We start from the raw sequence: 288,358 nt of genomic DNA, 5'->3' as shown, positions 1-288,358 counted from the left end.
AGTGGTAAACAACAAGACATCCCGCAGGTAAAGCACGACTTAACAAGATGACAAAGGACATTAAGGAAATGTTTAAGGTCTTCAAGGACAAAAAAATGCAGAACGTTTTGTCCAGCCTAGATCCAACAAAAATCAGCAACTACTCACTGTGGCGGACAACATCGAAGATCAAGAAAACAACACCTCAACAACATACAATTTTAAACGGAAACAACACATAGAAAAAAACGCCACTAGAAAAGGCTAGTGTGTCCGCCAGACACTTCAAAAAGAGATTCTCAAATCAAAAGGATACTCAAAATTATACTCTGCCTGCTATATCTGATACAGCCAACAAACCAATCAAGAGCGTAACTCCGGACGAAATTCGACGTAAAATCAAGGCCATGAACAACAAAAAATCTCCAGAATATGACAAAATCAATGCACAAATATTAAAAGAACTACATGACGATGGAATAATATACATAAGAAACATCTTTAACTCATCCATTAGACTAAAACATTTTCCCCTACCATGGAACGTTCCAGAAATAATAATATTGCCGAAAACAAATAAAGACGCCAGTAAACCATCATCATATAGACCTATAAGCCTCTTAACAATTCTTTCAAAACTATTTGAAAACTTGATCCATGATCGTCTTGACCCCATAGTGGAAGCCTAACAAGCCTGTATGGAAGCAGGGGCGCCATCAACAAAATATTGTTGTATGAAGTCCTTGCCTAGTCCTTGTATGGAATCCTTGTCGCTGGAGAGAATGTCGTCGATTAAGAAGCTGATCCATACAAAGGTCTGCCTTCATTGAAACGAGTGGGGAAATAGTTTGGCTACTAAATCATAGGAGACTTCACTTCAATTGTGCCTGCTCATTTCACACGTATTCTGTATCTCTTCCAATAAGTAAAGTAAAATGTGCATTGACTGCATTAATTTTTTTTTTTTGTGATCAGCACAATCTCAGTTTTTGCTGACCTGTGTTGTAAATAAACTGCAGTCGTATTCCTTACTACGTCAGCAAATGGTGGACCCTCTGAACATTGGTATTACTCAAGAATGATAGACTACAAGATTGCGCCTTCCGAATTTGCAGTGACATCATCACTTGAAATAAGCAAATAAAAAGAAAAGGAAGAGTAAGCGAAAGCAATAGAAACTGCCAAGCATAAGATATTACAAACAAACAGACTTTCTTGATACGGAAGAAGCTCTTATTAATATAATTGGGCAAATAAACTGGGAGAATAGAGAACGGAACTGTAAGGCGCATTCTTGAGATTTTCTCTACCTCGATGCACAAATGCAAAAGAATAGTGGATGACCATGGGTGGCACGCTGAATTCCATACTAAACTTCTTCTCAGAAGTAGGATTGAAAAACATTAATTAAATCATGCAAGCAGACATAATACAATAGATACCACGGTTTCAATGTTCCATCCCAAAGTAAATAGGGGAAGTACAGTTAGTATAGCAATAAATGTCTATGGCTGGCGTTGTTGTGCAGCAAAATCAGTTTGTCATGTCTACCGTCCCATTCCGTCCACTTTTCTTTAAGAGCTCGATTCAAACGCATTAGGTGCAGTCGACCAGTGATTGTTTCGGATGGTTTAAGGAGTTCATAATTGAAGACACTCTTCTGATCCCACCAGGTGCTCAACATAACCTTTGAAGTATCAATTTTTTTTTCGCTGTCAATAGACCTGGTTCACGTAGCAGGCTCCTACATTTTCGATGCTTAGGGTTATCATAATTGATTCATTTTTCATCGCCAGTGGCAATGTAATGTAGAAATTCTTCACTTTTCTGCCGTTCAAGAAGCATCTCACACGTCAACAAACGTATCTCGATATTCCTCTCCTTCAATTGATGTGGCACCCAGTTATCCGCCATTTGGGCCATTCCCATCGCGTGCAAACGATTACCGACGGTTGATCTCTAAATATCCAACTCTTTAGACATATCATCAAGGGTTCGTCATGCGGTTTCATCCAATAATTGTTGTAGTTGAGTATCTGCGAACTTTTTCGGTGCCCCTTCGCGATCTTTATTACTCACGTCAAATTTGCCACTTTGGAAGCGTCAAAACCACGCTTGTATTTGATGGAGCGTGATTACCGTAAATATTGATAAATGTACGCCACGTTTCAGCTGCACTTTTATTTAAAAGGTAATAATGAAGCATGACTTCCCTCAAATGCTATTTTTTTCGGACGAACGTAGACATTTTTGACGTCAGATATAAAAGGATCTATACGCCTCAAACGAATGTCAACTATTGCGATCGAAACCTCACATATACACCCTCAAATTACCAGTATACGAGTACTACTAGAGCGAACACAAAAATAGTATCACCAACGACGCCTCTTTTACGAGGGCGGAAACTTATTCCCATACCCAATATATGGAACTATATGCCATATTTTTCACTTAGCCCCAGGTCAAACGTGAAGAAAAAATCAGATATGTAGGAAATTTAGTTTCATGCCCTAATTAACCTCTCTCTAAGAACGGAAAAACATTACAATTTACTATAAAAGATTTTATATCTGCGTAAGTGGTGCAGTATACTCAAAAAAAGAATCGAAAATTTGTTCAGGAAATGAGCATATTAGTGGGAGTTTCATCTTCAACCGGCCAGAGCATTCATCTTAAATATTTTGATATGTGAAAGGTCAGTAATGAATGTAAATATGCAAGCATACAAGTACATACATATACACATGCATGAAAACGCTATTTATATATAAGTGTTCTCTTACATATATAAGTATGTGCAATGTGCATTGTACATATTGTAATATATGTATGTATATACTTGGCATTAATATTTCACCCGTAAAAGTATAAGCCTGCAAAGAATGGCATTGACTTTGAAAAAGAAGATGACTTTATAAAACTCTTTTTGACACATTTAAAGTGCAGTTCGGAAGATGAATGGTCATTATTTTCGACACCTAAATGCGGTAATTAGGGCTTTTCAACGTTAGCGGCTGTGCGAAGGTGCCTTTTTTGAAGGCAAAGACAAACGTGTGGAGTTTGTATGCAAGTGAAGATATTCACAGTCCATGGCCGCATTGAGTGAAGTGACTTGACGGCAGACAGACTGAACCACATTGTGGAAGTTGGGTGGGTCAGCAATTTACTAATGGTGTTCCTTGGATTAGCTAAATTATTAAAAGATTATTACTACAAAGAAACTTAAAACAGATACCTTCGGAAGCATCAGCAATAAAATCACGTTGTCCTAAATAAACCAAAATTCGCTTATATACTCGTACGTTTGCTGAATATGCGTGCGTAACATGTCGATGCTAGTAGGAGATGTATTTTGGGAATATAATGTAGCCGAAAGAGTACAGATTCGTAATTGATGAAATACCAAGATTTAGCGGCCATATTAAGATTGATGAGCTATTTGTTTTAGTTATATGACGTTAAATGAGTGGACCTTCTCGAAAAGAAAAAAACGTAAAAAAGTTGCATATTATCATATGAAAAACATGTATAGTATGTGACATTCCTGTTGACGAGCCGTGTTTTAAGGTATCCTGAAAAAAATAAACACACAATAAAGAGGAACTGTTAAGCTCTAAGCGCTAGTACTAAGTTCACAGCCGTGAATAGCAACATGCATTTTATTTGCCGTGAAATGTTGCTGGCAACATTGATTGTCAAATGAGAAGAAACATTAAAAAGAAAATTGTACAAATGCAAACAAAGAAATTTATGAATATCGCCCCAGAAGCAAATGGAAAATTTTTTGTAAGAAAAGTGTTTTAATCATACTCCTACTAATACAACTAATTGCATTCGTTTTAACAGGTTTTACTAAATTTATAAGCAATTTGATACTTTTGCGAGCTTCCCGCGCAACCGCCAGCGGCTTCTGTAGCAAGAGCAAATAGCAAGCAAATATTTATTTGCTTCTGAAACACTTCAACGGCATGTTGAGTCTGTTTACCATATAAATTGTAAAATAAAATATAAAAAAGTATTAAAAAATAAAAATTGAATTAACACATTTGTTTGGTTGTTTTTTAAATTTAAAGCAAAATGTAAAATCAAAATCGAAATAAGTTTTAATTCATTAATGTTTTCTTTAATTTCGCTTATTTTGTAGTATTATATATTATAAAATATATAAAATGCACAACAGGTAGTAAATAAATAAAAAATCAATTAAATTTAATTCAGTTCAATTAAATGAAATAAATTAAATAAATATATACCTATTAAATTCAGTTAAATTGGAATTAAATAAAAAATAAATTAAATATCCTTATTACTTCTTTGGTACTTACGGGAGGTATGGCCATTTGCGTGAATTTTGCAGCCAACATATTCCCCGTGCTTTTCGACATTTGCCCCAGAACTGACTAAAAGTGCTGCAAAAGAGACTTAAACCTGTAATTCTGAACCATCTCCGCTTGTCTTAGTTCCACAGTGCTCTCATTTGGCTCCAATTTCTTCGCTGGAAAATGCAGAGCTGCCTTACAATGGTTGGAGAGTTTTGCGGACGACGTTATCGACGTTTGAAAATAGAATGCAAAAACCATGCCTTAAGTTATTTGTGTTAAAAAATGTTGAAGCTCATACTAAATCTTACATAATTATAGTCGGGGTGATCAAAACTGGCTTTAGAACTATCCATGCTTGAAAATGTTCTATAACATTCAAATTAATATATGTACAGCTGTCCACAAAATAATAGGAGTGCCGACATGAAAAAAGTTCATTTTTTTAGAATAAAATGGTTTTATTTCAATACTTTTAGCGTAACATTAATCACATGAGCTATATACATCTATTTGTAGTTAAAACATTTCAATTAAACGTATACATAAACTTAAAATTTAATTCAGGTAAAGATATATAAAAAATTGCTTCCACATAAAAATAGGAGTGATTTGTATAATACTGAGTTTCTCTAAACTTTTAACACTAAATGGTCTTAAAGCTCTTCAAAACTATTTAAAGACATTAATACTTCGTGGTATATCCTCGATTTCTTAACACTGCTTCGCACCTTCGTGGCATTGAGTCGATGAGATCCTGACAACGCTTAATTGGGATTCCTTCCCATGCCTCTTTTACCACCTTCCATAAATCTTTCGAATTGGTGGGTTTTTGTTGATCAACATATTTTTTAATATTGGTCCATAGATTTTCTATTGGGTTGAGGTTGGGAGACTGAGCAGGCCAGCGCATAAGCTCAATCCCATTGACTCTGAACCATTCATCTGAACTCGTGTGCTTAGAATCATTATCCTGTTGAAATATCCATTTTAGTAGCATATTTCATGTGGCATATGGAAGCATAACTTCTTCTAATATCCTCACATAAACCTTTTGATCCATAATGCCTTCGATTAAATATATTGGACCTACGGGGCCATACGAAATGCTACCCCATACCATGACCTTAGCGCCACCATGCTTCACTGTTTTTGTTGTGAATCGAGGATTATATTCCATATTGGGTGGGCGTCGAACATACTTTCTGGAGCCTGAACTGCCAAACAACTCGATTTTACTTTCATCGGACCACAAAATATTTCGTCATTTACTAGCCGACCAAGATTTATGCTTCTGTGCAAACTCTATACGGGCTTGCACATGCTTCTTTTTTAGAAGGGGCACTTTCCGGGGACTTCTTGCGTATAAATTATGATTGACCAAATGTCTGCGTATAGTTTCAGCACTAACTGGTAAATCAAGATCGTCGCTTATTTTCCTTGCGGAAACAAATGGGTTACCTTTGCAGGTGCGTATGATGTTGCGATCGTCCTTAGAGGAAAGTTTTTGTTTTCGCCCGCGTTTTTCAGCTTTTGTTTTATAATACAAGGCGTTTGCTATCATTTGTGCAGAACATCCAAGTATATTTTGAATTTCGTTGTACGTTTTTCCGCTGTTCTTGAGACTTCTGATTAAAGCTCGCTTCTCTTCCGTACAATGCTTTCCTCTACCCACTAAGACAAAATAAATCAACCCAAATATTAACAATAATTCTTCGAAATTACTAGTAACCTTCTTACTTTTCGATTTTTGTAAATATGTTTGCTAGTTTATCGATATTTTAAGAAACAAAGTTCGCACTCCTATTATTTTGTGTAGCGCAATAACAACCTTCTACAACAAAATGTATTACAGTTTTAAAATAGGGAAAGCAATAATAAATTTCGATTCACATTTCAATACTAGTGACCCGTAGGTGTACCGTTATGAATCGGCGTCACTTGCGTTAGCGATAAAAAAAAATTGTGCACTCACTTATATTTTTCATATCGGCACTCCTATTTTTTTGTGGACAGCTGTATATGTATAATGGTACAAACAAAATATAAAGAAGATTTACTTACACCCTTTGCGAAGACGTTTTGCTTAAAAATGCCTCTTCGCAGTACTCGAACTCAGTCACTTCACTCTCAAAGTTGAGATCCTCCAAATCACATGCACTCTACAATTTTTTTTTTTGCTTTGCTAGCATAGCACCGCTTACAGTCTATGAGGCTCCTCCAAGCTGCTTTGCAAGATTCCTCTGAAATGTTGACAAATACTAAATTACTCAGATATTGCAACCAGGTTTACCGACAATTTGTAGCAAACGCTGGATAGTGCGTTTCGGCTGCTGTGATCCTTTCGCTGCTTATCCGAAATGCATGGAAATTCTTTAACAGTCACAAGTAATTTCTTTATCTCTTCTCATTTCTTCTTCTTCAAATGTATTTTCATCTTTTTTGTGGTAACTGCTGTGTTCTCCATTATACACAAAATAAAGAAACGGTTGATTTAAGTTGATATTTTTAAGTAAACTGTTTTGTTCCAACGATTTGTGAAATTTTAAAATTCTAGACAGTTTGTCAATTTTAAGGACATGTCAGTGTTCGCTAAGGTTTAAATGACGCGCATTTTAAATTGGTGTGAAAAAATGTTGCTGGCATCATGTTGCGCGGTGTTTTCACGGCGTGAACTGAGTACTACTTTGCCGTGAAAGTCACTTGAAATGCCACGGTAAGACCATTTGTATGGATTTTGATAGCCATTTTACGTGACACGCGAACTTAGTACTATGCCTTTTGGGCCGAAGTGTTGCATGCAGCTGCGCTCGTCACGCTAAAGTAACAGCAAACAGCTGTTAGCGGATACCGAAACTACAAGTGAATGCCACTAAACTAAATTGTGTAAATATGAATACTTACAATACCCCAGAAATCGTGGAAATACAGAAAAAAATGAAGAAACTCCAAATTGAAAACGAAGACTTAATAAAGAAAATAAACAATTTTGAAAATATGTATGCACTATTGGTAAACGAGATAACTGCGCTCAAAAATGACAACGAAAAAATTAAATCATCCAAAAAATCTACAAAAAAACAAGTTTATGAAATCGATGAGGACGAACTTGCCAAAGCAACCAACTGAATACTCAAAAAGAAAAGTCCAAGTAAAACACGAAAGGCCGATTCTTCGCCAGAAGTGGCTAATCAAAGCGGATCTTCGGAGCCTAATGTAAAATAAAAAAACTATCGCTATTAAAACAGCTAGGCCATCTTCAATTATTATCAATAGAGCAAATGACTTTAAAAAATTGAATGCCCAACTTATCGCAACTATAAAAAACAGTTCTTTGTAAGGATTATAAATAGTGGTACATATAAAGTAATGACCTTTGATGCTCTGGATTATTTAGTTGAGTTAGCAATTTTGTAACAGCTAACTAAAGATAATATGAATTAATTCAGTTACGAACAAACCAAGACAAAAAAATAATAGTAAAAAACCTCACATGAGTGATTCTAGAATCAGTTTCAAATAATATTAAAAATCAGGGTCTAAATGCAGTTAGTGCAATCTTAAAAGGAAGTCCAAAAAGCCGCTTGATATGTTTCTTTTGACATTTAATCCATCTGAAGATAAGAAACAAATTTATGGAATAAAAACAATTCTTAACACAATTGTTAAGATCGAAACAATAAAATCTTCGAATTTATTTCCTCAGTGCAAACATTGGGAAAACCCCCGATACCTGAAATGCGTAGGTAAACATCCGACTACTGATTACCAAAAGCGCTAGCCGTCAAACCAAAATACTGTAATTGCGGCGAGCCACACACAGCTAACTATCCCTGCCGCATCATTGAAAATGATGAGATCCAGGAAATTTTTCTACTAAAGCAGTAATCTAGACACAAATAGCACCCTCTCGAAACTTCACCCCAGAAAATTCTGATGCATTGTTATTAATCTTATCTAAACTAAACTAACATGAATAGCTCTTCAAAGCTTTTAAACTACACTTCGTTCAAACTCATTTCACTAAACAAACGCATTTGAATTTCAAAAACTGCTCCCTGTACCATAGCATATATTTAATTGGCGCGTATACTTTTTTTTGGGTGTTTTGCCGAGCTTCTCCTCCAATTTATGGTGTGCGTCTTGATATTTTTCCATAAATGGAGAGACCTACAGTTTTAAGCAGACTCTGAACGGCAGATATTTTTTATCAGGAGCTTTTAATGCCAGAAATACACTCGGAGGTTCGCCATTGCCTGCCGAGGCGCGACCGCTATTAGAAAAACTTTTTCTTCATTTTGGTATTTCACCGAGATTCGAACCTACCAACTTCAACTGGTAAACTGATTCACTGGCCATAGGATTTAATTGATTTAGTCGCCTACAAAAACATTCAGACAGCCCATTTATCTATTACTGAAAGTTTTCACTTGAGCTCGGATCACTCGCTATTGGTTTAAAAATGATGCATTCACTCAATGTCTGTCGGGGCTCACAGCTGGTAAAAGCACAAAATATTTCTTGTGTAAAGTGACTAAATTTTTCAATAGACCTATTCAACACAGCGCTACTGTTAAAATGGACCAGAGAAATTGCGCTAAGATAAGCGAGCAAAAAGCGAATATATTTGCTGGGAATTTGGCAAAAAATGTTTAGCCCTAATGAAGTAGAACTTATTGAAAGCTGAATGTTGAATATATAATATTTATTATTTCAGTTTCATCAGAAGACGTTGCTGTAGAAAATAACAAAATGTAGCTTAAAAAGTCCCCTCGATTTGACTTAAATATCTAAAATTCCGAACTAGAAAAACAATTCTCGCTCTAACAGGCTAGGCAGAGAACGTAAATTCACAGAGAAGGCTCAGGAACGAATGAGCAAGTTAAATGTCAAATGCTAACAAAACGCGGCTAAGAATTTTTTATTATTTCATCACGGCCTTGGAAAACTTAACATAAGAGAGTTAACATAGCGGAACATAGTCAACAGAATTAAATATAGCGTTTGCATTGAAATGTAAAATTGATTTGGTGTTAGGCAAAATAAAATAACAGCAGACTTGCACATTTTTCTTTCATGCTTATTTGCCGTCGGCATTTTGCATGCGCAAATGGATTAATTCTAGTGGGTTGAATAAATTAATTCTAAGTATTTATATGCATGCATGAATGTGAAATTTGAAGTATCTAATTAACTAAATTGTATTGATATTAAGTGTATTATCAAAATTATTTGAAAATATCCACATAAAATATTAACTTTGTAAACCATTCATTTACATCAAGGGTTAGTATTCAACAATATGTTGCACTCTTTAAATTTTTAAATTATTAAATTATATAACATCTACCATCCAAATTTAAGAAAAATCTTGACTTGCCTCATAACACAGCTCATATGCATATCCTCATACAAACAATTCAACAGCAAATAGACAAACATATTCCTAGTATATGCAAAAAAAACTCATCTAAACAGTATGCGTTTACATATACATTTGTTTGTTTGCATATATGAATACATACCCTACAAGACAGCTGACTATCATATAAACACTCATATTATTATCATCACTATCCTCATCCAACTACACATTTTTGTTCTAGCCATGGGAAAGTTCTGATAGCTTCCCCTTGTCGGTGTGATATTTTATCTCTCTTTTGCCAATAGTAATTTCTTATAACTGAAAAATATATCTACTACGCTCTAAAGGCAATGCAACTTCTCATTTTTGTTCCCAACAAGTAATCAGCACTGATGGGCCAAACTACTGATTTTCGTCATCAAAAAGTAATCAGCACTAACTCCTCAATAACTTCTCATTTTCGTTAAAAAGTAATAAGACTGAGGAGTTTCGTTAAAATGTTTTATTTAGAGATTATAAAATTTATATTTTTTTGTTAAAGAAAAGAACTTTTACACACCAGTTCGGTGTTTCATCCACGGAGATTCGAAATCACAAATTTTCAAGTTTTAGCCAAGCATCTACCATTTGGCTATGGCGACTATACAACAAATGCAGCTAAATTTTACACTAGTACTTTTTTCAGAGCACCACATTATTTCGTTAATATAAGTATGTATATAAACATGCATACATACAATTTCGCGCAATTTTCATAAAAAACCATAAAAAAACCTTAAAACAACAAATGCAATATGTAAACATGTATACAAATTATATGGATATATCAAATGAACAAATCCATTCTGTACGCAAGCAAATGTAAGCTAATGTAAACTATGTATTGTACATTTCTTCACACTTGCGTATCACTCTCTCCCTCTCATTTCTCTCTAGCAGCCATATTAATTAATTTGCTATTGTTAACTTGTGGTGAAGTAATTTCTGAGTAGAATTTCTTACCCGTGTTTTGTTAGAGCCCAAAATGAGGAACGGGCCGCGACTGCGCCTTCTCCATCAATTTACGTTCTCTGACGCTACTGACACAAACTGTATAAGCCCAACATTTAAAATCAAGGTAACTTTAATGTTCGTGGCTTTAATTTAAAAAGAAAAATTTAAACAGAATACATTATAAAACGGTCTCACATTTTGGTGCGTGCGTTTCAGTAAATTTAAAACTTTATACAAATTTGGTGAAAATTGTTGCTTTTTTATAAGTTAATTGTTGCTATTTTCTGCATGCTGCATGGTGCTCACCAGAGAACGTTTATGATAGAGAGAAGTCTCACGAGCTACAAATAGTGTGAATTGTAACAGCAAAGACTTTTTCACCTCACCCAACTCGACAGCGAGGAAGCACTTGGCAGAGCTGATTACAGTGAATTCTCTATTAGTACATTGGCTCTGCACAGTTTTTGACCTACGAAACTTTATACAACTTATATTTTATTACAGGGAATTATATATAACATGTACGCATACATTTTCTAGAAAGCATAAAGCTTTGAAATTTAAAATAAATAAAAGAAACATATTTTCATATGTCAATTGCATCTTGAATTCTTATGGTGTACATATGCACTGACAGGACCATGAACTACCTCACTCGGAATCGCCTTATCATGTCTACTTACAATAATTAGGGAGTAAATACCCAAATGATCGAATTTCTGCCTAACATATGCTAAAACAATTATATTTTGCATAAGCATGTACATATTTACATATATGTGCGTATACACACTTTATGCCCTAGCCTATGTGCGTACATATTTGTATTCTGAACTCCCACCAAAACAATGTTTATTGGTATACACATTCATATGCATGTACATATAACCTGTATGTATACTTTTGTCAAGTGTAGACATGTAGTCAGACAGCTCGTCAAAAGTGCCAAAATAGAAGTGATACAAAAAGTAAAATTCAGCAAAACTGAAAATTCAAACAGGTACGTTGATTGCGGGCGAGTTCAATAAAATAGCGTACAGAGTGAACAAGTGGATAAAACAGAGAGAGTAGTACCAGAACAATTAATTTAAACAGCTACGTTGAGTACGGCTCAGTGTGGTGAGTTTTCACACTGAAGTGGTGTGCGAGCAATAGAAAATGTTAATCCGTTTACGTATTGCTCTAAAACCCCAAGATCACCTGAACGCCCAACCTCACCATGGCTAGCAATTCCCCTGTTGAGCAAAGGCAAGCGCTGAGTGCATCGCTCTCGCTGCCTGCGTTCGTCTCTCCTGCTAACGGTGACGCTCTTAGCATGCTGGGATCCAAGATTGTAGAGATAGCAGAAATGATGGTGCTGCAAAGACACGTAAATCAACAGATGAGAGGTGTTGGCTAATCAATCTCTGCACTGCTCAAAAATGTAAAGGAGGTAAGGAAGAAATCAGCAACAATTAGCGAAGCCAAATTAAGTGTCAACACTAAAGCCAATGGGAAGAGATCAAGGGTTCAATATAGCGGGAATTAAACGACTGAGAATTCCCCACAACCAATAGGAAAGCGTACGAAAAGCATTTCCCTTAGCGTGCAAGCGTCACATTTGGCAGCCACAGTGACAGGCAGCCAAAAACAAATAAATCGATACCCAATGATACTGAAGAGTGAGTGGAAGTAAGCCGAGCTAAGCATCGCACAACACCTGCGCAATCATCGGTAGCGGCAGAAAACAGGAGCGGTACCTTCACGGAGATAGTGCGTCAAAGGGGTGAAAAGCTGCGAATTAGGGTCAGACCAGATGCTTTCATTGTGTAAACAAAGGCGAGGGGTCTTATGCAGATATCTTGCGTGCAATCAAATCGGAGCCAAGCCTTCCGCGGCTCGGCGATAATGTTTCAAAGATTAGGAAAACACAAAAAGGGAAATGTTTTTCCAAAGCTGGCTGGGTGGGTTGCCGTCTGCGGAAGGTAATACAATACAACCTACACTATGTTTCCGTTACTTAGATTTCGGCCATCTAGCGAAAAGCTGTACAGATTGCGGTTGTACAGAATACAACAACATACAAAATAGTCAATACTGGAATATGGTATTCTACAGAAATATTTGCCAATATTTGGTGAATCTTGAATTTTTGTCAAGTCGAGTATGCATATGTATGCAAATATGTCTTCTAAATGCTCGACAGCCGCAAGGGCGCTTGAGCATACAGTAAGATGCAGATAACAGCAACAAGTAGCTTATGAAACAGTTCTGACCCCGACATCTCGATGTTAGAGAAAATTTTGAGACAAGTGAGGCCAAGCCCTTCTCCACCTGATTTTTCCAACACAAGGGAGGCCCTCCTCTTCCTCTGCTACCACCAGCTGGTACCGCATCGAATACTTTCAGAGCCGGAGCGTTTGTATCCATTCGATCGACATGACCCAGCCAACGTAGCCGCCGGATCTTTATTCTCTGGCTGTGTCTATGTCGTCGTAAAGCTCATATAGCTCATCATTCCATTGCCTCCGATATTCGCCGGTGCCAACGTGCAAAGGTCCAAACATCTTGCGCAGAGTCTTTCTCTCAAATAATCCAAGTGTCGCTTCATCGGATATTGGACATGATGAGAGTCAGAGAATGTTAGTTTTCGTCGAGAGAGGACTTTACTGCTCAGTTGCCTACTTAGTCCAAAGTAGCACTTGTTGGCAAGAGAGATTCTATTGGATTTCCCGATTGACATTATTATCGATGATAGTGCTGGTTCCTAAATATACAAAGTCTTTTACGACCTCGAAATCATAACTGTAAACAGTGACGTGGGTGCCGATACGCGAGTGTATCGACTGTTTGTTTGATGACAAGAGGTACTTCGTTTTGTCCTCGTTCACCACCAGACCCATTCGCTTTACCTCTTTATTCATTTTGGCGAAGGCAGAACTAACAGCGTGGTTATTAAGGTCGATGATGTAAATATTATCGGAATACCCCAACAATTGTACGTTGTTATAAAAAATTGTGCCTGAGTGATCAAGTTCTGCGGTTCCCACGATCTTTTCCGGCATCAGGTTAAAGAAGTCTCATGACAGCAGGTCACCCTCTCTGAAACCTTGTTTAGTATCAAACGGCTCAGAGAGGTCCTTTCCAATTCCAATGGCCCTGCTGATGTTGAGCAACGTCATCCTGCACAGCCACATTAGTTTTGTGGGGATACCAAATTCAGACATCGCGGCTTACAGAAACTCCTTTTCGTTATGTGTCGATTCTCCTTTCATACGTTTTGTTCAAGTCTTGGCTTATTGTAAATATTTGGTCGGTGGCACACGTTCCAGGCCTAAAGCCACACTGATAAGGTCCAATCGGTTGGTTGACGGTGGGCGTCAGCCTATCACACAATACGCTCGCTAGAACCTTATAGGCGATATTTAGTAGACTAATCCCGTGGTATTTGGCACAGATTGCAGGATCAGCGTTCTTATGGATTGGGCAGAGCACACTTACATTCCCATTGGCAGGCATGCTTTCATCCGGCAATATTTTGCATAGAGGCTGATGCATGCACCGTAGCAGCTCCTCGCCGCCATGTTTGAATGGCTAATCCAGCAGTCCGTCGGCGCCCGCGGCTTTATTGTTCTTTAGCCGCGTTATCGATATTCTCACATCATGGTCGGGTAGCGGACAACAACTTCGTCGTCAACGATTGGGGTATCGGGATCTTCACATTCTCTGGGATATCCGCAGCTATCACTATTTAACAGGTTCGAGAAGTGTTCCCTTCATAATTTAAGATTTCTCTGTACGTCAGTGACCAGATCGCCGTCTTTGTTCTTACAGGAAACGCCCCGGTCTTAAAACCTTCTGTAAGCCGCCGAACTTTCTGGTAGAATTTTCGGACGTTGATCCTGTTAGCCAGCATCTCAAGCTCCTCGCACTCACGTATTTCGGCCGCTCGTTTCTTCTTTCGGATAATTCGTCTCTCTTCCTTTCTTAGTTCTCTGTAGCGATCCCACATGGCTCGCATTGCGCCCAATCGCAGCGTGGATCTATATGCGTTTCGTTCTGCGGCAGCATGACATTCCTCGTCGTACCAACTGTTTTTTCGGGCTCGCCGGAATCTGATTTCTTCTTCGGCGGTGGTACGTAGAGACGAGAAATTTTGCTCCATTGTGCGAGCATGCCGGATTGTTGGGCAGTACTCCCTGAGAGCAGGAGTGAGAGTCGAGTGGCGAATCTTATGGATGTTGAACATTCTTTGCATAGGTAGATGTACGTTTTCTGCTGCTAAAGGGCGTGTGCGCAGTTTGACTGCAACAAGGTAGTGATCCGAGTCTATGTTGGGTCCTTGGATCGTGTTTACATCTAATACACTAGAAGCGTCTCTTCCATCTATCACAACATGATCGATCTGGTTTCGCGTTTTTCGATCAGGAGACAGCCAGGTGGCTTGGTGAATTTTTTTATGCTGGAATCTGGTGCTGCAGACTACCATGTTTCGGGCCCCGGCGAAGTCGATCAGCCTCTGTCCGTTACCGGATGTTTCGTAGTGCAGGCTGAATTTTCCGACTGTGGGACCAAAAATTTTCTCCTTGCCCGCCCTGGCGTTGAAGTCGCCAAGCACGATTTTTATGTCATGGCTGGGGCAGCGCTCTTCTGAATCTTTGGTCGCATCGTCCTTCTCTTCCGTCGGGGCGTGGGCGCAAATTAGCGAGATGTTAAAAAAGCGCGCTTTGACGCGGATTATTGCGAGACGCTCGTCCACCGGAGTGAACGACAATGCTTGGCGACGAAGTCTCTCTCCCACAACAAATTCAACACAGAATGTGCGCTCCTGTACATGTCAGCTGTAGTAGACGTCACACGGTCCTATCTTTTTCTCCCCTTGTCCCGTCCATCGCATCTCTTGAATGGCAGTGATGTCAGCCTTTACTCTCACGAGGACATCAACCAGCCGGGCAGAGGCACCTTCCCCTTTAAGGGACCGGACATTCCAGGTACATGCTTCAAATCATATTCCTTAGTTCGTTTGCAGGGGTCGTCATCAGTCTAGGGAGGTCTCATCCTAGGCTTTGTTAATCTTTTCATTAGGGGGGATTTTTAATTGTCGGGTCCCAAACCCAGCTCTTCTGGAATGCTTCGCCTTCTCACGTTAGCTCACTCCCGAGCGGGTGTTCGGAAGCTACCCAGAGGATACGTGGGCTCATCCCGGACGTTGTGAGCTGCTTGAACCATATGCAGAAGAATCGTCCTGGCCACTCCCAAGTGAATGGCGATCAGTAACTTTCCCCACTTGTGTTGACTTCTCAACCTCAAAGGAAACCAAGTTACAATAAATACTAAACTTACCTCCTTTAAAGAAGATGAAACTCTTCCAATAATGTTTTGAAACAAACTTAACGAAATTACTTAGGAACTTTGCCTCAGAAATGAGATCTGTAACTAGCTACAATAATACATACGAAAAAACAAAAATATTCTTTCGTCCCTATTGCAGTTCAAGCTTTGCTGCCGAGCAAATACGCATATTTGAAGTTGTCAAATACCCTATGATTAAAAAGTACCGTGAAGGTGATGTTGACTGTTTTCTTCGATTGCCAAGGCGTAGTGCACCATGAGTACCTTCCATCGGACCAGGCAGTCAATAAAGAATATTTTTTATCCGTTTTGAAGCGTAAAAGCACCCTCAATGTCGAGGAAGTCTCCCACTGCGAACTCTTTCTGCTATTGGGACACTTCTTCATCTTTAACAAATTTTTCGTTTGCACTCTTCTAAACTCAGGGTTAAGTACAGTGATGTAAATGTGTGATCGAATACCTGCTGGGTTACGAAAATGGGATACGATACACTGCTGGGTTGCTCAAAGCGAGATGTGGTTAAACAATGACACTGGCTACAACCGCAGCATGAAAAAGAAAGCGAAGGCAGAATAGATGCAATGTGCGAGAGCTGCGAAATCCATGCAATGTAGGAAGCGATCAAGACGATATGTCGCGATTTCGACAGCCGGTGTCATCATACACCATTTGTTTTTTTTTTTTTTTTATTATTCCTACATTAATCATGCATCTGTCATACTGACATCTAGTACATTTTTTGACAATTAGTTAGGAAAATTATTAAATATATTTCATCATGGCCAGTGCCAAGACGAATACAGCTATTACTTTTTAGGAAAAGAATTACATTTTATATATACAGTTATTTTAGTATACGAGAATTAATATTTAATTTAATAGGTCAATTGGTCGGTTTCTCTTCAGACGTCGTAAAGTTCTTCTTTCAAGTTGTGAGAGTGTATTGACTTCTCTATTTTTGTGCTGGTTTATTTCGTTAAAATACCTTGCTGATATCGCTTTTATTTCTTCGTCGATTAATGGTATATTGAACGTAGTATGGATGTCATCAGTTTTTGTGTACCTGTCGGACATAGTTATTATACGTCAGATTTTTGATTGTTGTCGCTGTACTTTGTTTATGTGAGTTCTTTTTGCAGTTCCCCACACTTGAAGTCCGTAGGTCCAGATTGGTTTAATGACCGCCTTGTATACTAAAAGTTTGTTGGAAATATTGAGCTTAGAATTTCTGCCTATTAGCCAGTGCAATTGTCGAAATTTTTCCTTTATTTGTTTTATTTTCTTTTTGATATGATCTTTCCAATTTAGTTTTGAGTCCAGATGAATTCCAAGATATTTTGCAGATGTTTCAATTTGTATATTTTTATTGTTGAGCTTAATCGGCATAGCAGCAATCTCTGTTCTTGTCGTAAATATTACTTGTACAGATTTGTCCTCGTTTACTTTTAAACTCCATTTATCAAACCACTTCTTTACATTGTTGGTGTACAGGGTTGGCCATATTAAACTGACCCATTGAGTAACCCTATAACTTTTTACTGTAATTTGAAATCTAAGGTTTACGTCAACAAGCCAAAGACACTAGGCGCACTTAAGGCCAATATCCGGCGGGAAATAGCCGCCATATCGGCCGAGACGCTGGCCAAAACTATGGAAAACGCCGAAAAACGGGCACATTACGCTATACGAGCTAAGGGCGACCACTTGCGCGATATCATATTCAAAAAGTGATGTAAACGAATCTCCTTGAACTAAATTAAATGTTTTTCACAATGAAACACAAAAAAATGTTTCTTTTTCCATATTTTTTTAATAATCACATGGGTCAGTTTAATATGGCCAACCCTGTACATCTGTAATTTTGTTGTTGCGGTTGAGAGGTTTTTGTCAGATGACAATAAAATTGTGTCGTCTGCGAATGTTGCTATAGTAGAATTAGTTTCGTCTGGTAGTGGTATGTCAGAGGTGAATAAGACATATAACAGTGGTCCTAGAACGCTGCCTTGAGGAACTCCTGCTGTTATTGGATGTATGTATATGTGAGTATTTGTCATTGTATTTAATGTAGAAGCATCGGTCAGTAAGGTAGCTCTTGATAATTAAATAATAATCGAGTGGTAATATTGTCCTAATTTTATGCAAGAGGCCTTTGTGCCAAACTTTGTCAAAAGCTTTTGCGACGTCCAAAAATACAGCAACGCAGTATCGTTTATTTTCCATGTATGAAATTATTTTTTGTGTAACTCGATGTATTTGTTGGATAGTTGAGTGTTTTTTTCGAAAACCGAATTGATGATTTGGAATGATGTTTTTCGTGTCAAGTATTAGGTTAATTCTGTCATGTAAAAGTTTTTCTGCAATTTTAGATATAGTCGGAAGTAGGCTTATAGGTCGATATGAAGTTAAAGTTGTTGGGTTTTTACCCGGCTTTGGTAGCGCAATGATTTCTGCGACTTTCCATACTTTTGGGAAGTATTGTAAGCGAAACATTGCATTAAATACGTTTCTAAGAAATAGGTAAGCCTCAATTGGTAGTTCCGTAAGTGCTTTGCCTGTCAGCATATCATATCCGGGTGCTTTATTATGTTTAATTCGAGTTTTGATGCATACTATCACTTCTTGTGTGCTTGTTTTTCTTATTTTTGTGACGGTATCAGTATTAACATTACTAATCGTGTCAATTTGTTTATGTTCATCGTTCGATAGGACATTTTCAAAATAATTTCCCAATGTCGCTGCTTTTTCATCATTTGTAAAAGCCCATCTGTTGTCATCTTTTCTTAGTGGGGGTTGATGCTTTATCTGGTTTTTGAGTTTTTTTGTACATTTCCACAAGGAATAATTTGTGTCATGTGTAGGAGTTCAATACACCATAAAAATACAAAACAAGCAAGAGGAAGAGAAATTAAATGTTCCAATATTGAATGTTCAGGGAATAGTAAGTTAATATTGTGATTTGAAGATTTAAATTAAATAAGCCAATGAAAATGAAATGCGGCGTGTTAAATTGTCAAAGCACGAATTATAAAAATACCTCCAAATGCAGTTCTACGCGTTTTTATGTGGATGACGCCGTTGCAACAAAATGTGTGTGTGCATATTTTCTTGTCTGTGGTAGTTTCACAAACAAGTAATTTCCCTTCTCTTTGTTTGCATATTCTTTAGCGATGACGTCGCTTTCTTGGCCAGCAAAAAATTATGAAATTATCGCAAATAATTTACTTCACTATCTAAACATAATAGGTACATTGTTGGTACATCAATTAAAAAATATGGAAAAGCTGTGGGACACAGCACGCCATCAACCTTAAATCAACCACCCACATCCGCTGATGCCAAGGGGCCAAAGCGCCAAAATGTTAAAAAAGGCCCGTCCAGGTATAAGCTTTACCTGGGTCTCTGGCTATTCTCGGTAGAATAAATAAAAATGAGGCTGAAGGTCGATGAGTACCTGGCGTTCCAGACCAGCCAGAAGGCAGAAGCCGTGAAACGCAATCGTTCGCAGGACGAAAGCGATAAACCTACGAAGAAGCACAAAGTGTCGGTTCACACCGCTTCAATACCAAAACCAACCAAACGCACATTTAATGAGGTGGCAAGGGATCACCTGTAAATAGCGTTGGTTGACGAAATAATCAACCGCGGTAAACCTGCATCGGATAAGTGGTACGAAATCGAGGCACGGCTGTCCCGCATTGTCGTCGATCACGTCATGGCAAATCCGGAGAGTCATATGCCAGGATATGATTCAATGGAGGTGGTCCGCGGATCCAGGGTGATCAAGTGCGATGATCAACTCTCCCTTAAGTTCCTGCAAACAGTTGTGGGCAAGATCCAGAGCGACTGGGAAAGTTTGGGGCTCAAACTAATCCCGGCCAGCGAAATCCCTCGACGGCCGAGGACTCGAATCTAGATTCCGAACATGAAGTTAGAAGCTAAGCAACTAATTCCATACTTGCAGGCACACAACCGCACTGTTCCGATAGATGACTGGAGCATCATCAAAGCGGAGGCTCCGCAAAAGAACAGTGTGTCCTTCCTTCTCCTAATATCGGAGGAAAACATCGAGCTACTGGGAAAAGTGGATAATAAACTTCGGTTCGGCGTCAGGAAAACGCAACTAAAGATATTTCGCTCTGCAAATCCAGAGGATGAACAGGACGAGGTTGACGGCGCCAACGAGTTGCTCACAGGCATGCAACTTGATGATTCCGCATCTACCAAAAACGATGGCGTTAATGAGCAGCACCCGGGAGTGCAACTTGGCGACGCCGTCAAATTGTAAAGCGACCAGCAGCATGGGTCTCAAGGTTGTCCAAATAAACCTGCAGCACTCGCGGACTGCAACGGACAACCTAACCGTTCTCCTGGCGGAGGAGGATGTCGACATCGCTTTAATCAAGGAGCCCTGGGGGCGGGGCACCGAGGTGAAGGGGTTTACTGGAAACAATCACAACCTACAAACGGACTCAAGGTAACCCCAGATCTTGTATTGTAGCTAAGAAACATTTGAACATATTTTTAATCCCATCATATTGTTCACAGGATGTGATGGCTGTGGAGGTAGAAGCCGCTGACGGTGTCGGCATCATACTGGCTTCCATCTACATGGCACATGATCGGCCAGCACCACCCGAGGAGGCTCATGGCTTGTGCGTGAAGCCAGAAATAAGAACCTGCTACTCGGATGCGATGCCAACGCAAGGCACTCTCTATGGGGCAGCTCGGAGACGAACGAGCGAGGTGAGTCTTTTTACGACTTTATTATCAATACTAACCTGACGGTATGCAACAGAGGTAACACCCCCACTTTCACCTTTCCTAGTACGGAGTACTTTAGGGGATGGGCGGAAGTAATTGATGTTACTTTACTGTCCGTAAACAGTTCGGTAACGGTAAAAAAATGGAGGGTTTCTAACAAAAATTCTTTCTCGGATCACAGCTTGTTCCTTTACGACCTGGATCTAAGGGTGGATACACCCTTACCGTATCGAAACCCACTAAGAACTAATTGGAAAAAGTTCGAAAATGTAGTGAACAATAGGTTGGGAGGAATTCCGACCAGCCAAATCACTCTCATGGAAAACCTTGAGAATAGAGTTGCAACATTGGAGAAGACATTCAGAAGCCAGAAAAAATTTTAATCTCAGCTACTCAACAGGTAATTGGCAACTGTACAGAGATAGTCGGAGACAGTACAAAAAGGCAACTAGGGCCGCCAAGCTGGAGAGATTTCTGTTCTTCGATCGAATCTATCAGAGATTCTGCGAGACTCAGCCGTATCTTGTCCAAAGATCATTCAATGGCTTCTTGGGTCAAGAAGCCACATGGCACTTGGACTTCTACGGCAAAAGAGTCTCTAGAACTTCTCTTAAATACTCATTTTCCGGGATGCAGCGCTCACGATAGCGATGTTGGGAGAATTCGGCGGAGCCGCTATGACCCACAGCATCTTGCCGATGTAATAGTCACGAAAGAGAAGATTGCATGGGCAATCAAATCGTTTTCACCTTTTAAATCTCCAGGCCCTGACGGGATTTTTCCCAAGATGTTACAGGAAACTCTTGATAATATTCTGCCATGGCTAATGGAAATTTTCAAAGCGTGTCTAAACCTAGGTTATATTCCAAATAGCTGGAAACCTGTTAGAGTCATCTTCATACCAAAGGTGGGCAGAAGGGGGCATGAAACAGCGAAGGACTTTAGGCCAATTAGTCTCTCGTCCTTCGATCTAAAAACATTTGCACGGCTTTTAGACACACACATTAGAAGCTCGCTGGAGACCTCCAGTATATCAATTGCTCAACATGCTTACCTCAAAGGCAAATCGACGGAGACAGCGCTTCACGAGGTAATCCGAACAATAGAGGGGTCTCTAGCAAGCAAACAGTACACCATGGCAGCTTTTCTTGACATAGAAGGCACATTTAATAACGTTAGCACTGATGCTATCCAACGGGCGTTAATATACTTAGGGGTAGAAAATTGTATCAGTAATTGGATCATCTCTAAGCTAGAAACCAGGATAATTAGAGCTAATATGGGCAATATCAACATAACAAAAAGAGTCCACAGGGGCACTCCACAGGGGGGAGTATTATCTCCACTCCTCTGGTTATGTGTTATTAGTAAAATCTTAACAAAACTTAATGGAGAAAGGGAAAAGTAGTCGCGTACGCTGATGATGTGGCATCAGGACTGTGTCCCAATACGATCAGTGGGATCATTCAAAGGGCGCTAAGCGTTCTATTCTTCATTCTATTTACTACCAGATATAAGGTACCAATTTTTACTCTACCAAGCATTAACGGATAAACCCTCTCACTTTCACCCAGTGCAAAGTACTGAGGGGTAAGTCTGGACTCCAAACTTAGCTGGAAATTAAACTTCGAAGAACGGGTAAAGAAAGCAAAAATCGCTTTGTATGCCTGGAAACGTATGCTGGGAAAAAGATGGGGTCTTCAACCCAAGTATACATTATGGTTGTATAAGGCGATTATACGACCAATTTTAACGTATGGCTCTGTAGTTTGGTGGAAAGCTCTAGAGAGAGCAATAACAGTCGGTGCGATCCGACCATGTCCTGGGGAGGCCCTGAACGCGCTGACACACGATATTCCGGTAGATCTACATATCAAGAAGCTGGCAACCATGAGTGCATTTAGGTTAAATGAAGCGAGTCGCTGGAAGGAAAAAGCTCATGGCCATGCTAATCTATTACTGCGACAAACCCAGTATACCTGGAAGAGGACTGACTACATCGCCCCGACGGTGGCATTCAGCAGAAATTTTGTCAATCTCTTTCCATCTCGGAAAGAATTGAATAAGGGTTTCTCACTAAACAAGTTCGACACTACAGTCTATACAGATGGCAGTAAAATGAATTGTGGTGTTAGAGCTGGTATATATTCTCATAGACTTAAAATTGAAAGATCTGTGCGTCTCCCTAATGCTTGCAGTGTCTTTCAGGCGGAAGTACTGGCAATTGGGGAAGCTTGTAGGCTACTAATCGCAGATCCCTCTTTTAAAGGCAGTATCGCTGTTCTTTCGGATAGCCAAGCAGCAATCCAGGCACTGGATTCAGCTATAACAACCTCTAAAGTGGTGGAGCAAAGCAGGAATAGCCTCACCACCTTGAGCGAAAACCACAAAGTTACCTTAATCTGGGTCCCGGGACATCGAAGCATCGAAGGTAATGAAAGCATCGAAGGCGGATGAACTGGCAAGAAGGGGATCTGCCATGAATAACGCTCTTGCAGAATCGGTATTCATACCACTAGGTGTAGTCAAGAGTGCAATTTCCCTAAAATACCTTCGAATCGCAGATTGTAGATGGAGAAACCAGACAAAATGCAACATTAGCAAAACGTTATGGCCCACCTACAACCTCAAGCAATCGTCAACATTGAGCAACATGAAACGACGGGACGCCTGGAGAGTAACGGCAGTCATAACTGGCTTTTGGTCTGTGGGAGAACAAGCAGCCAAAATGGGCATCCCTCACAACACTTACTGCCACAGTTGTAAACAACCGGAGAAAAAGGAAACAATCTTCAATTTCCTCTGTGAATGCCCTGCCCTATGGAAGGACAGAATGTTAACCCTGGGTAAACCGTTGTTCGAGAGTCTGGAACAACTATCTGGCTTAAAAGTCAACAACCTGATAAGGTTCCTGAACCGCACAGACTGGATATAGTCATGCTGTAAATAACTGTTAAACAATTTGGTAACGAGGATGTGGCAACAAAATGGTGCGGAAGCGCTAGTTGGATTCTAGAAGAATCACCACTTAAACCAACCTACCAATACACTATTCATACAATTTCTTTACATATGGTTCTAAAATGACTGACTTTTGTACACAATTTGATCTCCAAAAGCCTTTCAGACTCCGTAATTATGTAAAGGGTGGTTAAATTTCAAAGGCCGATCTTCAATGTAAACCACACCTAAACGTCAAGCTTTTTTCTGAATTTCAATTGACATTTTTCAATTCCAGACTAATTCAATTTGAACCATTGAAAGACACACAATCGAGCAACGCGTTAAAGTTATTTAGGCTTATTATGAAAACGGGCGTTGAAATCAAAATGCATATGCGCGCACTTCGTCATTTTTCGGTCAATTTAATCGTCCAAATTTGCGTACAATCGGAAAAATTTTGCAAAAGTTTGAGTAAACCGGGTCTGTAGGAGATGAGAAAACATCAGTGCATGCTCGTACAGCCCGTACTGCAGAAAATATTGCTGCTGTTCGCGATAGTGTGGTTGAAGAGCCGTTCACCTCTCTTCGTCGTCGTACCCAACAATTGTACCTCTCACGCTCGTCGTTGACGAACATTATGCATAAAGACTTGCATTTACACGCTTACAAGGTGTAATTGACTCAAGAACTAAAGCCTCTTGACCATTTCCAGCGTCGTCAATGGTCAGAATGGTGGCAGGAAATAGTGACACTGACTGACCAATTTTCGAAGAAAATCATCTTCAGTGATGAGGCACATTTTCACCTCAGTGGATTCGTCAATAAGCACAATCGCCGCATTTGGGCGAATGATAATCCAAGAATGATTGCCGAAAAACCAATGCACCCACAAAGAGTGATTGTTTGGTGCGGTTTATGGGCCGGCGGCATCATTGCGCCGTATTTTTTTCCAAACTAAGCTACTGTGAATAGTGTTCGCTATCGTTAGATGATATCGAACTTTTTATGACCCGAATTGGAAGATATGGGTGTGGACGATATGTGGTTTCAACAGGACGGTGCCAAATATCATACAGCTAACGAAACAATGGCTCTTTCGCGCAAAATTTGATGGCCGAATAATCTCACGTCGCGGCGATGTCAATTGGCCCCCAAGATCATGTGATCTGACACCGTTGGACTACTTTCTTTGGGGTTATTTGAAAGAAAAGATGTACGTCGATGAGCCAGCAACAATTTAAGAGCTAAAGGATGAGATAATTCGGCACATTAAAGGCATAGAACCTCAATTATGCCTCAGCGTCATCGAAAATTTGGACCACCGGATGGAGGAGGGCTGCCGAGGCCGCGGCGGCTATTTGGCCGAGATTTTGTTCCATGCGTAATTGAGCCACACCAATATTATCATAATAAAGAGAAATGACAATAATTTTCTAAAAAAATTGTATTTTGTTGAAAGTCAACGCCGGCCCTTGAAACTGAACCACCTTTCATATATATTACATATATATATGTAATTAGCGCTTACACCTTTTTGGGTCTTTGATCGAGTTCTTGCTCCTATTTGTGGCGTGATTCTTGATGCTGTTCCACAAATGGAGGGACCTACAGTGTCAAGCCGACTCCAAACTGCAGATATTTTTTATGAGGAGCTTTTTCATGGCTTTTTCGGAGGTTTGCGATTGGCTGCTAAGGGTCGACCGCTATTAGAAAAAACTTTATCTTAATTTTGGTATTTCACCGAAATTCGAGCCTATGTTCTCTCTGAATTCCGAATGGTAGTCACGCACCAACCCATTCGACTACGGTGGCCGCCCTAATTATTATGGTATATTTCAAGCTGAATTCTATAATCAGGTAGCAGTTCTTTTGGTTTATGAGGTTAAAAGAGCAAGAGATATTATGGTGAATTGGGCAGAAAGTTGTTCTTCCTTCGTCATTTTCCGGATCATCTCGATATGCATATGCATAACAGCAAAAACTCAGAATGCTATCACTTACATGTGTGCGCAATTGTGATTGTCCTGAATTATTTATAAAACTACCTGATAAAGATCGAGAACCGTTGTTATTCGAAATTGTTCTTAAAAATATGGTGCATATTCCATGTGGAGAACATCCCCTTGCTTGCAGAAAAATGAGCATTTTAGTGGAAATAAAATTAAAATTTATACGAAATAGAGTTTTTCAAATAATACAGCGTTTATTAATCAATTTGTATTTAACCGTTGATTTAAAAAGTTGCATATACCGTACCACTAAGTAACATTTATATATTTTCCTTTAATTATTATTAAATAACTTTCTTTAGTTATAATAGTCTGATATGTTTTTCGATTTCTATGTTTTAGGGAAATGCTCCGAAAAATTCCCACGAAAATTTACTAATGCAACGCAAATTATCCAACTACAGGAAACCTATGGATTGCACCCTAATGGCACTGTTTGTATGATCTTTAAATCCGGTTGGCAAGACCTTGGTCTTTTAAAAAATGATGAGTGTTAAAATGATTCTCCCTTCTCTCTCTTCTCTTACAGTCGCCAGCATATCTAAAAGAACCATTTTCTATTATATCTTTTTGACAGTCATCACAAAATATGTCATCACACTACATTTCAATCTAAGCTGCTTTGGGAAACCTTCACGAGCGTGATGGCAACAAAATACTGAAGTCACGATAGAAAGGTTTTAGAGGATTATTTACGGGCTCATATTCAAAAATTAGTTCCTGACCAACGTATAGTCACACAGTATTAACCACTACAAAGGCACAGCAGTATTCCTCGACGCTCCAGAAGGCACAGGAAAAACGCTTTTGATAAATCGTCTGATAGCTGATTCCAAATCACCTGGACGTGTAGCGATCGCTGTGGCATCGTTGGGAGTAACAGTAATTTTAATAGCAGGTGGTAAACCAGTTCATCTCACATTCAAGTTGCCATTAAATGTAAATTTGCAGGAGAATAAGTTTTGTTCCACTGGGCAAAGTCTTGCAGGAAGCTGTATTTATAATGCGTAACTATATTACAATAAATGAAGCTCAAAGCCAAACTTTTAAATATGCGTAATACATGGGCTTTCCCCATAGGCAATGGTCTATTAAGAACTGAAAATGAAAAAAATCAAACGACATGACTTTTGCGTGACAAAACCAAAAATATTGCATTTGTCGAAGTACTCAGAAATATGTAATAAAATCTAATCTAATCTTTCTGTGTTAACGGATATACGCAAATAAAACGAGGCGTGTTCAAAAAATATCGCGAATTTTGTGTTTTTTTCAAAAATTATTTATTTATGCATTAATATCCATTTTTCCCCCATTGTTTTTTTTTATCTTGTGCAGCTCCTCCTTCGATGCCGTCTTTATCTCATCCATCGTAGCGTAGCGTCGTCCTTTCATGGGCCTCTTCAGTTTCGGGAAAGAAGAAAGGAAAAGTACCAGGGGGCCAGATCTGGAGAATACGGGGGCTGTGGCATCCTTAGTGTGTTGTATTTGGCCAAAAAGTCGCGCGCAAGCAACGATGTGTGAGCAGGGGCGTTATCGTGATGCAAGAGCCTATTTTTGTTCTTTCACAAATCCGGGCACTTCTGGCGGATTGCTTCACCCAAATTGCGCACAACTTGCAGGTAATATTCCTTATTGACCCTTTTGTGGCAAGAACTCATGATGCACAACGCCCCTACAATCGAAGAAAACGGTAAGCAAAACTTTTACATTCGACCGAACTTGGCGTGCTTTTTTCGGTCTTGGTTCGTGCGGCAGCTTCCATTGAGATGATTGGGCTTTGGTTTCCACGTCTTAACCATAAACCCATGATTCGTCACCAGTTATGACACTCTGGAGCAAATTTTGGTAGTCGCGGACAGAGTCTAACATCGCATTAGCAATGTTCATGCAATGTTGCTTTTGGTCGAAATTGAGCAGTTTTGGTATGAATTTTGCGGCGACCCGTCTCATGCCCAAATCATTGAAAAAAGTCGAATAGCAAGAGCCAATCGATATGTCTAAGTCCTCAGCAACTTCTCTAACGGTGATTCGACGATTGGCCAATACCATTTTCTTCATCTTATCAATTTTTTCGTCTCTTGTTGAAGTGCTCGGGCGTTCACATCTTCTGAGAACATTTGGTACCACCAATAAACGTAGCGTTTGGTCCAAAGTAGCTTTTCCGTATGACACAGTCAACATTCGAAATGCATCCGTGCACTTAATTTCGTTTTTCACACAAAATTTTATACAGGTTCTTTGATCCATCTTTTTGAATAGGTAAAAATCGAAGACGAGCCGAAACATGTGCGAGCAAAGAAGCTGTCAACAGAAATCTGAACATTCAAAATGGGCGAACTCGTCGGCATGAGTGAGAGACATGAGTACCAACATATCGCCACGCAAAAATCGAAATTCGAATAGACGTAACCTGCGAATATTCAAAATTCGCGATTCTTTTTGGACACACCTCGTATATATATATGGGGCATTCTTCGCCAACCGGACACCCCCATCTGCCCAGAACAGTTTTTATAAAAAAAATTTTTCCCTATGCCGAAATAAAAGCTTATGTCATGTACTTTAATTTGTCATGTGGCACTTTTTAAATACTAAAAAGCCATTCCTTCCAATCTCCAAACTTTTTTTTCTTCTGGAGAATTGGAAAATCTTTTAATAATCACTTCCTTTTTGTTTGAGATTTGGAAGGAATGGCTTTTTAGTATTTAAAAAGTGCCACATGACAAATTAAAGTACATGACATAAGCTTTTATTTCGGCATAGGGAAAAATTTTTTTTATAAAAACTGTTCTGGGCAGATGGGGGTGTCCGGTTGGCGAAGAATGCCCCATATATATGAAGTAAAATAAGAAAAAATAGATTTTGGTTTTTAATAATTCATCTTTTAAAAGAAAATGTGCACAATATCCCACACTAATATGCTAGTTAACGCTTAAAATGAACCACAAAGCTATTTTGATATGCTCCAGAATTAGAAGTTAGTGATTTCGAGCAAACATCATCCATAACAATCATGCACAGCTATGTTAATGTAAATACTACTGGAGATTCACTGAAGAAAATTTGAAGGAAACCTCAAACAAGTAAGTTTTCCTACTAAAATCTTGAAGAATCTATACATTGTGATTTGAATTGACAATTTGAATAACACTGCGGAACGTTGTAGCAATCTTTAGTGGAAACTTAAAGATGAGACACAATAGATAGTGTTTTGATTTGAACAAATCAAATGTTTCACTTTATGGAGAGTTTTCTTTTACTTTTTTTTTATATATATATATTTATATACATTCGCGTAGCTTAAGATAATTAGGAAATTTGGATATAGTTTTTATATAATTTTTGCTATTAGAGCTTTTCTAAATAAGCTAGCTAAGCGGTGTGGGTATTCCCTTATCCTCAAACAACCTCAGGATTAGATCGATTTACAACCGGCAAGCCAACATTAGACGGACCACTTAGCACATTTGTCAGATAACTAGACAGGTCTGGCCTAAAAGGAATGATCAGAGAAATCGGTGCAACATGAATCTGACTGACCTTTTATTAGTATCATATAATGTAATTGTTGATACCCTTACCGACCACTGCCTAATGGGAACACATGGAAACGTATGGGGTTTGCCTCCAATAACTTTTGTCGAGGCGGAAGTGATGAGCGTTGAACACTTCCACTGAAACTTTCTTGTTAGAATTGGTGTCTAAACTCTTACTTCGTTTATCCCGCGGGCGGAGTGATTTCACCACATTGGGAATTAGAGGGGAAATTGAGTCCAATCCAGTTGCATTACTATGGCTTGCAGGCCTATGTATACGCCCTCTGTCCCCTTATAAGAGATGCTCGTAATTATGAACCGGTTTTACCCATTTTCAATACTATCCGAACTACCTTGGCCAAAGAAGTGATATGTGTACTAAATTTCATTGAAATGTGTATATTCACTTTTGCTCGAGTTATCGCTTGCAGGGAGAGACGGACGGTCGGAGGGGCAGACAGGACTAAATCCATTCCTCTCGTCCCGTGAGCATTTTGGTTTATATATGCCTATATTAATCTCGATTCCCTTACGCTGTTACATACAACCGTTATGTGAACAAAAGTGTACGTGGACATATTAAATAATATGTAAATTGAACAGGACAAATTAATTGTGCGTAACTACTATTGATAGAAACGATTTTTTCTACAATAATAGCCGCCAAAAGGCTATGTCAAACCTCGAGTGTATTAAATTAGTTACTATGTATGAAGGTATATAAAAAAAGGATATTTCTGTTATGTATAGTCTTCCTAAAAGGTGTATTTTCGGGGAAATTTTTGATTTTCTTAGGCAATACTTATATACTCGTCTAGATACAAGCATATTTCATTCCTGAGAAAATTGTTTTTTAGCTGAATAAATATTAACAATACCTTTCACTTTTAGCTACCATGGCATACATATTATTAAATTGCTGATATTTGTTTTAAATAACCAATTTACACAAATGCTGTAATTCTCAGTTATTTAGTATTTTAACAATTCTTATACTTAATGCACCAACATATGTACATTGGTATGTGTGTTTGTGCGTATTATGAAATATTCTTCAACAGATATACGAATATACGAGTATGGTTGTACTGGCAATGAAAGCATTGCAAGAGTGGTTGCTTAAGTTTGAAATTCCACTCGAGCATTCATTTTTTTCTGCACATGGATTGCCAGATTTCGTCAGTATGTGCAAAAATACGGCCCGACAGTTTGAAGTATCAAATAATTTATGATTAAAGATAGCTGTTTTATATGAACTCCAATTTCTATTTCACTTTTGAACACCTGCTTACAAATAGATGTACCAGAAGTGTGCTTCTAAAATAACAGTTGATTAAAACATTTTATTGGTTCCTCGCAGAAAAAGCTGCTATCACACAATATACTCATACATACTATGTACTTAAAGGTTTAGAAAAAATAATAGTAAGAAATCATGATTCCTCTTTGTAATGTCTTATGGAAAGTGCAGGAAGATGTTTTCCGAAATAATATTTCATAAATTAAAGCGAATTTCGCTAAACGAATCTGGCATCCCTTCGCTGACTACTTCTAAAAGTTACAGCGCGCATGCGTTTGCTGTCTTCAGCGTTTGTATTTCTATTTATGAGAACGATAAGTTAGAAACCGCTCGAAACTATTTTTTAATTAAATTTTTCTACCGATTTCCTCCTTTCTTTCTTAACGTCAAGCATCCAAAACCTCTGTCCTACCCATCTGCCCCCCAAGCTAGCATTTCAGAATTCCTCTTGTTTTGAAAGTTTATAATTTGTGGAATTTCCTTAAACATGTATGTAATTTTGTTTTACGAATATTTGCACTCCCCTTTTTGTGTGTATGTATGTAGTTATATATAATGGGATTAATTTGTAATTAGTTTTCCTATGGAACAACATTTTTCAGCACGAATTTTAAGTGAGAACGTGTTTCAGTATCTTTAAATAACATTGAGTTAACAAGTTGGGCAAATTTCAGCGTATACTATACATACCATATACCGCTACTTAAAAATAAAAATCAGTTTCTTCTCATTTTGTACGACTGCACTTAATACTTGAACAATCCACTTTATATTTTCTATATACCGATTAGGTTTGACACGTACCCATAGCTACATAAAAGTCGACTTGAAATAAGTTAGAGCATATTGTAATTTAAAGTATTTTTATCGTATTCCTAGTCGATTTAAGTTATAGCCCGCTTTTTCGCTTAGAGTCGACTTTGAATTTAGAGCAACGAAAACTGTTACTAAACCATATAGCAAACTGTCAAAATAATTAGAAGTGTATGTTATGCTTAATAGGTGGGTTCTTTGGTAAAACTTAAATTTAGTGAAAAAGCTAACCGTTTTATGCTATATGTTGAACGGGATTTTAGCATCATCCCGTTGCCTAGGAGTTCAATAGTTTATAAAAACAGAGCAAATCCGTTTGAATTAGACGACAACGGGTTCTATTCTCGTATCGGTAGGACAAAGCCAATATGGAATTCATTATTCGCCTTTAAATGGAAAATCAAAGAAATAATACAGGTACTCTTAGATTTATAGGAAGAAATGTCCATCAAAGTGGAGTTGATATCTTAATAGAGCGTGATTAATAGTTCTAAATAAAATTAAACTAATAGCACTGCTTTATAGCAAATCTGCATGGTGTACACCAGAAAGCTATTGGAAGGATAATAAAACAAATTTCCAAATGGATTGCAATGTTGCTACCACACTTTGCTTGATTCCGAAGCAGAAATTAACTGAACGAAGTAAAAAACAAATTTTACCAATAAGCTTGGATTCCTACCGTGTTCGTAGCTGTCAACTGCACTGAATTAAATGCCCTTCAAAGAGCGTGGGTCCAACTTTGGAGAGTTCAATTTAAGCAGCAAGGTATACTATTCTCTAATTTTCAAGTAACTAGCCGAAAAGACGCCATAGTTTTATAAGCAAAAGTTTTACATATATATACATTCTGTCAAAAAAAATATCAGGAATTGGTCATTTAAAAAGCTCGCGTTACACCTATGTCCATTTTTTTTTTCTGGAATGTTGATACAACTGTTCTCTATAGTGTTGCAGAGGTTGAGCGTGACCTGTCAATTAGCTTGTTTTTGGCATTTAATTATGTCAGTTAGCCGCAGGTGTGCTCTGCGATTTTCACTATAGATAAAAATATCGAACAAAGAATTTGTCTTAAATTGTTTTGAAAGAGATTTTCTGTGCCGAATCGTTGAAAATGTTGCAGAAAGCCTATGGCTAGCGTGCTTTCTCATACGCACGGGTCTACGAGTGGTATTAGGCTTTTGCTGTGGATCGAGTCGTGAAAAATTTGCCCCGATCTGGTCGCCCATTAACGTCTTCAACGGATGAAAACGTCGACAAAGTCAAGGAAATGGTGCTGGAAAACCATCATTTAAGTTTGAGGGAGGTAGCTCGTGATCTCAGCGTGTCTCACGAATCAATTATTTCAAAAAATTCATCGGTTCAAGTGAACTCGGAGCCAACGTTTATCGAGCGTATCATAACAGGTGATGAGACGTGGATATATGAGTTTGACATGCAAACCAGTCAACAGGCGGTTGAATGGCGCTATCCACACGAGTCGAAACCCAAAAAACTACGTCAAAGACATGCTACTGGTTTTCTTTGATTATCGTGGTTTTGTGCACTCGGAATTAATTCCAAATGGTTCTACGGTAAATAAAGAATATTATTTGAAAGTTATGGAAAGGAAACTCATGGGTCTTGCACCATGATAACGCACCGTGTCCCAAGGCTCATATTGTGAACACTTTTTTGGTCAAAAACTCGACAAATATCATCGCACGACTACCGTATTCACAGGATTTAGCCCCCTGGTATTTTTTTGTTTTTCCCAAAACTTAAATTGCCTTTCCGTGGACGCCGATTTGCGTCGATAGAGGCCATTAAGAAGAATTCTCTGAAGGAGCTGAATAAGCTCTTCAAACGCGTTTAAATGATGTGTATTGTTTCAAACGGAGCCTGTTTTGAATAGGCCGAGCTCCTCCTTCTATTTGTGGTGTGCGCCTTAATGTTATTCCACAAATGGAGGGACCTACAGTTTCAAGAGAACTCTCAACCGTCAACTTAAGTGAAGATTTTTATCCGCGAATAGTGCGAAAGTGTAGTGATTCGTTTTGGCAAAAGAACGTTCACGTGACCTGGGACACACAAAGAAAGTAAGTGCTTAAAAACAAAAAATAAAAAACGATTTGAAACTTTTGGAAAAAATTGCGCGCAATCCGCGAAACAGCTGGTTAGTATTTAGCAACTCAGCGATCCACCGTTTGAGCGACGACCGCGTTTATCACATTCTCTTGTGCGCTCAACTTTTTTAAATACTGCCCCCGCTCTAGGTATCACGGCCTCAGTGGCAACTGAAGTTGAAAAAGAAAATGATGAAAATGCTTTCCTGTGCCTCGGTCACCATAAACCAAAATCTCAAAGATTTAGTGAAGGCGATTGCTATTTCCTACGATCAGGTAGCAGAAGAGATCGGAAAAGCTAAACCTCGTAATAAAGATACGAAGTATGTGCAGACGACTCCTTCTCTTGGAACAACTGCACAACAAGTGACAAAGCGGACCCATGTACGAACACCGAGTAATACATACAAGGACCATCTAGGAAGGAGAATGAAGTTCCTAAATCCATTGTCAGTGCCTCACAAAAGACAACTATGGCAAATATGGAGGGGAAAAAAACAACGAAGGGCGCGTGGGCAACGGTAAATAAACGGCAGCGCACAAGGAGTAAACCTGCTCGTCCCGATGCCATCATTATCAGAAGCATGGGCGAATGTTCTTAAGCCAAGATTTTGAAGATAGTCAAAAATGACGATTATCTTAAAGGTCTACTGTTCCAGTTGGCTAAGCCATCTGAACACGTGAACACGGTGAAACTTCAAGCAGCGGAGGGTCTGGCTCTCTCAGGAAAGGCGGAGGTTAAACCGTTAACAAAAGAATCACTTCTCGAGATTCACGATGTTGATGAAGTAACTACGCCCGAAGAGGTTTGCGTAGCAATAAACCCCCAACTCCTCAACCTTAATGCAGATCCCTCGCAGATTCGCTCGATACGGAAGGCATATGGCTCTACGCAAACGGCAGTTATTTCACTACCTTCTGAGGCCGCCAAAAAGTTATTAGAAGCGGTTAAAATTCGCATTGGCTGGGTAATATGCCATATTCGTCAGAAAATCCAACCTAGACGCTGCTTTAAATGCCTATAATTCGGACATATCTAAATCAAGAAATTGCGCCAGCGGAACCGATCTCCAAGAGTGTGCTTTCAATGCGGAAGAGAAGGGCATGCAGCAAAAACATGCACAAATGCTCCAAAGTGCTTTTTATGTGAAAAAAGACGTACCAAACGCACTGATCATGCTACCGGCGGCAATAAATGCCCGGTATTCCAAGAAGCGCTTCAAAAGGTAAAACAGTTAAGAGGTTGCTACAACTCAATCTCAACCATTGCGAAGCCGCACAAGGTCTCTTGTCGCAAACAATTGCAGAACTCAAGGTTGATGTAGCCATATTGAGCGAAGCGTATAGAGAAAGGTCAACCAACTGGACGCAACACGCTTGCAAAAAGGCTGCAATATGGTCCTGCGGATGACATCCCTTACATCTAAAGAGCGTTGTAAAAGAAAGAAGCTTTGTTTGCGGCAAGATCTCAGATATATTTATATATAGCTGTTACATACCTCCAAGCACCCCTTTACGCGAGTTTGAGGAGATAGTAGGGAAAATCGCCATGGATGCAATGATAAGACAGCGATATATTATTGCAGGCGATTTCAACGCATGGGCTATAGAGTGGGGCTCACAGCGGACTACACCAAAGGGCAGAGCACTTCTTGAAGCCTTTGCATGCCTGGATATTGTTTTACTGCACAGAGGCGGGGAACATATAGTACCTTCTTCAGAAATGGCTTTGGCTCAATAATAGACATCACGTTCGTCAGCGCTAACATCTACAGAGAGTGTTATACTCTGGAATATTAGTGAGTGTTATACTCAAAGTGATCACTCAGCAATAATATGTGACATTGACTTAAACGAATGCAAACTTCAAAAATAGCAATGAAGTTTGAAGCACCCAGGATGGAAAACCGGCACCTTAGATCCTAGTATATTTAAAGAGATGTTGCCAACAAACGAATATACGGGATGCGCGAACGACATGGCATCCAAAATTATGGGTGATATTCGTAGAGCCTGCGATGCGTCAATGTCTCGTAAGACGTCAGCAAATAAACATGCTCCTGTCTACTGGTGGAACGAGAGTATTCATTATTTTAGGAAAGAAGGCATTAAGGCTAGAAGAAACTTCCAACGGGCAGGAGGTAGAAGTAACTTCCTAGAAGCCAGAGAAACGTATAAAGGTGCGCGACGTCAACTCAAGGCAGCAATAAAGGAAAGCAAGCGTAAAAGCTTCATTGAGCTCTGCGATCATGCTGAAAACAATCCTTGGGAGACAGCATACAAGGTGGTGACCAAGAAGCTGAAGTCTGCTAAGGAATCCATACCAACATGCTCGATTTTCCTGAATGAAGTGGTAAACACACTTTTCCCTTAACAAGGGAAGTTAGTTTCTTTAACCTCGAAGCCAATCGCACATCAGTTTCCAAGAATCTCAGCAGACGAGGTTCTTAAAGCAGACGGGGTGCCTATCCAAGTACTAAAACTGGCCTTTGCCCAGGCAACATCGAATTTTGTACGCCTATTTAATACATGCCTCGCGCAGGACCCGTTCCCATCGAAATGGAAGCGACAAAGGCTGGTTCTACTGCCCAAACCCGGAAAACCTCCAATGGAACCGTCTAGCTTCAGACCGATTTGCCTGCTCGACTCGGCAGGTAAAGCACTGGAGAAAATAATCTACAACCGCCTCGGGAACGAGATCGATTCTGCCAGGGGAATATCGGACAACCAGTTTGCTTTTAGAAAAGGAAGGTCGACTGTTGACGCTGTAAATACCGCCAAAACAATTGCACAACAGGCAATAAGTGGTACCCGATGGCTCGAAGGTGCCAAAGAGTACTGCTTAATAGTAACCTTGGATGTAACAAATGCATTCAACACCGCAAACTGGGCCAAAATACTGGACTCACTGGATGAGATCGGAGTATCCCGTTACCTGCGAGCAATGATACGAAGCTACTTCGAAGACCGCGTACTTGATTACGACATAGCAGTAGGCAGAAAGAGTTATAAGGTTTCAGGCGGGGTCCCTCAAGGTTCAGTCCTGGGACCACTGCTCTGGAACATCATGTACGATGGTGTTTTGCGCCTCAATATACCCAATGGTGCCAACATTATCGGATTTGCGGACGATATCGCGGTAGTTATTGCGGCGAAGAGACTGAGCGACATCTGCGAAAAAGCAAATCGGGCATGGCTGGTGCGAAACGGTCTTCTACTCGCCGAGCAAAAAACGGAGTCCGTTCTCATATCGAGCCAGAAAAAAGTAGAAGTGGTAACTATACAAGTTGGCAATCACAGCATCACGACAGTACCAGAAGTTAAATATCTGGGAATAGTGATAGACAGGAGGTTATCTTTTAAAAATCACTTTGAGTATGCGACCAAAAAAGCATCCGTAACTGTAGCAGCCTTATCACGAATAATGCTAAACGCCCGCGGTCCAAAACAACGGCGACGCCAACTTCGAGTCGCTTCGAGTCTGTTCCGCTTCGAGTCTGTTCCGCCTTTAAAACGGTTTCAGAAGAAGCAGCGCAGGTTATCGCTGGAATGTATCCAATAGAGATACTGGAAAACGAAGCTGAAGTATTGGTTGACAGTGAAACGCAACGCATCGTAGCACCGGAAACCAGTACCCAAACTTGGCAGCAAAAATGGGACAATACAAGGAAGGGTCGCTGGATGCATCGCTGAATTCCAGACGTGCGAAGCTGGATTGAAAGAAACCACGGAGAAGTGGATTTTTATCCGACGCAATTTTTAACCGGGCATGGATGCGTCAAGGCATACCTCCATCGGTTCAGACATAACACTTGCGATTACTGTGGGGTAAAAGCAATAAAAGTCGTTCACCACGTATTCTTCGAATGTAAGCGTCTTTACGGCTCGAAGCTTCGGCGCATATTTGCAGGGAAAAATGGACGGCAGCATGTAATGCCATAGCAGAGACCATGAAAAAACTAAGGACCCTCGAAAGACTACGGCGAAGGACCGGCGACTAATTCGCCCTTCCAAAAAAAAAAAATAATAAACAGTTTCAAGCAGACTCCGAACGGCAGATATTTTATGAGGGGCTTTTTCATGGCAGAAATATACTCGGAGGCTTGTCATTGCCTGCCGAGGGGCGGCCGCTATTAGAAAAATGTTTTTCTTAATTTTGGTGTTTCACCGAGATTCGAACCTACGTTCTCTCTGTGAATTCCGAATGGTAGTCACGCACCAACCCATTCGGCTACGGCGGCCGCCATTAGTCAGATTACCCAACTAAATACGAGTATTCACCGATGTTTCGAAAGCGTTCGATAGAGTCAGCTAAAGTATCCTACATAAAAAGTTGGGTTCAATTGGTCTTTATCCTAGCTTACTCAAGTGGCTTGCATCTTATCTAATAGATAGAACTCAGTTCGTTCGTATAAATAACATAAAATCTGATGCCATCAAAGTTACCTCAGGCGTACCTCAAGGTAGCCACTATTGGTCTTAATGTTTGTTAATGACCATCCAGACGTTTTCGAGACATCACGTTGTCTAATGTATGCAGATGACCTGAAAATTTACAGTCGGATAGAGGACGTAACTGACTGCATAAAACTTCAAGAAGGCTTAGCAAGATTGGAAGCTTGGTGTGATGATAACTCCTTACCTCTTAATGGTGGTAAACGCCAGCACATGTTATTCTGTAGCCGCAAAGTTACGATTGATTTCAATTACAAGTTGGGCACTACCATCCTCAAAAAAATTTATTAAAAGAAAGACTTGGGGGTCATATTTACGTCGAACATGTCGTTTTCTAAACATATAGACTTTATGATTGGCAAATCTAGATCTATGCTTAGCTTTGTAATAAGGAATTCAAGGGAGTTTCAGGATATTTCTACGTTGAGAAATTTGTATTTTGCTCTGGTGAGATCAAACCTCGAATATTGCAGTATTATTTGGGATCCATTATTTATGGGTTCGTCCTTAAGAATTGAGAAGGTTCAAAACCACTTCAATAGATTTGCTATTCATTCACTTCGTTGGTCTTGCAGTTTGCCTGCATATAAAAGTAGATGTCTTTTGTTAGCATTGCCAACTTTAGAAATGCGGAGAAAAATTTCATCGGTAATATTTATAAGGCACATAGTTACGAACCATATCAAATGTCACTTCTTGCTGGAGCTAATACTTTTTAATTGTCCCCCTCGTAACCTTAGACTCAGTAATAGATATGTTCCATTTACCTTATCACTAGACCAATTTTAGTCGAAATGAATCGCTTGCACTTTGTATAAGGCAGTCTAACCAATCATGGAAAAATTTAGATATATTCTCTGTCTGTCTTCGTTGGCGAAAGCGATAACTTAGCAATGGGTCGTAACAGTTCTCCTTCTGACTGTCAAGAACACGTCCAAGTTTCCATTTAGTGGGTGATGCATTGTTGTCATGGATAATCTCCACATCGTCCCGTTTCAAGTTTTTCGTTGGACGAAACCACTTCGTGCGTTGCTGAAGATTCCCGAGATATTCATCTCGCTATCGCTTTCAGAAATTTCGCCTTATTGATGTTATTATTAGCCATCGTTGATGAAGCGTTCCTCTAAAAACCTCTAAGACAGGCTCCGGTAGACCTTTTAATGGTTCGCCGATCATAAAATGGCCTGGTGTTAGCACTTCAATATCGTTAACGTCAGAGGGTATCCAACAAATAGGTCGAGAACTCACGCAGGCCGACACTGTTGCAAATTCTTCATACGTCAGAAGAGTAGAGTCTAAGACGCGTTTGAAGTGGTATTTAATACGCTTTATACCAGCCTCCCAATAGCCACCCATATGTGGGGGCTTGGTGAAATAAAGTGCCAAGTAGTTTGTGCATCAACGAAGTAAGACGTCGGCTTCCTGCAACCAATACAGCGTTCGAATGCAGCACGCAACTCTCTTTCGGCACCGACAAAATTGGTGCCATTGTCGAAATAGATATGTTTGCAATAACCTCTTCGATTGGTAAAGCGCTTGAAGGCGGCGATAAAACTAATTGCAGAGAGATCTCCTGCGAACTCCAAGTGCATCGTTCTCATGTATATAGAAGAACATACGTACGCTCTCGTTGACTTCGCACCCCTTCCATGTGTGAATTTTATGCAGCAAAGTCAACTGCACTTTGAAGAAAACATCGTGCACTTGTAACACGACTAGACGGTAGATCAGACATTTGTTGTTCCAGCGGTTTGCGATTCAACCGTTTACATCGTACGCAGGGGCGATATATCCTTCGAACGAGGTTTCAGATGGCAGGGATTCAGAATCAATTACTGTTTGCATCATTTGCGGTCCGGCGTGCAACATAGCCACGTGGAATTCAGCGGATGTTTGATATCGTTTGAGCACGATGCATTCTTAATACGGCCTCCTAGTCTAATGTCTTCTGTATCCCGAAATGGTTAAAGGCGAATTAGACCGCTTAGTATGGGTATTGGCTTCTTCGACCTGCAACTAGAAATTCCTTGACCAAAAACATTATATTGGGAATACTTCACCAATACAAACCAGCCTTGGAAATATCCGTGCGTTCGTACTGTGTTGATGGTAATAATTCCTCTACTGTGTTGATGGTAATAATTTTTGTACGTCAGCGATACAATTCGCCACAAGCGCTGGCCAGCGGCTTCGAATTCCTTGCAAACATGCTAACGTAACCATAGAGTGGGTCCACACATATAGCCCTTCGAACTTGTAACCAAAGCTTGATTGAATCTTCCGAACTAACTTCGCGCCCAGATGAGCCCTGTGTGCGGTAGTAGGTAATGAGGTAGTTTGCAGGGGTGCGATCCTTGTTTTTGCGGCGATTAACACAACGTTTCTCTTTACCCGTGTGGAGTTGCCTGATCTCCCATCGGGCGCGTCCCAGGTGGTGGATAGGGAAGCCCTGGCATAACAAGAGTGGCCTTCCCTGATGGGGTGGGTTCAACACTCGTGTGATGACTCAAAGTTGGCATAGAATCAGGGTGCCATCCGCGAACCAAACTGGCTAGGGAGGAGTCCCGAAAAAAACCAAAAAAGGTAATGGAAAACAAAGGATCTATTACTCCAGGTGGAATCCACACAAGTGGCAATCCACCCGCTTCGGCGGCAGGGGCATGGATTCTGGAGGCCCCAACCATTACCCAAGTGTCTCAGCTCTATGAGCGAGAGCGCATCCTGGAGGAGACGGGGGTTGCTATCGCTATCTCCTCTCCTTCAGAGTCTGAGAGACGTTTCCCTGCTACGGAGGGCCGGAGTTGTGAGGTCTCTTCGGTGGCTGCACGACCTCCCAAAGAAGCAGGGAAATCGAAGAGCGCGGCAAGGAGGAAGAGAAGAAAGCGGCGGGCAAGGCTCATGCGGGAGAAATCCTCATGTGGCTCTGCCGGCCCTTCTGCGTCTGTGTCTTCCAAAAGACCTCGGTCAGTGGAAGTGACACCCACGGAAGCTACCGAATCCTCGGTGGGCACGGGCACTCCCAAATTGTCTCGCTCTCGAGGTAAGCGGAGAAAGACGGTGGCTGAAAGCAGCACACATCCCTGCCCTGTGGTTGCCACCAATGGCCGAGCCACGACCCCCAAGGTACGAGCGCGGTCTTGGCGCCAGTCAATGTGGCCACGTCCCTATCGGCGCCTCGACAAAATGTCCAGCACAGTTGTCTGCCCGGCGAAATCTTCGTCAGTGGAGGATCGGGAGCTGGACCTTCGCCCAAGCACATCCAAGGGTGCGGCCAAGCCATCCTATACCGAGAAGCCTGCTGGCCCATGACCTGTGGTTGTGATTGGAAAACTGGAGCCTGACCATCAGCTGACGGATGCAGAAATCAAATACTGCAAAAGTCAACTGATGCGTCTGGTTATTGCCTCCGGTCCTGTAGCCAACGCGAAGGGCTATGAGGCAAAGGACGGCACCATAAAGGTGACGTGCGCGTCTCTGGCCAACTTCGAGTGGATCAGGGCCGTTGTCAATAACGTGCCCCCCATGGGGACCACTCGCTTCACAGTCTACAGCGAGGAGAGTGTAACCCTCAGGAAGGCCATCTGCTGGATTCCGGATCCAGACCTGTCTACGGCGGATGTCCTATCCTGTCTACGTGCCCAGAATCCGGGCATCAACACGAGGCTTTGGCGAGTCGTCTCGTACACCAAGAGCAAAAACCGGGAAGAGAAGGAAAGGGCTGCTCTTGTGGTGCGAGTGGACGAGGCCAGTGTTGATGTCATGGGCTCACGGTACGGGAACCGTCTCAGTCTCTTCTTTGGGACGGTCAGTTTCCATGTCTTTCACAAATGGTTGGCTCGGACGATTCCTGTAGCTACCGTCTCTTGACGGTGACGCAAATCAACTTGCAGCATTCCAAAGCCGCTACTGCACTACTAAGTAGAAGGCTTTCCCAGCTGCACACATTACACCACATAACAGCAGTGCAAGAGCCCTGGGTCTTTAGGGGCCGTCTCTGCGGCTTAAGTGCGCTGAAAGGGGCCATGATATTATATGACAGGAGTTCTAGTAGACCTAGGACCGGTCTTATAGTATCATCCCATCTCACTGTGACGGGTCTTGAGCAATTTTGTTGCCAAGATCTGGTAGCGGCTGAGGTGTGTTACAGAGGTAGACGCGGATGGTCGAAGTTTGTGATTGCATCTGCTTATTTTCCTTACAATGCTCTGGAAGGGCCACCACCCGGAAGGCCACTAGTCTCGTGAGGTTCTGCGAGCGACGCAATCTGGGCCTCATCCTATGTTGCGATGCTAATGCCCAGCATACAATCTGGGGCAGCAGCAAGTGCAATGGACGGGGCTCTCGACTATTCGAATTTATCGCGTCCTCTTGCCTAGACATAAATAACAAGGGCTCACAGCCAACGTTTGCAACATCTAGAAGGCAGGAGGTGATTGATCTAACCCTATCAAACTCAAAACTTGGGTGGTCAATCAAGAACTGGAGAGTCCTTGCCGAAGATTCGTTCTCGGACCGCAGGTACATTGAGTTTCAGTGTGGCGAGGAGGCACAAATGCCATTGCCCTCTAGAAACCCAAGAAAAACAGACTGGCAGAAGTTTAGGGAGGCGTTGTGGGACCTTGACGTTGCGCCACCAAGACTTCGAAAAGAACAGGCCATTAAGCCGGCTGTTGAGAAACTCAACGCTGTCCTAACCGAATGCTTTGAGTCAGCCTGTCCAATTCGACCTCTCCCTAGCCGGACTCCCGTTCCTTGGTGGAATCGAGAGCTCCAGATGTTGAGGCGTGAGTCGAGAAAACTTCTAAACCGGGCCCTCAAGACTAACCTTGCAGAGGACTGGGAGCGATACCGTGATGTTCAGAAGAACTACAAGAGGCTTATTCGGGAATCGAAAAGAGCCGCATATAGGGAATTCTGCAGCGGTATTGAATCTCTGAGTGACACGGCGAAATTGGTTAGGATCCTGAAAAGAGACCCAACTGCAAAGCTGGGGTCACTTAGGAAATCTGATGGCTCCTTCACGGAGCAAGCTGAGTGTCTCACTTTCCTGGTAATCAAATAAGCATCAGCCGGCAACAGTCCTTATTGATAGAGGCAGTTCTCAGAGCTGTTACACTATCTCGGCATGACTGGTTCGTTGCCAGATCTGTGGTGAATGAGGCCGCCATTCGATTCGTCATCAAATCTTTTGGCGGCTACAAGTCGCCCGGACCAGATGGCATATATCCTGCCATGCTGAAGGAGAGTGCAGAGTTCGTGACAGCAGCCCTGAAGAAAATCTTCTCGGCATGCCTGGCGCTGGCTTACATACCACGCTCTTGGAGAATGGCGAGGGTCGCTTTCATCCCAAAGGTTGGAAAAGACGACTACACCAGCCCCAAAAGCTTTAGAACCATCAGCATGACTTCTTTCATGCTGAAAAGTCTCGAACGACTGGTGGAACTGCGCATACGTCAGAAGTCGCTGAAGGCTCACCCTCTGTCTCTATTTCAGCATGCCTATCAGAGTGGAAAATCATGCGAGTCGTCAATGCAAAAACTTGTTGCTAGGGTAGAGCTGGCCATCGACAGGAGGGACTACGCTATGGGCATCTTTTTAGATATAGAGGGGGCGTTTGGTAATGCCACTTTTGACAGTATGTGTAACTCTGCTAGTAGGTACGGCGTAGACCGGGTGCTAGTAAATTGGATTCGTTCGATGCTGGCCCAAAGAATCATTTCGGTGCGACCAGAGGAAGATCTGCTGGTGTCATCTGTAGTTAATAGAGGCTGCTCCCAAGGCGGTGTGCTGCCTCCATTGCTCAGGTGCATGGTAATCGATCATCTGCTCTCCACCTTAAACGATTCGGGAGTCTACGCACAAGCATATGCGGACGATATTGCTTGCTTGGTAACAGGCCATTCGCTTATGAACGCAGAAAGCTCTGGATCTGATTGACACTTGGTGCTGTGCGAATGGGCTATCGGCAAATCCCGCCAAGACTGGTATTGTCCTCTTTACCAGAAGAAGGAAGCTTGATGGACTCGTTCTGCCTAAGCTAAAAGGAGTCACAATCCAGCTATCCGCGGAAAATAAATATCTTGGAGTAATCCTCGATAGTAAGCTCGTATGGAAATCACACGTTGAAACAAAGGCATCCAAAGCACTGACAGCTTTCTGGCAGTACAAAGGTGTCTTTGGGAAAACGTGGGGTCTCTCTCCTGGCAAGGTCCTATGGAACTACACGGCATTGATAAGACCCATTATCACCTGTGCATCAGTGGTCTGGATGAGTAGACTCTCTCTAGCGGGAGTCAGGAGGACCTTATCGAGACTACAACGCACTGTGGCCATCTGTTACACCGGAGATTTTCCGACTACTTCAGGCCCGGCATTAGATGCTCTGATTGGTTTACCACCACTTGATGCTTTCATCCAAGGAGAGGCCTTGAAGACCATCTGCACACTGAAACACAGTGGTAACTGGTACGGCTCGTGTCCGGCATTGGAACACAGAGAAGGCATGGACGTCGGTCCAACGATTCTCTCCATGACCCTTGACTCCATGCCATCAAGAGTCGTACTTGAAAAGAGATACAGTGAAGTGCTACCAGATGCTCAGTTGTGGGAAGACTCAGAAATTGAGCCCGGCAAACACTGTTTTCGCATTTTTACGGATGGCTCCAGGACCGAGCATGGCTCCGGCTCTGGTGTCTTCGTGGAATCCAGCAGGACAAAACTGCACTTGGCTCTTGGAATGTATGCATTTGTGTTTCAAGCGGAGGTGTATGCAGTTCAAGAAGCGATGAGCTTTGTTGTGGAAAAACGATGGAGAGGCAGATCTATATGTGTCTGCAGCGACAGACAAGCTGCGCTTATGGCCTTAGACAGCCCTCCAACCACATCAGGAGTAGTCGAGTCCTGTAAATCCAGGCTGAACTATGTCGGTAGACATAATAGCCTGATGCTAACATGGGTCCCGGGACACGTGGGTATCGCGAGTAACGAGACCTCTGACTCCTTAGCTAAACTTCTTTGGCCCAGAGCCCGTTTTGCCACTCCCCTCTGCGGCCATCACGGCCACGGTTAGCAAATGGGTAACTACCACCCACAAGCGAGCTTGGCAGGCTGAGAGAGGCTGCAGATGGGCAAAACTGATGTTACCTGTCATGTCCGATCGACTGTCACAAACCCTCCTGTCATTAGGCAGAGGGGAGTGAGACGGCTGGTTGAACTGATGACGGGCCACTTTCTGTGAGCAAAGCACATGGAAAGGTTGGGCATCTCAGACAGTGTACTCTGCCCAGCTTGTGAAGAGGAAGATGAGACGGCGGACCACTTCCTGTGTGTCTGCCCCGCCTTCGCTCGAAGCAGGTTTGAGGTCTTTGGCACTGATGTGTTAAGAAGCGACCATTTTGGCTCCTTGGCACCACAAGATCTACTCAGATTTCTTCGGAGATCGGGTAGATTTAAAGAAAATTAAAAGGGAATACAAGTGTAGTGCAACGGACTTAATTCATTTCTGAGTGCTGCACTTGCTAGTTGTCCCGACAAAAAAAAAAAAAAAAAAACACAACGTTGACATTGTTGTTGGAAGTTAAGGTTGGAGAATAAACAGCAGCTGTATAACCTGCTTACGATGCGTCCGTGAAGACGTGGAATTCAGTATCTGCCATGGAACAACTGCCAAGCCAGCAAATTAGTTTAAGTGATGAAAGTGTAGCCAGCTCACGTCTACGTATCAACCATTCAACATCTACGTCAGGTTGTACCAGCTCACCCCAGTTCATCGCTTTCATCAGCTAAAACATGTGACACCTGTGTGCATGCGTGTGGTATCTGCCCTCTCAACGGTTGGAGGCTCGTTGCCCAACACCAAAGTTCAAAGCCACTTTGGGAAAGTACGTGTGAAATGTCCCGATGAATCCCTGATAGATCATGTAGTGAGTCTGAGCCAGTCAGTTGGTCGTCCACATAAAAGTCGGACGTAACAACTTCAGCAATCCTTTGATATACATATATCGTCTGAATCTAGTTCTGCGCGATGTAGCGACTTCCCGGCGAGGTGCGAAGCGGAGCCCACCTCATAAGTCACCATCAGTAGACGGTAATCATGTAGAATTTCTGACGAATGCTCACGCCAAACAATACGCTGATAGCCAGCATCCTGCTTAGCAACATATACCTTCTTTTCCTTAATTGGCGCGATAATTGGAGCGTTTGTATCCATTTCGACAACATGCCCCAGCCAACGTAGCCCCTGGATCTTGTCTATGTCTACATATGTCGTCGTAAAGCTGATACAGCTCATCGTTCCATCGTCTGCAATATTCGCCGTTTCCAACGTGCAAAGCTCCAAAAATCTTCCGCAGAATCTTTCTCTCAAACACTCCACGGATCGCTTCATCGGATATTGTCATCATCCACGCTTCTGCGCCACACGTTAGGACGGGCATGATGAGAGTCTTGTAGAGTGTTAGTTTTGTTCGTCGAGAGAGGACTTTACTGCTCAGTTGCCTACTTAGTCCAAAGTAGCACTTGTTGGCAAGAGAGATTCTACGTTGGATTTCAAGGCTGACATTGTTATCGGTGTTAATGCCGGTTCCTAAATAAACGAAGTCTTTTACAACCTCGAAATCATAACTGTCAGCAGTGACGTGGGTGCCTATATGCGAGTGCGCCGACTGTTTGTTTGATGGCAAGAGGTACTTCGTTTTGTCCTCATCACCACCAGACCCAAGCGCTTTTCCTCTTTATCCAGTTTGGAGAAGGAGAATGCAGCTTTGAAATCGACAAAAAGATTGTGTGTATCGAATCTCCTTTCATGGATCTTTCTAAGCTGTGGCGTAATGTGAATATTTGGTCGATGGTAGACTTTCCAGGTCTAAAGCTACACTGATAAGGTCCAATCAGTTGGTTGACGGTGGGCTTCAGCCTTTCACATAATACGCTCGCTAGAACCTTATAGGCGATATTTAGAAGACTTATCCCGCGGTAATTGGCACAAATTGCAGGATCGCCCTTCTTATGGATTGGGCAGAGCACACTTAAATTCCAATTGGTAGGCATGCTTCTGTCCGACCTTATTCTGCATAGAAACTGATGCATGCACCTTAGCAGCTCCTCGCCGCCATGTTTGAATGGCTCAGCCGGCAGTCCGTCAGCGACCGCGGCTTTGATGTTCTTTAGCCGCGTTATCGCTATTCTCACCTCGTCATTGTCGGGTAGCGGAACGACAATTCCGTCGTCAACGATTGGGTGCGCAGCTATCACTGTATAATAGGTTCGAAAAGGGTTCCTTCCATAATTTAAGTACTCTCTGGATGTCAGTCACCAGATCGCCGTCTTTTTTTACAGAGTCGAAGGGCGAATCTTCTCGCTGTCTGTTTTGATTGCCACTTTTCGATGTCGAACATTCTTTGCGTAGGTAGATGTACGTTTTTTGCTGTACAGAGACGTGTGCGCAGTTTGGCTACAACGAGGTCGATGTTGGGTCTTCGGATCGTTCGTACATCTAATAAACTAGAAGCGTGTCTTCCATCTATCACAACATGATCGATCTGGTTTCGCGTTTTTCTATCAGGAGACAGCCAGGTAGCTTGGTGTATCTTCTTATGCTGGAATCTGGTGCTGCAGACTACCATGTTTCGGGTCCCGGCGCAGTCGATCAGCCTCTGTCCGTTACCGGATGTTTCGTTGTGCAGGCTGAATTTTCCGACTGTGGGACCAAAAATTCCCTCCTTGCCCACCCTAGCGTTGAAGTCACGAACACGATTTTTAGGTCGTGGCGGGAGCAGCACTCATAGGAACGTTCCAGGCGCTCACAGAAGGAATTTTTGGTCGCCTCGTCCTTCTCTTCCATTTGGGCGTGGACGCAAATTAGCGATTTGTTAAAAAAACGGGCTTTGATGCGGATTGTTGCGAGACGCTCGTCCACCGGAGTGAACGACAGTACTTGGCGACGAAGTCTCTCTCCCACAACAAATCCGACACCAAATTTGGGTTATTTTACATCGCAGCTGTAGTAGACGTCGGAAGATCCTATGTTTTTCTGCCTTGCCCCGTCCATTGCATTTCTGGGATGGCAGTGATGCCAGCCTTTACTCTCACGAGGACATCAACCAGCCGGGCAGAGATACCGTCCTTTGATTGGTGTTATTGTTAACAGGTGTAGGCTGTTGTGTGTTGAGACTAGCGTAGAGTAGCGTGTGATGACGACGCTGGCATATGGGACACGATGATTGACTGCGACTGTTAGACTGTTCGCATTAACGTGCCCATAACTCAGGCAGTTCAAGCACGCACCTTGAACCTTGGTTGCGTTAAGCTTATCCTTCGAGTCAAATTGGCCACATTTTGAGGAGGTGAAAATTTTATGATCACCGTTGCAGTACGTACACACAATTGCTTTAGGAGAACCAACAGTGGAGTTGAGTGGAGAACACTCTTTGCGGCTGCCCTTGCATTACCCGAAATTACTGATACAATCTCGAAGGAGCGTGCTCGAGTTTCGAGGAAGTCCCGAGGTATGGCAAATGTTCGCAGATCGACTGCCACAAGCTATAATTCCCATTGTTTACGGGTTTCGTAACTTAATTGTGAAACAGTTAAGTGGATAAGCCAGTCATCCCAGAACTCAACTGGTCCACCGAGTGCCCATAGCTCTCCAACGTGCTGCAAAGTTTGGTTAACTACTTCGCCCTGCATTGGCATTGACAAGCGTTAGAAATGCGTCCTGAAATTTGATCCATTCAGTGGGAACGACACTAAATGATGGAATCTGCAGCTTTGTAAGCGGTATTAGCGCGCGCGTAGTTCGAGTGGCTTGAGGAGAAGGCACGTTAGGTGGCGCAGTAATGCGTTTGAAATTCGCCTTAGCCATAGTGTACGATTCCTCACCTTGAATACGTGATTGCTCTTCTATCTCAGAGTTTTCATCCCCACAAGACAATTCAACTTGTTGACCTGCAAAAAGGCGGCGCCAGTGTTTCTCCAACAATTCCACTGCAGAGAACGTTAATGTACATATAGAGAAGTCTCAATGACGGGAACGCATGGAATTTTGAGGAGTACTCGTTTTGCGCGTGGTTCACCATACACATCTTTGTCACCAAAAGTTAACGGAAATATATTCAACTGGTTAAATTAAACAGCAGTTAACGCTGTAGGCTAGCTACAAATACTTTATCATAAAAAACAACTCTGCTAAATTCAATAGTGACTTAGAAAGAGCAAATCATCCAAAAATATATTCATATATTATATCTGCCTAAGGCATCTTCTGTTAAAACTTTGTTGAACCAAACCACATCCTTCATAGAGAATTGATTCAATATTTGGCTATGGGGGCTTCATCCAAAGGCTGAACTTATGTACAGTAACCTCCAAATAAGCCGCACTCTGATTTCAGTGTAAGTTTCTAACATTGCATATGTTTTAGTGCACTTTTTATCAATTAGAGAACTACATACGTAAAGTAATATACTAACTGACTATTTACCTACTATCAGAGAATATAAAAAAACAGTTGGTACGACGAGGAATGTCATGCTGCCGCAGCAAGAAAAGATGCTGCCTATAGAGCCACGCTGCGATCGGGCGCAACGCGAGCCATGTGAAATCGCTACCGGGAACTAAGAAAGGAAGAGAGACGTATACGACAGAAGAAACGACAGAAGAAACGAGAGGCCGAAATACGTGAAAGCGAGGAGCTTGAGACGCTGGCCAATAGAAACAACGCCCGAAAATTCTACAAGTAAGTTCGGCGGCCGCCGTAGCCGAATGCGTTGGTGCGTGACTACCATTCGGAATTAGAGAGAGAACGTCGGTTCGAATCTCGGTGAATGAAAAAAGTTTTTTCTACTAGCGGTCGCCCCTCGGCAGGCAATGGCTAACCTCCGAGTGTATTTCTGCATTGAAAAATCTCCTCATAAAAATATTTGCCGTTCGGAGTCCGCTTGAAACTGTAGATTCCTCCATTTGTGGAACAACATCGGGACGCACACCACAAATAGGAGGAGGAGCTCGGCCTAACACCCAAAAAAGGTGTACGCGCCAATTATATATATATATATTATATATATATACATATACGCTTTCATCCGACAATATTTTGCATAAAAGCTGATACAGGCACCTTACAAGCTCCTCGTATTTATATATAAGGGTTGGCCATATTAAACTGACCCATGTGATTATTAAAAAAATATGGAAAAAGAAACATTTTTTTGTGTTTCATTGTGAAAAACATTTAATTTAGTTCAAGGAGATTCGTTTACATCACTTTTTGAATATGATATCGCGCAAGTGGTCGCCCTTAGCTCCTATAGCGTAATGTGCCCGTTTTTCGGCGTTTTCCATAGTTTTGGCCAGCGTCTCGGCCGATATGGCGGCTATTTCCCGTCGGATATTGGCCTTAAGTGCGCCTAGTGTCTTTGGCTTGTTGATGTAAATCTTAGATTTCAAATAGCCCCAAAGAAAAAAGACCGGTGGCGTCAAATCCGGTGATCGTGGCGGCCAGTCAAAATCGCCGCTTTTTGATATCAAACGGCCAGGGAACAAAGTCTTCAATAAGTTGACGATGGCTCGTGCTGTGTGTGGTGGTGCGCCATCTTGCTGAAACCAGAAGTGCTCCATACCATTTTCACGAACAATCGGCATCACAAAATCGGTTATCATGGCCCGATAACGCTCTTGATTGACGGTCAATGGTTGGTGTTGACCATTTTCAAAGAAGAACGGCCCAATGACCATATCAGCGCAAATGCCACACCAGACTGTAACTTTTTGGTCGTGGAGAGGTACCTCTTCAATAATTTGAGGGTTTTCAGTGGCGTAGAAACGGCAATTTTGCTTATTTACGGTTCCGTTCAAGGAGAAATGGGCCTCATCACTCATAATGATTTGATGCCAAAAATCCTCATCAGTTTGGGCCATTCGGACGACAAAATTGGCATATTCCAAGCGACGAGGCTTATCGGCCGGCAACAGTTGTTGATTTAGTTGTATTTTGTACGGGAATATCCCCAAATCCAAACGAATGATACGTCGTAGAGTGGTCCGAGGGATGTCCAACTGAGCAGAACGACGATTACCTGACGTTCGCGGCGATGACTCGATACTGGCTCGTACGGCCGCGATATTTTCGTTAGATCGTCTTGGCCGCTTTTTATTTGGACGTCGGGTATTAGCCACAGTGCCGGAAGACAAGAATCTTTTGTGCATTTGCTTGATTGCGTTCTTTGACGGCGCACTTTTCACTTTATTTTTTTTTCTCCACGCACGTTGCGTTTTTACAATCGAGAAGGAATTTTGAATGTACAGCTGAACAATTTCAGCGCGTTCTATTGGGGTGTACTGTTTCATGGTATAAATCTCCTTCGACTGACGCTTCCAACGCGGTATGTCATTAGCTGATCTGAAATTACAGCAAAAAGTTATAGGGTTACTCAATGGGTCAGTTTAATATGGCCAACCCTGTATGTATGTATATAAGTTCGGCGGCTTACAGAAGGTTTTAAGACTGGGGCGTTTTTCTGTAAGAACAAAGACGGCGATGTGGTGACTGACATCCAAAAAATACTTAAATTATGGAGGGAACACTCCTCGAACCTGTTAAATAGGGATAGCTGCGCATTTCAGGGAGAATGTGAAGATCCCGATACCCCAATCGCTGACGACGGAATCGTTGTTCCGCTATCCGACAATGACGAGGTGAGAATAGCGAGAACGCGGCTAAAGAACATCAACAGAACATCTGCGCCATTCAAACAAGGCGGCGAGGAGCTGGTAAGGTGCCTGCATCAGCTTTTATGCATAATATTGTCGGATGAAAGCATGCCTGCCGATTGGAATTTAAGTGTGCTCTGCCCAATCCATAAAATGGGGATCCTGCAATCTGTGCCATTTACCACGGGATTAGTCTTATAAATATCGCCTATAAGGTTCTAGCGAGCGTATTTTGTGAAAGGCTGAAGCCCACCGCTCAACAGCAGCAGCGCCGGCAGGATTGGGAAGGACCTCTCCGAGCCGTTTGATCCCAAACGAGGTTTCAGACAGGGAGACTCTCTGTCGTGTGACTTCTTTAACCTAATGTTGGAGAAGATCGTACGAGCCGCATAAGAGCGAACAATTGATATCGACATACTCGACGTTAACGACCGCGCTATTAGTTTTACCTATTCCAAACTGAATAAAGAAGCAAAGCGAATGGGTCTGGTGGTGAACGAGATCGAAACGAAGTACCTTTTGTCATCAAACAAACAGTCGGCGAACTCGCGTATAGGCACCCACGTCACTGCTGACAGTCATGATTTCGAGGTTGTGAACGACTTTGTATATTTAGGCACCAGCATGAACACCGATATCCAATCCAACGTAGAATCTCTCTTGCCAGCAAGAGCTACTCTGGACTAAGTAGGCATCTGAGCAGTAAAGTCCTCTGTCGACGAACAAAACGAACACCCTACAAAGCTCTTATCATGCTTGTCTTAACGTTTGGCGCAGCGTTTCTTCTTCTAGTCGCTAGGCATAGAATTTTAGCTTGCTTTGGACGACATACGCATTTACAGGAATATTTAAGCTGTTCAGCACCATGGCAACTAGAATGATGGCCGCTACGCCTGTGCCCATTAATGCATTTTGTTCTTGTAGTCGCTACGCATAGAATTTTAGCTTGCTTTGGACGACATACGCATTTACAGGAATACTTAAGCTGTTCAGCACCATGGCAACTAGAATGATGGCCGCTACGCCTGCGCCCATTAATGCATTTTGTTATTGTAGTCGCTAAGCATAGAATTTTAGCTTGCTTTGGACGACATACGCATTTATAGGAATACTTAAGCTGTTCAGCACCATGGCAACTAGAATGATGGCCGCTACGCCTGCGCCCATTAATATATTTTGTTGTTGTAGTCGCTAAGCATAGAATTTTAGCTTGCTTTGGACGACATACGCATTTATAGGAATACTTAAGCTGTTCAGCACCATGGCAACTAGAATGATGGCCGCTACGCCTGCGCCCATTAATATATTTTGTTGTTGTAGTCGCTAAGCATAGAATTCTAGCTTGCTTTGGACGACATACGCATTTATAGGAATACTTAAGCTGTTCAGCGCCATGGCAACTAGAATGATGGCCGCTACGCCTGTGCCCATTAATGCATTTTGTTGTTGTAGTCGCTAGGCAGAGAAGTTTAGCTTGCTTTGGACGACATACGCATTTACAGGAATATTTAAGCTGTTCAGCACCATGGCAACTAGAATGATGGCCGCTACGCCTGTGCCCATTAATGCATTTTGTTGTTGTAGTCGCTAGGCAGAGAAGTTTAGCTTGCTTTGGACGACATACGCATTTACAGGAATATTTAAGCTGTTCAGCACCATGGCAACTAGAATGATGGCCGCTACGCCTGTGCCCATTAATGCATTTTGTTCTTGTAGTCTCTACGCATAGAATTTTAGCTTGCTTTGGACGACATACGCATTTATAGGAATACTTAAGCTGTTCAGCACCATTGCAACTAGAATGATGCCCGCTACGCCTGCGCCCATTAATGCATTTTGTTGTTGTAGTCGCTAGGCAGAGAAGTTTAGCTTGCTTTGGACGACATACGCATTTACAGGAATATTTAAGCTGTTCAGCACCATGGCAACTAGAATGATGGCCGCTACGCCTGTGCCCATTAATGCATTTTGTTGTTGTAGTCGCTAGGCAGAGAAGTTTAGCTTGCTTTGGACGACATACGCATTTACAGGAATAGTTAAGCTGTTCAGCACCATGGCAACTAGAATGATGGCCGCTACGCCTGTGCCCATTAATGCATTTTGTTCTTGTAGTCTCTACGCATAGAATTTTAGCTTGCTTTGGACGACATACGCATTTATAGGAATACTTAAGCTGTTCAGCACCATTGCAACTAGAATGATGCCCGCTACGCCTGCGCCCATTAATGCATTTTGTTGTTGTAGTCGCTAGGCAGAGAAGTTTAGCTTGCTTTGGACGACATACGCATTTACAGGAATATTTAAGCTGTTCAGCACCATGGCAACTAGAATGATGGCCGCTACGCCTGTGCCCATTAATGCATTTTGTTGTTGTAGTCGCTAGGCAGAGAAGTTTAGCTTGCTTTGGACGACATACGCATTTACAGGAATATTTAAGCTGTTCAGCACCATGGCAACTAGAATGATGCCCGCTACGCCTGCGCCCATTAATGCATTTTGTTGTTGTAGTCGCTAGGCAGAGAAGTTTAGCTTGCTTTGGACGACATACGCATTTACAGGAATATTTAAGCTGTTCAGCACCATGGCAACTAGAATGATGGCCGCTACGCCTGTGCCCATTAATGCATTTTGTTCTTGTAGTCGCTAGCCATAGAATTTTAGCTTGCTTTGGACGACATAGGCATTTAGAGGAATATTTAAGTTCAGCACCATGGCAACTAGAATGATGGCTGCTACGCCTGCATTTTGTTCTTGTAGTCGCTGGGCGTAGAAGTTTAGCTTACTTTGGACGACATACGCGTTTATAGGAATACTTAAGCTGTTCAGCACCATGGCAACTAGAATGATGGCCGCTACGCCTGCGCCCATTAATGCATTTTGTTATTGTAGTCGCTACACATAGAATTTTAGCTTGCTTTGGACGACATACGCATTTACAGGAATATTTAAGCTGTTCAGCACCATGGCAACTAGAATGATGCCCGCTACGCCTGCGCCCATTAATGCATTTTGTTGTTGTAGTCGCTAGGCAGAGAAGTTTAGCTTGCTTTGGACGACATACGCATTTACAGGAATATTTAAGCTGTTCAGCACCATGGCAACTAGAATGATGGCCGCTACGCCTGTGCCCATTAATGCATTTTGTTCTTGTAGTCGCTAGCCATAGAATTTTAGCTTGCTTTGGACGACATAGGCATTTAGAGGAATATTTAAGTTCAGCACCATGGCAACTAGAATGATGGCTGCTACGCCTCCATTTTGTTCTTGTAGTCGCTGGGCGTAGAAGTTTAGCTTGCTTTGGACGACATACGCCTTTATAGGAATACTTAAGCTGTTCAGCACCATGGCAACTAAAATGATGCCCGCTACGCCTGCGCCCATTAATGCATTTTGTTATTGTAGTCGCTACACATAGAATTTTAGCTTGCTTTGGACGACATATCCATTTACAGGAATATTTAAGCTGTTCAGCACCATGGCAACTAGAATGATGGCCGCTACGCCTGTGCCCATTAATGCATTTTGTTCTTGTAGTCGCTAGCCATAGAATTTTAGCTTGCTTTGGACGACATAGGCATTTAGAGGAATATTTAAGTTCAGCACCATGGCAACTAGAATGATGGCTGCTACGCCTGCATTTTGTTCTTGTAGTCGCTGGGCGTAGAAGTTTAGCTTACTTTGGACGACATACGCGTTTATAGGAATACTTAAGCTGTTCAGCACCATGGCAACTAGAATGATGGCCGCTACGCCTGTGCCCATTAATGCATTTTGTTCTTGTAGTAGCTAGGCAGAGAAGTTTAGCTTGCTTTGGACGACATAGGCATTTACAGGAATATTTAAGCTGTTCAGCACCATGGCAACTAGAATGATGGCCGCTACGCCTGTGCCCATTAATGCATTTTGTTCTTGTAGTCGCTAAGCATAGAATTTTAGCTTGCTTTGGACGACATACGCCTTTATAGGAATACTTAAGCTGTTCAGCACCATGGCAACTAGAATGATGCCCGCTACGCCTGTGCCCATTGATGCATTTTGTTGTTGTAGTCGCTAAGCATAGAATTTTGGCTTGCTTTGGACGACATACGCATTTACAGGAATATTTAAGCTGTTCAGCACCATGGCAACTAGAATGATGGCCGCTACGGCTGCGCCCATTAATGCATTTTGTTGTTGTAGTCACTAGGCATAGAATTTTAGCTTTGGACGCCACACGCATTTAGAGGAATAAAGTGAGTGCCCTGTGTGTGTGGTTATATGTACATGCATTTGTGTATACTAATAAGCATTGTTTTGCTGGGAGTTCAGAATACAAATATGTATGTACGTACATAGGCTCGGGCATGAAGTATGCATACGCACATACATTTGAAGATTATTCCAGCATTTGTTAGGCAGGAATTCGCTCATTCGGGTATTTACTCTCTAATTATTGTACTCGTATGTAGATACGATAATGCAATTCCTCATGAGGTAGGTCATGGTTGCTTCAGTGCATATGTTTGTAACACTATAAGAATTCAAGACGCAATTGAACTAAGTTGATTTGGGAATTCAACAGACAACATGTACATATGTATATGAACTGTTCAGCACTGTTCATAACAATAGCACAATGCTGTGCCTATGAGACCTGCAGAACGCTAATGGTCTACGGCTACTGATATGCGGAAGCGACATAATTTAATTGAGAAAATATATTAAAAGTGAGCAACTGGAAATATCTCAAAGCTTTCACCTCTCATCTGACCATTCTCCAATATTATTATATTAAGCTATAAAACCAGTCCTATCCTAAACTACAAGGCACATAAATTTTACAAAAATTATACGAACTGGGATTTTCGTGAAATTATTGTGCAAAGCCTTAGCATTAAAGCCCCTCTAAAGATCGGAAAATAAATAGACTCCGCAATCGCATACTTCAATGACAGTATAATGTGTGCAACAACAACCTCCACACCTATAATCAAACTGATTAACAGCAAATACAAAATATCCCATAAAATCTTGGAAAAAATCTTATTAAAGCGAAAACTAAGGTAGCAATGGCAATCTATACGTTCACCAGTTATTAAAAAAATGCGGAATATAGCAACAAAAGAAATTAAAGATATATTAAAAGTGGATAAAGGGGAAAATTTTGAAAAATATATCGCATCACTAGGAGCTCCTAGAACTAAAAACTATACACTATGGAAGGCCTACAAAAAAAATCGTCAACGTAGTTATGCACCGAACCCCTCTAAGGACAAGGACAAGTTCTTGCGCAAAAACTCCAAAAGAAAAAGCAAAAATACTCGCTGATCATTAAAAAAAAGATTTACAAATCAAAATAATAACCAAGACATTGACAACTCTGAATTTCATGCCCACCTCATAACATAAATGTACCAATTAAGAAAATAATTTCTAAAGAAATACGAATAGCAATTGAGACAAAAATTTACGTAAATAAATCCCCAGGATATAACGGAATCACCTGAGTTACCTGACAAAGCCACTCTCTACTTGGTAATGGTAATGGTTGTACAGGCTAGGCTAAGGCCTTTATACCGTGCGACCAGATTGATCTATTGTGCGCCTCTAATTCTCCTTCTTCTTAATTGGCGCGATAACCGCTTACGCGATTTTGGCCGAGCTCCAAAAAGCGCGCGTTTCTTTCTCGTGCTAACCGGCGCCAATTGGACACACCAAGTGAAGCCAAGCCCTCCTCCACCTGATCTTTCCAACGCAGAGGAGTCCTTCCTCTACTACCACCAGCTGGTACCGCATCGAATACTTTCAAAACCGGAGCGTTTGTATCCATTCTGACGACATGACCCAGTCAACGTAGCCGCTGGATCTTTATTCGCTGCGCTATGTCTATGTCGTCGTAAAGCTCATACAGCTCATCGTTCCATCGCCTGCGATATTCGCCGTTGCCAACGTGCAAAGGTCCAAAAATCTTACGCAGAATCTTTCCCTCAAACACTCTAAGCGTCGCTTCATCGGATGTTGTCATCGTCCACGCTTCTGCGACATACTTTAGAACGGGCATGATCAGAGTCCTGTGGAGTGTTAGTTTTGTTCGTCTAGAGAGGACTTTCTATTCAATTGCCTACGTAGTCCAAAGTAACACTTGTTGGCAAGAGAGATTCTATTTTGGATTTCAAGGCTGTCATTGTTATCGTTGTTAATGCTGGTTCCTAAGTATACAAAGTCTTTCACAACCTCGAAATCATAACTATCAACAGTGGCGGGGGTGCCGAAACGCAAGTGCGCCTACTGTTTGTTTGATTGTGAATATTTGGTCGGTGGTACACATTCCAGGTCTGAAGCCACGCTGATAAGGTTCAATCAGTTGGTTGACGGTGGGCTTCAGCCTTTCACACAATATGCTCGCTAGAACCTTATAGGCGATATTTAGAAGACTAATCCCGCGGTAATTGGCACAAATTGCAGAATCTCTCTTCTTATGAATTGGGCAGAGCACACTTAAATTCCAAACGGTAGGCATGCTTTCATCCGATCATAGAAATGCATAGAAGCTGATGCACGCACCTTACCAGCTTCTCGCCGCCATGTTCGAATAGCTCAGCCGGCAGTCCGTCGGCACCCGCGGGGTTATTGTTCTTTAGCCGCGTTATCGCTATTCTCACCTCGTCATGGTCGGTTAGCGGAACGTCAATTCCGTCGTCGACGATTGGGGTATCGTGACATGCGCAGTTATCACTGTTGAACAAGTTCGAGAAGTGTTCCCTCCCTAATGTAAGTATGCCCTGTATGTCAGTCACCAGATCGCCGTCTTTGTTCTTACAGCAACACGCCTCGGTCTTAAAACCTTCTGTAAGCCGCTGAACTTTCTGGTAGAATTTTCGGGCGTTATTCCTATTGGCCAGCATCTGAAACTCCTCGCATTAACGTATTTCGGCCTCTCGTTTCTTCTTTCTGATAATACGCCTCTCTTCTTTTCTTAGCTCTCGGTCCCACATGGCTCGCGTTGCGCCCGATCGCAGCGTGGCTCTATAGGCAGCATCTTTTCTGTCTGCGGCAGCATGACATTCCTCGTCGTACCAACTGTTTTTTCGGGCTCGCCGGAGCTAGCTGAGGAGTGAGAGTCGAGTGGCGAATCTTCTGGCTGTCTGTTGTGATTGCAGCTTTTCGATGTTGAAAATCCTTTGTGTAGGTAGATGTACGTTTTTTGCTGCACAGAGTGCGCACACGCCTTTGACTCCAACAAGGTAATGATCCGAGTCGATGTTGGGTCCTCGGATCGTACGTACGTCTAATAGACTAGAAGCGTGTCTTCCATCTATCACAACATGATCGATCTGGTTTCTCGTTTTTCGATTAGGAGACAGCTACGTAGAATGTGTATCTTCTTATGCTGGAATCTGGTGCTGAGACCAAAGAAGGAATCATAGAAGGAATCTTTGGCCGCATCGTCCTTCTCTTCCGTCGGGGCGTGGGCTTAAATGAGCGAGATGTTAAACAAATGGGCTTTGATGCGGACTATTGCGAGGCGATTGTCCACCGGAGTGAACGACAATACTTGGCGACGAAGTCTCTCTCCCACAACAAATCCGACACCATTACATGGCAGCTGTAGTAGACGTCAGAAGGTCCTATGTTTTTCTTGCCTTGTCCTGTCCATCGCATCCCTTGTATGGCAGTGATGTCAGCCTTTACTCTCACGAGGACATCAAACAGCCGGGCAGAGGCACCTTCCCCATTAAAGGACCGGACATTCCAGGTGCATGCCCTCAAATCATATTCCTTATTTCGTTTACAGGGGTCGTCATCAGTAAAGGCAGTTCTCGTCCGAGGCTTTGCAGTTCTTTTCATTGGGGGAGATTTTTAAGTGGCGGATCCCAAACCCAGCGCACAACCAGCTATCCTGGAATACTTTGCCTTCCCACGTTAGCTCACTGCCGAACGGGTGTTCGGAAGCTACCCAGAGGATACTTGGGCTAATCCCGGACGTTGTGAGCTGCTTGAACCATATGTAGAAGAATCGTCCTGGCCACTCCCAAGTGAATGGCGATCAGTAACTTTCCTCACTTGCGTGGACTTCTACACACGGAACCATCCTCCAATTACTTAATTATAATTATTTAGTATACCGAGGAATCGAACCAGCTCTTTAGCGTTTGTGCCGTTCCAGTGTTCCCTGATTTTAATTTGGATCCATTTTCTGGTTTCCTGCTTTATACTCGTATTATTTTTCTTAAAGGCGAAAAATGGGCTTGGTCCAATAAATAGCCCTTCTGCCCCTTTTTTGGCATAAAAGTCTGCCTTCTCGTTGCCTTCGTGTCCCTCATGTCCTGGTACCCAAATTAGCGAGACCTAATTATGAGTGGCCAGTTTGTTGAGTGCATTATTACACTCTATTAGGACTTTTGGCTTGAATGTGAAGCAATTCAAGGCTTTGAGAACTGATTGGCCATCCGAAAGTATTTTAATTTTTACTTCCTCGAAACCTCTTTTGGATATGATTTCCACTGTTTACATTATGACGAAGAGCTCCGCATGGAAACTTGTGGTATCTGCACTTAGTGTTAGGGATTTGTGTGCCCTTGGCCCCACAATCCCTGCTCCTACTCCTTGGAGCGTTTTGGAACCATCTGTGTACCATTTTTTTGAGTCATAATTTATCCATGTTGGGTTAGTGTCCCACTCTTCCCTAGACGGGAAGATAACCTTGTATCTTTTTATAAAATTGAATACGGGTTCCGTGTGGTCATTCGCCTGGGTTGTACATACTGCATGTTAAGCCCTGTTCAAGATATTGAGGTATCAAGTAAGATCTCCTGGTTTAAGTCTTTCTTTCTAATGAAAAGAGACTGCTTGCATAGTAGCTTCCACTTGTATTGCTAAATGTAGCGGTGGTAAATTTAAAAGCGCTTCCATGCAAGCAGCACTCTCTAATTAAGAAATATATTTAACTCAGCATTACGAATGAAATATTTTCCACTGCCTTGGAAAGCTGCCGAAATCATTGCAATACCCAAACCTAATAAAGACGCCTCTAAAGCTTCTTTATACAGACCAGTTAGTTTATTACCATCAGTATCTAAACTTTTTAAGACCGCTTTGACTCCATACTACAGGCGCGAAGCTTATTTCCTTCACTCCAATTCGTATTTCGTAGAAAACATTCAACAATAGAGCAGGTACACAGAGTAATAAATAAAATATTGTCGGAAATTGATAAATACCTGCGTTGCTGTGTATCTTGATGTAGCGAAAGCTTTCGATAGCGTATGGCACAAGGGTCTAATATTTAAACTTAAACAGTGTCTTCACTTGACTACTGTCTGATAATGAAAAGCTATTTAGCGAACAGGTACTTTTATGTGAAATATGGAGACAAATACTCTAATATTCCACTCATGGAAGCAGGTGTACCTCAGGGCAGTGTTCTAGAGCCTGAATATAGGGGATTCAGGTTTGCGGAGCACCTCCGAGAGTTGAGCGGTGTACGCCTCAGCTATCCATTAGGATTGCAGCTTATCGACAGTTTTCGCTGTGCACTAGATCGTTCACTGTTCGCATTGCACAATCGCATACGTACCTTGGTTGCAACAAGATAGTGGTCGCAGTCAATGTTGACGTATCGGAAAGTGCGTACGTCTGGAAGCATGCCTTCCATCGACCACAACATGATCAATTTGGTTGCGAGTTCGTTGATCAGGGAATAGCCGTGTGGTCTTGTGGATGTCGATGTGTCGGAAATTGGTACTACTCATTAACATGTTTCGCATCGTGGCAAGGTCAATCAGCCGTAGACCGTTACTTAACGAAGACTCGTGGGACTAAAAATGCCGTCCCGTCCGTCCTTTGCGTTGAAGTCTCCGAGGATGATTTTCACGTCGTGGCCCGGGCAGAGGTTATAGATGTCCACGAGTTTCGCGTAGGACGCGTCCCTCTTGTCACCGTTCTTTTCTTCTGTCGGGGCGTGTGCGCAAAGGAGGCTAATATTAAAGAACTTAGCCTTGATACGAATCGTAGCAAGTCTTTCGCGCACGGCTGTGAACCTCGAGATTTTTCTCGCAGCTTCCGCACTATGTTCAACTTTACTTTTACGTCGTTGCCGCAGCTATTCAGCAAATAATGCAGCAAAAATTAAAACCTGGACGTGATGATGGTTAGGTTAGGTTATGGTGGTAGTCGGTCTGCATGACCAACTCACTTAGACCTTACAGGTCCGTTGTGATACCACTGTGCTACACGGGAACCTCGTTTATCTTCCTTCGTGGAACCATTTCGTGGCTCTTATGAAGCGTAGTATTGATGTCAACCCCACGCCAGACAGTTCTGTAAGAGAATTAAAAAAGTAATTACCTAGACAACCTGCTCTGATTTTAGCTAGGGCTGGACAATTGCAGAGGAAGTGCTCAACTGTTTCTTCCTCTTCCTCATCTCTGCAACTTCTGCAATATTCATGGGAGAAGACTCCTAGCCTCGAGGAATGCCTGCCAAATAGCCAGTGACCGGTTAAGCAAGCCACGACCTTCGAGATATTGTCTCTTGAGAGACTAAGCAATTCCTTTGTTCTTTTCTTGTTTATTTGCGGCCATAGTAGCCTAGCTGTTAGACACGTATCTTCATTTCTCCATGACCTATTGACCTCTTGGATAAAGTGGTTTTTTATTATTAGTTTACTCGTGGCCATGGGTATTCCAATGGTACTTTTATCACTCAGCAGTTGGAGAGCGGTACCTTTTCTGGCTAGCTCATCTGCTTTGCAGTTTCCCTCAATATCTCTATGTCCCGGAACCCAAATAAGGCTGACCTTGAATACGTCACTAATATCATTTAGAGCTGCCCGGCATTCCTGTGCAACCTTCGATCTTAGTGATGCCGCATTCATTGATTTGATGGCCGCCTGGCTATCCGAGAATATATTTATGATCGTTTTTGTTAGGGCGTGCGTATTTAGGTATGTAGCCACTTCTTTTATAGCTAATACCTCTGCCTGATAGACGCTGCAGTAGTCTGGTAGTCGAACGGATAGTTCCAGTCCTAATTCCTTCGAGAAAACTCCGTAGCCGACCTTATCGTCTAGCTTGGAGCCGTCTGTGTAAAAGTTTAATTCCCCCCTTCTCCATGGCCTTCTTGTATGCCACTCCCTTCTTGACGGTATACTCGTCTTGAAGAGTCTTTCAAAGGTGAGTCTAGGGATAGAGTAGTCTATTTCTTGTTTATGACTATTCACAGAGTGCAAAATGGAAGCGTGGCCAAAGCACCGGTCTTTCCATAGCGCCATACTTTTTAATCTGAGCGCCGAGGCGGCGGCCACGTGTTTTCCTACCAGATTTAGGGCAGGTAAGTTGATTAGCACTTCCAGCGCTTTGTTTGGAGTAGTCCTTAAGGCGCCAGAGATGCACAAAAAAGCTGTTCTTTGGACCTTACTCATGGTTTTAGCGTAAGTCGCCTTTTGAGCAGATGGCCACCATACAAGTATTCCGTACATTAAGATTGGCCTAACTACCGAAGTATAGAGCCAGTGCGTAATACGGGGTGTAAGTCCCCATTTGATACCGACCGCTTTTTTGCAAGTGTATAATGCAACGTTGGCCTTCTTTACTCTTTCCTCAATATTAGATTTCCACGTGAGTTTCCTGTCTAATATGAGTCCTAGGTACTTGACGTTCTCTTTCAAAAGAATCTCCACACCCTTAAAAGTTAGCGGGGAGATTATAGGGAGCCTGTGTTTCTTTGTAAAGAGAATTATTTGAGTTTTTGAGGGGTTTATATCGAGTCCCCTGCTCTCAGTCCAGCTTCTAAGCGTGGCCATGTTAGAGCGCATAATATCCATAAGGGTGTTAGAATATTTGCCCTTAACGGCGATTGCTACGTCATCTGCGTAAGCTGTGACGTGGCAACCCCCTCTTTCCAGGGTCAGTAACAGGGAGTTTACTGCCAAAGTCCAAAGAAGAGGGGAGAGGACTCCACCTTGCGGTGTGCCCCTGCAGACCTTCCTGCTTAGAGTAGTGCTTCCTAATTTAGCCGTTACCTTTCTTTTGATGAGTATATCTTCTATCAGGGCTACGACATGCGGTTCAACTCCAAAATCTTCTAATGAATCTACTATAGCGTTTGCATTTATATTGTTGAAGGCGCCTTCTATGTCTACGAAAGCAACCAATGCAAACTCTTTGTCTAATAAGCTTTTTTCCACCAACCCGACCAGTGAGTGTAAGGCGGTTTCTGTGGACTTCCCTTTAGTATAGGCATGTTGCGCCGAAGAGAGCCTATTTAAAGGCACGACTCCCCGTATGTATTCATCTATTATTCTCTCCAGGATCTTGAGAAGAAAAGACGTTAGACTAATGGGTCTGAAGTCTTTAGGGTTAGTGTGTGAGGACCTACCTGCCTTGGGTATGAAGGAGACTTTTGCCTCCCTCCATCCTAGCGGAATGTGGCCCATGTTAAGACAACTTCTAATGACAATTTTGATATACGGCAGTACAATGTCCCGTGATTGCTGCAGTTCAGCGGGGTAGATACCGTCCGTTCCTGGCGATTTATAAGGACCAAAAGTATTAATAGCCCATTCGATTTTTGAGTGTGTGACTAAGAGATTTCCTAGGTCGGATTGCCTTTCATTATTGGCGGAATCGTTTTGTTCCACCGGCTTGTTTCCTGGAAAGTGTGTGTCTAGGAGAAGACCTAATGATTCCTCACTTGACGTAGTCCATGTATTTCCTTGACCTTGTAGGTAGCCTAGGTTGCATGGCGTCTTTGAGAGAATTTTTCTTAATCTGGCCGCTTCTGAAGTCTCTTCAATTTCTTTGCAATAATTTTGCCATGATTCACGCTGCGCAGTTCTAACTGCTTTTTTGTAGTTTTTCAGTTCAGCCTTATAGGCTTGCCAGTCCTCTGACCTTCTCGTGGCCTTGGCCAGATTAAATAGTGTTCTATGGGATTGTCGTAGCGAGTCAGCTGCTTGGACCACCAAGGTGGTTTAGACTTCCCTCTGGGTCGGACAACCGGACAGCTGGCTGCTAACGAGCTATTCATTGCTTTAGTTACCTGATTAACCAGTTTATCCAACTCCCCACAAGTAGTGGGGTTTTTGGGGGTTTTCTTTGGCAGTAGAGCTCTTAATTTTTTATTGTAAACTCCCCAGTCAGTTTTCCGTATATTCCTGAACTGACTAACTTGGGGAGACTTAGTGTCGATTTCGAATTCTATATACCGATGGTCTGAGAACGAATTTTCGTTTGAGACTCGCCATCTTTTAATGTGATTAGAGAACATGTCGGAAGCCAGGGTGATGTCCAAAACTTCCTCTCTGTTCATAGTGACAAAAGTCGGCTCTGAGCCTATATTCAAAACACTAATTCTATTTTCTAAGATAAAGTCTAGTAGTGACTCACCTCTAGCGTTAGTGTCGCCGCTTCCCCACAGGATGTTGTGAGCATTTGCGTCGCAGGAGACAACCAAATGTTTGTTCTTCCGGGCTGCCTCCTGCACCAGAGTGCGGACTTCGTCCGTCGGAGCATCCCTGTCATAGGCCATATAGGCGGAGGCTAGCCATAAACCGGTTTTCCCGAGCTCGATGCTTGCCGCTACCATGTCGCCGCTACTAAGCTGTGGGAGCAAGAAGATATTTATATTGTTTTTAGCGAGGATGCAGCTACGGATCTTAACTCTGTGTTGTACGGCAATCAGTTTAAAGCCCTTCACTCCGAGTCCGCAGATTTTATTGCCGTATATCCACGGCTCTTGAATGAGGGCTATGTCAAGTCCACCGGCAGCCAAGCGGACGGAAAGATGCGCGGACGCAAGTTTGGAGTGGTGGAGATTAATTTGGATCAGCTTCATGAGAATCTGTCCGTTTCATCCCCACCATCGTGACCTCGACGTCCTCTTCCGAGGTCTCCCCACCCTCAATGTCAGCGAGGAGATCGTCTTCGTTAAACAGCGGCCCCACACCGGTCAGCCTCTCCGAGTCGGTTGAACATTGGCTGTTGGCCAACCCTTCAGCAGTATCGCTCCGCAAGCTGGCTTTGTCACTCTCCTCATCTGAGTTCAAAGCTGGCTCGTCGCTGCGATAGATTCGAATGGTTGCGTCAACGAACCCGAACCTCACGACATTATTTTTCTGCGCCAGTGGGCCGAGCGATTCTCCATTGAGGATGAGCATCACCTGTCGCCTACCTTCTACTGGCTCCTCTATTCTACCTACCTTCCAATTATGCGTTGGCAGGTCTCTGTTGCAGAATTTGAACATTTCCTCTATTTTGCTTGGCTCTGCCGGCTTGGCCGGAATCCAAACTCGAGCTCGAGGCCTGCTTGGAATTTCGTCCTTGCTGACCGCATCGAGTTTGGCACCCGGCCAAACCTCTCCTATCTTGTTTACGGCCAACCTGTAGAGCGTGGCTGACCTAGTGTCTTCGCAGGCGATGAGTTTAGCTCTACCTTGATACCAGCCTGCGTCATGACAAAGGGGAGGAGGTCCGGGGTGTTCCTCTAGGATTTGGAGGTACACTTCGGCGATAGCCTCCTCAATCCACCTCCATTTTTCCTTAGGAATCACTCCTTCCTCCTCTCCTTTGTCGATGACGGCCAGTATCTCACCGCCGCCTTTTACCACCTCACTAAAAGTTTGGTGTTTTTGGCCACCTACCTTCTGTCTTTTGGCGGCCCTTTCCATTGTCTGCTCTGCAGACCGTTGTCTTTTCGGAGTAGCATCCGCCGGTTTTCCCAAGTCGGATATTACTCCCTTTGCCCACTCTAGCGATTTAGCCTGGTCTTCGGTTAGCTGGTCTGTTGCTACCTCTCCTAGTCTAAATATAACCCTGCTGGCCTCCTTCTTCTCGTAGTAATTTTGTTTTGAGGGGCGGACATGTTTAGCCGGCCCCCCCCCGTTCTACGCTTATGAACTGCCTAGAAACGTGATGATGATTTGATTATTTTTTGATTCAGGTCGTTCTGCGTCGTAATGCAGGCATCCGTGAACATCAGTTTTTAATGACTCCCTGGAGGACTTCGGTCGATATCTCGTGAATAACTTTAGTAATATTGGCTTTTAATACCTCAATCCAAGCTAGTTTATCCACAAAGCAGTTAGACTTTACATATCCCCACAAATAGAAGTCAAAAGTGTGATTTCAGACGATCTTGGTGGCCACGATCTCGCTCACCGAAACGACGATGCAGTAAATCCATCGCTTTACGGGCTGTCTTGTTGGAATCAAATGTTGTGGAGATAACAGGCTTCACTTTTCGGCATAAAAAGTCGTTTATTATGGCACCAGTCTTGTGCGGCCCATAGGCCGCACAAAACGGTTGCCTTCAATAGATGTAATGGCTGTTCTTGAATGGCTTGGGGTTGCTCTTCATTCCAAATGTGGCAATTTGATTTATTGACGTAGCCATTAAGCCAAAAATAGGCCTCATCTCTGAGTATCATAAGTTAGCCGGAAAGCGCGATGAACACTTTTCACAGAGCGTCGATTTTCGTAATACAATTGTACGATTGGTAAACGTTGTTGAGGCATAAGTCTTTGCATTATGAAACGTCAATGACTACTGACTACTGACACACGTAGTCACATTTGATCTGTCAAAAAAACTATAGGAAAAGGTACATCCAATCTGATCACCCTTTATTTGTAGACAGAACGGTTTTAATTTGCGAGGTTTTTCCGTGTCATCCGAATTTAAAACAATGGAAATATGTCAGTTTTTCATTAAGTTGGAGAAATTGTTTTTGAAATTCTAAATCAGTTGCTTACTGATACAGCTAATATAAATGATAGAATAAATATTTGAAAATATTGAGGAAAAATTCTTATGCAGCCTGCGAACCGCAATGATTTTTATGAGGGCCTTGTTCATGGCACATAAGTATATTTACAAAACTCAGAAAATACCCAGCATGTGGAACCACAGCAACGGGACCAAACAAGTCTATAACCCCACCAATATTCGTTGACAAAGTTAACAACATGACCCACCGATGAAGCAGAAAGAAAAAGCACCAGCCTCGATGGCCTAAAACTCGTAAGTAATAAACAGGTTAAAATACACCCGTCAACCCCAACGCTTACAAAACTATAATTACCCTCTTAGAAGAAACACATAAGACGGATGGAGAAAGATGCGATTTCCCAATATAAACAGGGGATAATGTCTATGCAGCAGGTGTTCAGATGGCAAAAGAACACTAGCAACTAAGTGAAAGCTGGGGTAGCCAAAATGGATGAGCTGCTGGATGTAACATTGAACTACAGACGTTCATTGAACGCCAGAGCTCGTGAACCAGCTGAAAAGCACTGTGCAGGACACGGCTTCAATCGCGAAGTTAAAGCCGAGCGCCTCGATTGAGATACGAGATCTCGACTCCTTGACGACCAAGGCGGAGGTAGAAAAAGCAGTCCGGAAACTGCTCACAAGAGGAACAGACACAGACGAGGATAACGGCACCGAATACACGGGAACAAGTACGCTCTTTTCTCACGCTATCTACAGAAGCGGCCGCGAAGCTCATCGAAGTCGGCGATATAAAAATCGGCTGAATCCGAGCAAAGATGCGACATGCGAACAAATAAAGGAATGCTATCGCCACCTTGGGATACGACACACGCAAGCAAACTGCAGTGGCCCTGATAGAAAGGATACGTGCATCAGATGCGGAAAATCAGGGCACAAAATAAAAGACTGCAAAGCAGCCCCCAATTACATTCACTGCGTAGACGCGAAACGCGACCGCACTGACCACCTGCCATGGTCAAGGAAGTGCCCTCTAGTGGCCTGAAGTCGGGACTCAATAGAATGGATTATGAATTCACAAAATCTAAAAAAAACACCGAGCAAAAAACAGAAGAAAAATCAGAGATGGTCGAAATGACAACGTGGATCCAAGAGCACCCTCTAGGAAAAGTAACATACTGCTAAGACCCCCGCCGGCAAAGCATGTACCAATCCTTAATGCAGCTCTCTAAAAAGTGATGAAAGTACTCCAGGCAAATATGCATAAAAGTCGCACAGCAGACGCCCTGCTTGAACAAATAGCTTTCGAGAGGAGGTTAGATGCGGTCGTCATCAGCGAGCAGTACGGACGGATTACCAAGGGAACCTGGTTCGAAGACGAAACAGGAACGGCCGCTCTCTGGCTACCAAGTGGTAGCGCAGTCGCTATCCCACAGCACGAAGCCGGTCGTTGCTACACATATGTTCAAAATAAACGCTTCACAATGCTAAGCTGCTATCTTACCCCCAGCGACAGTATTGAATAGTTTAGAATGAAACTGTACCTAATTGAGGATAAGGTTCGGGAAATAGGTGGCCCCATCATCGTAGCCGGAGACTTCAACGCCAAGGCTGTCGAGTGGGGCGCCCCTACTACGAACACACGGGGCAGACATATACTAGACATGGCTGCTAGACTGGGGCCTGTAGTGGCAAACACAGGAAGCGCCACTACTTTTAGGAGACCAGGTTGAGAACACACCACGCCCTTGACTGCTAGTGACTGATAGCCTGGTTGGGGCAATCAACGGGTGGGAAGATCTGGAAAAATATACTGGAAGTGACCAGCAGTATATCACATTACGGATCAGTACGAGAACTGACCCTAACCCAACACCTAAAACAAAGCGTTTCTAGCTCACTTTGATGCAATTTCCATCCCGCACATAAGTGGTGACGCTGGCTCCCTTACAAGCGCCATGAAGCAGTGCATTGCCGAAATCTGCGACGCATCGGCGTCCCGCGCGGAGTTACGCTCAAGCAGACGACCTGTGTACTGCTGGACATCAGAAATCGCAGACCTCAGAAGAACCTGCTTCCGTAATAGAAGAAGGTACACCAGAGCCAAACGAAACAGAGAGGCGGAAGCTGCTGATTTCAGACAATCCCAAAAAGCGCTGAAGCAATCAATCATCTGCAGCAAGAAGGCAAAATGGGAGGAACTTCGAAGGGATCTAAATAGCAACCCTTGTAACGGGGCAGCTAAACGCCAACTGCACAGTCGTTAATTAGGACAGTGATCCTATCAGAAAAATAGTGACCAGACTGTTCCCCACGCACCCTATGATTTGTGGGGACCGAGACCGCCAAAGTGACGAGATGCTCCCTCCCTTCACCGAGGAAGAGCTTAAAACAGTGGCAAGACGCCTCAAAAGAAACAAAGCTCCGGGCCCAGATGGCTAAACACACGTTTTTTATTTATAATGGATGGCTCGCGGAAGGAATGCCCTGAGGGAGCAAATTGGAATGCCCTGAGGGAGCAAGTCCTTCTCCACCTGATCTCTCCCACGCAGAGGAGGTCTGCTACCACCAGCTGGTGCCGCATCGAATACTTTCAGAGCTATAGCGTTTGTATCCATTCGGACGACATGACCCAGCCAACGTAGCCGCTGGATCTTTATTCGCTGTGCTATGTCTATGTCGTCGTAAAGCTCATACAGCTCATCCTTCCATCGCCTGCGATATTAGTCGTTGCCAACGTGCAAAGGTCCAAAAATCTTACGCAGAATCTTTCTCTCGAACACTCCAAGCGTCGCTTCATCGCATGTTATCATCGTCGACGCTTCTGCGCCATACGTTAGGACGGGCATTATCAGAGTCCTGTAGAGTGTCAGTTTTGTTCGTCGAGAGAGGAATTTACTACTCAGTTGCCTACTTAGTCCAAAGTAGCACTTGTTGGCAAGAGATATTCTACTTTGGATTTCAAGGCTGACATTGTTATCGGTGTTAATGCTGGTTCCTAAGTATACGAAGTCTTTTACAACCTGGAAATCATAACTGTCAACAGTGACGGGGGTGCCGATACGCAAGTGTACCTACTGTTTGGTTGATGACAAGAGGTACATCGTTGTATCCTCGTTCACCACCAGACCCAATCGCTTTGCCTATTTATCCAGTTTGGAGAAGCCAGAACTAACAACGCGGTTGTTAAGGCCGATGATGTCAATATCATCGGCATACGCCAACAATTGTACGCTCTTATAAAAAAATTGTGCCTGAGCGATTAAGTTCTGCGGCTCTTACGATCCTCTCCAACATCAGGTTAAAGTAGTCACACGACGAAGAGTCACCTTGTCTAAAACCTCGTTTGGTATCAAAGGGCTTGGAGAGGTCCTTCCCAATTCTGACGGCGCTGCAGGTGTTGAGCAACGTCATCTTGCATAGCCGTATTAGTTTTGCGGGGATACCAAATTCAGACATCGCGGCATACAAGTAACTCCTTTGCGTACTATCGAATGCAGCTTTAAAGGCGACGAAAAGATGGTGTGTGTCGATTCTCCTTTCATGGGTCTTTTCCAAGATTTGGCGTATTGTGAATATTTGGTCGGTGGTGGACTTTCCAGGTCTGAAACCACACTGATAAGGTCCAATCAGTTGGTTGACGGTGGGCTTCAGCCTTTCACAAAATACGCTCGCTAGAACTTTATAGGCCATATTTATAAGACTAATCCCGCTGTAATTGGCAAAAATTGCAGGATCGCCCTTCTTATGGATTGGGCAGAGCACACTTAAATTCCAATCGGCAGCCATGCTCTCATCCGACCATATTTTGCATAGGAGCTGCACCTTACTAGCTTCTCGCCGCCATGTTTGAATGGCTCAGCCGGCAGTCCGTCGGCGCCCGAGGCTTTGTTGTTCTTTAGCCGCGTTATCGATGTTCTCCCTTCATCATGGTCGGGTAGCGCAACGTCAATTCCGTCGTCAACGATTGGGATATCGGGATCTTCACATTCTCTGTGATATGCGCAGCTATCACTATTTAACAGGTTCGAGAAGTGTTCCCTCCATAATGTAAGTATGCTCCGTATGTCAGTCACCAGATCGCCGTCTTTGTTCTTATAGAAAAACGCCCCGGTCTTGAAACCTTCTGTAAGCCGCCGAACTTTCTGGTGGAATTTTCGGACGTTGTTCCTGTTGGCCAGCATCTCAACCTCCTCGCACTCACGCATTCCGGCCTCTCGTTTCTTCCTTCGGATAATACGTCTCTCTTCCTTTTTTAGCTCTCTGTAGAGATCCCACATGGCTTGCGTTGCGCCCGATCGCAGCTCTGCTATATAAGCAGCCTCTTTTCTTTCGGCGGCAGCATGACATTCCTCGTCGTTCCAATTGTTTTTTCTGGCTCGCCGGAATCCGATTTCTTCTTCGGCGGCAGTGTGTAGTGAACGAGAAATGTTGCTCCACTGCTCGGTCATGCCGGTTTGTTGGGCAGCACACCCTGAGGGCAGGAGTGAGAGTCGAGTGGCGAATCTTCTGGCTGTCTGTTGTGATTGCGGCTTTTCGGTGTTGAACATTCTTTGCGTAGGTAGATGTACGTTTTTTGCTGTACAGAAGCGTGTGCCCAGTTTGGCTGCAACAAGTTAATGGATGCGAGTCGATGTTGGGTTCTCGGATCGTACGTACATCTAATATACTAGAAGCGTGTCTTCAATTTATCACAACATGATCGATCTGGTTTCTCGTTTTTCGATCAGGAGACAGCCAGGTAGCTTGGTATATCTTTTTTTGCTGAAATATGGTGCTGCAGACTACCATATTTCGGGCCCGGCGAAGTCGATCAGCCTCTGTTCGTTACCGGATGTTGAAGTCGCCAAGCACGATTTTTAGGTCGTAGCAGGGGCAGCGCTCATAGGAACGTTCCAGGCACTCATAGAAGGAATCTTTGGTCGCATCGTCCTTACTTTCCATCGGGGCGTAGGCGTAAATGAGCGAGATACTAAAAAAACGGGCTCTAATGCGTATTATTGGGAGACGCTCGTCCACCGGAGTGAACGACAATCCTTGGCGACGAAGTCTCTCTCCCACAACAAGTCCGACACCGAATTTTCGCTCTTTTACATGGCAGCTGTAGTAGACGTCGCAAGGTCCTATAATTTTCTTGCCTTGCCCCGTCCAATGCATTTCTTTGATGGCTGTGATGTCAGCCTTTACTATCACGAGAACATCAGCCAGCTGGGCAGAGGTACCTTCGCCATTAAGGGACCGGACATTTCAATTACATGCCCTCAAATCGTGCTCCTTAGTTCGTTTACAGGCGTCGTCATCAGTGTAGGACGTTCTCATCTGGGCCGTTGTACATCTTTTCATTAGAGGGGATTTTTAAATGGCGGGTGCCAAACAAAGTGCACAACAAGCTATCCTGAGACGCTTCGCCTTCTCACGTTAGCTCACTCCCGAACGGGTGTTCAGAAGCTATCCAGAGGATACTTGGGCTAATCCCGGGAGTTGTGAGCTGCTTGAACCATATGCAGAAGAATCGTCCTGGCCACTCCCAAGTTAATGGCGATCAGTAACCTTACCCATTTGCGTGGAATTCTAAATATGGAACCATCCTCCCACCCTACCCCACCCACCAAAAAAAAAAGAGAAAAAAAACGTAATTAGCAATAACACTTTGCACCGTAGAATGCGATTTACCAATTGTTTTGCCGAATTCGCCCAGAGACTTCTTTTCCAAGTACAATTTAATAAAATTTTTCCGCATTTCATTTTCAGTAATATTAGTAAACACACAATCGATTTTTACTGTTACTTTTGCGGCAAAAGTATCATGAGCTGAAAGTGAACGAACAAATGTTTTGTAGCATTTTGCTACCTCTACCTGCTTTCCTTGGAACCCTTCAGTATGAGTTGAAATAACGGGAGTTTTGTTTGCGGCAATTCATCAGGAATGGAACATTCTTAAAGTGACCCAAAAGAAATATATTGTCACAGCAAATATTATGCGCAAAACTAAAGTTTTTATGTACTACGCGTACGATTAAATTGTGTGACCACTGTGCATAAAGAGTGATTTTTTAAGAGCTATAGGAAAGTTTTTCAAAAAACCACACGAAAAATTCAGAAAAATGCATGGAGTTTTTATTTAAATCGATAGTACAGTCCATATAATTTAATGTTTGAAGATTATTTCATGCAAATGTTGACCGCGACTGCGCTTCAAATGGTCCATCCGCTTAGTCCAATTTTGGCATACTCTTTCCAATGTTTCGGCCGGTGTCTCACATATACATAAATGCTTTAATGCTGTCTTCCAATGCGTTAATTGAAGCAGGCTTGTTTGAATAGACATGACCTTTAACATAGCCCCACAAAAAATAATCTAAAGACGTTTTATCGCACGATCTGGGTGGTCAATTGACAGGTCCCGAACGTGAAATAAAATGTTCACCGAACTCGCCTCTCAACAAGTCCATTGTTACGCGTGCTGTGTGGCATGTGGCACCGTCTTGCTGAAACCACATGTTATGCAGGTCAAGCTCTTGCATTTTGGGCAAAAAAAAGTTGGATATCAATTCACGATAGCGCTCACCATTCACAGTTACGTTGCGATTCGCAGTATCTTTGAAGAAGTACGGTCGGTCCAATGATACCTCCAGCCCATAAACCGCACCAAACTGTGACCTTTTCTGGATACATTGGTAGCTCTTGCAATTCTTCTGGCTGATCTTTACTCCAAAATCGACAATTCTGCTTATTTACGCACCCATTGAACCAAAAATGAGCTTCGTCGCTGAACACAATTTTTCGACTTTAAACTTCCTTAACAGAACACGCATTTTTATAATAAAATTCAATGATTTGCAAGCGTTGTTCGTTTGTAAGACGATTCATGGTTAAATTATAGACCAAAATGAAGATGTTTGACAGTGAAACAAAACACGAAACGTGCGTCAGCTGTCTAAACCAACTGTTTAAAAAGATAATAGTTAAAAAATCACCCGTTAGATTGGCGCGTACATCCTTTTTGAGTATTTGGCCAAGCTCCTCTTCCTATTTGTGGCGTGCGCCTTGATGTTGTTTCACAAATGGAGATTTGGCATTGTCTGCCAAGGGCGCTATTGGAAAAAATCTTGTTCTTCATTTTGGTGTTTAACGGAGATTAAAACCTACGGCTTCCGAATAGTCATATATTTACATATATAATATCAAGTATTCATTTAGAGGTTTTACTTGTATATTTTTACTAATTTGTGTTTAGTCGTGTTTTCTGTATTAATTATTACTTTCAATTTATTTATTTTTTCGCTACTTTGTTCCCAAACTTAAGAGCTTTGTTCTCCGTATCACTGTTAGTTTACATTCTATTTGACTAGAACAAAATGTTAAAATTTTGTAACTTCCTTGTAACTTGTAACTGTAACTGTAGATGTATTATAAATGATTCAAAGTCTCACTATGTATTTTAAACAAATAAATAAATATTGACTTCCCTAATAAGTTTGTATATATATATAATGTTTTTCAATGCGACGCTGCATGAGTTAATATAAGAATACTTGAAAATATGCGAAGGCTGCTTTACTAAAAATATTTGTGCCAACAACCATAAGTTGAAACGCAAGAAGTAACCCAAAAGCCACGGCAAAGCAACGAAAAAATATATACAATTAAAAACAAGGTATTTTCCCACAGTCTCTACTCACACATTATAACAAAAATCACGGTGATGTTACTATAGGTGTACCTTCCTCGACGCTGGCTAACTTACATACTTGCATTTGTGAAACTATTTCATTTTTTTACAAGCACAGGAGCACCATGCTCAAGTATGAAGCAATGTCAACAAATAAGGCCTGTAGGAATATTTAAAGAAGGCAATTGACTAGATAGTATTAAGGATTTTTTAAATTTTTATTATTTTTTTTTAATTATTAATTTGGGTGGATGGAATTGGGAACTAATATAGAACCTGTTATAATTTTGAAACATTAAAGGACTCAGATCTCCTCCACACTCTACATTACTATGTATATCACTTTAAATGTTTTCCAACACCGTTTTTGTATGAAATCCCTTTAAATATTGTGACGTGAGGTTCAAAGACTTCTCGTGTACCGTCTGGTTTCTCAAGAAACCTTCTAACTCTGGCGACTACAAAGCTCACGTCGGGCTCAATTAAAGCATTAAGATACATCAAACTGTCTACTATTTGCCGCTTAGTTTGGTTTATCTCTTAATCTTCAAAACTTTTTATCATTTGGTGTGGGTCATTTGATATAGCAATTACATTCCAACTTGTTCTATCATTCTTATGCATAACTTTTCGCAAGTACGCAGGCTGATGAATGGAAACCGATGCGATCAACTTCAAATTCCAGGAAACAGCTTCAATCCATTATGAGTCTTAAATTTATCTTGAAGATAATTGTATAATAGTTACTACAGATTTTCTCACTGTATTTTCGGCAGTCCACTTATTATAAATTACCTTATGATCTTCTGGCACGTCAACCAAGGCCCAGGTTTTATTTTCACACGACGCGTTATACTTTTCTTTCACAGCTTGCAACCAACTTCTCTTCCATAATCCGTAATATGATGCGTTGATTAATGTGGCTGTACTTCCCTGGAAAATTGAACGGGTGAATTATCTTGGGTTTGCTTAGAGATCGAATCGAATTCCCCATGTGGTGAAGCTACTTTTTCTCTCTGAGAAACGATTAAACAATTTGGAAAGTTACAGATTCCGGGTTTTTCAGACACCTAAAGAAGTTAGATCTGACAGCGATGCCGCAGAAAAGTGGCAGAGGAAGTGTTCAACGCTCTCCTCCTCTTCGTCATTCCTATAATTATGAAAGAAGTCAATAGAGGTACTGTAGGGATTTATTAGCAACCTGACTGTCGGAACAACGACATTATAACCTCTTTTACTGCTATTAACACGTAACTATAGGCTTACATTCAGCTGGAGTACTGCTGAATGGATGACACTCCCGACCCTATTATTTAGTCTTAAGCCCTTAGTGAACACAGCCATTAACTCTGGCACGTCTCAACACGTTGAACAACTAATGAGTCACTTTCAAACGCTTGGACGTAACAGGAGCATCTAGTTACATTTTCGTTATAACCACCTAAACTATTTGCTCGCTAATCTTGAGGATCTATGTGAAGAACAAGGTGGGTGTTTCCACCAGGACCTTCCTACGAGAGAGGAATGCTATTGGAACGCACCCATGATGGCAGACTATGGTTGGAGTATGTGGAATGGTTCTCTGACCTCAACTTCTGCAAAGAAGTCAAATTAAAAACAGGGTTTCCAGCTTAAGAACATAATTAAATAGGATTAACCTTAAATATATTGGCCGTAGTCATAGAGTTTAAAAAAAGTTTTAACGTTTAAAATTGTGCTTAACTCTGTCATAACCCACTTAGTTGCACATTCTTTTTTTCAATTTTGTCAAGTTACATATACTATACTTATATTTCCGTCCCCAATTTTGAGAGATGACTATAGTCACTGACACGTCCGCAGGATCCAATAAAATTGTTATAAATATATAACATTATGGTTCTTAATTTTTTTATTTCGTGAGTCCTGTGGTCTTGCCGAAGCTATTCCGGTATAAAAACAGCTAAATAAAGGAAAAGCGAAATAATTTTTCCTGATGATTTTTCCCTGAAAGATGGAAAATCCTCTGGTCGTCCAGTTGATGTAGATGACGCCCTAATCAAAGCAATAATCGATTATGACCGTCACAGCAAAACGCAGTTAACGCAACGCATTAACAGATGCGATTTGAAATGTAATGAAAACGACTGATAACTGGATAAAAGATCGTGCAGCAGGCCAGGTAAACTAACCAACCAACAACATCAAAAACTTATATCCATCAAAAGAAGGTTTTGTTATCAGTTTGATGGTACTACAAAGGAACGGTCTACTTTGAACTCTTACCACCCAACCGAACAATTCTGATATCTACGTTGAACAACTAACGAAATTAAACAATGCAGTTGAAGAAAAGCGGCCCGAATTGACAAATCAGAAAGGTATTGTATTCCATCATGACAACGCAAGGCCACACAATTTGGGCCACTCGGAGCAAATTATTTGAGCTTGGTTGGGATGTTTTGCCACATCTACCATGTAGTCCTGACCTTGCACCATTTGATTACTTTTTGTTTCGATCTTTACAAAACTCCTTGAATGGTAAAAATTTCAATAATGGTGATGATGAATCCAAATCGTAGCTGATTCAGTTTTTTGCAAATAAAAACCAGAAGTTTTAAGAACATGGATTATGACGCTGTCTGAAAGATGGCAAAAGTCATTGACCAAAAAGGGCAATACATTACAGAATAAAGTTATTTAGTTCCATGAAAAAATTGACTTTGATTTTCTAAAAAAATCTGCAATTACTTAGTTGCCAACCCAATATAAAAGTTCGCACAAAGAGCATATTATGGCATAGATAGGGAAATTTCTTATGATAAAAACCCATATTATGAGGTGATGAAAACTGATAGGGCATAAAGTATGTCAAGGGTGGATGGTCAATCAAGAACTGGAGAGTCCTTGCCGAAGATTCGTTCTCGGACCGCAGGTACATTGAGTTTCAGTGTGGCGAGGAGGCACAAATGTCATTGCCCTCTAGAAACCCAAGAAAAACAGACTGGCAGAAGTTTAGGGGGGCATTGCGGGATCTTGACCTTACGCCACCAAGACTTCGAAAAGAACAGACCATTGAGGCGGCTGTTGAGAAACTCAACGCTGCCCTAACTGAATGTTTTGAGTCAGCCTGTCCAATTCGACCTCTCCCTAACCGGACTCCCGTGCCTTGGTGGAATCGAGCGCTCCAGGTGTTGAGGCGTGAGTCGAGAAAACTTCTAAACCGGGCCCTCAAGACTAACCTTGCTGAGGACTGGGAGCGATACCGTGATGTTTAGAAAAACTACAAGAGGCTTATTCGGGAATTGAAAAGAGCCTCATATAGGGAATTCTGCAGCGGTATTCAATCTTTAAATGACACGGCAAAATTGGTTAGGATCCTGAAAAGCTGATGGAATCTCACTTTCCTGGTAATCAGATAAGCGGCAGCCGGCAACAGCCCTTCTTGGAAGGACTGGTTCGTTGCCAGATCTGTGGTGAATGAGGCCGCCATTCCATTTGCCATCAAATCTTTTGGCGGCTACAAGTCGCCCGGACCAGATGGCATATATCCTGCCATGCTGAAGGAAGGTGCAGAGTCCGTGACAGCAGCCCTGAAGAAAATCTTCTCGACATGCCTGGCACTGGCCTACATACCACGCTCTTGGAGGATGTTGTTGTTGTAACAGCATAAACATTCCCCATACTTACATACGGGGAATGCTGCTGGAGTGACAGTCCTTGACCGGATATAAATCCGGGTCGTTTCGGTAACGTAGAACCGACTGTCGTGGAGGATGGTGAGGGTCGCTTTCATCCCAAAGGTTGGAAGAGACGACTACATGGGACCACATGACTTACGCCCACGTCAGAAGTCGCTGAAGGCTCACCCTCTGTCTCCATTTCAGCATGCCTATCAAAGTAGAAAATCCTGCGAGTCGGCACTGCAAAACCTTTCGTTCGATGCTGGCCCAAAGAATCGTCTCGGTGCGAGCAAAGGAAGATCTGCTGGTGCCATCCGGGGTTAATAGAGGCTACCCCCAGGGCGGTGTGTTGTCTCCATTACTCTGGTGCATAGTAATCTATCCTCTACTCATCACCTTAAACAATTCGGGGGTCCACGCACAAGGTAACAGCCCCTTCGCTTATGAACATCTGCAGGAAAGTGCAGACAACTCTGGATCTGATTGACACTTGGTGCTGTGCGAATGGGCTATCGGTAAAACCCGCCAAGACTGGTATTGTCCTCTTCACCAGACGGAGGAAGCTTTATGGACTCGTTCTGCCTAAGCTAAAAGGAGTCACAATCCAGCTATCCAAGGAAATTAAATATCTTGGAGTAATCCTTGATAGTAAGCTCCTATGGAAATAACACGTTGACACAAAGACATCCAAAGCACTGACAGCTTTCTGGCAGTGCAAAGGTGTCTTTGGGAAAACGTGGGGTCTTTCTCCTAGCAAGGTCCTATGGATCTACACGGCAATGATAAGACCTATTATCACATATGCATCAGTGGTCTGGATGAGTAGACTCTCTCTAGTGGGAGTCAGGAGGACCTTATCGAGACTACAATGCACTGTGGCCATCTGTTGCACCGGAGCTTTTCCGACTACTTCAGGTCCAGCATTAGATGCTCTAATTGGTTTACCACCACTTGATGCTTTCATCCAAGGAAAGGCCTTGAAGGCCATCTGCAGACTGAAACACAATAGGAACTGGTACGGCCCCTGTCCGGCATTGGAAAACAAAGAAGACATGAACGTCGATCCAACGATTTTCTCCATGCTCTCTGACTCCATGCCATCAAGAGTCGTACTTGAAAAGAGATACAGTGTAGTGCTGCCAGAGGCTCAGTTGTGGTCAAACTCAGAAACTGAGCCCGGCGAACACTGTTTTCGCATTTTTACGGATGGCTCCAGGACCGAGCATGGCTCCGGCTCTGGGGTCTTCGTGGAATCCAGCAGGACAAAACTGTACTTTTCTCTTAGAATGCATGCATCTGCGTTTTAAGCGGAGGTGTATACAGTTCAAGAAGCGATGAACTTTGTTGTGGAAAACCGATGGAGAGGCAGATCTATATGTGTCTGCAGCGACAGCCAAGCTCCGCTTATGGCCTTAGACAGCCCCCCAAGCACATCAGGAGTAGTCGAGTCCTGTAAATCTAGGCTGAACTATGTCGGTAGACATAAAAGCCTGATGCTAACATGGGTCCCGGGACACGTGGGTATCGTGGGAAATTAGACCTCTCACACCTTAGGTAAGATGGGCCCTGAGGCCAACTTCTTTGGCCCGGAGCCCGTTTTGCCACTCCCTTCTGCGACCATCAAAGGCACGGTTAGCAAATGGGTTACTCTAACCCACAAGGGAGCTTGGCAGGCTGAGAGAGACTGCAGATGGACTAAACTGATTTTACCTGTCATGTCCGATCGACTGTCGCAAGCCCTTCTGTCATTAAATAGAGGGAAGTGCAGACAGCTGGTTGAACTGATGACGGGCCACTTTATGTGGGCGAAGCACATGGAAAGGTTGGGCATCTCAGACTGTGTACTCTGCCCAGCTTGTGAAGAGGAGGATGAGACGGCGGACCACTTCCTGTGCGTCTGCCCCGCCTTCGCTCGAATCAGGTTTGAGGTCTTTGGCACTGATGTGTTAAGAAGCGACCATCTTGGCTCCTTGGCACCACAAGATGTACTCAGATTTCTTCGGAGATCGTTTAGATTTAAAGAAAATTAAGAGGGAATCCAAGTGTAGTACAACGGACTTAATTAATTTCTGAATGCTGCGCTTGCTAGTTGTTCCGACAAAAAAAAATGTGTATGTATGTGTTTTACTGTATGTATACTCATAGCAACAGCAAGACAAGGCTTAATAAATACCACAGAGAGCCCATTTACTGATGAACAGAAGAAATCTCCGCTGCATGCGAAGAATGTATAAACCAAGACTCTCAAGAGGAACGGCCAGTTTTAAGAGAAACAGACTCCTCTACAAACAAGAAAGAAAAACGCTAAAAAATACAGTTGAGAGCAGCAATGGACTGTGCTTTCAAAAGGAATGCGGTGATGATGATAACAATACATGGAGATTTGTACATCAGCTTGTGATGAGAAAAACACAAGCCTTCAAACCGCTGCCCACGGCATGCCCGGTTATTCTGCGCAACGTAGTCGAAACATTGTTCCCTCAACAAGAAGGCATCACAGCTAACATTGCGATGATGAAATTTTACATATTTGCAAACAGATTAAAAACAATAAGGCCCCCGGCGCCTCAGGGCTCAGTGCTGGGCGCACTTTTCTGGAATATAATATACGATGGAGTGTTGTTGCTCAAACTACCAATCGAGCAAACTGAAATCGAGTGGTCGAAATCACAAATGATTGGCTGCGCAATAATGGTCTGTGCAATGCGAACCATAAAACGGAAGCAGTTGTTATCAGTAGGAAAATAGTTGTGCCAGCAGTAGAAAACCACACTTTGGAGTCTAAGCTGTACATCAAATATCTTGGAGTAATTACTGATCACAGGTTGAGCAAAAAGGAGCACTTCACATACGCCAAAGTCTCGTATTGATGCACGGATTCTGGGCATGCAGGCAGGACAGGACATCCACTGGGGGTATATCGGGATCCGGAATCCAGCAGATGGCCTTCCTAAAGGATACACTCTTCTCGCTGAAGACCGGGAAGCGAGTGGTCCGCATGAGAGGTACGTTATTGACAGCGGTATTGGTCCACTCAAAGTTAGTCAGAGACGCGCACGTCACCCTTATGGTACCGTCCTTTGTCTCATAGCCCTTCGCGTTGGCTTCGGGACCGGAGGCAATAACCCAACGCATGAACCGGCTTTTGCAGAATTTAATTTCAGTATCAGTCAGCTGATGGTCAGGTCCCGCTGTAAACATACAGATTTTCAACACGAGTTCGTACAAAGACACTCGTCATCCGTGGTCTATTTATAATATTTTACAGACATTGGATTGGCCCGTTGTATCGGATACCCAACCCGTGTTTATAGAGTTCGCTGAGTATTGCAATGTCTATTTTGTGCTCTCGTACAGTCTCCTCGAGGAGGTTTTGTACCTTTTAGCAGTAATTCAAATTTAGCTGTAGAAACTTCATTTATGTTCCTTCCTGTTCAAGTTCCTTGACTGCTTTTTTATATAAAGGGCACTTGCTGCTAGCCATCGACTGGCCCGATACACCCCTTGTTGAGGCGATGTTTGCGTGCATAGGTTGTTTACTTACACTTTTTGTCTCTTTTTACATCCCTATTCTAGAAGTCAGAATGGCTCTCTCTACCTTCTTGTGGAGCTCGGAAATGCTCACTACCACATCTCGCATTTGCTGGTTCATGTTGTGCTTTGGAAGTTCCAACATCTCTATTAATTCTTTAAGTTTAGCGCTCATCTTGCGATTGAGCTCTTCCATTGTGACCTCCTTTGCGACACTCCTTTACAGCATACATACTGACGCAGGTCTAGTTCTTCCGGTCAACGGAGGCAATGATCCCATCTGGAGCTTCTTCGGAAGGTGTTTGGTGGCCCCCGCTGCTGCTACTGCCATCTTCGTTAGTAGAACCAACGATGGTGTGGATGTTGCTAGTATATTTTGTTATAGGTCGTTCAAATCCACAGCTCGTCGTGATGCCCTTCGTCTTATTTTCACCCGACCGACCGAATCAGTATGCCTGTTTGCCAAAAATTGAGTGATTGTGATTCTGTCTTATTACTTACTCAATACATGCAGCCATACTTAACCTTCCTTTCAATCTCATCTGCAGAATCTATCAGGCGGAGGAGGTGAAAGAAGGTCTGTTCCTCTATTTATACGAACGTCCAGGTCTAGCTAGAGCAACTTTACGCTTTTGCGGTAAGTCTTTCCTACAGCTAATTGGTAAAATATCAGACATAGAGGTAAGAAGTTCGCACTTATACTTGGACCTCACAAACTGGATATGATACAAAAACAAAAAACAAAACAAAAAAAAAACAACAACCACACATCACAGCGGTAGTAAAACGGCGCTAGACGCCAATTCGGATTATTTCAGTAGCAACTCAACCACTTCAGCAACAACAACTCGAACACTACAATAATATGTACAAAAATTATGCAAGGTTACCGGGAAAGTCATCCTAGATACTTAAGGATATAGAGAAGTCTCACGAGCTACGAATAGTGTGAATTGTCGAAAATGAAGTCTAACCGCCGCCTTTTTCTTCCCTGAGAATGACACAGAGATTATCGGGGGCTAAACTAGCAGGGCGAAAGCTAATCTGGGTTCCCCTTAACATTACTTTGTTGAAGGACGCTCACCAAAGCCTGCTCCATGGCTTCCCCAGTCTCCGAGGATTTCATGGAGCTCTTGGCATCGGGCACCATGTCCGTCGGGAATGGCCGTAGTTCGTCGAGCTGATTAACTTTTCCCCCTTTTCCGTTCAGGTCGCTATTCGGGGCAGCAGACGCGAGGAAGATCTTAGCTTTTGCCATCCTGTGGCCGAAGCAGGGACGAACTTAAGCGAAAGCCCCTCCCAGTCATTGCTGACCTTAGCAATGCACTTTTCCAGAAAACCCTTGAGGAACTCATCGGCATTTGATCACCCTACACCCGCGGCAGATATCTCCAGAGCCCAAAGGGTTGCCTATCCTTGATTTGCCATGAGGTATTCAATGTCCATTTATGACAGTCGTCTCTCAATGGCACCCTAATGGGCCAGCACCACCCTACCACTATAGGATTTTTGATCTACGAGCGCTACTTGAAGGTGATCCCTAGTAACTAATATAAGCCATCAACCTTGCCTAGACATCGGAGGGGACCACTAATGACTGGTTATTTGGGCACTACCAGTCACGCACCTCTCGGGACTGGTACCACAACACCTTAGCTTAATGTACTGTCATGGTTATACTCGGTTAACTCGGTTGTTGGGCCTTGTTAGCAAACAGAGGGACTACCAAGTCCAGCACAACAAGTCTAGGACAGTGGTAATCCATTACTTTCTCGGTAGATGACTGTAGCGATCGATATAACGTAAAATATCAATCAAACAATTAAAAGTTTATGCTTGGTGTCAAGGTGACATTTTACACTCAAAGAATTATCTTGTTCTTTTTTGCTTGCTTCACTCCGTTGTGAGTTACAGGATGTTAAAAATGGAAATCAACAAAGAGAAAATTCGGTTCATTTTACAGTTTTTCTTTGATGAAGGCTGCTATAATTGTGAATAGTGCTTATGGTGTCGATATTGTAACAATTAATTTGCATGTACAATTTTGATTTCGTCGTATTTTTATGTCGATAATGCAAAAAATGCCAATAAAATCACAGAAACAGTCAAAGTTGACCCGCACTTTAGTAGTCTTAGCATCACCCAAAAGCTAAATATCGACCATAAAACAATTTTAAACAATTTTCAAAAAAATTTCACGCAAAAATAATGGATTTATATTTTCCCAAACTTATATAAAACCTTCGGCGTAAAGATGTTGGAACTGTTTTGAGTTCCTTACTACAAAGTCGAGCATTGACCTAGATTTGGTAATCATAAAGTATAGAAAAAGACATTGTTTAGAAAAAGACATTTTCATTGTATGACTAAATATGTTGCCAAGTCTTTCTTTTCACACATTTTTCTGAGGGTGGTAGTGACCAACTTTTAATCGAAATCATTCGCTACTTTGCGTCTACTGAAAGACAAGTGTTCGCATTTGCCAGCATTAAGAGGTAAGAAGTTATCATCAGACCAAGCTTTCAATATTGTTAAGTCCTTTCGAAGTCTCATCCAGTCAATTACGTCCTGAGTCATTAACAAAGAGATGGCCCGAGATGGCTGCCTTGAAGTACATCTGACGCATGCCGCGCTGATACTGCGATATAACATCTGAAATTTGGAAGAGAATCAAACCACGAACCAGTCTTTCTAAGAGTTTAGGTATACGAGATAATTTTGAACATCCTACTTGCTACCAGGCTTAATTCACCAATTTACCAGATAGAAAGCGATTTATTAAAGAGTATTTTTAACGGTTGGGCCAACGATGTACGACGGTTTTTTCTAAGAGTTGGTAACACTTGAAAACATTAGTACCTTCACATACTTAGATTCTTGAGTATAAGGTAGAATACATTGGTATTCGTATACTCAATTGAGAAAATAATCCGTTCTGTTTAATAGACGTGTCTTTCGTCACTCCGTACTAACGCAATACTTTTGAAACATTTTCGCTAATAAATTTGTGTGTGTGTGCAAAATTTTGACAGTGGTCGAACTAAGTTGCAGTGCTCCAAATGCAACCAAATGTGTCATGAAAGTGCGTTAATATTTTGCTTCGAATTTCTACAAAGTTCAGAAAATCAATTTATTACAAAAATTAATTATTTTTATTACGTTCTATTTAAAGAATACCATATTATTTAAGTGGCTGCCTTGGCTAAACTCAGTTTTCCCAGACCTTGGTCCTTGACCTGACTCGTTAAGGGATTATTCGTATAATATCGGTCTTTCGCCCTCCCCAACCAAAGACAGACTAACGGCGTCAAACCGTAGCTCCGAGGGGACGTTATAAAGTAACCAATCCTTTACTATATGGGGTTGTTGCTTCATGTCGTTGTCCTGTTGGAAATACCATTCACCACTCATACCCAATTTGGTTGATAATTCCTTCAAATTACTTTTCAGAATATCTAAATAAACCAACCGGTCCAAAGTTGTTTCCACAAGCTAGAATTTACCGACACCATGCGCTGACATATAGCCATCATCCATGCCATCACCGAATATCCGCTATGATTCCCAGTTGGGTTAAGGTTTTTCGGTTTCAGCTCCTCATTCGCCTTGCGCCATATTATCTGTTTTCCAGAACCGAGAAAATTGAGTTTACTTTCAACACTAAACAACGGATTTATCCAGAAATCAATCGATTTGTAATGCGAATTATGGGTTTTTACTCAGGACGCGACTATTATATCCGTTTTCACCCAAGGTACGAAGTGACTGTTTTGGCATGAACCTTAATATTCTGGTCGATTCCCAATGTATTCCAAGCTTCTACGGGTGTGTTTTTTTGATATATAGTCTATGTTTGCTTGCTAAGGACTTTGTTTCAAAAAAGTTGTTTAATATTGTTCGCTGACTTAGCACAATAAATAGTTTTAGCGATGAAATTCAAAGAATTTCCATCTTTTTTTAATCTTCGCGTTTGTTCTCGTACTTCAATGAACATTTGTTTAATTTGTGGCCTATTTTCACTAATAATATTGTATAATATTATATCATAACAGCAAACTTCGTCAATCGAAACAAAACTGAAGTCTGAACTAACGTTATTTTTGTATAACATGCGAAATTTTAAAAATGCTGCTCCCTCATTGGGGTAGTACGTTTACTCGTATGTACATACAACCTATTCAAATGGGATTCTAAAAATAGTAATAATAATTTTAATAATAATTTATCCTAGTAGGTAGTCCAATGACCGACACTGCGACCTAAAAGATCTTTTGTGTCAAGCTACCTAATTTAATATGGATGATCCTTCTGATCATCCGCGAAGGTTACCCGACCACTACATCAGGTTCTAGTTTGCCTAGTTGTTCTCTGCCTTTGGAAAGGAGTTGGTTGAAAGCCATGTTCTTCCAACAATTTTTCTGCTATACGTATAAACCTTAGTATATCTGTAATAGGAGCTTTCTTTATTTCTTCCGGATCCAGTTGATCACGGTGGAAAATTTGCATTCTGGTTCTAGCCAGTGCAACGCACTCGCACAATAAGTGCTCCGTTGTTTCATCATCCTCAAAACAGAGTCTACACTCAGTGTCTCTGAGAAGTTGAATTCTGTTAAGATGATAGTTTAGATAGTAGTGGCCCGTAAGAAAGCCTACTATTTTCCTGATATCTACTTTCCGTAAGTTAATCAGTTCCTTTTTGTAGGTAAAAGGTCTAACCAACCTCTTGGCTTGACGAAGTTTCAGATTATCTTCCCAGTAAGCTATTCTGAGAGTATGTTCCCACTGGTCTACCCTGGATTTAGCTTCCGCCCAGTTGACACCACAATATGGTTCTGGTCCTATAAGGTCTGATGTCGATCCAGCCTTTGCCAGTTCATCAGCAATTTCGTTACCCTCGATTCCCGAGTGGCCTGGAACCCAGCAAAGTACAACCGTATTTTTTGTACTTAATTTTTGAAGATTGTTTACACATTCTTCCACTAGTCTCGACTCCAAAGAATGAGACATTAGTGCTTTCAGTGCCGCTTGGCTGTCCGAATATATAGTTATGTGGGCCCCTTTGATACCCCTTTTTAGATTTGTCAGTGCACAGATCGAAATCGCTTGGATTTCGGCCTGGAAGACACTGGGCCATTTGCCCATGGGTTCTGAAATTTTTGTGTTGGGTCCAAAGATCCCGCCACCAACTCCAGTATTTGTTTTTGAACCGTCAGTGAACCATATTAGACTTTTTGGGTTAACCCAGGGTCCTCCAATTTCCCATTCATCACGGTCTGAGATAATTATCTCATAATTTCTATTGAAGACCCGTTTCGGAATCATGTAGTCTGTTACTGAACAGCTAATATCCCTATCCGGTATTTTTCTTAGAATACTCATATGACCAAAGTCACTGTATTCCTTATTTGACAAGATTTGCATTTTTAGTGCATTTCTAGCTGCACATTTCCATATGAATATATGCAGTGGGGATAATCCTACTATCGCTTCAATTGCAGTTGTAGGACAACTTCGCATGGCACCTGTTATAGACAAACAGGCCTGCCTTTGAAGACTCGCCAGTAATTTCTTGGCTGTTTCTTGTGTGGTTTTGGGCCACCAAACAAGGGACGCATAGGTAATGATTGGTCGAATCATCATTGTATACATCCAATGAATCATTTTGGAGTCAATACCTCATGTTCTCCTCAGGAGACTGCGACATGCCCACATGGCTCTGGTGGCTTTATCTATCACCGATTTAAGGTGAGAGTTCCAATTTAATCTTTTATCCAGAACAACTCCTAAATATTTGACCTCATTGGAATAGTTTATATTTGTTCCTTCGACAGTAATTGAACCAAGGTCCAACTTATATCTGTTTGTGAAAGGTACAATAATAGTCTTGCTGGGATTTATAGAAAGTCCTTCTGCACGACACCAGTTTAGAATGAAATTTAATGTTTGATTCATAATGCTGGATAATGTTCTGTCGAATTTGCCAGGAATAATCACTGCAATATCGTCAGCATAGCCAATTACCTCCAAGCCTAACTCACTTAGTTTGACTAGGAGGTCGTCAATAACCAGGGACCATAATAAAGGTGACAAAACACCACCTTGGGGACATCCTTTTAATGCTTTGACTGAGACTGATACATCTCCTAGAGATGAGCTGATTTCTCTGCTTTCCAGCATTGCCTTTACCCACCCTATGGTCGGCTTGTCAATGTTTTTATTTTGTAATGCTCTATCAATCGAGCGATAATCTGTATTATCAAATGCACCCTCGATATCTAAAAATGCGCATAAGGCGATTTCCTTAGAAAAATGAGCTTTCTCTATCTTTGATACGAGAAAGTGAAGAGCTCCTTCTGTAGATTTCCCTTTATTATATGCGTATTGCGATTTATGCAAAGGTGTGTTCTTTTCTAGGTTTTCTCTAATGTGAAGATCAACCAATCTTTCCATTGTTTTTAGGAGAAACGAAGTTAAACTAATAGGTCTATATGACTTTGGAAGTTCACTGGACCTCTTGCCCGTTTTTGGAATAAATATCACGTTGACCTTACGCCAAACGTTTGGTATGTATTCCATACTAAAGCTATTCCTAAAAATGGCAACAAGTGGTTTTATTAGTATTTCTATCCCTCGTAAGAGGAGGGCTGGAAAAATACCGTCTACCCCTGGTGCTTTAAATGATTGGAAGGACCCAACGGCCCACCGTACTTTGTTTGGGGTAAAGATACGTCCTGACAGACTCCAGGATTTTTTGTTAGCCACGACCCCTTGGTCTGGTGTTAACTGGTCATCCCTCACTGTCGATGACGTATCTATAGATCCCGGGAAGTGTACTTGAAGCATATATTCCAAAGTATCTTTCCGATTTTTTGTATACGACCCATCTGGTCTTTTTAAAGTTGTAACACCGTTTGAGTGTTCCTTGCACAAAGCTTTAAGGAGCCTGGCGCCCTCTGGCGCCTCGATAATACTTTCACAGTATCTTCTCCATGACTCGCGTTTAGACTTTCTCAATTCTTTGTTGTAATTTGTTAGAGCAACCCTGTAGTCGTCCCATACCTTTGTATTTTACAACGATTGAAAAGTTGTCTTGTTTCTTTACGCATTTTGGCAAGCTTATCATTCCACCATGGGACCTTTCTAGTCACATTACGTGTTTTGACTACGTTGCTTTCGTGGTATGCTGAAATTATTGTATCCCTTAGTTGAAACGCCGCCTCATCTAGTTCACCAACAGAACTTATGTTGATAGGCAGTGAATCAACCTTTGATTCTAGTAATTCCTGATATCGTTTCCAATTTGTTCTTTTAGGATCGAAGACTTCATTTCTGAGATCACTTCTGCCTGGTAGATCAAACCTTATGTGTAGATGGTTTGACAAAGAGGCTTCGTCAGACACCTGCCAATTTCTCACAAAGTTAGCAATGTATGGGCTTGTTAGAGTAAGGTCTAGTACCTCCTCTCTAATAGCGTTAATAAACGTAGGTTTAGTACCTTTATTACTAATGTTTACGTTTTTGCTTAACAGATAATTTAAAAGAGACTCACCTCTATTGTTGACATCCGAGCTGCCCCAGATACAGTGATGCGCGTTTGCATCGCATCCGATCACGAACTGTATGTTCCGTGGGTGACAGTGCTCAATAAGCGCCTGCACCTCTACAGGAGGTATATCGTTGGAATCGCCCGGGAAGTAGGCAGACGCACAAACAATTTCCTGTGTCCCCTTTTCCGTTGCGATTTCTGTTTGGATAGCTGCCAGATCCTGGCTGGCAAACTCTGAAAGTGGAAAGTGGTTAGTGTTATTGTCTACCATTATCGCAGCCCTCGGACGCGGACAGTGATAATAAACCAACTTACATTCCTTGCTAGATAGTCCTTTAACTTGACCACCAAATACCCACGGCTCTTGTAGTAGAGCTATGGATATTTTTTCTTCGGCGAATCTCTTGCACATGGTGGCTGATGCTCCTGTGGCATGGTGCAAGTTCGCCTGTAGCACCTTCAATGTGCTCATTTTTGGCTATTTTCTGCCACAAGGTGCTGGAGCCTTGCGCCCCGAGGTCCCTTGTTTTTGTGGTCCTTGTGACCCCCCACCGGCCGTGGTTTTGCTTGCTTTGGCGCCTGTGTGTGCCGAGCTGCAGCGGTAGCCTTTTTCACGACCTTTATCGCGTTTTGTCGCTCTAACGCCGCTTTGCTTGTTGAGGGTTTCTCCACCTCTTTGGGTGCCGTTTCATCAGTATGCCCAACAGCACTACTTATGGATGTTGCGGCAGGTACTTCTTGCGCGCCCAGTGGCTCTGCTGTACCAACGCTTTCCTCTGCCTTTACCCCCGCTTTATTGTTTTTGAGGATAAGGCGCACATGGCCGAAGCGATATGCAATTTTGCCTTTCAGCTCTGTTAGCCTACTCAGCGATTCGTCGTCAACCGCCATGATAAGGTGAAGTAAGGCACCTTCGGTCGACCTTTGAATCACTTTCCAGTGTTTGGCTGCCAGATTGTTCTGGACCCCAATGGTCGCAAGAATTTTCTCGTTAGAGAGTTCAATACTCTGTGGGAAGAAACCCCTCACGATGAACGTTTTAGGAAAATCATTTTCCTCCACGAGCATCATTTCTAACCCACATTTCTTCTTGATAAGATCGAAATTGCTTCGCATCCATTTGGCCGTGTCATTATTGGAGCAAAGAAACAGCAACCAACCGTTCCTGTGTATTGCACCCTCAAATACTGGCTTGTTATTGTCGTCGACCTCGATCATTACGTCAATAACCGTTTCTTGAATAAGAACCAATTGTTCTTTGTTAAAAGGTGACTTCGCTAGATCAGAAGGGACAATACCCAGCCGAACAATGCTTGCCACTTGGCTAAAAGTTGGCCTTCCCACGTGCGAAGACGTTTTGGGTTTTTTGCCACCTGGCGTTTCTTTGGCTGACTCTTCCGAGCGCACTCTTTTCGCCGTGGAGGCGTTTCTTGCAATTTCCAGAGCCTTCTCTCTAGAGTGACCACTTGCCATCGCTTGCTTGAAACGCCTTTTCTCAGCTGACTTCATTTTGACGAAGCCAGATGTTTTCTGAGACAACATTGTTGTCTCCACACAGGGTGTCGGTATCAGAGGAGTCCATTGACTCATGACCGGATTCTAAATGTTCCGACGTTGGCCTAGGAGCCAGGAAAGGTCGGTCTTCATTAGACTGTGTAGATGTTAATGCGGGGATTTTCTTATCAGCAGCACCTGCCAAAGTAGATGCTGTTGAAGGTTGACTAGGCGCATGTCCAACAACGCTGCGCGCAGCCGAAAGGGGGTTATTCAGCCCGATGGCTGATTCGGTCGAGTTGACCGACGACGATTGCCCAGCAGCAGATTCGTCGTGTTTGGTTTTTGTTTTATCTTGTAATTTATCCATGTGATTCCCACGAGTGTTAGGGAAGGGAGGTCACCCACGGCAGAGCCCTTGTACCGCGGGAAGGCATTTAATTAAAACCGGAGGTCACCAGGTATCCGGAGTTCGCATATTCACGACTAAGCATCCTCTTAGCCACGCATCCCTCGGCATATGCTGTTCCGCCTTGGATTAGGAGTCTGTCTATCTTAGCCTTCTGCGTATTTATCGATTAAAGCATTTGTTAACAAAATAACAAACTACGTCAACCAACAAATACACAGAAGTTTCCAGCCGTTACCGCGTGGAGGTGATAGCTCAGGCTTCCATCAGAGAGTCAATTACGGCACGCTCCAAAAAAGCATGTTATTCCCCTTAACTCACTGATGGCTCAACGGCCTACAAAAAAAAAAAAAAAAAAAAAAAAAAAAAAAAAAAAAAAAAAAAAAAAAATAGTAATAATACTTTACAATTTTATTACCTCCTTACCAAAAAAAAAAATGTATCATGAGGCATTCTCATAATTGGTGTCAAAAAAGAAGTCGAACATCTGGCATTATTGCGATTAGTTGGCACTTTAAAAGGGGGATTTCACAACTAATTTTCTGTCGATAGAACAATGCAAAGAAAGAACCAAACGTAATACATTAAAGTAGAGTAAAATTCCAAATTGTAAACATGGGTAGACAGCGTGAACAAAGTCCATTCAAGTCAGAAGTTTAATTATTAGTCATCATGAAGAGGGTAAAACCGTTGGGGAAATCGTGGAAATAGTGAATAGACCCTGTTCGACTGTATGCTACCACGTCGTTTCAAAGAAACAAAACCCGTGGAAATAAGAAGAAATCGGGACGATTAAAACCGTTTTCGTGTAACAAATTAAGACTCCGATTCCAAGCATAAGGCACGTAATGTCAGTCTATGGATTATGTACAACTGCGCTAAAGTGCTTGAAACACCTCTACAATCTCCAGACATCCATGATATTCACCATCTGTGGGCAAGAAACAAGAACTAAAAGATGTTATTAAAAAAAAGTGGAGGAAAATAGATCCTTTAAAATGCAAGAAGCTGGTCGGATCCATGCAAAGATGAGTGAGTGCTGTGAGAAAAAATATAGGCTTGCCGACTAAGTATTAATAATATTGTTTGTTCCTAAATACTATTTGCCTAACTCTAATGATTAAACGCATGTTCTTATACACATGCTATTATAAGTATATTTTCAGATTCAATTAAATTACAGCTTGGGCATGCACTGAATATTACATTTTTAAAGCCTCTAGCATTTAAATTCAAGAGACCACCTCTTGAACGAAATATAAGGGTTATATGATAAGCAAAGAAGTTGTCACAAAATAACAAAAGTAGTCTATATCTGAAAATTTTTAAATTGGATATGGCTCATTCCTCATCATCAGAAAATTCAAATTCTTTTTTAGCAAGGCGATTTAACAACTCTGGTATAAAAGATTTGTGTGAGAAAACTCAATTATTACGTCCGTATTTGTGCTTTTAGCAAGATTAAGTCACTTTTTAACCCAGTTAGCATTTTTACGTGATGAAGTTCAAAGAACTTCCATCTTTTACATCTGTTTCCTCAGCAAGTTTACGTGGTAGTCTATTAGACGGCAAGCCGAGGGAATGCAAAACATAGGACGCACGAAGGACGTGGATAAATAATGGCAGCGTTTTTGTTTCTACATACTATATGAATCATATATTAGGGGGGTTGGATCGTAAAAAATAATCTTTTTTATAAAGAATTAAAAAAGTTGCTCGACTATCTCATATTTATCTATACCCCACACTTGAGCCCCATAAAACATAATAGACCTTAAAGCAGCATCGAAGCTCTTCATTTGCGCAATTATAAATAGAGGGTGGTTCATATATTGCAGCTTTTTTTTTTGAGTCTTAAACTTTTAAGCTCAAGTGTTTTTTATGTGAAAGTTTAAAATGTAGAAGAACTGCCAAGTATTTATATTAATTTACATTTTTCGCAGGTTCATTCTCGTACATGCAACTATAGCAACCCGGTATCTAAACATTCTCTGAAAAATATGACTTTCGATTTAGATTAACTTTCAAACCGTCGACGCACTTGCGTATCGGCACCTACGTCACTGTTGGCAGTTATGATTTCGAAGTTGTAAGAGGCCTCGTTTTTTAGGAACCAACAATAACACAGATAACAATGTCAGCCTTGAAATCTAACGTAGGCTTTCAAACCCAACTAAAAGCACAAAGAAGGTGAACGTTTTCTTTTTCCCTTGAAGGTTCAAGTGAAATATACTTGTTAAATTGAACAAGTTATCCATTGTAGAATAACCCTTACAGAACTCAGCCTGAAATTAATTTATTATTTCATTGCAGTCCAACCATGCATTGATACGACACAGGAGAAACCCAGTGGAAATTTAAAAAAATGTATCTAAAAAGATATTCCTCGATAGTTGGATACAAAGTTAGGGTCACCCTTCTTAAAAATACTAACAGTGGTTGCTTTACGAAAAGAGGAAAGGATCTACTTCCTTAGATATATATAATTATGTAATGTAAAAGTTCTCTTAAAAACCACGGTGGAGCAAATTTATGAAATTCATAGCTATAGCTAAAATTCATGTCGATGCCCGGAGCGTTTTTTATTGCTGGTATTGAATAACGAATTGCAGCTCACGCATTTCAAATGGACCGAGGGATGACTGGGCGTAATTCGGCACATGAGTTGAAAAAAAGAAAGTTTAAGTGATTATAAACTTTAAAAAGCTTTAAGTTTTATATTACCACAGGTGGATGTTGCTTCAACGTAATTTTCCCAATAAGAGCCAATTGTTGAGTCATATGTGATATGAGCGCCAATTAACTGTGGAGCATAAGAAAGCAATTGAACAGCCACAACCACAGTTAATTGTTGGCAGCTACTTTGCTTGCACGTGTTGCGACCCGTCTGTGATTTTTACCTATTCAAGAAGATGGATCAAAGAACCTGTATCAAATTTTGTGTTAAAAGCGAAGTTAAGTGCGCGGATGCATTCCGAATGTTGACTGTGTCATACGGAGAGGCAACTTTGGACCAAAGCAACGTTTGTCGGTGGTATGGTACAAAATGTTTTCAGAAGGCCGAGAAGATGTGAATGACGAAAAGCGTGCCGGACGTCCGAGCACTTCAACAACAGACGAAAGAATTGATGAAGTGAAAAAAATGGTATTGGCCAATGGCCAATCAGCGTTAGAGAAGTTGCTGAGGACCTAGACATATCGATTGGCTCTTGTCATTCGATTTTTTCAATGATTTGGGCATGAGACCGGTCGCCGCAAAACTCGTACCAAAACTGCTCAATTTTGACCAAATGCAGCATCGCATGAACATTGCTAATGCGATGTTGGACTCTGTCCGCGACGACCTAAATTTGCTCCAGAGTGTCATAACTGGTGGCGCATAGTGGGTTTATGCTTATGACGTTGAAACCAAAGCTCAATCATCTCAATGGAAGCTGCCGCACGAACCAAGTTCGGTCGAATGTAAAAGTTTACCGGTTTCTTCGATTGTAGGGGCATGGTGCAACATGAGTTCTTGTCACAGGGTAAAAGGGTCAATAAGGAATATTACCTGCAAGGTATGCGCAATTTGCGCGAAGCAATCCGCCAGAAACGTCCGGATTTGTGAAAGAACAAAAATTGGATCTTGCATCACGATAACGCCCCTGCTGACACATCGTTGCTTGTGTGCGGTTTTTTGGCCAAAAACAACACATTAATGATGCCACAGCCACCGTATTCCGCAGATCTGGCCCCCTGTGACTCTTTCTTGTTCCGAAACTGAAGAGGCCCATGAAAGGACGACGCTACGCTACGATTGACGAGATAAAGACGGCATCGAAGGAGGAGCTGAACAAGATTAAAAAAAATGTTTTTTCTCTTGCTTCGAAAATTGGAAAAAACGTTGGCACAAGTGCATAATATCTCATGGGGATTACTTTGAAGGTGACAAAATAGATATTAATGAATAACATTTTTTTTTGTTTATTGCTGCCAAAAAATAGTACACCTGTCTATATTAACAATAAGTAATTTGTTTTAAAGATATTTGGATAGTTAAGTGATACTGTAAGGCCATTGCACTTCAGGATCATTTCAAAATACATATGTAGTACATTTGTGAAATATTTACTATAACAATTAGGTAATTACATAAGCATTATTATTATATTACAAGAGGTCTGTTGGCGTTTTTCGTTTTAGTATCTTCTTATTGAATTTTTCTTCAGCAGGAAACTTCCTCATCGTCGGATTTGTGTGCGTCAGAAGTCTGCTTATGTGCCTGCTGCTCGCAATTTGTATTGCTTCGTCAACTGTGTGGATGTTTAAGTCGCGGTGAATGTCAGCGTATGGTATATATCATGGTGCATTTGTTATTGTCCTAAGTATCTTCGACTGGACAAGTTGCAGTATGGTCAAATTGGATTTAGAAGCTGTGCCCCAAACGTCTATACCATATTTCCAAATTGGTGCATTTGTCGTTTTGTAAATTAAGGCCTTGTTTTACAGCGAGAGCTTTGACTGAGGTCCTAGCTGCCAGTACAGTTGTCGAAAACGATTTTTAATTTCGTTTCTTTTTTCATTATATGGATCTTCCGGTTTAGTTTAGAGTCAATTTTAATGCCTAAGTGTTTAGCTTTCGTATCAGTAATCGCGTCAGAGTTTCCAATCTTTAATGAGTCTATGGTTACCTTTCTGTTCATGTAATTGACTTGAATTGTTTTGTCGCTATTAATTTCTATATTCCAGTTTTTGAACCAGTCCAGTGTTTTGTTGAGGTCGTTTTGTAAATTTGTTTGTGCTATATTCGGGTCTCTATGAGATGCCATTAGTACAGTGTCATCTACAAACGTCGCAATCATGCTATTTCCTGTAGTCGGTTCCGGTAAATCTGCGGTGTAGATAAGATACAAAGTGGGTCCAATACACTGCCTTGGGGAATTCCTGCGTTCATAGGCTCAATGTGTGAACATGCGTCGTTATACTTAATATAAAATTTTCTATCTTGGATGTAACTTTTTAGCATTAGAAAGTAGTCATATGGCAACCAAGATTGGAGTTTGTGCAGTAATCCAGGATGCCATACTTTGTCAAAGGCTTTAGCTACGTCGTGTTATACAGCCACGCATACTTGTTTATTGTTGAAGTCTTTATTAATTTTGTGAGTGACTCTGTGCACTTGTTGGATTGTCGAATGTTTTCGCCTAAATCCGAACTGATGTTGGGGAATTAAATTTAATTTCTTAGCCGATGGCCCATGCTGCTAGTGCTGCTGCCTCCTTATATTTGTATAACTTGTTATTATCCAAATTTAATAATAATAATAAATTTATTTTTGTTATAATGGGCTCTATGCGATCAAAGAGTAGCTTCTCAAATATTTGTGATATTGTCGGCAGTAAACTTATTGGTCGGTACGACGATGCAAACGTCGCGTCTTTATTAAGTTTTGGGATCGCAATGAATTCGGAAATTTTCCATGTCTTTGGGAAGTATTTGAACTTAATAGCAGCATTAAAAACGTTCCTGAAATAAAGCATTGCTCTGCCGGGGATATGCTTTAAAATTTTTCCCGAGATGAGGTCATATCCAGGTGATTTGTTGTTTTTTAATGTCGAAATTATTAGTTTCTCTCTGTTAGTGAGGTTTTTTTTGATGATTTCCTCGTCTTTATTGCTCGTTGTATGAGTCAAATCGAATTTGGTGTTAATTTCGTTTTGAAATATATTTTTCAAATGTTGAGCTAAATAGGTCGCGTCTTTTTTTGTCGCCTTCCACAATGAATAGTTTGTAGATTTGTTGCGTCAATATCTAGCGATTTCGCAAGAAGGCTTTCCAGGTTTCAATTGGGGATTATAGAGCTTATTTTCTAAAGTTGGGAAAGATTCCAGTACGGAAAATATTGTTGTAATGGATGATGAGGCCGGAGAAGACGGGAGAAGGGAGGTGTCTAATAATGAGGTAGGATACTTTGTCTATACCAGGAGTTTGCCTTTGTCTGAGGATAGAGCTACTTTTAATTCGAGTAAGGAAAGTTCAGAGTTGAGCCGTTTGGGCTAAGGAAATTACTGATAAGTGGGAGAGTGAGTATAGGATAGTAAGGATAGTTTGTTAGCAGAAAATTCTGAGGTGAAATTGGTATCAGAGGGGAAGTTACTAAAATTATTGGCGAATTCTAGGTCTATGCCTTGAGGATGTAATATGTTGCCTCTAGGGGTGTTTAAGGAAGAAATACGGGAAAAAGAGGGCAACGATTTTTTAATGCTAATCATGATCTACTGATCTCCGCAACATTTCGTTCTAACAAGACGGTGCTACTTGCCATACAGCCCCCAATTTATCTCTCGTCTCAGACCATTCGATACGCCACCAAGATCGTGTGATATCACACCTTTGGACTTTAATTTGTGGGGATATGTAAGGTCTGAATGCTTTGTTAATAAACCAGCTTCGATTGAGGCATTGGAAGCAAACATTATTAGAGTTATTCACGAGATTTCGACCGAAGTCCTCCAGCGGACCCTACAAAAAAATGGTGTTTACGGAAGGCTAATTACGGCGCAGTTGCGGTTAACATTTGAAAAAGATTATCTTTAAAAAGTAAATGTCACGAATGATTTTATACTTCTAAATTGATAACCCTTTACAATATTGCCACCTTTTGAGTCTCAGAAAAGCACTAAACCCTGTAAAAAAGCGTTCTACTACACTAAAAGCATTATTTTTTTCTAAATCAACGAATACTTCTTTTTCATAATACTTTATATTTAACAAAAGTAAAGATAAACATAGAACCAAATTTATTTGTTCCTAAGGATGCTGTAAAAAAATTAGCCTCTATACATTTAAAATATCAAGTTATGTCACAAACTGATTTCAAATTCTATTTCCTTATAATTTTAACTTGTGGCCATAAAATTAGCTTCAAGTCGTATTTTGAATTTTGATAGACGTTTTTATCATCGATATCTTCTATTTTGTAATTGTCACAACACCAAGCTAAAAGTTCTCATTGCGCTGAAAACGCGTTTAACTTCTGCATTTTGCCCAAATTTTCAGTATGTTGAAATTTTTGGTGCCATTGTACTTTTTTGATTTTGATGCCACTGCGCAGATCTTATCAGTACCTACAATTTTCTTAATGCTTTTAATTCTTCATATTTCATTCATTTGCGAACTTTATTTTGTAGAAGTGGACAAAATATGCAGAAATTTTTGGAAAAGCGAATAAGAATAATTTAATACTTGAATTGTAAATTTAATACGAGTATAATCATAAGTTTATGAAATTTGTCCGCAGCAGAGAGTAAAAAATTCAAAAATATCCGATTTAGAAGTGGTTGACGGCTTATTTGAAAAGTAGATAAGTACAATATTTAAATTTCTTGGGGTATTGTCTGATGGGTAAATGTTATTATAGAGGGTGTCCGGTGTCAGAGTACGGAATTAATTAGAAATAATTAGTAACGATAAAGTTTTTTTCAATAACTATTGGTTGGGGAATAAGTTCATAGCGTTTTTATATTTTTGTTTTTTACTTTACAATGATTTCTTTATTGATAGTACTCTTTCTAATCTACAAAACTATATTAATATATTTTTGAGTTATTAAATTGTTTCTTAGTTTTGAGGTGAAGCAGCCCGGGACATTTGCAACGTGTTTGAAAAAGGTGTGATAGGCGAGTCTACAGCACGGAAATGGCTTGCAAAGTTCAAAAATGGCGACTTTTACATCGATGATGAGAAATTGTACCTATACATCGGACACAATATGAAGCAAAGAAAGGAGTGGGTGGCTCCAGGAGATACGCCAAAATCGAGAGTCAAGCCGGCTAAACAACTTCTGTGACACCAGACTAGGCGATTTTTGGCGGAAAGGTACCAACAAATTGTTCGAGAGGTGGGAAGAGGTTTTAAACAGCAACGGCGAATATATAATTGATTAACTTATTAATATAATTATTGTATTGTGTTTAACCCATTTTCTACCGCCGTTGCGTTTTCGCAACAGCAACTTTGAACCTTTGTAGCTACAGTAAAAAAAAAGATATCTCTAAAATGTTATATTTTATATTGTAATTTGGACTTTTGACTTTATAATTATGCTCTAAGATTTTTTGTGTGCGGATTTGTTCCAAATCAGGACAAGTGTAAAAAAAAGTGTGCAAAATAATAACTTTTTCATAAAACTGTTTGAGAACTAAAAATAGTTTTTTTTTACGTTTTCTACTAGTTTCTTAAAAATAAGATATGAAATAAATAACATTATCATACCAGCTGCTAATGCAGCTGAAGTTTTCTTGCATAAATAAACTCTTAAAAACAGGTGTTGCGAAAACGCAACGCTGGTTGAAACGACTCATATGACTTCAACATTTTGATGACATTATTTTTGGTGGGAAAATTTATGTCATTTTCATATGGCAATTTGTACCATAAGTGCTATTATTTTTATTTGTGCTAGTAAAAATACATTTAGAAGTATTTCGTTCAAAGCTTTTATCTTTTTGGTAAGACTAATGTGGTCTTCATATTTTTTGTCAAAATTTTGTACCCTTACTTAATTCTTTATTGAAGAGTAATGGATCGTCGACGTTTTTTAACCATTGGGGAAATAGAATCCTACATAAATACTTCGAGCAGTGAGGATGAAGGCAAAGTAGTTTCAGCTAAACGAATGCAAATTGTTAAGCCTATTTCGAAAAAAATAACTTCTGTCGTATATATTCCACCAGCAGATGTTGATGCTGTAAGTGACGAAGAACTTATTGACGATAATGAGATGATAACAGAGGTACCAGCTATGACGGATGTTTGTGGAGAGTTGGAGGTCGAACATGAATCAGATGTGGAAGTTTTTGCGTCGCCGCCGTCATGCTTAGTTGAAATACCTGATGATGGACCATCCAGTTCTGCAAAAACAACTAGGTACGCAGCAGAAAAAGATTTCGGTACACCAGACTGAAAAAAAACCAAACGAATTGATTTTAAATTTGGACCCCCTGACGAATCAGGTGTGGAATCTTGTTGATTCTATGAGTGAGTCTGAATATTTTATTCCTCTGATATTTTTTGGCTCATAAAATTTTTCTTTCAGGTGGCAAAACACCATTTGAATTGTTTCTGCAGTTCTTGGACGAAGAAATAATGGAAATACTGGTCGTGAATACAAATATGTATGCTCACCAAAATAATATCGTAGTGGATATTAGCAAACAACAGATATATCGTTTCATCGGAATTTTGATACTAAGTGGTTATCATAAAGTACCTCACGTTGAACATTATTGAATCGTAAGTGCATGCAGTTTGGAGTTTTTGAAACGTTTCTGTCAATTGATGAACAAATGATACCATATTTTGGTCGACATTCGTGCAAAAAGTTTATTCGTAACAAACCAATTCGATTTGGTTTCAAGTATTGAGCTCTTTGTTCAGACAGCGGTTATTTATATGCAGTAGCACCATATGGAGGATCGAGTGTACCTTATGACAAGAATGTAGGCTTAGGCGCTTCTGTTGTTCTATCATTGTTAGAAAACGTCGGAAATGCAGATAACCATGCCATATGATGGTATGGCCAACAAACGACGGAGCTTTTTTATGTGATACGAGTAAATGCGAAAAGTGGCCATTAAAAGTAGTATGTGATAGAAAAAAATAAAAAAATAATTTGCGTGAGCATTATCTTTTTATTTCACCATTCCCTTAATGTTTCTCCATTTCAGGAATCTGCAAGGAAAAGTTTTTAAATGAGCTAGAATAACTAGCGATTTGCAAAGAATTTTTATAAAATAAATAAATAAATAAATAAATTTCTGTGATGATCTAACCTTAAAATAGAAGTTCAAAAATTTCATGAATATTTTGGAGTAAACTTACATGCAATGTTTAGGGTATTCCACAACAAAATGGCTTTCAAGACAAGCTGTAATCGCACGAGTTCCGGAGCAGCGAAACGCACTTAGGTAATACAGGGTGGCTGATGAAAGCCGCTACCAAAAAAAATTGAATAACTTTTTTTTCTTTTTAAGTTATCTGTTCCATTTTTGTTTTCATTTGCAGATTGATCTTTAAAATTTATTAAAATGGATAACTGGGACACGCAAACAAGAATTTGGATAGTCCGCCGCTATCACGCACTGGAGTCCGTAGTTTTGGTACAGAGAGAGTACAGGCGGATGTTTGGCGGCGATCCCCCGAGCAGATGGACCATAATGAGACTGGTGAATAATTTTGCTGAGCAAGGAACAGTCGCAAGAAGGCCTTATCATCGAAACCCACCAATTCGGACGGAGGAAACGATCGCTGCTGTAGCAGCAGTTATACAAAGCAATCCAAGGGTTTCAACAAGAAGCTTATCTGCTCAACTTGGTGTCAGCCGACAGTCTTTGCAAGCAATAATGCACAAACATTTAGACTTATTTCCCTACAAAATTCAAATGGTTAACAAACTGAATACAGCAGACTTGCCGATTCGCTTGGAATTTTGCCAGAAGATCCTGCAAATGGTGGAAGAAGACCAAAACATATTAAACTGCCTTTTCATGTCTGATGAGGCCCATTTCGATTTAAACGGCAATGTGAACAAACAAAATTGTCGAATATGGAGTACTTCTAACCCACAGATACTCCACGAGACGGAATTGCATCCTCTTCGCGTGACAGTAGGGTGTGCGGTTTCTTCACGCTGTATTGTCGGGCCTTATTTTTTTGAAGAAAATGGTCACACCGTTACGGTTACTGGAGACCGTTATTTGAAAATGCTGAAAGAATTTTTCTATCCAGAACTACGCCGAAAGAGAATTCCTTTCAACTCTGTGTGGTTTCAACAAGATGGGGCAACGTCTCACATAGCCCAGACTGTTATGACAGAGTTGCCACAAAAATTTCCCAATAAACTGATTTCAAGAAACTCCGAATTTCGTTGGCCCCCCAGGTCGCCTGACCTTACTGCACCTGACTTTTTCTTGTGGGGTTTATGTAAACAAGAAGTTTATAAAACAAAGCCAACAAATTTGGATGAACTAAAACAATCCATTCGGGCAACAATTGCGGCTATTCCTGTCGCAACTCTCAAAGCAGCAATGAACAACTTTTTACTAAGATGCCGCACTTGTGTCAACGAGCATGGGGGGGGCATTTAAATTCAATTATTTTTAAAACTAATAGGACTATGAATAAGTTCGTGCGGTTTTACAACAGATGGCGTAACTTGATTATTATTCCATCGATCCACATTTCCAAACATTCATTGGAGAGCTACTGTCGTAAGGCACAAACGTCAGTATAAGTTTTTTATTTGAAGCGTAAACAACAATATTTTTACCACACTTGAAAATGTCGAATTTCGTGCCAAATAATGTGTTTTTGCGGGGAATTCTTCTTCATTATTTTAATATGAAGAAAAAAGCAGCCGAAAGTCATCGTATCTTGGTGGAAGTTTATGGTGAGCATGCTCTAGCTGAGCGAACGTGCCAGAAGTGGTTTGCACGCTTTAAAAGTGGTGATTTTGGCTTGGAAGACGAAGAACGCGAGGGTGCGCCGCCAAAGTTCATGGATACCGAATTGGAGGAATTGCTCGATCAAGATCCGGCTCAAACGCAAGAAGAGGTTGCAAAACTTTGGGAGTTGATCAATCAACCATTTCCAAACGTTTAAAAGCCATGGGAATGATCCGAAAGGTAGGCCATTGGGTGCCGTATGAATTGAAGCCAAGAGACGTTGAACGCCGTTTTATGGCATGCGAACAACTGTTTCAACGGCACAAAAGAAAGGGTTTTTTGCATCGAATTGTGACTGGCGATGAAAAGTGGGTCCATTACGACAATCCAAAACGTCGGGCAACGTATGGATACCCTGGCCATGCTTCAACATCGACGTCGGCGCAGAATATTCATGGCCTGAAGGTTATGCTGTGTATCTGGTGGGACCAGCTGGGTGTTGTGTATTATGAGCTACTGAAACCGAATGAAACGATTACGGGGGATGTCTACCGACGACAATTGATGCGTTTGAGCCGAGCACTGCGAGAAAAACGGCCGCAATACGCCGATAGACACGACAAAGTTATTTTGCAACATGACAATGCTCGGCCACATGTTGCACAAGTGGTCAAAACATACTTAGAAACGCTCAAATGGGATGTCCTACCCCACCCGCCGTATAGTCCAGACCTTGCGCCATCCGATTACTATCTCTTCCGATCGATTCGTGGATTGCGGCAAAACCGACCGAATTTTTCACAAAGGGAATCCGTGAATTGCCAGAAAGATGGGAAAAAGTAGTAGTAAGCGATGGACAATACTTTGAATATTAAATTTGTAACCGTTTTACGTCAATAAAGTTTCAAATTTCGAAAAAAAACCGCACGAACTTATTCATAGTCCACATTTAATAAAATTTAATGACCTTTAACTTGAAAAAAAATAAATGAATTCCATGCACTAAAAAAAAGTTATTTGAGTTTCTTAATGTAGCAAAATTCATCAGCCACCCTGTATTTTACACTATACAATTTTGAAGAAGTGGTGCCTATTATTATATTAAACTATTTACCAATGCTTTTGCAAATCCTGTTTTTAAAATGTATTATAGGTTTGTAGCTTAGCCAGTTGTTAGTTGCCGTATTACTGTGGTCTAATTATTTATATTAGGTATGCGAATAAGTTGCCGCCCTCGTAAAAGAGCGACACCTCTGATACTATTTTTGTGTTCGCTCTAGTAATATACTGGTGATCTGAAGGAGTACGAGGTGTGTTCAAAACGTATTCATTAATATCTATTTTGTCCCTTTCAAAATAATCCCCATGATATACTATGCACTTGTGCCAACGTTTTTTCCAATCTTCGAAGCGCTTAAAAAAATCTCAGCTTCAAATCAGCTTCTCCTTCGATAATGTCTTTATCTCGTCAATCGTAGCGTAGCGTAGTCCTTTCATCGGCCTCTTCAGTTTCGGGAACAAGAAAAAATCACAGGGGGCCAGATCTGCGGAATACGGTGGCTGTGGCATCATTGGTGTGTTGTTTTTGGCAAAAAAGTCGCGCACAAGCAACGCATTGTGAGCAGGAGCGTTATCGTGATGCAAGTGCCAATTTTGTTCCTCCACAAATCCGGACGTTTCTGCTGGATTGCTTCACCCAAATTGCGCATACCTCGCAGGTAATATTCCTTATTGACCGTTTTACTCAGTGGCAAGAACTCATGATGCACACCGCCCCTGCGGTAAGCAAAACTTTTACATTCGACCGAACTTGGCGTACTTTTTTCGGTCTTGGTTCGTGCCGCAGCTTCCATTGAGATGATTGAGCGTCATAACCATAAACCCATGATTCGTCAACAGTTATGACACTCTGGAGCAAGTTTGGGTCGTCGCGGACAGAGTCCAACATCTCATTAGCAATGTTCATGCTATGCTGCTTTTGGTCGAAATTGAGCAGTTTTGGTACGAATTTTACGGCGACCCGGCATGAGACCCAAATCATTGAAAAAATCGAATGGCAAGAGCCAATCGATATGTCTAGGTCCTCAGCAACTTCTCTAACGCTGATTGGCCATTGGTCAATACCATTTTCTTCACTTCATCAATTTTTTCGTTTGTTGTTTTTTCGTCTATTTCAAAATCTACTTTGTTATCATGTGCTTCTTTTGGTGTACATTTTGTCGCTGTATGGGACCTATCATTAAAGTTTCGAATTGATCTCTGTATTAGTTGTTTAACTGGCAACCCTTTTTCTAATTTATACAAAATTTTAAATTTTTTTGCTATAGTGTTATGGAATCTTTCAATGACTGCATTGCCCGTATGGCTATTGGGCCTAGTTAGATGAAGTTCTATATTTTCATTATCAAAAAATTCTTTTATCCTTGCGGTTTTAAATTCATTGTCTGCAATTGTTTTCTTTGGTTTCCCCAATTTAGTGAAATGGTCTTCTAGTTGTTTGATAATGGTAATATGATTTCTATCGTTTAAGGGATAAGCCGCTCCGAATTTTGAAAATTTATCTATGATGGTTAAAAAGTGGTATCCTTTCGTAACATACGTATCTATGTGTATAATTTCATTTTTTTCTGTCGGTGTTTCTGTAATATTAAATTTTAATTTGATGGATTTTCTGTCATACTTGACCTCTTGGCAAGTTTCGCACTGATTGATAACGATCTGGATCAACTCCAATAATTTTGGGTAATATATTTTATTTCTTATTTGATGGTATGTTTCCAATATGCCTGAGTGCATACTTTCCCTTACGTGATACAACGAAATTTGCTTAATGGCCTCGACTTAGGTTTCGATGTCTTGTGCTCTCTTTGTGCACTTAATAAATTGTATCTGATTGTCGTTAGAATACATTTCAATTAGTATTAATGAATCTTTTAAATATGTTTCCCATTTCTTCAAAATCACTTTCGGCAATAAATATTATTCTTTTTTCATGCAGTATTTTAAATTCTTCTATTTTATTATTTGTTAAAATAATTTGAGTTTTGTACTTATTCACTAGGTCTTCTTTAATTGGAAAATAGTCACCTAATTTTCTTCCGCTGAGTGTATAAATAAAATATAAATATATAAATATAAATATTCAATATCAAATTGGTATTCTCCTAATTTTAGTAGCCATCTCTGATGTCGTGGTGACATACGCTTTCCCTTATACTTTGAATGTAGAAATTTAATTGGTTGATGGTCAGTTAAAATTTTAAATCTTCTGCCGTATATGATGGCCTAAAATAGTTGACACTTCATATTATTGCTAAAAATTCTTTATCCGTAGCAGAGTAGTTTCTCTCATGGTTTTTCAATGTCCTTGATGCATAACAAACTGGATGTCCTTCCTGCGACAATACTGCGCCAATAGCATAGTTAGATGCATCAGTCGTCAACGTGAATTGTTTTTCGAAATCTGGGTATCGTAAAATTGGATGGGTACTTACTAGTGCCTTTAATTTTTCGAATGCTTCAGTGTAGGTTGGGTCTTTCAGGTTAATTCGTGCTCCTGTTTTCAAATATTTTGTAATTGGCTGTGCTACTTTCGCATAGTCTTTTACGAATTTTCGAGAATAACCGGTTAATCCCAGAAAACTTTTTATTTGCCTTTCGGTTTTTAGTAATTCTAAATTTTCAATAACTTTATTTTTATTGGGATTCGGTTTCATGCCGTCTTTTGTTAGGATGTGGCCCAGAAGTTCTGTTTCTTTCCTTAAAAAATTACATTTGTCAATTTGAATTTTCAAGTTTTTACTTACCAACGCATTAAATATATCCTTAATTCAATTTTCAATTTATTCAATTTATTTGATTTGTTTTGTACATAGTAAGACAGAGTCTTGTGGTAGTACATCTTCTTAAAATTCTAGAATACGAGGATGGTATACATAGAAATGCTACTTAGATTTAAAACTATTTTAACTATTAAACTTATAGACTAAAACTTAAAGTAGTAAGTGAGAAGAAGAGAAAGATGGCGGGAATGGGAGAAGGAAAGGGGGATTTAAGGTTAGAAGTAGTTAGAAACTGCAGTTTTAAAACACCTTGCTTGTTTTATAAGTTTTATTGTAGTTGGTATAGAATTCCATAGTTTTATAGCACTAACAAAGAACATGCGTTCTGATTCCAAGTAAGTGTAAGTCGGAACAATTAGATGATAGATAGGGTGCACTAGCATTGTTTAATGTTTTTATACAGGTACAATGGTTTTTGTGTGTATATTAATTTATGCAGGAACAAAAGAGAGCGTATTTTGAGATACGAGTCGAGGTTATGATCGAGAATCTGTTTTGAGTAGATAGATATATGGTCATATCTCCTTTTTTTTCAAACACGAAACGCGCTGCATTATTTAAAGCGGTTTGCAATTTTTGTTTCGAATTATTATCAAGCCTGCAATATACTAATTTAGCGTATGATACATAAGGAACAATTAGTGATCTAACAAGTTTTAATTTAGTTTGCCGTGGCAGTAAGTAGTTTGCATGGTCAAAGCATGATAATCTTGAATTTATTCTGAAACCCAGGTTAGTTACTATATCATCAAAGTTAATATTTACTTCATTAAGTAATATTGGCGGCAAAGAGCTAAGGTCATACTTTGAATTAGAAATAGCAATCGACTTCGTCTTTGACTCATTTAATTTCAAGTTGTTAGATTTTGACCATTTAGAAATACGAGTGAGGTCTTCATTAAGCCTTGCTATCAAATCTTCAATAAGACCTATTGGCCTTGACAGGTAGATCTGGGTGTCATCAGCATAGAGATGAATCGACGAATTTTGGCAACATTCAACAATATCATTAATGAAAATGCAAAATAAAATTGGACCTAAAATAGAGCCCTGCGGCACACCTGACGTAATTGGTTTTAGACTTGAGTAAGGTAACTTTTTATTAGTTGCAGAGAAAATGCTCCAAACTTATAGTGATAGCACAATTTTTGCAGTAAAATGTTGTGATCAATAGTATCAAATGCTTTTGAAAAATCGAGTAATACTAGCACTGTTAGGTAGTTTTTATCATAAACAGAGCGAACATCTTCAAAAATTTTAAGCATAGCTGTGGAGCAACTATGCAGACTTCTGAAACCCGACTGAAAATTACTCAGAAGATTATTCTTGTCCAAGTAGCAGGTAATTTGTCGCGCCAAAAATTTTTCAAATACTTTCGATAGGGCAGGTAAAATGCTTATTGGTCTGAAGTGCTGAGGAGCGGTAGAGCATTTTATTTTAGGCACAGGTATTATATTTGCTATCTTCCAAAGATATGGAAATGTAGATGAGGTGATTGAAAAGTTAATTATGTGCGTAAGTGATGGTATTACAAATGGTAGAATAATTTTAAGAAATTTAAGACAAATGCCGTCGGTCCCTATGGCATTAGATTTGACAGTATGTACACATTGTATCAAATCCATCTCAGTTGCAGACACAAATTCAAACTCACCGTCATCAACATGCTCTCGTAGAGGAACTTTTACAGGTATGTCGAGTGGAGCCCTGTTAGATGCTAGAAAGTGAGTATTTAAGATTTCTGGGTCCAAACTGCACACGGACTTATTCTCTCCTGAGACACCTAAGGTTTTAAGGTTTTTCCATAGGACTTTCGGAGGTAAACTATCGTTGAGCTTCCATTGTAGATATGCTCTTTTGGCATCTCTAGTGATTGCAGTTACTTTATTTCTTGCTACACAATATTTTTGCCACGTGTGAGTGTTTCTATCATTTTTCCATTGTTTTCAAGTATTACAAGAACAATATGGTACTAAAAATCAGAATATCGTCTAAATAAACGACACATGTTTTGTTTATAAAATTTCGCAAAATCTCATTCATAAGACGCTGAAAGGTTGCGGTGGCGTTTTTCAATCCAAACGGCATCCTTACAAACTCGTATAGACCGTGAGGTGTGACGAATGCCGTTTTCTCCCTATCTTCCTTTTTTACTAAGATTTGGTGTTAACCCTTCGCTAAATCAAGCGTTGTGAAATATTGGGCTCTTCCTAGTTTATCTAAAATTAAATCGATGTTTGGAAGTGGATATTTAGCGTCCACTGTTACATCATTTAATTTTCTATAGTCCACTACTAAACGATATTTTTTTCACCTCAATTGTCCATCTTTTTAGGTACTACTATAAGTGGGCTGAAGTATCTGGAGTAACTTTTTTGGATAATGCCTTGCTCCTCCATTTCTTTTATTTGTTTCATTACCTCCATTTCATGTTGAGGTGGGTAACGGTATAATTTTGAATTGATCTGCTGTTGGGTTGTCATTTTTATTTCATGTTGAATTTCTGTAGTACATATTTATTAATTTATCGCCTTCTTTAATATTAATAATAATAACATATTATTAAGTCGCTTTAGTAGCTTGGTAATTTCCCTATACTCTTCTTCATTTAAATAATCCAACTTTAATCTTTCAAAATTTAAATCCATGGCTTCAAGGGCAAAATTTTGGTTAAGATTGTAAGGGCTATTAAGAAATTTGCTTTCTTTTTTATTTAAAATTATTTTTCTTTCTTCGATTGTTATTTGCGCTTTGAGGAATTTTAAGATGTCCATACTTATTATAAATTCATACTTTCTTCCTTTGAATGGTGCTACCTTCCATCTCACTCTTGCATTATTGGGTAAATTAAACTCTTCTGGTGCTAAAGTGCACACTTCATAACTTATTGCATCCTCATTTGTGATTGTACTAAATATTATTGGGTCTTTTAACTTTACTTTCAGAAAATCTTTTATTTTACTATTTATTAAACTAAAACTGGCGCCTGTATCTATTAACGCACTGTAATTTTTATTATTAATTACTAATTTTATTTTGGGTAACCAGTCCAAGGCTGTTTCGTAAAAAAAAACACAATTATTCACTTCTTTTCTATTGCCATAGTTGGCTGGAGTTTCTACTTGATTTTGCCTGTCAGAGATTAAGCGATTTTGGCCAATCTGCTGACCAGGGTGTCCTACCATGTGAAGTCTACTCCTATTCAATTGGATGTTATCTATTTCCATTAGTTCGACCGGACCCTGTCTAAATGGACTTGGGCGATATTGGGTTGAACCTTGTCTAGGATGTGGTCGTTGGAAATTAGCCATATTTGTTAATTGGATGAAGTTGTTATATCTTCCGTTATTAAAATTGTTATTTTGTCTGTATTGTCCGGAATGGTTATATTTTATTTCATTTTGGTAATAAGGATTTTTATTCCATTGCCTTTCTTGCGGCAAATTATTAAATTGGTTGCCTATATTTTGATTCATATTTCTACCGTCTGCATATGCATTATTAAATCGTCGTCCTTTATCTTGATACCTACTGTCCCATGTTTTAGTGTCCTTTGTTTTAAATTTCCTATACTCTGGTCTAATGCAATTGTCTTCAAATCTCTTGCTTATCATGATTTTCAATATATTATTTAGATTGCTTTCATTGTACATTTTTTCTAACAAAACTCCTTGCGTCATTTCTTTTATTGTATTTATTAGCATGCTGTCCATGTTGCTTTAGTCTATATAATGGTCATCTGTATAGTATACTCACAACTCGTCCGATTTATATTTTATATCTTGGATCTCTATCATTAATTCACTTGCATTAGCTACCTTGAGGTTTGCCACTTTCCTGTATAGTTGGTGCTGCTGTCTCTGTTCTTAACTTCTGTCCTATTCCTTAATTCGAGGTACGCGCGTCTCATTGCCTCTAATTGTTGTTCTCTTCTTGCCAATTCCTCTATCAGTTCTACAGGTGCCGCTTGAGGTTGACCTTCCGCCATATTTCTTTGTTGATCAAATGCACGTTGTCTTCTTAGACGAATTTTTGCTCAATTATTTAAGCAGCTTTTACTGCTTTTCGCGGTGATTCAATTTAAAAAATGTTCACTTTAGTTTGGTGGTGTCTGGCTTGAGGATTTTACCACTAAGATTTCACTGCACCAAAAATTTTAAAAATTGTTCCAGAGTGTGAAAAAGCAATATATGCATCCTCATTATCAAGAAATCAAATTTCTGTATTCGTGCGTTTAAGGATCGGTCACTCCAGGCTAACCCATGAACACCTCCTTCTATCCACGTCTCCTCCCACATGTCCTTTCTGTAACGATCAACTTAACCTTATACACATAAAAGACATCTGTGTAAATTTAAATACTAAACGTGTCCCTATCTTTGGTTCCAAAAACCCCTCGGAACTTTTGAAAAATACCACAACAGAGAATGTCATTAAAATATATAACTTTATTAAAGCAATCGGCCTAATTGAAAGCTTATAAAATTGTCATTTATCCTACACCTTAAAACTTAAACATAATCTCATAATTACCAAGCACCGAAGGCCCAAACAGTTAGTGTGCTCTTTTTTTTAAGTTAGTGTAATACTTTATTTTATTCTACAATAATAAATAAAAATAATAATAATAATAATAATAAAAATTGTTCACTTCACTTTGGTGGTGTTTGGCTTGTTAAATTTAATACTAAGCTTTCGCTGCACCAAAACTTATTTGTACAAATTGCACGTGGTTCGTATCACGGGATCCTTTTCTTTCACTAGGATCCTACCGATTGCGCCATTTAAATATTGTAATTAAATCTAATATTAGGTTTTTTAAAAAAGGCGAGAGGCAATACAGGAGCCTGATTTATGGAATTGTTTGACGCTAACGCTTTCCTTAATATGTCATCAAAATATTTTACCCATGGTAATTGAGTACTGGGATAAGCTTTCATATGCGCCTTAATTTAGCTGTAAATTTTAGGTACCGTTATCCACGCAAGAGGAAAAGAGCTTTCTGATGATTTAAAAAAAACTGATTATAAAATATCACAAGGAACATAAATCATTGCGAGAAATCGGTCGTTTGATAGATAGGTGTTTTGCTAGAGTTCAAAAGATTGTGAATAAATATAAAAGTGCGGGAAGCACCACTAATAAAGAGCGTTGTGGGCGTCCGCCGCTCTTAAGTCCCAGAGAAAAAAGCTTAGTCGTACGGAAAATCAGGACAAACCCCAAATTGAAATCTGAAGTTGAAAATTAGACTGGAAAACAATTAAGCACCCAAACTATTCGCCGGGTTTCGCATAGTGCTGGTTATCATGGGTGCAGTGTTAGGAAGGAATTCTTCGTGAGTAGTGTCAATCGGGGTAAACGGATTTCATTCGAAAAGATCATGAAAAATATGACCAAACGTTTTGGAACCAAGTCATATTTTCTGATGAGTGTAAGTTCAGTATCTGTGGATCTGATGGCCGTGAAAAAGTTTGGAGAAAAGTTAACGCGGAATTGGATCCAAACAATATGACCGGCACTGTGAAGCATGGAGGGGCTCTGTGATGGTTTGGGGATGTATGGCTGCGAACGGCGTTGGAAACTTGGTTTTTATCGAAAATATTAGGAACCGATATGGTAACTTAAATATTTTGAAAAATATTTTAAAAGAAAGCGCTACGAAATAGGGCCTTGGAGCAATGTTTATCTTCCAGCAGGATAATGACCCCAAGCACACATCCAACATTGTACGAGAGTGGCTGTTGCGAAAACAGCTGAAAACACCCCCACAGTCCCCGGATACCAACCCAATCGAACATTTATGGGAACATTTAAAGCCGCATATACGTTAACATCCCATTAGATATAAGGGACAACTGAAAAACGTCCTTCAAGAGGAATGGAATAAATTACCATCAGCTGTAACTGAAAACTTGGTGAAATCAATGCCATCACGACTTAAAGCGATTGTAAAGTCTAATGGTTATCCTACCAAATACTAGGACTTGATTTTAATTATGTTTTTGATTTCACAAATTAATAATATGATGAACTGTGTACTTACTTTTGAGACATGAATTTTTATAAAGTTTAATATATTGTAAAAAGGTGTAATTTGGTTGCCTTTTAAAATTGTGGCATTATTTGGATTAAATATGATTTTTGTATTTCATTCATGTAAATAAAACACAATTTTGTTATAACTTAGGTTGTTTGAAGGAATCGATTGGGGAAAAATTGATAACGTATCCGGTGTATACTTACTTCTGTGTGTAACTTGCATTAACACCAAAAAACTGCTTCAGCTTTACGTAACGATAAGTTCGGCTTTGGCACAAACAAATCAATGCTCTTGCTTTGGAGAGGTTTTTTTGTTTTGGATCTCGTCTGGGGAAGTCGTCATCGGCAGCAGCAGATTCACCTGACATTTTTGGACCTATAGCGTGTGTACATAGGAACACAGCTTCAAAGAGGTCATTTTCTAAAAACAACGACGCGTATCACGAAAAAGATACAGGCGGAAGATGGCGGTCAGGCTTCCGTTAGACAGACTGTATATTATATGGACGCATATGTACTATATGCATATACACAGTACCAAATGAGAAATGCTAACACCTAGAGTTTTCTTCCTGATTGTTTAAATATCTTCGAGATCTGGAAGGGTATTTTAAAAGACACCCTAGATATTGTTTTAAAATAAAACATGCAAAAATTTAGATTTTTTTCAGGTTTCACTATTTTTATTCCATTTTTATGTGAAAAATTAAAATTATTAAAATTGAATCATATAAATTTCCACCATGAGTACGTCTACAGGTAAAATCCGCCAAACAGTCAATTCATGAATGCCTAATTGTTGCGCTACGGCAACAATATTCTTAACAGAATGTTTTGGTCCGCTTGTTCGAATGATTATTTCCACCAAAAAAAAATCACGAATTTCGCGATACGTTGTTCTTAAAGATCGGCCATTTTCATAATACGTTTCAATAATTTTAATGCGTTGTTCTACCATGTAAGTATCAATGGCTAAAATTGTTTTGTACATCTGCCTACTTGGCAAATGTCAAAGAGACAAAAACAAGCTACGATCAAGGAATTATTCACTAATTCGTCTAGGCGCCACTTTTGAAAGACCATTTATAAAAATAAAAATTAAAATCAGCTTTCCAAGACTCACGTAAGTACTTTTCTAATAATTTTGATTTAAAAATGTTTTATTTGTATATATGAATCTATAACAGGTTTTATTAAACATTAGGGTTGGGTTAGTAAATATGAAATGAAATGAAATTATATATGTATATAAGTTTTCAATTTACGATTGCACGAACTATAAGATATGAATGGGTTTTTGCCACTGGCGTTTATTATATTTGTATAAGCAAATATAACCATTATAGTGCCTTACAGCTCGAAGAATCTGTTCACCATAATCTGGTAAATTAGAAGACTTTAAGAAATCAAAATGTAATCAAAATGTATCAGCCTGTACACAAAACTGTTCGGCTAGGAAAAATATTGCATATAAAATATTCTAAAGTTGTACAACTTTTTTTAAAAACTGCAAAATGCTTTTGGCTCAAGGCGGCGTAACTTTTACAAATCTGGCAATCCCGATAAAAAAGAGAACTCAAATCAGTTGACTTATAGCCAGGTGTTCTGGGTACCAGCAATTATAGTTTTGCAATATATTTGCAGCAAATTTCAAAAAGATAAATCTTGTTTTTGTGACCATAACAGCTGGTACTTCGATAAGCTTAAATCTAGTCGCAAAGGAACGTCGTGAGCTTTCGAGAGAAAGTGAAAGTGATGTCGTTGGCTAAAATGGGATACTGATACTGAAAAAGATTGTTCGATCCTCAGAACTCATTCGCTCAGGCAACATAGTCAGCCCACTAGCATTTCGACACCTACGTCGCTGTTGACAGCTTTTAAAAGTAGTAAGAGGCATCCGTTACTTGTGAACCAGTATTAACGCCGATAATAATAACAAATATATACAAGCATGTGTCTGCTTAAAGTCTATTAAGCTGCCGAATATATCCTTTGAAATAACATCGCATAGATTACCCGGACGAGATATTACTAAAAACAAAAGATATCGATCCTCTTGAATAAGTTCAGTGTCTTATATCTAGATTCTACATGGTATCATTAAAATGGGTAATCCAGAGAAGCGTTCCAAATGTGTTGCTAGTGCATGGCGTGATGTTTACTAATTTTATTTAAGACCCAATTATTTCTATGCTGTGAAAATAGTTTTAAGTATTGCCATTACATTAGTCCAGAATAGGAATCTATCTTAAAATTTATTACTGTTTTGTCTTTAATGGTCCATGGGTTGGTTTCATAACTACAATTCGTTGAGCCAATCCATTATATAACGAGAAGCCATTGAAAACTTATTTTGATATTTTTTATTTCTTTTGGCTAACTTCTTGGTAGTTTTCAAAATTTTGTTCAATCATTTATTTATGTTGATAATAAAACGTTAGACTGGCAAACAATTGATCTCAACCTTTAAGAAAATTACTATTACTAATTACAACTTTGATATTCAATGCAGTGGAATCCTAATAATTCGTAATCGCAATGGACTAGTTATATTTTACGATTTAATAAAACTTTCAATTTGGCGAGGCTCAAATACGAAAATTACAATATATGGAAAATCTTTAAATAAGGATCTTATAAATATTTATTTTCTAATAAAATATTCATGAATACAAAAACAAGAGAAATAAACTTAGCTGGACGTATTATTAAAAATTATAAGATTTAAGAATGTCTGTTATTTTGCGCTGCTTTAATCTCATTTTGCGTATATGGTCGACATCCTAAAGTTTTTTAATGGTGGACTTTACTTCTTTATATGTCATAAGGCAATAACCGCTCTGTTTGCTCTGTTTTTACGTACGCTTCTTTACCATTTTCTGACGCACCTAACTTTATCGAGTAAAACAACCATTTTTTCGAGAGACAAGTGCATAGAATTTCGGTTTGCATTGCGACTTACAAGAAACTGTCAACAATCAATTGAGATTTATAAGACTAGGCATAACTATCTAGTAAGTATTGTAAAAAAAAAGAATATTGGAAATAGCGAAGGGACCATTATGTTCTTAAACTTTGTGAATTAACGCGATTTTTTCAAAGGCCAACGGATTGTTTCGAGCCATTGGAAGTTTGTAGGGTACGAATTATCGAAACTGCACTGTATTTGAAAAATATATTCTCAGCTTTTATATGTACATGTTTGCCAAAATTAGTCCCTCCTTTAGTTATAGCTGAATTATTAAAAATTCTTTCCAAGTTCGCTTTCATTTTAAAAAATAGCCAGTTGCATTCCACTTTATTCTTTTAATTAAAATGCCGGCAGCCAAAGTAACCCTTAGGCAACAAGTGGCTAGGCAATCAGGGTATGGGAAACAAATACAAAATAAATTCCGACCTATATTTAATATATTCACAACACAAATGTATATACTACATGAGCAAACATATGTACTTCTGCATATACATATGTATGTGCATACCTCAATAGAGCTCACCAATTCGTCTCACCCTCAGCTGCTGGTGCGATTCAGTCAATTATATCCTTTGTCTTTTTCGTCATATGCTTCCAAATTAGCACATTTCACAGTTAGAATATGGAAGTGGAGTATGTTAACCCTGGACGTACAACGCTCATTTTACCCTATTGGAGTCTTTGATAGTCGTAACGATTAACCCCTGCAATGAATATAAAGAAATAATAGTTAAAAAGGAAAATACATTTATTATTTTATATTATTTATTGATAATATTTTATGTTTTTTAGACATATTAACCGAATATTAAATACATATAATTTTCCATATTACATATAGGGTTATTCAATAGGTGCGCTTCAACTTTTTTCCGAGAGGGAGGGCGAACGACGCAATATTTTTTATTTTTCGCTTGTCATTTGAAAACTTCATTAGTATACATTTCATCATGGAACGCTACACACTTGAGCAACGATTGCAAATCGTGCAAATTTTTTATGAAAATAATCGTTCTGTTGCTGCTACTTTAAGAGCATTACGGCCATTCTACGGTCCATTTAACAAGCCGTCCCGTTTTGGGATTATGTGAAGTCATTGGTCTACAGTAACAAGCCGGCGACGATTTGTGAGCTCAGAGCCAATATTGAACGCGAAATTGCTGGAATTTCGGCCGATTTATGCAAAAGAGTGATCGAAAATTGGGTTCAACGATTGGACTTCGTAAAATGTGCACGCGGTGGTCATGCAAAAGAAATCGAATTTCATACTTAAATGTATATGTTCAAACTCGATAATAAAAAAAAAAATTAGTTAAAAAAGTCAAACCGTTTGTGTTTTATTCAAAAAAGTTCAAAAGTTGAAGCGCTCTTACTGAAAACCCCTATACATGTATAATAAACAAAATGCTAAATAACTTCAATAAGAGATACGAAGTGGAACACGATTGATGTTAGTAAAATCGACTAGCAAAGCATGCCCAGGGTTAAGTTATGCATCTGAAAGGGTTGCGCATAGTCTTTCATTCTTCTTTCTTTTAAAGCAGCTACTAGAAATCTGTGTTCCTTTGATCTATTTACAAGTGGTACTTGATTTATGTAATCGTCTTTCTGAAATATAAAAAGAAAAAATTTGGATTTGTAGAAAAAAAAATTTACTTCGAAAGAGTTATATTTGCCTTCCTTTTTCGAAGTAATTTCACTGTGCTAGGTGTGAAAGAGTACATTGTCAGAATATTTTTTTGCATTTAAGCCGATTTTAAGCCGATAAGGCTTTCGTGCAAGTTCACACTTGTTATTCGAACATTGCGTATATACATACAGTGCTCACACAATTTATTCGTACACCCTGCGTAGTGCGTAAAAAACTTTAATTTTGCGCAAAATATTTGCTGTAACAATACACATATTTCTTTTGGGCCACTGTAAGAATGTTACATTCCTAATGAAATGCCGAAAACAAAACTTCCGTTATTTCAACTCATACTGAAGGGTTCCAAGGAAAACATGCAAACGTAGCAAAATGCTACTAAACATTTATTCGTACACTTTCAGGTCATGATATTGTTGGCGCAAAAGTAACAGTTAAAATTGTTTGTGTTCTTAGTTAATTGCTGAAAACTAAATAAGATTGATTTTTCTTAGTTTTTATCGCCCATTCAGTTTTAGTTGCGCGTAATATCTCGGTTGAAAATGACAAAATAGGACGAAGTGATGGGACCATTAGAAGTGCGCAAAAATTTTTTTAAATTGTACTTGGAAAACAAATCTCTGGGCGAATTCGGAAAAACAATTGGCAAATCGCTTTCTACGATGCAAAGTGTTATTGCTAATTACGTTAATACTGGTAAATTGGAAGCGTGAGGAACGCAGCATAGTAGCTTCAGTCGCGAAAAATCCAAAAATAACCTTCGGGATAGTATGCCGAAATATTCAATAATCTTTTCATAAAAGCCCACAAATAGTCCGTACCTGTCTGCATGACGCTAGTTACAATAGTAGAGTGGCACGCCGTAAGCCCTACATTTCGGATATTAACAGAAAGAAGAGATGGGAGTTCTCCAAACGCTATATAACTGAGCCAGATTCTCTTTATGAAAACCCTCCATAAGTTTGGCAAAAAGAAAATACAGAACTGAATGAAAAAAGTCGTATTCCTACCGTTAAGCATGGAAGAGGAAATGCAGTGGTTTGGTTTTGGTGCATTGTTGCATCTGGAGTAGAAAAGATGGTTTGTATTGATGATAAAATGGGCAAACATCTATATTTGAACAATTATTTGCATGGAAGTGCCGTTAAACTTGAACTGGATACTAAAGCGTTCATGTTTCAACAAAACAATAACCCAAAACACTCATCTTATCTCGTGCAAGTTTGGCTCATTTACATCTGTAAGCAGCTTAAAACTTCACCTCAATCACCGGATCTGAACCCAATTGAGCTTGTCTGGGAGCTCTTACAAAGGAGAATCAGAAAGCGCAATATAACATCAAAGCCGTCATTAAAGATAACTTTAAGTGTTGAGTGAGGGAAAGTTGCATCGACGTGGAAACAGTTATTAAAGCTAAAGGAATAATATTTTTGCATAAAATAGTGCTTTATTTCGTTTTTTGCCTTAAGTTCTCTAATTCCAGAAATGAATTTGGAAGTTTTTAATCCTTAAATATTGAATAAATATGTTTTTTTACGAATATATCCAAATTTTATTCTTTTATATAAATCGTTCTAAGTATCAGGATTATCTGTTTATAAATTGTGAGTATACGAATAAATTGCGTGGCCATTGCATGTAGCAGGTGGCGCTAAAGTAATCCTCATATCAAAAAATGCTATAAATTTTGCGATTGGCCCCTAATGTCAGTTCTGTTTTGACATTTGTGTAGTAAACTCATGCGAAATACACGTTAATAAACAATGTTACGCTACACTGCTCCAGAACGCGGAACATTGCTGGCTATTTATTTGACCAATAATCGGTCGGTGACTTTGGCACAACGCTGATTTCCCCGCCGTCCAACCTCTACTGGTGAAACACTACGACGTTTAGCCGCTCGCCTCGAAGAGACTGGCACAACACGAGATGCTGCCAGGCGTGGCAGACCCCGGAATAGCCGTTCGGCAGAGAATATTGCTGCTGTAGCCGAGGATGCCATGGAAGCGCCGTCGACATCGACCAGACGACGTGCCACGCAAATGGGTATCAGTCGACGGTCTTTACAGCGAATTTTGGTACAAGATTTGAAGATGTTTCCGTACAAAGTCCAGACGGTGCATCAGCTGCTAACTGCTGACCGCCAATCGCGTCTAACATACGCTCAAGCCATCCTTAATCACCACCAATAGGAAGATGATTTTTCATCAAAAATAATCATGAGTGATGAGGCCCATTTCCATCTTAGCGGGTACGTAAATAAGCAAAATTTACGCTTCTGGGGCACTGAAAATCCGCGTGTAACCGACGAAGAGCCATTACACCCGCTCAAAGTCACTGTATGGTGTGCTGTTTTCGCTGGAGGAGTCATCGGACCTTTTTTCTTCGAAGACGTCGCGGGCCAAACGGTTACTATGAATCGTGAGCGCTACAGAGCTTTGATCAACGAGTTCTTTTTGCCGCAACTTGATGAATTGGGATTGGAAAACATGTGGTTCCAACAGGACAGTGCAACGGCACACACTGCACGTGCCACAACCGATATGCTGAAGGATGCATTTCCCGGGCGCCTAATCTCCCGTTTTGGCGATTTGCACTGGCCAGCAAGATCGCCTGATTTGACCGCTCCAGACTTCTTTTTGTGGGGCTTTTTGAAGTCGCGGGCTTATGTTAACAAGCCTCAGACTCTTGCAGCTCTTAAAGACAATATCCGTCAAGAATGTGAGGACCTATTGCCGGAAGTTTTGGCCAAAGTGATGGAAAATGCCATAAAATGGGCTCAAATGGCAATCAACTGTGGCGGCGGCCATTTACCTGACATCATATTCTCGACTTGATGTGAAAAAAATTAAAAGACCAAATAAAAATAATCCACAAGAAGAATCAAAGTTTTTCATTTTTTTTTTAATTACAGCCAAAAAACATCGCAAGGTTACTTTTGCGCCACCTTGTATTTATGGCAAACGGCTTAGAAAAATGTAGACTACGGAAATAAAATAGCCTATGTGCTGGTAAGATTCAAAAGCAATAGAGAAAATGTTTGTTTTACATAGGAGATTATACAGAGGTTTTCACCGGCTTGACTTTTAATATTGAATACATTTGATGATCCACAGAATCTCTTTTATGAGACTAGAAGCAGCCGATATTGATGTTGCAATAAGAAGAGCAATTTCGCAGTTTCGCGAAGTATCAATCGCGAACAGTAGAAGAATTAGCGGCCGTAATAACGGAACAAACGAGTACGATTTTATGATCAATAAATAAAAATAAAAACGTAAAATACCCTTGCATTTTGTGAATTATTCTCCCGGCATTTAAATAGTAGTTAAACAAAAAACAATTTTAATGATGTTAACTAATCCAACCCAACGTTTTTCCACATTGCGATGTCCTAAAAATATTCATTGAACGCGAATTTCGGCAACTGTAATATTAAACAATTTTTATGCAAAGCCAATGAGCCAAATAATATGTTCATTTTAAAACCAATGAAACAGAGAAACTAAAAAGTGGTTGATTTTCTTGTAATTTCCGTGTTTGCAAAATAAATTATTTAAAATGTTTTAAAGCATCATTGAGGCGAAATTATGAAACAATTCCATTTCTTTAATTTTGATAAAAGTATTATGCTTAGTCTTTTCATAAATACTGCGACAAATTTTACTATGCGTACTGCGAGAACAAATTCGCAGAAAAAGTTCTGTTATTTTTGCTTTTATTCGTATTAATTGTCTACTTGTTGAGAAAACTAAATATTTCGAGAATGTTTGTTTACCGCACCATCAATAGTTTTTCCCAAGAGTCTGAAGTGACAGACAGAAAAAGAAGTGGTCGTCCACGCGTGGTTCGAACCAGAGCAGCCATAAAATCCGTTCCAGAAAGAATTCGCGGAAATCTCCTTAGAAAGAAGAAAATCAAGTACACGGAAATGAATTTATCGACCAGATCCATGTCAGGTCTAATTAGAAATGATCTCCACATGAAAACCTTCCTTCGCTCAACTGCTCATCTTTTGACAACGCGCTTGAAGAAAATTAGACTCCACAGATGCAGGCAGTTTCTTCGGTGGCATGCGGTCAACGGCCATGAAAATATTAACTTCACAGATGAGAAAATTTTTATTGTTGAAAAAGTTTTTAAACAGCGAAATGACAATATCTATGCTAAAACTTCTAAAGACGAAAAAAAATGTTGTTCTAAATATTCAGCGTGACCACCATCCAGCCTCCGTAATGGTTTGGTGGGGATTGTCCTGTATAGGCGTTATATCTCTTCATTTCTGCGGAAAAGGGGTTAAGGCCGGGGCAAAAGTGTACCAGGGGGATGTCTTAGGGGTGGTGAAGCAGTTGAGCAGTATGAGTTCAATGAGTTTTTTAGCCACTGCTATATGGTTTTTGCCTTATGGCCTGGAGCTTCCAGCAAGATTCCGCACAATTTTCTTTTAAATTTTCTGAGTGGATTTTTGTTATATTTATTCATTAAGAATTTGACAGCAAGAACTCAAAAAAAACCATTCTTGAAAACACCATAGACGATCCTGCCTAATTTCTTTCTGGCAACAAAGATAAGTTTCATGGTACATCCAATCCAAACAACAACGATGGCCAATACGTAGCTTGTAGTAACAATTCCAACAATTTGCTATACATTAAGCAACATTGGTTTCTATGCTCCACAAAAACAGCAATCGGCTACTGAAGGCCTTGTACGAGGGTAGTTATTTATATTTCAAACCTCTGGTGTTGTCAGGCACCATCTGATGTTTCCATTAAAGAGTTTAACCAATTACAGTCACTCACGTCTTTTTTAATACAGTTACGATATTTTTTGTAAAGTGTTCTATATTATATAATACAAAATAATTTTCGAAAATGAAAAAAAGTGTATTCAGACTTTTTGTTGCTTTATTTCATTTCTCAACATAAAATACAAAAAAGTGTCCACTCATTTCATTGTAATGCAAAAAAAAAACATACAGAGAATTCACGCCGCAACTATCATTTAGGTACCGCTATTCCTGGCGCAGGTTTCAAAAAACGAAATTGCATATTTAGTATGCGAGAGTTTGTAGAGTGAGTTCGACATAAACCATTGGACTGCGCACTTCGATAGAAAAGCGTTGCATCGTAAAATAGCTGGAATTGTGCATTTAAGTCCGTCAACAGTTCAGCACATTATTGAACGCTTTATGCATGAAAGTCGTGTGGTAAATAAGTGACGTAAGGCTCCAAATAAAACTTTCACGATGTACGATGGAAAAATAAAATGGCTGGCGTAATCGTGAAGACGTGCCGAATAACAACCTTTAAGTTTCTATGAAAACTAAGCAAAATCGAAGTTTTGGCTAACAGAGCTCTACGGCCTACATACTATATGTATGTGAATAATTATCAATTTAAATATTGTATTAAGGCTCAGTTATTGGCAAGTAGGTATAGGTATATTTTGTTGTTTTGACGAAAATACTTCTATTAGTAAAAAAAGTAAAATCTTAAAACTCACACAACTCTATTAATTTTTATTCAATTACAGTCAAATATAGCTCATTCGACGCAAAATTAAATTTACTATAACAGTAGGGTACTAAAAAAAATCCTCAATATCGGATAATATTCTTTCGAACTAAAAGAACAAATTCGAAATCGGATGGAAATTGGCGAAGTTAGGAGTGATTCTTCAAATCAACCTACTGAAAAACGGTTTTATGGCCATAAAACGAGATTTTGGGGCTGTATTGGAAATTTCTCCTATACCACTTTTCTTAGTTTTACTATACCTACAAGTTGTACTAGGTCTCCATAAAAGTATAAAATCACTGTCGCACAGTGTTATCAGATCAAAATCAGCTCTTAATATTCAAAATAAACCTTGCCCCAAACACGATATATTTCCCATTTACATAACATGGGATTTTGGTACTTTTTGGAATAAACCTTTTTTTCTCTAGTATGCTAATTTACAGCGATGAAAAACACATTTTCTGATGGCAGTTTTAACTCTCTACAAAAAAGATCTCATATAATTTTTCGATAAATTGACTCCTTTAAAAGTTAATCGAAGTTAAAGTCGAACTGTGTGTAAATTTCAATGGACCACAGCCAAGTAAAAATTATTCAAACATTTTTCCATTTACAGTATCTAATCAACTAATATTTCTGAGAAAATTCATCAATTTTTGTCCATTGCTATGAAAAGTCTTTTTCAATTATTCTTAAAAGCAGCAGATGAACAAAGTTTTCAGGACATAGCATTGTTCGTCGTTTTTGTGCATGTTCCATTTTGGTACACGGCACCGCTAGCTGCAGCTGCACCGAATCAAGACCTTGAATTCATCAAATCTGTTTACCAATATAGAACGATCGATAGAAATCTGTCCGATGCAGTTTTCAGAAAATTTCGGAATCATCTATGGTACTTAAGTCCTGAAACAGGGGCTCAGCACTTTTCGATAAAGGTTTATCTTATAGTTCAAAGCAAAAAATGGTAGAAGCATTGAGCGTGAGCGATGGCGATCAGTTTGATGCTCCTAAACGCTTCATATTTAATTCCGATGATTTCAAATGGTTTATAAATAAAGACAATTCTTTAAAAATTTTTGAAAGATTTGATATTAATACCAGCTTCGGAAAACTAAAAGTTTAGGGGGCGTCGCAATAATAATCAAATTGGTAAATAACGGACACCCTAATGTATAAGTATATGACCGTTAGTTCGTCGGTAACCCCAGAGTTTAAAGTATTTTGAGTCAAACCTCGTCACCTGGGCTCCGAAATTTCCCTCAAATTACCGATTTTAAAGTCAAATGCATTTTGGGATGGAGAATTTGTCACATAATAATTGCTGTGAATAGTTTTTTTTTACCTATTTCGCTTTTTGTTTATGTTATCAACAATTGAAGTTTTTTGCATGATATTCTTGTAAAATTAATATCTCAGAAACTGCAATTGATAATTTGATGAAATTTATTTCGGTTACCGAAAAATGTTTACTCTATCGATTTAACGTTCATACACTGTGTATTTGTTGAAACAATAATTTTTAACAATAATTTTTATAAACAATCGCAATTATTTTTGCGTTCTTCACGCTCTAAATGCACAATATTACAGTCCAATTAAGCGCACAATGCTCACCTTTAATAATCTGTAAAAAAAAGTTTGTTCATCCAATCCGTTCTGAAGAGATCGAATTTTTTGTCAAACTGTGTAAAGTTTTGATGCGCAGTAAAGGTGCAACGCGACGCGCTTCGCAGTTGGTCTTGCATTGTCCCATGGGATCATACGCTAAAACGTATAGCACTTAAAAAAGGCATAAAAAGTATTAAAGATTCAAAAATGTAGTGTTTCATTACTAGAATTTTTATTATTATACATACATCCATATCAACATGAAAACATACAAAATTTAATTAGTAATAATACTCTCGAAACAAGATGTGTCCTCGGAGAAGATTTTACTTCGAATCTTTTTGTTACTTGCACGTTCGAAGTAATGAAATTGCCGCGCTTTTTTTATAGCAATTGCCTCATTGAAGCGTTCGGAAAATTTTTGTACATGTGCATCAAGATCTTTTTGCGAACAAAAAACAAAATCTATCGATTTAAACGCATCTTTGGCACATTCGAAAAGAACTTTAGCGTCGCGAATATGATTTCCAGCAACACGCTGCATACTTGCTTTTCGGGCTAGCCTTTTAACTACTCGGCCGACCCCATCGCACGCTTCCTTGCCATGGGAAGTCGCGAAGAAATTCCATTCGGCATCGATTCCGAAATCTTTTTTGTGGTAATATAGGTTCAAAAAGTTAGATTTATTCTTGTACTGCGATGCAGCTCCATCAGAAAAATAAGAAAACTTTTTTATATTTCTGGATCCAAATTTGCTTTTTAGATACTTAACAAATCTTGTGCTGAATAAGTGAACCGTGGGTTAGTTTTTCAGAAATGATGACAAAGCTTAAATGATGCTGTTTACCATCGATACAATAGTAAATTACATATGGGGGAATGGTCACTTGTGTATCTGACCAGTGATGAGCTTGGATCGCATCTTGCACTTGAATTGTGTAGTTTTCTGCAAAATCTAACGTGACTACGAATTCCCCATCACTTGCAGTCGTGCTTGATAAAAAGTCGTGCTTTAACACGGATGCTAGATCTTCTCTTAACTTTTTCAAAAAGCTATCTTATGCGTCGTTTGTTCTATATCACACCTGCAAAAAAAGTGTACAAGAAATTGCACTGCTCATTAATTTCAAAAAATTTAGTTAGCGATTAGTGCTGATCCATTGGGTAAACGTGAATTCTTCAACGTTATTTTCAGCCAATATTTTTTGCAGTTCATCAATGATCAGGGCCACTCCAGGACATTTTTACATTCCCCAAAATAACAAACTGACGTTGAATTTTTGCACACAGAACGCTTTATGTATGTATATAGATTCTTTGCAAAGTTCTTGCTTGATTTCATATATTTTTAAAGCCACATTTTGATGCATTTTGCAAACACATACATTGTGCGTGCCGTTTTAGTCTGCAAAAATACATTGACGGGGTCTGAGGTATCGAAATTTTCATAAACTAGTCTGAATGTCAGGATACTCTTCTTTTCCAATTGTTTGGCTTTTATTGCCATCCTTTCGAAATACTAAATGTTTCACGCATTTGTTTCGATGTTATCTCATCTGGTACCGTTGTTAAAATTTGAATTTTATCATTTGTATTTTTTTTTTCTTACCTAAAGCAGACTTTATATTCTCCACTAATGCTGAATTCAAAATTTGTTTTCCTTGTTGAACATTTACTCTCGCTGTATCTTCATTTTTTTCGTTGATGATTTCTGCTATTATCTCTTTGACATTGATATCACTTAATTTTGAAAAACGTCTTTTTTATTGGCGGTTCACCAAATTCCTGTAAAGTATTGTTCACCTTTCCTAATTTTAGGTCATTCTGAATTTCCTGGTTTTCAAAATTAGCTTCACTATCCGAACATTCTTTTGCATCAGAAGAAACTTCAGACTCATCGTTTTCTGCTCCTTGGTCAGCACTAGAAAAAATTAACACGTTAGGAAACCTCAACATAGTAACACTATGCTGGATTCCGGGACATGAAGGACATGAGGGAAATGAAATGGCTGATGACCTTGCAAAACAAGGAGCAAATATGCAACTTACTGGTCCTGAGCCTTTCTGTGGACTGACAAAAGGCCACATTAATGAATTCCTTAGGAAATGGGAAGAAAGAAAACTTGCCGCACACTGGCTAAACTGTGCCAGTCAGCGTCAAGCCAAACTATTCCTAAGTCCCAACAAAGGAATATCTGACAAGCTACTCTCACTAAGCAGAGTAGATCTGCGTCTTTTAACAGGATATCTTACAGGTCACTGCAGCTTGAGGTATCATCTAAATAATATTGGTCTATCTGAGACCAATGTCTGCCGCTTTTGCGAAATGGACATAGAAAGCTCAGAACATGTGCTTTGTGGATGTCCTGCGTTGGGCAGATAGAGACTTCATCACCTTGGTGGTATCGTAGTATCACCATGCAATCTTTGGAACAACAAACCCAAAATTGTGCTAAAATTTTTAAAAAGCCTAAAACTCTAGGGTTACAAAATAGGCCTTTCACAATAGATTAGCTCTGGTCGCAGTGCGTAATGGCCTTCTAATAATAATAATAAAAAATTAATCAAAATTTTCTGTCACAAACTTTGAGACCTTATTCACTTTATTTGCTTAAATAATAACTATTCGATGCACAATATGTATAAATATAAAGATTATACCCACTGTGAACTTGGCCGTAGGTATATACACTGCACTTTCAGTAATACTTTCATCTCGATATATCTTCATACGATATGATTTGCAAACGTATTTACCGATATATTGTTCGAACATCCCAGTGAGCGGATATTTGGAATAAATTATGACGTACGCAACTATGACCTTTTTCCCCAACACTAGAAGTTGCAACTGTACGACTCTGCAAAGCCATGTTCATGCAAATTCGAACGCTCTATCTCTATCTAAAAATGCATTTGATTTTAAAATCGGTAATTTGATGGACATTTCGGGGTCCAGTTGGAGTGGTTTGACTCTTTTATTATTACATATTTGATCCAAAATGAATTAATTCAGTACAAACAAACAATAAACTAACATTTACCATGCATGTTTGTTCTTACACTGTATTGGTTCAAAAAAGTGCGAAAGTTATTAGGGCCCATGCTGCATCTACATAGACGACGATCTCGTTTAATTACATCCCCAGGAAATCAGTTGAGATAAGAGTAGTTTTATTCCCCAAGGAGAAAAATTCACACATACGATATCCAAGAACTTTACTTGCGGATTAGCCTATCATTCTTCCACATCTATCAAAAAATTTCCAGTCAGGGGTACGCCTTGGGGGGAGGTAATCTCACCACGGCTGTCAATAGTCTTCTACAAAAATTTAAAGATATTGGAAGAAAGATAAATGCATATCCTGATGATATTGTAATAGCAATCAAAACCCTTCCAATATTGTGTGATATCTACAAAGATATTTCATCAAAGTGTACCTTTTGTGTTAGATAGGTTGCCCAAAGATACGACAGCGTTGCACACCAGCAGCTGGTAAATTGGGAAAAATGGAGAATAGTTACTGGCCCTAAACAGTGTTAGTTAGGTCTACTATGGTATTGTACAATTGTATAGTGGAACGCCTCTGTGAACGGTGTGAATATTAAAAGAGCTGGCAAGGTTCTAAGGCTCGCATCTACTCATAATCGGTTCAATGTCAACCACTTCGACAAAAGATATATATACGACACTATGTACATATGTAAGTCTCCTTCTAGCAGATTTACAGGTAAAATACGCCGTTAGCAGTGAGTCAATAAGATTGAATACTTTACGTAAGTCGGCAAACATGAGCCACGATCACGGTGTGATAATAACTGGTATTTCCGAGATTTCCATACATGTATACGCTCCCTACAATCTGAACTGGTGGTAAGTATTACAGCCGTGATAAAGTTACAGTGGAGATGATATCTTAATTTTACATAGCCAGGTGGTAATAAAATTCCTCACAAAATTGTTGCAAATTTCAAAGGTGGCCATACATTTTTGGGCCTCTTTTAATGATGTGACGAAATAATTTCGCCCAAATGTACAATAATATGGGTTCCTGGTCATTGCAACATCGGTGGGAATTGTACGGTAGCGTACAGGTATGTAGGCTACTCATTTTTAAGAAATCTGTAAGAATAGCAAATGAAAAATAGTGTAATGAACGCGCCAGTAGAATCGCCCGACAATTATGCTGACTATCGATGCTACACTGATTTCCGATATAACGGGACACTGTGTAATAGGCGATTATGTATCTTCGACCTGTGGCTTGTCTTGCACTGGAAATTCACCATTTTAGGTAGACACTTAAGTAATGAGCGGGAAGATCTCAGTACTGTGGTCTGGCTTCATTCATCTGTGATATTTGCGCCTTGCTACAGTGTAATAATAGGTAAGTCCAACGATTCTTCTCAGTTCCCTGACGTTCATTTTTGTTGTGGCGCTCGCTCCCAAAAAGCAGAAGATTGTTAAGCGTCGAAGCTAAACTTGTTAAGCTATAAAAAAAATCATTAGAATAGAATAGTTCAAGAACTATTTTGTTTTAATGAAAAAACAAAAATGTTCATAACTCCAATCACATTAATTTCAGCTCATTAAATAAGTATACATGCAGTTGAAACTCGATTCTTGCACGTAATGGAAACCGGGCTCGGTGCATGTGTCAACGTTGTCGCAAGTACTACGATTTTTTTTTTTCAAACAAAATAAAATATTTTTTTAATGAAAGGAATCCAAGTTTATTTGTTCTTATTTTATTAATAGAATACACTTTATAGCAATACGTTTCAGTTGAAATTAAAGAAAATTTATTTTTGTTTGTTTTGCACACAGGCGCTTGTTCAGTACCACACTGTTCTAGTCCTCTGCAGCGTCATAACATTGTTTAACCAAGCATTGTTTTGTTCTGCCCAATCCACGTATATATTGAATGCTGATATTGTCTCCTCCGATGTAATTTTATTTGTATTTAGCATCACGACGTTAGTTCCTTCACCGACGTTTCGTCGCCTTCAATACAGTATTCTTCATTTAAAGCTGTGTATTCCGAATGAGGTTTAACAATCCGCTGCAATGGTTCTGCCCGAAGCAAAGTTGCAATGAATTGAATATTGGATGCATCCTCCGAAAGACTAATGATATCATCACAATCCCAGTCAACCCCTTTTTCAAGCAGTTTTTGAAATGATGACTGAATTGAGTAGCAGTAAGTGCATCCCATGCCCTAGCTAAAAAGCATATTGCATTTTTCAGGTCGATATTTCGCAGTGATTCATTGGTAGTTTCTCCACGAACAACATGTGACTTAAGAGGAATTTTTTGTTGTTCAGTTTTGTAATGTTTTGGCCTGTATTAGAGCGGTACAGTTCGGTGGAAAACACATTAATGATATTTGGCCATCGCAGCTTTTTAACTCGCCTTCGTTGGGATGACATGTATCATTATCAATGAGAAGAAGTGCTTTTTTCGAAAGATTTTGGGCACAATTAAGCAGTTTTTGATCAAAAACAAGATTCTTTCATTTGACAAAAAATTAGCACTGGAGCAAATGTTCTGTGAAACCATTCTTCAAATAAAGCCAAAGTCATCCAAGGACCTCTATTTCTTTTGTAGAAAATGGGCATCAAAATCCCAATATCCATTATTTTTACTTTATGATTCCAGCAGCATTTGTGCAAGCAAGGAGCGTTATTCTCTCTTTACTGGGCATAAGAGCCGAGGTTTCTTTTGAGAGCACAAGAGCTTTGGGTAAAAGCTTCTAAAATAAGCCAGACTCATCGGCACTGCATATCTGCTCTTTTGTCAAATTTAAAACCATAATTGTTTTGTTAAATTTGTGGAAGCCTCCAGGCTTGAATTTTGGCATGTAATAACTTGGCTTTCCCTTTTACTTATCACTTGTAATTGGTAATTTTTTCGTCTTTTGATCCGCAAACCAATTGGACAAAGCCTTTCTTATTTTTGGAAACTCAGAAATCTTAAGAGTTTTCCTTTCCAATACCTGGGCCGGATTCAAATCGCTTAACACACTTCTTTATGGAATGTTCCATTTTCTATGCAGGTGAAAGTTTTTAGCTAATGCATTCATGAAAATTGCCACATTTAATTTGTTCAGAATGTCAGTCAACGCAAAACTATAATTTCGTCAGCAAATGAATTAGAACGTAATTTCTCCTAAAAATTGTGTCGCAAGTATCGAGGTGTGCAAGCATCCCGTATGTTTATAAATAATATCACTCAGACAAACTGATAGAGACAGTAAACTTAGAAATAAAGCTGTTTCACATTGTTGAAAAGCAACTGACAGCTGAAAGTCATGAACACAATGCCGGTATCAAACTAATGCTTGCTAGTATCATAAGAAGCAAACCAAATAACACATGCGCGAAAAAGTCTCGGACCTATAGATGGCACTAGTTTTATTGCATTCACCTCTTCTTTCAGTTAGTACTGACCTTAAAACGAAAGCTGTTAAAATTTCATGATATTCTATTCATTAGTTCGTGAGTTATTGTGCTAAGAGTGACGCTACTTTTGTTGATATTTTTAAAACAAGGGATAAAAAAGAATTTAGTGTTTTAATTTTATACTGCTTCTTGATAGAAAAAAAAATACCGCTCAAGCGAAGCAATGGCTTGAAAAATGTGAGGGCTCCGCTTCATTAGAAACAACAATAAAATGAGGGTTTGCTGACTTCAAGTATGCTCGTAGATCCACCGATGCAAAATGCAATGAACTTTCAAATGAAGCGGTAACACCTGAAAACATAAAAAAAATCCGGAAAATCATTTTGAATGACCGAAAAGTGAAGTTGCGTGAATTAGTCGATATCGTAAAGATATCAACAGAGAGCCTCTGTACAAAGTGGGTGCCGCGTTTGCTCACTGTTGAGCAAAAACAAGAACGTGTTGATGATTCTGAGCAGTGTTTGTCCATGTTTAAACATGGAAGTTTTGCGTCGATATGTGACAATGGATGAAACTTGGATCCATCACTTCATTTCGGAATCAAAACGATCGTCATCTGAGTGGTTAGCAACTGGTGAACCTAGCCCAAAGCGCTCCTAAGCACCACAATGGGCTGGAAAAGTTATGGCCTCGGTATTTTCGGATGTGCATGGTATAATATTCCCCGACTATCTTAAGAAGGGATATACCACCAACTGTGAATATTATATAGCATATTTGGAGCATTTGAAGGACAAAATTTAAGCGTTCGCATATGATAAAGAAAAACAAATTTGTTTCATCAAGACAACGCAGCGTGACACAAGTCTATCAAAACAATGGCAAAAGCTAAAAGAATTGAACTTCGAATTGCTTCCACATCCGCCGTATTTGCCATATTTGGCTGCCAGCGAGCACTGGTTGTTCGCAATTCTAAAGGAAATTGTTAACACTGAGGCTGATTTTGAGGAAAAAGATAAATCGTTCTACAAAAGTTGTATTGAAATGTTCGAGCGTCGCTTGAATGAGAATTAAGGACAGAAAATAATGAACTATAATCAGATGAAGAAACACTAACTAGAGAAATAGAATGGATACTAAAAACAAAGACCCAGCAAGAAACGTAAAACTGATTCCTCTTCTGAACAAATAAATATAATTTCGCAAACTGAACCCCTCCCATTTCTAAATTAAATATAATATAAGCTATTGAAAATGCAACACCACTGATGCTGCTCGAAAATTTAACTTTAATTTATGTAGTACTCCTACCTCAAACGCAATCCAATATTTACAACAATATTTTGATGAAACCCACGGTCAGAAACAGCAAAAGGATAAAAATGCAATTCTCGCTTGTGCTACTATCTGACTCCTATAGATATGGCGTTCTGCACAAATGTAGTAAAATCCGTGACTTCATTCTATGTAACAAATATGATTTAATCCTCTAGAATTCAAATTTTGAAAAAAAAACAACAGCTGTATCTAACTACAAATCCTATGAAGATGCAGTCGTTGAAGTGGTATCCGAAGGCACCATATTTGCTACTAACTTCAAAGGCAATTTAACATATGCAAACACGAGCTCCTGCTTAGACGGTGCGTACGTTATAAATTTTACAAATGAAACAATGGGCATAAACAAAGTAGCTTATAACAAATTGGGCTACTGTAACTAAAGGAATCTTACTTCCTATCGTTGAAGCTAGTCTAATTGAGAAAGGGATAGACATTGATCTAAAATACCTCCACAAACTTCATCTAAATAACGTAGAAAAAACTAAAAATTGTATCAATAACAAATTACTCTTCCTATTGATTTTCATTACAGTAATCACAGTTCATAAAATGTATGAATCAAAAAAATCGTCACTAATAATACCCATTATCGAACCAATAAAAATTAACTACCCATCAGCCCGACGTGCTTATTCTTAAAAAGGAGGAAGTTAACACGTTGCTAATGCTAATATTGTGTAATCCACAATTATTGGCTTTGCCTTATATTTTTCTGCTTGCATTATTTCCATAATTCAAAAACTGAACTTTCAGCAAATTAAAAGTCATTGCCTTTGCCTTATATTTTTTTGTTTTATTACAATTGCATTTGCATAATTACATTGTTTATTCTCATTACAAAGGAAGTGAGCCAGACACCTAAATTAAAAATATGTAGCAACAAACTTTTCTTTAATATTAAATCTAAAGAAAATTAATTATTTGTAAAAAGTACATACCAAAAATTAACAATAAATAAGAATAAGCAAAATTTCATCTCATTGAAAAAAACTTATTAATAAATAATAATTTGATTAAACTAAACTTTATTATAAAAACAGAGAATTATTTAAGAATACGCAAATTTTCATTTCCTTAAAAATACTTATTAATAAATAATAAAGAACTTAATTTATTAATTAAGCTAAAACTTTATTATAAAAAGAGATAATTATTCTTCAGTGTGAATCTCAATATGAACTAAACCTGTGTTTTATTTAGTTTGAATCTTAATCTTAAACGTAACCTGTGCTATCTTATCAAAATAAACCTGTGTTTTCCTAGTGTTTACAAACCAGTGTTTTTTTTTTGTACGACGGCTTGACACACAACATAACTTGTATGGACACGTTTTTCTTTTTTCTCTAAAACATTCTTTAAACATAATGTAAATAGGTGAAATATGGGTTTGTAAATAATTAGGAACTTAACCACAAGTTTTTCGGCAAGGTAAAAATTTTGCAGGTATTGCGCGATCTTGAATAAATTCAGGTAGTCAAAAGCTATTTGTTTAACCTTCATACCTGGGTATGCAAAACTGTTTGTATGGTAATTTATAACTTTAAGCCAAGCCAATCTTCTACTTGATGTTAAAAACTACTTGATATAACAAGAAACATTACAAGAATTATTAACGTCCACTTCCACAAGTCTTTTCAATAATAATCATTAAATGTTTGTCTTTTGCATACGATACATTCAAAACCAACCATCATAAAGTGTGTGCTAAAAACTTATTATTTATGCATTGGAATCAAAATATTTTAAATTAAAGGAAATGTGTGAACTGTTTTTCAAAAGATGGTCCATCACACAAAGAAACGATTGAAGCACGAGAAAAGAAGGGGACCTTGGTGCAGAGACGTTTTCATAAGTTACTAGTGTTGATCATCGATGACCAAAACCAGTGTATGGTATTAAATGGTGATAGTTCAGCTAAAAATTTCATTAAGGGGTAACACCACTGTAGAAATTTCAAAAAATTGATTTTTTTTTTATAAGCTTAAAAATTCTTTGAACCTTTTAAAATACAGAACAAAAAGTTGTATACGTTACCGAAGTCTATTTCATAAATATTTTAAGCTTTTAACCAAGCGTTAGTGACTGCTACCTAACGACTTCTCCAAATTTCCAAACTTTAAACGCGTTTTTCTCAAAACACATTTTCTGAAATTGGCACGCAGCATAACTCAAACAATTTTAAATATTTTTAATCAGGTTTTTCACTACGTCTGTATAATAACCTTCTTAAGAGAAGAGCGTAGGGAATTTTCGATAGATTAATTTAAACGATTGTTATAATTATTTAAGTGCCGTTTTTTTAGTCCAAAATAGAGTTTTTTCCTTCAAATGCTTGCTAATTCCACAAAAATAAATATTTTTTAAATCCCCTACGTGTTTCTCTAGCTATTTTTATCTAGATTACGAAAAAAAATTTTTCTTTGTTCCAGATTAAAATTTGCACCCTCTGTGCTGCGTGCCGCGGACCTCCTTCAAGAGAAACCACATTACAAAAATGTCTCCAATGCCGCCATTTTGTAAAATTTTTCGATCAAACTTTGTAGTTTTGTATTTTAGTATATAAGTAATAACTTCCCAAATCAGAGTGATTGTTTCCTCTTTCCTTCTATACAAAAAAATTCTTTAAAAATCGTGTTTATTTTACGCGTGTACAGTGGTGTTACCCCTTAAGCGACTTTTCATAATTCTGCAAATTCCCTGCTCAGGGCTATAAATGTTAAATGCCGAGAGCTATTGGTACTATTGGTATTATATGAAATTTTCGGTATAGGTAAGGTATATAAAAGTTTCGCTTTAATCATGACAGAAAATGCTCTCGATTAGCTATGATACAAATGAGGATGGATTTTGTATTTTTCCGTACATACCGATGTGTACATCACCAGCTTAAAAAACCGTTTAACAAGAAATACGAGCGGTAACTTGATAAAGAAACTCTTCGTTTTTTTTGCAATCAGCGAACTTGAAGGTATACAAACATAATAAAATTGTACCTATGTATTTATACATATATCTGCAAAATCTGTCTTGATTAAGACTAATAAGATATTATAGATTATACGCCTTCATTTTCCACAGTGCAGTGCTTCATTTGATTTCTTTAGCGATTCATATTTTTGCGCCATGATATTTGAGGCTTGTAACTTTTCTTATACCTGAGGTCAATAATTGCTTCGGTTGAAGATACTGTTGAAAACAGCTGTTTTACGAAGCGGAAACAAGGAAAATAAAAAAAGTGTTGTAGAAAAAAGGGGAAAAAATATTGGAGGAACTACATGCAGAAGTGGATAGTTGAGGCGACAAAGAGAGTATTGGTCAGTATGCGGACAAAATAAATGCTATTATTACGCCGCTAGACAATCTTGACACCATCAGCGACAATGATGAATTCGATGACAATATCCAACAGACTTTTTATTTCATCAATTTTTTAGAACATGCTATAGTCTTCTACCTGTTTTAAGCAAACAAAAATCCATTTTTTCATATAAGCGGAGTGTATAGGAACCAAACTGCTTAACATTTTTTCTTCGATTCCTAAACTTTTTACTATTCTACAAAATTTTATAAATCTGGTAATCTCTGATTTTTGATCTTAAGAAAGAATTATTAGGAGTTGAAATTTTCTCTTACCTTCTGAAGGATGTATGTAACTACATCTTTATCATCTTCATCTAAGATCAGGAAAGAAAACTAAATGAATATCACATGGGATGAATATCAATGGATTAAATCGGTCGTGTATAATATATTAGTTTTTTTCACCGAGAGCTCGTAATTCGGTGATATTTGGCAATATTTGTTTAAAAATTCGATTTTCAATAGGTAATTGTGAGATTCTAGGCTTCAGTTTTCCCAAAAATATATAATTTTTCCGTATTTATTCATATAATATAATGTTCATAAGGTGGATATAGTTTGTGGCGCAAATAGTGAGTGTTCTAAAGTTCGAGGATATCATAAATCGATGTATCTTATCACTGTACACAATTTGATATGTTATGTGAACAATGCTATGTAAAATTGTGCCCGGAAGTTTACACATTATTAAACACGAGAAGTGAGCAACGAACCCGACACCAACCGAATGATATCCACGCACAACCTATTCGGCTCAACAAAATTAGAATACTCTATGCGTCACATATGTTACGGGGCCTTACTTAACATTTACTCTCACCACGAACTATGTGCTCATTCAAAGGAATAATAACCCAAATCTAAGATATTTCAAAACAGCTTTTACGTATATAACATATGTATCTAAATAGAAAGTTCGTAGAGATTACTTTCTGTGAAATATTTAACATTATGGTATTAAAATAATCCCTTATAGCCCGGCATTTTCTCCTCATGTGGTACAAATGCTGCTGATGTTAAATAACAGTAACGCACTTGCATGTACGCGCATATCTTGCTAAGAATGTATGATGCGCGCATAGCAGCAGGCGGGCATAACACTCACGCCAGTAACTTCGCCTTTACAGAATTGCATTAATCCAATGGTAATTTAACAAACTCTCTATTATGTCGTTTCAGAGGCTTGTGAGAACGCTGCAGGAAAGGGCGTACGCGACAACAAACAATAATTTTATAAACCGTTTTATTATATATACAAAGTGGATATTCAAAAGTATAATAATTATATGCCCGCGTCTCAGTATAGTTCGTTATTTAATTAAGAAACTTTAATAATGAATTATAAAGTTTTAAATCTTAATAAAGAGTTGTGTCGAAAACTTTGAGTACCACATCAATAAGTCCAATTAATAGCAATACTAGTGTTAATAGTAATAAAAATAATAATAATAAGAAGAAGAAGGAGAAGAAGAATAGCAGCGAGATGAATAATAATAAAAAGTTACAAGGGCATAACAATGATTGGTTACAATATTATTATTACATATTGTATATGTTAAATTTAAAACGATAGCTTAAAAATATTTAGATAATTGTTAAATTGTGAATGCCAAAAATTACTTTCCACTTATTAATAAAAATCTGCAAAAATAACTAAACTTTATTGCGAAGTACTATAAGTATACAAGTGTGAATATTTAAATAAAAATCCTTATACCTCTCCATGATCAGATGAATATGTTTAACAATTCCAATTACATCAGGCCACAGCAAACAATGAGCTTGCCATTACAATCGAGGGAAATCTTGGCATTTTGCTCTAATAAAAGTGGTTTAATAAATCTAAAAATCTGTATTTTGTACTTTTATTTCTTGTGCAATGTTTTGGTTGTGCTTTAACCAAAGAAAGTTTTATCAACACCTAACACTTCGGCATCTCGAATACCAAAAACAACGGTACTATCAAAACGTAGCGCTCCTCCAATCCTTTAATACAAACATCGAATCAACTTTCATCTCAGGATACAATGCCTCGAAGAGCCAATTAGCCTCTGTTAGAATAATCCGCAAATACTCATGGGATACATTTGGTCACATTGGCTTACACTTCATTATTTTAATAATTCTAACTTGCCGTATAGGATGGTAAGCATTGAACACGGGACAAATACCGACATACAATAACTAACACTTTTTCTCCAATCAAGATATATGTATATCAAATATAAGATCGATAACACCAGAAAACAATCGCTTTTTTATTCTCTGCGGTCTTTTTTTCATTCAATGAGGTTCCATTTATGACTTACTGTATTCGTTTCTTAACTATATTCATATAGTCCAAATAATAATAAAACATCTTAATGCAAACAAAATATATAAGGAAAATGTGAAATAAGCAACAAGGAATATTATGAAGAAAAATAAATGAGTTGAATGATAGCAAAAAGTGGTGGGACCTAGCCAGGGAGATACGAGGCTCAACCTCAGACACAAGGTCTGGTATATCAGAAGAGGCATTTATTCTTTTAGTATTTTATGCACATAAAATATATTATGAATCGCTACCAATATCGGATGATAGTTTAGATAAACCGATCTCTTCGAGAGAAATCTTCCAAACGCTTCATAAAACAAAATCGGAAAAAGCTCCAGGCTTAGATAGAATCACATATGAATTCTTTACTATATTACTAAGTACTCTACGACAGATAACATTTACAACTTGACATCAATCATTCACATTATATTTGAAGAAAAGGATAAAGTTCATGCATTTTTGTAGACTCAAGGCAGATTTTGACATTTCATTTGATTTTCATGACAGCTCGCGAGGTGGTATCTGGATTGAGAATATGAATGATGGACTTCCTCTGTATGCGGATGACAGAGTTATGTTATCTGAAGATGTAGATGAATTGCAAAAAATTTTTTATAATTTTGAAAATTATTGTAGCATATGGAATATACAAGTAAATTTACTAAAGTCAGCAATAATGGTTTTCCGTCAATGAGGAAGGTTAGCAAAAAGAAATGTTCAAAGGAGAGCAAATACCATAGAATATGATCATCGAAGTATAAAATTGACTCCAAAGTTAAGTTTTGTTTTAAATAGAAGCAACGTAGCAAACATTAGTATAAACGTACATGCGAATTTTTCTGGCCAAAGAAAAAATAAAATTATCAACAAAATCGAATATATTTTTGGCAGTAATAAAAGCAATACAACGTTACGTCGCTCAAATTTGACTATGGTGCTAAAAGATTGCCACGCAGATTCTCAAAAATTATCACACAAAGGCAAATCTTTTGGGCAAAGGCAGGTCAGCACTCAGAAAGAAAATTAAATCTAAATCTGATTTACGACTGTGAGATGACATATCAACTGTGAGATCGATGAACAAACAAAGACTGGGGCAAAGAGCTTTGAAAAGTACTCGCATATACTCGCAAGGACCTAGATCATAATATTGGTAAAAGCTATTCCATACGATACGGTTCACAATTATAAAATCTCTTGGATTTTCAAAGCCAAATGCCATCTTATTTACCTCGGAGGCCACAAAAATGTAAACTGCTCTCTATGTAATATATTAATATAACTTAAACGAATTAGAAATGATAGCACACTTCTTAGGAAGGTGGCCTATTTTGAAACAAGTCAGATATAGGCAATTCTTCATAGACCAATATGATGTTAATAGTAGATTGAATGGAATGGGTTCAGCCGGATGAAATAGAGCTTTAAAATATATATATACAGTTAATTGTAAACAAACATAATTAAGAGCAATTTATTTTGAAGAAATTTAGTATTTAATGTCAATTTAATTGTGTTTTCGCGGCAGACGGCCAGTTTTTAAGATATTTATATATATTTCCATAACAAAGAGTATATCTTTCTATATATCTATCTATCTATGTATATAGTCCAAATCAACTTTTAGAAAAGCTTCCGTGCTTCAGTGCCTCAGTACTTCGGATTGGAGTGAATATACTTTTACCTTATACCTAACTTATACTTATACCTACAGGGTGGGCCATATAGCGTTTGCTTTTTGAACCACCTATTTTTTTGAAAATGGTAACACAAATGACATGTCAAATGTGTTCATAATTTACTTAAAGGTTGGACATTTACGAAATGGGACACTATACGCTTGAACAAATATTGAAAACCTATTTCCAAAGTGGTGAGTCTTCTACTCAAACTGTGAGAAATTTGAAAAAAAAAATTCAAAAAAAAGATTTGCCAACAAGATAGTTTGTAGATCAATTTGTTAATCGTGTTTGTGAAAGTGGATCGTTAGTGGAAAAAACAACACGTAAACCTGCTCCTACAGTGCGTACATCCGAAAACATTGCTGCTGTAGCCGAAAATGTGCGTGAACATCCAACAACCTCAACTCGTCAATATTCTCAAGAATTGAGGAGAATTTTGCATAAAGACCTCGGTATGAAGGCTTACAAAGTGCAATGGGTGCAAGAACTGAAGCCTAATGACTATCCAATGAGTTTTCGGTTCGCTCAATGGGCAGAAAATCGTTTGACCGAAGATGAGTATTTTTACCGAAAAATCATCGTTTCTGATGAAGCTCATTTTCACATCGGTAGCTACGTCAATAAGCCAAATTGTCGGATTTGGGGCTCAGAAAATCCACACCTTACTGTAGAGAAGCAAATGCATCCACAACGAATCACTGTTTGACATGCTCAACGAGTTGTTTCCAAAAATTGAAGAGGATGACATGGACGACATTTGGTTTCAACAGGACGGTGCAACTTGTCACACTGCCAAAGTTACGCTCAAACTTTTGGCTAACGTTTTTGAAAACCGAATAATCAGCCGAAATTCCGATATCAATTGACCGCCTCGGAGCTGTGATTTAAGCCCGTTGGACTATTTTTTGTGAGGAGCCGTTAAGCGCAAATGCTTTGCGAACCATCCAGACACGATTGATGCTTTAAAACACGAAATCGAAGTTGCCATTCATGAAATTGGAGCCCAAACAATCGAAAATGTGCTTAAAAATTGTGTTGATCAAATGGCCTACTTTAAAGCCAGTCATGGAAGTCATTTGAACGATATTATTTTTTATTCATAAATCACAATGTTCAATCTTCAAAATAAAAATAAAAAGTTTGAAAAAATTTTGATTAGTTTTTTTTTTTTATAGCCGATTCAAAAAGCAAATTTTACATGGCCCATCCTATATATTATATTTATATCTTCAAAATAAAATTAAACTAGTCAGCAGTTCGGTATAAGAAATGAGATTTAAAAAGTATTAAAAAGTTTTTAAATGAAATGTCAAAGTAGTGGCTTAAAATTATAATTTATTATCATTAAAACCGAAACCAAAATATTATTAGGTGCCCTCTCAGATTATCCGAGACCTAAGATATCGATCAGAAAAAGAGCTTGGCTAATTTAGATTTCAATTTACATTGCCCAAGCTTGTGTTTTGATGGGAGGTTTATGTGGACCTGCTTTGACTAAGTTTTTAGTTGCTCTTCATAGAGAATAACCGTGGCTCCGTGGCTCCCAAATTATGTATGCATTCCTCAAGCGTTTTATCTAGATGTCGTTTAGTAATGTTTTTACTTCAGCTTTTTATTTGTTAAGTTTTTTCTTATCTTCAGGATGTTAAGTAGTTTGCCACTACTTTTGGAGTTTCCTTTTTTGCTGCATTTTTTGTTTGTTATGCATTGAAACAGATTCCTTTTGTGCAATTTTAATAGTCGATGCCGAAAGGGTGAGGCCTTTATAAATGGAATCGTTGAAAAAAACTATTGTTGCACCAATTTCGTTTTCCATTTTTAATTAAATACTTATTGCCAATTGTGCTTCCACACTTTGTCGAAAATAACTCCAATCCATTTTATTATTATATAGACCTGTAAAAATTTGTTCGTTCAGAGTTCCAAGAATTGTCATTAAAATTGGCCAATGATCCGACAATAGCTCCTCGCATGGCTTAATGGTCAGATGAGCTTGGAGAATATTTTTTACAATGCATACATCAATTAAATGTGGTTATTTCTCGTTATCAGTAGGCTAATATGACGGATCTCCAGTGCCTATGAAATGTACATTATTTTCAGTGAGGACATTTTTTTTTTTACGTTTTAAATATTTAAAGGTAAACCGAATTTATTTTAAATTGAGGGGAATGCAACCGTGGAGCTCATTTATAATATATACTCGTAAATTGAAAATAATTGTGAAAAATATTAACTTAAATTGAATTGCAATAGAGGAATCGCGAAAATAATAATAAATAAGATTTTGATTTGAAAATTTAAAAATTGTGAAAATGGAAAAGAAGAAACTTTTTAGAAAAACTTTAACCAATAAGCAAATGACTGGCTTAAGTATTGCCAGTGGCAGTCGAATCTACGACTTTCCATTCGACAATAGATTTAAATTTAGCAAACGAAATAACGAAAATAGTTAAAGAAGTGTGTGCCAAACTTAATACACACAGCTGAAAAATGATGCACTACTCGGATAAGCGAGATATATGCACGTTGGAATACCGGCAAACTACCTTAACACAAAGAAATTATTCAGTTTTATACTTTATCAAAAAGTCTACCAACATTTTTTTTTAATATGGGACAAATATTCTATCGTGGTATAATAAAACGAGCTAGTGGAAATAACCCTCCACATAATAATTCGTTTAGGTTGGTGGGCAAAAAGTAAGGTGAATTTATTTGTCAAACTTCGCGGGATTAAAATTTCGCTCTAGTTATTTTTTTTCATGAGTTGACAGCACTGTTAATAACATCTGGGCCAACTTTCATGTGAATGTCATTATCAGTAACATATTTACGCTTGTGTTTACCAAACGACCAAGAGTGCATTTTTCGATTTTTACAATGTCTGATTTGATTGAGCAGATAAGTGCCATCAAATTTTGTTTGCGGAATGAAATTTCGGCTGCGGAAACATTTAGTATGCAGAAGGCATTTGGTGATTCGACCATGTCGCAGAAAAATGTTTATAAGTGGTACAAAGACTTCAAAGAGGGTCGAGAACGTGTTGATGACTTGGAGAGCTCCGGACGACCATCGACGTCAACAGATGACCAACACGTCAATAAAGTGAAGGAGTTAGTGCTCAAAAATCGTCGGTTGACTGTTAAAGACCTTACTGATATGATCGGAATATCAGAAGGATCTGTGAAAACCATTTTGAAAGACCATTTGGGCCTACGAAAAGTAAAATCTCGTTTGGTACCGAAATCTTTCAATTTCTTGGAAAAAAGTCGTCGCGTTGATGTGTGTGAAACAATGCTTTCAGACTATCAGGACAAGCTCAAATGCATCATTACGGGAGATGAGACTTGAATTTATGCTTACGACCCTGAAACAACCGACCAATCAAGCGAATATCGTGCTTAAGGCGAGGCCAGACCGAAAAGAGCACGTCCAAGTCGTTCAAAAATAAAGGTCATGATGACAGTTTTTTTCGATTTTCGTGGTGTGGTGCACTATGAATTCCTTCCACCTGGCCAAACTGTTAATAAGGAATATTATTTGAGCGTTATGCGTCGTTTACGTGAAGCAGTTCGTCTAAAAAGACCAGAATTATGGGCCAACAACTCTTGGTTTTTGCATCACGATAATGCACCGTCTCACACTGCACTCGTTCTTCGTGACCATTTCGCCAAAAATTCCACGCATATCGTTCCGCAACCACCGTATTCGCCTGATTTGGCTCCGTGTGACTTCTGGCTATTCCCAAAACTCAAGAGACCACTCCGGGGAACGCGTTTCGAGTCGATTGAGGAGATAAAAGCTGAATCGAAGAAGGTGCTGATGGCTATACCGGAAATGGACTATTTGGCATGTTTCGGGGATTGGAAAAATCATTGGCATAAGTGTATTTCATCGAGAGGGGATTATTTCGAAGGGGTTGAAATTGATTTACAAGAATAAATAAAGACTTTTCATTTTGCAACCAAATTCACCGTACTTTTTGCCCACAGTAAATCCAATCAACCAAAACTTTTTTATTCTACATCTTAGGAAAGGATAGTTTAAAAGAGCTATAAGCAATTCACACTAAAAATAATTACAGGAACGGCCAAAAGGTTAAAATTAAACAACAATTACCCCAATCCGCTAATTCCATTGACATTCGATCAAACCACATGGGTAAGGACTAAGAAAATAAGATTAAAAGCGTAACATCCCTTTCCAAGATTATTTAGATGAGCAGCCTGTAATAAATTGTACACAATTATAGACCCTACCTGTAAGTGCGGTTTTTGTCAAATTACACTAAGGGAGAGAAGGGATATAGAAAACCCTCGGTAAAAAACAAAACAACTCAAACGGCTTCAGTTCGGCTTAAAAAGTCGTCGTAAATTGTTTAGAAACTTTTAAATAACATATTCAAAGTTTGGGGCAAGTTTTCTGAACATTAGATAAAACTAATACAAAATGTCAACTCGGCTAATGTGAATTCTTTAAAAAAAATGTCGAAATCCTAGGATCCGTTATTTTAGACAAAGGTCTAAAACAAATCCATTAAAAGTAAATGCCTCGCAAATTACATAATTCCACGAATGATGAAAGATCTACGATCCTTTCTGGGATTGTCTAGATATTGTAGATGATTCATTAGGGGATATGCGAAACTCGCAAAGGTCTTCACCACACTTTTAAGAATAGAAGATAGTCATGTGCCCACAAATCTGTGAAGAAAAAAACTTATACAACTTTATGTTTAATAATACGTGATGATAAAATAATCACTCATTGCCGGTGACGTCCTACTCAAATACCCAGATTAATAAAAAGCAGAATTTCAATTGAGAACTGTCGTCTCAGATTATGGTCTAAGGGCAGTATTGGCTCATGTATGTACTCATGTCAAGAACTTAAACAGGGTAGAAGAGCTTAAGCTTTTAAAACATTGATAAACCATCTTTACGGGCCAATAAAACTATTTACTAATCATCAACCGTTGACTGATTTCCTCAGCAACAAAAATACTTATCACAAAATTAAACTGAGAAAATCAATTTTAGAAGAGTATAATTATACTCTCCAATATAAATCTGGAATGTCTAACGGGTCACTGACACACTTTCAACAAATAAAATTAAGAGGAACTAGGCATAGCAATGAAAGTTCCGCATATAATTTATTATAGATAACTGAGGCATATATAAAGACCTTTAAAAATCAAATATTTCCGAATTTTGTTATAATTTCTTCATATAGATTCAATAAAACTCTTCCAACTTAGCGTATACACGCCGTTACGGAAATGATTTCTTCTTCTTAGTAGGTTGAGTTTAACAAAACGTGCCAGTCGTTTCTTTCTCATGCTATCCGGCGCCAGTTGAACGGCACAACAAGTGAAGCCAAATCCTTCTCCACCTTATCTTTCCAACGCAGAGAAGGCGTTTCTCTTCCCTTATCCATTCGCGCGACAAGCCCCAGCCAACGTAGCCGCTGGATCTTTATTCGTTGCGCTATGCCTATGTCGTCGTAAAGCTCATACAGCTCATCGTTCCATCGCCTGCGATATTCGCCGTCGTGCAAAAGTCCGGCAATCTTCCGCAGAAATCTTCCAACTGTTTTTTCGAGCTCGCCGACATTCGATTTCTACATATGTAAAGAACGAGAAATGTTATTCCATTGCTCGTGCATGCCGGATTGGTGGGCAGTACTCTTTGAGAGCAGGAGTGAAAGTCGAGTGGCGAATCTTCTGCATGTCTATTATTATTGCAGCTTTCCGATGTTGAACATTCTTTGCATACTGAGAAGTACCTTTTTGCTGCACAGAGGCGTGTGTGTAGTTGGGCTGCAACAAGGTTATGATCCGAGTCCATGTTGGGTGTTTGGTTCGTACGTACATCTAAAACCCTAAAAGCGTGTCTTTCATCTATCACAACATGATCGATTTGGTTTCACGTTTTTCGATCATGGGACAACCACGTAGTGTATCTTCTTATGCTTGAACCTGGTACTGCAGACTATCATCTTTCGGCCCTCGTCAAAGTCGATCAGCCTCCGTCCGTTACGTTGTGAAAGCTGAATTTCTTGACTTTAGGACCAGAAGTTACCACCTTGCCCACCTTGGCGTTGAAGTCACCAAGCGGGGGCAGCGCTCATAGGAACGTTCCCGGCGCTCATAGAAGGAATTTTTGGCCCCATCGTCCATTCCTTCCATCGGGGCGTGGGCACAAATGAGGGAGATGTTAAAAAATCTTGTTTTGATGCGGATTATTGCGATACGCTCGTCCACCGGAGTGAACGAAAGTACCTGAGGACGAAGTCTCTCTCCCACAACAAATCCAACACCAAATTTGCGTTCTGGCAGCTGTAGTAGACATCGGAAGATCCTTTCTTGCCCTGCCCCGTCCAACGCATCTTGAGTGGCAGTGACGTCAGCCTTTGTTTTTAGGAGGATATCATCCAACCGGGTCACATGTTGAAGAATCGTCCTGGACACTCCCAGTGACTTTCCCCACTTGCGTGGACTTCTACATATGGAACCATCCTAAAATGATTACTCCGAAAAGAAATTATTTCAAATCTTATCAATCTACAAATTCCTCTATTTATCTTTTGCACTTCAGCAATTTTAAAAGAAGTTTTACGCGCAAAATGTTAAAATGTCTAAACGACGAAGCCGATCAAGAGAACAACGTTTAAAAAAGCACAATCGTGCACATCGCAATACACGCGAAAACAAACTAGAACTTTTACGATAATATTATTTCCCTAAAATGTAATCAAAAATAGACGCAATAATAATTAAATATAAAATTTGTGCAAAAACACAGAAATGCATCGGCCAAACCAGAGTATTACACATTTACCATATGATAGATATAATTGGCGCGTACACCCTTTTTGGATTTTTGGCCGATCTCCTTCTCCTATTAGTGGTTTGCTTCTTGATGTTGTTCCTCAAATGGAGGGACCTACAGTTTCAAGCCGACTCCGAACGACAGGTATTTTTATAAGGAGCTTTTTCATGGCAGAAATACACTCGGAGGATTGCCATTGCCCGCCGAGGGGCGATTTAAATATAAGCAAGTGTTTTTATGTCTCTCATTCCCTGGTGTTTCTCTTGTCCAATCTAAGTGAAATGATCCATCTGTTATGTACCTCTCACGAAGCCGCAATAAGCCATGTTATGATTTTCATATTAGTAGGCCTAGTATTAGAATGACTCCTCACTTTTGTTTTCAATTTGATAAGTGGGGCGATTGACTCCCCATCGCTATTCCAGAAAATAAAATTCAATATTCCTCAGCTTACGAAATCATGATATCTTCTGGTTAATGATGGTTAGAATTTATTATGCTACCAACGCTCCGATTTCTAGAGCTTTGAGGTAATTGAATATGCTTTCAAATCATATCGGCCTAAATTTATCGTCCAAAAGCACTGCTTAAAAATGTTACTAAATGAATTGCTTAACTTTGTAAATTATAATTTGAATTTATTTTAGGTTGAATTGTTTAGCATTAATCTGTTTTTCATAGTCTGTAAAAGTACTGCATTTTTGAATTATTAAATAAATAAAAGTATAACTTCCTAAAATATGAATGATATCGATAGCATCACAGTTCTTCTAACTGATTCGGGTAAAATACTCCGAAAATTAGAGTTTCCCCACATATAATACACGAGGTGTGTTCAAAAAGTATCGCGAATTTTGAATTTTCGCATGTTACGTATACTCGAATTTCGATTTTTTTGTGGCGATATGTTGGTACTCATGTCTCTCTCTCATTCGAGCTCGGCCATTTTGAATGTTCAGTTAATTGTTGACAGTTGCTTTGCTTGCACATGTTTCGGCTCGTCTTCGATTTTTACCTGTTCAAAAAGATGGAGCAAAGAACCTGTATTAAATTTTATGTGAAAAACGAAATGAAGTGCGTGGATGCATTTTGAATGTTGACTGTGTCATACGGAGAAGCTACTTTGGGCCAAAGCGATGTTTATCGGTGGTACAAAATGTTCTCAGAAGGCCGAGAAGATGTGAATGACGAAAAGGGTGCCGGACGCCCGAGCATTTCAACAATAGACGAAAAAATTGATGAAGTGAAGAAAATGGAAATGAAAGAACGAAGCTACGCTACCATGACGAGATAAAGTTCGATGCCGTCTTTATCTTTATCGGAGGAGCTGAACAAGATAAAAAAAAATGATTTTTTGAGGTGCTTCAAAGATTGAAAGAAACGTTGGCACAAGTGCTTAATGTCGCATGGGGATTACTTTGAAGGCGACAAAATAGATATTAATGAATAAATAAATAATATTTGAAAAAACACAAAATTCGCGATACTTTTTGAACACACCTCGTATGTATATGAAACTGAATTTTTTTCGATATGGTATATTTAAGAAACGAGTAAACAATTTTTTTGGAATAACGTGTTCTTTTCTAATTTTCGCAATATGAGTGTACGACATATTTGCCAAAACAACAATGTTTGTGTAACTTGGAATATATCACGTGTTTTGATCGGTTAACGGATTCCTCAGATATCATAAATTTTTATGATCTACTTTTTTTCTTTAATCCAAATCGGTATTGGGCTATATCACCTAGATAACATCACAGAATAAATTTTATGGATTTTCTGACGCAGTGGCCGGTTTTATATATGTAGAGATTGAGAAGCCTAGTTCTTAAGTAAAAACCATTACTTTTATTAAGTCTGTGCTATCAGTGCTTCCCTACCAGCGATTATAATATTTTAGAACACATTTTAAAAAAAGTTAAATAAAATAAAATCAGTTATAAAACAATTAAAAATGCTAAAAACAACAAAACCGGCGAACTATAAACATTTTAAAGAAAAATTAAACTACATAGCAAATAAAGGCAATACAACTTCTTCTTCATTGGCGCGATAAGCGCTTATGCGATTTTGGATGAGTTTAACAAAGCACTCCAGTCGTTTCTTTCTTGTGCTCACCGGCGCCAAGTAAAGCCAAGTCTCTTCTCCACCTGATATTTCCAACGCAGACAAGACCTTGCTCTTCCCCCGCTACCACCAACTGGTACTGCATCGAATACTTTCAGAGCCAGAGCGTTTGTATCCATTCAAACGATGTGACCCAGCCAACGAAGCCGCTGGATTTTTATTCGCTGCACTATGTCTGTCTGTCATCGTAAAGCTCATACAACTCATCGTTCCATCGTCTGCGATATTCGCCGTCGTCATCGTGAAAAGGTCTAAAAATCTTCCGCAGAATCTTTCTCTTACTACTACAACCGACGCCTCTTCGGGTATTGTCATCGTCCACGCTTCTGCCCCATTCATTCGGACCGGAATGATAAGATGCTTATAGAGTGTTCGTTTTATTCTTCGAGCGAGGGCTTTATTACTCAGTTGCCTACTTAGTCCAAAGTAGCTCTTGCTGGCAAGAGATATTCTACGCCGGATTTCTGGCATCCTAAATAAACCTTTTACAGCCTCGAAATCATAACTGTCCACAGTAGCGTGGGTTCTAATACGCGAGTGCGCCGACTGCTTATTTCATGACAGGAGGTACTTCATTTTGTTCTCATTCACCACCGGACACATTTGCTTTGCTTCTTTATCCAGTTGGGAAATGGCAGAACTAACAGCGTGGTTCTGCAGGCCGATGATGTCAATACCATCGGCATACACAACAATTGTTATAAAAAATTGTGCCCAAGCTATTAAGTTCTGCGGCTGGCATGATCTTTTCCAGTATCCGGTCAAACATACCACCGCTTCCAATCTTGCTTGAAAGGGAAGCTCGCTCAAGTGCCTTAAGATTAAAAGAAGTATCTGAACTTAAAAGTGGGGATATGAAAGGACATTTAAAGATCTTAGAAGACTTCCTACATAGTCCCATTCTTCATAGGGATGATATAATATCACCCAAACCAATACTCTTCAGGAACTTCCAAGTTATAATTAATGCACGCACAGGCTGGAGAACTAATTCTATCACTTTCAAACCTGGCTCTCAGCTATGGTTTACTGATGGGTCCAAATTGGAAAATGGTAGAACAGGGGCAGGAATCAATGGGCCTAAATTCAAAAAATCGATTCCATTGAAATATGTGTGAGAGAATGCCTTAGAAGGAAAATGAGAGGTACTCACATCTACATACTTTCAGATAGCCAAGCGGCTCTAAAAGCCCTTCTATCAACAACTATCACCTCTAAATTGGTAAATGATTGCTTAAACTTTCTCAACACGTTAGGAAACCTCAACAGAGTAACACTAGGCTGGATTCCGGGACATGAAGGACATGAGGGAAATGAAATGGCTGATGACCTTGCAAAACAAGGAGCAAGTATGCAACTTACTGGTCCTGAGCCTTTCTGTGCACTCACAAAAAACCACATTAATGAATTCCTTAGGAAATGGGAAGAAAGGAAATTTGCTGCACACTGGCTAAACTGTGCCGGTCAGCGTCAAGCCAAACTGTTTCTAAGTCCCAACAAAGGAATATCTGACAAGCTACTCTCACTCAAGAGAGTAGAACTGCGTCTTTTAACAGGATATCTTACAGGTGACTGCAGCCTTAGGTATCATCTAAATAATATTGGTCTATCTGAGACCAATTTTTGCCGCTTTTGCGAAATGGACATAGAAAGCTCAGAACATGTGCTTTGTGAATGTCCTGCGTTGGGCAGAGAGAGACTTCATCACTTTGGTGGTATCGTAGTATCTCCATGCAATCTTTGGAACAACACACCTAAAATTGTGCTAAAATTTTTAAAAAGCCTAAAACTCTTTCTTCTTCTTAATTGGTGCTATAACTGCTTACTCGGTTTTGGCCGAGATTAACAAAGCGCGCCAGTCGTTTCTTTCTCGTGCTAACCGGCGCCAATTGGACACACCAAGTGAATCCAAGTCCTTCTCCACCTGATCTTTCCAACGCAGAGGAGGCCTTCCTCTTTATTTGCTACCACCAGCTGGTGCCGCATCGAATACTTTCAGAGCCGGAGCGTTTGTATCCATTCGGACGACATGACCCAGCTAACGAAGCCGCTGGACCTTTATTCGCTGCGCTATGTCTATGTCGTCGTAAAGCTCATACAGCTCATCGTTCCATCGTCTACGATATTCGCCGTTGCCAACGTGCAAAGGTCCAAAAATCTTACGCAGAATCTTTCTCTCGAACACTCCAAGCGTCGCTTCATCGGATGTTGTCATCGTCCAAGCTTCTGCGCCATACGTTAGGACGGGCATGATGAGAGTCTTGTAGAGTGTTAGTTTTGTTCGTCGAGAGAGGACTTTACTGCTCAATTGCCTACTTAGTCCAAAGTAGCACTTGTTGGCAAGAGAGATTCTAGGCTGACATTGTTATCGGTGTTAATGCTGGTTCCTAAATACACGAAGTCTTTTACAACCTCAAAATTATAGCTGTCAACAGTGACGTGGGTGCCGATACGCGAGTGCGCCGACTGTTTGTTTGAAGACAGGAGGTACTTCGTTTCACCACCAAACCCATTCGCTTAGCCTCTTTATCCAGTTTGGAGAAGGCAGAACTAAGAGCGCGGTTGTTAAGGGCGATGATGACAATATCATCGGCATACGCCAACAATTGTACGCTCTTTTAAAATATTGTGCCTGAGCGATTAAGTTCTGCGGCTCGTACGATGCTCTCCAACATCAGGTTAAAGAAGTCACACGACAGCGAGTCACCCGCTTCATCGGATGAAACCTCGTTTGATATCAAACGGCTCGGAGAGGTCCTTCCCAATTCTGACGGCGCTGCTGGTGTTGAGCAACGTCATCTTACATAGCCGTATTAGTTTTGCGGGGATACCAAATTCAGACTAGCGGCATACAGGTAACTCCTTTCCGTACTGTCGAATGCAGTTTTGAAGTCGACGAAAAGATGGTGTGTGTCGATTCTCCTTTCATGGGTCTTTTCCAAGACTTGGCGTATTGTGGATATTTGGTCGATGGTAGACTTTCCCGGTCTGAAGCCACACTGATAAGGTCCAATCAGTTGGTTGACGGTGGGATTCAGCCTTTCACACAATACGCTCGCTAGAACCTTATAGGCGATATTTAGAAGATTAATCCCGCGGTAATTGGCACAAATTGCAGGATCGCCCTTCTTATGGATTGGGCAGAGCACACTTAAATTCCAATCGGCAGGCATGCTTTCATCCGACCATATTTTGCATAGGAGCTGATGCATGCACCTTACCAGCTCCTCGCCGCCATGTTTGAATAGCTCAGCCGGCAGTCCGTTGGCGCCCGCGGCTTTGTTGTTCTTTAGCCGTGATATTGCTATTCTCACCTCGTCATGGTCGGGTAACGGAACGACAATTCCGTCGTCAACGATTGGGGTATCGGGATCTTCACATTCTTTATGACATGCGCAGCTGTCACCGTTTAACAGGTTCGAGAAGTGTTCCCTCCATAATTTAAGATTGCTCTGTACGTCAGTCACCAGATCGCCGTCTTTGTTCTTACAGGACAACGCCCCGGTCTTAAAACCTTCTGTAAGCCGCCGAACTTTCTGGTAAAATTTTCGGGCGTTGTTCCTATTGGCCAGCATCTCAAGCTCCTCGCACTCACGTTTTTCGGCCTCCCGTTTCTTCTGTACATCGCGTCATACGTCTCTGTTCCTTTCTTAGCTCTCTGTAGCGATCCCACATGGCTCGCGTTGCGCCCGATCGCAGCGTGGCTCTATAGGCAGCAACTTTTCTTTCTGCGGCAGTAAGACATTCCTCGTCGTACCAACTGTTTTTTCGGGCTCGCCGGAATACGATTTCTTCTTCGGTGGCGATACGTAGGGAACGAGAAATGTTGCTCCATTGCTCGAGAATGCCGGTTTGTTGGGCAGCACTCTCTGAGAGCAGGAGGGAGAGTCGAGTGGCGAATCTTCTGGCTGTCTGTTGTGTTGCAGCTTTTCGATGTTGAACATTCTTTGTGTAGGTAGATGTACGTTTTTTGCTGCACAGAGTGCGCACACGCCTTTGACTGCAACAAGGTAATGATCCGAGTCGATGTTGGGTCCTCGGATCGTACGTACGTCTAATACACTGAAAGCGTGTCTTCCATCTATCACGACATGATCGATCTGGTTTCACGTTTTTCGATTAGGAAACAGCCACGTAGAACGTGTATCTTCTTATACTGGAATCTGGTGCTGAGACTACCACGTTTCGGGCCCCGCTGAAGCCCATCAGCCTCTGTTTGTTTGATATTTCATTGTGCAGGCGGAATTTTCCGACTGTGGGACCAAAAATTCCCTCCTTGCCCACCGTGACGTTGAAGTCGCCAAGCACGATTTTTGTGTCGTGACGGGGGCAGCGCTCATAGGAACGTTCCAAGCGCTCATAGAAGGAATCTTTGGTCGCATCGTTCTTCTCTTCCGTCGGGGCGTGGGCGTAAATAAGCGAGATGTTAAACAGATGTTGATGTTGATTATTGCGAGGCGCTTGTCCACTGGAGTGAACGACAATACTTGGCGACAAAGTCTCTGTCTCACAACAAATACGACACCATTATATGGCAGCTGTAGTAGACGTCAGCAGGTCCTATGTTTTTCTTGCCTTGTCCTGTCCATCACATCTCTTGGATGGCAGTGATATCAGCCTTTACTCTCACGAGGACATCAACCAGCCGGCCAGAGGCACCTTCCCCATTAAAGGACCTGACATTCCAGGTGCATGCTCTGAATATCCTTGAAGTTCTCGCCAGAGGCTTTGTATGTGTTTTCATTGTGGGGGATTTTGAAGTGGCGGCTCCCAAACCCAACGCACAACCAGCTATTCTGGAATACTTCGCCTTCTCACGTTAGCTCACTCCCGAACGGGTGTTCGGAAGCTACCCAGAGGATACTTGAAATAATCCCGGGAGTTGTAAGCTGCTTGAACCATATGCAGAAGAATTGTCCTGGCCACTAACAAATGAATGGCGATCAGTAATTTTGCCCATTTGCGTGGATTTCTACATATGGAACCATCCTCTAGGGAGAGAATTTTAATATGGAATTGAAAACGTCGCAAATGTAACCGCAGTCATAGGTAATGTTATCTTTATATCACAGACCTCAGCTGGATAAATATCACAGACCTCAGCTGGATAAACTGCGTACGCGTATTTCCAAGTTGGAAGCAAAGTAGACTCATATTACAACTGCAGACGATGGAAAGGATTGAAGTTAAGGCAGATGTAGTAAAGACTAGCCTCTGTGAAATACAATAAAATCGTGTGAATATTTACACTGGTGATCCTAAAGTAAAAGCTCCATTTTTCGACCATTATGTACCATTTCCGATATTTATGCTCGGGTTTGAAACAACAGCAACAAAAAGCCAAGCGACGCTTATCCAACAGCCAGCCCCGGTTTCGAAGACAAATTGGTGTACTTCCCAGGCTGGTACTACTAGATACGGGATTCGTCGGAAAATGAGCGCTGAGAAGTAGCTTTAGCGATTCCCCCCTAAGAAAGCTCATCTGTCCTCCAAAACAGGGTTTCTTTATTTAGGAACCTTCTAAGATCGTCGATCGCTCCCTCCGAGAGATCTAGATTTTGCCTTGGTGCTTCGGTGGGAAGGTTTAGCAGATTTCTGCTGTATGTATCCCAGTCCGTTCTCCTCAGATTCCTGTAGGAGGATTTTTTGGACGGACTTCAGTGAGAGAGAATTGAATATACTTGTGGTACGAAAAGGAATGAGTACTAAGCACGTTCTAATAGGAAATTCGATGTAACAATGAGGAGGAGGCCAGAGTGAGACCAAGAACATCTTCCCTGGTTGCAGTGATAAAAGTGGCGTCCTAACCCTTGTTGCAACTAAAGACGTCTTCGTTTAAAAAAAATGAAAAAGTTACTCCCCTCTTGCATTTATGTTGGAGCTTCCCCAACAGGTATGGTGGGAGTATGCATCCATCCCTACAATAACGCTGGATTTCCTGTGCCTCGCTTCAGCCAGGGCTGCCCTCAGCATCATCGGAGGTAGCTCCACGTCGTCCACATGCGCCATATAGGCCGACATCAGCCACAATTTTCCGGCAGGGCCCTCCAGGCTCACAGTCACAATGTCTTCATTGCTGAAATTAGGCAAAATAAATGCACTTAGTTCCTTCCTGATGAGCATACAAGATCTTGGTTTACCTAGCCCGCTATGCACTATCAGTTCGCATCTTTTTGTTCTGGTCGGTGTCCTCACTCTCTGAGGCCAGAAGCCTCTCCTCCTCCGTCCTGTCGAAGAATGGCCCGATGCTTATGATGAACCCTAGTCGTGAGTCGCCATCACCATCGATTCCGCCACTAGAATCTTCAGCCCTCAGGTCCACCTCGCGGGAGAAATTGTAGGAGGCAATTTCGTCGATCTTGTCTTATGAGAAGTGGTTTTGGGACTCGGTTCAATGTCCCATCGGATTTGCCACTGCAGCATGGTTTGGCCTCTCCGTTCTGAAAAGCTAGTGATGACTATTCGTTCCCGGACCATGAGGTCGACGGGTATCTGCCCGCTGATTACGAAAATTGCTGCGCCTGAGAGAATGCGATAGGCTGAGGCAACTCTAGGTGCAGCTGTTCGTTGCACAGTCTCCAGTGCTTTGCCCTTCGCTTTGCAGTTTAGCACAATTCCCCATACTTCGCTGCCGTACAGGGGAATTGAGCTTGTGACCGCCATAATTAGACTTCTTTTGCTCTGTGTTGGCCCATGCCTTATCTGGGCCCAGAAGGTAAGGCTGCCGTCAAGTTGAATACCTAGGTATTTCACTACTTTTTGGGTCACTAAGCACGTGTCACTTATTTGCATGCTGACCTCGAGTGGTTGTGACCTCGTGTCATAAGGATGACTATGGCTTTATGTTTGGCAAGTTTCAGGTCGTGGTCCTCAAGCCATATTTACGTCCTTATCATGGAAACTGAACCACTTCCTTCTAGCGTCCTCAGTGTCCGGAGCTGGTATGACCGCCGCTATATCGTCCGCGTATTCTACTAGATATGTATCTTCTGGCATTTCTATGCTCAATATCTCATCGTAGCTCAGATTTCATTGATCGGGGCCGAGAATAGATCCTTGAGCTGCTCCGGACGTTATCGCTTTTGTTTTCTGGCCATCTGGCCATCGTACAGCACTTCGCGCTCACTCAGGTAGCCTGGAGAATCTTTAGCAAGTATGCAAGTACGCGTCAGAAACCATATTCCTTTGCTGATAATCCTCCTGCTCTCTCAACAGACTCTGCAAGTCTGCGCTGTATGAGTTTCTCAAGCAATTCACCGGCGCTGTCCAGCATGCAAAGCGGACGCCAAGCAGACGGTTGCGCAGGGTCAACCTTACCCTTACTGCATCAGCATCAGTTTCTCTATTTTCCACAGCTTACGGAAGATGTCTTGAGCAATGCATGCATTGGAAACATCGAGCATCACATCTGATCGGCTTTCAGCCACAAGTTTGAGAGCTTGAGCTGGGATACCATCTGGGCCCGGAGCTTTGTTTCTTTTGAGGCGTTCTCCCGCGATTTTAAGCTCTTCCTCGGTTAGGGGTGGAAGCATCTCGTCACCTTGGGGGTCTCGATCCCCACAAAGCATAGGGCGCGTGGGAATAGTCTGTCAGTCAGTACGACTGTAGAGTTGGCGTTTAGCTTCCCCGTTACAATTTTATAGCCCAGGCCCCAAAAGTTGCTATTTAGATCCCTTCGAAGTTCCTCCCATTTTGCCTTCTTACTGGCGATGATTGCTTGCTTCAGCGCTTTTCGGGATTGTCTGAAATCAGTAGCTTCCGCCTCTGCTTCTCTGTTTCGTTTGCATCAAAGTGAGCTAGAAACGCTTCAGTGTTCACTTTCGCCATGTTCCATTTGCGAGTGCCCTTTGTTTTAGGTGTTGGGTTAGGGTCAGTTTTCGCACTGATCAGGAATGCTATATACTGCTGGTCACTTCCAGTGTATTCTTCCAGAACTTCCCACCCGTTGATTGCCTAACGAGGCTATCAGTCATTAGCAGTCACGGCGTGGTGTGTTCACAACCTGGTCTCCTAAAAGTAGTGGCATTTCCTGTGTTTGCCAGTCCCAATCCAGCAGCCATGTCTAGTATATGTTTTCCCCGTGTGTTCGTAGTATGGGCGCCCTACAGTGCTTTTCATCTGATGCACGAACTCTGGCGTGACTTTCTCTCCCCTACCAAACTCCAAAAGTATGGCCGCAGCCTTTGTTTTCCTGACGGGTCTTACTTTGACTGACTCATCAGTCATAATCTTCGCGCGCAAGTCCTTCAGCACATCTGCATAGCTATGGCCTTCTGTGGGCTTTATCACAACAGCTTCTGGCTTTGCGTGTTGTGTTCGCGGGTTGCTTCTTTTGCTTGGCTCGGCTAGCTTATCCTTCGGCTTCTTTTGGTTTCCCCTCTTAACTGTCTGCCAGCCTTCATCTGTTTTCTCAGGGGGGCCTTTTTTGTTCCCTGTGGATCCATTTGCCCTGGCTTTCTTGCAGCTCTCAGGGGCAGCCTGACTGGTTGCCATTCGTTTCGGGTTCATCGTCGCAGAGGTGGGAGTATCTGTTATTTGTTGAATGGCAGTGTTCTTACGGGGGTTCGAGAGCGACCTTCCGTCTTCTGCTGCCTTCCACGAACATCTGCAGTTCAGCGTGACATCTGGCAGCTCAGCCATTTTGGATACTCCTGCTTTGACTTCGTTGCTAGTGTTCTTTTGACGTCTGAACGCCTGCTGCATAGACCTTATCACCAACTTACATTGGGAGATCGCATCTTCCTCCATCCTCCTCTTGTTTTTTTTAGCTCGAGCCGAGGAGACATTTCAATAGCGTCGATTGACGCGCTCTCTTTTGTTAGAATCGTTTCTGTATTGTCAGGCGCTTGAATGGGAGTGACGAGCCGTTCTGCTGCTGCAAGAGTGCTGGTTGGCGTGTACTCGTACTAATAATTATTACTTATTGTATGCTATATATAATACTAATACTTATTTACTTTCTACACCTATACGAGTAAAAGTATATTATGATAAATATATTAAATTAGATGCGCAATGTTCACATGTTTTAGAAAGTTGAAAATGACTCTTACGTTCGTTTTTGTTGCATGGGGCTTTTATTTGAAAAATATTGTGTGCGTAGGGAGATAGTGGTACAACTTAGCAAAATATGGCGTACACTTAGATCAGATGTGTTGTAGAAAGTACATGGTGGTTGAATATTCTTCAAGAGGTATTCGTGTGTTAGAAGGTAATGGCCTAAACTTAGACGTATAAAACATTTATTCATCCAGGTTGATGTGTGATGGTAAGTTGATCCCGTTCGAATGAATATTCACTTTGTTGTATTGGTGTTTATAACTGAACCAATTAATTTCTTTCTGTGAACCCAGTGCTTTGGAGAATATTATTTTGTCGGGATGGCATGTGGTAGGTAATATACAATTTAAAGCACGTTTCGCTGCTTTGTCGGCATATTCGCTGTCTGTAATGTACGTTTTACTTTTGGTGACAGACTAATTAGTAATTGATGTAAACGGTATACAGGATCGTTAGCGATGCGAAATCTTTTTGCAGCTTTAAAGACAGTTAGACTGTCAGTGCATATCACCGTTTTTTATTGATGCCTTTACAGTGCCTTTCACAGTCAAAGCTGATAATATTCCCTACAGCTCCGATCAAATATAATTGCATAGTTCTGGAGGAGTCCGCAGGCTGCAGTGTCGCCATTACTGTTTGTTACATCAAAAAAGACTTCCATTATCTTGTTTCGAGCCATCCGTGTATATGAAATTCCAGCCACTCTCTCGCAATGGATTTGTTACGCTATAAAAATGTGTCTGGTAAGTAGAGTTATTAGTTATTTCTTTACGCAGGATAGCTAATTCATTCACAAACACGTTTCTTTTAAGTGTTCATGGTGGAAATTTGGTGGGGGGATCTTCATTGGGTGTGACGCAAGTTCTTTTATTTCTTTACTGCTAACTTGTGTGACAGTAGCTGAATTCCTTGATGCACATAGAATATATTCGCTGGTGCAAAATAGTTTGTAAACGATGCAAGTGCGTAGGTATTGTATGTGGTTTTCAATTGGTAGAAAGCCACCTTCGACTTAACGATTTGTTATTGGTGCCGACCCGAACGCTCTACAGCTTCGCCTTACTGCCATGTTAAAAGTCTAATGGAAACATTGTTAATTTAACACACGAATTTTCTCTTGCTGAAGAAGAACTTAATGAAGTTAAATATTTTTAGGCCAAGCTTCCATTCTTGGAACTTTTTTTAGTACAACGTGATGACCAATTTTGTCGAAAGCTTTAGTCAAATCGATGGAAAGAGTAGGAGTGTCGTTTCTCGAGGGATATATTTTTCGAGATGTGGTGATCGAGGAAGAGTGCCAGTGCTTATACCGGGCTTGAAAGAAGGTTGAAATGGAGAATTTTTTTGTTTTTCAAAAACCACATTAGCCTTGCCGATATTATCTTTTCCATAGTCTTACTTACACACGAAATTAGGGAAATCGACCTATAGTGAGCAATTGAACCAGGATCTGTATTAGGTTTTGCTAGTAGAACAACAAAGGGTGTTTTAAATCTGTGTGGAATAATTATAGAACTTAAGACAGCGTTGTAAAATTTAATCAAACGTTCTTTGAACATCACAGGAGTGAAGCGTAGCATTTGGTAATTTATGTCATCAAGTCCTGGTGTGGTGCCTTTCACAGTTTTAAGGACTGATTCTAGTTCATTGAATGTAATAGCATTTTCAAGGTGAACGACCAAACTGTCTATGCAGTCGGCAGGGCGAGCATACGAAGTATTTTTAAATTGGTAAATTAATTGTGAAGGAAAGTTCGATGTGAGCGATGCCTCGAAAATGTACCTACCGAATTCGATGGAGATGTCCGTTGGGTCGTAAGAACCGGACTATTGAAAGTTCTTGACTTAAGGATTTTCGGTGAATATGCGTTTTTATACTTTTCCAAATGCTTCCGTTGAAGTTTATTGTGAATTCTTCAAAACTCTTACGTTTAGCAAGTCGTTTTTCTTTGTTGAACCTGGCATTACGTTTTTTATAATGTTATAAGAGTGGAAGTACAGAGTGACTTTTTGCATGTTCTCCACGCAGAAACTTTTTCGGTTCGCAGAGCGTTGAGAGCGGGTGTCCACCAAGAGACTTTCCTCGAAGCTATACTGCTTCGCGTAAGAATTTTTGAATCGTTATTGATATTTTTGACGTCAAGTGCCCGTAGGCACTTCGTAACCAAAATTCTTGATACTTATTCCAGTTAGCCTTTGAGGTGTTGTATTTTTTTAATATAGTTTTGTTGAAGCAAGGGGAGTTTGTGGGGGATAGTGTGAAAGAGCATATTATCTGTTGTGCCGATCACCTAAGATGAGCCATGAGGCGAGCGGATGTAATTGCGGGGAACATAATGTTAGGTATATATGCTTAAAGGTTTTGTCTATAGAAAAGTGAGTTGGGCTATTTTTGTTTAGAATTGCTAAATTGGAATTAAGTATGAAGTCTTTGACTATAGTGCCAGTGCTATTGGCCATTAGTGAGCCCCATAGTGGACTCCAGTCATTTAAATTTCCACAGAGAAAAGCAGGGGGGGGGGGGGGGGGTAATGTTAGATAATAATTGAATTAAGTCTACGGTCTTTGATCAAAGTTTCTAATTATATGTAGTTGCTAAAATATCCCTTCATTTCCCATTGAAGCGTATTGAGAATCATTGACATTATTTAATTTGTTGCCTAGATTTGAATATACACATTTCAAGTGCTCTTAAGAGATGGTTGTTAGAGAATGTTTTTTGTTGGATTGACGTTAGATGAAAGAGATATGGCGTTTTTTGAAGGGCATGTAGCAGCAATGTTGTGCTCGTTATTGAGTGAAGAGAAGTTGGGTGTTGATTTGGAATAAGAGTTACGTATCGAAAGAGATTGCGGAGTTACCGTGTGTGTAGTATCTATTTGTGAGTAGGGAAAGAAGGAGAGTTGTATGAAGTAATGAATGAAGCGAAGAGTCCTTGCAGATATGTTGGGTTGTAGTTATTATTGGTATTTTGGATCAAATCGTATGATTTATTGGGTCCGTTAGAGTGAGAGTTGTGATTGGATTGAGACGAGATGGGTCGTTGGAGTTATTTGAACAGTTAAAAAGAGAGATGAAGTTTGAGTTGAGTGGAGCTCGCAACAGATGCTTAAGATTGTTTTGAGTTAACGTGTGTGGGACTATGGATTTTGTACAGACGATTAGCTTTTTTATAATTACATTTGTTATGTGTTTTAATTTTGAGTGTTTCTTTTTGTTGCAAATATAAGCGGCAGTGTTTGTAAGAAGCTGAATGAGAGCCTAGACAATTTGCGCACATGGTACGTTGGCATAATTCGGGATTGTGTGGGGCATATTACAATTCTCACAAGTGGGGATGTTGTTGCATTTTTGATAGTGTATCCGAGCAGTTGGCAATTTCTGCATCGCATTGGTGTTGGGAAATATTCTCCACTCTTACTGAGTACCACGCGATATCAATGCCAAGTAAGACCTTGTAACGTTAAAACAAATCAGCCTGTTGGGATTTTTGCGTTTCTAGCACGAAAAAGTTCCTCATAAAACCATCTACCGTTCGGAAGCAGCATAAAACTTTAAACCAATCCACTTGTGAAACAACATCATGATGCACTCTGCAAATTGGAGGAGGAGCTTGGCCAAACTCCTAATAAAGGGTAAAGATATATCAGGGGGACTATCGTCGGTACGTTGATCTCTGCGTGGTGATTGAATGGCCACCAATTCTGCCGCTCTGCTGATGGATGGCTGGCCAATCCCCATATGGAGCTTCCCACTTAGTTCGTGATGGGCCCATGAGATGGGTAAGGCACGGCGACCAACATGATAAGGAACTAAATACTAACTCCAAATTAGAAAATAAATTAAGACCGCTTCATTGCAATAAGAACTGTTGCCGGCATAGCTGTCAAAAAGCTAGTAGATGCTATCAAAATTTTCGACTTTGCTAACGTAGACGTCAAACTAATTTAGGAAAAATATGGTATCACCTTCATTTTGGTATCACCTTTTAGGTGCAAAATCAATTCTTTTGCTCCTTCATATTCTTCTTTCTCAAGGTGTACCTACATCAAAGTTCAGTAAGACTCACTGTGTGAAAATTTGACAATGTGACAATCGATATCAACGTTGAATTTTGAATTTGTCACATACCGAACATGTGTATATATTTATATACATACATATATATATACATATTAGTTTGTGGGAAAAAGAAGTCCATTATTTTCTCGATAGATGGCTATAGATAGTGATCGATATCTCATAAAGTATCGATCAGACAATTTAAAGTTATAAAGGTGACATTTCACGCCAAAAAAACTCTTTTGCTCTTTTTTGTTGTTTCATTCAATTGTGAGTTACAGGGTGTTAACTATGAAAGACAATAAAGAGAAGATTCGGTACATTTTACAGTTTTACTTCGATAAAGGCGAAAATTCAAGCCAGGCCGCTGAAATTGTGAATGGTATGTATAGTGCCGATACTATAACAGCTAATTACGTGCAATTTTAGTTTTGACGATTTTGTGCAGTCATTTCTCAAGTAAAAAAAAAATGCCGATAAAACCGACAAAAAATAATCGAAGTTGGCCGACATGTTAGTAGTCGAAGCATCGCCAGAGAGCCCATTAACTGTTTTTAAACTAACTATTTGTGCAAAATTTTTGGAAAAAAAATTGGATTTCTTTTTTATAACCAAGTAATTTCTCTTCTTTTTGGTTGTTTTATATTATTCCAATTGGTGACGTCAGTCGGTGATCAAAATCGCGATTGCCACAGTAAAATAAATACGTAAAATGTTTGCATAATTTTGTTAAGTCTTTTATATAAAGTATTACATTATTATTGGAGTTATGCATTTTAATATTTAAGACGTTATAGTGGCCCAAACAAAATATAAAAAAGATTTGCTTACACTCTTTTCGAAGACATTTGGCTTAAAAATGTCATTTGTTTACTTTGCTTGAATACTTACACTGCCGCTTGCTGTCTCCTCTATACACAAAATAAAGTATCAAACGTTATAAGTTTTGAAAGTTGATATTTTTAAGTAAACTTACTTGTTCTAACGATATGTGAAAATTTAAAATTCTAGACAGTTTTTCAATTTTAACGAACTGTCAATATTCGCTCAATTTTTTATTTATTTGCAGATGTGAAATGCAAGCCTGGCCGCTGAAATTGTGAATAGTATTTATAATGCCGATACTGTAACAGATAATTACGTGCAATTTTGGTTTCGACGATTTCGTGCAGGCATTTCTGAAGTTAAAGAAAATGTCGATACATCCGACAAAAAATAATTGAAGTTAATAATAAATAATATAATTATTCCATTTATAAAAAGGAGCACTGGCTGATGTAAAATTAACAGATAGTTAGCTTAAGGGTCTTACATGTAGAAGGTAGACTAGAAAACTTAATAAATTAAGACTATGGTAAAAATATAGTAGCTATGTAAGGGGAGAAAACATGAAATCAAATTTTTCAATCCTGATTTATCAAGAAATTCTAACATTTTTGATATGTACAATATATTTTCTGATTTGTTCAAAATGTGGGCAGTCGTCGAGCAGACCGTTAAAGACGACAGTTGCTCGCTCAATTTTAAATGTCAAGCAAATTTTGCTGGCATTATGTTGCTGACATATTGCGTGGTGTTTTCACGGCATGAACTGAGTACTATTTTGCCGTGAAATACATATGAAATTCCACACATACATATCGCACCCTAAATACAAAAGGGTCACAACTCAAAATTTTCCACACTCGAGCTTGACTTGTTTACAGTAGCACAGAAAACAAACTATGTGACATATCACGCTGAAATTTGCCATGTAAGCTTATAACAGTCCTACCAAAAAACAAAAAATTTATTTTTGCCATATGTCATCCGCGGACCGTTTTATTGATAACGTCTCATTCATATTTGAGCATAAGGAACATTTTGAGTTGTGACCCTTTTGTATTTAGGGTGCGATATGTGTTTCACGGTAAGGGAAATTGACAGCCATTTCACGTGAACATGAACTTAGTATGTAATATCTTTTCCCTTTTAAAACTGCTTTAACTCTTTCGCTACGGCTTTCGAGTAGGTAAGTTCTGCTACAAATTTTAACAGGTTAATGCAAAGAGACGTTTTAGAAGACCAACTATGTCAATATATTTCCACTGCGATAAAGCTTAGAGTGGGGCTCATGGGCACATATGTACCATCCGCATTTTTATATGGTACATGTATGTACCAGCACCGCCTATCATAAATCGAAACCAAATTTATGAAGTCAAACAAATTCTTTATTATTTTTAATTATAAAGGGTGGTTAAATTTCAAGGGCGGTTGTTGAATGTCAATTTTTTTTCTGCATTTCATTTGACATTTTTTAATTTCAGACTAACTCAATTTGAACCATGGAAAGGTACATAATCGAGCAACGCGTTAAGGTTATTCAGGCTTATTATGAAAACGAGCGTTCAAATCTAAATGCATATCGCGCACTTTGTGAAGAAAATCATCTTCAGTGACGAGACACATTTTCACCTCAGTGGATTCGTTAATAAGCAGAATTGCCGCATTTGGGCGAATGATAATCCAAGAGCGATTTCCGAAAAGCCAATGCACCCACAAAGAGTGACTGTTTGGTGCGGTTTATGGGCCGGCGGAATCATTGGGCCGTAATTTTTCCAAAATTAGGCCGGTCAGGCAGTTACTGTGAATAGTGTTCGCTAACGTGAGATGATAACGATCTTTTTATGGCCCGAATTGGAAGATATGGATGTGGACGATATGTGATTTCAACAGGACGGTGCCACTTGTCACACAGCTAACGAAACAATGGCTCTTTTGCGCGAAAAATTTGATCGCCGAATAATCTCCCGTCGCGGCGATGTCAATTGGCCGCCAAGATCATGTGATTTGACTCTGTCGGATTTCTTTCTTTGGGGTTATTTGAAAGAAAAGGTGTACGTCGATAAGCCAGCAACAATTCAAGAGCTAAAGGATGAGATAATTCGGCACAGTAACGGCATAGAACTTCAATTATGCCTCAGCGTCATCGAAAATTTGAGCCGTCGGATGGAGGTTTGCCGCCGAGGCCGCGGCGGCTATTTGACCGATATTTTGCTCCATACATAATTGAGCCATGCCACTATTATCATAGTCAAGAGAAATGGCAATAATTTCTTAAAAAATTGTATTGTATTAAAAATCAACACCGGCCCTTAAAACTTAACCGCTTATTTTCGGATGAAAAAATTAGAACTTTGATGGACCCGATGGTTTTTTTTTAATTATTGGAGAGATTTGCGCAAGAGCACCCTCTTATTTTCCAAACGCAATTTCGGTGGAGGTTCTGTTATGGTTTGGGGTGCATTTAAATCGAAAGCAACTCTTGATATACAGTTTACATCATCGCGAATAAATAGTGGGGACTACAAAAACGTTTTGGAAAATAGTCTCCTTCCTTTTATTCAGAATAATCGGGAAGTGTCCTTCGTTTTTTAGCAAGACAAACCCATAAACCCATTAAAAAGTATTTGGGGTGTATTAGTCAGAAGAGGTCAACAATCGCCAATTTGACAACACCAACGAGCTTAAAACGGCAATTAAAGCAGAATGGGATTCTCTAGATGTAAATTTACTTAAAATGTTAGCAGAATCGATGAAAAAAAGGTTATTTTGTGTCGCTAAAACAAATGGTGCTTCCATAGAATACTAAAGTATTCTAGACGGCAGAAATTTTTTTTTTTTTTTTATCTAGTTTAATTTTAATTAAACAGTGTCTTATCATCTTGAAACGCCTGAAAATAAGTTCATGCTAAAGATTGTCTTTATGTATTAAATAAAGTTCTAAATTCTGTAATGAAACAGATAACTTTTGTTACTTTAATCGATGTGTAAAATTTTCATTTTCCTCTGAAATCTGTAAATTAAAATACTTTGAAAAATTAGTTGTGTGTCATGATTATGGTATACATTTGTACCAGCGGTATCGAAAGGGAGATATTTTTGCCCATTATACGTTTATAATTCTTTTCAGGTCTGAAATTATATCATAATTCCTAAAGGATTTTTTTCAATTTACCACAAGATAAAATTGTGTCCCAATCTTAAATTTTCTGCACTTTCGGCAAGAGTTTGTTTTAAAATACCTATATATTACCTACGTAAAAGTCGAGGACTAGAGGTAAATCTGGAAAAATCGGATCTGATACTTTTTAGTAGGAAATACAAAACACCTACTCTTCAACAAATATTCCTAGGAGGGAAACCACTTAGAGTAATAGAAAGGGCAAAATATCTAGGACTTATACTAGATAGGAAACTAAATTGGGGGCTCACAGTCGCAGACAGAGCACCTAAAGCTATGACCGCAATGTACTCCTGCGGAAGGCTTATTGGGAAGAAATGGGGATTGGAACCCAGAATGATACATTGGCTCTATACAGCAGTGGTTAAGCCAATTCTCTACTACGGTATTGTAATATGGTGGGATGCCCTTCAGAAGGGTGTGAACATCAAGAAACTTGACAAGGTGCAAAGACTAGCATCTGTTCTGATAACCGGCGTCTTGTCAGCCACCCCATCGAAAGCATTATATGCGACATTAAACCTCCTTTCGGTAGATCTGCAGGCAATATATAACGCACGCAGTGCGGCAATAAGGCTGAACACTCTAAGCAAGTGGTCAAACACGGATTATGGCCACGGTAAAATCCTGGCTAGCACTTTGGGGCTTCCCGGACTGGTGGACTATGCACTCCCGCCTATACTTGCCATTACTACCCTCAAGGGAAGAGTGGGAACGGGACGACGTGAGACAGGGCGAGTCCATCCATGTATACACAGATGGCTCAAAGCTCGAGGACAGGGTGGGCGGAGGTGTATATTCTGAACATCTGGGGATGTCCTTCAGTTTTCGGCTCCCCGACTACTGTAGTGTCTTTCAGGCTGAACTGATGGCAATAATAAAAGCCGCGACATTGATACAGTGTGATGCGATATCCGGAAATGATATCTACATTTTCACTGATAGCCAAGCGGCGATAAAATCCCTCACAAAACAGTCGACAACCTCCAAGGTAGCCATGAAATGCCGCACATCTCTTAACGAGACGGCTGAGTCATTTCACCTAAAGGTAACATGGGTTCCTGGCCATCGCGACATTGAGGGTAACTGTAGAGCCGATGAACTAGCAAGACTCAGCACTAAATTGTCTGACGAGCACATAGATAATGACATAGGGATACCCTTACAAATATGTAAGCTACACATCCTTGAAGAAATTGTAAAGAAAGCAAACGAAAGATGGCGAAATGAAGCAACCTGCAAAATCGCCCGTCAACTATGGCCGACTCTAAATGCTAAACGCCCAGAATCTCTGCTAAGCCAAAATAAACACAGTCTTAGCACATTGATCTCAGTCATAACGGGGCACTGCCTAATAGGTAGACACGCCCAAAGGATGGGTGTGCAAACACATGACTTCTGTAGAAGTTGTCTAGATGAAGATGAGGAAGAGATAATCTCGCACCTACTCTATCCAGACGCAGGTTTACTATTCTGGGTAGACAATTTTTTAATGAGTTAGAAGAGCTCAGTTCTATAGAAATCAGAGATATTTTAAAATTTTTGAAAAACACACACTGGTTTTAGGAGAGATAGGGACAAGCTCCCCACGAGGCATCACAATGGGCTATGAGCCTGAGTGTGTTTCACAGGACAATCGCTTCAACCTAACCTAACCTACCTTACGTTTATAATTCCATCTGTAAAGCGTGGTTCCTTGCTTAAATGTGGATATGAAATTGCATCGATCTAAATTAGTGTTAGGTTATCATTAAATTTAAATCCGACCATCTGACATTTTCATGTTAAATTTACATTCATCGCTAAAAATAACTCTTTTCCAGTAACGATTTCCTTTATTTAAGTACTGTTTTACGAAGCTGAGCCGACGCTTCCGATTTATGCTGTTTTCTTCTAACTGTTTGGCATCTAAATCCGATTTTCGAACGTAATTTCACACTGTTTGAGTAGTAACACTAATCTCGATTCCCGATTGTCAAATGGCAGCAAATTTTACAGCACTTATAGTAAAATGATTAAAAATTTAGCGTCGAATAAAAGATTGCATTCGTCAATTAAATAGCGACCAGTTCTGATTCCTTACTTTTTTATTGATTCGCCGGTATTTTTATATACCATTACTATTTATTGAATAATAGAAACACTTCGTTTTACTGGTTTAGCATTTTTTATCAATAAATCGCGATACTTTTGGATGTTTATGATTGAATTTTTCATTTCATTGGACAATTCAGTCGATTTACGTCCCATGATTAAAATTACAAAAAAATCGTTCTATATTACTTGCTAATTGAAAGCAAACGTGTATGAATATAAATTTTGCTCCTCCTCCTCATAAAAAACAGCTACTGTCGGAATGAGCTTAAAACTGTAGGCCCTCCATTTGTGGAACAACATCAAGACGCACACCACAAGTAGGAGGAGGAGGTCGACGAGGTCTTAATACTGCGAAGACATCTTTACATGCATATCTTCTACTCATATATGAACGAGACGTTATCAATAAAACGGTCCGCGGATGACATATGGCAAAAATAAATTTTTTGTTTTTTGGTAGGACTGTTATAAGCTTACATGGCAAATTTCAGCGTGATATGTCACATAGTTTGTTTTCTGTGCTACTGTAAACAAGTCAAGCTCGAGTGTGTTCTTTGAATTTAACGATGGAAATTCAAGTTGAACAAAGAATTTGTTTGAAATTTTGTTATTCCAACAAAATTTCGGCTTCAGACGCCTTAAAAATGTTGCAGACAACCTCTGGGGTTGCAGACAACCTATGGGCACGTGCACGTGTTTTCCAGTGGAACAAATCGTTCAAAGAGGGCCGTACATCAACCCAAAAAACCACGCCAAAGTCGCTCAAAAATTAAGGAACATTCGTCTTAGAAGGAAGGAATTGTGGGACAACAAGTCATGGTTCTTGCATCACGATAATGCACCAGCTCACACATCACGTCTTGTTCGCGATTATTTGAACAAAAATAATGTTAATATCGTTCCCCAAGCACCGTATTCGCCTGATATGGCTCCATGTGACTTTTTCCTGTTTCCCAAGCTCAAGTTGCCGCTCCGTGGAAAACATTTTGAGACAATTGAAGTCATAAAAGAGAATTCGAAGAACACACTCGAGCTTGACTTGTTTACAGTAGCACAGAAAACAAACTATGTGACATATCACGATGAAATTTGCCATGTAAGCTTATAATAGTCCTACCAAAAAACAAAAAATTTATTTTTGCCATATGTCATCCGCGGACCGTTTTATTGATAACGTCTCGTTCATATTTGAGCAGAAGGTATATGCCAAACATTCAAGATGTACCAAATAATGGCAAACTAGCAATAAATTCTAAATAATAAGAAATATTTCGATGTTCACTGCTGGTCATAGGTGATGTCTTCAATTTTAGATTTGGAAGTTTGGTCATCGTCGAGGAAAATTGGTATATGGACGGCTCAGGCGCGTGAGGTGGATGCAGAGGGAGCGCTTTATGAATGAAAGTACTGGACACTTGCAATATGAACTTGCACTCATTTTGAAGTTTGCTCTTGTTGCTATACATCGCGATCGTGACTTAAATAATCATGGCCGCTTCGTCTGCGCCTTTGAATGTATTTTGTTTTTTTATTGGCTTAGCATTTTAGATTTGGATGACATACGCACATATAAAATAAATTACTAATTAGAATACTACTGATTTTATTAATATGAAATTGAAAATTATCTTTAATTTGATATAAATCAAACGCATATATTTTACATGCCATAGAGTTCTGTTACATATAAAGTGTGTCCCATAATTATAAGATCACCATAACATTGCAAGTTTTGACCTTCCATTTTCAATTAATTTATTGTTAAACCGCGCTTTCTTCATCTTCACCGTCAAGTCATGTCAAATTCGTTTTCATCCATGTTTTCCTTGCCGGTTTTTATCGCGTCCAATCTGTTTCCTCTTGTGTGGGCTTCACAAGGTATCATTTTTTCGTTAGCGCGCCTCGCTAGCATAGATATAATATTACCATTATTTTAAAGCGTATACGAGTATATCTTCTGAATTTTTCTATAGTTATGCCAACGAGTCAACGGACCGAGAAGGCCCGTGTAGCACATGTACCTAGCGGAGTAGAAAAATACGTATATTATTAAAATCTTTAATGTCTGGATAATCGCTCAGCCGATCAAGCCAAATAAGATATCAAATTAAAGGTAATTCAAATTTTCTCTATATTTATAAAGATAGCAGAAACTGGTTTTGTTTTTGGTAAAAATTTGAATATTTATGTTTCATAAATTATAAAAAATAATAAAATACAATAAATAGATTGCATATATTGCAAATATTATATATTACATATACATTAAAATATGAATGAATAGGTAAAATGTCTAAACTTATAAAAATATAAAAATTCAACGCCGAAATTAGTTTTTAATCCGAGTTAAGAGCTAAAAAGTACGCGGATTACCTTAATTTGTGCACAGTGAATCTTCTTATTATATAGAATCTCTTTTGCCAACATGTGCTACTTTGGACTAAGTAGGCAATTGTGTAGTAAAGTCCTCTCTCGACGAACTAAACTAACACTCTACAAGGCTCCCACCATGCCCGTCCTAACCTATGGCGCAGAAGCATGGACGATGACAACATCCGATGAAGCGACGCTTGGAGTGTTTGAGAGAAAGATTCTGCGGAAGATTTTTGGACTTTTGCACGTTGGCAACGGCGAATATCGCAGGGGATGGAACGAAGAGCTGTATGAGCTTTACGACGACATAGACATAGCGCACCGAATAAATATCCAACGGCTGCGTTGGCTGGGTCATGTCGTCAGAATGGATACAAGCGCTCCGGCTTTGAAAGTATTCGATGCGGTATCATTGGTGTGTCCAATTGGCGCCCGTTAGCAGGAGAAAGAAGCGACTGGCGTGCTTTGTTAAACTCGGCCAAAATCGCGTAAGCAGTTATCGCGACAATTAAGAAGAAGAAGAAGAATCTTCTTATTAAAACCAACTGAATATTTCAAATATTTTGCAATAGCTTTCTTGGCAGCAAACTCTGCAATTGTACAGATGAATATCGCAGAATTTCCATCTTTCGAAAATATCGTTATTTGGAAGCGTGTTATTGTCTGATTTCCATAAGTTGTGCGGGCTAACAACAACACGGGTACTAGCTGAAATTGATTAAACGGTTACTGAGTTACATATATTTCATCAGTAATTACAGCGCTCATTTTGTGTTGTAGAATTTAGGTTAGGTTGATATGGTTGCCCAGGGAATGGGCACACTTGGACGAAGAAAGATTCGTCCTTTGTGATGCCATTATGGAGGGGTGAGGCGGGAGAGAAAGACCGATGGGATACAGGGAGAGGGCGAGGAGAGGTGGTGCTAGGATGGTTAGAAGCGTGCGGATTACGAACGATGACTATGTTTGCGTCGACCGCTTTATGCTGCTGATGAAATTCATCAGATTTTTAATGTCAGCGCCAGCTATATCAGCAGGCGTGGCAAAGAAGTAGGAGCCAAGATGCCTAGATCTTAGCTCCGCCAGAGTAGGGAAGCTAAGGAGAAGGTGCTGAGATGATTCTACTTCATCCTCCATACATCCAGCGCAAAAGGGACTCGAGGTGATTCCAAGTCTCACAGCATGCATTCCTCGCGCATTGTGTCCTGTGAGAGAATCCACGAGATTAGAGAGCTGATATTTTGTTAGCCTCAGAAGCTCGCCCGAGCGCCTCCGGTCCACACGTGGCCAGAAGGATTTCGCAACCTTACACGTTTGTGTACTTGCCCAGCGCTCGATGAGTTGGTGCGATGCCCATCTTTCCAGAAGCAGACCACAGCTAGTCAGGGGGATCCCAATTCTCTCCCTTCGCGGGGAAATCACCTCGCATGTCCCTTGTCTGGCCAGCTCATCTGCCTCACAGTTTCCAGCAATGTCGCTGTGACCAGGAACACAGATGAGGCTGATGTTAAAAAATTCGGACGCAGTCGAAAGCGAGGTCAAGCATTCCTTGACCAATTCCGAATGCACCGTCATAGGCCCGAGGGCCCTTATTGCCGCTTGGCTGTCGGAGTAAATATTTACTTTCTTGACCGTTAATACGCATTTGAGCAGCCAATCGGCTGCCTATTTGATTGCGGCTACCTCCTTGATTGCGGCTACCTCTGCCTGGAGCACACTGCAGTGGTCCGGTAGCCTGAATTTGAGTCTGATGGGGAGCTCCTCGCAAAATACTCCTCCGCCAACCTTTCCTTCCAACTTCGATCCATCCGTGAACAAGTTCACCAGGCCCTGCCCCCAAGTGTAGCCCTCCGTCCACTCTTCCTTTGACGGAATATAAGTGGAGAAGGTTCCGGTTGGACTAAACGAGGGTATACACTGATCCGTTGACAGAGGGATGAACTCGAAGAATAGAAGAATAGAATTTACACGAAATTAATATGTTTGCCGGAAATGTACTTTATTTCTACATTTTTAACAAGTTGACTCAAATAGTTAGTTACTTAAGTATCGCAGTTTTTGCATTTTCCAAAAGAACCGTTATATGGAAGTGGTGTAGTTTTGTTCCGATTTCAGCCTCTTCCATTTCCAACCTAGTCTGGGCAAAGTGTAACAAATGCATCAAGTTTCATTGCGAAATCTCATTTAATTTCAGAGATAACGGTTTCTGACCATTGCTCCATACAAGTAGAACTACTGCGCGATGATTTCACTGGTTCGCACCAACCCATTCGGCATAAATAATATACAATACAAGTTTCACTTTACATAACTACAATTGTGTAACAATATAACAGCAATTTAACTATTTTTACATATTTATTGTTTTCTAGCATTTATTAGGTCACTTGGACGAGTTCTCTTTAGGCGTCTTTGTTTTCCCCCTTTCAAGAAGTTTGTTGATTTCTGCATTATTGTGTGTGTGTATTTTTTCAAAGTGCCTTCTTGTTATTTTTTTGATTTCTTCGTCTACTGTTGCTATATTAGAAGTCCTATGGATGTCATCATTTTTCGTGTACCTGTCAGACATGGTGAAAATTCGAAGAATCTTCTATTGTTGTCGTTGAATTTTTACTACATGAGACTTTTTAGCCATTCCCCACACTTGAAGTCCATATAAACAGATTGGTTTAATCATAGTTTTGTACACTAACAGTTTGTTCTGTATAGTAAGTCTGGATTTTGTGCTGACTAACCATTGAAGTTGCCGAAGTTTTTCTCTTATTTGTATGACCTTTTCCTTTGTGTGGTGACTCCAATTTAATTTCGAATCCAAGTGAATTCCTAGTCATTTAGTAACTGGTTTTATTGTAATTGCTTTGCAATATATATATATGTATTTAAATATATTCCTTTCGAGATATTCGATTTCAAAGATTATTTTAGTTAGTTCAAGCCGGATGGTTCCATATGTAGAACTCCACGCAAGTTATGGCGATCAGCAACTTGCGTGGAGTTCTACACTTGGGAGTGGTCAGGACGATTCTTCTACATAAGTTTCAAGCTGCTCACAACTTCCGGGATTAGTCCAAGTATCCTCTGGGCAGCTTCCGAACAGCTGTTCCAGAGCGAGCTAACGTGAGTAGGCGAAGCATCCCAGGATAGCTGGTTGCCGGTAAAACTCGTAGACGTAGTTCATCAGAAGTCCGAAAATCCATATACTTTTTTTCTGAAATGTCAACAAAAACACAACTATGATGCCAACGAAGTATTGCCTGATTTGAGGAGGTACTGCTTTCGAAAGACATGGCTGCATTTTAAATACCTGGCCATCATTAGAGCTTTTCGCATACGCACTTATTTTTTAGTATAGGGTGGGCCATGTAAAATTTGCTTTTTGAATCGGATATAAAAACAAAAACTAATCAATATTTTTTCAAACTTTTATTTTTATTTTGAAGATTGAACATTGTCATTTATGAAGGAAAAATAATATCGTTCAAATGACTCCCACGACTGGCTTTACAGTAGGCCATTCGATCAACCCAATTTTTAAGCACATTTCCAATTTTATGAAGGGCAACTTCGATTTCGTGTTTTAAAGCATCAATCGTCTCTAGATGGTTCGCATAGCATTTGTCCTTAACGGCTCCCCACAAAAAATAGTCCAACGGGCTTAAATCACAGCTCCGAGGCGGCCAATTGATATCGGAATTCAAAAACGCTAGCCAAAAGTTCGAGTGTAACTTTGGAAGTGTGACAAGTTGCACCATACTGTTGAAACCAAATGTCATCCATGTCATTCTCTTCAATTTTTAGAAACAACTCGTAGAGCATGTCACGGTAACGCTCGCCATTTACTGTAACCGCGACTCCTCGCTCATTTTCGAAAAAAAATGGTCCGTTGATGCCGCCAGACCAAAAACCGCACCAAACAGTGACTCGTTGTGGATGCATTTGCTTCTCTACAGTAATGTGTGGGTTTTCTGAGCCCCAAATCCGACAATTTTGCTTATTGACGTAGCCACCGATGTGAAAATCAGAAAAGAAGAAGAAGACTCACCACTTTGGAAATAGGTTTTCAATATTTCCCAATTTTGTTCAAGCGTATAGCGTCCCATTTCGTAAATGTCAAACCGTTAAGTAAATTATGAACACATTTGACATGTTATTTGTGTTACCATTCTCCAAAAAATAGGTGGTTCAAAAAGCAAACGCTATATGGCCCACCCTGTAGTACCTGTTTTTCTGTAGACTCTGTAGATACGTTAGACTCGTAAGAACTTCTTATATTCGCTTGTATTCAACTGCTCTATTATGCTTTGATTTCAATTTGCTTTAGTTATTATTAGATACTAAAAAATAAAAAAAAAACACTTTATAACTTCTAGGCCCCAATAATTTTGTTGCTGTTAAAAATAGGGCTGAAATCAAAAGTCAGGCTCCCACATTTTTTACGCCCCATTTTCCATACTCTAAATTATATGAATTTTTAGTGGATTTCTGCTGTGGACTTAAATATACTACATATGTATATAGGTATTTAGGCTTCGACATAATTGAAACCAGCGATTTACTTGTGTATTGAACTTATACTCGTAGGTCTTTTAGCATGTGATTGTACGTACGAGTTCCGTTTCAAATAAATAACTTTTTTTATTTAATTTGTGTAAATCGTGAGCAAAGAAACGCATTCTACAAAAGTTTGTTCCAACTATCTACTTCCGTTATTTAACTCCGTTCTGTGGCATTTCTAAATGGTTTCTCACGGTTTGAAACAGCCGCTAATGCATATATATAAGAAGCGCGTAGCTCAAAAGAAGAACGAAAATGCATTTTAATTGGAATAAAAAAATTACAGCATGGTATTTTTACGATAGCGATAAAGAATTTAAGCTGATACCCATTTTGTTAACAGCTTCATAAGCCAGCTTTGCAGTAGGAAATCTCAACGCAATGCACAAATGTCAGTAAAACTGATAAAAGACATTGTGCTGCAATAAAAATGTCTCAGCATTCATTTAGTCGAAACTGTTTGCAACCAATCCAGCAATTTCACAAAAATACACTCTTAAAATCATTGCACAGTGTGCGAACGAAAACGAAATAGCTTATGAAATTTTGCCATATAAGAGATAAACCTACATCCTTATAACTTATGCACAATGTAAAAATGAATTAAGTTTGTATTGCCAACTACCGACCCATTACATATATACATACAACATTGATATAAATGTACACGAAAAAGCAATTTTTTTCGTAGTTCTTAATTTTCATAACGATCGCTATTTTTCCGCACGTATTTAATATGGATGGGCTACTGTATGTCGCATGCGCCGTTCCCTTTCAGTTGGCCAATGCTATTGGTATTTCGACTTCCATTCTGGTTCACTGAGTCACCTTTGGTCATGACCATTCATACCTTATGAGAATATTTTATACCCATACATATCTACAAACACACACATAAACATGTGCTTACGTATATGAGGATGATAGTGGATACTTCGCATTCTAAAATCCACTTAAGCCAAAGAGGCTAATAACTGATTGCGTATAAATTAACCGATAGTGTTTCGCAACGCATCGCTGTTGCAGAATGAACCGATACCTTATCAATATCAACTGGATGAGTTTAGATAAGCTTGTACACTTTACGAGCAATCGAAAGTGTAGCATTGCGACTAAAGTGGACGTGAAATCCTTTACTGATAAAAGCAACCATAATGGCAGAGCAAATACCTGAAATACTCACGGAATGCTTATGAATTGTATTGAATTCTCACTACTGGATTTTGGCCAAAGAGTGTTCCAACTTATTTTAAATATTAAAAGGGCGGCAGGTGATTAGGTTTAGCAAAATCAATTCATATTAATTGTTAGAATCTTTGGCCTCCTGGTTTCGTTCTACGGAGCGGACAATCCGCACAATGTTTCATTCCATAACGAATAATAATAATACAAAAGTCTCTTGGCGTGGTATGCCTGATATGCAAATCATTTATTTTGGTGCTTGGCCAAGGGGAAGTTACAGAAAGAACTCATCAGCTGAACCAAAATTTAGAGATCTACCATCGTTAATCATTTATTGTAAGAAGATAATACCATTTTCTTTATCCGATGTATCAAAATTGCTGATATGAAAGTTAAAATCTTGTATAACTATCGAAGTCGTTCAGTAAGGTCGTGATTTGTTTTACATGGAAAAAGTGGATTAAAATACCTTGATATTCGATATGATCTATGATATGCTCCGAAATTTATGAACAACTCAACACTTTATACAAGTAACTATTCGACTGCTACTAGCTAAATTGTATTAGTTACTAACGTTACTGTATGGTTGTGAGTTAAATTGTCATTGTGATTGTGTGTGCCGTAGTAAACTTAATGTTTTGTATAATAACATTACAAGATAATTTTACTGTAAAAAACGTTATGACCGCATTTCTGTTTTTGCGAAAAAATTGCTTTCGTATCTTTTGACGATTTGCTTATGTTTAAATGTTTAGTGTTACTCCAGAAGATCCCAGAACCTAGATACCTCAAAGATCGACTTAAGCTTTTTAAAATCTTGCCGTTCGTTAAACTTAGCCCCGATGATATACAGTTGTTTGATGACTGAACGTAAATACTTAGTGTTCTCTGTCCGTCTTCGAAATAACTTACTCCAAAAAATTACACGTATATAAAAGAGAGCTCACCATTCAAGCATAAATTGCTTCGTTACCCTGCCGAATATTGCTGAATGTACTCAAATGATTTCTCCTTATTTCAATATATTCCAACCAATCTCTACTCCTACTACTATTTCTATCTTACTTCCCTTTTTTAACACCTTCCCCAACTTCAACTTGTTTACCACAAGCTATTTTATTTATTTATTTTTGATTTTATTGTTAATCCTATTATGTATGTACGATGTAATTATGTCAGTTATTCTTAAGGACAATCATTATAAAAATAATCCATGGTTGTATGTTTGACTTTAATAATATATTAAATAAATAAAATTTGGATAAAACATGTTCGTGTTGGGTTTTCCTAGTACAGGGTGGGCCATATAGCGTTTGCTTTTCGACCCACCTATTTTTTTGAGAATGGTAACACAAATGACATGTCAAATGTGTTCATAATTTACTTCAAGGTTTGACATTTACGAAATGAGACGCTATACGCTTGAACAAAATTGGGAAATATTGAAAACCTATTTCCAAAGTGGTGAGTCTTCTTCTTCTTTTCTGATGAAGCTCATTTGCACATCGGTGACTACGTCAATAAGCAAAATTGTCGGATTTGGGGCTCAGAAAATCCACACGTTACTGTAGAGAAGCAAATGCATCCACAACGAGTCACTGTTTGGTGCGGTGGCATCATCGGGCCATTTTTTTTTTCGAAAATGAGCGAGGAGCCGCGGTTACAGTAAATGGCGAGCGTTACCGTGACATGCTCTACGAGTTGTCTCCAAAAATTGAAGAGAATGACATGGACGACATTTGGTTTCAACAGGACTTGTCACACTGCCAAAGTTACACTCGAACTTTTGGCTACCATTTTTGAATTCCGATATCAATTGGACCCCTCTGAGCTGTGATTTAAGCCCGTTGGACTATTTTTTGTGGGGAGCCGTTAAGGACAAATGCTATGTGAACCATCCAGAGACGATTGATGCTTTAGGCCTTCCTCTTCCTCTGCTACCACCAGCTGGTACCGCATCGAATATTTTCAAAGCCGGGGCGTTTGTATCCATTCGGACGACATGATCCAGCCAACGTAGCCGCTGGATCTTTATTCGCTGTGCTATGTCTATGTCGTCGTAAAGCTCATACAGCTCATCATTCCATCGTCTACGATATTCGCCGTTGCCAACGTGCAAAGTTCCAAAAATCTTACGCAGAATCTTTCTCTCGAACACTCCAAGTGTCGCTTCATCGGATGTTGTCATCGTCCAACCTTCTGCGCCATACGTTAGGACGGGCATGATGAGAGTCTTGTAGAGTGTTAGTTTTGTTCGTCCAGAGAGGACTTTACTGCTCAGTTGCCTACTTAGTCCAAAGTAGCACTTGTTGGCAAGAGAGATTCTACGTTGGATTTCAAGGCTGACATTGTTATCGGTGTTAATACTGGTTCCTAAATAAACGAAGTCTTTTACAACCTCAAAATTAAAACTGTCAACAGTGACGTGGGTGCCGATACGCGAGTGCGCCGACTGTTTGTTTGAAGACAGGAGGTACTTCGTTTTGTCCTCGTTCACCACCAAACCCATTCGCTTTGCCTCTTTATCCAGTTTGGAGAAGGCAGAACTAACAGCGCGGTTGTTAAGGCCGATGATGTCAATATCATCGGCATACGCCAACAATTGTACGCTCTTATAAAATATGGTGCCTGAGCGATTAAGTTCTGCGGATCGTACGATGCTCTCCAACATCAGGTTAAAGAAGTGACACGACAAGGAGTCACCCTGTCTGAAACCTCGTTTGGTATCAAATGGCTCGGAGAGGTCCTTCCCAATTCTGACGGCGCGTATTTTCGTGTTGGTTGACGGTGTGCTTCACCCTTTCACACCATGCGCTCGCTAGAACCTTATAGGCGATATTTAGAAGACTAGTCCCGCGGTAATTGGCACAGATTGCAGGATCGTCCTTCTTATGGATTGGGCAGAGCACACTTAAATTCCAATCGGCAGGCATGCTTTCATCCGACCAAATTTTGCATAGAAGCTGGTGCATGCACCTTACCAGCTCCTCGCCGCCATGTTTGAATAGCTCAGCCGGCTTGTTGTTCTTTAGCCGTGATATTGCTATTCTCACCTCGTCATGGTCGGGTAACGGAACGACAATTCCGTCGTCAACGATTGGGGTATCGGGATCTTCACATTCTCTATGACATGCGCAGCTGTCACCGTTTAACAGGTTCGAGAAGTGTTCCCTCCATAATTTAAGATTGCTCTGTACGTCAGTCACCAGATCGCCGTCTTTGTTCTTACAGGACAACGCCCCGGTCTTAAAACCTTCTGTAAGCCGCCGAACTTTCTGGTAAAATTTTCGGGCGTTGTTCCTATTGGCCAGCATCTCAAGCTCCTCGCACTCACGTATTTCGGCCTCTCGTTTCTTCTGTCGGATAATACGTCTCTCTTCCTTTTTCAGCTCTCTGTAGCGATCCCACATGGCTCGCGTTGCGCCCGATCGCAGCGTGGCTCTATAGGCAGCATCCTTTCTTTCTGCGGCAGCATGACATTCCTCGTCGTACCAATTGTTTTTTCGGGCTCGCCGGAATCCGATTTCTTCTTCGGCGGCGGTACGTAGGGAACGAGAAATGCTGCTCCATTGCTCGCGCATGCCGGTTTGTTGGGCAGTGCCCTCCGAGTGAGAGTCGAGTGGCGAATCTTCTGGCTGTCTGTTGTGATTGCGGCATTTCGATGTTGAACACTCTTTGCGTAGGTAGATGTACGTTTTTTGCTGCACAGAGGCGGGTGCGCAGTTTGGCTGCAACAAGGTAATGATCCGAGTCGATGTTGGGTCCTCGCATCGTACGTACATCTAATACACTAGAAATGTGTCTTCCATCTATCACAACATGATCGATCTGGTTTCGCGTTTTTCGATCAGGAGACAGCCAGGTAGCTTAGTGTATCTTTTTATGCTGGAATCTGGTGCTACAGACTACCATGTTTCGGGCCCCAGCGAAGTCGATCAGCCTCTGTCCGTGGGACAAAAAATTCCGACTGTGGGACCAAAAATTCCCTCCTTGCCCACCCTGGCGTTGAAGTCGCCAAGCACGATTTTTATTTCGTGGCGAGGGCAGCGCTCATAGGAACGCTATATCCGCTACGTCTGTTAAGAATGCACTACCAAGAGTGCGAAGTTTCCTTCTGGCTAATCCTTCACACTTACATAGAAGCTGCCTGATTGTTTCCTCTTCTTCCGTATTGAGACAGATTCTAAAAAAAATCGGAGTATGGGAGTCCCAATCCTATGGCGTGGTTACCAATTAAACAATAACTAGTTAATACACCTATCCACGTCCGCTGTTCCATTTCGGCCATGTCTGTTTGCTTAGTTCGCATGTAGCCAGGTTTTGCATATTGTATTTAGCATATCTATTAGTAATTTACAAGTGGCTATGGGCATAGGTATCAACGTTTTATCCAATTGGATATCAAGAGTTGTAGCTACTCTAACAAGTTCATCTGCTTTGCAGTTTCCTGTAATATTCCTGTGACCTGGCACCCCGATAAGGTGTACTTTGTAAAACTGAGACACGTCATACATTCTATGATTGTTTTTGGCGAGTGTGTTCTAGATTCTAAATGAAGTAAAAGTCTGAGTTGTGTTTTCTGTGTTATTGTAAATTATTATTACGAATATAAGGAGAAACGTCAAAGAAAAACAAATAAAATGGAGATGGAAAAGAAAAGAGGTTTGTAGACATAATTCAAATAAAATTTGTATAAGATTAATTATGCCTTCATATTACAGAAAAAAGCGTGTGTCCATAGACACTTTTATAGGAACCAAAAACATTAAAATATTTCACCACACCTCTATGAAGAGAAACCTTTCAAATCAGTCTTGACAAGTGATTGTCAATTTTGTAGCTAATCTGCCATATGTGAACGGGTAGATTTATTTTATGGATTTATTGTTAATTACTGCATATGTGCTGCCATCCGGAAGAGAAACTTCACAGTTCACATTATGTATACGCTACCTCCGAAATTCGTGACGCGTTTCACATTTGCCCTAGCAACGCTCGCTCGTGCACCAGAATCGAAATAAGCTTGGCCAGGTACTCCAAATAGCTGTACGTTTACAATGGGAATTTCCCTACCAATAGAAGTGGATGGTGAGTTGAAGCTCGCCAGCCCAGTTGAAATTGTAGGTGTCTTCCTACAATTAGGACAATTAGCGCAAGTAATACCTGAAGCATTACATCCGTAGCAAGCGTATTTTGGTTTCAGGCTACTGCTTGTGCCATATTTGGAGAGTGATTCTCTTTTGCCTCTTCATTCTTCCTTTTAAAACATTCTACCATGTTATGGCCCTTCTTACGACAGAGCCCATAGTGCATCACACTGCTTGTGCTAGGATGAACGTCATTGTTAGTAATATGCTGTTTGCGTTCTTGCCAAAATAGCTCTGCTTGACGTGCTTCGCTCAACAATTTATCGAAATTTGAAATTTTATTACGGTTTACCCTATCACGGATTTGCACTTGCAACAGTCCAAACAAAATATTAATTTGATTAGCTTCGGCTGGCACATTATTCAGTTGAGGCAGAAGTGCGCCCATTTTCCGAATGAAAATGTCCGTTGTCTCATTATTTTGTTGTTTGTTTTCAAAACCTTCAACATACGGCACGATGGCTTCGGAGGAGAAAACGATTCACGAAACATGCGAATAACATCATTAAAATCTCGACTTTTGATTTTACCCCACACCATCCTCTAATACCATTGGCATTCCGCTAATTGCGTTCCCATTTCTTATCTTTTCTACCGCCTTAAATGCAGAAATTGCGGCAATGAATTCCTCAACTTTTATGGAACTACGCTCTCCATTAAAGCGTGAAGTACAGTTGCTAAACGTACCAGCTGTTGGATTCTCTAACTTTTAACGATTCAACCATTGTAATTTTCGTTTACAGTATTTGCCGTTTACGCGAACAATTTTGCTATTCACAAACTTATGTTAACTAACACTGTTTAGTATCTGTCTTCTTTTATTTATTCAAACGGATAGAGAGTGGCATCTTTCTTAAATAAAATATCAAAATGAACGAATAGTTGTATGTTTGAGTGTTTCTTCAATTATATTTGCACCAACTAAATAAAAGAAAATAATTATTTATTTGAAATTAATATTTGCTTGAATTGAATTGAATTTGAATTTGAAGAGGTCGAGCCAAGGAGCACCAGCAGATTTGGTGGCTCCTAAAACACTCAGGCTAAAAAGCCCATTATATTTAAAGCTCTGGAAAGGGGGTAGATAGTCAAGGAGGGAGGGAGAAAAGTATCAGAAAAAGAGATAGGAAAGAGTAGAGACAGAGATAGAGATAGTTAGTCCTGTGAGAATTTTCCAGATTCTTTGGCAAATCCGTAAATATCCTCCAGTTTTAGAGAACGAATATTACTCAATCCCATGACATCGAAACCCAATACTCGTAGTCGCGCTCTAGCAAAGGCAGGACACTCACAGAGAAAGTGCTCAGTGCTATCCGCCTCCTCCAAGCAGGATAAGCATACCGGGTCCTCGATGATTCCAATGATGGTCATATGCTGACCTCATGGGTTGTGTCCTGTAATGATGCCGACCATCAACCGAATGACATCAAATTTCCTTCCGAATGAAACTGTGGGTATCAGGTCATCTTTAGGTGCCAAAAACAGTGGATACTGCTCCGACAGCAACTTAAAGATTTCTCTGTGTCCCGAAGTTCCATCTTCGTGCCAGAAACCATATTTATGGAGTCTACACATTGCTCTTATTGCTTCCTGTTGTATCTTAAGATCCAGGGGGAGCAAATCAAACATAGCATTTAGGGCATCACCAGAGGTTGTACTCATGGCACCCGTGATGCATAAACATACACTTCTTTGCAGCCTGTATAGTTCCCGGATTGTGGACTTAACCATGCTCCGTCGCCACCAGACCACAGAAGCGTAAGTGATGATTGGTCTGATAAGTGCCGTATGGATATAGGACCACAGCAGGTTTCAGACCCCAAGTTTTGCCAAAGGCTCTACGGCATTACTGAAAAATCTTCAATGCACGATTCACCTTCAGTGAAACGTGTGTCTCCCAGGTCAGCTTCTTATTTTTATTTGCTTAATACTTCTTGTACATATCCACATGCGAGGTCTGTTAAAAAAATAAGATGTATTTTCAAATTTCGCGGGCCACGTACATTGGACTTTCGATTATTATTTTTTTATGTTCGTACACTCATCTGGAAGATATGTTCATGGTTTTAGCAATGTAGCAAGTTTAGTTTGTTTGTGGGGGCATAAATAAGACAAGTGTTTTGCGTGTTCGACGATTTTCTGCTTCTACAGTTTCCAAAACTTTCTTCTGCCGTTTGCCGCTCCACTTGGGTCATAGAAAACCTCACCCTTGCGCAAAACATGGCACGGTTGATTGCATGTATGCTACGGCTAACGTAGCAAAATCAAGCCAAATGGAAAGGATTCTCTACATCCCGGAGCAATCATCGATCCGTTGGTTAAGGGTTCACTGTCTCCTCTGCAAGCGATAAGTCATAATCCAAATACTCAAAGAACATATTCGCGTTTGCCCCGTTTTTGTTAATGGAATATAAAATTTTTCATTCAAACTATTGTACTTGTTTTCTCGTTTAATTTAACCACGACAAAATTGTTGTCGTTTAGCTTGAGATAATCGAAATGTTAATCAAACAGCTGATTTTGTCTTATCGATTTTCGTTATGAGATGTTTTTTTCGTATATCAGTAACACAAGCTAAATTTTGTTAAGCACATCCCAAGTGACGTAAGCCCATCTGTAAAATTCACTCAGAGCCGAATAACGGTCTGCTAGGTAGTAAACCTCTAAAAGTCTTTTCACCATATATATTGTATAGGTAAATTTGTGGCTATACCATATGTTATACGTTTTAATTAAATATTTTGGTTTAATTATTATGAACATGTTTATTAAAAATCTTAACAAGAAATTAAAATCGGTTTAATTGCATAAACAGGTCAATTCTGCAATCTAAGGTAGAGACTTTTCACTTTATGCACTTATAATAAATTCATTGACATTACATGTTGCGATGCGTTGCTCACTTCATTATCTCATCGTTTAACTGAAATTGCCAGCACTGCTGCAAAAGAAAATAAACTTAAATGTGTAGGAAGAATATGACAATTCTAAATTCTTATTCAGTTCAAGAGTTCGGCCCAAGACTAATAATCATTGACTTTTTTAAGGCCTATTATGTCTTATCTTCTGGTACTTAGGTACTTACATATATTATTATATTTTGGTATAGGTTTCATTGTTCACCTGATGGACGTGCGACTTGTCGCTCGGTGCCTGGATTAACTAAGGATCAACTTGAACTTTGCTATAAAGCCAGTGATGTAGCAAATGCAGCCCTTGAGGGTCTCGGTATGGCGATTCGTGAATGCCAATTACAGGTATAGAATGTTTTCGATATACTAAACTAATAAATTTATTTTAAACAACATAATTATAATTAATAGTTTCTATGGCATCGTTGGAATTGCTCATCCCTTAGCACAAAAATTCGCAACCCACATGTGTCAAATCTTCTTAAAAAAGGTGAGTAAAATTCTGAATGTTATCTTTACGTTATATAAATCCGAGAACGAAAAACTAACTAACATAATATCGCACATGCCCATATGCATTATATTGTTACTAATCCGCTAAATTATCTAATATTTGTTATTGTAAATTGTTAATACGTATACAGCGCACTGCAATTAAAAAACCATTCATATTTATATTTGTGTTGAGATCCTCGAAGTTCGTTGATCAGAATCGCTTATTGCTTTGTATTCTGCTTTATCCTAAATTGAATTTCATTTAATTTAGAACCATGAATAAAACCAAGATTGTGTGGTGATGTAAGCAAAAATCCAAGAGTGATATGTTACTAGGTGTGACTTCTCGACACAAAATAGTGAGAGTAACTTTGTCTTAAACAAATTGCTGTCATAACCCCATTTATGTCAGCTGATTCCTTTAAAATTGCTGAAAGCCGATTAACGGTTTTACGTTGCACGCTGCCCCATATACCATATGTAAATGTGTAATGTAAATATGCCTTGTAAATGCACGAGAGTTGCGGAGAATAATGGTTGATTTATTTACAGTGTGTCAAGTGCGAGCAGAAGCGCACACTAATAATACCTCCCACCAAAGGCACAGCCAGTATTTGCAGGTTTTGTGTTTGAGAGAATTGCCAACTGTTACCACTGCGTGCTTTCCCTTTAGTATTGGTCAGTCTTGAATTTGTTTCCGGCTATGAATTTGTTTCCAAGTGTCTTTAGGTAGTCGACATAATGCTTTATTTTGTTATTAACAGTATACAGCTGATATAGTCAATAGGCCATGAGTGTCATTAATTTGAATTATCGTTGCTTGTAGATGGTTCATTTTGAGTTCCTCCATTTCGTTACATACAATATTTTGTCTTAAATAATAGCTGTGCCTCCGTGTGCTTTTTGACGTGATAACGTCTTATAATTCGATTTAGGCGGCTGCACGCACGAAAAAATGTGTCATTACCTTGCTCATTCGTCGTTACCTTGAATGAACTGCAAGCGAAAGCGCGAAACGAACGACAAAGTAAACGAAAGGCAACGTTCGACATCTTGCTCTCTCCTACTTAAGTGAGCGTATATATGTATGTATATGCGCATTTGTATATAAATTCACATATTTGTATTTGCATATGCGCTCTTCCTGTGTGCATGGTAATGAACCATTTCTCTGTTGAGAATAGGACGATGATAGAAAAAGTAGGAAATGAAAGGGAGTGTTTCAAGTGTAAAGTGTCTTGAAAAAGGCAAATCGATGATGTTGCCTCTTAGTGTTGTTGACTTATTAACGTCTGAAGCACAATCGAAATTGAACATATCTTTCATGAATTTGATAAATGTTTCGTCATTTTTCACGTTTTTGTAAATGTAACTTGACCTATTCCATTGCGATTCCATTTACCTCCTCCTCTATATCCATAAAAATATCTATAAAACAAATAAAATTAAAATTTTGTTTTGAAAATTGTAACCATTACATCAGTATTTTCTTATGACGTTGTCACGTTAAACTATCGTCAGTAAACCGACTTTACAGACAACCTCTTTTTTCTGTTGATTTTTAAGCTCGTACATCCATATGTAGCTATTAAAAACTGTCTTAAACATACATACATTTTAATGTGTATGCATAATGTGTGCATATAAAAAATAAGTATCAAACTTTTTTCGCCGCAGATAATGTGTAGTGTGATTCACCATTCAGTCAGGGCTTTTTATTATATTTTTACATAAACAGCTGATGACAGATGTTGATTGTCATTATACGAAATTATGATTTTTGTCCGAAATGTGCAACCAACAATTCAACAATAATATGAAAATATTTTTTAATAGAGGTACCTAAAATTTTGAAGTTAGCTAAATTAATAGCGCAATTTAATATATCAATAAATATTTTTGTGTAAGACTACTACCTATCTTATTAATTAAAATTAATTAAATACAATAGTTTGAAAAAATAAGTACTCAAACAAAGTACTCAAAAGCGGTTTGAAAAAGTTTTAAGCCAGGTTTGTATTGGTATAGCGTTGCCACTACTCTAAAAATAGTAATTAAATAAGTATGAATGTTGTGACGGAGATGAAATGAAACATGCTGCGGAGTGACATCCAGCAAATATTCACAAAACTTTGAAAATTTTGAAATTGACTAAAAAGTCAAATATGAGACTAAAACGCCTTAAAAAGCTTAACAAACGTGATTCTCTAAGTAGCGGGTAACATTGTCATTAAAGGAAATGATACTGGAGACAAACACTCAAAGAAGAAGAAGAAGATCACTGTTCACCCTGACACAGGAAGAGGAAGAAGCTTCTAGGAATCTATTAGGATTGTATGAGCTTGTATCAGAACAACTTAAGAATTGTCGCGAGAAATCTGAAAATGTTGCACAGTAGAGAACGACAGTGTAGGACCGATGCACAAATGCAAAATGGGCGACCATCCAGGGTTGGGTATTTTGCACTACCACTAAATTGCACCATCACCAATTTTTAGTGGTAGTTAAAATAAAGGTTTCATTATCACTAAATCTTTAATTCACTAATTCCGCTTATTTCACTAATTATTTAGTGCACTATGCCCAACCCTGTGACGACGTAATAGTTGACGACGCGATGAATTTCAAGAGTCAAATACTAGAGTCCATACTCAAGTTATTCCCGGAGAAGGATTAAAAAACACTACCTAAATCCTAGAAGGAAATACCTTTATATCTTAAGGTTACAGTGCTCTATCGCCGACAGCGATACCAGATCAGGTATAGCTAGTGTATGCGCATGTATGTGTCTATATACGAGCATACCTATATATGTATATATACATGTCCTATATCCTCATAAAAAAATCTGCCGTTCGGAGTCGGCTTAAAACTGTAGGTCCCTCCATTTGTGGAACAGCATCAAGACGCACATCACAAATAGGAGGAGGAGCTTGGCCAAACACCCAAAAAGGGTGTAAGTGCCAATTATATATAGATACATATAGATAATTTTATGGAATCTATTTTTTGGAATGTGAGTTACATGATCCATTTGATCTGTCCACTTTTTTAACACTTTTTCCAATAAATCTTGCCGTGCGACGTCAATGATGGCTTGAGTATTACAACAAATCCTTTATGACAATTTGCTCCGTCTTGTTTCAACCAAATATCGTCGTTATTTAGCAGGTTCGTTTCTGGAAACAAAAACTCGGTCAGCAAGGCTCGACCATTCACTGTAACGGCAGCTCCTTCCTGATTTCGAAATAAATAAGAACCGATGACGCTGCCCGTGATCTATGAACTTCGTAAAGATATTTATTTATTTTTAAGTAAATTTCACAATTTGGAAGCGTTATTATGTTGTTAAAGGCTTCATGATGACTTACCTAACTCTACTGAACAGAAATGCACCACAGTTTGCTATTCTCGTCTGTCAAACCATAGTTATTGCTCTCATGCAAATAAAAAACACCCGATACAAATTTATTTTGTGATAAGTATAGGAATTTATTATAAATTATAATTTATTTTGTGTTCGCTCTAGGAATATACTGGGGATTTGATTCGTTTGAAGCGTAAAGATCCTTTTTATCTCACGTCAAAAATGTCTACGTTGTCTCGAAAAAAAGCACTTGTGGGATGTCATTCTTAACTTTTAAAGAAAAGTGCAGCTGAAACGTGTCGTATATTCATACATTTTTACGGTAATCACGCTCCATCAAATACCATTTGTCAAAGTAGCAATTTGACGTGAGTGATAAAGATCCCGAAGGGGCACCGAAAAAATTCGAAGATACTCAACTACAATAATTATTGGATGAAGACGCATGCCAAACCCTTGATGATATGTCTAAAAAGTTGAATCTTGACAGATCAACCGTCGTTAAACGTTTGTACGCGATGGGAAAGGTCCAGAAAGCAGGTAACTGGGGGTCACATCAATTGAAGGAGAGGGAAATCGAGAGACGTTTGGTGACTTGTGAGATGCTTCTTGAACGACAGAAAAGAAAAGGTTTTCGGCATCGCATCGTCAAAAATGGATCTATTATATTAATCCTAAGCGTCGAAAATGTTGGAGTCTGCCAGGTGAACCAAGTCCATCGACAGCGAAAAAAAATATTCATGCTTCAAAGGTTATGTTGTGCATCTGGTGGGATCAGAAGGGTGTCATCTATTATAAACTCCTTAAAACATCACTAAGTAAAGTTGTAGCTTCCAATGGCACATACATAAATACGTAATTGGCGCGTACACCCTTTTTGTGTGTTTGACCAAGCTTCTCCTCCTATTTGTGGTGTGCGTCTTGATGTTGTTCCACAAATGGAGGGACCTATAGTTTCAAGCCGACTCCGAACGGCAGAAATTTTTATGAGGAGCTTTTTCATGGCAGAAATACACTCGGAGGTTTGCCATTGCCTGCCGATGGGCGACCACTATTAGAAAAATGTTTTTCTTAATTTTGGTATTTCACCGAGATTGGAACCAACGTTCGCTCTGCGAATTCCGAATGGTAGTCACGCACCAACCCATATGTATTATTTAATTTTTTAAATAATTCGTAACTTTGGCTAAGAAAGGACGGAAACTTATTCCCATACCAATAATTATAATTGGTGCGCTTCTCTTACAGAAATTGGGTATTCAGCAAACTTATGCAAATATTATACCGTTAAGTAATTATAAGAAGAAACATCCGTAACAACGAGATTCTGTTTTCCCAGAATGTTTTTGAAACCGTTATTGGCACAAGTTATCGTCGAGTTGTCCATGAAGATCTCCGGATTAATTCTTTGGTTAAAGTTAAGCGCAGAAGACAGTTTATGTCGGAACAAAGAGGAGAACAGCGTGTTATCTGATCAAAATGCCTTCTAAACAAAATTAAACATATTCATCCTACAGAGGCTCATATTGTCGTGGGCATGAAGTTTCCAGTCACTCTTATGGAATCTAATTGAAACTTTCTTGAATGATTTTATAAATCAGTAATAAGATAATGTTATCTAAAAAATTCGTAAAGTTTCATTAAATTTGGCTCAAAATAAAGGCTAGTTAGTTTTACTCTCAAGTTGTTCCCAAATACCCTTGTATATTTATGCACCACTACTAGTAAAAAAGATTTACTTAATCGTCTTCACATGCAATTTCAATGAAGCATGCGCTGAATTGGAGGAAATAACTTCGTTTAGTGCAGAAATGTTAACCTCGATATAGAGGGGGCGTGGCGTCTGACATAGAGACAAAAATGTGGGAATCAATATATCTCTAAAACCAACTATTCTAGGAAACTGAAACTTGATATGAGTTCAAAAATTGTATATACCGTACTTATGGTGACAAGTGGAAAGTATGTGAAGTATGGAAAAGTTTCCAAAACGCTCTTCTCCGGAAGCACAAAAGCTAAGATATTGAAATTTGATAGAGCTACACAAACACCTGTCTCATAGTGAAAAGTGGTAGATATTGGATACCCATTTTTACAATATTATCTTTGAATAAACAATAAAAGTGGGGATGCAGGATGTAATAAAAATAAAAATAAGGCCAAATTAGTTTAACAACCTAACCTATTAGTGTTGTATTAATCTAATCCGCAACCGAAGGAGTTAGCAAGATAGAAAGTTTTGTGACGCGAAATATTTACTGGCAAGTGTGTGCATAGGGATGAACTAGATTGCTAGTGTGGGGGAAGCTGGGCGACGGGAAAAAACGACGATATTGAGCAAGTGAGCAGGTAGATCGATAATATCGATAACGCATCCTTGAATCGCAGAACCAAACAGTTGCTGATAAACTGACCATCCAGCTTCCGAAAAAGAGATAGATCAACTCAAAGAAAATTTGTCCACACAAATTGAGAGTTTAAAAGTAGAAAACCGAATGTTAAAAAAAAATCTACAACAACTTAAAAAAATAAGAGAAAGTGACCGGAAGTAAATGGAGCGATTGGTTAGCCAATAAAAAAGAAATGAAATAATTGTACAAGGTTTAGTGAAAGATGCAACACCCACGGATATAATTACAAAAACATATATACAGCATTTGAATTTGCAACATGTTGTTGTCCGGAATGCACATATTATAGCTGAACGAAATGAAAAGGTTAACAAACTAGCAGAAGGGGAAACAGCATATATGGCAACGCAAATTTGGAAAAGCACGAAAAAGCTAAAGGGCCCCAATATGTTCACCGAGAAGTATCTAAGCTCAGAAGAACAGCAAAACAAAAAGGCACTGTTACAATTAAAAAAGAAATTTTCATCTTTAAATTTGCCCCACAAAATCATGTTAAGGGTGATAGTGTCTATATTGACATCCAGTGTATGGCCTTTAATACCGACATATCTCTTATGTGTAAAAATCAACCTGCTGAAAAAATACTGGCATACATTTTTGGTAGCGATTTTGCAAAAATTAATTTAAATCGTATTTAGAAGAAAGTAAAACAAAAAACTAAAATTATAATTTATATGTGAAAAGCAACAATGACATATCCGCCAAAACATAGTCAAATATGTGTTGGGTTTTAAGGCAAAGATAAGATATAGTCGGACCATATGCAGATTACATTTACACTGCGACGGAAATCGGGCAATTCTCTTAGACAGTATCAGAAACTATTATCTAAATTGACGGAGATTATAAATAACGCAGCGGCACGAAAGCAGGCTTAATGGAAGTTAATTAAAAAATCAAAATGGCACAACTACAAATGCTTGCCGACTTCTATTATACAAAACTATTAAGGAAACTATTAAGTAAAAGAAGTAATGCAGGACACAAAGACAAATATTTTAATGCAAGCAAAAATATAAAGAAAAATGTGAAATAAGCAAGAAGGAATATTATGGACAAAAATAAATGAGGTGAATGATAGCACAGAGTGGTGGGATCTATTCATTAATGCATTTAATGATCATTTTAAGGAGATTTTAATCCAACTACCTCAGAGCATAAAATCCCGGATGATACGAGGGCGAGTCAATAAGTCCGTGACTTTTTGTATTTCTGACCTCTTTACTGAAAAAGAAATACTGCTCCTGTCAACAGGCATCTGTCAGTTGACTCCTGTCAAAATTTGAACGTGCTGCGTCAGTTAGTTTGTGTTTTAAAGCTACCTTTATCAGACTACCCAGTAATTTGAGGAGAAAATGGAAAAAACTGAATTTCGTGTGCTTATTAAGCCGATTCACCCTTAGAAACCCACTGTTTCAACTATTGTTTGATCTCTGGTGTGTGGTGATAGATCCATGTTTCGTCCACGGTTACAAAACGGCGCAAAAACTCCTCCATATTGCGATTAAATAACGCCAAAACTTCCCGTGAAGTTGTTACACGATTGCGTTTGAGGTCTCCTGAGATCCCAGGAGCAGTATTTCTTTTTCAGTAAAAAGGTCAGAAATACAAAAAGTCACGCACTTATTGACGCGCCCTCGTAGCTTAGACCGATCTCTTGAACAGAAATCTTCCAAACGCTTCATAAAACAAAATCGGAAAAAGCTCCAGGCTTAGACAGAATCAAATATAAATTCTTTACTACCTTAATGCAGATGAGTTGGCTAAAGTCTACACTAGAATATATATAGTAATAGGCACGCAGATGTTACTTTTAAAACTAGTGTCATATTCCCAATGTTTGAGAAAGGTAATAGAACGAAGTGTCGAACTACAGAGGTTTATTTTTCATCAACTGCATTGCCAAAATCATGATGGGCGACAAATTGGTTAGAGAGTAAAGGATTAATCACAGATAGCCAAGCAGGTTCTCGGAAAAAGTACTCCACGACGGACAACATTTACAACTTGACATCAATCATTCACAATAAATTTGAAGAAAAAAATAAATTTTATGCATTTTTGTAGACTCAAGACAGATTTGGACACAGTTCCAAGACATCTTTTAACTTACAAATTGCATGTCCAGCATTGCAACCAAAATTTTAAATTTCATCGAAAAGGTTACCCTTACCCCTTACAGACTCAGGCGAGAAAATGTCGGAAAAATTTAGTATATTGTCAGGAGTGAGGCGGGGTTGTTGGGTGTCGCCATTACTCTTTTCGACTTATCTGAATGACTTACATGACAGCTTGGGAGGTGGTATCTGGATTGAGGATATAGAAAATAGTTATCTTATCTGAAGATGTAGATTGTAGCGTATGGAATACGCAAGAAAATTTACCAAAGTCAGTAATAATGGTTTTCCGTCAAGGAGGAAGGTTAGCAAACAGAGACATGTTTTAAAGAGAATCAGCTTAGCAGAAAATAATATAAACGCTACAAATGAAGAAATGGAATATCTTTTTGGCAGTAACAAGGTCAATACAAAGTTATGCCGCGCAAATTTGGAGTTTTGACCTGTTTGATGAATCTTGCAGAATCGATATTCACACCATTAGGTGCAGTCAAGAGTACAATTTCCCAAAAATACCTCGGAATCGCGGACTGTAGGTGGAAAGTCCAGACGAAATGCAAAATTAGCAGAACGTTATGGCCCACCTACAACCTCAAGCAATCGTCGGCATTATTAAGAATGAAACGACGGGACGCCTGGAGACTAACGGCAGTCAAAACTGCCTTTTGGTCTATCGGAGAACAAGCAGACAAAATGGGTATCACTCACAACACATACTGTCACAGTTGCAAACAACCGGAGAAAAAGGAGTCAATCTTCCATTTCCTCTGTGAATGCCCTGCCCTATGGAAGGACAGAATGTTAACCCTGGGCCAACCGCTGTTCGAGAATCTCGAACAACTGTCTGGCTTAGACGTCAAGAACCTAATAAGGTTCCTTAACCGCACAGACTGGATATAGTTATGCTGTAAATAACCGTTAAACAAGTTGGTAACGAGGATGTGGCAACAAAATGGTGCGAAAGCACTAGTTGGATTCTGGAAGAATCACCACTTTAACCAACCAACCAACCAAGATAAAACTCGGTTGTATTTGTAGACAAATACACGTCTTATTGCATCCTTTTAGAAACTGGCTTTTAAAATTGTTATTTGTAGACAATACAATTTCTATGAAGATTCTATGATGATAATAGATTACCACGTAGATTCTCAAAAATTATCTTATGAAGTCAAAACTTTTGGGCAAAAGCAGGCCAGGACGCAGAAAAAAAAATGAAATCTATTGTAAATCTGACTTACGACATATCAGGTAGGAGGCTATAGAATACTAACATAGATCTACTTCTTTCACCTGCGGGTTCGACGAACAAACCGAGATTGTGGCAAAGAGCTTTGAAAAGTACTCGCATATACAAGGACCTAGATCATAATATTGGTAAAAGCTATTCCATACGATACGGTTCAAAATTATAAAATCGCTTGGATTTTCAAAGCCATCTTATTTGCCTAGGAGGCCACAAAAATTTAAACTGCTCTCTTTGTAATTTAAATGATGATGTTAATAATAGATTGAACGGAATTGGTTCAAGCGGAATAGTGCTTTAAAATATAGACAGTTAATTGTAAACGAATATAATTAAGCTTTGTGCATTTTATTGGGTTTAAACCAAATCTGGTAGCAAATTCAATGTCAATTTGATTGTGATTTTCCGACAGACGACCATTTAATTCATTGTGGTATATTATTTAATAAAAAGTGCTTACGATATATATGTATAGAGCCCGGCATCCATCGTTACGGATTTGAACAAGGTATTATTTGAAGAATGGTAACACTTAGCTGTCATCTGATTTGACAGAAAATTAGTTTTATTCTTCCGCTGAACGGAAATGGTTGTGTATACGCTCAAAGAACGCTGGGAAATATTGCGACATTACTTTGAAAATCATGGTAATGTTGCAGAACGTGTACGAAAGTTACGTACGGCAATGGGAAGAAGAAAAGCACCGAATGAAGCGTATGTGCGTTACTTTGCGAAAAAAGTAAGAGAAACTGGGTTGGATTATTATCTTAGGGGTGCCGTCAAAGACCAGTGTTATGCCAACAAACCAGCAACAATTGATGCACTGAAGACCAACATACGCGATGTCATAGCTGAAATACAGCCGCATACAATCGAAAATGTGTTGAAAAATTGGACCGATCGTATGGGATGGGTGCATGGCTAGCCGAGGCAGCCATATGAATGAAGATGTGTTCCATCATTAACCGGAAGGGTTGTACTTCAAAATAAAAAAAACAGTTTGGAAAAATATTGAGTAGTTTCTTTTTTATAGCATTTTTAATTCCGTAATCTAAATCTTATTTATCTTTATAGCTCTTAATTTTTTATCTTTATTGTTACAGTTTTGCTAAAACGCACTGAAAATACTCGTTTTTTTACAAAACAAAGCACAAAAAAATAGCTACTTCTTGGCACTATAGGTTTGAATGTTGCCGTGATTGAATTAGGCCGCTTGCGCATCACTGGAGATCGTTGAAGTAGACATCATTCAGCATAACTGGCAGTTGTTCTAAGTACTACTACATACATATATTATGTTCAAAAAATAGTTTATTTATTCATATGAAACATAATTTTATATATAATTAAATAATATGGAGTAGAGTAACTAGCAAGTAGGGCATACATAATATATGTAGATACGAAATCACTTAAACTGCCTCGCTTGGCATTGATTTGGGTTAGAAAAGTGGTCAATTACGCTATTCGGTAGTTTCATCGTTAGTGGCATTGCGACTATCGACACTTGTGAAACTGGCAAACATAGTGTAGTTTTTATTGCAGCCTCAATGGGTGTCTCTGTATCTGTGGCGTATTGGTACATTATACTTAATATAAACACACAAAGTCAAAGTACGCTTTGCACATAGCAAAGACTGTGTGCTTTTGCATAACAAGCTCCTGCATTTACGTTGTGGTTTTCTTGTAACTTTAGAACATAAAACGTTAAATACAAGAGGCTATACGGAGAAATGTTTAATGACGTAATGCTTAATATGTTAAGACTTGCAGGCATCGGTTGTCCAGCTGTTGTTATTTCTGTTATCCGACTACGCAAGAGTAAACAACCATAGATGCATACTCTGTGCAGAATCCTGGTCACTTGAGCAAAAAATTAGATTTTTTTAGATTTGGGTTTTATTATTTTTTTGTCGTTTCTAAATATCTATGGACAATTTCAATAAGCCGGGTTTTTTACAAAAAATTGTTACAGAAGATTTCAGCTGCTTGCTATAAGCTATGTCTCTTGAATCCCACGTTGTGTATGATTTAACTGTACTGCATAATAGATTTTTTTTACAAATCGTTATGTAATCGTATTGCTTTCCAATGCTTCTCATCTGAAACTATGCAAAGGACGGTCAAAAGACAAGCATCGTGCTCCTAAACAATTGTCGCTCGAACTGGTATGAAATTCTATGTTGCCTCAACTATGCAAAATATAATAAACTATGTTTACTTAAACTTGACAGCCCTAGCCTAAGCATGTCTGTTATGAGCTAGGAGGCTAAAACCAAATTGCTTGATCATCGCTAAACTGTTGTTGCATTTACATACAAATTTTTCGCTTGGTGAACAGCGAAATTCTCTACCATACCTGACAAAAGTATATGCATGAAAATATCATATATAAAAGCGTGAAGTAGTAAACCAAATTTGGAAAGCCTCGGGTTAGACTTTAAATAGATTTCCATCAGTTGAAACTGGACTAAGGTAGCTAGTCTGCTAGCTAGATAGTCTACTAGTTAGACTAACATCAAATTAATTTTTAAGTTTGTAACATGAATTCGGATGCTGTGAATTTCCCTGCTGGGTATATACTGCTGCATGACTTCGTATTTATCACTCATGCTTATAACGTGCACAGCATTAATCAAATGTATAGACGTGGTGCGCCTCTGAGTCTTGGCTTTCCATAGTTGAGGCACTAGCTTTGCACACGTGTGCAGAATATTCATCAGGGTATAAATGAATCTAATTAAATTGACTTCAAGTACTGTTCATTTTCCCCTGGTGAGTAAAATGAGGAAAACGTTAGGTTTTCAGAGCAGAAACCGCAAACCAGTTGGCAGTTTGACTGCTTGAACTTATAATCCTATCGCTATATACTTTTTAAAGCGTTCCACTAGCACTGATACTGAGTATTTAGACTTTATAAATATGAGTATGCACATGCGTGTGGACATACTACACACATACAAACATATTTATATAGGTTTAATGCCTTTAATGACTGATACGGCACGATTGAACTAATTTTTGCAATATGGTTATCTAAATCGTTCGTCCCAGAAACGATCCCAGTCGATAGCAGTCGATGTGCTAGTTAAGAAGCCCTTTTACACCGGTCTACAAAATTTATTTTCTGGTTTTCAGTGTGAACCTTAGCCCCCGGTTCACTTGATCAGAGGCAATAATTTTTATGGAAGAAAATGGTTATTAAAGCAACCGTGTTTGATCTATTAATCCAAGGTTTTCAGATAATTCCGATAATACTGTACATTGCTCGAAAATAAATATGTATCAAAATATTATTCCATCCAAAGGTATTTCGCAGTAGTAAAACTTCAGCAGCTGTAATACTATGCTTGATTTATTGGGTTACTTGGATGGAGACGCTAAGTTTGCCTACATTATTTGCGCATTAAAGATAGATCGATTTTACAAGCATTTATTGCGTTTCGTCGAAAACTTTTTAGTTCCAATAAAATGGGAAAGAAGAAAGGTTTAACAGATCCCGAAAAAGGCCAACTCGATATCTTGACGTTAGAGGGGCTTTCAAATCACCTGTCGAGGGGCGCCCGGTATTAGAAAAACTTGTTCTGCCATTTAATGTTTCATGATCTCTGATTCGAACCCGACATTAGCTTATAATGACTTACACTTATCCGTATTTATATTCAGTGGACTTTAAAGAGTTAAGCGCATTTTGTTCAAAGTTGTTTGTCTCTTTTGGTACTTGGATACTTATACAGATTGTAAGATACTTATAAGATTGAAATCTGTACCCTCTGGAGGATGGTTCCATATTTAGAAGTCCATGCAAATTGGGACTGATCGTCATTAATTTGGGAGTGGCCAGGACGATTCTTCTACATATGGTTCAAGCAGCTCACAAATTCTGGGATTAACCCAAGTATCCTCTGGGTAGTTTTCGAACAACCGTTCGGGAGTGAGACAACGTGAGAAGACGAAGCATCTCAGGATAGTTGGTTACGCACTGGCTTTGGGACCCTCCACGTAAAAATACCCTCCCATGAAAGCATGTACAAAGTCTAGGATGACTTATTGGTCCCTTATTGGGGAAGGTGCCTCTGCCCGGCTGGTTGATGTCCTCGTGAGAGGAAAGGCTGACATCACTGCCATTCAAGAGATGCGATGGACGGAGCAAGGCAAGAAAAACATAGGACCTTCCGACGTCTACTACAGCTGCCATGTAAAGGATCGCAAATTCAGTGTGGGACTTGTTGTGGGAGAAAGACTTCGTAGCCAAATACTGCCGTTCAATCCGGTGGGCGAGCGTCTCGAAATAATCCGAATCAAAAACCTAGTTTTAACATCTCGCTCATCTACGCCCACGCCCCGATGGAAGAGGAGACCGATGCGACCACAGATTCCTTCTATGAGCGCTTGGAACGTTTCTATGAGCCCTGCACCCCCGATAGCTGATAGCTGCGCATATGACTACAGAACATCAAAGCCGCGGGCGCCGATGGACTGCCGGCTGAGCTATTCAAACATGGCGGCGAGGAGCTGGTAAGCTGCATGCATCAGCTTCTATGCAAAATATGGTCGGATGAAAACGTGCCTGCCGATTGGAATTTAAGTGTGCTCTGCCCAATCCCCAAGAATGGTGATTCTGCAATCTGTGCCTATTACCCATACTGAAGCCTACCAACCACCAACGGATTAAACCTTATCTGTGTGGCTTTAGACCTGGAAAGTCCACCATGAAAGGAAAATCGACACACACCATTTTTTCGACGACTTCACAGCTTCATTCGACAGTACAAAAAGGAGTTACCTATATGCTCAATACCAGCAGCGGCATCAGAATTGGGAAGGACCTCTCCGAGCCGTTTGATACTAAACGAAGTTTCAGACAGGGTGACTCCCTGTCGTGTGACTTCTTTAACCTGATGCTGGAAAAGATCGTGTGAGCCGCAGAACTTAAACGCTCAGGAACAATTTTTTATAAGAGCGTACAATTTTTGGTGTATGCCGATGATATTGTCATCATTGGCTTTAACAATCGTGCTGTTAGCTCTCCCTTTTCCAAACTGGATAAAGAAACAAAGCGAATGGGTTTGGTGGTGAAACGAAGTACCTCCTGTCTTCAAACAAACAGTCGGCGCACTCGCGTATCGGCACCCACGTCACTGTTGACAGTTATGATTTTGAGGTTGTAAAGGACTCCGTTTATTTACGAACCAGCATCAACACCGATAATGATGTCAGCCTAGAAATCCAACGTAGAATCTCGCTTACCAACAAGTGCTACTTTGGACTAAGTAGGCAACTGAGTAGTGAAGTTCTCTTTCGACGAACAAAACTAACACTCTACAAGACTCTCATCATGCCCGTCCTAACGTATGGCGCAGAAGCTTGGACGATGACATCATCCGATGAAGCGTCGCTTGGAGTGTGTGAGAGAAAGATTCGACGGAAGATTTTTGGACTTTTGCACGTTGGCGACGGCGAGTATCACAGGCGGTGGAAAAATTAGCTATATGAGCTTTACGACGACAAAGACTTAGCGCAGTGAATAAAGATCCAGCGGCCCCGTTGGCTGGGTCATTTTTTGAGAATGGATACACACGCTACGGCTCTGAAAGTATTCAATGCGGTACCAGCTGATGGTAACAGAGGAAGAAGAAGGCCTCCTCTGTGTTGGAAAGATCAGGTGGAGAACGAATTGGCTTCCCTTGGTGTGTCCAACTGGCGCCGGTCAGCACGAGAAAGAAACGATTCGCGCGCTTTGTTAAACTCGGTTATTGCCAATTAAGAAGAAGAAGAAATTTGTACCACGTCAGTCTTTTGGGAAAAGGAGAGGAAATGGCTCAGTAAACGGGATTGTGGGTCTAATTTTCGCAATCCCACGAATCCCTAAACTACCCATCACAGTTTAGAACATCGAATGGTTCACATCATCATATTATATAAAAAATAATTTATATATATTTTTACCCGTGTTATTTGTTATTTTATAAGTACATTGCACAATAATTTGGATTATACATATAAAAATGGATATAAGAAAGAAATATGGTGATATTCTAATGGTAAAGTTAAAATTTTCAACAACATCTAGCTGTCAAAAGACATAAGTAATGTAATATTTATTAAGGTTAGCCATTTCATGATTCATCGTTTCACGCTTTCCAAACGTGTGAGACTTGTAAAAAAATATTGTCACAACTCCGTGTCAGCTGTAAAAACGGAGATCTGAATTTTTCTGAAAAAATCATCTTGTCGGACGAGGCCCATTTTCAATTTATCAGTTATATCAACGAAAAAAATTGCGGTAATTAGAGCGAACACAATTTACAAGTCACCGTTTATGGTATAGCGGTATCATTGGACCAAAAAAGGATGCACCAAAGAATTGAAGAAAGTATAAGTATGGATGTAACTAAATAGCTTTATTTACTTACAGGTATTGAAACTATATCTAAATTATGATACAAATTTATGTGTATGTACATATGTATCTAAAGCTATAATTTAGGATAAATCGGACAATTTCGCTTATGAGTACGAGTAACATATAAGTTGGTGTATGTTTAGTATTGTTAACTTTGTCTTAATATTTATTATTACATTTGCATTAATTCATTTTTCAACTCATTTTTGTCTACCTGGGTTCGTCTTTTAACCTGCATTCCTGCTGTCCTTGAATCCTTTTGTTTTTAATATTACTGAAATGAAGTTTAATAATTCATATTGACTACTTTTTAATTCCAGTCCACTAATTAATTATATCACGAAAATAAGGAATCCTATTCTCATGCCCCTTACTTTAATTGATAGAATTTTTTACATAAACCTTTAATTTTTTTAATACGTTAGGCTTAAGAAATTGTAAACAAAATATTTCGAAAATCGTTTTCTTCTATATTTCCTACAATTTAAATGAATTTTTTTATAACTTTGCAAAAAACAGCTGTTTGCAGTTTGTAAATACCTTGGAAATATTTGATTTTATTGAAAAATAAGAATAATAAAACACACGTTTGAATCGGTTAACAAATTAAGAATATATTCAAAATGTATGATTTAGCTTTTTTCTAAAGTCCAAAACCATTATTGCGTGACAGAAAAAAAATTAGTCCAGCGATCGAATTTAACCCTCCGTTGGGCACCCCGGTCTGGCCAGACCTTTTTCGACTTTGGACGTGAATTTAACATATTTCGATTATAACTAACGACTTGAGCTTCCAGGTAGCTTCCTAAAATTTACTTTTATACCGATTTATGGATGTAACCTTTTAAAAAGGATCCTCGAACAGGTTTGGCACCTCGCGTCTGGTTGGACCCCTATGTATTTACATGCATTTATATGGGAAAATGTGGGAAATGCACCACATTTACAATTAGTTTTTAAGTACCGCTGGTATATAACGGGTTTTTCAATTGGCGCGGGTCGATTTTGGCGCCCTGTGGCAGCCATTTTGTTTTGGTGACATCTGTCAAATCTTTTGTTTATTATTCAGTTGTTTATGCCAAATCATCATGGCAAGTTACACGATTGAGCAGCACGGTCAAATGATAAAACTTTATTATCAAAAGAGTGTTCATTAACGCAAACGTTGCGCGCATTGCGCCCATTTTTCGGTAGACGTGGTGGCCCTTCCAATTTCTTATGGCCCATATTGAACCGTATGGACCTAGACGACATGTGGTTCCAGCAGGATGGCGCTACGTGCCACACAGCAAACACCATTTTATTCTAGGTATTTCAACATCTACCCGCCCTTATTGAAAACCCCTATATATTTAATTTCTCACCTGTTTTATCAGTTTTAGCATATCGACCGGAGCCGATACACCCTTAGCGCAGAGAGATTGTCATCTTTGTCTACAAAGAGGCGAAAAGCTTCGTCGAAAAACTAGTTTTTATTGTATTGTATGCAAGAATCCATTACTTCAACATCACTCAAATATCTCTTATTCATGTTTTGCTTGCCTTCTACTGAATCCATAAATAAATATCATTTCATATTTTACCACAAATTTTATTGCAATCAACTTTTTACTTCAATCTTCTGAAATGAGTCAAAATAAAGAAAAACAAAAAAATCCTTTTCTTCACAAACAAAAATATTTTCTTCGATTATTTTTACTTCTGCAGGTAGCTCAATACATGCCAAAACAATGAAAAAGGTAAGAAATTAAAAATATATTCCTGCGATACTTAAAAATGAATTATAAATGTGGCGCATTTCCCACATTTTCCCATACAAATACATATATAGTACATACATATGTAAGTACATAGCGGCTGGCTATACCCGGGTGCCCAACCGAGGCTTTTAAAAAAGGTGTCCAACGGAGGGTTAAATAGAAATTAGATAGTCTGGTTCTACTAAAAAAAAATAAAACTAAACTTTCTATTCACGTCAGTAAAACACGAAACTTCCACAAAAGATATTTGCGAACCGAAAGTGAATTGCTGTTATAGTTGTTCTATTATACCTAAATAAATAAAGCCGGCTATTCAGAACGCCACTACTGCATAGTAATAATACGTTCACATATAAGTAGATTATCTACTTTTTCCCAATCCCTAATTAAAAAGCGAGATTACCCATACAAAATTTATCTCCCAAAGATAAACATAGGGTTAGTTTGGTATGGTTGCCCAAGGAATAGGCACACTTGGACGAAGAAAGATTCGTCCTTTGTAATACCATTATGAAGGGCTGAGGCGAAAGAGAAAGACCGATGGGATGCAGTGAGAGGGCGGGGAGAGGTGGTGCTAGGATGGTTAGGAGCGTGCGGATTACGAACGATGACTATGTTTGCGTCGACCGCTTTATGCTGCTGATGTAATTCATCAGATTTTTAATGTCAGCGCCAGCTATATCAGCAGGAGTGGCAAAGAAGTAGGAGCCAAGATGCCCAGATCTTAGCCCCGCCAGAGCAGGGCAGCTAAGGGGAAGGTGCTGAAATGATTCCACTTCATCCTCCATAAATCCAGCGCAAAAAGGACTCCAGGTGATTCCAAGTCTCACAGCATGCATTCCTCGCGCATTGTGATAGACATAATTTTAACAAAATTTTTGTTAAATATTATTAATTATGCATTAATTTTGCAGAAAAAAGCCGCTTTGGTCGGTTATTATTTATTATTATATCGAATTTCGCATATATATTGCGGCCATAATTTTTGGTAACCTCAGTAGACGTCGCACACTGGGGATTTTGCGGAAAAAAGTCAAATTTGCAACATACCACCTACGCAATGTTTAATGGTATTTCTAAATTCCAGAATAGAACCAACAATAAAATCAAAAAGAATTACTAAACTCCGACTTACAGTTTTTTTTTATAGATATGTCAAAAGTATAATTTTTTTATAGTATTGAACTGACCAAGAAAAAACTTCAAAGCCCAAGGTGGTTTTTTTTTCTTTTTGCTTGAGCCGACTTCCAATTTTTTATTTTTCATTTAGGGTACGATATTTTTATATATTTTAGCCGGAAGAACAAAGGCTGTAAAGCATTTGATTATCTATTTATAATTAATTTTACGAAAAAAAAAAAAAATCATATTCCTTCATATTCTTGGATCTGCAAGTTGAGCTACATTTACCTACGGTCAGAAACTAGTATCAACGTGTTGCTTAATAACGTCTCTTTCAGTTTTAATCAATTGCAGGTGCCACCAGGCGCCACTGATTATTTTTTGGCAATGATAATAACTAAACGCTTTCTAGTGTGTGCATAATGATAACGAAACACTTTTAATTTTGTTTTGACATTTTGAGGCTAATTCAGAATTATGAACTTACATGTATCCTGTGCGTAAATATTTGCTGGCTTATATTAATAAAAAAAACAAAAAAAAAAAATTATGAATTAAAAAAAAACATCTTTTTTAAATTAAAAAAAAAAATAGTTTTTAGACATGTTCTTTTCATACACAAATATATACAACTTCGTTAGTAGTAAAAATGTAAATATTTTTTGGGATGTATACTTTTTTCCGCATCTCTGTACAAAAACCCCCAGTGTGCGTCATTTACGGATTTTCTCCAACTGTCTATTACTAGCAGCCAATCTTTTCTTCATATTCCAACAAAGCAATTTCTATGAAGAAAAACCATTCAAAACAGTATTGACTGCTGATTGTCAATTTTGCAGGAATCTGCCATATGTGAACGGGATTTATTGCTAATTACTGCATATGTGAACGTACTTTTAGGTAGCATGGCAACTATTGTTGCTTAATATGAGCACTGTATATAAATCTCGCGCTCAGCAGTTATCTCAGTTGAGCTGTTTTTTCGTTGTTTGCATGCCGTGCCCAGCATTTTCCTCAACTTAACTTGACTCAATCTAATGCGAAGAAACTGCCCGCCATGGATCATGCGGACCTGTCACTGAGAGTGGAGCTGCTAAATCGCATTTAGGAGGAGGAAGACCCTAACGAGCTTAAAACCAGCACTCGTTGTTTTAATCGAACCAAATCATCACTTACCAAGACATTGAACAAGGTGGATTCCCAACTATTGGCGTCAAGGAGGAATCAACCGCCTCAATAGTAGATCTTCCACCGATCATATACAGAGTGGCCGAACTTTCTTGGCATATTTCAAACGGTAACAATGATTCCGAGCTGTCCGATCTAGTGGAATTCCAATTCCTGCAATCCTACTTAAGTGGAGCAGCGATGGAGCATTCATTCACTCGAAATTTGTGATAAAAATTACACAATTGCATTAAACTTACTGCTTGAAAGATTTGATAACCGACGTTTAATTTATCAGACACACATTCATGAGTTATTCAAGTTGCAAGGAGTGAAAGCTGATGAGCAATTAGTGGAAATACGATCGCTTTTAGACAAGGTGGTATCGCATGTTCGAGCTTTGCTATCGCTGTGTACCTTCGAACAAATATTCGATTGTTTGCTCAAACACATTACGGTTACTACTCATACACTATGGGAAGAATGCGTCTTCGCTGACAAACAACGTTCGAAGAAAATGCTTAGCCATGTTAAAAGGGTGACCTAGCCATGAGAGCCAGCGATTCGTCCTCAGATCACGTAACTACTACACCAAATGAATGTGTGCTTCTGGTAAACTGCCATTGATTTAACTCGCATTTATTCGGTTCTCTTGTGTCATCTCGATTAAGGTGTCCCTTCCACCTTAATTTCATTATGACATCGTATCTAATCAATTAAACTTAAAAAATGAAAGCCATGTATGGCAGTTTCAGGCACTGGAGGTTCAGAACTCATTAAGAACTGTGGACAAATTACGCACTTGACTTCAACCTTTGGGTTATTCACGTGAACATTACACTGACGGGTCCTGATCGGCGGAAGTATTTTTTTGATTTACTATGTATTGGTCAATTTCATTTGAAAATATTTATCATATTTTGCAAAAAACTGGTTTTCACTGGGTTGTGTTTGGCGGTCGCGGTATCTCGTCAAAGATATCATCCTACACAGTTAAAGCAACAAATTCACTTAGGTCTAATGCGGATTGCATTCACTTTCGGAGTTAAAAAACATATTCAAGCCCAATCGAAGAACTACATAGGAGGAAATCGATTGCGAAGCTCATTTAGGTACAACAGTATGCCGACAGGCGAGTATTCGGTTGACCTGCCTTTAAGGCTGCTTCTTAAAATTCGTCTCTAGCAAACACTCTCTTTCGTTTCCTTCGACTATTTGCAGTGTGCATTTTAATTCAAATCAAACTTGATACAGTGACTTACGGCACAAAATCTGCACTTAATTTGCCAGTTAACGCCATGCATCAGCTTGTGCTTAATGAAGTAAATTCATTTTGTTTGATTTATACGTTGTGAGTTTTAAACGTCTTTGAGAAAAATTCAGCCGAAGTAAGCTGAATGCTGCATCTTTAATATGATTTTTTAGTCGCTGTTTGTGAGCTACAGGTATGGCAAATTGTTTCGTTACTTCAGTCAAAGTCTCCATATCAAGATCACGATGAAAGTCGCTATTCCTTTTATAGTATGGCGCGATTACTGCGCCTTGCAAAATTTTGTTTTGCAGACGTCGGATAGAGAGGATTTACTTTTAGCTAGCGCATCCCTAAAATTATATATCATAAGTCCAAACCGGCCTTAGGATTTGATTGTAAATAAGTAATTTGTTGCAGATTGATAAGCTTCAGTCCCTACCAATGAGATAATATAGCTTATCAAGCTTATCAGTTTATTTCAAGTCAAGCTCTTCTCGTTTTTGTTTTTTTTTTACATGAGTTTTCCAGCATAGTTTGGCTTCAATTGTTATTTGGCCCGGTGGATATGTGATTTTTTAAGAAAATCACTATATTTGCTAACTTGCTTTTATTAGCTTTATTATTCATTTCTCAGCCCATGTAGCAATAAGGTTAACAGCTTCTTGCAGCTTAAGCGTTGCGTTGTCGATAGTGTTACCGACCGCAAATATGGCAGTGTCATTCGCAAACGTTACAGTTCTTTGTATCCGATGGCCAGTAAGTCGGTTTACTAGTTGAAATTGAATTACAGCCAACACTCTGCAAAGTTTTATATAATTGTCGTTCTTTTTTGTTTTTAATGAAACTTGAGCCCCATGCTGTGTGCTTCGCGTTAAAGTCGCCACCAATTATAAATCGAGCTTGAAAACGATTTAAAAGTGCCAAATAGCCTTCAGATTTCAGCTGGTGGTGGGCAATTAACGTTAGTCGCTGGTTTAAAGATTCAACGGAAACGGATGCAGCTTGGAACTCTTTCGTGCAAATATCTTTATCTAAATAATGTTTTATTGTTTTTTTATTAAAACAGCGCTTCCACCCCTTGCATATATATGATATGCTATGATACATAAAATAGTTTTTGAAATTCACATACGTTTATTTCATTAAATGGGTTTCAGCGATTAAAGGAATGTCGATGTTTTCGACGTCTAGTTCATTTTTGTGCCTGGTGTTAACGACAGGAGTCTGACGCGCAGTTAGAACCTTTTTCTTTGTTTTTGTTTTTTGGTAAACTTTATTTTGTATTTTTCTATACTTATAATACTTACAATATTTGAGTACAATTAAAAGTGACTTTGATTGCATTGTTAAAAGTATCCTTCCTGTGAAATATCCTTTCTGGAAAATAAATTCCATATTTCATAGTAGCTCTTATACGCGCTGGGTCGATGTTTTTCTTTTCAACCTTAAAAAGGCATTTGAAGGCCAGTAAGTTTAAGTTTATTTGAGGGCAGGTGCATTGTGTGATAGAAACAGTAGAAGGGAATATTGAAGAGATACTTTTTGGTGAAGTGGGTTTCTGACGCTAAGAGAATGTCTATAGCATATTTTTGCAGGAAAATTTTTAACTCATTTGAGTGTTGTGACGGCCCATTTGGGTTCCACAAAGCAAGGAGCATGGGGTTTGGGACAAGACTTACTAAAAGGTTTGTCATGGCGGATATTTGGTTCTTTACATTTTTAACGACAACCAGATTTTGTGTGGATTTAGTTTTGGCATCGTGAGCACAGTAGGTGGTCGCGTTGTGGCCGAGGTGGTTAAAAAGTAACGCGACTGTGGAGTAAGTTTCTAATATCATATATAGCTTTATTGTTAGGATTTTGCTCCATTTCTACTACAAATATTGGAAGTGCTCTTTTGTTTTGAGAATTTTTCATATTCCAAACATTTGTGACAGAATGTCCATATTCCTTTAATGCTAATTTGATTTCTTCAGTTTCCATTGACGGACGCATATTTCTTAGAATTACTGTAAAGCCTCTTGAATTCTTTAGTTTGTAGTAGTAGTAGTATTATTTATTGCAAATAAAAGTAAAATATACAAAATTTGAAATTTACTTATTGTAATATTAAGAAAAAAAAAATATTTACAATAATTTATCCACAATGGCAAGAGCCGTCTGTCGATTTATTTTTCGTACAAAACAATTATTCGGTTTACGATTTTTAAAACCAGAGTTTAATCTTTTTTTAAGTAATCTCTGTATCTAGAGGCATATTTAATGAAACGCAAAAGTGTATCCCTATGATCATTTTCCCTATTGAGAATATCAATCAGCTGTGAATTATTTAAGGCAAATTTCCCGAAAAAGACTTTTTTGTATTCTCGTGTGCTATGTTTTCAAGCTCGCCTAAATTGCACACTGAGCAAGTTTTATTTTCTATGTCAAATCTGTTGTTATTTAAAATTACCATGTCACTTCTAGCCCTCATTATCCATATGCTTGATTTTAATATATATCATATTTTTTTAAATAAACCAGACCTTTTGACCAATCTAATTCTTTATATATCCTACCAGTACTTAAGGATTTTTGTATGTTGAATGTTAAAAGCAATTTTGCATCTTCTATCCAGCTTTCTGATTGTATGTTATCTATTCGCCAAATGACATCGTTTTTACTAAACAAGTTCTTTAGATCTCTAATCCAGAAGACTTCTTTCTTTATAACAATTTTGGACAGATGATATAGCAGCCGGCTTTCTGAGTATGTAAACAATATTCTGTGCATATACTTAAGGAACAGTTCTAAAGTGAACAAATGATTTTCTTGCATGTCGGTTTCCAAAAAAAGTATGTATGGAGGCATTTGTGATGGTAGCTTCAGAATTCGCTTTACAAAATACTTTTGCAATATATCAACTTCTTCAAACCACCCGAAACCCCACAACTATGCTACGTATGATTGTATTGAATGACAAACTGCAAGAAAAAGATTGCATTTAGCTTCAATTGAAGTTTCTTTCTTTTTTAAAAGGCAAGTGTATTGAACAACAAACTGCAAGAAAAAGTTTCCATGTAGCTTCAATTGAAATTTCTTTCATTTTTAAAAGACAAGTCCACGAAGCATTACTACCATTCTTCTGAGGTGTTATTCCCACTCCTAAGTAAGTATATCGAGACACAGTCTGTATTTCTTCCTTACTATAATACCATTTCTCCTCCCACCTTTTCTGAACACCATTATTTGAGACTTTAAGCTGTTTACTTCAAGATTCCACAGGTTGCAGTAGCTTTCAAGGTTATTAATCATCACTTGTAGTTTGCCTGGGTGATCCGCTAACAAAATGATATCATCCGCATACATTAGAAGTCTAATATTTTCCTATTTCTATTTATGTTTAATCTTCCTACTAAGCTTTCGTGTAAGTCGTTTATGTAAAGAGCAAATAGTATTGGCGACAAAAAGCATCCCTGTTGACGCCTGAGTTTGTTTTGAATGTAGTTATCTGAAATTTCTGAGCCATTCCATACAACTGTCTTTGTATCGCTGTATATATTCTCTACGAACTTCACTAGCTTCGTTGCAAGACCAATATGGTGCAGTTTATATAGTATATCAAGGCATTGTTTGATACTCTATCAAATGCCGCTTTAAAGTCGACAAAATATGCTAAACTTTCTTCTTTTCTTCGAATTTTAAATGGACAATAGCGGCTAAATTAAATATATTGTCGACTGTGGAGTATTCTTTCTGAAGTAATTCTTTCCGGCTTGATACTCGCTTAAGATACTGTTCCTTTCAGTCCAAGAAGTTATTCTTTCGTTAATTATGCCCTTCATAACTTTAGCAATGCAGTTCATGAATGAAATTCCTCTGTAGTTTCCTACCAGGGCAGGATCCCCTTTTTTGAAGATAGGAAAAACTGCGCTGGTTCTAAAAGCCTTGTCTACTTTGCCTTTTTCGTAAAGGTTTGTGTAAGCATTTGCCATAGCCGCAATGAAACTATCGGGAACATTTTTTAAGAACTTGTAAGGAATTCTATCAATCCTTGAAACTTTGTTTAATTTAACTTTGATTAGCACAGATCTAACTTCGTCTGATAAAAAAACTGGCTCAAGCAGATCGTCAGCGGGGAAGTTATGTGCATAAAACATAAAAAATTTTCTTGTCATTAGCAGCAGGGCTCAGCAGATTTTCAAAATAAACCTTAAATTCAGGTGTTGATATGGCGGAACTTATTTCCACCAGCTAGCGCTATCTTTAATGTTGTTAATATTTTCTATAAGCTTGTCTTACCATTCTTCTCTATTCCTTTTACATACTTCTTTAAAATATTTATTTGTTTTCAAGTATAACAATTTATTTGTTTCATTATAGCTTTCTCTCTTCTGCCTGATGCTAACTGACTCCTTAGCTAAGATGGGCTCTGAGGCCAACTTCTTTGGCGCAGAGCCCGTTTTGCCACTCCCTTCTGCGGCTATCACAACTACGGTTAGCAAATGGGTAACTACCTCCCACAAGCGAGCTTGGCAGGCTGAGAGAGGCTGCAGATGGATTAAACGGATGTTACCTGTCATGTCCGATCGACTGTCGCAAACCCTTCTGTCATTAAACAGAGGGGAGTGCAGACGGCTGGTTGGACTGATGACGGGCCACTTTCTGTGGGCAAAGCACATGGAAAGGTTGGGCATTTTAGACAGTGTACTCTGCCCAGCTTGTGAAGAGGAGGATGAGACGGCGGTCCACTTCGTGTGTGTCTGCCCCGCCTTCACTCGAATCAGGTTTGAGGTCTTTGGCACTGATGTGGTAAGAAGCGACCATCTTGGCTCCTTGGCACCACAAGATCTACTCAGATTTCTTCATAGATCGGGTAGATTTAAAGAAAATTAAAAGGGAATGCAAGTGTAGTACAATGGACTTAATTAATGTCTGAGTGCTGCACTTGCTAGTTGTCCCGACAAAAGAACAAAAAAAAAAATTGTTTTCTCTAAGGGCACTTAAACTGTGAAGTGGCGAGATTCTTGCTTCTTCACATTCTTTGTTAAGCCACTCATTCTTGCCTAACCTTTTTGATTTGCTTTTGCACTTCATCGACGACTGTTCTATTGCTTCTTGGAGATATTGAATATTAATATCGTTTGCTCTACTTATAATTCCAATATTCTTATTTATGTTTGGATATTCCTTTTTCAACTTTGGCAATAAGCAACATTTCGACATTTTGCAGGCTTCAATTTAATTGGCAAATGGTCCGACCAACTCTTAAAATCAACTTCAAAGTCTAAAATTAATCATTGTAATACATCTTTGTTGATTATACAGCAATCTATTGTCGATTCTCCCACTTGACTGATTAAAGTGAAATTTTCTTCCACATCCCCTTTTGTTCTACCTTTTAAAACAATTAATCAGAAATCATTACAAAAACCAAGCAAAATCTTACCTCTACCATTCTCAATCTTATCCTTTGAATTTCTTATTTCGAACCATGTATCGCCCCTCTAGTTGTTGTTGTTGTTTTTGTTCCCCCAATTCGCGCATTCATATCACCAATTAGAAAGGGGTTAATAATATCATCTAGGAAAAGTGTAATAATATTATTTATTTCTTTCCGCCACTCTGCTTGTCTTATATATGTGGGAATCAGTGTAATCTCCTCAGCTTCGTTTTTATTTATTAATACATCTACACCAGTCAGGGTTTTAAAAAACCGTTGATAGTTAAGCGCTTTTAAGTTTGTTTTTACACCGCAGGAGTAGTACTCCTCCTATGCCTCTTCCAAAAAGACTAATGCGACTCGAAGGTTTCCAAAATGTTTCAAAACCCCCAAAATATTTTTTAGAGTTTTCAATTTTATCTGCACTTACATATGTGTGTTTCGAGTAATATGAAAATATCAAAAGACTTGACATATTGAAAAAATTCAGGTTGGAATGATTTGTTTTCTAAACCATGTACGTTATAAGAGAGTACATTTAGATTAGTCTTGTGCTCTTCACTTCTTTTAGTATATTATATTTTTAATTAATTATGCCTTTACATTTGTTTCTGTTTTCACGTAATTCTCGCTTGATTATTTCATTTTTGCGTTTTACAATTTCTCAGTTTTTTGAGTTTACTTTATGTTCTTTCATTTTCAATACTAAATTATTAAAATTAAGGGTTGTATCGTCAAATTTATTACCATAGATATTATTCAATACTTTTGTTGCATTCTCTTCGCCACTCACCAATATTTTGTGTTTATCCCATTTAAACCATTTATTTTCTATTGTATTTTCATCCTGTACCCCAATACTTGAATTTTACGCGTTGCATCCATGAATTTCTCTTTTAAGTAGAAGTATAGGGTGGACCATGTAAAATTTGCTTTTTGAATCGGATATAAAAAAAAAACTAATCAATATTTTTTCAAACTTGTTTTTTTATTTTGAAGATTGAACATTGTCATTTATGAATGAAAAATAATATCGTTCAAATGACTGCTACGACTGGCTTTACAGTAGGCCATTCGATCAACACAATTTTTAAGCACATTTCCAATTTCATGAATGGCAACTTCGATTTCGTGTTTTAAAGCATCAATCGTCTCTGGATGGTTCGCATAGCATTTGTCCTTAACGGCTCCCCACAAAAAATAGTCAAACGGGCTTAAATCACAGCTCCGAGGCGGCCAATTGATATCGGAATTTCGGTTGATTATTCGGTTTTCAAAAACGGTAGCCAAAAGTTCGAGTGTAACTTTGGCAGTGTGACAAGTGGCACCGTCCTGTTGAAACCAAATGCCGTCCATGTCATCCTCTTCAATTTTTGGAAACAAAAACTCGTTGAGCATGTCACGGTAACGCTCGCCATTTACTGTAACCGCGGAAGAAGAAGACTCACCACTTTGGAAATAGGTTTTCAATACTTCCCAATTTTGTTCAAGCGTATAGCGTCCCATTTCGTAAATGTCAATACTTAAGGAAATAATGAACACATTTGACATGTCATTTGTGTTACCATTCTCAAAAAAATAGGAGGTTCAAAAAGCAAACGCTATATGGCCCACCCTGTAGTACCTGTTTTTCCTCTCGCTTGTCTACGCTTAGGTCGTTCTCAACGGAAATAGGAGAGCCCGCCAGCTTTTTGATACGAGTATTCCTAAAGATTGCTCCAACCGCTGCTTCGGTTGAGAATTCCACCCTAACTGCCATCTTATTGCCTCGTTCATATAGAAGTTTAACGCCTCGAAGTGTATTTGCTTCTACGCTCAGTGCTTCTTCGCAGATCTTTTTTACCGCTTTTTCCGGAAACGTTTGTTTTTCTATTCCTTTGAATACGAAGTTCTTTCTATTACTGTCATCAATTAATCGTTTTATTTCAGTCTTCTCGCTTTCCATTTTGGCTTTCAGCAAGTTGACTTCAGAAACCAACGCTTTGTTTTCCTTAGTTGAAACCTTAACTTTTTCAGTGAGTACTATTAATATACCGTTTTCCATGGCTAAATTTTGTAAATTTTCTTCTAGCAAATCTTTCATAAGCCGCATTAACTCCGCTACATCCAAATTTCCAACCGACCTCTTTTCTGTATCCGGTGGGATTTCTACCAGCATTCTTTTGGATCACCGGGTGACATCCCTGCTATTAGTATTTAGTGGTGGTGTTCGTTGCATACTTCCATACTTCCATACTTATTTTTATTTTTCTATTGTGAATGCTGTTTCTCGTTGAGAGGTTATGTCCATAGCACCATGTTCTCAAGCTGCCGGAACAAGATTTACTTCTCTCCAAGCTCTTGTTTCCTCGTCAGGTTGGTTACACTTGTCAAACATGCGTGTGCGCAGCAGATTTGGCCTTCGTAGATAAGATTAGTTATACGCCAAAACTTACGTTGGAGCCTTTGGAGAAAGAAGTTGCCGTTTTGTAGTGTTGTTTTGTTATGGTTACATTTGTGGCTATAGCCTGCTTAGCTGTGTGCCTCACTTTTAATTTCCACCAAATAATTAATTACCAGCAAAAAGCTTATTAAAGTAAATAAATTTCTTCGACACACTTTTTTGTTTCACTTTCGAACTTGTGTTCACCCTCACCAGTTCGCCTTCAATCCTGATTATATAATTATCAATTCCCTGCGTTCAAATTCAGTTTGGACCGCAAATGTTTAATTTTTCGTCTTGGTTTGTATGTGTAAAGCTCTGCCCCTTTGCTTTCAAGTAATTTAACTATGTTAGTGAATGCTTATTACTTACGAGTTCGTTGAGCATGTTTAATAACAGATGAATATTCTTTACTCTGTCCACGAAGATTGGAAGAGGTTTTTCGTTTTTTTTTTTTTTTTTTGTATCTAATTCGTTTTCTCAGTATCTAATTCGTTGTTATTATCCATTGAAAGGACATCGAATTTGTTTTCATTACTTAGCCAATAGCTAAGTTTGTTCTGCTTTGCTTTGCTTACATTTTATGGGCTACCTAAAGGCCTTTTTGAATTTTCGACTAGAATCCAATTTTGATCGTTTGATGTAGAATTTGTAATAACCGTTTCGTTTGGATTTATTGAGCTTGTAGAAAAGGAGCGTTGCATTTGAAATTCATTTTTCAGGATCGGACCTTATTAGTTGCAGCTGGGATGATAGTCCCTTGACGAGAAGTGCCATCTGTTGGCTGTTTGATTGATGAGTGATTCGCGGCCGAGCTGTGAGGCGTAGTGCGATTTAATAGCATGGGCGAAGCCTGACAATACCGCTGCCAGCTGTGTTTTTAATAACAGCTGTCTCTTTTGGGCAAAATAGTTTGAAAATCGCGAACGAGACAAATTAATTTTTTCATCATCGGGCTAAAAAATTTCACTTTTTATGGAATAACGATGGAAAATTTTAGCGAATCAGCAAATACAACCACGCTTAAATCGAAATTCACTACGAGCTGACCGCGTGAGCTTAAAAAGTGTTTGCAACAAGTGATGTGCCGAAGTGATTTCGCGATCAATGATGTGCAGATTTGTTTGCTATTTAAGAGCGATCTGAAACACGTCCGTGGTTTGCAATAACACATGCGAACATTTTCCTTATGATCGGTTTTGTAACCAATGAGTAAAGACGTAAAGTAACCTATTATTATTCAGAAACCGAAAACTTTATTGAGATCAATCAGTTTTACAATACCGAAATAAATTGTTTTTAAATTGTTTCTATCTCGTTCACGTCGCATGTTCACTCCGATTGGTTTGCGAAAGCTTGACCTTGGGTTTTACCCATTTAGCTGGTCACCCCGCACAGGATTTGTAAAGCACTTCCCAGGTAAGCTACGAGGGGAATCCCAACTTAAACCTTAATATTATAGTTCCTCTTACATCACGAATGTCTAAGTACATACATAGTATTTCTACGTTGATGATTGAATAACTGGTGGTGGTACCGTAATGACGTAAATCAAATAATGCGAAAAACATCCGAACTGGTAGCTCAACAACTTGCCAGACGCAGACAGAGAGAAACCAATCAAATTTGATAGTGGCAGTTAAATCAAAAAGACGCTTGGACTCCAAAGGAATTCCGATTTGAACTTAGTCCTGTTTTCCTTTGTTGGAAGCCAGGTAAACTGGAAAGTAACTATACACTCAGTTTTTTCGCAAAGAATCCAACTTTATAACCCACTGGAATTGATTAGACCCATCGTATGGAGTGTAAAACTGATTCTTCAACACCTATAGTTGGAGAAGCTCAATTGGAGCGAAAGTCTAGTAATGTCACATTAAACAGCCTGGTCTCAGCTGTATAGGGAATTTGGAACCCGAATGCTAGTTTAGAGTTGCATGCATTCTGTGAAGCTGGCCTCTCAGCATATAAAGAAATGTTCGCACTATATTACTCTGCTCAAAGTCGATGGTTGCACACCTGAAAATGTTTACGGTGCCTAAGATGTAGTTTGAACCGCTGCATATCTGGCGCAAATAGTCCATGTCATTGAAAAGTTACGTGTTTCAGTTGGTTTGACGCAACAGCTGTTTTATCATGGGTTAAGCAGGATCTCTCTAGTTCCACAAACGGTTTGGAATGACGCAATGGAATGGGTCTTAACCCATCAGGCATAGTATCAAGAGGTGCTTCGCCTATCCTCGCCTTCAGTGGCAAAAATCCGGAAAGTTATGTCATAAATGGAGCTGATTCTTCTTCTTCTCAATTGGCGCGATAACCACTTACGGAATTTTGGCCGAGCTTAAAAAACACGTCAGTCGTTTCTTTCTCGTGTTAACTGGTGCCAGTTGGACACACTAAATGAAACCAAGTCCTTCTTCACATGATCTTTCAAACGCATAGGAGGCCTTCCTATTCCTCTGCTACCACCAACTGGTACTGCATTGAATACTTTCAGAGCCGAAATGTTTGTATCCATTCGAACGACATTACCCAGCCAACGTAGGCGCTGGATCTTTATTCGCTGCGCTATGTCTATGTCATCGTAAAACTGGTACAGCTTATCGTTCCATCGCCTGCGATATTCGCCGCCGCCAACGTGCAAAAGTCCAAAAACCTTCCGCAGAAGAGTGTTAGTTTTTTTCGTCGAGAGAGGACTTTACTACTCCCCCTACTTATACTCGTTCACAGAGGAACGTGGCAGGATGATGTCCTTTCGCCTCTACTTTAGCTAGTTGTTATTGACAAAGTTCTGATAATGCTAAATAATGGTGGGGTTAAGGTAGTAGCATACGCCGAGGACTTGGTCCTGACGGTATCGGGACGGTTTCTCTCAGCCACGCCTGAGATTTTGGAAAGGTCACTGGCTGTACTCAGTCGCTGGGCTGCCACTTGACAAACTCTGACAACTCTGACAAATTGAACAACCACGTTCTCCCGCTTTCATCGGAAGTTAGGTATCTTGGAGGGACACTTGACTCCAAACTCCACTGTAAGCTACTCATTGCAAGTCGGGTAAAGGAGGCCACCATATCCTTCTACTCCTGCAAATCAATGTTCGGTAAAAAATAGGGACTCAAGCCACAGGTCGTGTTGTGGATGTACAACGCAGTGGTTTTGCCAATTTTAACATATGGATGACTGATTTCGTGGGAAGCTCTTCGGAAAGGCTATAATATCACTAAACTGGGGAGGGTGCAAAACTTGCCCCAGTTCTGCCCTTTTGCACTTACTTCTCATCAACTTTTACGTTATTTCCATCGCAACTCAAGGTGCAATCAGGTTAAAAGATACTGACCTCTGGAGGCAAGCTCTCAAGGGACATGGTAGCATTTTCGGGCAGTTAACACCGTATTTATCCGAACTTCGAACAGATCTCTCTATCCGCAAATTGGAGTTTGAGGGTCGTGATAATGCAATCTTTCCAAATACAGGGTGAACGATATGAAGTGTTACCTATTCAAAACATCATAACTTTTTTGTGTGAAATTAGTTTTTATTGATTTCAAAGACAAAATTGTTCAAAAATGATTACAATTTTAACATATATTCACTTTAGCTCGATATGACCACCTTTTGCCTTGACTATAGCCTTCAAACGGTCAAAAAATGAGTTGCATGCTGCACGAATGTGATCTTGAGGTATTTGGCCCATTCTCGTATAATCGGTTTTTTTAGCGCATCCATACTGACATATTTTTTAGTGCTCACCTTGCTCTCCAAAATGGACTAGATAGAATAGTCCATCAGACTTGCGTCTGGCGAATTCGAAAGCCATTGTGTGGACGAAATGAAATGTGGAACATGATTTTTTAACCATTCTTGGTTCACACGAGTTTTATGAGACGGTGCCGAGATCTGTTGAAACGGCCATGGTCTACGATCGAAATGTTTGCGAGTCCACAGTCTAAAGCAGCCTCTAAAACATTTTCCCGATAATAAATCGTATTCACTTTGACACCAGGCTCGATTAAAGCGATTGGAGAGCATCCATCAACGGTCACTGCGGCCCAAACCATTACTTGCGATGGGAAATTGTTTCGAGTGGTCATACGTAGGCTCAAATTCTCGTATGAGCGTTCGATCAAGTAAACACGATCGTTTTGAGTGTTTATGAACTGCTCAATTGAGAAATTTTTTTCATCAGAATATACAATGTTAGGAAATTCGCCACGTTCGTGCAAGCGTAACAACTCCTTTGCTCTTTCGCACCGAACTGTTTTTTGCTGGGATAAAAGTGCGTGTGCTGTTTGGAACTTGTAAGCCTTGACCTTGAGCTCATTTTTCAATATGCGTCGACTGCTGTCTTGCGATATTTTCAGTTCTTTGGCCATTTTTCTTCCACTTCGACGTGGATTTCGTTCAAGTCAAGCCTTCACTTTCCGAACCATTTCTGGCGTTGTTACGGTTTTTTTGGTCCACCTCCATAGCGTTTTGCAATGCTACCAGTATCATTGTAACGTTTTATAGTCCGATACATAATTATTTTATTCACTTTAAGGTGACTGAGCTCACGAACAATGGCTGGTTGTGAGCCAAATATATTTAACGCAATCACACTATTACGTTCGAATTCCATCACAGAAAAAAAAATCAACAAAACTGAGACGCAAATGCTTTTGATGGCTTATAAACAATATATTGGACTGTCATTAGAACAATTTTGACAGATACAAGCAGTGTGAAGTTGGTAACACTTCATATCGTTCACCCGGCTGGATGGGATCGAGGGGAAAATCTGCACCGAAGCTTTCACCTCTGTCTTCACTGACGGTTCCAAGATGGAGTCGGGAGTCGGAGCAGGGTTTTCTTTAAATCATCCAATTTATCTATCTCCTTTAAATTGCCGAATACTGCTAGTGTTTTTCAAGCAGAAGTCTCCCGCAATGAATCCCATAACAATATCAACAAACAATAGTTATCTCTCAAGCCAACCGCTTGCGGCCCGATCAAGCGAATAAAGCAACAAAAATACAGAACTAAACAACATAAAATCGAATGTTCTGTTTGCAGTTTCTCTCTCAACAGTTATAACAAACACCAGCGCAAAATGACACGAGCAACTTCAACAACACCAACTGCATCATCAGTATCCAACTCAACTTGCATAATGTCAACACCACTACATACACGCACTTATGCAATAGGCAGCAACGTGCAAAAATAAATGCAAACTATAGCCAAGCGTACTCAGCTCTGCGGAAAAAGGAAATGCTCACTCCATAAACAAGTCTAAATCAGCGACACAAGCTAACCCAATAGAAAAATCTGAGGGGCTTATGCACAAGTAGTAACCCAGACAACAAATAACAAAGTAACAAATACAAAAAATATTATGCCTTAAAACGATGATATACAGGAATTAAACACAATAATAAGTCAGCTAATTAATCAAATTTCGAACATCATAACTCTTCTCGTCACCAAAATGGATGATCAAAGAAAATAACTTGGCAATAGCCTTATGTCGCGAATTTTTAATTTTTGCAGGTTACGATATTTTGGAACTCATGTCTCTCACTCATGTCGACGAGTTCAGCCATTTTGAATGTTCAGTTAATTGTTGACAGCTCCTTTGCTTGCACGTGTTTCGGCTCGTCTTCGATTTTTACCTATTCAAAAAGATGGATCAAAGAACTTGTGTCAAATATTGTGTGAAAAACGAAATGAAGTGAGGATGCATTCCGAAACGATGAAAAGCGTGCCGAACGTCCGAGCACTTCAACAACAGACGAACAAATTGATGAAGTGAAGAAAATGGTATTGGCCAAACATAGGATCATCGTTAGAGAAGTTGCTGAGAACCTAGACATATCTATTGGCTCGTGCCATTTGATTTTTTTTAATGATTTGGGCATGAGACGGGTCGCCGTAAAATTCGTACCAAAACTGCTCAATTTCGACCAAAAACAGCATCGCATGAACATTACTAATGAGATGTTGGACTCTGTCCACGACCACCCAAATTTTTCTCGTGGATCGTGGGTTTATGGTTATGACGTGGACACCAACTCTCAATCGTCTCAATGGAAGCTGCTGCACGAACCAAGACCGAAACAAGCGCCAAATACGGTCGAATATAAAAATTTTGCTTACCTCTTCTTCGATTGCAGGGGCGTTGTGCATCATGAGTTCTTGCCACTGAGTAAAAGGGTCAATAAGGAATATTACCTGCAAGTTATGCGCAATTTGCGCGAAGTAATCCGCCAGAAACGTCCGGATTTGTGGGAGAACAAAAATTGGCTCTTTCATCACGATAACGCCCCTGCAACCACATCGTTGCTTGTGTGCGACTTTTTGGCCAAAAACAATACACTAATGATGCCACAGTCACCGTATTCCCCAGATCTGGCCCCCTGTGACTTTTTCTTGTTCCCGAAACTGTAGACGCTCATGAAAGGACGACGCTACGCTACGATTGGCGAGATAAAGACGGCATCGAAGGAGGAGCTGAAAAAGATAAAAAAAAATGATTTTTTGAAGTGCTTCGATACTTCAGCAGACAAAACAGCATTGACATATCAATGGTATCGGAAACACCTTTAAGTGATAAAACCTTTGTAAGAATTCCAGGATATACAATTTTTTGTAGCAATCATCTGACAATAAAGCATACGGCATATTGAGACAAAATATTGTATGCAACGAAATGGAGAGATTCAAAATTGACCATCTGCAAGCAAAGACAATTCAAATTAATGACACTCATGTTTTATTGACTATTTTAGTAAGAAAATAAAACATTATGTCGACTACCTAAAGACGACAAACAAATTTATAGCCGGTTTTGATTTCAACGCATGACATGAGGTCCAAGACTGACTAATACTAAAGGAGAAGCTCTACTTGACGCCAAACTGTGAATTTATAACCACAGGAATTTATAACCCACTAACTGGCCAACTTGCATAAGTAAAGTACAAAATCAATACATTTAAAAATGCTGATAATTAAATCCTGCCTCGAACTTTCATCTGTAACTAACACTTAGTCGGTTACCTTGTAACCGTCGAACAGACTGGGATGCTCTTACGGAAATAATGGAGCAAAGCCTGGACAGGAACATCCAATTAAAAACTAAAAACGATATTGAAACTGCAATGGATTTATTTAAATGCACGACTACATAATCACTGAGGCGATCTACACCAAATCTACAACTTCAAACAATAAAATATAACTGTAGTGATATGTACAATGAAAAACAAACTTAAATAAATGAAGAAAGTTGAGAAAAAATGGCAGGCTACAAAATTTCCAAATGATAAAAAACTATATTACTTAAGAAGTGAACTAAAGAAATTAAAGAACTATTGAAACATGAAACATACATAAAACTAAACAATTACCTTAAAAATATAGACGCAACACAATATACAAACTATTCATGGTGGAAGGCGAAAAAAAGGATGGTCGGAGCTACAATACACCTCCCACTAATAAGAAGCAAAAACGGACAATGGAAACGAACATCATCGGAAAAAGTGACTATTCCAGCTCAACATTTAAAAAATATGTATGTATATTCAAAAATTAAAACAAGCAAAAAACCAACCAATCTTTTAGACGATTACTAAAAGAGATAAAGCAATTAATGTCGACATTGACAAACAACAAATCACCTGGATATGACCTCATCTCGGGAGCAATTGAAAAAAATATGTCAAACAGAGCAATAGTTAATCTTAGAAATGTTTTTAACGCTACTATAAAGCTTAAATACTTCTGAAAGACATGGAAAATTATCGAAATCATTTCGATCTCAAAACCCGATAATATCAAAAATATTTGAGAACCTACTCTTTGACCATAACTTTGATTCATAACAAGAATGAATCTGCTCCCTCATCGAATTTAGACGAAAACATTCAATAATCCCACAGGTGCATAGAGTCACTCACAAAATCAATAATTTCCTAAACTATAAAATACTTCTCAAACTCCAATCTAGGTTGCCAAATGACAACTTTCCAATGTTTAAAAGTTACATCAACGACAGAAAATGGAAGATATGAACGCAGGAATTTCCCAAGGCAGCCTATTAAAACCCTCCTTGCGATGTTTGCAGATGACACTGTGTTAATGGCATCTCATCTCCTTCTTCTTGATTGGCGCGCAGTCGTTTCTTTCTCATGCTAACCGGCGCCAGCGGGAAACACCAAGTGAAGCCAATTCCTTCTCCCCCTGATCTTTCAAACACAGAGGATGCCCTCTTCCTCTGCTACCACCAGCTGGTACTGCATCGAATACTTTCGGAGCCGGAGCATTTGTTTTCATTCTGATGACATGAAAAACCCAACGATGGCACTGTATCTTTATTCGCTGCGCTATTTCGTCGTTAAGCTCACACAGCTCATTGTTCCATCGCCTGCGATATTCGTCGTCGCCAACGTACAAACGTCTAAAAATCTTCCTTCTTCTTACAGGAAAACGCCCCGGCCGTGAAACCTTCTGTACCACCTAACTATCTAGTAGAATTTTCGGACCTATTGGCCGCATCTCAAGCTCTTCACACTCACAGTTCGGTCTCTTGTATCTTAATTGTGATAATACGTCTCTCTTCCTTTTTTAACTCCCGGTAGCGATTCCATATGGCTCGCGTTGCGCCTGATTGCAGTGTCGTAGGCATGACATTCCTCGTCGTACCAGTTCGGGTTCGCCGAAATCCAATTTTTTCTTCGGCGGTAATACGTAAAAAACGAGAAATGTTGTTTCATTGCTCATGCATGCCGAATTGTTGGGCAGTACTCTTCGAGAGCAGGAGTGAGAGTCGAGCAGCGAGTCTTCTGGCTGTTAGTTGCGATTGTCCTAGCGCTCATAAAAACAATCTTTGGTTGTATCGTTCTTCTGTCGGCGAGTGGGCGCAAACGAACGAGATGTTTGAAAATGTCGCTTTGATGCGGATTATTACGAGACGCTCGTCTACAGGAGCGACCAACAGTTGGCGGCGAAGTCTCTCTCCCACAACAAATCCCACATCGAATTTGCGCTCCTTGACTTGCCCCGTCCAACGTATCTCTTGAATGACAGTGATGTGATTTCCTTTGCTCTTATGAGGACTTCAACCAGCCGGGCAGAGGCACCTTCCCCATTAAGGGACCGGACATACCAGGGGTATGGCCTCAAATCATAGTCCTTAGTTCGTTTGCAGGGGTCGTCATCAGAATAAGTAGTTCTCATCCGAGGTTTTGTTTTATTTTTCATTGAGAAAAGATTTTTCAGGAGCTGTCGGAGGATACTTGGGCGAACCGAATTAAATTAAATTAGGACTGGTTTCCGGCAATTGCTCTGGCTGCTAGAGCCTCAGTCAAAGCTCTCGCTGCATGATAAAATCTTATACTACAAAAAGGTCAATCGCATCAATTTGAAAATATGGTATAGAAGTTTACGGCACACCTAATCCAATTAGAACATTCTGCAACGTTACCTTTCGAAGATACTTAGGACAGTAACCAATCCACCATGGTTATACCAAACACTGACATTCACCGCGATTTAAACATCGACTAAGTAGGCGAAGCAACACAAACCGCGAGTAGAAGATACATAGCAGACTCCTGCTATAGAAAAATTCAATAAGAAGAGACTTAAACGAAAAACACCAACTGGCCTTTTGTAATGTAATAATTAGAAATATATTTATGTACTTATCTTATCACACAATTATCACAGTAAATATTTAAAAAATGGATCACATATTCCTAAATCATCCTGAAGAGGCCTTACAGTATCACTTAACTTTTCAAATATCTGTAAAGCAAATTACTTATTGTCATATAGACAGGTGTAATATTTTTGGAACCAAAAAACGAAATGTAGATGGAGTTATAGTTCAGAGTTTTCTTAAAACTCCAGGTCCCGCCATTTGTGGAACAACATCAAGACGCACGCCACAAATAGGAGGAGGAGCTCGGCCAAACACCCAAAACGGGTGTACGCGCCAGTTATATATATATATATATTAGGCCGGGTCGATTTGTGGGGAGGCAAAAAAATCGCCCATTGCTCTGTGAAAATCATATTCTAGGGATCAAAATAAGAAACTTTGCCGAAGGAACCATACCTCTAAAACGAATTCTGATGATGTAGAGTATAGTAAATAACAATTGTGAAGGGGATTTTGGGATTCAGCAGCCGAATTCTGCACATTACACCATCCACATTGAGGATGATAGATTACCAGGATTGCTCGTAAGTTAAGGTGAAAAAAAATCGAGGGGAACTCTGGATTCTACGTCACTCAGGATGTGTTTCACAAAATTTAGCTTGTGGTACTGACATACGATAAAAATCATCAAAGCTGCTGCATGGTTAGCCAATTGTGAAAAGTTGTGTGAGTTTTAAATTAAATTTAGCTATATTTGAAAATCAATTAAAATATCTATTCTAATTAAACAATACAATTTGCAGCTTTGCACATTTGTATTTACCGCATTCGTATATAAACCAATGGTGTGAACATTGGCTGTTATGATTTTTATCACTACCACAAGCTAAATTTTGTGAAACACATCCCAAGTGACATCAGCACATCTACGTAGTACACCTTTAAAAATCTCTTCACTATGATTTCACATGTATTCACACACTCGTGCAAACAGTCGTTGCTCAAATAGCAACGAAGCAACATGTGTGAAGGTTGTGTTGATTTGTTTTCGTATATCACTAACACATAAGAATAATAGACACCAGTTTGCATCCATCAGAGAGTGCGTGACGTCGCATTAGTTGAGTTGTACAGTGTTGCCTTGTTTGCTTTTTTATACCCAAAATGCGAAAATTTTTATGTTTGGTGTTCGTTTCTTTTTTTTTTAGTTTAAAGCTACCGAAACTAAGTTAAAAAAAACTGTGTTATTAAGCAAAAGAATGTTAAAAAAGATCACTCTGAGTAGATTTTAGTGTTAATGCAAATTTGTTGGTTCTTATAAAATGTGATATTTTAAAAGTGAAAATTTAATTTTTTGCTCCTTTTAAGGTTATGTTAGAATATTAAATTTTCTTGTCTCAACTCTTCTTAACATTGAAAACCTTTTACACATTTTAAAAAGTATTTGAATTTACTGAATGCGAATTAAAACCATAGAGGTGTAATTTCTTCCGGACCTCAATCCTTAGTGGGATATAGGGCATCAAGAGGTGTATTCACAGTAAAAAAAGCAGCAAAATACCAGAAAATACTGAAGAAACCATAACAACATTTTTACAAAAAGAGTATCTTATCTTGTTACTTAACCGGAAATATAGCTAAAAATCGTTCTCTTAACAAAAAAACTCATAAATTAAATTGTACATAACCATAACACATACACATGTATATTTAAAAACACGCACATTTTAAAGACAATTTGTCAAGCATACAAAGTTATTTAAGTAATTTAATGAAAATTTGGTATTTTATTGTTTTTTTAAATGCGCATTTTAGGGCTTTTTTATATCCAAAGCAGGCAACACTGCAATAGCGAGAGAGAGATTTGACTGTTGAAAGGAGAAGAACATCAACAATAACCAATGTGACCAGATGTTAAAAAAAAATAAAGCTAAATAAAACTGAATTAATTATTGAACTAATTAAAAAAAAATGTTGAGAGCAAAGTAACGATACCACGATAGGCGCCATCTCAGATTTTAACGTTTGGTTAATAAAAACAAAATTGAGGGGGAACTTTTAATTGAACAAAAATACACTTTAAATAACGCACAATAAAATTACGCACTTTCGCTCCGTATTCGTAAGCAAGCCGTTGCCATGGTATGAGCATTGGCATATTGCCTATGTTGATTTTTATCGTATGTTAGTAGCACAAGCTAAATTTTGTTAACCATATCCCAAGTGACGTCATCCCATCTGTCAAATTCGCTCAGAACTGAATAACGGTCTGCTACGTAGTACACCTCTAAAATTCTTTTCACCATGCGAAAAGAATTAGCCAATGACACCACAATGACACCCGTTTTATTATCTAGGATTATCCCTAAGTATTTAACCTCAGAAAACAATTGTAGTGTTACTCCTTTCCTCCTTGTTTAGAGCTATCTGCATTTTATTGCATACAACTTCTAGTGACCGTCCTGAGATAAGTACGCATACATCACCATGCTAGATGCATCCGCATAAGCTTGAATGTGTTCTATTCCTTGCAGATTATTTGGAAGGGTCCACAACAAAGCCCTTATGGGCAGCCCTTCTTAAGCTTAACCTTGACTCTTTCATCGTTTTCTCCATCTGTGATATGCAGTCTCTTGGACAGCATAGAGTGGATCCATCCGACAATGATTTCTTCTGCTCCATGACTTCTGAGAGAAAAGCACATAGAGTCAATGGTAGTATTGTCAAAAGCTCCTTCAATGTCCACAAACATACCAAGAGTGTAGTCTCTTGTTTCCAACAGTTTTTCGATTATGCTGACACACTCGTGTAGAGCCCATCACAAGACTTTCGAATTTGGCTAGCGTGTTGTCCAAAATTGAGAGGGTTGCGACTTAGAACCCTTTTCCTAATGTGCTTCTCGGCCACACGTTCCAGACTTTTAAGCATAAACGGTGTAAGGCTTATAGGTCTGAAACTTTTTGGTAAATCATAGTTGTCTTTGCCTGGCTTTGGGACAAAAAAAACTTTCACCAAACGCCATGATTGTGGAACATAAGCGTACGCAAGACATGCCGTAAAGATTCTTTTCAGAACTTTCATTAGTTGTTCCCTGAAACGCTTGAGCAGGATTGAGTAAATCTCATCGAGTCCTGGGGACTTAAAGTCTTCGAATGAATCGAAGGCGAATCTTATCGTTTCCCCCTTAACTATCGTAGATGCAATGAACCAATCACTTCTGCTGGTAGTTATATTTATGATCAGATTCGATACAGCTTTGGTCAACAACACTTCTGCAGCCTCGAAAATGTGTTGAAAAAAGAACATTGTTCGCATCTGACTTTAAGTCAGCATAAGTATCATCAGATTTGAGCAATGAGTCCAATTTATAGAAATTTCCTGGAAGCTTTTCGAAGGTTTGAAAGATCGGCATTCCACCAAGGGACAGCCTTAGCTTCTCTTCTCCTACGTTCCGGGCGTACCTTCTAATAACACTCGATTAAAATTTTCCCCATTGAGTTTGTGGCTTCTTCAATCGCAGTTATTGTCCGGATTTTATTAACTTCGAAGATTTCCACTTTAATAAGATCATCATGTCGAGTTCAGTCCGCTTTTCGAGTATTAGAACCTACTGGAATTGAGGTAGTCTCGACCGCAAGCCTAAACTTCATGTAACGATGGCTCGACATGGAATCTTTATCGAGTATTTTCCAAACAGTGATACGATCTGATATTTTATCGTTAAATAATGTCATATCAATCACTCCCTGTCTCCTGCTGGTAACGAAAGTCGGGCTGGAGCCAAAGTTCGGTATAACCCAGTGAGATGACCAAATGAAATCCATGAGTGCATGGCCCTTGAAGTTACATTTCGTGCTGCCCAGTGTGTTCTGTAAATTTGCGTCACATCCCAGAATAAGGCCTAATTCCATGGATGATGCATATCTTACAACTTTCATAAACTCCCTCGTAGAGGGAGGAAGAATAGAGTCGCAGGAAAAACAACGATTGTTTCTACCTCTTTACCCTCTAATCGATACTTTATCTTGACTGCAGATTTGTCTTAACAAAATGTAGTGGACCGCTGTTGGACCTCTTCCTCCTAATACAGGATATACCCCCACTTCATATCTCCCAAGCCCTGTATTGGAATTAGTATTATTTAAGGATTTGTATGCAGTTTCGCATGGCTAGGCATACGAGAGCCATAACCGATATGTTAGCTCAGCCGAGCTGCAAGTTAATTTGTGTAAAGGAAATGTTGAATGTCATAATTTCAAGTTACGCCTTGGCTATATCTGAATCAAGAACAGTAACGAGTACCCGCTCCTGATTTAGATATAGGCGCATTCACACCAAACAAATAGGCACTTCCATATTTAGCGTCATATCAAATCCTTCGTTTGAGGTATGGAGCCTGGAGATAATCTCAAGCGGATCCATTGGAGGCCCAGGAAACAGCATGCTCACATTCTAACTACGTTTGCTATAGCTATAGCTTCCAATTCCCTCGTCGTCTTCGCGTCCCTGTCCCTTTGCCGCCATCTCTGGCTTTTGAATAGATTTGCTCCTGTAGCTGGGACAGTGCCCATTGGTACATTTGTACTTTCTGTGCGCGAACTCGGGTTGACCATAGTCCCAACAGTCTCCTACCAGGACAGGAACCACTTTGGTTTTTTGGGTGGGCGGTGACATAACAAACAGGGCTCTCTTTGTCATAGCCACATCTGAGTCCAACAAATTGCCTCCTGGACTAGACCCTAGACTTTCCAAAGAAATCATCTCCCCTCCAGGGCACCTGTATCGCAGGGCAGACCTTGTGACAACGAGAGACTACATATATGATTTCAGAATAGTTTGAGTTGGCGAGGTCAAGGAAAAATAATGACTAATAAATATTGTTACGAAACTGTAACGTTTTTATGCAAATAAAATATCTTTCAATAATTCGTATGGGTTCGACCACTGGATTATGAAAACAAAGTCACAAGCTAATAGTAACTTAAGACTGAATACTCTAACGTAATTTCTAGATTTGGCAACTCATTTCTTCAGGCGACTTCTGTCTCGCCTTGTACTGTCTTGTCATCTGGTGTCAAGGCGCATTCATGTTTTTACTTTACTATCTTATTCGCTCGGTTTTTGTTGCCTGTCGGTTGTGGAACTTTCGCAGTGTTGCCAATTTAACGACTTTGTCGCTAGAATTGACGAATTTTGCTTGAGTTTTGGCGACAAAAAAAAAGTTTTGACGACAAAAATGATTTAGCGACTTATCTGGCGACTTTTAGAGAGCAAATCAAAACCGTTTAGGCAATAGATACTTTTCTGTCAACTTGATTACCCGTGAATGCCTTTTACCTTCCATACTCTAGAGTAACAATTTACTGACTATAGATAAAATAACGCACTACATACTTGGTGTGTTATCGTCGATAAATTTTCGATCTATAATTGAAATTTTAAATTTATTTTTACCTAAATTTTTTTATGAAATTAACAAAAATCATACGTTGTATTAAGAAATAATAAAATATATTCCAATTCAATTATACCTTGTTTCACACAATTGTAATGAGTAACCAAATTATTTTTACCACTGATCACATAAGAGCAATGCGGTCGGGGAATCCCCGGATTTTATTATGTTCTGTACGTGAAACAATTGAATTGATATCGGCTCAGTTGATTGTTTACTATCCTCTAGGTTACTTACTTTTTAATTCATTTCAAGTAAATATAAAATATTTAAATCTATCTCGAGGTTGCTTAAATAATGGATTCACCTCTGAAAAAAAAACAGTATTTCAGCAGATTGAAACAAACTTCCGTTGATCTCAAATTTCAGTAGTGTTGGTATTACTGGTTTAATTATTATTCATCCAAAAATTTTAAGTCCGCAGCTGGCCTCTTGTGCACTTCTCAGAATGAAATTTAGGATCCGCCCCTGATGGAGTTAGCGACTTTCTAGCGACTTTTGATATTGGCCCTAGCGACTCGGATTTATTGGCGACAGTAAACCCACTGCCCCACTCTTGTCAGAACGAGACTTCATTGGATGTCTGTCAGACTTGAAATCCGCAACATCCACAGTATTTTATCATTTATCCGAGAGACGAAATGATTTCACCACAGTGGGAGAGGGACAACCACGTGACCTAACGTATGCGGTCGTGAGGAGGGTTCTCGTTGGATTATTAATATTAAATTTAGCTTGTGTATTAACCTATGAATATAGTTGCGATTATGGTGTTTGTATCGTGCGTACCTACATATCCATATATACATTATCCTATTTTGAAGTTGTTAAAACTTTACTTCGGATTTTTATTTGCATGTTCAAATTTCTCACAATCATTTGGCACATATGTATATATGTAATTACAACTATTTTGTAGATTTTGCGCTATGAATGACTTCTGCTTGTTATTATTGTATCATGTAGTTCGGCTAACTCCAGCTCAACTCAGTTTACCATAGCTGTCAAGATATATCCCATAAAAGTGTCGCAACCAAACCAAGTATTGACATGAAATACCAAGGTGCATACTTCTTTGTTCCAATAGCGATTGTATGTCTAGATTGGCGGGTGAAATATTTTGCATATCTTATTGAGTGCGCTCATCGCATTGTCACAGTAGGTTGTCAATCAAAGTGGTCCTCGAAAGAGCAAAAAGTATGCTTATTTAATTCCACCAGGGAATTAATGGCGTACATTGTGGCAGGGATTAAACGATCTTTGTCGTTTGGATATGTTGCCAAGAATTGCTCGAGTATTGTCTGTTTGTATATATTTAAGTAGTATTCGGAAATATAGCATACGTAAATATGTGCTTGATGATAGGTAGTAAGCTGATTTTAGTTCCAATGCTTGCATTCGTTTGTATGTGTAATTTATGCACGTTGAAGCAATAGGAACAGCAGCAGTGAATCTGTACATTGGATACATTGTGACGTGAACGCAGCAACATTGTCCACTACCAACATTTAGCACTGACATCCAGACAATAGACCGTTGGAGCAAAGCGCTGAAATTGACAAGCGGCCAAGCGTTTCCACAATTTCTGGTTTTTGTTCGCTTTGCAACATGTTAGCATCAGCCTGTTTGTAGTGACATTTTGTTGGACAGACATAGATTTAAGGCAGCGAACGTTATTTCAATCCGTTCAATTCTTTAGATGGACGACCGGTTGTCAAGGGACAGACTACGAATGTCGGCGGATAACAAGTTGACGTTGTTTGATTGATGGTGATTTAACGATATGTTAAGCAATCAATAGCAGATTTTGTCAACAACATTGCCGACGAAAGGAGACCAGATAATAACCAGAACACCGTAACAACAAAGCCGACACAGCAATGGAATTTACCTTTGCTTACTGATTGTTGGTTGTGACCGTGACAGTAGGTAACAATGGGGACACTGAGGGTGGCACTTATTTATGTATAAACGTATGTACATACATATGGATTGGTCATGACAATGCTCAGCACTTGTTGCAAATATTGCATTTGATGCACATCGCCGAGTGTAAGCTTTTATATATTTTATGGTCAAATTGCTGACGCTTCGCTGATTACATACTAAACGTCCTTGTATGCATACAAACATACTTCTGTATATAAACACGTACTTGTGTTTGCATACAATTTATGCATTGCTTTAACTCCATTCTACGAATGTCAACTTATTTTACTTTTACTGTTTAATCTAAAGTTTTTACATACATATTAAGGTGGTTTGAATTTTTCTCAATTTTCTTTCCATATCATTTTTATTCTTCCTTAACTGTAACATATGTATTCTCCTTCGATTATTTAATTAAATTTTGCTGCAAGTAATGCACTTATATACTTACATCCTAGTATCATACATATTTATGTGAACTAGTTAACAAAATATTTATATTGGATCATTAAGAAAATATTTTCCATCTTAATGCCCTACTAAGTATGTTCTTCTGAACATGTAAATATACGAGGTGTATTCAAATAACGCAAATTTTCAAAATTCGCGGGAATTTCGCAGAAAATCGTCAAGCATGCACAACACTTGTCTTATTTTTGCCTCTCACAAACAAACTAGACATGCTATGTTGCTAAAACCGTGAACCTATGATATCTTCGAGACGAGTGTACCAACATAAAAAAAAATCGAAAGTCGAATGTACGTAGCCCGCGAAATTTGAAACCGTATCCTTATTTTTGTAACACACCTCGTATACTCTACTTTCGTCACTTGCCCTGCTGCAAATCAGAATGTCTTCACACTACAATCAGACTGCCCCATTTCGGCTTGGTACCAGTCCGCTCTTTATCCTTTCCTTTGCCTATAATTTGACGATACCATTCGTCTATCGATCTATATCCATTTTGGCAAAAAATATCATAAGTAAATATAATATTATGTTTATTTACTTTCTTTTAAGCAGATGAATATGAATGAGTAGCAAAACACATACTTGCTGGATTGATTGCTTTCATCTTATTAGTGAACAAAAAGTAAAAGTGAAGCCTGATCCATGCACATCCATGTAAAAGAAGCGCTAGAGTAATATTTAAAGAAAGCCATACTCAATCAATGAGAAATAATTATTACTACAACGTTAAATTTAATTAGCCAATATTAGTCAGAATTGGGACATTTTGAGTCCATTGTCACTAGTTTGAAGATGATTACGAAATAGTATGGTTAAATTGCTCACAGATTTACCCTTACCTGGGAGGCGAATGCGGTTGAAAAATGCGGGAAACACTCTACTTGTATTCTTTTTTGGTTTTAAGTACGGACCCTGAGCCTTTCCGTCCTTGTTGTAGTGCCGCTTGAATTAGCAAGATTCGTACATACGAGTATATACGAGTATGTACTCGCCAATAAGGTAGGAATGCGCTAGGAAAAACGAGTAGTGTGGTCCTGGACATATTGACCATGTGAAATTTATTGATATTTACTGCATATGTACGAACTTGTATTTAACTTTTGCTTTGTCTTACGCCAGACGATTGACGAGTGACATTGTGACATAGTGACATTTGCTTGACAGTAATGCAATTTTTCTGTACGGTCGTACATTAGCCAAGCATATACATACATGTGTATACATATATATGCAAATTGAAGCTCAGCGATCAGCGATTGCTGGATGTATATTGATGGCTGGCTGTGCTTTTGAGTGACAGTTGACAAGTTGTACGATTGCACTTGCGGGCGACAGATATGTCTTAATCTGTATTGACTGAAACATAACATTAGCATGATATTGTCATAAACAATTACTTGAGCCCGAGGAAATGAATGTTGTGTGGGGTAGTTTGATTTGCATAGTTATCAAGATGAGAGGCGTCGATGAATTGCAATTGCAGCCAACGTACATATGTAAACGAAATAGGAAATTAAAACATCCAATTCATTGAAGTAAGAAACACTGAAATAAATGTACTTAATAACTTTTATAAATTCAGCCGATTTATAAATTATATTTTTAAAGATTAATGCTAATGACTTATATGCATGACAATTTTCACAGAGGCTGCACTCAATTAATTAAAATTTTAAACCGGAAGGTTTACTTTATTTAAATGAATTATAGAACACTGAATTACGTACATATATTCGACGTATTTAATAATTTAAAGTACTTAATTAAGTATTTTTCCTAATGTTTCCGCAGTTTCAACATAACACAAGCAAAATCAAAAACTTATGGTACGAAGTATAGCGCAGCTGTCAGCTGTTTGCATGTGTACAAATGGCGGTCACAAAGTGTTGTGATCTCTAACAATTTGTTCATAGTACATATGTAATATGAAAAAGCCCACTCTCTAAATGACAATTATATTTATATCGTATGTGTGGTGTTCGTCTTGATGTTTTCACAAATGGAGCGACTTACACCTCCTCCTTCGACCGGCGGATGTTTTTTTATGAGGACCCCTTTCATGACAGCAATACATACACTCGGAGGTTTGCCATTGTCTGCCGAGGAGCGACGGCTGAAAAGTAATACAGGAAATTCTAGATCTCGATTCTTTCGGTGAAATTTTCGATGACAAAAGAAGTTTATAATTTTTTTTAATAATGATACTATAAATGTGAACTCATAAATAACTAGATAATGCATTATATTTGTGAGTATGAGGTTTGAGCGCAATCAACCTAAAGTGCAGCGCGCCAAATGCAGAGCATTCTTCTTCACCGGTTGTGTAAATATTTCATCAGCGGATGTGACATTTTTGAACAAACTTGATACGAGCTTTTTCTATGAATCATGCTCTACTTTTCGTCGGAATTCAATATGTACGAGGGGTGTCTTTTATATTTCGGGATTTGGCAGCCGTGGTGTTGCAATCTGGCAACTGACCGCTGTATCGCAAAGTTTGACATTTTTTGGCTTTTACGTACTCAGAACGTTTTGATATACCAGCGCTATTTGTGTTGTTTACAGTAACTTAAAAGATTCATCTCGGTCCAAAAATGGAATTAAATCGTGAACATTTTCGTGCGATTATTTTTTACAACTTTCGACGTAGATTAACTCAGCAACATTGCATGGCGATGAAGCTCCATCAAGGACCAGTGTTTATCGATGGTATGGTGAATTCAATCGTGGTCGTAGTTCACTCCAAGACGAGTTTCGTGAAGGTCGTCCAAAATCAGTTGTTGTTCCGAAAACCATTGATGCTGTGCGCGAACTGATATTGCAAGATCGTCATGTGACCTATCGTGAGATTGAGACAATCTTAGCATTAGTGGGACCAGCATACATTCAATATTGCATAACTTGTTCGCGTTGGATCCCACACAATTTGTCAATCGCTCAAAAACAGGCTGTGTCGATTGGTCGAAGGAAATGCTCAAAAAATACGATCGTGGGGCTTCGAAACACGTCTATGACATCGTGACAGGTGATGAATCATGGATTTACGCGTATGAGCCCGAAAGTAAACAGCAGTCGACTGTATGGGTGTTTCAAGATGAGCCAAATCTAACAAAAGTTGTTCGCATACGAAGCACTTCCAAGCAAATGGTCGCCTGTTTTTTCGGAAAAACTGGACAGGTCGCGACCGTACCACTAGAACAACGCAGAACAGTAAATTCTGAGTGGTACACAATCATTTGTTTACCAGTTGTCTTCCAAGAAATTAGGAAAACCAATCGCCAAAGACGGATCACTCTTCACCAGGACAATGCGAGCTCTCACACATCGGCTCAAACAACTGCATTTTTGAGCACCCAAATGACTTCTTTTTATTCCCGTACGTAAAAAACAAACTGAGAGGTCAACGTTTTTCGACACCTGAAGAAGCGGTTGCGGCATTCAGAATGCATGTTTTGGAGGTACCTCATTCAGAGTGGCAAAAGTGCTTCGACAGTGTATAGATCTTCATGGAGAATATTTTGAAAAACAATAAAGTGATTTTCGATGATTAAAATTTGTTTTTGTTCTCTAATCCTGAAATATCAAAGGCACCCCGCGTATCAAATGTAATAAAAAGCCTACTGCCGATATGCCGAAAAATTTTCTAAATTTAAGTCAGTCTACAAAACAAAATAATATTCCCACTCAAAATAGGATGATTATCTTAGGGTGCTCGCAGTTTTAAATTATATGGCATGTTAATTTGACCACCTGTTTCTTACCTTTAAAAGATTTTACCATGTGGTTACTTTATTTATTTTTCGAAGATTTTTAAGATTTTTTTACATGTGTGCTTATATCGATGTACATATTTTGTAAGTTATAAGGAAGCGTGTACGAAGGCTCCTTACGGAAAGTGGAGCGATCAAGAATGTCACGTTTTAATAACAGGACAAGACGTCGCTTGAAAAGCCATCAACCCAGCATTACTACAACTTAAAATTGCACAACAAATAGGCAGGGAAAGGATTCAGAGCAGCTGAATGTGTATATACAGGGTCCGGTACTCGAGGTTTAATAAACTTCAGACCGCTTGCGCAGCTAATGCCCGTGCTTCTATTAGTTGGCTAAACGACAGCCCAAAGTATTGTTTGCAAGCGCGCGGAAGAATTTTGGAGGGAGTAAACGTGGAGTAATGGATTTTAAACATAATAGTGTGATTGCATTATATTTGGCTAGAAAATCACAACCAGCGATCCTTCGTGAGCACCTTAAAATAAATAACGCGAAACGTCGCGTACAACGGTTCAAAAAGTTAAGAAGCAACTTGAGCGAAATCTCCGACAAAGTGCCAATCAAATAGCGAAAGAACTGAAAATATCTGACCATAGCATTCACCGCATACTGACAAATGATCTCAAAGTCAAGCCTTGCAAGATCCAAAAAGCGCATGATTTCACACCAAAGCAGTAACAAGGCAGACTTGAGAGAGCTAAGGAGTTACCACGCTTGGCCGAAAGCGGTCAATTTTCGAACATTGTGTTTTCTGATGAGAAAGTTCTTCAAATTTTATAATTTGTAAACTCCCAAAACGATAGGGTTTATTTGATCGACCGTTCATACGAGAATTTGAGTCATCGATTGGTCATCAGGAGGCGGCACCGGCCACAGGTAATGGCTTGTGCTGCTGTAAAGGCAGATGGGCGCTCTCCAATCACTTTCATCGAGCCTGACGTCAAAGTAAATACGAAATATTATCGGGAAAGTATTGCGGAGGCTGCTTTGAAGCCATGGGCAGACAAAAATTTCGGTAGGAGACCATGGACGTTTCAACAGGACTCGGCACCGTCTCACAAAGCCATGGAGAGAAAGGTCCGAACTAAGTTCTCGAGGTGTTGAAAAAAGTCATTGTCCGCGAGTGGACAAAAATACCTGCAAGTCACATTAGGGCAGCTTGCGACTCATTTCTGGACCATCCTAAGGCCATAGTCAAGGCAAAGGGTGGTCATATCGAGCAAAAGTAAATTGATTCTTAATTTTGTGTTATTTTTACACATTTTTTACCTTGAATTGAATAAAAGTAACTTTTTAATTGGTTACACCTCGAGTGTCGGACCCTGTATACATATGCCTTAGCTTCAACACATTTCAGTGCATTTAAATTTGTAGATTCTTTTAAAATCAGTAAATGTATCTGCACAAATAAGTAATTCCCCTTCTTTTTGTTTGTTTGTTTATTAATAGAGCTGACGACACAGCGAATTCGGAATGCGTAACCTTGTATTCTATCATCCTTGAATTCTGCCCGCTCATTTCAATCAGTCGTTGTGCAAACGGCATCGATTTCTTGGCTTTACCCCTGATATTGGTCACACCTTCTGAATTTTTCCCCATGGCTCATACACACAGACAAAATTATTCACACAACAACTAATTTTGGAATCAAGAAACTGTATGTTGAGAAAAAGTAATTGAAAATGTTATTCTAAGAAAAATACACAAATATATTGTTCATTTAAAACTAACATAGGTAAACTTAACAAAACTTTATTCCATAAATAAAATATTAATGAAAATCATACGATTCCTCATATTTTCAAAGGACAAAATTATTCACACAAAGTATTAATATTAAATTTTAACTGATTTCATTTTTCTAACAAACCAACTCATGCTTTCGAATAAGTCCCATTATGAATATGATCATTCGAAACTCAACTTATTTGGCCATTTCAAGTCTTGCTTTCGCCTTGTTAATACATCCACAAATTTAGTTTGCAAAATTACTTTTATTCAATTCAAAGTAAAAAATGTGTGAAAATAATACAAAATTAAGAATAAATTTACTTTTGCTCGATATGACAACCCTTTGCCTTGACTATGGCCTTGAGACGGTCCAGAAACGAATCGCAAGCTGCCCGAATGTGACATGCAGGTATATTAGCCCACTCGCGGACAATGGCTTTTATCAGCGCCTCGAGAACTTAGTTCGAAACTTGCTCTCCAAAATGGCCCAACGAGAATAATCCATCGGATTCGCGTCTGCGGAATTTGAGAGCCATTGTGTGGACGTCATCGTCGTTCGGAACCTTGATTTTAAGCCATTCTTGGTTCAGTCGAGCTTTGTGAAACGATGCTGAGTCCTACTGAAACGTCCAGGGTCTGTCATCGAAATGTGTGTCTGCCCATGGCTTCAAAGCACCGGCCCAATCCATTACCTGTGGCGGGTGCTGCCTCCTGGTGACCAATCGATGACGCAAATTCTCGTATGAACAGTCGGTCAAATAAACCCTATCGTTGTGGGAGTTTACGAATTTGAAACTTCGAACATTGTCGGAAATTGATCGCTTTCGGCCAAGCGTAGCAACTCATTTGTCTCTCAAGTCTGACTTGTTACTGCTTTGGTGTGAGATCATGCACCTTATGGATGTTGTAAAGCTTGACTTTGAGATCATTTTTCATTCGGGGATTTCGCTAAAATCGCTTCTTCACTTTTTGAACCCATTTCCCGTAACGGTGCAGTCTTTTGATGACCACCGCCATGACATTTCGCGATGTAGCATCATTGTAACAAGTAATGGTGCGATAAACAAAAACTTTATTTATTCTAAGGTGCTCGAGCTCACGAACGATCGCTGGTTCTGATTTTCTAGCCAAATATAATGCAATCCCACTATTATGTTTAAAATCCATTACTGATTTCCTTTTTTCGCATTTACTCTCTCCAAAATTCTTCCGCGCGCTTGTAAATAATACCAGCTGCGCGAGCGGTCGTAAGTTGATTACACTACGAGCGCCGGACCCTGTAATAAGAAAAATAAAAACAAAATCCAAAAATTACATCAACGCACATGGTAGCAGAAGTTCTTGAAGAGATTAATATAGAAGCCCATCCGAAAACAGTTCGCAGGGCCTTGAAACGTGCCGGGTAGAGCTCCCGAATGGCTCTAGGAAACCACTCATCAGCAAAATCAATAAAAAGAAGAGGATATAGTTCGCAAAGGAATATAAAAATAAGCCTCTTGATTTCTGAAGCAACATAATTTTTAGCGACGAGAGTGAGTTCAACTTTTTTCAATCGGATGGAAGGATGCGAGGCTGGAGAAGTACAGTGAATCATGGTGGTGGGGATGTATTCAACGGCAGGCGTGGGAACTCTTGTATTTATTGCTGGTATTATAGGTAAATCACTTTACTTTAATATTTTAAAAGAAAACTTGCATGAAAATGTGCAAAAACTGAGTGTTGGAAATAACTTTTATTTTCAACAAGATAATGATCCCAAGCATACTGCCCACGATGTGCGTAGGATCATACATCATGTGCCTCACATTCTTCCAACACCCCCACAGTCTCCAGACTTGAATCCCATCGAACATTTGTGGGGTGAACTCGGTAGGCTCCCAACTAAAGGAGCAACTATAACAGGAATGGCGAAATTTGAGTCCAAATGTGAGTAAAAAACTAGTTAACTCTACTTCAAGTTGACTTAATGAAGTCATTTGGCAAAAAGGAATGCCTCCTAAATATTAAAATTTCATTAAACTTAATACATATTTATGTATTTGTGAAATTGAATTGTGTGAATGACTTTGTCCTTTAAAATATGAAGAATTCTGTGATTTTTGCTAATTTTTCATTCATGGAGTTGAGTTTTGTTAAGTATATGTTAGTCTTAAATTAACAACGAATTTGAGTATTTTTCCTAGAACTTTTCATTACATTAATTTTTTCTCCAGATACAGCTTATCAAATGAAAAACTAGTGGTTGTGTGAGTAGTTTTGTCCTTGGGTGTACATACCATGTATACTTACCAAACAGCGCACACTCGACATGACAAAAATTCGCGATTCACCAAATACTGGCAAACTGGCAAATAGCTAATGGTAAATAATAGGATATATTCCAATATTGACTATTTTCGAGTTGTCGTCAGTGATTTCAGAATTTTTGTTATCGTTGAGAAAAATTGACATACGGGCGACTCAAGCGCGACCAGTACGTTCGTTTTATGAATGAAAGTACTTTGCTCTCAGAAATATGAGGTCGAACTTATAAATACGAGGGGTGCCTTTTATATGTCGGGATTAGAGAACAAAAACAAATTTTAATCATCGAAAATCACTTTATTGTTTTTCAAAGTATTCTCCATGAAGATCTTTACACTTTTGCATGCGTTTGAACCAATTGTCGAAGCACTTTTGCCACTCTGACTGAGGTACCTCCAAAACATGCATTCTGAATGCCACAACCGCTTCTTCAGGTGTCGAAAAACGTTGACCTCTCAGTTTGTTTTTTACGTACGGGAATAAAAAGAAGTTATTCGGTGCCAAGTCAGGACTATACGGCGGATGACCTATTAATTCGATGTTTTGGGTGCTCAAAAATGCAGTTGTTTGAGCCGACGTGTGAGAGCTCGCATTGTCCTGCTGAAGAGTGATCCGTCTTTGGCGATTGGTTTTCCTAATTTCTTGGAAGACAACTGGCAAACAAATGGTTGTGTACCACTCAGAATTTACTGTTCTGCGTTGTTCTAGTGGTACGGTTGCGACATGTCCAGTTTTTCCGAGAAAACAGGCGACCATTTGCTTGGAAATGCTTCGTGCGCGAACAACTTTTGTTCGATTTGGCTCATCTTGAAACACCCATACAGTCGACTGCTGTTTACTTTCGGGCTCATACGCGTAAATCCATGATTCATCACCTGTCACGATGTCATAGACGTGTTTCGAAGCCCCGCGATCGTATTTTTTGAGCATTTCCTTCGACCAATCGACACGAGCCTTTTTTTGAGCGATTGACAAATTGTGTGGGATCCAACGCGAACAAATTTTTTTGACACTATTGCCTAAGATTGTCTCAATCTCACGATGGGTCACATGACGATCTTGCAATATCAGTTCGCGCACAGCATCAATGGTTTTCGGAACAACAACTGACTTTGGACGACCTTCACGAAATTCGTCTTGGAGTGAACTACGACCACGATTGAATTCACCATACCATCGATAAACAGTGGTCCTTGATTGAGCTTAATCGCCAAAAAATGAATTAAGTTCATCCATGCAATGTTGCTGAGTTAATCCACGTCGAAAGTTGTAAAAAATAATCGCACGAAAATGTTCACGATTTAATTCTATTTTTGGACCGAGACGAATCTTTTAAGTTACTGTAAACAACACAAATAGCGCTGGTATTTCAAAACGTTCTAAGTACGTAAAAGCCAAAAAATGTCAAACTTTGCCATACAGCTGTCAGTTGCCAGATTGCAACACCAGGGTTCCCAAATCCCGACATATAAAAGGCACCCCTCGTACATTATTTCCTGTTCTGCTATACAATATTTTAGACTGTTCAGCGTCATTGTGACGAAAAGAATCGTGGCCGCTTGTGACTTCGCCTATGAATGCTATGCTTTAGGCGGCATGCGCATATCAAGCAACGGTGACTGCGCTGGGTGTGCGATTATCAAAATATGTAAGAGTACATAAATCAATATGTCTATACTAATGAGCATAGTTTTGCAGTAAGTGCATCAAGTGTGCATACATACATATATATATAATTGGATATGCATATGTAAAAGATAATTGTTTTACCATTTGTTAGGTAGGAATTCGATCGCTTGGGCATACGTAGATATAATAATGCGATGCGTCCTGAGGAAGGTCATGGTTGCTTCAATATATATGAATTAAAGATGCAATTCAACATTTGCTTAGTTGCCCCATATAAGCATATAGGTTCTATTAATTTTTATACATTTCAAAAGCTTTAAATAATACTAACCAGAAAATTCGTATTTTGATCCCGGTATTCCGTGTGAATAAAGCTTTCTTTTTCAAGGGAAGCATTTTCCTGCTAGACGTTTGCAGATCATGAGAGCCTTTGTTGCTTCGAGCAAGGTTGTATCAGAACGCCTTTTCCAGTTAAGTTTGGCATCCAGGACAAGGTCAAGATACTTAACTTCTCTGGCCAAACCAATAGCAACCCCATCCATGCTGATCTCCCTCATTCCTGGTGAAAGAAATTATGGCTGTTTTGGATGGGTCGATATCCAGCCCATCCCAGCACACCATCGTTTCGTCAAGTTTAAAGCTCATTGCAGTATGTCGCAAAGAATGTTCTCGAACTTGGCTCTTGCTATAATTACAACGTAATCTTAGTATCTCTGATAGCATGGGAAGCAGGTCGACCACTACTAGGCTCCACAGAAGCCCTTACCATCCAATACGTTTGCTGCATGACAACGCCAGACCACACGTTGTTAAAGCGGTTCAGAAATATTTAGAGGGACTGAATTGGAAAATCTTGCCCCACCCGTTGTATTTCTCAGACATTGCAACTTGGGATTACCATCTGTTCCGATCAATGCAGTCAGCCCTTATTGGGTAGAGCATTGCAAACTGACTTAATGAATGGATCAAGTCAGAAGAACCCGAATCTTTCGTCAAAAGAATCCGTATGATGCCGGAAAGATGGAGTTGTAGCTTCCAATGGCACATACATCTCATAATATCACGTATTATTTAATTGTTTAAATAATTCGTAACTTTGGCTAAGAAAGGACGGAAACTTTTTCCCACACCCAATATTTAACACTACGCTTGTTCTAGGTCTTTCTTGCGATCCCACATTACCTTATTGTTGCTGTTTTTGCGGCCCCTGTAAGCCCGCGGCTCTTGAGCTAGTAGTAGTATCATAGGTCCCCCGAAGCAGAACAGCGTGCAATAGCGGCTGATACCACTAATACACGATATACATAGATTGATCTGGGCTACTGACAAGATTTGTGGTGTCATTCCTGTTCAGTTATCTCTGGCACGTCCACGACTGCCAACCAGTCCGCGGTTTTCTCATCCTCGCAAACCTTGCAAAAGGCCAGCGCCTATCTTTTGAAGACCTGATCTATTATACCCTCTTGAAGCACGGTAAGGTCTTCTTGCTCTAGCATCTCCGCAGGATAGTTCTTTGGCAGCACTGCCAAACGGGTGCCTTTGAGAGCGTCCGAATAATAGCTTATTTGCTGTCCGTTACTATCCAGCGGGGCTGGCGTGGGAGGAAAACCCTGCCGCTCCCTGGCCGGAGGATGCGCTCGCTGCCTCTTATAGCTGGGTGCCTGCGGGGTTATCTTTCGCTTTTCCGCTTTGCAACGGGTGCGGGCTCAACTGCTGTTTTCACGCTTCCCTGTTCTGGGGCGGGTACAAGTGCAGTCCTTTTCTTGCCTGCCCTGTAGCGGTATTAGTCCCGCTTAACCACCGATGATATACAGGGCTGGTACATGCGTCGGGTTTTCCAGGTGGCGCCAAAGTTGGGCGTATGCCCCTCCCTCGCCTATCGAGTTGCAGTTGTTTCTCTTTGAAGATCTCCTCGCTTCACTATCTTTGATGCTGGGTCTGTGATGACTGACCCACCCTATCTCTCAGCATCTAGGGTTGGTTCCTAGTACACCCCACGGCTGGTGGATAGTTCATCATCCTTGCTTACGTGTTTAGCACTTCCGCCTTTGAGAGCCCCGCGAGGTGGTGTATGCCAATACCCTTTTTGTTATTGTTATTTTTGTTGTTTTTGTTTTTGTTTTTGTTCTCTTTTTCCTACAACTGTCTCCCCGATAAGGCAAGCTGGACAATCCTCAATTTTCTTGACGATCTCAACAGATCCGCCGCACCAGCGCCCCTTGCCGCGGTAAGGCCATAGTTACTCCTCAATTCGGCTCGGTGTTGAGGAGGCGCTGTTATAGTACAGCTGAATTTACTTCCTGGTGAATGGGAAAGGTTACACATAACCCCTGGATTAGGAGGTGTCAACTCTTGGACATCGTTTTCAAGTGGTACCAGACATCAGAATGAGTTATCGTCTGAACGACAATTCCTCCCGGTGCCTGGTTCTGTTTGGAGACTCGATTAAGTCCCTGCACTGTGTCTAGCTGACTGCCGTAGCAGGAGCACTACTTTAAACTTCCTATCCTGTTCACTATATTTATTCTAAGAAATATTATCGTCATATTTCTATCGAAAAACGGGAATTCAGACGGGTTCAAAGCACGAAAAGATATAAAATCCCACTCAGCCCACCCTAATTTCTTTAAGTTTAAATTAATATTTCATTTTGTGACAATGAATATAATTCATTAAAATGAACTCGGTTAAAGTGTCATTTTTATATAAGTAATTTCGCAGCCCTTATACCTTTGAGCCATTGTTGCTTTTGCTTGTACCGTCTTTTTATATCTTATCTTAAATTTATATATGTATGTATCAGTACTGAAATAATTGCAATGGTTGGCAAAAATAGTGAATAGAGTTCCTGCAGTGACAATAAAGACGATTGAGCAATAGTCCAGTAAGACAAAGTAATTGAGGAGCCACGCGATCAAAAAAAACTTACAAAAATCGCAAACATTTTCGGAGAAAGAAATAGTTCAATGTGTCACAGCCCTAAATCAAAGAACAGCTAACAACGTCATCAGCGCCGACATACTTGGCCTTGAAGCTATTCTTACCAGCTTCAGCTACTTTTTCCAATACATCTGGCCGTAAGGCGTCAATGATGGCTTGAAGCGCGTTTCAACACGTTGCGCACGTGGATCCAAATGCCGTCGATGTTTAGGATTCATTTTTTGGAAACAAAAGCTCAGACAGCAAGGCTCGATAGTGCCACCTTTCACCGTAACACCAGAAATAAGGACCGATGATGCCAGAAGTGCTCTATGGACTTCGCGAACAGATTTATTTTTTTCACAGTAAATTTCCACAATTTGGAAGCGTTGTTCTGGCGCTAAACAATTCGTGAAGACTTGCCAAACTTTACTGAATAGAAATGTCAACACAGTTTGCCATTCTCAGTTATCAAACCATAGTTATCGATGTCCATAGTTCTCATGCAGCTAAAATACACCCGATATCTTCTCTTTGAACTACATATTTTTTTTTTTTGTTTTTGGAAGGAGGTTGAAATCAAAATGTCAGAAACATCTCAGAGGTGCCGACACACCCATGGTATGTGGGGGACGCTTGCACTAATACTATAACAATCATCCACCTCGGCTAATTCTACCCAGAGACCACAAAAGTAAAACTTGTGGATAGAGCCGCGTTTATGTCCGAAGACACAACAGGTACCTGCGTCCAGGTTCCTCTCCTGCAGGCATATGAAGGCTATACACCGTCGATAGACCCAATTACTCCCACTTATAGGTGATTCCAAAATAAAGGAGACATCGGAAAACTTGCAGTAGTGTTATCTTAACTCGCTGCCGTCTTGTCTTCTGTACGATACTGTATTGAGTGTTTCACTCAAACGTCTGTACTTGTTGTCGGTTCGTCAGAAACTGTCCGCCTTCTCTGTTGCTGCAACTGCGTTCCCAATCAATATGGCGAAGTCGCGTCATAAAATGCATATCAAATTTCAGAAACTTTCCAACAAGTCCTGCCTGCAAGCTACATGCCTACAGTCTACAATCTGCAAAGTACGCCGCAGCTCATCAACCACAAGACACAAGCAGTACCTAGCATGAGCCAGGTACGCTTATATGTAAAATTTTAGATTTGCCAGAGTGTGATGATTCGCCCGAAGACTGACCTATGTTTTCTGTGGTCTTTAAGGAAACTTCGGAAATGAGTTCGTACTCACAATTGGAGAATCTGTTACATCTCCAGAAAATCCTAAAGTGTAAAGTTAGACAACAGATGGAGTCGTGGCTGATCCTCCCATCCAGTGTAGTTGCGGTCATGAAAACATTGGAATTTCAACACGGTCGCCTAGAGTTGCTAAAGAAGCCAAATAGCGAAAGCTCGACCTTTCCCACCTATCACCGGAGGACAGCTCGCCGATATCCTCTAGAAAACGCAGGTGCGTTACCACATCTATTCGGGCAGCAAACCCGATGCACAGAATGCAGAGGTAAGGTTGATAGAATGCCAGGTTTGGCTATCCGCTATGTTGAAAAACAAAATGCTGCTTCATCATTGGTCACTCGGCACCAGAATTCTGCCCGTTCATTTCGGACGGATTCATACTATCGCCCAATCAGTCGTTGTCCACAGGATGATAAAATATCAGATTTGGCCACCTGTTATGGTGAAAAGTACAATTATGCGAGTAACTTCGGCTATCACGTCGCATGACATCGTTATAGTGTGCGGCAACAACGATAGAACGAGGCCATTGGAATCGGGGTACCGTAACAGAAGCAAAGCCAGTTCCAGAGTCAAATCAGATCTGTTTTAATGGAGGCGTCAGCAGGAATTCTACGGAGACCAGCGATTAAATTTTCAGCACTTGACGTTGGTAGTGATTCTCTCACCAATGATGCGAATCACGGGAGAGATGTACCGATTAAGCAATTCTATTTTACACTTCTACATTAAAACTGTTACTGTACTAATTCAATAATTTAATGTAATCAACTACTTGTGTACTAAATTTAAATTATTTATTTATTCTAAAACACAGTTTTGTTATATTTCAAACGTGCTTAAAATCTAAACGCCTTTGAATTGACGGGAGCCTGTCTTTGAACGTCAGTTGCTTATGGGAATTCAGGCACATATGATGCATGAAAAGATTTGATAACCACTTAATTTCTTTAACTTTAAATTTATCTGTTATTTTGCAACATCGAATAAAAATCATTAAAATGAACCAACCTAGTGTATGAACTAAAAGTGTAATTTTTTATAGTTTCAAAACTCTCACATCTCGAGGCCATTGTTGCTTTTGCCTACAATATTACTGTTTTGATTCATTGTATTTAGGAAACTATCGTACCTGTAGTAAAATTTAGACAAGTTTTATTACAAATTTATTTATTTTAATATGCAGATACAAACAAAAGAAACTAAATTTCATGTTAGGAGATTTATGCATGTCGGTAAAGAGAACGACGGAGGAAGCTGATAATAAACAATAACCGAAAAATCACATAGATGCACAACCTGGAGCTTCTGATACATAGCAATGATGATGTAAATTTACAGTTCAAAAATTCCACAAATTTAATCTTTTAATTACGTTTCTAATTTCACTTTACTTTTTCTTCGACTTTTGTTGTATCATATTGTACTTTCATAAGATATTTGATTTAAAGATAAATATAGGTTGTCATAAAAGTCTTGCGGTATTTTTATTGAATTTTCAATTGTTCATAAAATTGGTTATAATAATGCGATTTAAGTCAAATATGCGCCGTTTTGTTCGATGACGAGTTCCCAACGAGATGCCAACTTCATAATGCCCCTCTGATAGAAGCTCGCTTCACTATTGTCAAAAAACTCGAGGAGCCAATTTTCACAGGACTCTCTTGAGGACAACTTCCGACTACCAAGCTCGTTCGCCATGGACAGAAATAGGTGGTAATCACTTGATGCGAGATCCGGACTATACGGTGGATGCAAAAGAACCTCCCATCCGAGCTCCCGGAGCTTCTGGCGCGTCACCAAAGATGTGTGTGGCCTGGCGTTGTCTTGATGGAAGACAATTCGGCCTTTGTTGATCAAAGATGGCCTCTTCTGCATGAGTACTGCATTCAAGCGGTCCAGTTGTTGGCAGTACAGGTCCGAATTGAGCGTTTGGCCATAGGGGAGCAGCTCATAGTGGATGATTCCGTGCCAATCCCACCAAACACACAGAAGAACCTTCCTGGCCGTCAATCCAGGCTTGGCCACCGTCTAGGCAGCTTCACCGCTTTTTGACCACGACCGTTTGCGCTTCACGTTGTCGTAAGTGACCCACTTTTCATCGCCAGTCACCATCCGCTTCAAAAACGGGTCGATTTTGTTGCGATTCAGAAGCGATTCGCATGCATCCATACGGGCAAAAATGTTTTTTTGCGTCAAGTCGTGTGGCACCCATACATCGAGCTTCTTTTTGAATCCAAGCTTCTTCAAATGGTTTATAACGGTTTGATGACTCATGCCCAGCTTTTGGCCAATGCTACGGCTGCTACTATGCCGGTCTCTTTCGATCAATTCAGCGATTTTATCGCAATTTTTGACGACAGGCCTTCCGGACCGTGGCGCATCTTCGATCACCTCTGCACCAGAACGAAAACGTTGAAACCATCGTTGTGCGGTGGAAATGGAAACTGTATCGGGTCCATAAACTGCACAAATTTTATTGGCAGCATGAGATGCATTTTTGCCTTTATCGTAGTAGTACTGTAAAATATGCCGTATTTTCTCTTTATTTTGCTCCATGTTTGCGACGCTATAACTCACGAACGACTAAAAGCAAACAACAATTCATCAAACACGTGTTAGCACGTGAAAAGAGCTTTCCAAAAAGCTCTAGCGTGAACCGATGCGACGAATACAACTAGAACTACGCGCTTGCAAAGACAAGCTTGCGGAAATACCGCAAGACTTTTTTGACAACCTATAATAACATATTCTGTTATAAACAATTTTTGTTATTTTATTTAAAACGGCAAATTCTCTTTAAAATGCAGCTTTTCCCCATAAAACAAATAACAACCATTTTTTCTCATAATATTGCGACATAAAAAAGATGTGCCATGGTATAAATCTATTGATGACGGCACTTCTCGACGTAACGGCAGAAAAATATCATTTTCTGTAAATTTTGTCTCAAGGTCAGCTTCTTAAAGTTTAGCGATAGTAAACAGCCAATAAATGGTGTTAAAAATAGAAAACAAATTGATTTATTTGCTTAAATCACCGACTGTTACTACATTTAAAAGATCATAATTATTTTAAGGATTGAATTTGGTGAGGTCGACCAATGCAGGGTCGACTCTCGTTCTGAGTAAACGTGAAGTGACAAGTTTTTCCCCGGTTTCATTACACTTCCTATTCACGTTCGGTGAAAAAATTAAAAGAAACGTCAAAATATTTCCATATGAAAATTTTCTTTCCACTGACAATTTGTGTGTGAAAAAATGGGGACGTTCGTGGTAAAAGTTCCTAAAAATTTGCCTGGGACAAAATTATTCACACAACCACTAGTTTTTGATTCGATAATCATTATTGAGAAAAATTTTATGTAATTAAAAATGTTATTCTAGGAAAAATACACAGATTCATTGTTTATTTAAAACTAACATAAACTTAACAAAACTCAACTCCATGAATGAAAAATTAACAAAAGAATTCTGTGGTCTTCATATTTTTAAGGGACAAAGTCATTCACACAATTCAATTTCACAAATAAATATTAAGTTTAATGAAATTTTAATATTTAGGAGGCATTCCTTTTTGCCTGATGACTTCTTAAGTCTATTTGACGTAGAGTGAACTAATTTTTTACTGACATTTGGACTCAAATTTCGCCATTCTGTTATAGTTCCTCCTTTAGTTGGGTTTTGCTAGTTACTTTTAGCTACACTCCTACCCAATTCACCCCACAAATGTTCGATTGGATTCAAGTCTGGAGACTGTGGTGGTGTTGGAAGAATGTGAGGCACATGATGTATAATCCTACGCACATCGTGGGCAGTATGCTTGGGATCATTATCTTGTTGAAAATAAAAGTTATTTCCAACACACAGTTTTTGCACATTTTCATGCAAGTTTTCTTTTAAAATATTATATTAAGGTAAAGTGATTTATCTAGAATACCAGCAATAAATACAAGATTGCCCACGCCATCTCCACACCATTATACCCCCACCACCATGGTTCACTGTACTTCTCCAGCCTCGCATCCTTCCATCCGATTGAAAAATTTTGAACTCACTCTCGTCGGCACTTATTCATAAAGGGACTTATTCAAAAGCATAATTTGCTTTGTTAGAAAAATGAAATCAGTTGAAATTTAAAATTCATACTTTGTGTGAATAATTTTGTCCCTTGAAAATATGAGGAATCGTATGATTTTCGTTCATATTTTATTTACGGAGTAAAGTTTTGTTAAGTTTAGGTTAGTTTTAAATAAACAGGATTATTATTATACTTCAAGATATAGCTTGTTAGATCCAAAATTAGTTGTGTGAATAATTTTGTCCGTGTGTGTCTGTATAATTAATATTTATGATTAACATTTCTATTATTTCTATTTCTATAGTAATATTATTGTACAATTGAATTACCTTCAAACAATAGTTTTAAACAAATGTAGCTAATAAACAAACTTTTTTGAATAAATCAATATGAATAAATTTTATAATTGAATGTTATTGGTAAAAACGTCTTCCACTATTTGCAAAAGTTGTATTTTTGCATTGTTCAAAATATCACGACTTGAAATATTTTTACGGGAACTAACATGTACTTGAAAGTCTTCTAAATACAACTCATCGGTGTTTTTTCAAAATTAACAATATGGCGCCCTTAGGAAATATTTTTCAGATTTTCGAGAAAAAAACCGACAATTGATTGCTAAAAAAAATTGAAATTTTTGAAAAAAAAGAGGTTGTCTGTAAAGTCGATTTACTGACGATAGTTTAACGTGACAACGTCATAAAAAAATACTGATGTAAGGGTTGCAATTTTCAAAACAAAATTTTAATTTTATTTGTTTGATAGATATTTTGTATGGATATAGAGGAGGAGGTAAATGGAATCGCAATGGAATAGGTCAAGTTACATTTACACAAAACGTGAAAAATTACGAAACATTTATCAAATTCATGAAAGATATCTTCAATTTCGATTGTGCATCAGACGTTAATAAGTCAACAACACTAAGAGGCAACATCATCGATTTGCCATTTTCAAGACTCTTTACACTCGAAACACTCGCTTTCATTTCCTACTTTTCCTATCATCGTCCTATTCTCAACAGAGAAATGGTTCATTACCATGCACACAGGAAGAAGGAATATGCAAATACAAATATGTGAATTTATATATCGCACTCTAAATACAAAAGGGTCACAACTCAAAATGTACTTCTGCTCAAATATGAATGAGACGTTATCAATAAAACGGTCCGCGGATGACATATGGCAAAAATAATTTTTTTGTTTTTTGGTAGGGCTGTTATAAGCTTACATGGCAAATTTAAGCGTGATATGTCACATAGTTTGTTTTCTGTGCTACTGTAAACAAGTTAAGCTCGAGTGTGGAAAATTTTGAGTTGTGACCCTTTTGTATTTAGGGTGCGTGGTGTACATATGCGCATATACATACATATGTATGCTCACTTAAGTAGGAGAGAGCCAGATGTCGAACGTTGCCGAATGCAGGGGCCGATCGTGCTCTTTGTCGTTCGTTCTGCGCTTTCGCTTGCAGTTCAAGCAAGATAACGACGATTGAGCAAGATAACGACGAATGAGCAAGATAACGACGATTAAGCAAGATAGCGACACATTTTTTCGTGCGTGCAGCCGGCTAAATCGAATTATAAGACGTTATCACGTCAAAAACAAATATTTACTTCTATCAGGCACGAGTTTTTTATGTTTCTTTAAAGCAGTACAAATTTTATTGAAATATACCAAACGGTTTTTAAGTTACAGTGATCCCCAGTTCGAAAAATATATGGTAGTTTTGAGAAAAACGCATTTAAAGTTTTGCTATCAATTTATGTAGAGTTATACGAATTACTTATTTACTTACACTGTGTCATCTATTCCTGGGTCATATAATAGTTCTTCAGCCGTCATAGCAGCTTTCAAAATATCGATTTGCTGTTGCCTAGGTAGCTCTCTACCTTCTCGAGTGTTATTGTTAGCGCGTTTGTGGCAGTCATACGTGCAGCCTCCATTTTCTCAGCATACCGATGAGGATTAGGCCCACAATTAAGTCCAATTAAAACCAATAATAAATGTATACCTTCATTGAATATACAAGTAGCTATGTATGCAGCAATTAACAGCTAGTTTAATTAGTATTTATCGTTTTTGGGCATATTTTCCATACCAGGTAATTAAAGCTTTCATTATTATTTTGATTGAATCCACCTACACATCTTGAAAGTAAATTTTTATTACTGAGATCTTCGTAAGTAGGTTTGATGGCATTTAAAACATCAGGAGGTAAGGGAGAATAATCGTGAGTATAAATAGCAAGTTCTTCCCTTGCTCAGCGCGTTGGTAAGAGCACCAAGAATCTTCGCCTTTTGGACACATATCATGATTCGGCCTTTCATCGCTCGAGTCGTAGTGTACATTTCCATCAGATTTTTTACACTTTAAAAGAGCAGAAATAGCACTGAATGCCATAATAAAATTTATTATTCGAAATTCAGTACTGCTGTCTTCAGGTACATCATTTTCAGTGTTTTGTTTCAATTTTTTAGAAGATGTATTCTCAATACTTTGATCACGTTCCGCTGTTTTCGGATTAAACACATTCTTTCTTTTCACTGAACGCGACTTATTAATATTTTCAGAACTCCGAAGTTGTATTGAAACCTTTCTGGAATCACGTCCCATGGTAAATTACTTAAAAAATAATTTATTTTAACACACAACTAGCGACTGCTCAGTGCAACGACTACAGGCATAGTGGTAACAAAAAATATTTTTCAGCACTTGCACTACCTATAAATTGTAAATATATATAGTAGGGTATATATAGGGAATATATATGATTAGGTACACTTATATCATAGGTGGGCACTTTGCAGTAACAGTAAAAATGCAGTAAATATAATATTTTACTGATATTGCAATTTAATTTTCATTACCAGTAAACTCTTACTGATTACTGAAAAAAATTTGCAGTAAAAATATTTTTTTACTGATTACTGAAAAAAATTGCAGTAAAAATATTTTTTTACTGATTACTGAAAAAAATTGCAGTAAAAATATTTTTTTACTGATTACTGAAAAAAATTGCAGTAAAAATATTTTTTTACTGATTACTGAAAAAAATTGCAGTAAAAATAATGTTAATATAATTTGATTTACCTAGATACAAAAAAACAACACTGTATATGTTATACTCTTACTAAGGCTTAATTAATTAAAAAATAATGATAAAGAGGAATTTTTGTGTTATAAAAGTTATAACTGTTGCAGTCCCTTCTTAGATAATAAGATACTATTAGGGCTTAGCAAGAGTATATTATCTTCGGTGCGTCGGAGATCTTTTTTCTTGTTCAGAAGGCAAAAACTCAGCGATGCAAATTTTGAAATGCTTGTGTTAAGAAAGCTAATAGCTAATAGCAAATCAAATTATATTATCAGTAATTTTACTGCAATTTTTTTCAGTAATCAGTAAAAAAATATTTTTACTAAAAATTTTTTTCAGTAATCAGTAAAAGTTTACTGGTAATGCAAATTAAACTTCATTATCAGTAAAATTTTACTGATTACTGCTATTTGTAATGCAGTAAATTTATAATGCAGTGTGCCCACCTATGACTTATATACATATACATCAAAATGGGCATTCATAACAATAAAACCCAAGAAACTGCATGCTCTCGAACGCTCCGGAGCGCTCGAGCGCCCTTTATTAATTGTTGAATAACTCGAAAAGTGTTTGTCGAACTTGCTTAAATTTTCACACAATATTTCTAAGGTATTATATTTTAAGAAAATGCCAAAAATCCAATTTCTTTTTTCATTCTGACTACCCCTTACTCCTGAAGGAAAATAATTATTTGTTGAATATCTTGCACATAACGTCCCCTTAGTATTAAAATAGCCTATAAATTTTTTGATGTTTTGAGAAAATGAATTTCAAACTTTTTGTCGAAAGTAGCTCTCACTCAAATCTCGTTATGTCTGTAAATATTTATTATTTTTTGACTGACGTTTTGACCCACTTTGTGGAACTAGAATTTGATAAAATTTTGACCACATATAAAATCGACGATGGAGAATCCAAAAATTCAATAAAAAATTAATAACCTATGAGCACATAGGCTATTGTTATACTAAGGGGACGATAAGTTTCATGGCTACATTGGAAATGGAACACTTCTATCATGGAGTGAAAAATGTTAGTTTTAATTTAGTTATTTAACAGAAGCTGTCTGTCGTCTGCCATTGTTAATGTGTTGTGTTAATATCACTTTGGGGAAAAAGAAATCCATTTTCTCGGTAGATGGCTGCAGTGATCGATATCTCGATTGACACTAAAAAAATTCGTTTTGTTTTTGTTTCTTCCATTCAGTTGTTAGTTACAGAGTGTTAATAATGGAAGTCAACAAAGAAAAAACTCTTGTAAAACTATTAAAAACTTTTGTAGTTTTTATTTGATAAAGGCGAATATGCAAGTTGAAATTGTGAACGGTGTTTATGATATGATGTTAAAGAAAATGTCATAATGTCGATGAAATCACAGACGTAATCGAAGTTGGCCGGCATGTTAGTAGTCATAGCAGCGTTCAGCAGCATGTTTCGGCGCCGATCTCAAAAACTTGGCCTATATTATGGCGTCTTGGCGTCATATTTGGGCTGAAGAGCAATCCGAAGCTATTCAAGAACATTATTACATTCATTGAAAACAACCGTTTGGCGCGGCCTATGAACTGGAGGAATCATCTGCCCATATTTCCTCAAAGACGAGGCCACTGTAACAGTGAATGGCGAACGCTATCGCGCTATGATTCCGGAAGTTGAAACCCGTGATCTCCACAACATTTTGCTCCAACAAGATGGCTCTACTTGTCATGCAATGGATTTACTGCGTCGTCGTTTCGGTGAGCAATTTATCCCTCGTCTCGGATCAGTGGATTGGTCACTAAGACCGTGTGATATCACACCTTTCGACTTTCATTTGTGGAAGTATATAAAGTCTTAATGTTTTGTTCTTCAGCGGTCATTCAAAACTGATATTTACGAACCAAAATTGATATTTACCAAGTTCGTGATGCGTGTCAACGGACTGAAAACTCGAAGACAACAAAAAGAAGAGCATACATATCTGTGATATTTTAACCAACCATTTACTAATGATTTCAACGAAGCTCAATAATTGGTTTTACCGAAAGTTCACGGGTATTTTTGTAAAATCAAAGCTCGTCCAAGTTTTCAAAAATATGTTTATAATGTGATGATACAATATTAAGAAAACTCATTGTCGACTTTACTATGCCTTAATAAATAAAAACACGTTCTACATAGAAGAAGAAATATGAAAAAATCCTAAAGCAAAATATTTATGTATAAGAAAAGTTAAAATCCCTTAACCTACGTTGTGAAGTACCCAAAACATCCAATTCATTTCAGCAGTGTAATATCTAGTATTGTAATAATTTTTGAGTGCCCGACCAAACTACACAAAATATTTTGACGAAAGCCTCTTAAAACCAACCAAATATGCATATTAAAAGCCTTTCTTATATTTATAAGTTATATTCTTTTACATTTAAAATGCTGGACATCGCTTATACATATACATACATATATATATACATATGATACTGGTGTCATCTCTCAAAATACCATATATGATCTGTTCGTAAAATTTGTGAATTACAACGCTAATTTTGAACTGTTTTCTTAAACGTTTGTTCTTCCAGGTATTCTTATAATAAGCCGATTTCAAGATTTTCACTATTTGTTAAACATTGCTTTAATTATTTTTACAGGATACAGAGAAAGTGCATTTGCATTTGCGATCTCGGCAGCAGGTGTAGCCCACAATGTTGCCCGGGCTTGTAGCCAAGGTCGATTGGTATCTTGCGGTTGTGATCCTTCAATCAATCGCAAAACGCTGAGTAAAAATCTTCGAAGAAGCCTTGATAAAGAAAAAAAGCTGTTTCTTCAGTACTTAGAAACAAATCAAATACTCACACCCGAAGAAGAAAAAAAACACGAACGTGCGAAAATCACCAGCCGTTGGAAATGGGGAGGTTGTTCCCATAATATGGACTTCGGCGTTGAATTTTCTAAATTATTTTTGGATTGTCGGGAAAAAGCCGGAGATGTTCAATCAAAAATTAACCTACATAATAACAATGCTGGAAGGATTGTGAGTAAAATATAATAATTAAAGCTATGTTTTAATTAAATCTTTATCTTTAACCCTTGGCTTCTAAGATTTCCTTATATTTTATCACGTAATTCAAAAATAAAAAGTTTTTGGGGAATTCAGCAATATAAATGTTCGATTTATTTTGGTACTGTTAAATCTGGGAGAATCTGCAACGAACGTGAAAATACTCGAAATCGCAACTTTATAAAGAAGAAAATCTTATTAAAATTGGCGCTTTGCATATATATTTTTACCTTTTCCCATTGGTAGCACTCTGTATTGCATTTGCTACTATGGCAAATTTTGTTCGACAGTTACAAATTGAGCTATTTAAGCTTGTCAGCTTTAATCAAAAAAAGCATAAATTATATTTAATGCTTCGAAAACAACTTTTTGGATATCTGAAATGAGCCGCATTGTTTACAAATAGGCGCAAAGTGTAAATAAGTTATATGGTTTGAGGCATTTAGAATAATTTCAGTACAGTGTACTCCCTCCTAGCAACCAACTCTTTAAATGGGCACTTGAAGTAAACGAATACTTTTTCAGTACCACTAAAATCTTAAGGTATTTTTTAGCTTTATCTCTATTGAGCGGGCAACCCTCCCATAACAGGACACGGACATTTAAGTTAAAGTTAAAGTTTAAAGTTTTGAGAGTGGATATTTTCCATTAATGCCGCCGCGTGACGAATCTGACTTTACCCGTTAAAACGGTTGTAGAATCGAAAATACTGGGAATATCCTTCGAAAGATTTGACAATATATTCTTAACACTGCCTATACTTTCGAAATATCAAAAAAAAATTGATTTTTTGAAAATTCTAGACCACCGGGACCCCTTAACCCCGCGAATGGTATTTTCTTTTAGTATTGAATTCGTCCCTCGTTTGTTTCATAGACTTTACTATTGAGGTACGCTGCAGAAAAAGGTTCATAGGGATAAGTAAGATCAGGCGAGCCGTGTGGCGAGGATATGCCACAGAAACGGCTTATCAGTATGTTAGGGAAGAAATCATGCACTATCGCTCATTTCCATGCTGTTTCGATTTACGATGGTTTATCTCCAGTATCTGTTGCTTCCGTCCGTTCGGCTTGTGTAACTGCTTGCAGTACTTTGGCGCCAGAACCCCTAAGTGAGACAACCCACATTGCGACTTTATCTGCAGTACTCCATGATGGAACTTTTACTTTCGGTCTGGTTAAAATATTGGGGTGATTCAGTTTAGTTCACAGAGGCGACTTTTCACGGCATTTATGTATTTCAGCCTCAATCGTTCCTAGTTGCGACTTTATGTGCGTCTTCCGTGCTTCCAACTGTGATACGCGTATATGCTATTTTCGCAGCTGCGCATTTATCTGCGAAGACAGCTCCGCTGACATCTCCAATGATATTTATGATATCTGCGATAACATTTGCGACGACATTTGTAACATTGCCGTCATCATCAAATTAACGAAATATTTTAAAATTGTATGTTATTAGCAAATGCATATCGAACAATTGGTGTTCGTTGTTTTTTCGCAATGTTGAACACTTATGTATCACGAGATGAAATAACCGAAGATGAGCCAACGCATCATCCACATATATAAATATATAAAATAAACAAATACTAATATATATATATTATATATATATGTATATAAAATATACACATAACCATATAACCCTAACATTTGATATTTTTTTTTTCATTTAATATTTTTTACGGTATTTTCAGGTTGATTCATAATAAAAAATTTTCCCCTAAAAAAATCTGTCGGCATATTATTTTATTCTAACCCTCAAATCTTGGTTCTTCCCCTTAATGCTTATCTAAAAATGAATTTCAGTGGATACCACATACGCTACTCAACTATGATGCCATAATTTTTGCCTCCTTCATAGTCAAGGAAATTGTTTGAAATTCATTCAAACTCTTTGCCACTTTAATATTTCAACTTTTTCCAATAAATTCTACTATGATACCTTCTTTAATTTTTGCATTGTTAAATCAAGAAAATATAGTTTGAAAACAAGAAATATGTCGGAACCAAGAAAAATAATTTTGCATTAGAATTTAAACAAAAAATTGGCGAAAATATATTTCAGAGGTGTTCAAATTATGAGTAAAGTCATTATGAAATCCAGCTCAATCTATGCCACAAAGCAAAATATGAGAAAAGCGAATATTTAATACAATATCTAATTATCTATAAAAACCGAAATATTCTGCACTCACTTCCACTTAGTTGATGTAATGAATTCGTATTTTTTTAAGGCCGTTTCTAACAACATGGAGTTGCGATGTAAATGTCATGGAATGTCCGGCAGTTGCCAATTGAAAACATGCTGGAAATCTGCGCCTAACTTTCACATAGTAGGCAAAGTCCTAAAACATCAGTTTCGACGAGCTATATTAGTTGACCAATCGAACTTTGGAAATGGAGAACCGATTGTCGTACTAAAGCGTTCACGCAATAAAAAGCTTAATTCAGCTAAAAAAATCGAACGAGTAGACGAACGGGAAGGCAATGACCGGCCTATTCGTAAAACAAAGACGAATAAACATGAAGAAAGGTCAGCAGGGTCGCTCGAAACATCATTATTTTATTACCAAAGATCACCGAATTTTTGTGAACGAGACTTGACCGCAGATATTCAAGGTAAGTTACGTATCTTAAGTACAAATTGTATTTAATTTATTTCGGCAGTGTAGTGAATCACTAATTACAGCCGGTTAATTACTGTGAATGGACGACGTCAATAGTTCCAGTGACAAAGAAAAATGGAGAAGTAAGCGGCGATGTTTAGGTAATGTTGAAGCCCAGTCTTATGTTCGAAAAGTACCCAGTTCCACGCATAGAATACCATATATGCATATTTGGAGAAATGCATGGGGAGAATAGTTTTCGAAATTGGGCTTATCAGCAGATTCCGCTAGATTAATCATCGAAGAAGCTGAGTACAATCTGCTTGTACTTATGGACAGCTCGTTAATGTCTTCAAAGGGGTGGTCGTTTTATTAGCTGGTACCTGATAACCGGATAACCACACCAAATCGCAAAATGCATATCGTGCGATTAGAAAAAGTTGTGCGGATATTACGGAGTGAAGGGTTGTCCTCAGTAAGTGCGATTTTTTTGTGACGTGCTCGCGCGACTGTGTTCTTGAAGGCTGCCGAGAAGTTTACACGCGCAGTTGTCTTGCACATTTAAATCCGCAATATAAGATCCCACATGAAATCGTGTCGGATAACACATAGTAAAAAGAATTAAGAAGATGTGGCCAATATCAGACCGTTAACCGGCTCTCAGCGAATTTGAAAGAATCAGCTGATTAGCTAACGTAACCGGGGTCATGACAGAGAGGTCTTTATGTAAAAACTGAGATTGGTTTGGTGATATACGGTAAAAATCAACACAGCATCCTTTGCCGTCTGAACAACGACTGATTGGACGAGAGTGGGAGTACGTGTGAAATGAGCGCGCAGAATAGTGCTGCCGAGTGCCCGGCACTCAATTCCTTAGCTGAAGGGCAAACCTGGTATTCTATCATCCTTGGGTCAAACTGTAGGGTATATACAAAAACGGGCCCAGTGGTGCAAATAAATGTTCGATCAGTTGTTAGGCAAACATTTTTAAAGCAAAAACAAAACGAAAATGCGAAACAAATGAAATGAGTTTCAGGTGCCGTTATAATACAGAATTACAGTTTACCACTCTAAAAAAAGGTGCAGATCACACAAATAAAAAATTAAATTCAAGAGAATACTATTACCGCTACATATCTTCGGCCGTCGCCCTCACCGCTATCACTGCCCGCTGTCGCTCAGTCACTGTTGCCGCTCTATTGCTGCCGCACAAGGCGAATTGAATATAGAAGGTGGGATCTTCCCAAAAAATTTACTTTATTTTTATTTTTGGCAACTATGACGTCAAGCACCTTATTAATACAAAAAAAAAACGAACAAAACAAACAAAATGAGGAGAAAATTTTGTTTACTACTCTATGAATCTGCTGCACAATTGAATGTTATTTTGGTGACAGGCCGAGAGGCCGCCGTAGCCGAATGGGTTGGTGCATGATTACCATTCGGAATTCACAGAGAGGTCGTTGATTCGAATCTCGGTGAAAGCAAAATTAATAAAAACAGTTTTCTAATAACGGTCGCCCCTCGGCAGGCAATGGCAAACCTCCGAGTGTATTTCTGCCAAGAAAAAGCTCCTCATAAAAAATATCTGCCGTTCGGAGTCGACTTGAAACTGTAGGTCCCTCCATTTGTGGAACAACATCAAGACGCACACCACAAATAAGAGGAGGAGCTCGGCCAAACACCTAACAGAAGTGTACGCGCCAATTATTTATTTTTATTTTTAAACTGGTGAGAGGGGATAGCGTCTTTTTGTTTTAGAATCGGGTCAATTTTATCAAATAGTATTTTCTAGAACAATTTGGAGAGGATGGGCAGCCAGCCAATTGGTCTGTACGAGCTTGCAACAGTGGCTTTCATGTTTGGCTTGAGGATCGCTATAACTTGTGCAACTTTCCAGCGCTTTTGGAAAGTATTGTAGCCTAATTATTCCGTAAAGAGGTCTCGTTTGTAGTTTATTATAGTATCGGGTAGTTCCTTTAGTATTTTCCCGTTTATTTCGTCATGTCCCGGTGCCTTTTTGTCTGTGAGTTTCTTTATATGTATAATATTTTATTTCTTCTTTTGTCGTGTTTTGTAATGCGTGATCTGCATTTTCAATTGAGTTTGGGAGCTCAATGCTTTTATTATCCATGCTATTTGTAAATATTGTGAATATGTGCTTCCATAGAAAATAGTTGGTAGCCGTAGTTGTTTCGAGGCTGCTAAGGCACTTCTTCAGTTGATTGTCTTTATGTTCTTGGAGAATCTGTTTGAGTTCATTTGATGATTTGTTTAGTTTAGTTTTATCGACTGGGTGTCTGGAGTGTTTCCATTATTTTCTTAGTGTGCGGTTTGTTTGTTTTTGGTCTAAAATAAAAGCAGGGTTTTTCTTTGTTGTTGAAGTGTCTAATATTGGTATGGATTGTGTTACTGCTTTTATTATGTCATCATTTAAGTATGCAATTGCATAATCCAGTTCGATAGTGGAGTTGAAAGGGACTCTGGTTTCCATGTTTTCTTTTATGACATCACGAAATATATTTCAGTTCGCCTTATGGTTATATAGCGAAGTGATGCTTTTTTCAACAGGTCTACCGTAGAGAGTTATTATAATTGGTTAGTGGTTTGTTGATATGTCAATGCACGATTTTATTGCAATGTTTTCATGAGTCAGGATTTTCGTAATACAAAAATCGATTAAGTCAGGAAGCTTTTCAGTGTCAGCCAATGCGTCGGTTTTCCTGTGCTTAATATGCCGTTGTTATTTGCCTTAGTGGTGGTTATCCTTGATCCCCATGTTACGTGCTTAGCATTGCAGTCTCCTCCTGCTAGTTGTCGGTTTGAAATAATCAAGATATTGATATACTACTTGGGTGGACAATAAACAGCTGATATGTATATTTATTGGGCCAGTCAAAGTGTTGATGCAGACTGTAGTCGCTTATATATGTTCTGCTTTATAACAATCCATTTCTACGCATTTTACAATATTAATTTTTTTATTATGCTTGCTGGCATGGGTTTCGGAAATAAGCATGATATCAATTGCATTGTCAGTTAAAAATATTTCCAATTCTAATAGTATAGTCCGTTAGCATTTCAGATGGCGATTATTAATTTATTGTTTCTCAAATTTTGTTACAAGCAAGGTATCAAACGGATCGGAGAGTTCCTTCCCAATTCTGACGGTGCTTTAGGTATTGAGCAACATCACCTTACAGAGCCGTATTAGTTTTGCGGGGATATCAAATTCAGACATCGTGGCGTATAAGTAACTCCTTTCGTACTGTCGAATGCAGTTATAAAATCGACAAAAAGATGGTGTTTGTCAATTTTCCTTACATGGGTCTTTTCCAAGACATGTATTTTGTAGATTTTTCAGGGCATAAGATCCAATCAGTTGGTTGATCGTGGGCTTCAGTCCTTCACACAATACGTTCGCTAGTACTTTATAGGCGAAATTTAGAAGATTAATCCCGTGGTAATTGGCACAGATTGCAGGATCACCCTTCAATAGATTGGGTAGAGTACACTTAAGTTCCAGTCGACAGGCATACTTTCATCCGATCATATTTTGCATAGCTTAACCGCCAGTCCATCGGCTTCCGCAGCGTTGTTTTTCTTTAGCAGTGTCATCGCCATTCTCACCTAGTCATGGTCGGGTAGCAGAACAACAGTTCCGTCGTCAACGATTGGGGTATCGGGATCTTCAGATTCTATATCACATGCGTAGCTGTCACTATTGAACGAGTTCATGGAGTGTTCCCTCCATAATTTAATTGCGCTCTTGATGTCAGTCACCAGTTCGTCGTCTTTGTTCTTACAGGAACACGCCCCGGTCTTAAAACCTTCTGTAAGCCGCCGAACTTTCGGGTAGAACTTTCGGGCGTTGTTCCCATTGGCCAGCATCTCAAGCTCCTCGCACTCACGTATTCCGGTTTCTCGTTTCTTACTTTTTATAATACTGTTCTCTGTTTTGAGAGAACGAAATAGCCATAAGTCTTTGTGTTCCCGCATTTTATATAGTTTGAATTCTCTACACTTTAATTGCACCGAATCAGGCATATGCTCAACATATATAGATATATACAGTGACCGACAAAAGTCTACATACTCCATAATGGGGGGTCCATTTCCACTGGAATGAAAGTTCAACAACTTTAGTGAAAAATGTGTTTACACAGTTTTATTTGAAAGCTTTTTCTAATCATTATAAACTCAAAAAAAAATCCATACATTAACATAAAATAGCAAAGCTATGGCAAAAAAACCTAAAACCAGCGTTGACCAGAATCTACATACAGTATCTTACTCCAGTGTGAAAGACTTTACTTAACTCTAAGTAAGATTGCTTCTTAGTATTTAGTTGGTCCACCATTAGCATCAAGCTTCTATTAGTCGTTCTTTGAGTACTGAGGCGCTTGAAATCGGATTTTTTCTAATTTTTCGATACAAAATTTCCCAGACATGTTCAATAATATTCAAATCTGGGCTTTGCGGTGGTGTATATAATTGCCTTGGAACATGGTAAAGCAGCCAATCCTTCACAATGTGCTGTCTGCTTTGGATCGTTATCCTTTTGAAAGACCCAACCTGGACCAAACTCCAAATCATCCACCGAAGATTTCAGATTGACTTTCAATAGTGATTTGTATTTATAACAATCCATACTCAATAAATACTAATCTTCCAATTCCAGATGCAGCAACAGCTCCCCAAACCATTACATTGCCGCCACCATGCTTCACTGTTGATACCAAATTCTTTGGACTCAGTGCAGTACTTTTTTCCTCCATACTTTTGCTCTTCCATCGCTACCGAATATATTAAACTTCGAATCATCTGTAAACAAAACTCTTTGCCAAAAATCCATCCCCTTTTCCCTGTGTGCTTTGGCGAACTCCAGGCGAAGTTTATGGTTTTTTTTTAGAAATAAGAGGCTTTTTTTCGTGGTGTTCTACTATGAAAGCCATTTTTGTTCAGAGCTCCTTGAATTATTCTTGGATGAACACACTTGTTGTATGAGCTTGCTATATCGTCGGCCAATTTCGGAGCAGAAACTTTTTGGGATTTTTGTCCACTTCTTTTAGAATCAAGCTGACGTCTCTGCGAGATAGTTTGCTCGGGCGTCCACTGCGCGGCTTATTTTCGGTGGAACCACTATTTTTAAAGTTTTTTACAATGGTTTGGACTGTTGCACGACTTAAGTTTAAGGTTTTTGAAATTTCGCCATATGATTTTTGTTCTTTCCTATGCTGAATAACTAAATTTCTAACGTCAACTGATATTTCTTTTCGGGGAGCCATTGTAGATGCTTAAGTACTCAAATTGCAACTAAAATCGATATTAGCAAAGCAACAAACATAAGAAAAGGAAAAAATAGACAAACGGTATTTTACCGTTATCACAACATAGGGTACAAGCTAGGAAACCGGTTCTGTATGCACACTTTTGTCAACGCTTTTTTGCGTTTTTTTAGCATAACTATGTTGTTTTATGTTAAAGAATGGATTTGTTTTAGTTGAGTCGATTAGAAAAAGATTTGAAATGAAATTGCATAAACACATATTTAAGCAAAGTGTTTGTACTTTGTAAACAACGAAAGGGAGGGGTGGATGTAGACTTCTGTCGGCCACTGTATATATATATATACATAAATATATATAATTGGCGCGTACACTCTTTTTGGGTGTTTAGCCGTTATTTGTGGTGTGCGTCTTGATGTTGTTCCACAAATAGAGGGACCTACAGTTTCAAGCCACTCTGAACGACAGATATTTTTTATGAAGAGCTTTTTCATGGCAGAAATGCACTCGGAGGTTTGCCATTGACTGCCGAGTGGCGACCGCTGTTAGAAAAAACTTTTTCTTCATTTTGGTCTTTCACCGAGCCTCAAACCTACGTTCTTTCTGAATTCCGAATGTTAGTCACGCACCAAACATTCGGCTGCGGCGGCTGCCATTTTACATAAGGTAAGGTATATAAAAATAGGAACGTAAACAAATCATCGTGTCGAGTAATAGTGGCGACCAATGATGGCTTTGCTCGTAAACACAAAGAGTAAACGGTCAATATAAACAGTGCGCAAAAATTAATGAATTTTGATAAAAATTTTTTCCTTAGTGAGCTAGACTACGAAGAATCCTTGTTTTTCATTTAAACTTGCGATGAAATTAAATATAAAATGAAAGTTAAAATAATTTTTCCGAAGGATTTCAACAATCCCAATATGCCTATATTTCAAACAGTAAAATGTTTTATTTGTTTCCGCTCAGAAAACACTGTGTAACGCAGCCAAGTAAGCGATTCGATCAAAATGCTCTAAATGCTCGTTGTTATGGTGACCACACTCACCTGCCAGTTGCCCGTAAGATACACAAAATTTAGCAAAACTTGTGACCATAGAAAATAGCTGCTTACATATTTACATAATATGTACATACATCGGTTCGTGTGGGTTTGTGTTTAGTTGTATCGACACAATGTTACCGTTCATATTTTTGCATACATACTTTGACACACATCCGCATTATCACTTACTATTTTTCATTGTATAATAAACCAAAAACAAAAACCAAGAGATGCAAATAGTAAATTTATCTATAATTAACATTATTCATCATTGTTTTGAAGTTATTTTAATAAAAATTAAAATGTGTCTAAGTTTATTTTGTAAATGATTTCGAAACAGTACAATGGTAACAGTACATTGACAACACTGAAAGGTGAGAGAGCAATCAGCTGACACGTTTTTACGGAAACATTCAAAATTTTTCATTTACCCACGTATACGATATAAGATGCTACGTAACGGAGCCGTGGTGAATTTTCATTTACATGGGGCTCTCATTAATTTAATCGTGTCAGCTGCCACGGAACGTACGTTTACGTTGGCGGGTGTGAGCACTATTATAGGCAAATGTATATGTAAACATATGTAGATACACTACAGTAACAAAAGGCAGCAATTTGGTTTCCAAGTAAGTTTTTAACTTCACGGCTATATTATTTATTTCGTACATTTTTTATGAATTGGATAATCCCAAACGCGGAGATTTATCTAATTAAGTATTTATCTTCTATGAGAGAACAAAAACGAGTGGATTTTAAATTTTCAGTAGTACGAAATGTTGAAGACGTAAATTTATTTTTAGGTAATAGCGGCTTTTTTACATCATTAGTCTATAATTCTGCGCACACTTCACTCACAGAAGCTATAAAACAATCGCCATTCGCTACGACTGCCGCCATTATGTAGCGCATTTAGTAGACATAATTACATACATATGGATATGCATACATACATATGTATATACGAAGAATCGGGTACTTGCCACGACAAAAACTGACGGTTCACCAAATATTTTTGTCTCCATCGATTGAGCTCGTGAGGCACCCACGCCCTAAATTTTTCGGAAACTTCCATTAAATGAAGGTGATTTAGAATCGTTTTATGATCGCAGTTCATTTTTTTCCACCAATTCACGACTGGTTTGGCGACCGTTCTCTTTCAAAAATGATTTGAGACGTTCTTCATCGAATTCAGAAGGCCTTCCACTGCTGGACATGTAATAGACATCAAAGTCGCCATTTTTGAACTTTTCAAACTCCGTGCTATAGACTCGCCATGACACCTTCTCCACACACACCGCAAATGTCCCTGGTCGCTTCGGCAGCTTTTTGACCTCGATAAAATGCAAAGAAGAGCAGGTGTTGAAGTTTTGCCTCCTGGGTATTCCATTTCTAAGCCTCAAAACAAACAAAGAATTAAATAACTCAAAAATTGAATATGGTTTTGTACAGCAGAAAGAGTTCTATCGAATGAATACTTACGCTTTGCCAAGCAGCAAACTAATCGTTGTAAAATAAAAGAAAATATAAAACCGCTATGAACTTATTGACCAATACACCCATATATCTTATATTTTGCAGCTGGGGTAGGTAACTTAAAAAGCAGGTTTCAGAAACAACAAAAAGAAATAATTTTTGCATTTATTGTGGTTTTTTTTATGGTTTATATTTTCAATAAATTAAACTGCTTCAACTTTTTACTATCGTTTGACGCTCATAATACATGCATATATGTACATATACATATACATATAGTAGGTACATGATGATGCTAAGTGATGTGCAAATTTTATATTAAAATTGAAACAGCAAATCTTGCTGTCGCAAGAACCACAGTCATCGTGTGCTCCTACTATTCTTCTTCTTCTTAATTGGCGCTATAACCGCTTACGCGATTTTGGCCGAGTTTAACAAAGCGCGGCAGTCGTTTCTTTCTCGTGCTAACCGGCGCCAGTTGGACACACCAAGTGAAGCCAAGTCCTTCTCCACCTGATCTTTCCAACGCAGTGGAGGCCGCCCTCTTCCTCTGCTACCACCAGCTGGTACCGCATCGAATACTTTCAAAGCCGGAGCGTTTGTATCCATTCGGACGACATGACCCAGCCAACGTAGCCGCTGGATCTTTATTCGCTGCGCTATGTCTATGTCGTCGTAAAGCTCATACAGCTCATCGTTCCATCGTCTGCGATATTCGCTGTTGCCAACGTGCAAAGGTCCAAAAATCTTACGCAGAATCTTTCTCTCGAACACTCCAAGCGTCGCTTCATCGGATGTTGTCATCGTCCAAGCTTCTACGCCATACGTTAGGACGGGCATGATGAGAGTCTTGTAGAATGTTAGTTTTGTTCGTCGAGAGAGGACTATTATATTTTCCAAATATCCTAGCCGAAGTAACGGGTGATTTTTTAGCTATTATCTTTTTAAACAGTTGGTTTAAACAGCTGACATACGTTTTGAGCTTTCTTTCACTGTCAAACATCTTCAGTTTGGTCTATAATTTAACCATGAATCGTCTTACAAACGAACAACGCTTGCAAATCATTGAATTTTATTATAAAAATGCGTGTTCTGTTATCGCGCGCTTCTTCCATTTTATGGTCAGTTTAATCGACCCACTAAGTGGCTATTCGAGCTATTGTGACTAAACTTAGAACCAAATTTATATTATTGGACATTAAACCACCAACACGCTTACGCAGAGTGCGAACTGAAGAAAATATCGCAGCTGTATCGGCCAGTGTTAATGATGACCATCAATTATCGATTCATCGCCGTTCGCAGCAATTGGGCCTCTGTTACTCAACAACGTGGAAAATTTTGCGAAAGGATTTAGGTGTGAAGCCTTTCAAAATACAGCTGGTGCAAAAATTGAAGCTGAACGACCTACCGCAACGCAGAATTTTTGGTGAATGGGTTTTTGGAAAGTTGGCCGAAGATCCACTGTCACAGTTTGGTGCGGTTTATGGGCTGGAGGTATTATTGGACCGACCGTACTTCTTCAAAGATGCTGAGAATCGCAACGTTACTGTGAATGGTGAGCACTACCGTGAAATTACGCTACCCAAAATGCAAGAGCTTGACTTGCATGACATGTGGTTTAAGAAAGACGGTGCCACATCCCATACAGCACGCGTAACAATGGACTTGTTGAGAGGCGAGTTCGGTGAACATTTTATTTCACGTTCGGGGCCTGTCAATTGGCCACCCAGATCGTGCGATATAACGCCTTTAGATTATTTTTTCTGGGGCTATGTTAAAGCTTATGTCTATTCAAACAAGCCTGCTTCAATTAACGCATTGGAAGGCAACATTGAAGCATTTATATGTGAGATACCGGCCGAAAGTTTGGAAAGAGTATGCCAAAATTGCACTAAGCGGATGGGCCATTTGAAGCGCAGTCGCGGTCAACATTAGCATGAAATAATCTTCAAACATTAAATTATATGGACTGTACTATCGAATTAAATACAAATTTCATGCATTTTTTTGAATTTTACGTGTGTTTTTTTTGAAAAACTTTCCTATAGCTCTTAAAAAGACACCCTTTATGCTGCGCGATGTTATGTTATGTCGCTTCTGCTATGCGTTTTGTTCAAGGTCAAAGCAACGGCCTATTGTTCGCGCTAAAAGGTAATGCTTGTGCTGATGCTGTCGCATTTTCTTTTCAAAACCAAAACGCGAATAAAATTCTTTCTGTAGAAAATATTCAAGCAATTTTAAACCCTGCATAGAACACAAGATTGCGCCATCCCAAGGGTCATGGCATCAGTACAGCAACAAAACAAATAGAACAGAACCGGAGGAATAAGTTACGGAAAATTGCAAACAAATAACTTGCAGACAAAGGTTTGTTTATTTTCTGTGCTGACTTCATTCAAAGTAGCTGATGCCGCCAAGCTCACGTAGACTAAATTAGCGATTAGACATTTTCACTCACTTTGCTTTTGTGTGTTTTTATTAATTATTAAAAATATACAAAATTTAAGTTGTCCAATCCATACACACGTATAGGTATATAACTTAATTTTCCTTTTTTGTTTTAGGTACATCGGGACGAAGGTGCAATCTAAACAGTACTGTCAGCGACGGTTGCACATCATTGTGTTGTGGCCGCGGTTACAGTTTGGTAAAGGAGGAGCGGGCTGAGCGTTGCCATTGCAAGTTTCACTGGTGCTGCAACGTAGAATGCGAAGAATGTCAAGTTGAAGAATGGATAAGTGTTTGCAATTAACATTTGTTCAACTTAATGTTTTTTTGCACAAAGAAAAATCGTTAATTAAATCAATCAGAATTTATTGGTAAAGAAAAAGCAAATACATTTTCGTATGTTGTAAATAAATATGTATTATATAAACTTTTAAAATCATGCAGTTCAAGAGCCATAAAAATATATAGTTTTCGTCTAATAAGTGGTATTATAAACTTACGATTACAAATTAACATGTCTATACTTGCTTTATTTAATGATTAGGTCTCAACAGAGCAATGATTGCAACTAGAAATTTTGAGTGCTTGAATTGTGCTCATTCATTACACCCCTTAACGTCCGCAAGCAGTAAAAATTCAATGAACGCTGAGCTTGGGTGGGAGGACAAGAATTGTGAAACGGAGCTCTGCGAATGTGAGGAATTAAGTTGTCTTGTATGCATATTTTAAGTTCTTTGGATGTGAATGCTGTCCCGTTGCCCATTACTATCTCACCCGATGGTCCATGAGTTTGGAAGATTGATTGATTCTTTTCGTAGTCTAAGCCTGCGTTGTCGAAGCGGCCTCTTGCAGCCGATCTGTGAAATCAGCCTCTGTTTTGTCCATTAGCACAATATCGTTGAAAAACATTAAGGCGGCCTCCATGAAATTTTGAAAACTTCCTGGCGCTGAAGACATTACAAATTGGAGCCCCGTAAATTCTAAGGCGCCTTTGGGAGTGACGACTGTTTGGTTATAATAATTGGCGACAGGAAAATTGCATATACCCGCGCAAGGTAAATTTTGGCAAAAATACTGCGCCCTATAGAGAGTTGAGTATCAACTTATAATCGCCACAAATGCGTTCCGTCGCTTTTAGAAACCGGCACAATTGATGTGGCCCAGACCGAGTACTCAACTGGTTGCACATATTTTGTTTTATTTCAATATTTTATAGTCAGCCAATTTTTTTGTGTATTCTGGACTAATTTGGCTCCACTCTTCAAGTACTGTTCAAATCCGGTGATAGTGCAGGAGTTTCAACAATGTGGGGACATTTATATATTAACTATATTTATATTTTTTGTGGCTTGTGCTCAGGGTCATTATCTTGATAAAACCGAAAGTGATTTTCAATTTGTAATTTTATTTTATTTTAAACATATTTGTTCACTTTTTCTTCCATAAAGGTCAAATTTCGAACTCCATTTTATGACATACGTGTTTTATAGTAGCTCGCAAATTTTAGATTTTAAGCTCCGTATTGACTTCGCGTCATATAAAAGATCCGCCACCTAGTCCAAATAAGTTAAACTTACCTTGTCTACAAAAAGTTCGGTCCTACAAAATGCTGGAGTTCTTTTTAAATGGTCACGCGCAAACTGCAATCTCTTACTTCTATTCCCTGCACTTACGAAGGTTTATTACGGGATATTCTATCATTTAAGTTTACTTCCCTCAGTATGTTTTAAACAGGTTCTGGATAAGAAGTTTTACTTGGCGAACTTTTCAGTTATTTTACGATACGACATTCTTTTTTTGAAATGCTCCAAAATTAACTCATGTTTTTCTACCGAAGTACGCGGTCCCATGGATAAAAAAACAAGCGTACATAAAATATAATATTGCTTTATGTCTCTAACTCTACAAAATTTCGCATACTACAATAAAATAAATTTGCGGTACTTTTAACTATATCATTTAAGTTGCGGCGTGAATTCTGTAGGTTGTTTGTTTCTTTTTTTTGCATTTCAATATTGAATAATATGGAATAGCATTTTGAGTGGACACTTTTTTGTATTTTATATTGAGAAGTGAAATAGAGCAAAATAAATAAGATATCTGTATACTCTGGTTTTCCATTTTCGCATAATATTGTGAAATATAGAACACTTTACAAAAAATCGTATCTGTATCAAATAAGGTATGGAATCGTAATGGATGTACCTTCTGCTCAAATATGAACGAGACTTTATCAATAAAACGGTCCGCGGATGACATATGGAAAAAATAAATTTTTTGTTTTTTGGTAGGACTGTTATAAGCTTACATGGCAAATTTCAGCGTGATATGTCACATAGTTTGTTTTCTGTGCTACTGTAAACAAGTCAAGCTCGAGTGTGTTTTTCGAATTTAACGATGGAAATTCAAGTTGAACAAAGAATTTATTTGAAATTTTGTTATTCCAACAAAATTTCGGCTTCAGACACCTTAAAAATGTTGCAGATAACCTATGGGGACTCTGCTCTATCGCGTGCACGTGTTTTCCAGTTGTAAAAATCGCTCAAAGAGGGCCGTACATCGGTTGAAAACTTGCCTCATGAACGTCGCCAAAGTCGCTCAAAAATTAAGGTTATGCTGACTGTTTTTTTCGCTTACGAAGGTGTGGTGCACTCGGAGTTCCTTCCGCAAGGCCGATCGGTTAACGCTGAATATTATTTAGACGTTTTAAAGCGTTTGCGCGAGAACATTCGTCTTAAAAGGAAGGAATTGTGGGACAACAAGTCATGGCAAAACGTAACCATTAATGTTTTTGGAGTATTGTAAGTATTTTGCATTATAATTCGTTCATAGACTGTATTTATTCTCAGCTGCCTGCAAAAAGAAATATTATATGGAAACATTTTAAAATTGTGGGCACTAAACGAAATATGTGTAAGCACTGCTTAACTCCAATAAGTGTCAACCGCCGTTGAATAGCCAATGTAAATGATTGCCAAAGGTCTACGATTGTTTGAAGAACCTGAAATAATAATAACATACGTTGCCATGGTCACATAATGTTTCAGTTATAATATACCTTAAAAAAAAAACAACTATATCATAAATTTTGATTCCGAAAGTATTTAAATTGAATTTCAGAAGAACAACAGGAGGTGCAGTAGCTACACAATGAAACAGCCAGCGATGCTGAAGAAGAACAACATCATTTTTTATAAAGCATCACGGATTAAACACATTCCAAAGGACAGCACCAGATGGTAAGCCCGTGAAAATATTAATAGATACAGGTGCCACAAGTAATTATGTGAAAAAAAGATTATAAATATGCTAAGTGCATTTTCCTGTACAAACCTATAAAAGCAAATACCTTGCATGGTAGCTCAATATAGCACACAAAAGAAAAATTAACCTAAATGACATGAAATTGAATTATTCGAAATAGATAAACTTAAACATTTCGACGTAATGGTTGGTTGGTTAGAGTGGTGATTCATCCAGAATTCAACTAGCGTTTCCGCACCATTTTGTTGCCACATCCTCGTTACCAACTTATTTACCAGCTATTTACGGCATGACTATATCCAGTATGTGCGGTTTCAGAACTTTATTAGATTGTTGACATCTAAACCAGACAGTTGTTCGAGACCCCGTCTGTCCTTCCATAAAGCAGAGCATTTACAAAGGAAGTGGAAGATTGTTTCCTTTTTTCCCGGTTGTTTACAACTGTGACAGGAAGTGTTCTGAGGGATGCCCATTTTGGCTGCTTGTTCTCCGACAGACCAAAAGCCAGTTATGACTGCCGTTAGTCTGCAGGCGTCCCGTCGTTTCATGTTTAACGAAGAACAGGTTGATATTCATTTTCGCGATGAAGTATCTGCTAAGGCTGTCGGAGTTATTCGTTTTAGTCTTCGTTTTTTCAGTTCTGAATGTGGAACTTTCAGCATATCTTCGTTTGTGTGTGTAAGTAGTCTGTGAATATGCTTTGTGCTGCATTCTCGAATGACGTCTTCCATAAATTTAATTTCGAGGTCAATGCGTATATCGTCATTGGTTATGTACCAGGCTGCGTTTGTGATGGTCCTTAGAATTTTTGATTGTAGTCGTTGCATTATTTTAATGTTTGATTTGCTTGCTGTTCCCCATAGTTCGATGCCATATTTCCAGATCGATGTTATAATAGTTTTGTAGATTAACAATTTATTACCAAGCGAAAGTCGCGAGCCGTTTCGTAGTAGCCAGTAGAGTTGTCTGAATCTGTTCTTAACTTCGTTTCTCTTTTGAAGTATATGCTCCTTCCAGGTCAGTTTTACATCAATTATTATGCCTAAATATTTAGCTTTTGTATCATATTTAATGACTTAATTATTTATAGTCAATATTTGTGGATCATACTTTTTGTTTGTGTAAATTACTTGGATAGTTTTATCTGTGTTAATTTCGATTCCCCATGTGTTAAACCAGGCCAGCGTTGTATTAAGTAGCTGAGTAGCTAGAGGTCATTAAAACGGTGTCATCAGCAAAAGTTGAAATCATGCGATCGTCACTTGGGCAGGGTATATCATGTGTATATATAATGTGTAAGAGTTGCCCCAAAACGCATCCTTGTGGAACACCTGCTTCCGTACGTACATCAGAGCATTTGTCCTGATATTTAACATAAAATATCTTTCATTAAGAAAACCCCGCAAAAGTACATAACAGTCAGTTGAAAGTATTTTTTTAATTTGTGCAATAGTCCGGGATGCCATACACTGTCAAAGGCCTTAACCACGTTAAGATAGACTGCGACGCAATAATTTTTCTTGTCAATTTCCTTTTGTATTTCGTTTGTTGCTCGTGTACCTGTTGTATCGTTGAATGTGTTCGCCGAAAGTCAAATTGATGAGAGGGAATGATGTCGTTAGATTGTATTAGGGGATCGAGGCGGTCATAAATCAGTTCAAATAGCTTCGACAAAATAGGCCTGTATGATGAAGGCTCTTTATTTGGTTTTGGCAGAGCAATTATTTCAGAATATTTCCAAGGCAAAGGGAAATATTTGAGTCTTATTAACGAGTTAAGTACTATATATTTCTTAGATACTCAATTTCATTGCCGGGTAGATTCTTTATAATTTGTCCATTAATTCTGTGTTAGCCTGGAGATTTTTTATTGCTTATATTCTTAATTTTTGTCAGTATTTCATGTATGATCACTTTTCTGAAGTTATTTTGTTGCCTATTTATTGGATTGTAAAAGATATTTTTTAAGTGTTTCGCAAGTGTGCAAGCTTTATCCAAATGTGTTTTAGTCCACGTACTATTTCCGGTAAGAATTGTATGTTGGTGAAGTGTTGCTTTGTTAATGTTCTTCGTCGCTTTCCATAGTGAGAATTTGTCATTTTTTGAAGGGTCTAAATTTGCCAGATAAGATTGTAACTTTTTATTTACAAATTCCTTTATCATCTGTTTAATATCTTTAATCATTTTGTTTAAGATTGTTTTGTCGTCTGGATGTCTTACTGTTTGCCATTGTTTCCTTAGTTTTCTTTTAAGTTTTATCTTCTGTGTAATGTCTTTTGGTTGGTGTTATTGCGTGAATGATTGCATTGGTGAAAAGCGCAAAAGCACCGTCGATTTATTCTTCAGTTTTAAGTGGTACATTGCAGTCAATTGCGCTTTTAATAGTTTCTCGGAAAATTTCCCAGTCTGTACTTTTATTGTATAATTTTGAGAAATGTACTTGGGACTCAATAGTTGTTTGATGCCATAAAAATAATGAATGCCGAATGACCTGATGACAAGTCGAAGTTAGGTTTAATGGTGAGTTGATTTCTATATACACCTTTGTACATAAAAAAATCGATAAGATCTGGCTTTTTATTCCTATCAGCGGGCCAGTAGGTAAGGTCACCTGTACTTATGTAGTCGCTTTTCCTTTTTTGTATTGCATCCATTATATTTTTTCCTTTGGTGTTTGTCAGTCTTGATTCTCATGCTGTGTTTTTTGCGTTATAGTCACCTCCGCAAATAAACTTGCTGCCGAGAGTTGTGAGATAGTCCAAGTATTGGGTCGTCGAGTTGCTGTGTTTCGTTGGGCAATATGCAGCTGATATCATCAGAGGCCCCATTTGGTCTTCAATTTGGACAGTTGTAGCTTGAAAGTTGTCTGTTTTGTACGGGTCCATTACAACACATTTGACTGCTTTTCGTAATATTATAGCTGAACCCCTTGTGCCTTTTTGTCCGGATGATTGGTGAAAAATATATTGTAGTCTGGAATTTGTATATAGCTCTTTTCCGTAAAGTGTGTCTATTCTATTTTCAACTAGGAACATTTTAAGTTCCAAGACATGCCGGTCAAGGCCGTTTGCATTCCATAGAGCTAGCTTCAGATTATTTATTTTGTCCATCTATTTTCGAAACAAGCTGGGTGATAATAGTCATCATGTTTGACATTTGGGATATTAGTTGCTTCATAATTTTTTAATTTCGTTGAGTTCGTTATTTGTCGGCGGAGAGTCAGCTTTCGTGGCTACTACATCTGCAAATGTTTTATTTGGTATTACCATTTGCAAGAGAAGATTTTGGCTTTTTTCTTTAACCCTAGAAGGGTACTGTGAGTAAAATTTACTCACATAAGGAATAGATTTGTTCGTAAATCTGCAGGTTGGCCACACTGAAAGTCAAGCCACTAGCAGTGCTTGGCCCACTCTGTCATTAATCGGCTGCCGCAAGTATTGAATGGTGTTGTTTGATTTATCGCGCTTGTGGACAATTTAAAAAAAGTTAGTGAGTAAAATTTACTCATAGGTACCCTTTACGTACTAAATTGTGTGAGTCAAATTTATTTATCAGTAACTTAGTGAAAAGGAAGAAAGGGAGGAAACACCTGGAAGCAGCAAACGTAAAAAACAGAAACTTATTGAGGGGAGAAGAAATGAAAGATCAGCTGCCCAAGAATTTCGTGTAACAGAAGAGGTAATTACAATTATTACACCTAGTAACAACAATCTGATCGGAAAAGATGGAAATTTTAGTTGGAGTAAGGAACCTGTTGCTGCGCTAGGTCAAAAACCTCCCTCAAAAAATATTGTTCACATTCGCCCTGGCCCAACAGCAAATGCTAAAAATTCGTTGTGTCCTGCCAGCTGCTTCAAACTGTTTTTTACCGCAGACATATTGGAAGAGATTTTGGTTTATACAAATAAAGAAATAAACATTCAAAGGGAGAACTATACGATAAATCTCACGCGGTTTTGTCAAATTTGGAAATGGACGAACTTGAAGCATTTCTTGGTTTGTTAGTCTTGTCCGCTGCTCTCAAAGATAATCACTTGGCAACACATATGATGTTTGACACTACCTACTCTGGGGAAAGGTACAAGGCAACCATGCCTGAGAGAAGGTTCAAATTTATCCTAAATTGTCTAAGGTTCGATGACAAAGAAACAAGAACAGCTAGAAGAGAAATGACCAAACTAGCTCCAGTTTGCAGAGCGAACTATAAGGCTGGAAGCTATACAACCATTGATGAGCAACTAGTTGGATTTAGAGGCAAATGCCCATTTAGGATGTATATTCCCTCTAAACCCAACAAGTATGGCATCAAAATTGTCATGTCTTGTGATAGCGGAACAAAGTATATGTTGGATGCCATTGTTTACCTTGGAAAAGGAAGTGTTCCACCTGCAATGGCTGCTGGTGAATATTACGTTCTTGAACTGCTGAAAAATGTAAAGGGCACCAATCGAAATGTCACGATAGACAATTGGTTTACGAGTGTACCTTTCATTCAACGTCTCCGCCATGAATACAAAACAACAACTGTTGGCACAATAAAAAAAAATATACCACAATTGCCTATTGAAGCTACAGATATAAAGTTTCAAAAAACGAGCCGCATCCACTTCATTGTTTATATTTCATGAGGATTTGACAGTTGTATCATACAAGCCCAATAATAATAAACTTGTATTATTGGCGTCTAGTATGCACAGTACGGGTAGTATTCATGAGACCACTGGAAAATCAGAAATAGTGCATGTGTACAACTCAACAAAAGGAGGAGTTGACAGTTTTGACCAGATGTGCCAAAACATTAACCATGTCAGGAAAACCAGAAGGTGGCCTCTAGCATTTTTCCAAAATATGATGAACATAGCTGCAATAAACGCATACATCATTTACGCGCACAACATGTGTAGCCGTGGGAAAACCCCAGAATCTCGACTATAATTTTATGTTATCTCTACACAAGGAGTTAACGGAAGGATTTCAAAATAAAAGATTAGCAACTAATACAAACATGAACCTCGCGTTGAAAAAATCCATTCAGAATATTGTAGGCGCAAGCCAAGAGGCTTAGCTATTTGCGGTGAACATGCACAAAAAAAGTGTCCTGAATCAATAATAAAGTATTATTTTTGCTTATTTTACATATTATAATAAAAAATTACATTTATATTATATGCTGGCTTTAAATTTTTTTCATTTAAAACTACTATTTTACAAAATAAATTAGATAATAACGACAAAATTCTGAAGTGAGTAAAATTTACTCATCGGTACCTATAAGCGCCTACAATTTAACCGTACCCTTCTAGGGTTAAGTGCTTGCTTTGGAAGCTCATCGGCATTTAATGTTGTGCCTTTTGGTTTTAGTGCTGGGAGATTCTTGATTTTTAAGGACTTCTATACCATGCATCCCTTATAGTTTGCGGTATGATTTTCTCCGCAAAGAGCGCATTTAATTTTACTGCTGTCCATATTTAATTTAAATTCGCTGGTTTTGCGTTCTCCTGCGCATTTAACGCATATTGGGATTTTGGAGCAGAAGTTTTTTGTGTGTCCATATTTTTGACAGTTTTTACATTGTGCTAAAATTTTTTTTTGTGAGGTGGTTCAAAGCTTATTTTACAATGTAACAGGGATGTTAGGGAATATATAATTTTGTTGTTTGGGTCTGGTTTGAGCTCGATAGAAAACATTGGAAGAGGCTTTTTAGTTCAGGATTGCAAGATGTTTTGGATATACTCTACGTACCCCTAGCTTAGAGTGCAAAGGTGCCAACTGCACTTTTTGAAATTTTACACTAGAGACAAACAACTGTCTTAAGAAATTAAATTGAATTTTGTAATTTTTCTTGAATGCAATTTTATTTCCTTGGTTGTTGCCTAAATGTACAGTAAGTACAAAAAAAAAACAAAAAGGGATCTTTGCTTTAGAAGAGCTTTTGTCATTTAGCACCTTTTCTGCTGTTATTTTTGGTTTTTACACATCACTTAGCACCCTTTCTATAAAAAACATATTATGCACATTTTTTTATTTAACTTAAATAATATGACTTAATTTGTATTTTTTAATGCCGATAGCATTAAATATTTATTTAAAATAAGATTTGCATTTTATACAGTCTTACTTCGTTGCTGTAACTTAAAATTAATTATAAGAAATAAAACCTAAGAAAACGTTTCTATCACATGAAATGTATTTTGCAGACTTACTCCGTGGCTGCTTATATAAAATAATATGAAAAAATATGGACATCCACAATTTATATGGTAGATATAAGTATACTATTCGTGAGGTAATTCGTCATAAAACTTGTGGTGATCCTTTGGCAAGGTCATTTTTAAATATTCCAAATCGTCAAATTTTAATTTTTTTTAGTTGTAATTTTTTTTCTCTCACTGTGGAGTTGCGGAAAATCAGACCAACCTATTAGAGAAATGGCTTTACTAATTCTTTGAGGATGATGTTGCATGAATTTGGGAATCTCAATTTGTAAAACATTTCCTTTTCTGCTGTATATTTTATCGCACGAATATCAGTCACTTTGGCATCTCCTTTTCCCCAACCAGGACGAATGTTTTTTACAAATTGAAGGTCTCTAAATGTTTTGAAAAAAGTGTGATCCAAATATTCCACTTCATATGGTTCTGGGTTCTTTCGAGCACATCAATATATTCTGCAGGAACATCTATAGTCCTATGCTTTACTCGATGAGTACAAAAAACTTTTTGTTCTATTGTTATTTGATGTTTAACAGTTGCATTCAGTAAAGCATTACTCATAGTCACATTTCTGTTTTGGTATGAGCATCCGTCGCTGTAAAATATAATTTATGTTGGCACTTCAACATTGGTCTATCAGAGACCAATGTCTGCCGCTTTTGCGAAATGGATATAGAAAGCTCAGAACATGTGCTTTGTGAATGTCCTGCGCTGGGCAGACAAAGACTTCACCACCTTGGTGGTATCGTAGTATCTCCATGTAATCTTTGGAACAACAAACCCACAATAGTGCTAAAATTTATAAAAAGCCTTAAACTCTAGGGTTACAAAAATAGGTCTTGCACAATAGATCAACTCTGGTCGCAGTGCGTAATGGCCTTCTAATAATAATAATAATGTTGGCACTTCAGTTTCATTGAGATAAGGAAGAATTTTATGTTCAACAAAATATACCCAAATGCTCGCGAACTCTTCCGCCGATACGCCACCTTCAACCTCATTCCAAATAAAGCAGTAACCTTTATGGTTTATCAAATTATAGAAAACTAAGTTGTGCACTTGCAATTTTGTACGATAGTATAGGCTGTTTACTTCCGATTTTGGAGCCATTAAAACCGCTTGCAAATCTACAGTTAGCACGATACGCTCTTCAGCTTTGTCCTTTTGTTTTTCATTTCGGGCTTCTTCTTGTTTTTCCTGGTAAAGAGCGTATCCCTCATACGAAATGCTATCCATAGAATGTCGCACACAAATTTCGCATTGATCTTTGTTTGGCGAAAATAATTCATATTTTTTTATTTCAAATGCTTCATAAAATACTGAAATTGAAAGTGGCTTTATTTCATGTTTCGGACACCAATATTTTACGTAAAAATTGTAATCATTCGTTTGGAATTCCAGTCCGGTAAAAAATATTTTATTTGTGTTGCTGCACGACAATAATGCGACTCCATGACTGGCAAAGACTCCAAAAAAGAATTTAAGCATTTTCGCTTACTTACAAACTTTGTCATCGGTATTGTATTTGATTTTCTGTTACTGGTTACAGACTGCTTCACCCAATTCAACATTGAATGCCTACCAATGTCTAATGTGTTTAAAAAAACGTTCTGCACACAAGTTTTACTTATACATTTACATCGCTGCTTCATTGCTCTTGCATCTTTCTTTTTTTTATAACACCAATCATGATTTTCTTTCTTTTCCATAATATTATATGATTTTCCACTTTGTCTTCGATATTTGTTTTGAATGCTCATCCAATCTGCGTGCTTAACTTGCACTCTCTTCTTGCGCTTTTCCGATTTTACGGGTATGTCCATGGAATAATCCGAATCGCTGTGGAAACCATAAGGCGCGAGCCATAAAACACCATCGTCTACATCATTGCCAAAGTGGTCAATGTTATTGCTGTTTTCAATTGTTTTGTAAAGTAGTGTTATTCCTTTTGTTCTTTTTTTGTTTGTTATTATTCATTTATTCATTTTAGTAAGTCAAGAAATACAAAGTTTCTTATAGACTTCATAGAACTAAGAGTATTTGTATAGAAGTAATTAACAAAATTAAAGCTTAGGAAACTAAATTAACAAATAAATACTAGGTAATTATTTAGATTTCTTACAAAGGAAGAAATTTTTTAATGGGGTATTAAATACATGTTTCGCTCTGGAAAAGTCTAGATCCAAAAGGAAGGCGAGATAGTTAATGTCAGATAGCGTTCTAACAAGAGGCGCATTGGCACTATATAATGTCCTCCTAAAGCCAACATGAAAAATTTTGCAACGGCGAAAATTCCTGCAAGGAACATTAAAATGTATTCTTTCTAGAAGAAACGGGCAGTCAATTAGTCCATTAAGGAGATCGAAGATAAAATAAACTACCTGAAACGTACCTCTGTCACTTAATGGACAGAGACTAATCAAACGACAGCGTGAGTCGTTTGATGGTTTGGAGTCTGAGAAATTGAGTGAATGTAGCGCGAAACGCACGAAAATTTTTTGAACCCTCTCCACTCGATTTATATGGACTGCATGATAAGGTCTCCAAATAATAGAGGCATAATCTAATTTGGACCGCACAAACGCAGAGTATAAAATCTTAAGAGTATATGGATCAGTGAGGTGCGATGAGTGACGTCTAACAAAAGCGAGCATAGCAAGTGAATTGGAAATGGCATAATTTAGGTGAGCGATAAAATTAAGTTTAGAATCAAAGAAGACCCCTAAATCTTTTATCACATCAGACGAAGCAAGAAATGTATAATTGATATGATAAGAGGTATAGAGGGGGGTTTGAAGCTTAGAAAATGAGATTTTGTGACATTTTTCAACTCGGACTGTAGGACGGCTGAAAGACTAGAATTTCTTATTTCAGCGTACACTTTTAGGTCATCAGCATAAAGAAGAAAATTAGCGAAGGAAAAGCACGAACAAATATCATTAATAAACAAAACAAATAACAAAGGTCCTAAAATACTACCCTGAGGTACACCAGAGATGGCAGTGTACTGTTTCGAAGAAACTCCATCGATAACTACAGTACAGCATCTCTTTATTAAATAGGAGCGAATCCAATCAAGGAACGAAGAATGAAAACGGAGACAAGCGATTTAGTTACTAAAATCGAATGGGAGATTTTATCAAAGGCTTTAGAGAAATCCGTGTAAATCGCGTCAGTTTGGAAACCATTCTGGAAGCCTGTGTGGCAATCATCAGTAAAAACGGATAAGTCGAGGACTAATTAGATGCTTAACGCTAAAATATAACCTGTCTTTAACAATGCATTCAAAAAGTTTAGATACAGCAGATAATTTGGAAATTGGTCTATAATTTGCAATATCGCTTTTATTACCGCTTTTGAAAATAGGAGTGACTGAAGTCAGCTTCCAATCATCAAGAAATATTCCTTCGGCCAAAGATTTGTTAAAAATTAGCTTAAGAGGTTGTACCAAAGAGCGACAATTTAAGATTTTAATCTTTAACAATCCCTCAATGACATCATCATCTGATACAACAAGTGTACCGAAGTCTACTGAGGAAGACACTTTCCCCAAGAAATTATGGCGAATGGCTGCCAAATGTACTTCCTGAATATCTTCATCAGACACAAAGATTGATGAAAAGAAATCGGCAAATAAATTCGCTGCCTCACTGACAGATAAAAAACAGAATTAGAAGAGGCCTTTTTAATCGATTTAATTTATCGCCAAAAATTCTTCAGATTACTTTTTATATTAAGCTCAAATTTGTGAATGTATTCTTTATACAAAGACTTATTTAAAGTACGAAATATATTTTTATATAATATATTCCTGTGGAGGATAAAAGACTCATAGTAGCTGGTTTCGTTAGTTAACTTGAACTTTTTAAAAAACTTATTTCTCAAATTTTTATGATGTTTAAGTTCTTTCGTGCACCACGGAAACTTATAATTTACACGCTTAAAAATTGGAACATGTTAAGAACATATATCTAGAACTAAAGTTTTAAATATGTATCTTAAAGCATTCAGCAACTTCAATATTGCTATGCAAGATGTCGTTGCTCAACACCAGCAGCACCGTCAGAATTGGGAAGGACCTCTCCGAGCCGTTTGATACCAAACGAGGTTTCAGACAGGGTGACTCGCTGTCGTGGGACTTCTTTAACCTGATGTTGGAGAGCATCGTACGAGCCGCAGAACTTAATCGCTCAGGCACAATTTTTTATAAGAGCGTACAATTGCTGGCGTATGCCGATGATATTGACATCATCGGCCTTAACAACCGCGCTGTTAGTTCTGCCTTCTCCAAACTGGACAAAGAGGCAAAGCGAATGGGTCTGGTGGTGAACGAGGACAAAACGAAGTACCTTTTGTCTTCAAACAAACAGTCGGCGCACTCGCGTATCGGCACCCATGTCACTGTAGACAATTATAATTTCGAGGTTGTAAAAGACTTCGTTTATTTAGGAACCAGCATTAACACCGATAACAATGTCAGCCTTGAAATCCAACGTAGAATCTCTCTTGCCAACAAGTGCTACTTTGGACTAAGTAGGCAACTGAGCAGTAAAGTCCTCTCTCGACGAACAAAACTAACACTCTACAAGACTCTCATCATGCCCGTCCTAACGTATGGCGCAGAAGCTTGGACGATGACAACATCCGATGAAGCGACGCTTGGAGTGTTCGAGAGAAAGATTCTGCGTACGATTTTTGGACCTTTGCACGTTGGCAACGGCGAATATCGCAGGCGATGGAGCGATGAGCTGTATGAGCTTTACGACGACATAGACATAGCGCAGCGAATAAAGATCCAGCGGCTACGTTGGCTGGGTCATGTCGTCCGAATGGATACAAGCGCTCCGGCTTTGAAAGTATTCGATGCGGTACCAGCTGAGGGTTGCAGAGGAAGAGGAAGGCCTCCTTTGCGTTGGAAGGAACAGGTGGAGAAGGACTTGGCTTCACTTGGTGTGTCCAATTGGCGCCGGTTAGCACGAGAAAGAAACGACTGGCGCGCTTTGTTAAGCTCGGCCAAAATCGCGTAAGCGGTTATCGCGCCAATTAAGAAGAAGATAGAACCAATGTGTAACGCGAGGTTTTAACCCCTATTTAACACCGACCGCTTTATTTCAAGTATGTAATGCAACTTTGGCCGTCTTTACTCTTTCCTCAATATTAGGTGTCAACGTGAGTTTCCTATCTAATATGAGTCCTAAGTATTTGACATTCTCTCTCAAAGGAATCTCCACTCCCTTAATAGCCAGCGGGGAGATTATAGGAAGCCTATGTTTCCTTGTAAAGAGAACTATTTCAGTTTTTGTGGGGTTTATAGTGAGTCCCCTACTGTCAGTCCAGCTTCTAAGCATGGCCTGTTAGAGCGCAAAATGTTCGTAAGGGTGTTAGGATATTTGCAACCGTTATAATTGCTTAATTTTGTTTAATGACGTCATGCTCCGAGAATATACAAACAAAAGGAAGGCGAATTACTTCTTTGTAAAGAGGAAGGCTAGGCGAAACTACCAAACACAAGAAATTATACGCAAATACACACACTTTCCACGACGGCATCCGTATAAAAACGCCAAAAAAACTACATTTGGAAGCACGCGATACTTCGTTTTCATTAGTTTGTTTAGTTAAATGTCACAAAGCACAATATCACCAAGTCATTCACTGAATTTCCACAAAAATGTAGTTTCTCCGCGTTTTATTAGTACTCATTTCGCCGCGGTGGGCTGGCGGCGACTGGTGACTATTTGTTCGTATTTATTTCAACTAAGTTGTGCATTGACAGATGACAAATTTATCTATACTAATATTATAAAGAGGAAAACTTTGTTTGTTTGTTTGTTACGAATAGGCTCAAAAACTACTGGACCGATTTTAAAAATTCTTTCACCATTCGAAAGCTACATTATCCACGAGTAACATGGATTATATTTTATTTTGGAAATAGGGCTCGAGATATAGGTCAAAACGTGGACCCGGGTAACCTTCGGATGTGTATGTACAATATGGGTATCAAATGGAAGCTGTTGGTGAATGCTTTAGTCCAGAGTATTTTTCATGCCGCTCTGTGACTGGGGTCTCGAGATATAGGTCAAAACGTGGACCCGAGTAACCTTTGGTTGTGTATGTACAATATGGGTATCAAATGGAAGCTGTTGGTGAATGCTTTAGTCCAGAGTATTTTTCATGCCGCTCTGTGACTGGGGTCTCGAGATATAGGTCAAAACGTGGACCCGGGTAACCTTTGGTTGTATATGTACAATATGGGTATCAAATGAAAGCTGTTGATAAGTGCTTTAATAAGGGGTAATTTTCATACCTATTGATGACTAGGGTCTCGAAATATATGCCAAAACGTGGACTCGCCGTGTCTTTGAACCGAATTAAACCAAACTTACACACATTGTTAAGTAGGTATTGAAGATGATTTCCGTATAGTTTGAATACCTATTGGTAGATAGGGTCCCGAGATATAGGTCAAAACGTGGACCCGGGTAACCTTCGGACGTGTATGTACAATATGGGTATCAAATGAAAGCTGTTGGTGACTACTTTAGTACAAAGTATTTTTCATGCCGCTACGTGACTGGGGTCTCGAGATATAGGTCAAAACGTGGACCCGGGTAACCAAACTTACACACATTGTTAAGTAGGTATTGAAGATGATTTCCGTATAGTTTGAATACCTATTGGTAGATAGGGTCCCGAGATATAGGTCAAAACGTGGACCCGGGTAACCTTCGGACGTGTATGTACAATATGGGCATCAAATGAAAGCTGTTGGTGACTACTTTAGTACAAAGTATTTTTCATGCCGCTACGTGACTGGGGTCTCGAGATATAGGTCAAAACGTGGACCCGGGTAACCTTTGGTTGTGTATGTACAATATGGGTATCAAATGAAAGCTGTTGATAAGTGCTTTAATACGGGGTAATTTTCATACCTATTGATGACTAGGGTCTCGAAATATATGCCAAAACGTGGACTCGCCGTGTCTTTGAACCGAATTAAACCAAACTTACACACATTGTTAAGTAGGTATTGAAGATGATTTCCGTATAGTTTGAATACCTATTGGTATATAGGGTCCCGAGATATAGGTCAAAACGTGGACCCGGGTAACCTTCGGACGTGTATGTACAATATGGGTATCAAATGAAAGCTGTTGGTGACTACTTTAGTACAAAGTATTTTTCATGCCGCTACGTGACTGGGGTCTCGGGATATAGGTCAAAACGTGGACCCGGGTAACCTTTGGTTGTGTATGTACAATATGGGTATCAAATGAAAGCTGTTGATAAGTGCTTTAATACGGGGTAATTTTCATACCTATTGATGACTAGGGTCTCGAAATATATGCCAAAACGTGGACCCGCCGTGTCTTTGCACCGAATTAAACCAAACTTACGCACATTGTTAAGTAAGTATTGAAAATGGGTTTCGTAAAATGTGGTTGTAATTCGGAGCACTGGCAACGGGTACATCGTTCTTTTGAACCAGCCATAATGTCGCTTACTTTTTTAACGCTTGGGGCGGAACTGAACTGTCAAATTGACAGTGTGAGTTACAATGTGTCAATATTTCTTTCTGATTTGGATGCCATAAGGAAAAAGTAAGTGCAACATGTAAAAATTGTTTGTGAATTTTTTTGGAGTGGATTTTGGAACAGTGAATAATTTCTTACGAAATTTGAGAATTTAATGTGAAATCCGAATGAAATTATGTGTTCGTGGAAAAAAAGCGAGCATAGCAAGTGAATTGGAAATGGCATAATTTAGGTGAGCGATAAAATTAAGTTTAGAATCAAAGAAGACCCCTAAATCTTTTATCACATCAGACGAAGCAAGAAATGTATAATTGATATGATAAGAGGTATAGAGGGGGGTTTGAAGCTTAGAAAATGAGATTTTGTGACATTTTTCAACTCGGACTGTAGGACGGCTGAAAGACTAGAATTTCTTATTTCAGCGTACACTTTTAGGTCATCAGCATAAAGAAGAAAATTAGCGAAGGAAAAGCACGAACAAATATCATTAATAAACAAAACAAATAACAAAGGTCCTAAAATACTACCCTGAGGTACACCAGAGATGGCAGTGTACTGTTTCGAAGAAACTCCATCGATAACTACAGTACAGCATCTCTTTATTAAATAGGAGCGAATCCAATCAAGGAACGAAGAATGAAAACGGAGACAAGCGATTTAGTTACTAAAATCGAATGGGAGATTTTATCAAAGGCTTTAGAGAAATCCGTGTAAATCGCGTCAGTTTGGAAACCATTCTGGAAGCCTGTGTGGCAATCATCAGTAAAAACGGATAAGTCGAGGACTAATTAGATGCTTAACGCTAAAATATAACCTGTCTTTAACAATGCATTCAAAAAGTTTAGATACAGCAGATAATTTGGAAATTGGTCTATAATTTGCAATATCGCTTTTATTACCGCTTTTGAAAATAGGAGTGACTGAAGTCAGCTTCCAATCATCAAGAAATATTCCTTCGGCCAAAGATTTGTTAAAAATTAGCTTAAGAGGTTGTACCAAAGAGCGACAATTTAAGATTTTAATCTTTAACAATCCCTCAATGACATCATCATCTGATACAACAAGTGTACCGAAGTCTACTGAGGAAGACACTTTCCCCAAGAAATTATGGCGAATGGCTGCCAAATGTACTTCCTGAATATCTTCATCAGACACAAAGATTGATGAAAAGAAATCGGCAAATAAATTCGCTGCCTCACTGACAGATAAAAAACAGAATTAGAAGAGGCCTTTTTAATCGATTTAATTTATCGCCAAAAATTCTTCAGATTACTTTTTATATTAAGCTCAAATTTGTGAATGTATTCTTTATACAAAGACTTATTTAAAGTACGAAATATATTTTTATATAATATATTCCTGTGGAGGATAAAAGACTCATAGTAGCTGGTTTCGTTAGTTAACTTGAACTTTTTAAAAAACTTATTTCTCAAATTTTTATGATGTTTAAGTTCTTTCGTGCACCACGGAAACTTATAATTTACACGCTTAAAAATTGGAACATGTTAAGAACATATATCTAGAACTAAAGTTTTAAATATGTATCTTAAAGCATTCAGCAACTTCAATATTGCTATGCAAGATGTCGTTGCTCAACACCAGCAGCACCGTCAGAATTGGGAAGGACCTCTCCGAGCCGTTTGATACCAAACGAGGTTTCAGACAGGGTGACTCGCTGTCGTGGGACTTCTTTAACCTGATGTTGGAGAGCATCGTACGAGCCGCAGAACTTAATCGCTCAGGCACAATTTTTTATAAGAGCGTACAATTGCTGGCGTATGCCGATGATATTGACATCATCGGCCTTAACAACCGCGCTGTTAGTTCTGCCTTCTCCAAACTGGACAAAGAGGCAAAGCGAATGGGTCTGGTGGTGAACGAGGACAAAACGAAGTACCTTTTGTCTTCAAACAAACAGTCGGCGCACTCGCGTATCGGCACCCATGTCACTGTAGACAATTATAATTTCGAGGTTGTAAAAGACTTCGTTTATTTAGGAACCAGCATTAACACCGATAACAATGTCAGCCTTGAAATCCAACGTAGAATCTCTCTTGCCAACAAGTGCTACTTTGGACTAAGTAGGCAACTGAGCAGTAAAGTCCTCTCTCGACGAACAAAACTAACACTCTACAAGACTCTCATCATGCCCGTCCTAACGTATGGCGCAGAAGCTTGGACGATGACAACATCCGATGAAGCGACGCTTGGAGTGTTCGAGAGAAAGATTCTGCGTACGATTTTTGGACCTTTGCACGTTGGCAACGGCGAATATCGCAGGCGATGGAGCGATGAGCTGTATGAGCTTTACGACGACATAGACATAGCGCAGCGAATAAAGATCCAGCGGCTACGTTGGCTGGGTCATGTCGTCCGAATGGATACAAGCGCTCCGGCTTTGAAAGTATTCGATGCGGTACCAGCTGAGGGTTGCAGAGGAAGAGGAAGGCCTCCTTTGCGTTGGAAGGAACAGGTGGAGAAGGACTTGGCTTCACTTGGTGTGTCCAATTGGCGCCGGTTAGCACGAGAAAGAAACGACTGGCGCGCTTTGTTAAGCTCGGCCAAAATCGCGTAAGCGGTTATCGCGCCAATTAAGAAGAAGATAGAACCAATGTGTAACGCGAGGTTTTAACCCCTATTTAACACCGACCGCTTTATTTCAAGTATGTAATGCAACTTTGGCCGTCTTTACTCTTTCCTCAATATTAGGTGTCAACGTGAGTTTCCTATCTAATATGAGTCCTAAGTATTTGACATTCTCTCTCAAAGGAATCTCCACTCCCTTAATAGCCAGCGGGGAGATTATAGGAAGCCTATGTTTCCTTGTAAAGAGAACTATTTCAGTTTTTGTGGGGTTTATAGTGAGTCCCCTACTGTCAGTCCAGCTTCTAAGCATGGCCTGTTAGAGCGCAAAATGTTCGTAAGGGTGTTAGGATATTTGCAACCGTTATAATTGCTTAATTTTGTTTAATGACGTCATGCTCCGAGAATATACAAACAAAAGGAAGGCGAATTACTTCTTTGTAAAGAGGAAGGCTAGGCGAAACTACCAAACACAAGAAATTATACGCAAATACACACACTTTCCACGACGGCATCCGTATAAAAACGCCAAAAAAACTACATTTGGAAGCACGCGATACTTCGTTTTCATTAGTTTGTTTAGTTAAATGTCACAAAGCACAATATCACCAAGTCATTCACTGAATTTCCACAAAAATGTAGTTTCTCCGCGTTTTATTAGTACTCATTTCGCCGCGGTGGGCTGGCGGCGACTGGTGACTATTTGTTCGTATTTATTTCAACTAAGTTGTGCATTGACAGATGACAAATTTATCTATACTAATATTATAAAGAGGAAAACTTTGTTTGTTTGTTTGTTACGAATAGGCTCAAAAACTACTGGACCGATTTTAAAAATTCTTTCACCATTCGAAAGCTACATTATCCACGAGTAACATGGATTATATTTTATTTTGGAAATAGGGCTCGAGATATAGGTCAAAACGTGGACCCGGGTAACCTTCGGATGTGTATGTACAATATGGGTATCAAATGGAAGCTGTTGGTGAATGCTTTAGTCCAGAGTATTTTTCATGCCGCTCTGTGACTGGGGTCTCGAGATATAGGTCAAAACGTGGACCCGAGTAACCTTTGGTTGTGTATGTACAATATGGGTATCAAATGGAAGCTGTTGGTGAATGCTTTAGTCCAGAGTATTTTTCATGCCGCTCTGTGACTGGGGTCTCGAGATATAGGTCAAAACGTGGACCCGGGTAACCTT

General features: G+C 39.0%; 1 protein-coding gene across 1 annotated transcript; it reads left to right on the top strand.

Annotated features, from left to right (window-relative positions):
• Positions 1 to 100,204: 100,204 nt before the first annotated feature.
• Positions 100,205 to 267,901, top strand: LOC129248797 (protein Wnt-10b). The gene is made up of 7 exons (XM_054888413.1): positions 100,205 to 100,574; positions 137,825 to 137,948; positions 184,367 to 184,514; positions 184,581 to 184,659; positions 254,281 to 254,663; positions 256,930 to 257,314; positions 267,678 to 267,901. Exons 1-7 carry the CDS (start codon positions 100,205 to 100,207, stop codon positions 267,863 to 267,865), a joined length of 1,677 nt encoding a protein of 558 aa, XP_054744388.1. The 3' UTR covers positions 267,866 to 267,901.
• The last annotated feature ends 20,457 nt before the right edge of the window (positions 267,902 to 288,358 follow it).

The sequence above is a fragment of the Anastrepha obliqua genome, chromosome 5, assembly GCF_027943255.1.
Source record: "Anastrepha obliqua isolate idAnaObli1 chromosome 5, idAnaObli1_1.0, whole genome shotgun sequence".
Lineage (NCBI taxonomy): Eukaryota > Metazoa > Arthropoda > Insecta > Diptera > Tephritidae > Anastrepha > Anastrepha obliqua.
Note: the sequence above shows the minus strand (reverse complement) of the source record. Positions and strands in the feature narration are given on the sequence as shown.

Coding starts and splice junctions, on each gene's coding strand:
- LOC129248797 (XM_054888413.1), top strand. CDS start 100,205: ATGGATCGTCGACGTTTTTTAACCATTGGGGAAATAGAATCCTACATA. Junction 137,949..184,366: donor CTAACTTGCCGTATAGGATG/GTAAGCATTGAA, acceptor ATTTTGGTATAG/GTTTCATTGTTCACCTGATG. Junction 257,315..267,677: donor CTTGACCGCAGATATTCAAG/GTAAGTTACGTA, acceptor TTTTTGTTTTAG/GTACATCGGGACGAAGGTGC.